At 35.3% G+C, this 288,358-nt stretch overlaps 2 protein-coding genes across 2 annotated transcripts; one reads left to right on the top strand and one right to left on the bottom strand.

The window, feature by feature from the left end:
- Nucleotides 1-72,043: 72,043 nt before the first annotated feature.
- Nucleotides 72,044-167,293, bottom strand: SPATA17 (spermatogenesis associated 17; the record flags this gene model as incomplete). The annotated part of the gene is given in 11 exon segments (XM_084512305.1): nt 72,044-72,316; nt 95,233-95,368; nt 104,380-104,531; nt 109,781-109,984; nt 128,381-128,504; nt 148,505-148,608; nt 153,200-153,250; nt 159,471-159,552; nt 161,937-162,026; nt 167,183-167,256; nt 167,258-167,293. Coding segments are annotated over 11 exon segments (1,134 nt in total). The 3' UTR covers nt 72,044-72,235.
- A 252-nt stretch (nt 167,294-167,545) lies between these two features.
- On the top strand, nt 167,546-283,567 carry GPATCH2 (G-patch domain containing 2). The gene is made up of 10 exons (XM_084516202.1): nt 167,546-167,691; nt 174,758-175,468; nt 179,733-179,794; nt 186,094-186,276; nt 187,357-187,436; nt 245,309-245,373; nt 248,027-248,066; nt 251,127-251,197; nt 267,836-267,918; nt 279,912-283,567. The coding sequence occupies exons 1-10, from the start codon at nt 167,636-167,638 to the stop codon at nt 280,079-280,081; spliced, it is 1,521 nt and encodes a 506-aa protein (XP_084372328.1). The 5' UTR covers nt 167,546-167,635; the 3' UTR covers nt 280,082-283,567.
- The last annotated feature ends 4,791 nt before the right edge of the window (nt 283,568-288,358 follow it).

Genomic DNA, 288,358 nt, shown 5'->3' with positions numbered 1-288,358 from the left:
GTGCTATAAAAATATATTTCTCAAAAGGTTTTTAAACCCTGCATTTTGATATTAGACAACATTGTACCATGGCATTTCACACTGCTATTCTTACACTCCTAGATTGTAATAACCTAAATGGTAAAGACTGTGTCTGTAATAGTTGAAAGTCAGTTGGATCAAGTCAGTTCTCTCAAGTGAATCCATGTATACTGATTTACATCACTGTTCATCTGATTAGTCTCATAAGAGAGGTGGCAGCTCTAATAAAAGCCTCACTTCAAAAAAGCACACCAATTTATTGTTATCTTTAATATTTCATAAAAACAAGAAAGACTTGAAGGCAGGTAGCTTTAATGCACCTATTGATTTCCTTTATTTAAAATATTAATGAACTGACTAAAACAAGTTATGTTAAAAAAATATATCAGATTTCAACAACATGCATGATGTTTTCTACATGATCCCAAGTGTTTATATATTAAAAACCAAATTAAAACTGATTAGTTGATAATGACTGCAGATGCTGACCTTTGGAAAGATTTATTAGTCCTGCAAACTGTGAACTGGGCTACCTGCTCATTCTGACCTTGATGCAAGAACAGAAACAGCGAATGGTAGATTTAACCCTTGCTGATTCTAAAAACAAATTCCTGTTAAAAGAAACATGAATTGTAGTCAGACAGAAGAACTTCTAGGCTGTGAATATTAATTCAAGTTCAATTTTTATTTTTATTTTTTTAAAATGAGCTTATCCATGGGAAACAGATGAATGCTCTGGTTCTTTGTTAATAAATGTGTTTTTAGGTAATATAAAAGATTAGAGGGAACATTTTATTTTACAGCTTGTACAGCTGCACTTAATTTCCATTCAGCAGCAAAGAAAGCTGAATGTGTATCATACAAAAAAGTTACCACAGCCTTGCTTCAGTCATATGATTGGTCTCTCTTTCACTGTGCATTGTAGACAGCATGAATATTACCACTGACTTCAATATGTGCATGCACAGGTCCTAGATATGGAGAAAGCTATAACTTGAAAGCAGACATTTATCAAGTTAAAAAGTCAATAAGAATTGTAAATATCTGAGCAAATGATTTAATTGGAATTTAGGTTTAAATAATGATGATAACTAGAACTGCTTTAATTTACTTTTTATTTATTTATAGTAACTTGTTTTCAGGAGCCTGTTAATGACTCTTTTTAAGCTCACAATTCATGCCTATTGACTTTAATAAAGCCCAATATAATACTGATAGACCCTTCCTTCAGCAGATACTGTATGGCTTACTAAATTAACACCTAAACATCAGAAATTATTCCTGTGTTTTTAAGGATAAAGCATTAAAATATGAACAGTCTGGTAAATTGATTCAGATCAGTGGCAACTGGTTACATGAGTTAATCTTAGCTAGAAAGGGAGAAATATGAGAAAAGGTGAGAGAGAAAGTGTTTGTTGCTTTTTTTTTTTTTTTTTTAACCACCCTGTGATCTACACTGCAATCTGTTTTGTCTGTTACTTCTGACAGTATCACAGGGAACCTCGCTTGGTTAGATTGATTGGTACCTCCAACTTAGCCATTTCCTTGCAGAATGGCTGCCTTTTTTTGCCTAATGATGTTACATTTGTCCTGCAGATGATGTAGAGCATGCTGCAGAGGATGAACGGCTTTGCTCTGATCACTCCTTACTTGGCAAGTACTCACGCTTCACACCAACACTCCTCAGCACCATTAATATTATATATAGATACCCTTGTCACAGATTTACATTCGGTGATCCGAAATCAGGACAGGAAGGGTGAAGTGTGCGGGGGGTGTGTGGGTGAGGAGGTGATCTGATTTATTGTGAGGAATGTTGGTGAATAAAAAGAAAGTGATCAAATTTATATTAATGTCTTGACCTATATTCTCAGTGCTGCTTTTTTCACTGCTCAACCCCAAAGTGTCTTTCCTCCTGTGACAGATTTCAAAAAGATTTTAAAAACATGATGGTTCTGTGTCTAGATATACATTTACTTGCAATAAAATCTTTGAGATCACAATTTTGTGCATCAGAGACATCCCAGCCCCTGAGGAGAATAATTAATTGTGAAGTAGAGACCAGGCTCTCAGTCTTTAAAGCAATACATGCATGAACTGCACATCCACAACTGGAGCCCCAAGCACTGATAATATAAAACAGAGATGGGTTGTAGTGATACCTCTTTTTATGTACACATCCATAGATTCTATGTCAAAGACTTGCTTGAAAGTTCATCAGAGAAAAACTTGGGCATACACCTTACAAAGGAAATACCAGGCCATTCACAAATGTGCCATGAAGATGGTAAATCAAAGACCTCAGTATTAGAACATCAGGAATAAATTACTTACAATCTAACATCAGCGTCTTTTATTTATGCCTCCTAATGTTTAATTATTTAGCACAATAAATTTTTCATCTGATCTCTTTCTTTGTTCATTGCATAAGGAAACCTGCTCTCATGATGTATCAGGGTGTTGTATAACAGAAGACCTCTTCCAGAAGAATGCCAGCTTTGTTTTTCAGAGGAACTAAAGAAAGGATCAGGGATGAGGCAGAGGGTTTCCTGAAGCTTCTTGTGTGGTATTTATTAAGTCATCTACATTCCTGTATTGATTTCTTAGTAACTCCCTTGAGGTTTGGGAGTCAAGCTGCTAAACAGGGAGAAAACACGATATTTTGAATATCTGTGCCTTTCCTCTGCCTATGACTGCAGTGGAGATAATAAAGCCATCTTAGAAGCAGCATGACATATAATGTTAAGTGCTGTTTTCTACATCTCTAAATCTGAGTAATAATAATAATTATTATTATTAAAATAATAATAATTTAAAATAATAGTTGAGAATTGAGAAGTTGAAAATTGGCAATATGTACAGAACAGGATGCTTCATTTATGACTTTTCCTTCCTTCCTTCCTTCCTTCCTTCCTTCCTTCCTTCCTTCCTTCCTTCCTTCCTTCCTTCCTTCCTTCCTTCCTTCCTTCCTTCCTTCCTTCCTTCCTTCCTTCCTTCCTTCCTTCCCTCCTTCCTTCCTTCCTTCCTTCCTTCCTTCCTTCCTTCCCTCCTTCCCTCCTTCCTTCCTTCCTTCCTTCCTTCCTTCCTTCCTTCCTTCCTTCCTTCCTTCCTTCCTTCCTTCCTTCCTTCCTTCCTTCCTTCTTGTAAAAAATTTTAAATTTGTTTCTGGGTTATGCATTATTTCAAAGATAGGGGAACAGTTTCACATAGAAAGTGCTGAAACGAAAACATGTGCTATGAAAGACCTGTTGTTGATCCAGAGAATATTGAAATGCACTATTTTATCTATGTGTTTTAAGAGGCATTTTTATTCATCCTTATTTTTCGGCTGTAGCAACTGTCTGAAATTGTTATAAATTGTCAAAATATTTTTTTGGTACCAGGAAGCTGTGTCTTTCAGCATGGAAAAATGTTCTGATTGTTGCTCTGCTCTACCTGAGCATGGAAATGTAGTAAGAGAAGCAGAATATAGAAGCAGCCCAAATAGTTTTTGTTATATTGAAGGCTGTGTGTGGCTCAGGAACTACAGAACTTGAACCCACAGTCAGTGTAATATTACAATGAAGTGATAAGTAAAAAAACTCTATTATGAGTACTGTGCACTGACCCAGTAAGCTAAGCTCTGTCTCCTACTCACCTCAGGTGGCTGGTCAGCAGTAAGTTAATGATCTCTTAATACTTCTCAAAAGCATATTCAAATAAGTCATTTACAGTTCATTAAATATGTGCTCTTAGTACTTGAAACACACAGCTTTGTAAGAATGGTTTGAGATACCTGATCTAAAACCCAACTTGCACAAAACATTATTCTGTTTTCCTGTTCTGAGAAAAATGAATTTTGCTATTTTGTCACTGTTCTGAAGAGATTTGGCAAGATGGTGTTTTCCAGTTTTGGTTAGCAGAGCCATGGCACTTATCTAATGACATTGATCATTTTGGCACTGACCTCTCTGATTTCTAGCTCAGAAGATCTATCCGTATTCATACATCTGAAATTTTCAGATTTGAGAAATATGAAAACTAAAAAATACTAATGCTCCAAACATGAATCTTTGTATGTTCATTCACATCTTTTATTTATTCACATCTTCTATTTATTGTCAATAAACGACCAATGCACCAAGCAAAAATTAATACCAGCTGATTACCATCAGTGAAGCTAAGCATGAACTAATACAACATAATGACTCATTGCAATTATAAAGTTTAAGTTTTCTTATAAAATGTTTTAAAATTACTTGTGTTAATTTAGCTACAAGGCTAACATGTACTGAGCAGGAAATTATGCTGTATTAATTTCAGCACTTACCACTCTTAGCCAATCATATCACTATTCTTCTTCCCATTTTGTAATTATCATTAATTACCAGTTTATAATAAGTTTATTCAGTTAATTCAGTGCTGTTCATGCCCTGAAGCGTAAAGCAATACCAGTATCATTTGAACCTGTGACTAATTGGAAAATTGTAGTACCATTATGTAACTTGTTCTATAAATGATTTCACCCTTACAGGTAACCCAATACTTATTTTATTTATTTTTATTTTTTTTTAATGGTGAACAAAAAAGACAGACATTTCTGATTAGTTCTCTTGAAGTTTGTCACATCAAGGGTTTTTTAGGGATTTGTTTTGAAACAAAATGTTTATCAACAATAAGAAATTAAAATAGAGTAAGTTCCGACAATCTAAGTTAACTGAAATACAAAAATGAGAACCAAATACATGTTACTGACAGACTTTACCTCATAGAATTGAGGGTAATTTCTTTATCTGCAACCATAATAGAAAAACCTGAAGACACTGACACCTGAAGGTAAAATTTTTGTGTAAGGCTTCCAGGTAACAAAAAACATTTTTTACTGAATAATCTTTTCTTGTACCATCTTAAAGGGGAATAGACAATGTAATTGGTCAAGTACCGTAAATAACGATCTTGTAGTGCACATAAGGGATAGGTTTTCGTCTGCCTATGTTCTCTTTAAAAAATATTTAAAGAGATTCTTTAAGCATTATTTCTTACAGTAATGTTGTAAGTTGAGGTGGAATTTTGGTTATGATTTAACAGCTCAACTTTGTAAAGGAATACTTACACAGTAATATTACTAAGTTCTAGCCCTTTCAGTAGGAGTAGTGGTTTAGCTCAAGTGCATGTATGATATGTTCACATATTTTTCATATGGATTAATTATATGATGCTTAACTAGAGAGTTAGTTGCAATAGAATTTCTTTTCCACGTTTCAGGAGTTGGGAATCCTTTCCATTTTATAAGAGGTACATGAGATCACACTCTCAGCTTAGTTGATTCCTCAACCATTCCTCAGCAAGTCCACTTAAACATTGCACTTCTAACACTCTGCAATGCAAATAATACTCCTTGCAGTACTTCATTCAGAGAAAGTAGGTTTGTCTTGCAACAACTAACCCCAGTCTCAAAGTCCCATTGTAGCAATGAAGTCTTAGCCAGGAGATGGCTTGTCATTCAATCACTTTCACTGTACATTAAAAGGATATGCACAGGGATTTAGATATTCAAAAAGATGTTCAGAGAGATATTCAAATAGATGTTCAGGCCATATTTACAGCTGACTGTCAAAATTCTCAAAAATTATCAAAATTATGACTGAAAACTAGCAGAACTGAGTGACCATCCTACATGCAGATCAGTTAATACTCAGTCACTGTAACTGCTGTCCCAGGCATCTTGAGTATCTCACCTCATAAGTCCCAACCCATTTGGTTAAGAACCTGTAACTTCTGAATTTCCATTGCTGGTGGTAAATTTCCTGGGATAAAGTGGGTCTGTCTAAATTTTCTTACTCATTTGTTAACTAAATACTACCTTTCAGAAACTAAATACTACCTTTCAGAATGGTACTCTTTCAATAAGACATTGAAATAAAGGTATATTTTCTAACAAAATGCTAAATGAGCTGAATATGTCTGATCAAAATACTTCTATGCTAATAGAATGCTTAAAGATCCTGACAGATAATCGTGCTGGGCAGGAGTCTGCAGATCCTATGCAGCCTTATGAAACAAAGGCAACTGCCTTATTCTTTTCTCCCTGCTTTTGCCCTTATAACTTTCTGTGGTCATATCTTGGAAGTAAGGGGAGAGAGATTTTCAGGAATTCTTGACAGTTGCACTTGAAACAATAAGCAGGAAAGCAAGATTCACAGTGAGCCCACGGATGGGCTCAGAAGAATAAGCATGAAGAGACCTGGGTGAGAAATCTATGTCAAAGATCTGAATGACAACTTTCACTTTTGTATTATTCCACCCCGTGCAACTTGCATGACAAGTTAGGAGACCCTTCTGTAACAAATGAATATACCCTTGTCTCTGTACATTTTTATACAACCCTGTTTTCTTCCCTACCCCAGCACATTCGTCTTTGCATTCATCTTTGACACAAACTAACTCCACTTTCTCTCTCATTTTGAGACAAGAATGAAAAGTGCTCTTTTCAGAAATACTCTGCCCACCTGGTGAATGTTCCCTTTTCATAGTTGTAAGGAATCCCCCTCTAGTCTACTTGCACTGCCTTCTTACTGTTGTCCTGGTGTTCTGGTGTTCCCCATCTGCAGCCAGGCAGAGAGCCAGAGCAATTCAGGAGGATGATGACATTAAGAAAATGTTCTAAAAAAAAAAAAAAAAAAAGTCTAGACCATGTATACCAATATAAATTAGTTTCAAACAGCAAAAACGGAGTAATTCTCCAGGAGTTTGACATGCCTGACTGTTTTGACTTACCAATTCACTGTGTCATCTGTTTCAATTACTTTCTCTCCTGTGCACCTAGAGCTGCTAGCTGTGTCAGTGACCCAAGCAACACATGCAGAGGCAGTTGTCTTCTGTCTTCAGCCTTTGGTGAAGGAGGAACCTGAAGGTACACTGAGGAATAGATAGATGAGGTACTAAACAACAGTCCTTGCCTTTGGGTGCCACATGAGACACACCATATGTGTCCAATGTACAAACTAGCTTCATATAACCCTTACCAAACTCATATGCTTCTTGCATCCTCTCAGACGCCCCCAAAATATGGATAACTGAATGATAACACTGTCCATTAGTGGAGATAGTGCCATGTCAAAGGTGGTTAACTGGCCTGTTTTTCTCTGTGTGGCTTCTGATTATAGGGTTATGGTTGAACCCATGAAGACAGTCCCTTATCTGTACTTTTAGTTTCTTTAAATGTTTCAGAAGTCAAAATGCAGGCTTGGTTTGGCTCCCATAAGCTTAGGTTAGACAACCCTGTGAACACTTGGGGGTATGTAGGTCCATAGGCTTACTGGTTCCTGACCTACCAAATATGTGATGCAATTCTTGATACTATTGTCACTAGTGTAGCAGTACCTTTAAGCCAGACATTTCACCTTTGTAAATAAATATGGCACTGTTAACGTAGGAGTTCAGTGATCAACAAAGCGAGGTGTTTCTTCCTTCTCAGCTTGATAACTTACTTCTAGCTAGTATCTGTCAAAGACTGGCCACAGAATAAACCCTGGAACCACTAAGCCAGTCTTGCAAGACCTGGAAATAGGTAGCCTTCTGTGTTTTAAAACTCATTTGCCATTTTTTATGTAGTCAGCTTGTGCCAGCTCTACTGCTGCTTAATCGCATTGCTGTTGGGAAATTTTCCTGGCAGAAAAAAAAACGCAGAGAAGAGCACAGCAAATGACAGATATCTCCTTGGGCATCATCATCTTTAGGTGGTATCCAACTATGTTCATACCATGAATAGGATGCAATAAGCATAAATACATGTTAATAGCATCTTGGTTATTTGCAGAACTATATGGCACTGGGCATAAAATGCAGTGGGAGGATAAGAATCACAGAATCACAGAATCACAGAATTTCTAGGTTGGAAGAGACCTCAAGATCATCGAGTCCAACCTCTGACCTAACGCTAACAGTCCCCACTAAAACATATCCCTAAGCTCTACATCTAAACGTCTTTTAAAGACCTCCAGGGATGGTGACTCCACCACTTCCCTGGGCAGCCTGTTCCAATGCCTCACAACCCTTTCAGTAAAGAAGTTCTTCCTAACATCTAACCTAAAACTCCCCTGACTCAACTTAAGCCCATTCCCCCTCATCCTGTCACCAGGCACGTGGGAGAACAGACCAACCCCCACCTCGCTACAGCCTCCTTTAAGGTACCTGTAGAGAGCAATAAGGTCACCCCTGAGCCTCCTCTTCTCCAGGCTGAACAAGCCCAGCTCCCTCAGCCGCTCCTCTTAGGGGTTGTTCTCCAGGCCCCTCACCAGCTTCGTCGCCCTTCTCTGCACAAGCAGGAGAGTCGCCCTTCTCTGCACAATCCTTTGCAAGCAGGAAATAAATTTTTTAAGCCAGTTACATTCATGCTAACAGTAATATTGGCCACCAAGTACATCACAAACCAGCTTAAAGTATAGCTGTATTCAGATACTTAAGCATGTTGATTCATTAAAAAGGTGCTTATACATTTGGATTTTGTATGGAAGAGCATGCTAGTATATTTCTAAATCTCAGAGGGTAAAAGAAACAGGGTGGTGTATCTTTCAATGCTTTCAAGGAAAAAATCCCTTCCTTCAACATTCTTATGATGAACCTTAAGAGATTTTTGTCTAAGAATTAGACTTTGTTGTAAACTACCTCTAATTTTATTTATGTAAGAAACTTTCTGGGACAGTGTTAGAGGGCTCAAGTAGCTGCAAATGAACTTGCAGTGTGAATCAGCATGAGTCTCGAGTCCAAAATTGAATCAGAGAATGATTAGTTCAACAGCATACAGAATACCTGTAATCTCTGAAATCTAGTCTGATTCTCTCAACCTTTCCATTGTTTCTGATTTTTCCTTTCATAGCTTCATTTGTGCAAGGGTGATTACTGTCTATCTATTCTTTGGATCATAGAAACAGCCTCATTGATAAGGACTACCAGTCATTTCAAGACAAGTTTCTGTATCACTGGTAACATTCTTCAAAGAGAGCAGCAAGAAACTTTCAAGTGTGCAATTATGGAATAAGAGATACTTCACAGTGATGCTAACTCTGAATGAGGGTTAGATTTTATTTGCTAAATATTTCTTATAAAATAATTTTTCAATCTTGTTCTTCATATTGCTACAGCTCATGCAGAGTGATTAAAAATTCTGATCTCACATGGATGGTTGCAAAGCATGGTTTTGATTAATCAGAAAATTGGTTTAATCATTTGTTGCTAGGAATAATAAATTAATGCAGACGAAGTCCATAATGCTGTCTGCTGAACTATGAGTCTGATATCACAGACATTTCTACGGATTCAGAGGAACTGCTTATGTGAATAAGAATATTCAGCAATATATTTTGTCTATAAGTCCTCACTGCTCTGTTTGAAGTGTTTGAGATAGTTTGCTGTTGTATCTGTCCAACATTTAATTTCTTTTTTTGTATTCACAGACAGTAGGCAAATATTAGGAACTAATGTACCGAGGCATATTAATATTATTAGCTGGCATTTTGAATAATGGAGTCATGATAAAATTCTACATTGGAGATGTACTCTGGACAAAGATAATTAATAATCTACCAACTTTATTCCAATATATTACGACTTTTCTACTGAGATAATAACTCTGAAGTCCATGCTTTAAGAATTGAGAATTATAAATTGGGTGTCAATGTGACTATTTTTTTTGTGTCATTTCAGATACAAATATCAACATAAATAAATTTTAAAAAATATTTAGAAAAATGAATCTAGATTAAATATCACTTATATGATTGTAAAGTGACTATAAATTATAGAACCTTTATTTACCTAATAAGGCTGAAGACAAGCTGAGAAAATAGAAAATCGTACCTAAAAAAAAATGTTCTATTATGAGGAAAGGTTTTTGTTGGCTGAATATGCAATTTGAAAATTAAATTGTAGGCACTGTTAATGCTTATGTTCGCTAAAGTCAGAGATCTTAACTTTGTCATCTGAATAGTGCCCTATTAACTATTTCTTTTTTAATACCAATAATACAAATAGCATTGTTTTATTTATTATTTAAAAACAATATATTTGCATGCACACACAAGCACGCTTTCAGACAGAAGTCAATTTCCTAGTTTCTCTCGATAATGGACTTCTTTACAAATGGACTTTGTCTCTTCAGCAAAGTATATTAAAGAAAGAGAAATGTAACATAGACAGCTTTTACCTAGATAAAATTCAGCTGTCGATATGTGAGTACTGACCTCAGAAAACTAATACTAACTGTAGTTGTATGTCATGTACCTTTATTCAGAGCGTTCTGCATCCCCTGTGATGGGTCAGTTCTGCAGAACAAAAATGGTCAGAAAATCAATAAATAGACCAAGAAATGAAATAAAAAGTGGACCTGGTTTAGGCAGGATGTTTTTCCTCCATCAATGACATAAGCAAGCATTTTATGACTTGTAACTATCTGCCTGCTGCTGAATAAATTTTCTTCATACTCTGTGATGACTTCTGATTCAAGAAGAGCAAACAGAGTATAAGATCCATGGCCAGGCCACTCTGAACTGATAATCCTTCATAGATTTTTCAAGTACTTTTACATATAAAATGTAAGACACAATGATATGAGAAAACAATGATACAAAAATTATCTGAAGTAAAACCTGTTGCATTTCCATATTACACAGACCTCAGGAGTAGTGGAACATGAATCTTCACTATTAGTTTCTGACACAAATATTGTCAGCTGCTTCAGGCTGGCGGGCGGTCACCAGTGGGGTCCCTCAAGGCTCCATTTTAGGGCCGGTACTTTTCAATATTTTTATAAACGATCTGGATGTAGGAATAGAAGGTATTTTGAGCAAGTTTGCTGATGACACCAAACTTGGAGGAGTTGTGGACTCAAATGAGGGTGGAAAGGCCTTGCAGAGGGATCTGGATAGGTTGGAGAGCTGGGCGATCACCAACCGCATGAAGTTCAATAAGAGCAAGTGCCGGGTCCTGCACCTGGGACGGGGAAACCCTGGCTGCACGTACAGACTGGGCGATGAGACGCTGGAGAGCAGCCTAGAAGAGAGGGATCTGGGGGTCGTGGTAGACAGCAAGTTGAATATGAGCCAGCAGTGTGCCCTGGCAGCCAGGAGGGCCAACCGTGTCCTGGGGTGCATCAAGCACGGCATCGCTAGTAGGTCAAGGGAGGTGATTGTCCCGCTCTACTCTGTGCTGGTGCGGCCTCACCTCGAGTACTGTGTGCAGTTCTGGGCACCACAGTATAAAAAGGACATGAAACTGTTGGAGAGTGTCCAGAGGAGGGCTACGAAGATGGTGAAAGGCCTGGAGGGGAAGACGTACGAAGAACGGTTGAGGTCACTGGGCCTGTTCAGCCTGGAGAAGAGGAGGCTGAGGGGAGACCTCATCACAGTCTACAACTTCCTCGTAAGGGGGTGTCGAGAGGCAGGAGACCTTTTCTCCATTAACACCAGTGACAGGACCCGTGGGAACGGGGTTAAGCTGAGGCAGGGGAAATTTAGGCTTGACATCAGGAGGGGGTTCTTCACAGAGAGGGTGGTTGCACACTGGAACAGGCTCCCCAGGGAAGTGGTCACTGCACCGAGCCTGTCTGAATTTAAGAAAAGATTGGACTGTGCACTTAGTCACATGGTCTGAACTTTTGGGTAGACCTGTGCGGTGTCAAGAGTTGGACTTGATGATCCTTAAGGGTCCCTTCCAACTCAGGATATTCTATGATTCTATGATTCTATGATTCTATGATTGTCTGATTTTGAACCATATGGAAAGATATTTTAAATGTTCTCTGTGCAGACACAGTGCTCAGCTAAAATCCCACTCTATAAAGAGGGGAAATACACCACTACACTAATTCCTACAATGCTTTAATGAATGTCTTAACTCTATTAATTGTCCCAGGCTATCTCCTTTTAAATTACTCTATCTCAGATGTCCTCATTCAAGTGCTGGCAGCAAGACGACTTAGAAGTAGCACTTGAGCTACTTGGAGTGACTTGTCCAGCAATGTAGCTAACTGGTCCAGCATGCTGGTGAGCTCCACTGAACCATGCTCTCACCTCTACTTCTGTGGGGAAGAGTTTCATCCACTTATAACTTCCCATCTATTGTAACTTTCTCTGCAGCAATACTCCTTCAGTCAATGCCTTAAGCACATTGTACTTAAAGAAGAGAGATTTTTGTGGAGGTATCTGTGCATACTGACAATAATGGACTTCCATCTGTGGAAAGATAACCTTTCGGAAACTAATATTTTAATCAGCTTTAGTACCTGTTTATATTCAGAAATGTGCATATCCACATCTGAATAATTTAAAACCTGATTTAATTATTTTTATTTAAGCGATAAACAATTTAATATCTATGGAATTTCTATGGTGAATTCTGTCCCAAGTTCTAGAATCCTTTGTTCTTAGAATCAAGGAGGTAGAAAAGTGTTATTAGTAAAGAAAAATAGTATTCATGAAGGAAAATGGTAAAAACAGGCTAAATGACTTAAGTAAGTAAAACAGAAATCAATACCAGAATCGAGACTGGATACTAAATTGCTGCACTTCAGTCATCCTTTACTCTTTCCAGACAACAATGTTTGTGTCTCTCAATTTCACTTGAACTTATTTCACTTATTCTACTCTGGCAACTTTCTGGCAATTTGACTTTTCTCTGTTGCTTTGCAGTGGTCCCTGAAACCTCATTTTCTTTGCACCTGAAGTTTGTCAGTGTGGCAAAAAAAATTGGGCATTTGTGGTACTTGGCAGTTGTTCATATCTCTCAGAAAACATCCTGGTTTTCTAAATTGAGGTGTAACTGGTGCTGACAGACTGTGCATTAACACTTAATGCCAACAGAATGGGTTTTCACTGTCCTAATAAAATATTCTTGTTCATCTGACCATATGATCAACCTTCATGTTGCAGATTATAGAAATGTAATAAATATCATTAACCCACAAATTTTATTTTTGGTCCAATATTTTACAGTGTATGTGGATTCTGGGATGTCAGGAAAATATCTTTCATCATCTCTGTTTGGAAACCAGTGTTTAAATTTGACAGACCTGAAGAAATTAATTTCAAATTCTGGGGAATGGCAAAATTCTACATCTCTTAGAATTAGCAACAGGATTTTTATTTCAATGGAAGATATGTGGGATCAAAAGAGAGATCTGAACTCAAGTCCTAAGTAATGTACCAAGGATTGAAACACAGGGAAGAATTTGAAAGTACAATCAACCAAAACAGATAAATATTTTGATCCTCAATATCCCCCTATTACAGGACTTTCATTTCCATGCACCGTTTAGTTCACAGGTATCAATGTACTGAATGAGTTTTAAGAAACAACAGGGGATTTATGGCTTTCTGATTTGTTATCTGGGTCATGAATATAAGAATTTCATTCTAGTGTCCTGGAGCCATATCATGCCATTGATTTTTTTTAAGCAGATTTTGCCATTGATTTAAATGGAGAGTTCTGCTTAAAAATCAATGACACAATATGGCCCCAAGAGATTAACACATTCAGAATATTGACAGAAAAGGAAAAATAAAACCTATTTTCTAAAGCTCTTTCTCTTAAAACATTTTCTTCTCCCCAGAAGGTCCAGACATTCTACTGTATGCTTTTAAGTTAAGCATAAATGTTTTTGAATGCAAGTTAAAAATTATATTTATTTTTTCTAAAACAAAACAAAACAAAAATGCGCGCACACACACACACACACACACACACACAAAACACACAAAAAAAAAAAAAAAAAAAAACACATATGACTGGCATCCAACCTTTTAATCAAATAATTGACTAATCACTCACTGTGGTACAGCTTCACAATCAACACTTTCAGCTAAATTCATCTCCCCTGACCCACTCCTTGCCACTTTCTCTATGCACTTTACTTCAGAAAATGTTCAGTACACCCCATTAAGGAACACTTTAATTCAAGAGGGTCTGGCTGATCAAGAAAAATTAAGCTCCTAATAACAGCAAAATCGAAAGAAATTTGGACAAAATGACTCTCCGCATCACAGATTTTGTTTACTAGTGGGTAATTAATTCTCCACATATGTTGGGAACATCTGTCGCAGTGACCTGCCATCGTATCTGTGAAATGACTGCTGTGCAGCTCCTCCGCAGGTCATTAGCAGCACTCGGAAAGGAATCTTCCTCTTTCTACCCCGAATGGGCAGCACTCTCTGGGGTGTCCACATCCCATGATTTGCCCAGGTCTCTGCCACCCTGTTTCTCAACTGCCTCCAGCAACTACTACCTCTCCTTCTGAGTCAAACTGTGCTTAAAGGAAGCCCCAGTGTCTTACAGAAAAGTGTGCAATAGAGGAAAATAGAAGGAAAAGGGAAAGGGAAAGGGAAAGGGAAAGGGAAAGGGAAAGGGAAAGGGAAAGGAAAAGGAAAAGGAAAAGGAAAAGGAAAAGGAAAAGGAAAAGGAAAAGGAAAAGGAAAAGGAAAAGGAAAAGGAAAAGGAAGATGGATTTCATATTCAGTTGCATCAACCAGAATTTTGTCACACCTCACCTTCATGTATTAGCCTTCTTTTGGGCTAAGAAATCCTCCTAATTTAATGCTTTTGCAGCTAAACTGCCTATTCTGTTTCTACTTGTCCAAAGGGCTTTGATGAGAGGCGAAGAGAAAGAGAGCTTTTTTCTCTTTCTGTGCACAGCTTCCTCTTCTGTCTGACAGGGATATCAAGATACCAAAATAAGAATGTGCCAAAGGAAGTAAAGAGAAGACAAATTTTCAGGCCTCATCTTCCATGTCTGTATTTAATTATTCTGTAATATCCAAGGTACAGGAAATCTTCGCTGATTAGCGAAGTGTAATAACTATGAATACTGAAATATTTTCAAATCCCTTCTTTACCATAAGTAAAGCAAAAACCATAATAAACACAAACACAAAAAGAAAAGCCCTATGTCTGTACTTGAAAACCACATTTAGGTCATATGTTGGCCAAGTACTGCTCATGTGCCAATGCATAATCACATGCTTCAGAGATTTAGACGTTATTTTCAAGGTCATGCAGAGAATATTTTTCTGGTAAGACAAGTTCCCTTCCCTCCCCGCATACCCATAGGGACTATAATAAGCTGAGGAGGGTGAACACCTGCAGCTCTTCCAAGACACCTGTGTTTACAGTGTATGCCACAGAGCCAACAAATCTTCTTTCACAGGAAACAGAACAAAACAACAACAAAAAATGCAGACATCAAAGAAAATTAATCTATCTGAGATATCATTATACAGAAAACAAAGCATTTACTATAAGACTCATGTATCTCTCTCCCAAACATTTCATTGCATACAATAATCCCAGCTCCTGCCATTATTAGATTTCCTTTACTTTTTAAATCCCTCTTCTTACCTTTCCTAAATTTGTATTATATCATGATGTTTAGGTTTAATGTCTGCCTTTAAGTATTTCAGTCTTCCCACCACTTCCCCCCCCCCCAAAACAAAACAAACAAAAAAAAAAACCACTGTCAGATTAAAATTCTGGGTGGATTTGAGCTAATGTAATCCAGTACAACTTCTAAGGTGCCTGAGAAACAATCCTGATTTACATCTACTGAGATTGCTCTCTGTTTATTAAAAACAACAGAAAGATTTTCTTACTGCAGTTTCAGATAATTGCAGGGAGTAGAAACCCTATTACTAATATTTCTTCTCAAATTAAGAAAATACTTTTATAAACATGCTCAAAAGAAAATAAAAGCACTTCTATTTTTTCCCTTCTGTGGTAAAGGCTGCTTCATGTGTAGGCTGAAAACAAGCCATTAAGAAGTTATATTCTGTAAATCATGGTATATATATAACATACATCTTACCATTGAACAAAATTGGTTGTATTTGTTTTGCAAGATACATAATTTGTTTATATGTGTACAAATCACTCCTATGAAATTGTAGCCAGAGCATAGGTCTGGGAATTGGGAGATGGGAACTACTCCTGACTCTGCTGAAAACTACCTGTGTGACCTTGGCAAACATCTTAGGACTCACAGGACTGATGACTGCTTAATGAGATAATCTGCTATGAAAAATGGGGGTGGGGGTATGAGGTAGGAACATATGTGTGTGCATGAAAAGCGCAAGGAGTTTCTGAGGCCAGTAATTACTTAATCAGGCCAGTGTTTTAATAGATCTTACATACAGACTCTGAAATTAGCAAAACTGTAGCCCCACAACAGGAAGAGTAAGATGTTATCATCCTGCTCATACAAACAGAAAACCAAGGAACCAAATCCCAGAATCACAGAATAGTTTAGATTGGAAGGGACCTCTAGAGATCATCTAGTCCAAACCCCCTGCCAAGTAGGATCACCTAATGTATATTCCAAATAATTAATTTCTGTGAGTTGCTTGAATTTCCTAAAGTGACTGCTTCTAAGATATTATGTGTGTATGTTTAGAACAAATATATTATTGCTTTCATGTTCTGTTTTGCATATATTTTCTTTTCGTATTGAAACAGTGAACAGGTAATAGCCACCTATGACTAGGCAGCTAGGTCTGCACAAGTAGAACACATCGACATTTGCTTAAGGTCTCTGAGGAAATGCTTTCAAATTATTAGAGAAAGTGCTTTTGTGTATGCTTTCAAAACTCGGAGATCATCTTTCAAATGTTATCTTCCAAAGGACCAGAGCTTACGAGACTCTTTCTAAAGGAGAGTAGGTTTGGACACATCAGTCTGAATATCATGTCTGTCGTCTGCATTCTTACATGTGAAGTCCTAATGGAGATTTAAAGCAAGCCAAGGACAGTGAGCTGGATTATGTGTTTGCACAATAAGTATGTGCTTTATAAAACACTGTAAAACACAATTCAGAAGAAATGCAACAACTCAATTTTTTCATCCTTTGCTATCAGATAGACATTGAATGTTTCATCTGAACTGACCTTCTAGATAGAATTTGGAAATATTAAAATCATGACAAAAAAAAAAAAAAAAAAAAAAAAAAGCAGAACTAATGGATGAACTGCATTACCACAGTTGACTGTTGGTGACGAAACAAAACAAAACAAAACAAAAAGCAGGAGGAAGTTCTGAATGAAACAATGTTTGAGGTGTTTGAGGGAGAACTTGGTCTAGTACACAAGAAGAGAACAGGCTGCCCAAGGAACTCGTTTGTTGCTTTGTCCATGGGGAAGAAAATGAAGTTAAATCACTAATCCCTTACAGTAACAGAAATACTGAACCAATTTTCTGTTTGAAGATGTGCAAGTTTTTTCTTTGTTTTTATCATGGAGACTTGTTACAATGTTCTATGTACTGCCTTTATTCTTCTTGTAATCACTGACAAAGGAGACCCTTCTGCATGTTTTTAACCAAGAGTCTAAAATGTAGCTGACTTTAAAAGAGCCAGGTTAGCTTTGGAAAGTAACAGTGTTCCAAAGAAAAAAGGTTATCAAAATGGCAGTGGTGACCCACAGGCAATGTCTCCACAAGCCCTTTCAAAGATAGCCTGAAACAGAGATTGATTTTGTCAGAATCTCTTGCATGTTAGAGTTATGCAAAAAGACCATGTTTACCCCTGCTTAGCCCTCCTTCCCACTGCTCCACATGCACCTCCCACCTTTTTTAAGCTGGAAGAAGTTGGAGGGAATTCTTTCAGAGAAAATTTTCAAGGTTTTACTGTCCCCAAATTCCTCCCTTGCATGGCTCCCCCCACACCCTCCAGGGCAGGCCTTGATCCAAACCAATATTATTCACTGAAGAAATTCTGCAGGCTGTAATCTCCAGCTCTCCCAGAGGATTAAAACCAGAAGCCAAATATCTGCTGATGGCTTTGCATGTGCAAATCCACAGCAACTTCATTGAAATCAGTTGAATTAGTCTGGCTCTACACCAGTAAAAAAGAGACACAGATTTGAGTTATTAACACAACAATGGAGAAATTAGATTACATTAAGGATTTCTGTGATAAAATACATTTAGTTTTCATTTAACCAGTGCAAAGGTAACAGCATAATTCCCTTAAGGAATGTGCAGAAATAGTAACCTATATACAAAGAAGAAAAAATCTTAAAGAGGAGTACGCTGTCAGGGAGAGTGATACTAATGCCCAGGAGAGCTGTATATAATTAGCTGTCATCATTTACTTGGTTAGTTTCTTCACCACATACAAAATATACATAATTACAGTTCACTTACAAAGGATTCATTTGCCGTGTTCCATATCTTAGAAATTTTTATGGCACATAAGTCGGTTACTCTTAAAGTTAAAATCTAGTACGAAATTTCTAGAAAACTTCCAAGCAGCACTATCCTGCAGATTGCAGGGGAAACAGCAATGACTGCCCAATATTAGTCCTAAAAATCCTTCTAAGACTCAGTGTTTAGTTATTTAAAACTACATCAAATATTACAGATTTTGCTCTTGAAATGGTAATATTTGAATCAATTGCAAAAAAATATATAAAATTTGTCACTTCATATATATGTCAAAATTTTAATTCATAAAGATTAATTCAAGATAAGTTAACTATTTCAGCTGAAATTATTAGGGAAAAATAAAGTGTTTTACTTCTTACAAATCTTTAAAAGGTTGCCACTGAGAAGCCATATTTGGGATTTTCAAGGCTGGTCTTTTTGTCAGGAATGGGAATGCAGCCATATTTGAGAAAGCTGTGCACTTCTGCAAAATGTCAGTTCCTGTATGATCTGCAGAGACTTTGGCACATAAATGGCCTAGATTCCAATAGATAGGTCCTCATGAATCAGATTTGAGAAAAAAAAAAAAATACACAACGCTTTCCAAACAGAATGGAACCAAATATTTCTAGACCTGACTACTCCTTCAGAACTAGCAAATGAATGTGGTATCTACTGGTTAAATTGATTTTTTCATCTCTCTTTTATTATGAATTCAGAGTTGTTAACAACATACTACTGCTATCAGGCATTTTGTAAGAAAAAGTGTTAAATACAGGTGAATCATACTCACAAGCACTATATAACTTTCACAGTAATGAGTTCTTCAAGTTTTATTTAATACTTGAGCTTTCCTTAAAAAGTAAAAATAAAAATAAAAAATCAGACATGTACAAAAGTTCAGTGATGTTTCAGATCTGGAGTGGGTGGGATTAAATATGGCTAGTGTCTGCATCTTCCGGGGTTCCCAGCCTTAAATGGTGGTACAGGAGGTTGGCCAAAATAGAATAAAACCCCATAATCCTGTCATGACAAGCTCTGGATCTTCCCTCTGCAGTATTAGAAAGAAAATTGAGCAGCATGCATAACACAAGCTGGCATTTCCTAACTTTGATTCTCCTAATACGTGCCTCCAACAGAGACAGTGAGGACAAATCAATGGATTGGCACAGCCTGCCTGCACTAGGCACAGACTAAGGAGCACGAAGTTACATTATGTGCACGGACATTTTTAAAGGCTAGAAATTAAATCAACAGAGGAAGAAAATGAATGAAATTCCTCTGTGAGGAAGGAGAAATAATTTTAGAAGAAATATTAATGAATGTCCTCAACTGTAGTGAGAAACTGTCTCTTTCTTGGCCTATGTATCACTACATTAATGAACATGAATTTCATACTGTAAGTCTGTGGAATAGTCTGACTTAAGAGTGATTGACTGAAATCAAAACCTCAGTGTTAACATGGCATAAAGTGCCGATTTAGTGCAAGTATTCTTGGTTGGCTCAAATTCATTTAACAGTACTTTAAAGGGCTAATATTGTCTTATCAGGCAGTTATACTGACTGTACTTACTTTGCTCTCTCACTACCAGCACAAGAGAAAGTATGCTTTATGGCTAATAATGTATTTTTTAAACTCTTGACATACAAGACAGTCCTTTCTTCCTCATAGCTTAGGCTGTTGGAGAAGCTGAGGTCAAACGAAGGTTGAGATGGCATGCAACAGAGCAGCAGTACTCTGAGGAGAAGGAAAGGTGAAACCTAGGAAAAAGGAATAAAAGAATAGAAGTCGGAGGGCACTTTTACCATGTCAAGACTAGATCTATCATTGATATATCATATATATATGTATGTACATGTATATGTAAATATATATTTTTCAGCAAAATACTTCTGGGGCATGATCCAAAATGCATTAAAAATGTCAGTTTAGAAACAGTTGTCAGACAAGGCCAGGGACAAAGTAGGGAGGAAAATATCTTACATGTTTTCATAGCTGTTGATCTTCCTAGAAAAAGGTTCCCCCGTTATTTCCACACAAAGGGAGAAGAAATCAGTCTAAAATATACCAGCCATCTCTGGAAATAATTTTTAGGCTCAACTTATGGGAGGGTGGGTATCTCCAGGAAATGAACAAATCTTCCAACACACGATGCAAAGGAAATAGTGTAGAATATGTAAGAATACAGAATATGTCTTAATTTATTTTAAAGAAATTAAAAAATCTAAAACCCTTTATGTACTCATGAAGGAGAAGAGGACTCCAGTCTGTTTGTTTGCCCCAGAATATAATGCTGAGCCTAGGGGAAATATTCAGATTCCACCCATTGTCTTTTCCACACTCAATGTCCTTCAGATTTCTCAGATCACTTTCAGCTTTGCACTACACAGTGAATATTGGTGCACTTTCTGTATATATGTGTATGTGAGCTACACAGTACATCTGCTTTTAGTTGCATTGTTACTGATGCATATAGTTAAAAATATATGATTATTATTATTATATTATATTATATTATATTATATTATATTATATTATATTATATTATTATAATATAATATAATATAACATAATATAATATAATATAATAATAATAATAATAATAATAATAATTGTGCTCATTTCTTTATTGAGTTGATCAACAAGTGCTAGTAGCTGTGTTCTTTGGATAGTAATTGAACAACATTGATTTAACTAAATTGTCTATCTGCACTTTGGTATGCTAACCACTCTAAACGTATCTGAAGACAGGAGCCTGACTGAGAAAAGACAGGAATATGCAGGTACCAAAACTGAGAGTCAATTGTTTAAAAGCCATCTTAAGTAAAAGCCCTGGATTCTTTCTGAGATTTGTAACTTTTCTGAAAGGTTTTAACATGGGTGTCCAGGTTTCTACTACATTTCCCTTTGTGGGCAAGCACTGAATCTTTTGCAGAGGCTCAAACTTTTTCAGCAAATGTGAGAAATTGGTTGCTGTTTAAAGAATGTGATTCACATGGCACTTTAACAACGTATTTAAATTGTTGAGTGACGTGGCTAGGGAGACTTGTACCACACCTTCCTATACACTGCATGCAAGAGTGCATTTAAAAATTTGCAAAGTCTAAGCAGATGCTGTTACCATGACAAATCACTTTTTAATCAGTCATAATTTTGCACTAAGTGCTGTATAAATGCCCTTTGTTTCACTACTTAAACTGTCAATGGCTAACAATGGAATTCACAGACTAGTGCCTGTCATTAAAAGCAAAGGTAAAAAATCAATACAATTTTTAATTAAAGGTGCCCAATGACTTGAGCTTTTAAGCAATGAATTTTCCCTGCCAGTACATCTTACCTCCAAGCATTTTCAGGCAATTCAGAAGTTAACACACAAGCATATGGAGGTTTTAGCATAAAGAAATAAGAAGAGAAGGGGGAATGAAGAGAATTCAGGGAAAGTATTTTCTATTTGATTGGTGGTGTTAGGGAAGGGATAAAGTACATAAGTACTGATGTCTGTGGAAACCCTAGAGCAAGCTTTTCATTAGACTTTTAAAAATACGGAAGAATATATAAAAGGATATGCCTGTCAGTAAAATTTGCAATATAGATTTTTCTGTACACACTTGTGAAGAAACAGCTTGAAGAAAACTTCTTATTGCTGTCATTATTATTGGACTATCCATGTTATTGACTGCCTCAAGCATCTTGTCATTGTTTAGTCTCTTTGTACCCCTGAGTGCTCAGTTTTTTTTCTTGTCATGTTTTTACTGATACCTTCTGTTTCTCTGTCATCCACAAATGTGTTTGCTGAAGAAGCAGATGTATGTTTCACTCATGGTGATAAAATCTTCACTGGTTTATCTTTAATAGCACTACTTCTAGAACAGTAGCTGAACACTAATTTCTCAACATAAGAGAAATTTGACAGAAATAGATGATCTTTCTGGGTACTTACTGGATGAGCGTACTTTCTAAGTGAGTATACTTACTTTTAAATTAGGGTAACATTTATAGATTAGGTTAAATTTTATCTAAAGACATATAATAAGAGGCAAAAGGACATTTAATACCATAGTATATGTTCATTTATGCTGCTAAGTTATCAAATAATTTTATAACATATGCAAGCCTGGAATCACCTAAAAATCTGAGATTATTTGTGTATTTCAGAAAAAATTGTAATCTTGGTAAGTATAAAAAATATAGATTATGATTTTTTTTTTCATGTAAATAATAATTCAAGGGTTTTGTATATTTAGATTTATAATTGCAACCTGAAAAACATTTGACTATGAACCTCAAACTGCAATATGAAAAAAAATGTGTTTGAGGACACAGATTTTTGTAGGACAAGTCCCACTGAATTTGACATTTGATTAAATATTGGAGCAATAATGATAAACTTCAGGGGTCCTATATCTCTTTCAGAAGATGTATAACAGTATCACAGAATCAGAGAATCACAGAATTGTAGGGATTGGAAAGGACCTCAAAAGATCATCGGGTCCAACCCCCCTGCCAAAGCAGGTTCCTCAGAGCAGGCTACCCAGGTAGGTGTCCAGACAGGCCTTGAATATCTCCAGAGAAGGAGACTCCACAACCTCCCTGGGCAGCCTGTACCAGTGCTCCATCACCCTCACCATGAAGAAGTTCTTTTGCATGTTGGTGCGGAACTTCCTGTGATCCATTTTGTGGCCATTGCCCCTTGTCCTGTCCCCACAATCCACTGAAAAGAGGTTGGCTAAATCCCTCTGCCTCCCACACTTCAGGTATTTATATACATTGATAAGATTCCCTCTCAGTCTTCTTTTCTCCAGGCTGAACAGACCCAGGTCTCTCAGCCTTTCTTCACAGGGAAAATACTCCATGCCCCATATCATCTTTGTAGCCCTCCACTGGACTCTTTCCAGAAGATGTTCCAGTGCCTCACTACCCTTACAATGAAGTATTTCCTCCTAATGTCTAGTCTAAGTCTGTCCTCTTTTAGTTTAAGACAGTTCCTCCTTATCCTATCATTATTTACATCAGTAAAGAGTCCCCGGGAAGAGTAGAGGCAGGGTTTCCATTAGGAGTAATGAAGAAGAAAATGGCTGTAGAAGAAAAACAGCACCAGCTGTGCATAAGAACAGCTAGTAACCCTAGCAAATTAAAAAGTAAAAATAAAAAAAATTGACAATGCATCCAATGGTCTTGCATACAACCAGCATGGCTTACTCATGTTGGTCAAGCTCCAAGAAACACTCTGTTTTCTCTCTAAGCTAGTCCTTCTCCTGTGTTACTTTACAAAGGTTCAGATGCCTGGAATTTGCTTCTTTTATATAGCAAGCCTCATGCATTCCTGTGTGTTTCTTGCTCAGGTTAGTGCAGCTGAATAAGCGCGTGCAGCTGAGCTGTTGCTCCCATGTCCAAAACTGAGAGATTACTGGGGTAATGGTGAGTGCAGTAGTGGAGCTCTGCAAGCAGGACCTATGTCTGGCACTTGGAGTATCATCTCCCTCTTGGCTCTTCAGGTACCTAATTGCATAACCTTGGACAAGTTGCTTTATTTCCATGCCTCTGTATCAGACTCTAGATTGGCCTTTTAAGTGCTATGAGTTCATCAAGCAAAAACACCATATAAATTTAAAGAAAAAAAAAATAGTGTCCTTCCCCGGTCTCTGATATCTTCTGTGGGCCTGTGTCCTCCATCAATACACTTTTTCCATTCCTGTCTCAGACAGTGAGCAGCAGTATTTCTGGGGAGCTTTTGCCTTTTGATCTCCTCTCTGATCTAATGCAATTGTCCACTGGCAGAAGCGCTGTGAGGTGCAGAATAAAGTAATGAAGCTAATCTGATTTCCACCCCCAACCCCAGTATCTACATGCCCTTATTATATTAGATTCCTAATGAGATTCTCTGTCTGCACTCCAGAAACGGGGCTGAAGATGTATGTATATGTGAGGAAGGGGGAAGAATGTTGTGGAAGGTTGCCTCCATTTACATCCCATCTTTAATGGATAAAATCTGCCTGTCCTTGAGTCGCAAGTTATCTACCACCAAAAGATTTCTTGAGGGAGAAGCTTCTGAAATTGGCAAGAAAAAATAAATTCATTTAACTTTGGTTTATCTTTAATATGGCAACCACATAAACACAGAAGCAGGAACAGGGAGGAAACTTCTTGTGAAGGTATTGTGTTTCATGCCTGATAAGATATCCTTCTGTGGAAGGAGCATGTGTTGGAGAGATGTGCCTGAGTTTCAATTGACAAAAGGAACTCCAGATAAATTTGTTTTGTTAGGCAAAAGGCTTATGGTACGTGCCATGTCAATACAGAGCCTACAAGTTTCTAAAGGTAGAAAGAAAGAGCAGTGATGCTCTGTGTCATCCAATTTATTCTTAATCCTCTATAAAAGCAACACTTATCATTCTCAGCTGTATAGAGACAATGCCAGCTTTTATAAAGAAGATGAGAATTCCTGGAAGCTGAAAATCTGGGCAAAAGTGGCTGCGCCTGCTAAAATTCACATACTGCAATCATGCTTGTTGGGCCATAAGTATGTCCTCTTCTGCTAGACTGGATGAGACAATGAACAGTGTTGCTCTGAGAGTGTGTGGTGATCATAGAAGTTACTTACTTTTTTCATTGGATTTCAACTAACTCACTGAAATGTACCAGTTACAATGCAGAAACTGGGTAGCATAATGGAGAAAAAACTCCAGCCACTACTCCACTCTGTGAAAAGCCATGTAAACAGGGGAGGTGAAAATCCAGTTTTAGTCTTGAAGGACCAAAAGTTGGTTACTTCAAAACTGACTTTGCCGTTTTATCCTGAGACCATATAAATAAATAAATAAATAAATAATATATGGATAAAATGCTTTTAAAAGAAGTTTAACAGCCTCAGCTGGGTCCTTCATGGACAAAGGTCCATATCACAGAAGCACTATACATAATTCACCACAAGAGAGCCCCAGAACTAAGCAAGAAAGCTAAATTGCCTGTCACTTCCAGAAAAAGCGCTCCCTTTGGGTCAAGGTTGAAATCATTGGTAAACCAATGTGAAGAAGATCACATGGGTCTCTACATGGATTTCCTCCCTGTGTCAGGACTGTAGAGCAATAAGAAAGAGAAAATGAATGTCTACTAAAATTTCCATGTTATTCACAATTACAATTCACAAGCCAGCACATCTCTCTCTGACCAATGTTTGAGGTACATGTGCGGCTGCAGAGGTGAGGGTATCAATATTTCTAGAGCAGCATTGATTCTTTCACAAGGCTTCTAGCAGAACATGTATTCTGTTCACAGGGGTGTCCTGTCAGAGGTGCAAGCCATTACAGCCTAGTCTGAATACAAAAAACACTTCATTATTACCCTGGATAGGAAATGTTGCTGGTTACAGGCAGTGAGTATGACTTCAGGAGTACAGTTCATGAGAAGTAGATGCCATCTGGCTGTCATTAAGTAGCTGATTGTGGCTATCTGGGATTGACTGGTGATTGATTGACAGGTTGTGGAGAGAAAAGAGATACAGCATGTCAACCAGCTATGCAAACCTTTTGTTTCAGTCTTGTATTTTTTGTCATGTGTATAGCTATCATGGGGGCAATTTTTCTTTCACTCTCATTGGCATTGCAGCATCTATTTCAAGTTGGCCTGAAGTCTGCAGAAAAGAGCAGGAGGGTAGGGAGAGTGTTTGGTCAAACACTTAGACTCTTGGAAAGCAATGCAGCTTAATTTCATGACAAACTAACAGTGTAATTTAAAGAAGATATTTTGTCCCATCCTCACTTTCTCACATAAGCACTTTTCCAAAGGCTGTAGAAATTAACTTTTTTTCTGCTACATTTAGTTTATAACAACTTTAAACATTATAGAAATTTAATAACACATTTTCTAAATGTATTTAATTAATAAGCAGAAACTTAATTGATAGGGCATATTAAAATAAACTTAAATTAGTCTTGGAAGGGTCCAAATTGCTGCAGTTCAACAAAATATGTGGGACTGAAGTGTTTCTGTCACCCTGAAAATTTGAGGTGCCTTAGCCTTTAATTCTGTTGAGCAAGGTTTGCTTTCTTTAAATATGAATAGAGTGAACTGAAGTTTAGAACTACAAATACTTGGCAAAGGGCTGCAGAGCTGGATCATGTACACTCTGCGAGTGGTCTCTATCAGGGCTCCACATTACATGAGTGAGTAGGACACATTTTTTCTACATTGTACTTGCATATATTCTAATGAAAATACTTAAAGTTACTTGTGATTAAGCCATCTTTACTGAACACAGGACTTGAGGTTTCACTGGTACAGTCCTGGGGCTGACAAGCAGCCAGATGGCAGAGATGGTTGCTTGTAGGGGCTATTCCAAACTGAGAGAGGATGGGGCAGGAAGGCTCCAAGATCAGGAAACATGTCAGTAAGGCAACAAATCCTCTTGAAGCAGCTCAAGATAGTAAATAGCATCTAGTGACTGTGCCTGAAAACATAGAAGTTAAAAAATATATCCTTTTCATTGCAGTGGACTAAATTTTACCCCAGTGAAGGCTTTGTGAGTGGGACAATCCATGCTCATGAAGTGGCTTGTCTGCGTCTAAATTAGGCCTTCCTGGTTCTGCTTGGGTACAGTTTGTACATTAAGCTGAAGTTTCTCCTTGGGCAAAACATTCTTTGATTTCAGCACCAGGACTGTTGTTTCTAAATAAAATATTACAATATCTTGTACAGTACCTACATTAAACCAAAATAGCTGGTAAGCAGTCCCTTTTGATATTAATGGGGATTTCTGTTTAAAACTTAGCAGTGCATTGCATCATGGTTACATAAAGAGCAGTTACTGAAATCCAGGTTTTCTACGTAGTTGGAAGAGCTTTCAGACTAAGCAGTCATCATTTTTTAAGTAAGTTTCTACAAATGTCCAGTCATTTTAAGAGAAAAAAAATAAAAATAAAAGAAATAATTTCCTTCATTTTTGACTATCTGTAGTAAAAAATTCTAAGGTTATGGGGAGGGACTTTCCTGCCAGGCAGCAGCAGGAACAGAGCTGCCCCATGATGGGGAACAAACCAGGAGCAGAGGGTGACCCCAGCAGGTCAGTGCTGTTAACTATCACAGCACACTCGCACAGGGGCAAAAATGGACAACCAGAGCTAGAGGCCACCAGCAGCCCCAGGAAACGCTGGGGAATCATGGGCAGAGGTTATGGGTAGGGGCCCCCATGTGATACTTGTCAGGGTCATTCATACCTGTAGCTTTCTACTTTCTTTGATTACAATATTTAATGCACGTAATATGCCAGCTGGGTTTGAAGAAACATTCATATAAAGGTCATTATTTGTGTAAATGCTTAGAAACCAGTGTAACCCAGAATATGAATTAAAATACAGTGTTTTCCAGGTGTAAAAACATCTAAACTAGAATGTATAATATCTTCATATACCTCGTAAACGGCTGACTACATGCACAGAACATAACTGAATCCATTCAAACAAGTTTTAATAGTTCCCATGGTAATTACCTAAGAATCATCTAAGTAGATAAAACAAAAATCAATTCATACTTGGATGACTTGATTTCTAAATGTCCATTATTTTTCTGATGTTACTAAATGGAATGAAATATTTCCCAGGAAAGAAAAAGGTAGGATCCCAATTTGATTAAGACCAAGTAAACAAGGTGGTATTTATTTATTTATTTATTACATTTACTATTTTGGTGCACTGATACAGAAAGTAGCTCTAAAACACAGTCCAATCCCTCTTCTCCAAGTCAAATCTTGTATTCCAGCATGGTAAGCCTAGAGTGTGTGCTCTCACAACGAAAGAAAAAATAAATAGCTAGTATTTTACAAATTATCACATGTAACTCAGTATTTTATTCTGGGAGTGAACAAGACTACTGCTGCTTTAAGGAAAGAAGATCTCCAAATGGTTTATGAAGTGATAGATCATATATAAATAGGTTGTTTGCTCTCAGTACAGATGCCATCATTACTAACTACTTTCAGGCTCTTTGAGAGCTAAATAATTTCGTAATGCATCATTGAACATTTAGTTGCTTCGCTAGCAGATGGTTTCAGGGGTCCATCTGCTCACAGCAATGTTTTCAACAAGCCCCCTTCACCTTCACCAAAAGGTTCAGAAGCATTGGAATATTCATCCCTCACCACAGGTGCCTTTCCTGGAGCCTCCCCATACACAGACAGAGTGGGTCGCACTCTCAGAAAGACAGAGGTAGTTTCTGAAATGTGTGACTTAATCTATTGTGTATAGACTACTTCTGCCAGCATGTGAAGATAGCAGCAATATTAGGAAATACAAAGCACCGGGTTACCTGGAAAACAGCTTTCATTTGTCAGGGGTAGATTTTTAATAGCCTCACATCCAAATACAAAGAGTGGAATACATTTTAACAGTAATAATTCTGTGTACACAGTAACAGTTATGTTTAACTTTGTGTACACTGTTACTTTTAAAATAACTATTCTATACAAGTATAAAAATAGTTATATATATACAAATATATAAGATACTATTAAAATTTATTCAATTCTTTTCATTTAGATGCATACATGGTTAAAAGATCAGTGTACAGCGTAAATATCCAGGTACCAGCTGCTAAAGAGAGAAATCTGATATAGTAGAATACAAAAATGTCAAATATACATTGCCTTGTAATTCTAAGAAACACAACAGCCAGGGAATGTTATAGTAATCTTCCTATGAATTGCCTGTCCTGTACTAACTCCCATGCAGGAAATGCTGTGAAGGAACTCAAGACCAAGCTGCTAACCCTTTGTTGTCCTTTTCAGTTCTAAAGCTTCTGAAAATTTCCAGAAACTGAAACACATCTCTGACCGCTGAAGGGTGGTTTCATGATTTTATTTTGGCACATGACACCATTTGGCTCTTACTATTGACTGTGTAGCTTGGTGGAAGTGGCTACAAGCAAAGCACTTCAGCTGAAAACTTCAATTTCTTGTCATTTAGTCTGACTAACTTTTTTTCTGTGAAGAACAGCTGTAGAGATACTCCCATCATTACTGAAACATTAGTGAAGCTGTCTTCTGAGCATTAGCAGCACACTCCTAGAAAAAGCAAACTGACAGCAAATCAACAGTCTCCTTTTTGTAGAGTACAGCTCCAAACTTCATTCTCATGAAAGATTAACCTTGAATTTTGTAAGTAGCAGGGTAATACTGCTGTCTGCAGGTCAGGCCATACTCAGATCTTTCTGTCTACTTCTGATTCAGTGAAGCAGGACAACATACCTTTCTAAAGTTTATACTCAGAGGGTCCTAAAAAAAATCTATGTATTACCTTTTCCTTCCCACAAAAACTTGGCAATTTAACATAGTAAATTTGAACATTTACTGAACAGGAAACACAACAGCTCATCCTGAAGGTCAGGGTTTTCAGTAAAGGGGACAGATTTCTAAAGCAATATGGGGAAGAGATGTGAATTGGGGTCTCCTTCCTATTAGGTGAATACATCAATCACTGGGTAATGCAAGAGACCATCACTAATTTTGCACGTTTTGTTGACGTTCCTTGTGGTTGCTTTATTTCTCTTGGCTCCTTCCATCCCTGCTGTAATACCATGTTGTATGCTGAGTGAACTGTTGTAACATCTAAAGTCTTTATTTCGCCTATCTTGGAGTAGGATGAAGTGTAGGGAAGAATGAAATTTGAGGAGGATGCATTATTTTGTTTAGCTGGAAAATAAAGTTTTCAGATTTTCCAGATATTACCAGATTGCTGACAAAAGATCTCATATTACATCAATGCAGGTACATCAGTCATTGAAACGCTGTTTGAATCTCAACTATAGTTTGGGATATAAATGTTTTTCTCTGCATAAATATACTTTTTTTTTTAATCATGTACAATAAATAACAATTGTAAACAGCACTTTTAATAAAAATCTGTCATGTAAAATCATTTTATGAAAGGAGAGGTTTTATCTGCACTGTACTTGGGAGTTAACATGTCAATAAAAAATGTGTTTTCCTTAAATATACAGATAGACTGTACCTGCCAGAGTAGGTATAATAAACCAACAGTTTGAATCTATGGATACATGATGGCTAAAATAGAGTCCCCAACATTATAAAAGCACTCAAATTGAAAAATTAACCATTCAAAAATGTAAAAGATTTTTCTGTAATGCTTACCAGCATTATATATTGTATATTCAGCATGTGTATACAGCCACAAAATAATAAAAACTATCATAATTTTGTGTTCAAAAATAGCATCAATGAGATCCAAGCAATTTTATTCTTGGAAGTAAGAGATTGCATTTTATACCAGCACTGTCATTCCCATCTATACTGTCTACTTTGTTTTGTTATAGCATCACATTATTGTTTTAGATGGCTGTGTAAGTTTGTGATACTGCAATCTTTCTCCAGTGAGTAGCATCACTTACATTTTATGAGACTGCTCATTTTAGGAGACTGTTCTTTTTTGCAGGTGCAGAAACTCAGCCTAGATAGCAGGTGATTTTTTTTTTTGTAGGTGATCACATATTCATCACAAGAGAATTTCGTGTTAGAGTGGACAAAAATCTGACACCTACCAAATAATTAGTTCTAACTACTCTTGCACATGATAAATAAGAGGGTTAGAAGATACAATCTGAACAAATCCTTGTCATTTACACCCTAAAAATACTGTGTCAAAAATCTGTTGCAAAAATGTTCACAATGCACTCTCTAAATAAGGGGTCAATAATAATAATAATAATAATAATAAAGGGTCAATGAAGTTCCCATGTCTTTGGTGCAGTGTACTGCCCAAGTTAACTGAATGCTTCATGAGAAAAGTAAAATGTGCAGATAAGTGATTGCATCTTCTCTTATCTGTGACTGCATCTTACTCATCTGCTACTCTAAATGTAAATTCAATTTTTTGTTCTGTGTCATCAAGGATGGCTCACATCAATATGGCTTGGGTCTCGTTTTTAAAAAACAGAAAGAGTATTTCTACATATACACAACTTTTCCAAAGATTTTTAATAATTGCACTTGTGAATACAAGAATGGAAGGAGGAAATACAACAGAAAACTGCAATATATATTTTTTACTACAAAGAAGAAAACTTCATAAAAACATACCAAATATTGAAGAGGCTCATATCTGATTCAGAAACTAATCCCGCCTATAGTTTTTAAGCAATCTGATAGTATTTCCTTTCTTCTGGTGTTTGGCGAACCAGTATTTCTTCTCTGTTCAAATGACATGACAACTTTCTCTTCATTAACTTCCTCACTCTGAATTTTGAGTAATTGTCCACTGGAACAAAAACTATAATACTTTCAAGCTACCAGCTAAAACTTGGGAACAGACAGCTGTGAACAATCCAAACTAAAACTGAGGCTGACTAGCACAAGGTGAGCCCCTAACAGAAATACAATCCAATTGGTCCTGATTTCTGACATTGAAAGCCCAAAGTAGGCCTTGTTTTCCTCTCCCCTGTAGACTTTGCCAGGATTAAACCTCATTCAGACCCTGAGTAGTCAAAGTCAAATATCACTACTCTCATTCCATTGATCCATTTCATAGCACAAACCATAAGCAGCAACCAAAGTGGAAGAAAGGAAAATGAATAAAAGAATGTGTGATAAAGATGGTATAAATATTACAGTGAACAATTAATAAAGAGAATATTTAGTCTAAAGAAATTAAAGTGAACTGTAGAAAAACATCAATTAGATCTTTTAATAACATTCTGTTGAAAACATAAGAAAACATTTAATAAGAAACAATCTTATACTAGCAGAAAGATATTTGGTATGTCTTTAATATCTCTGACTTCTATGTATTTAAGTTACTGATTTATAACTTGAATCACACTTGAGTCTTTGCTGGATTGCTCATCAGAAACAACATGCCTTCAAAACATACATGGAAGTATGGAAGCACCCTAAAAGAGAAAAAGAGTCAATAATTGAATCTGACATTTCACTAAAATTGAGTCATTTAAATGAAAAATCAAATCAGAACAAATTGATTAGTATCTGCTTTATGACATCTTTTATGCAATGTAAGAGGAAATGTTACCAAATGTAAACTTTATTATCTGAGATTTAACATTAATTTTCTGTTGGACTGAAATTTTATGAGAGTAATCCCTGTTTGAAAAATCCATCTGCTTCCAGATCAGGAGAGATTATTATTATATTATTATTTTTTTTCTTTCTCTCTAGAGAAGGAATTATGGCCAAAAAAAATGATGAGACTCCAGATCTTGTTCTCTATGCCTCACTGTACTAAGTACTCCTAAATCTTTAATTTATCTTGTTGTGATACACCAGAAAATTGGTGTAAGATGGACGGGGAAGTTGCAGTTAAAATACATCAGCTCAGATTTTTCTATGTTTTGACCTAGAACTAACATGACCTATAGCTCTGCTATGTTAGTATAATTCCAAATCATCCTCATGTTAATATGATATCATTTTTATATGATTATATCACTGTAGTTAGTGAACCTTAATAGTCATTCAAAAGATTGGACTGCCAGTGCTATTTTTGTTATATGTTTTGAATTGTATTTCTCATTTCAATGTTGGAACAAAACAATTGTGAATTAAAAAACATTCATTAAAGAAAAATATCTCCAGCATTTATAAAGATACTACAGCTACTGAGTAACTGACCCTTGATTTTAAAATGTGTAAATTATAGTGATTAAATCTAAGTCAATTTAAGCATTTCATTAAACATGAAGGATTATGTTGGTATCTATGTATGATTTCAATTCATTGCTAGCTGAGTTTTTTTGCTTCTTATTACTAGCCATAGTAGTCATTATTCCCCTGTTTTAGATGTTCGTAAAAACTTTTAGTGACTCTAAATATCTTCCATTCCAAAGCTATATTGATGAAGAGTATTATCTTATAGGATAACTTTTAAATGAGTTTAAGAAATAAACTAGAAGAATAATCAAGTAAGAGTTTGACGTGAAAACTAAAGTGCCTTAAATCATGAACACATAAAGAAAGAGAGTGTTGGAGAACAGAAAACATTTATTTCTTTGTCTAAGCAGTGATTAACATACACATATATTCATAGATATTAATACTTTTTTTTTTTTCTTTTTTTTTTTTAATTAGGCCCATGGAATTAATACATTTTAATTATAGAAACCTTACCATGAGGCTCTCCACTATGTTTCAAATACAGAGCAAGATCTACATAATGGGTTCTCAGACTTTACACCCACTGTACTTCATCTACTTCTAAAGGAAGTCCGATAAGCCTTGACTGATAGCTTTTCCCTTTTGATGCCACCACAACATTTCTAATCTTCCAACATTGTTTCATAAGGAATTTGAGTCATTTTCTGTCCTGACTGTGATGTCTCTAATGTTAGCCTTGCTTACATGTCTAACAGAACACAGGATGTTTCCTCTATTTCTGGCCTCTGGGTCTTTCTTTAAAAGAAAAAAGCGAACAAACATGCCAAGTGGTATAAAAAAGTGGGATGTCAGGGCTCTGGAGAAATACTGACATTCCATGTCTACAACCCATATTTTTTAAGGCAGTGTACAAGTTGGAAAACCACCAGTGGCAAGAGCAGTTGCCATTTTGAATTTTATTCCAACTCTCACAGTAACACCACAGAAGATACTATCAAGCTTTTAGTTTCTGTTTACAAATGCAGGTAGACAGTGGCCTAAGTTGGAATGATGCAAAACATGCCAAATCAATTACTGTATAAGTCTGGGGGCTGCACAGTTTTTATCCGTATAGAGAGAGCTTGATGTCCACCAGATATGTCCTTTAAAACATGTAAGTAAATAAAAATGAAACAGATAAGAGATGAATAAAGGGAAATTTTAGCCTTTTATTTATTTGCAAATTGATGAATTGTAAGTGTAGAGATAACCAAGCTTGTGTTTTATGAGATATTTTCCTGACATTACAGAGTTTAAATTCAGAATTCATTTTATCAGGAAGCAGTTGTCTTTTTGCTGAAGAATACAATTCAATAAATTATAGAAAATAAAGCTTCCCCATTACTTGAAGTACAAAAAACTTTCTTATATTGTTGTGTGGATGACCGTTATCCTCAAACTGATGTGATTTTAATTTATTTCACATATGATCGAGAATACTAATAACCTCTTATAACTAATTTACCTTTAAATTTTTGTTAGTGTGTGTGGCAATGAGTATGTTTATCTAGTTAAAATATAAGTCCAATGTGGCACATCAATCTGCTCTGACACATTAATATTGCTGATCTGAAAAGTCTGCCTGAATTTTTAAATGTAAGTTAAAGCATTAAAATTAAGGTGACTTTTAATTGTAGCTGCAAATTGTATAAAGTTCCAAAAAGTGAGTATTAAAATCAAGCCAAAAATATGCTGTGATGTAATTGAGTCTGTACATACAGAATTAAAGAATAATCACATTATTTCATTAGTGTGTTGCCTATGAAAGGTAACAAAACAGTCCATTAAAATAATTAATACACATAAGAGTAAGTTTTATTATTCTTAGATGGAATTTGTGGTGGCAATAATTTTCAATTATGTTTCTCTTGCTTTGTTTAGATACTGAAATTCTATTCTCTTTGACAATGGAGTTTTATTCATAAGCATATATCAACCAAGAAAAAAAATAATATTTTAGTTTGATTTATTTATAATCTTAAATCAAATGGAATCAGTCTCACCTGCAATAAGTGAATCTATATCATTGTTTTCATTTGAAGATTTGGCCATGTTATTTAAAGCCTAGTTTCTGGGTAAAATCATTAAGATTTTTTACATAGAACATGGTACGAGGATTTATTTTCAATAATAATGACAGGATGCTTCTCTGACTATCATAAAGAAAAGCTTCAATTTCTAAAATGCAAGATTACAATGTAGTATACTTGAATATTCACTCTTCTTGTTGTTTTGAAAGCTGGGAAATAGTTTAGTTTCGCTTTATTATAAATATGTCTGTGCCCATATGATTGTTCTGGAGAGGAAAATATTATAATGTGCATAAAACAATTTATAGGAAAATGTAGTGTGCATTTAAGTACTGCATGAAGCTTTTGCGCTGACACACTGACCAGTAATTTAGTCCATACCAAAGTAATTATTTATAAGAAGTATTATTTACAGAATCTTCAATATATCTTCCAGAGGTATACGCATTAATTCGATATTTTTTTTTCATTATAAAATTACCAAGAGACTTTTCAGTTTATAGGCAGCATTTTTAACCAAGTTCAGAACATAGATCATAAAGCTTATATTTTCTTCTGAAGAAAACAGAAGTTTATCTCTTTCAGACTTATCTGTGACTTATCTCACCTTTAAGAAGAATCACAACATCTTTGAAATTTTGCAACAACCCTTCAAACTCCATCTTTAATTCATACGGCTTTCTTTCCTTATCTGCAAATCTGATTGTTCTCATCATCTGGAGTTAAGAAAACTTCTAGTGTTGGACATCTGAAAGGCAATTAATTCTATATTTTTAGGAAGGGTGTTTAATTACATCTAAAAAAAGTAACATCAAGTTGTTCTAGGGTGGAGGAGAATGGATGAAGGCATCTATTCAACCATTTAAACAAATGCCCTGTGTTCTTTTTGGAAAAGACAGGGGCTCCCTGCACCCATTTCTGCTCCAATTTAATGAAGTTGTTAAAGTAGCAAGACTGACAGGTTAATTATCCTTTATAAAAGGGGGACAAATTGAACTGTGTCTTTCCATCATTTTTTGATATATCCAGAAGCTCCTGAGGTGCTCAGATGCCACTCTGGTGAATAGAACAACTAATCCACTCTGCTATTCTTTGCTGACCCTGGTCCCCCCATCGGGGCCTTGCAGTATATTGCAGTTGATTTTTTGTTTCGCATTCAACAGATTCCACTTTATTATAAATTCAGAAGGATTTTTTTCCTCCATATGTTGGCTGACAGCTCCCCTGAAATAACTGATGGCTAAATTTAAACTCTGATGAAAATTAACCCGAGTGTTAAATGCAAACAGGAGCTGCTTGGAAAGAAAAGAGTTATCATGGTAAATGCCAAACAGTGGAAAATGTGTGTAAATTAATGGAGTCTTACTGGTGACAAGCTGTCAGGCAGTTTGATGGCTCTCGCTAGTACTTCAATCCCACTGAAGTTGGCCAGAGGGCAACATGGACAAGTCCTGCTTTTCAAAAAGACCGCGGGATGCTTGACAGTAACGCTAACTAGATCATCTAAAGTTCATGGTCAAATAAGATATTTTTTTTTCTTTTTGCAAAGCTTTGCACTAAGCGGAGTTCATGCACAGCTGGGCTATGAATGAGATATCAAATTGCAGCTTCAGGATAGCGGTCAAAACAGAATGCAGATTTTAAAGATCAGAGAGTGATGGTGAAAGGAATTCAGTTAATTTCAGATAGACATTAATATTCTTGTATTGCTGTATTTGTTGAGCACAGAGCAGTGCTTGAGGGCTTACTCATCCCTCTGAAAAGGGAAATCATCCCTTTTCAGATTGTATTTTAAATGGGTTTAAAAACTGATATTCATTTTACTCGTTAATTGAATCCTTCAACTGACACATCCTTCAACTCTAAAGAAACCATTGATATATATGGTAAGATATACTTTATCCACTATTTTTTATTTTTCTCTTCTGTTTTATTTTTCAGCATTTGTATGCCTTATATTTAATAAATTAATTAGTGCCCTGCTGCCTTCAGGAGCAGTGCAGTCTAGCTATTGACTTCTATGGAAGTAGTACCTAATTCTGACAGCATCTACTCTCATATCCTCTGTTCAAGCACAGTTTTAACATTGATTAAATTAATTTAATATGAATTAAGTTAAAACCAGCATAATGATTCTGGGTGTGGACTACACTTTACAAACCTAAAAGAGTCTGGTCCCAGCTGAGTTTTTTCCAAAAATTAGAAAGAACCATCTTAAAGCAAGTGTTCTAATCATGAAATCTTTTGTTATTGTTCTTCTTGTTCTTGTTCTTGTTCTTGTTTTTAATTATATTCTCAGTCAAATTAGTCAAACTTTTACTTAAATCATTTGTAGATTGGGCATGGAGTGTGAGACTCTATGAACTCTCACTCCTGTGGATAATTCATGGTTGCCAAATGTTTACATGTAACAGCAATATTCCTTATGAAAATGGCTGTCTGTCATTGTCTGGATCATTTAGATTAATGCTCAGACAGACTGTTTTTAAAATCTTGGTAAATGTCATACGATGTACAGAGGAATTATATTTGAATAATACCTTGAAGAGGACAAAAGATGAAGTACAGAGCTACCCACCATGAGCCATCTAACTCATGTGACCCCCACTGCTTCATGTCACCTCCTGTGACTGATGTCAACTGTCCACTGATCTGTTCCTCCATGGCCTTTCTCCATGGATTACAAATGCTTTTGCCAGTTCAAAAAAGGCACCAACTTTTTGACATTCTACTTTTACCTCTGCAGAAAGTTGGCTCCCCCATGAAAATGATCTCTGCCAAAAGATCAGGGAAGACAAGATTATGTCCAGAATCAATTAATCCCATTTTGTCTATATAAAATCATTTCAGTCTTGACTTCTGATATACTATGAAACTGGAGATCTGGACTAAGAAATCCTATAGCTTTCAGTATACAGTTTCTGTTTTACACTTGGAATTCTTGATTCTTTTAGGTGAAACAGAAGTAAACTAACTCATAACTGAAGATGCATTACATTCACTGTAAGTTTTCTTTCCCTGAGCCTCTTCTTTGTAGAAGAAAGAGTGACAGATGATATATTATTACAACCAGGTATTTAAGCATAGCTTAATGATGAGCATTGAAGCAATTCCATCAACTTCTTTGAGATTTCTCATACGGTTAAAGTTAGTTCATGAGTTGCTAAATCATATCTGCTTCATGTGCTTAAAGGTTAGAGAGAAGAAAAATGTAGTTTAAATAGTCTGAATTCTTTGATTCATTTACTTGTTAATTGTACTGGTAGATGTGGATTATACAGGGTTGTTTTATGGGTAAGTCAACACAACACTGAGAAAGCCAGTGCTCTTTATAAAGCTGTCCTTATAAAGTAGCTCAAAAGAAATGATTAAAATGGAAAGGAATTTACAATCAGTTCCATAAATGAATCTCTCAGAAACTTAGAACCAACACTATGTTGGTTACTTTCTAGATTTCTCTCCCATGCCTGCAATATTTTTGCTTTTTCTTATATGAGGAAGACTTCTTGGTCAGTAAACTTAGAAACAGTCTCATAAACTATTATTCTAATTACCATTTCATAGTAATTTTTTTTCTCCATATTTTCATAAATTTGCTGTGACAGTAATATGCATTGCTGTTTTTCCCTTTCATCAATCAATTTTAAAATCTAAATTATATAGAAGGAAATCTTATCATTACAAAAATGTTTGCCAAGAGAGAATCATTCAGTATTGTTTCCAAGACTGTAGCAAGGTGAGGTTCATAACTGTGAGCACTTTAACTGTAAATCTTTTTTCTCTGACCTGTACAAGTTAAGCTGTGTGTTTCATAATTTTCACAACCCTTTTGATTCTACACTACTGTATGTGGGGACAGAGGTGGTTTATGAAACAGACTGGAGTAATCCTGACTTTTTTTAAAAGAATGGTTTTTTTGTTGTTACTTCAATGAACTGGGGGAATTCCTCTGCAAAAATTGAAGGAGATGAATTTTGCCAGAACTTTGAGCTAGATATTGCACCTGTCATGTAGATATGATGGCACACAATTTGCTCTCCTGCTTTGCTTCTACCACCTTTTGCAGACAGACAAAAAGGCTGAGCACACCCTTACCTCTGAGCACCCAACAGCATAACAAATACATGATTCACCTGAAATGTATTAAATCCATACCTTCCAGTTTCTGCCCTGGTATTATGACCAGTGATGTATTATGTACTTCTTTCTTTTGCATTTTAAAATGCTATAACAAATAAAGACTGTCATTCATACATTTCTACAGCACACACCATAAGGAGACTCTTCTCCATAAATAGGACCTATTGACCAAATAAATTATTTTTAGAAAGTACTGTATTAACCTGATCCTTGAAGGTTCATGTGATATTCAGGCCTGTGAATTTACTAACAAGAAATCATATTGACCACGGTGGAACCCAGTGCAGGGATGACTGCAGTTGTTTTTACATAACAGTATTTTGAAGGTACATGGTCAGCCCCTTTCCTTTTCTAGTTTAATGGCATGTGTTCACGCTCCAAGACGGCAAGGTTGCCAGTCTTCTAGACTTGGGGACATTTGCTATATATATTGTCAAAAATATCAAACCATGGATTCATCTACAGGAAGAGGAATACCTTCCAGAACCCTTAGTTTCCACTAGAATCCAAAAAAAAACAATGAGAACAGATGAGTTCTTCTTATCTTCTCCATGCACACAGAAGGTGCTTTGCAGGACAAACACAGCATGCTTAACACCACATTTGCCATATGTTTTAGGTTAAATGGACCTCTCATGGAAAAGAGGGGCTGCAAGAAACGTTTAAAATTAAATATCCAGAGCCTTGTGATTCAGGACCAGGTCTGCTTTCTACTTCACAGACAGCACCCTTTATTTCAGACACCATGGGATTGCTTCTTTCCTGATGTACACACAAGTATGTGAAATCAGAAGGTGGAATGGTATGCAGCCTTGGTGAAACCAGAGGAACCAGCTCATGCTCAAGTGCAAATTGCTGTGAGCCAAACGAACTGGCTGTGTAGTCAGAGCAGGATTCAAGAAAGGCCGATATTAGAAAGAGCTCTACAGCAGAGAGCACCTTAAAAGCAACTAAAATATGGAATCCACAGATCCAAAGCAGTAATGTGAAACTGCTGCCCCTGCAAAAAAAAAAAAAAAAAAAAAAAAAAAAAAAGGTTCTATGTATCTTAGGAATGTTGATATGGTTGTTACAGTAAATGATGCATCATTTACTTGCCTAATCAATAGAAAGCTGATTGACTATCAAGTGTGACTTTGGCAATCTTCCTGAGCCAGGAGATTTAAAGAGTAAATATTTTCTAATTCTATAGTCTTAAAAAATAACAAAATAAAAATCACAACTCCTTAGGGAGCTGTAATCTTCAGTGCCCAATGTTATCCTACATATTATAACGCATGGTTGTGCAGAAATACAGCTAGTCTCTTAAATTCTCTCCAGAACAGGATGCAGCAGGGATCTGTCAGCATGGTCTTGTGTGAGTGTTATTTGCACAGCTGGAAGTGTAGAGCAGATTAGACTAAAATACTTTTAGTCCTCAGCCAGTGTCTCTTGCACAGAGCTGTGCTGTGCCATGCGTCAGTCTCACTGAGATCTGGCAAAGGGACTGCTAATACAGCTCATTTCTGCTTGGCGCTGACATGTCTACTTGTAGAGTTCCTGCAGTATTTACCACTCTGTTGATGCTTCAGCCCAGAACTACTTCCCACTTGGCGAAATTTAAACATGTCCATAATGACCAAGTCCTGTCATTTGTATGCCTTGCAGCTCTTCTTTGAACAGTCTTTTTAGTGACTGCATAATAGAAATTTATAATTGATCCTTGAAAGTTGACTCAAGGATGACATTTTTTCTGATGAACATCCTGTTCCTTGAGATGGAAAATCCCTATCCTTTCCCCAAAGAGACTTGGCATTGTTTTATTTAAAGGAGGGGTCTGTAGGAAAGAAGGAGAATAACCAACCTAGAAATCTAGGTTTCTTCTGATATTTTCCAGGTCCTTCTTCTAACAACAAGCAGGTACATGAGCACAATCCCATATTTCTCTGCACTCACTTTTTGGTGAGGTGGTGAGGGCTGCTTTTTTTTTATAATATCATTATTTATATCTTTTTTACATTATCATAGGTAGTAGAAGCTGGTTTTGCTTAAGAGCTATTCTACTACATGGACTAAAAGAGAGTTTGCTCCCAACTTTTGCAAAAAAGTAAGCAAGGATAAAGAGAACTCCCAAGCAGTATGTTTAGGGAGGTAAGAGGAGAATGTGTCAAAGCTGATGAGCTGAAAGTCATGGCAAGATGCCAGGTTGATGGACAATGCTGAAAGGGATCAAATTAGAGAGATGGGATTTAGCAGCAAAGAGACCAGGGAGAAACAATAGTTAACATAGAGAAGGTAAAATGAGGAGCTATCTTCTAAGACAGAAAGTAGGAGTGATGATATAAGGTTACAGGACAAATGCAAATGGAGCAAGTCAAGACAGGTAAATGCACCTGATGTTCAGCTGACTCTTCATCATGGATGATGCAGTATGAGAGGAAGAAAGTGGGTGAGGAGAAGAACAAGGAAGCCATCAGTCAAAATCAGAGAGGAATACTAAGGGAAGGGACCAAATGAAACTTGTGGCAGCAGAATTAGATGGTGACTGAAAAAGAGAGAAACTGAATCCTCAACTGAAAAAAAAAAAAAAAAAAAAAAAAAAAAAAAGCAATTAAAAATTTAGAAGGGAATGGGAGTAGCCTTTTGCACACAAGTCATGCAACATCTGGGGGATGAACAGCACAGGCAGTACCACAAGGAGCCCTTGTGCCAGTCAGTGTTGGAAGCAAAAAAAAAAAAAAAAAAAAAAAAAAGAATGGAAAGATCTTGAACACTCTTGTGTTAAGAGACAGGAGAAGAAACAGATTGAGAATAGTCACAGGGGAAAGATGGAAAAGTAATATGAAGTAGGAGGATGAAAAGCTGGCCAACTTTGTACAGGTGTCACCAAGGGCTGGGGAAGAGGGAAGAACTGGGAGAGTTCCTCATTAACAGTCCTTAACAGTCCTTTGCACCCTGTACAAAGCAGGATCTAAAACATGTATTTCTGTATATTTTTAAACTGATGACCACAAGATTTACAGTAGAAGGTTAACTTCAGATTTGTATCTGTAAAGTGCTGGAAAAAAAGTCTCTGGAATGCTGTGTTACTAGTTTTCTTGCCAGACCACAGTTATTAGTTCTTTTACCAGAGCATCAGTTGTCTTCCCTAAAGTCTATGAATCTGCTTTAGTGATAATACTGACCTTTTGACCTTTTGCTTATTTTTCTGATGGATCAGAGATTAGCTTTCATACTCAGTCAATATATTATTACAACTTATAGGCAGATCATCTGACAAATTATTAAACAGGGTGGCCTATGGTAACTCTGTTGTGGATATAGAGGTGCTTTTTTTTTCCTTTCCCTTTCCCTTTTTTTTTTAATTAACATATGATACTCATGAAGCTCTGGTAATTAATTTGTTAAAATATTGCAGAGAAAAGGTCTACATATGTTTAAGATACTAGTTGTGTTTTGTTTTGTTTTGTTTTGTTTTGTTTTCACTTTTTCCAGCTCCTATTTAATGCTCATTAACAGCTATTCAACTTAACATCTTCAAATCTGTTGTTTCTCTCATTCTTTTGGTAAAAAGATCTTTTTACATCACCCATAAAGAAAGAGGAATTCACTCCCTTGAAAGTGCCTACCTTTCCAATTAGTGTATTCAAAATTCTACATTTTCTGTTTGCCTGCAGGTATGTTGAATGAAAGAAGATTTCAGACTTCTCCAGAAACAACTTCACTAAAAATATTAATAATAAAATACTAATATAAAAACTCCTACCGAATAAGATGCCCCTGGTCTTGTTACCTTTTTAGATGTCAGAAAACATTTCCATGAAATGTGTTCTTACAAGCTAGTCTGAACTGCTCTGAAATGCTCAGTGGTTTGTGTTGAGTGGCATTACTATTGCAGACCTCTTGTAAAGGTGTTTTATCAGATGATGTTTTGACAGATTTTTACAGGCATGATTTTGTTTTCCCTTCCTTCTTCTATGAATAATTGGAAAAATTGATTTAAAATCTCTCCCTCTCTTGTGCATTGAGAAAAAAAAAATATTTTTAAGTCTTTACCTACTTTTGAAAGGCAATTAAAAAAAAAAAATGCTTCCAAAACTCCTGCAGTTGGAATTGCTGGAATTACACTGCTGTTTGGAGTTAGCAGCCCATAGGCCAGCATTAATAGATAACCAAGCTTCTTGCTGGTTTAATGCAGTATTAGCAGGCTCTCAAACATCCTGAGTGTAAAGAAGCAATGCGAAGCCTAATCAGTGACCGACTTTCCGATCCCCAGCGGATTAAAAATAACAAGCCTGCAAAGCAGAGGAGCCTGAAAGATGCAGAACTGTCCTGTAGCGCTGTATCAGTCTACAGGTAACTGACACTGCAACTTCCTCTAAATAACTCAAGCCGGTCTTGCTTCTCCATCTTTTTACCTTCCTTGCCATCTGTTCCTGCTGCTCCTGCAGCCTCCCCGCTCTCCTCCCACCAGGGCCTGTCTAAGCAGAAGGGTACGAGAGCCTCTGATGAGGTAGGCCTCGGGCCCCTCCATCACTCCTAGCCACGAGGAGAGCACCAGCTGTCTGGCTTCATTTGCATTTTCTCTCCAAAATAATGAAATTAGCCATGAGTATCCTGAGGTGATGTGAGACGCAAATTTAGGCTCAATGTGTCAGTGTGCACTGGGGAGGGAGAGAGAAGGTCATGGAGGCATTCAGAAGATGCTCACAGCATGGAAATTGAGGGCAAGAAAGCTTCTGCCTGCTGCAAGAGGCACAAAAGCCCTGCAACTGAGGGAGACGCTCAATGTGCACCGAGCCTTCCCACTGCTCTCAGCCTATGTACTCACATCCTTATGCATGACAGATATGTCTGCATCGCACCAGTAAAACCTCCAAAGTGGTTGCCAACAGAGGGATAAAATACAGCTGTGTTTTAGCTTCTTGCCAGTCATACTCAGGTCAGCAGATAGCTGAAAAGTATGGCTAGACAGTATTTTAATTTGTAGGTTACAGAAGTTTGTGAGGAGGCCACTCTTGCCTCCCAACACACATTTGCCACAGTGCTACCATTTTAATTATCACAGTATTTGGTCATTTAGGACTTGCCACAGCTGGTGCACAGCATCACAGTTCCCTCACTCTCCTTCTTATTTCTTGTTGCCTGAAGTAGAGAGGAAAATGTTTGCTGAAATATTCCTAAAACTACTGCTAGCACAGCTGAATGAGAACAAGCTGAGATTCAAGCCTTGCAAGCTCTGTTTGTGCTATGGATGTTTGCTGTTTCTTCTGGTTTTGCTCTTATTCTTTGCACATTCATAAATTGTGTATTTATAGAATGTATGAGTAAGTTGGTGCTTCACATTCTGCAGTGTCTTTGTCTTAATATTCTCCAGTGATAAACATAAAGAATCTTTGGATAGTCCTTAGGTTACATGTAAAAGAATTAGAACAGTGGACTACTACTGCATCTAGATGAAGACAAAAAAAATTTAGAAATAGCCATTTAGAAATAAAATAATAAAATAAAATAAATATAAAATAAAATAAAATAAAATAAAATAAAATAAAATAAAATAAAATAAAATAAAATAAAATAAAATAAAATAAAATAAAATAGACAAAAAATTACCTTCATTTGTGTGTATATTTGCTCATAGAAGCTTACGAATTACTCTGTGTATGTAAGCAAATTATTTTGAGAGAATGTTATGAAATATTCTCAGAAAGCAGAAGTTTAGTCTATAAAAGTTAGTATTCACTCACAAGTGGACACTATAACAGACTTATCCTATCAAAGATAATCAATGCACTCTGATTGTACTATCAAATGCTCACATTAAACTTGAAAAAAATGAAAACAGTTAGCTATGCATCATGAGCTTATCTCGGGGGATTAGTTTGAGCAATTAATACATTCAAGAATATGGTAGACTATAGACAGTTTAGATTATCTATTATTTCAATGCAAATTATTTGCTCTACTGCAGCAAGCTAGCTACGTGCATATAAATATGTGTGTGTGTGTGTGTGTGTGTGATGACATATAGTCCCAGCTTCCAGGACAGATGTGGCAACTCAGGACACCTCCTTCTGAGGTTGAACTTCCATTTGTCCCTGTAGAATATTCGAGTGTTCCCCCCAATTTTTCATCTTTCATTTCATGTATATATCAACTTCATGGGTTTTTCTTCAAATAGGTTTGTTCACTGGGTCATAGAGTCTCATGTTGGGTGGCCCAATTTAATCATAAATATTTATCATAAGATTTGAGTATAATTTGTCTTGATTTGCATTAATTGCAAAGTCTTGGTGATATCTTCAGCTCTAATTCAATTCTCCACTTCCATCTTGAAGCATATAGTACTTCATTATCCGCTCTCTGTTACCACTGTTCTCCACGTGTGCTTAAAGAGTAAATAAAGGTAGAATAAGCCAAGATGGTCTTGACTAAATTTTGAAGTCTTCCCATTATTCTGAAGTGAAAGAAGACATTTTAAGATTGGCCCAGAATATTTTCAAGTTTGTTAGAATTTCCAATGGTTAAAGACAAATGGTTTTGCCATTTGTAGTACAGCAGAACTGTACTTGTAAGGTTAAGATCTGACTAAAGGTAGTATCCAGCACCTGTGATATTTCTGCATTTTCTTAAGGAGGACATACACATCTTTTTCTGCAGCCATGAAGAGGAGTAGATTCGCATGTGAATGGTTACTGCCCAAACATAGGAGGCATCTGCTTCTTAGGACTTTCAAAGTCCTGGTTTTGTAATATTTAATTTAAACGTCAGATACTTATCTAATGATGTAGATCTACCTATTTTTTCTCAGTTGCTTAATTCATTGTATCTCCCAGGTATTTCTCTGCTTACTCACAGTTCCGTATCATATATCATTTCCACTACTGAAATAACTTTCCAGACATCAAGCCATGAAAATATTTGGTTAGTAAAATGTGTAATCCAAGTACATGCTGAAAAATAGTCTCAAGAACCCAACTGTATCTATTTAATTATTTTTTTGGAAACCTTACATCTTTTAAGGACGGTGAGCATGGATGGTACAAAGTGTGCAGATTCTCTGAGATGGAGCAAGATAAGAAATACTTTGGCATCTACAGTTGTTCTCAGATCCACTCAGGATGTCTCTCTTGATTTATTCACCAGACAGAATGATTTAAAGATATGATAAAGGACAATGGAACGTCTTTACTACATCAACCTTTAATAGTTTAAATTGCAGTAAAATGAATTTTTTTTTTTTGCATTCTTACTTTCTTGCAATCTTGCAAACCTCTTCTTTCTATTGCAAGTTATTTTTCCGAACATACCAATGACTCAGACTTCTTCAGTGCTTACTCACCACTTATAATGATGCACCTTTCCTGACAGCTCTTCATGTCAGTCAAAAGTCTGGGTCAGGCACTTATCAATTGACCCTGTGTTAAAGGTAGACCTTCATTTCAGCATCTGTCAATAGCATCTTTTGATGCATTTAGAGTGAAGGTTGTAGCAGTAGAGTGATTGCTCAGTATCAGCAAGTGAGCATGCATGGAGTTTGAAGAAATGGAAACATTTCTAAAGCTCTGAATCCAATCTGGTTTCTGGCTTATTGGTATTTAATAAAATAAACCTTTTTTATTCTTTGTCTAGAGGAAAATTCTCATTACACTAGCATAACTGGGAGATGTGCTCATAGTGAGAAATGCAGTAAATCCTACCAATGTGCACAGCTAAAATCCTTGCTAATCTCACATCTACTTTATAATAGCAATGAACACAAATAAAATGCTGGTCTCTTGTACCGTACTAATGTGGAAGGAGAACCTTTTGATTATTAGCTGCAGTTACCATGAGCTCCCAACTTGGGATGGTGTCTACACTTCTCCTTCTGAGGTGTTAATCACAAATCTGCCAATTCTGTCCCACTTACAAGACAAGGAAAGAAATGTGAACATGTAAAAATTCACAGAGGGGCCCAGGAAAATTTCCCTGACACACTCCTGCTGTGACACCACAGCAATTGAAGAAGGCCTGTCATTTGGTTGTCAACCTTTGACCTCAACCAGACATATTTTGAAATGATGTGAAAAGAATTGCTGTGCTGTACGGCTGGCTCCATACAGCTTTGCATGTCTGTCCTTGATGTCAGTCAAAAGTAGTTAACTGGCACCCATGGAGTCTAAAAAAAAAGCTCCTTTAAAATATCAGTAATGACTTCTGTTAGCAAGACTAGCTCTTGTCAAGTAATGACTTTATGACATAAGGTATTGTTTATCTAGGCATCGTTCTCTTACTTGCATTTTAATGAGCCTAATTAATAATAAGTTAGAAGTCCTCAGCTATTTCTTCACAGCTGGACCATATGCACTAATTACACTGAGTGTGCAAACTTAGACTAATCCCTTCGTCAAAAGAAATATTTTAATTTAAAAACCTCAACGTACTTTTTTTTTTTTTTTCCACTTGATTACTTTACAGATGTAATCTTTTCATTCTAGCAAATTTGCACAGAATCAAAGTAAACCTGGGAGTGGGGGAATTCCATAATTTATAATTTTTCTAGTGGTAGACTTCATTCTTAAAATAATTGAGGAAGATCTTTCAAGAGCAGAGTGGTGTCAGGTTCATTTCTGTTGTGCGTTAAGTTCCATAAAGGTAAGGGATAATCATTTTTAAGTTGAAGGATAATCACCAGTCTCTAAGACTAGATCCTTCCTCAACAGAGTTATAAAGCATAACTATTCTTAGGTGCAGACAAGCTGGAGTTGTTTCTATTGTTAAAACACAACAGAATGTATGTCACCAATTGAACAATTGCATAAAAGTGATATTATTACTTTGTCTATTAATAACAAAGTAGTCAATATTAGGTGAAATATTACCATTTTTAATTACTAAGGGTGGTTTCCCATAAATACGTATATTTGTAAACTTATGAAATTGGTTTTTATAATAATTCCTAGTCTTCATCTTATAAGGTAAGTCACTTGAGTAATTTATTACAATTTGCTTCTTTTTCAACATGAAAGAGTCTATACAGCATTGTCACAGACTTTTAATGGCACATTTAACTATACAACTCTCCACAGACTGCAATAGGGCACACTAGGGGCTACAGTCAATAATTACAGTTAATGTCAAACAGGTTCTATTTTTATATTAGATGATTAAGTATGCTGATAAAAAAATAGTAGCAGTATTCAATTACTAAGAGAAGGATGTTCAAAAAAATTCAGGTGTCAAAATTCTCTCACCAGATATGAAAATGTTTAGTCATCAGACGTTCTTATATTTTCTAACTTCATATGAGTTCAAGCTCACATCTGTCTATCTTCACAGCAGAAGCAGAAATCAAACAAGCCACATGAAACATGAAGCACCACTGATAGGATCACTGTTGTCTAGTTATGTTGCTTTCAAAAAAGTTTTGACAGCATTTAATAGTCCATTTATCTTTTCATGTTAGCCAGTAAAACATGCTAGATTCATAACCTTATTTGGGGACTTTCAATTTTGAGTTCTTTCAATCAGTATTCCAATAACAGCCACCTCAACATATATTTGGGTATATTCTTAGCAGGTGTGTTGTGTACCTGAGCCCAGGTTTTCTACTCTTTACAAGTTACAGTGCCATATATGGTTAGCAATGCTATTAGGTGAAGTGTCCACAAGTATCCTGTTTATATGGATTTCAATGGCAGGCCTTGAACGAATAAACTGACTTAGCAAATGTTGTTATCTGAAGAAGTTTGATTACGAATTAATTCTTCTACATGTACACATTGAAAAGATCTTTTCTACAACAAAACATGATGTTAGGCAGATAGATCAGCCTGGAAGAACATATAGAATTTGTGAGGACTTTCAGCAAAGGAAGAATTGACCTGATGTCATCAAAATTGGGTTGCCAGACAAAGAACCAGTTTCAGCCTGGAAACTCACTGATGTGGAACCTAAAATAGTTATTTGTGGAATGTCAATGCTCCCAAGCTGATCAGGGACCATATTTGTAAAATTCACATTGCTTTAAGGAATAGAAAAGCATTTTCAATTTAATTTTGTTTTTCTTTTGAGAAAGGCACAAAGCCTATGCAAATGTGATTTTGTTTTTCCTTAACCAGCTATTTCTGCTCTTCCCACTTATGGAACTTCCAGTGGAGTCAAAGGACAGTTCAATGAAGATTTTAGATATATAGTGTAGATATTTCAGGGAATTTCATCAGTTCTGGCATATATTTTTGAGAGGCTGTTCAGCCTTCTAAAAGTTTTTGTCAATAATTTTTTCCTGATGTGCTCAGCCTAAATTTTCTATTTCTTATTTTCATTCCATTATCCTCTGCTGCACTTTACTGTACCTTTCTATAATCCTTGATTCTGACTCATCCACCCTACAGATCTTTGCAAACCATTATCTCATCCTCTCCTATTTGTTGTTTAGCCAAGCTTTCACTATGTATCTTCAGACCTTTAAACCTTTGTTTCAATGAAGTGCTATTAATCTTTCAAGTATTGACTCCAGAAATATAATAGTTCTTTCATAATGAGTTACTCCATGCATAATAGTTTGCATGAAAAATTAAAAATGATGCATTATGTTCTTTTTAGAAAAGCAAATGCAATTAAATTAAGAATATATTTTACAAAACTATAACAAGCTTTGTTGTAATTTGGAGCAGAAGGAAACTTTACAGAGATACAATTAAATGAGTTTGAGGTTTCTATTCCACATTGTTCTCTCAGAAATCTGAATGTTATTGATTACTTGTCTAGTTTGTACTATTTCCCTGGGTCTCACCAGACAAACAGAGATATTACACCGGACAATCTCCCCTCAGTTGAACACTTTTGGTCTCTGCCTGTTTTATAAAGCAGCTTCCTCTATGAACAGACTTACTAATCCGCAGGGCAACACACAGCTGGTATTTTCTGATCTGTATATCATACCTCCAATAGCAGCCACCACTGTGTCTAGGAGATTATTAGCAAGGTAAAGATGCTTGGTCAGAAGCAAAAGAATTAGTTTTTTGTTTGTTTGCTTGTTTGTTTTTCTCTGTTTTCTGTCAACAGCTGCATATTTCAGAAAAGACTTTTCCCTGTAAATATTGGCCTAAGATAAGCTTTTTTTCTTATGGAGATGCACGTTTTTGGAATAGCTACTGCACACCTACTAGTGTCTTTGGTGCTAGGGAGAACTCTGGAGCCAGATGTTGTCAGCAGCACCGCTGAATGGAATTAAATCAAATAGTGGGCAGAGGGAAGACAGAAGAAAGGATCCTGAATTTAAGTCCCTTTGGTTCTCTTTCTGAAGAACAGCCACCCACTACAGTAATTTGGGGCTTGATCTAAGGCTCCTGGAAATCATAGAATTATAGAATGGCTTGCGTTGGAAGGGACATTAAAGACCATTTAGTTCCAACACCATAGGCAGGGATGCTGCCCGCTGTTTGGCCAAGGCCCTAGCCTTGAACATCTCCAGGGATGGAGCATCCACAACTTCTCTTGGCAACCTGTTTCACCACCTCACTACCCTTACAGTGAAGAATTTCCTCCTAATAAATAGTCTAAATCTGTCTTCTTTTATTTTAAAACCATTGCTATCTACACAAGTAAAAAGTACTTTTTATTAGACCCCTTTAAGTACTGAAAACTGCAATGAGGTCTACCTGGAGCCTTCTCTTCTCCAGGCTGAATATCTCCAGCTCTTTCAGCCTTTCTCCACAGGAGAGGTGCTCCAGCCCTCTGATCATCTTTGTGGCCATCTTCTGGATTCTTAACAGATCCACGTCTTTCTTGTGTTGGGGGCCCCAAACTTGGGTGAAGTACTCTGTGTGGGGCCTCACAAGGGCAGAGTAGAGGACAATCACCACTATTGACCACACCTCTTTTGCTGCAGTCCAGAATGCAGTTGGCATTCTGGGCTGTAAATCAGCCTGTTCTCATTTTTGGTGGTGTTATTAGTTATAGCAGCACTGTCACTGCACACCCATAACCTCCAGTTGTGAACCCAGACAGGGGAAAAAAAGAGGCTAATCATACCTAAATTACATTCTCTGTACTTCATACCGATCCTAAAGTTTGTTCTCTGAGGACCTTCCAAATAGAGACACAAAATTATATTTCCTTTGGAGAGCTAAGAATATTTCCCCTCCAGAAGGTTAGAGCTCCATTTTGAGCTCAACCTTGATATATTGTCTGATACTAACTTTGTTTTTAAATTAAGTCTGGGCTCCAGAGCAGTGCATTTCTGAGGTGCTAATACCATGTTCAGTGAAGAAGAGGGCATGGCTTTGGTTTTTCCAAGGGAGAGCACCACTGTAAGAATAAGAATTTAAATAGAATGCTATTTATAAGGCACAGAAATTACTTTTAATATTATAAAGGCTTTTATTCTTTGCTTCTCGTAAAAAAGATCCAGCTAATTTAGGTAAGTACACAATATGCACAATTATTTTTAGCTATGATTAATGTATTAATCTAACCATATGAAATTAACATATTAGTCTTGATATTACATTTGATGTCAGATTACTTTTCTGTCTTAACATTTTGAGAGTTTGAGGAACTGTTCTGGATGAATGTAGGGAATAGGAATGTGATTAATTTCCTTTCTCTTTCATCTTTTTTTTTTTTTTTTAATATATTTATTTATTTATTTTCTTTTGAATATAACTGCAATATTCTTCCCAGAACATACTGGGAGAGTGACCTCATCATCTCTCAGGCCAACCATTCAGATTTTTTAAGGGTCATTGTTATTTCTATTAAGAGCTCAGGTAAGGCTTTTACTTACATTGTTCTTTTTTTTTTTGCCATTTATGACCCTTCAAAATGACACAAAATGGGTTAGCTGAAGGTTGTTAACATATCCAGTGTTTACTACTGTAAGATAAACATGCTTTATGTATAGTGGCAGGTTGTTGTTTTTTTTTTGTTTGTTTTTTTTTTAGGTAGCTATTTGATGTTGATCAGATCTTTTAAGCGATAGAAGGGATCCCAGTGGAGTTGGAATAGTAAGCAGAGGGTAGATGAGGCAGTCAAAAGCTCAAACTGCAATTTACCACATGGTCTGTGTAATTTATCACACAAAGTCTCTGACACATATGTGGTTCGTGTGCACCCTACAAGTATTTGTGTTGTTCCTATCTACTCACTTAAGATTTTACCCAACCTTCTCCTAGTACTGGAAAAAGGTTAAGTTGCACTGAGAGTTTGCTACTGTTTAGTCTATAGAGAACAATGTAGTTATGAAAATATTCATAGCACGGATTTTTCTGAGAGAATCATAACAAAATGTTTATTACAGCATATACTGAAAATAATGCTTACCTTAGTGCTCAGCCTAGGTACGAATGTACAAGAAAGAACACCTTAAGAACCTGACACAGTTTAGTTTAATCAGAAAATACTTTGTGCATCTCTATAATCTCTAAATGCAGTACTGCACAGAGGTGTCAGTGCTAGCTAACACATAGAGATGTATTTTTTGTGGTCTACAAATAACTGCATAGATATTAATGAGATTCAGTCATTAGTGCTAGAGGCAACATTTCTCCTAGATCATCTTATTTGTTCCACATTTTTATCTCCTGCTGCATCAAAAGGGTTTAGTTTGCTGGAATTTCTTTAAAAGTTACATTATGAAAACAGTGCAGACATCATGTTGTGTGCACCTGATAATGTTCTGCATGATCAGTAATTACTACAAGGCTTTGAGCTTTTATGAAAACACTGAAACAGAATCAGTGTTTTTATAGAAAGGGCCTATTGATTAAAAAGTAACACACCTGTATTATCAATTTTATTCAGCTGTACCTATATATACTATCCAGGTACTTCAACAAATGAGAATGTTACCAGTAAAGGGTGGATAGCCACTATTTCTTAATCACATTTTAAATTAAATATAAAAACCACTGTGAATACTGTACAAGTTGTTAAGAAAACTGTGTTAACGTGAAAATAAACAGAAGAATAAGATACAAGGTTAAGGGTAAATTTTACTGGCAATATAATTTAGAAAAGAAGTCGTGATATCCTACTATCAATATCATTTGATATCATTGCATAACACATTTCATGTTTTGTCTGAGGTTTGACAAAAGGGATATCCAAGGAAAATGAAATAGGTTTTAAAAAAAAATAATTAAAAAAAAAAAAAAGCATTGATTAAAATTCTTTAAGTCCATGGTAAGTAGAGTAGTTGAAGATAGGATGACTCACAAAAACCTCAGTGTGGATGGATGAAAATATCTATTACTCCTAGGTGTGCAGGTATGAACAATGTTATATCTCATCCCAGCTAAATGTTTGGTGAAAACTGAGTGAGGCACTCTTCTTTGATCTATTTTAAGAAAAGTATATTTTCCATACTTCCCCTTCCCTTTTCCCCTCCCCTCCATGATAAATATAAAAGATGGATTTTAAGTCAAGTCTCAGGTGAGTTTTATTCTGTGGAAGTCTAGGGAGATATAAGGCTGTACTGAAGTCACTTCTACCACCCTGAACTGTTACTTAAGAAAACTACTAGAGCTGCTAGATGAAGCTTGCGACATGCTGTAAGTTTAATTATGTTCAATTCATTAACACAATTAGAGTTGTGCACAATTTATTGACACAGCCAGAGTCACTTAGAAACAGCTATTGTCATAGATTATTGGGACTTTTTCTCCATCCCTATATGCTGAGCATGATTCCCCAGCAAAATACATCAGTCAGTTATTTGGGAACATGTCTTTGATGTAAGAAGTTTGCAAGTTTGCTGTTTTCTCTGAATAAGTTTAGTTGCATTGTACTGAAAAAAAAAAAAAAAAAAAAAAAAAAAAAAAAGCCTGAAAACAGAGGTCTTAATGTGCCTTAATATTACACAGTTATGAATGAATCTTCTGCTAAATTTACCTACCAATCTATTAGTTGATAAATGACAGATACATTTCAGGTCCAGAACTTGATCAAAATCAGAAATCCCTCAAAATTTGTGGGGAACTCCTCTAAGAGCTGCAATTTTGTTCTGCTCATAAGTTGCCAACATATCTCCATGGTACTTTTCACAGACCCACTGTGATAAGGTAACCAAGCAGATGGAAGAATATGACATGAATTATTTTGGGCTATCTTTCCCAGTTTGCAGCCTGATTTCTCTACTTTCCCTCCACCTTGAGACTTAGAACACCTAAGTAACATAGAAAAGGTGGACATTAATTCTTTATATTCCTGAATGTGTGAGGAGCTTATGTGAAGGGTCCCTTCTAATCACAGATGTTTGTGGAAAAAGCTCATTTTGAGTCTGTGTAGTGCCAAGAGGCTCGTAAGGACTGTTGAACAGTCCTAGTTTCGTAACTGATAGATGATGAAAGAATGAAGGCTGTGTGCATATTGGTCTTCTTTCTTTTGTTTTCTTTAATACAACTTTAAAAGCACAGCTCTGTTCCCCTTGAGCATCTGGGCACAAAAGAGCCCCAGATAAAACAGCGAGTTTCATATAAATTTACTTTTAATACAGAAATATCAGCTAGCTAGGAACATACTAAAATGCATGGCCATTAGAAATCTATTTACAGCAGAGCTCAGAAGCAGCTTGATCTATTTTCCAAGGAGGTTTTTGCAACTGTAGGGACAATACAACAAAGAAAACCAGAATGTGGGAAAAGGATATACTGTTTGTGACTAATTTATGACAGTCAGGCAACAAACTGGATCATCACTGTTCCTTTCTACCTAATAGAATGCAGCAATCCACAGCTCCACATTGTCTGCTTCACAGATTTATTTCCTTGGAAATAAATTTGATTGGAATAGTCAGTTTCCAGTAGATCCTGACATTGATGTCTACAAAACTGCATGTGACTCTCTATCTCTGTTGCATCCTACGTAGAATGCATAAATTCTACACATAACTTCTCACCACAACTGTAAAATGGTCTGTGGCACTAATATGTGATGCAGAGATATATCTAATAATACAGTTAAGCTGATGGATCTACCATAATTGCACTATTAAAAAACATATATACTGTGCATAGGTTATTTTGCACGCAAGCCATAGAGCATCTGAAGGCCTTTAATAGCTATCATAAAAATTAATAATAAAATATGCAAATGATAAGATACCATGAAAATGGCAGAGGAAAAAGATGACCTGTATTATATATAGGTTATGTATTTTTTATATATATATTCCTTTATATATATATTATTTGTGTATGTATATTATATGTATTTTATATTTTATGTATATTTTTAATATACAGGTTATATATTTTAGATGATGTAGCTTACATATGTTGTGGTGCTACTTACAATCAGTTAATGATTTATTGTTAAGGTTTAATGTTTTATATTCTATTTAATTATATATACTTTTATATTTTATTTAAAGATTAGATCTCATAATGAGTTTATGCAATAGTTTTTCATGTCAGAATACTGAAGGTAGTCAGTTGTGTTTTGGTGGGTTCCCCTTCTAAATTAATCTCTCGAGCAGAAAAACGAAAATACAGTTCGATGTAATTAATCAGCATTAATCTTTCCTGCAAAGGAAGAACCCAGGAAAAGTGCATTCATGGCCATGAAAGAGGTTGTGATGGTAAAGCTAAACTGCAAATCTTCTATCTGACCTATTGTGTCTTTAATGTCATTAAGTAAATACAAAATAATCCACTGAGTTGCTCACTGTGAGCATTACTCAGGAGCCAGTAATGGACTGGCAATAACAGACAGCCTTTTTTATCATTAACTGAAGGACCAGGAAATATGATTATTTGTAATGACGTAAACGTCTCAATGTGCAGCATCATGAAGAGATCCCAAGTCAATCCCAGGATAGTTGATTCCAGCACTCTTGTGTAGACTCGTGTCCATTCTGGGAAGAAAAGTTGTACTGTGTCCACACTATCTCCATTTAGCATTGCACTGTGCTGTGTTAGACACACCTGTCTGCTTAGCACCTGTGCAGGAATTTCTTAAACAGGGCTGAAATGCACTGACATAGACCAGCATTGACTCCAGGAAGGAAGGGAAGGGAAGGGAAGGGAAGGGAAGGGAAGGGAAGGGAAGGGAAGGGAAGGGAAGGGAAGGGAAGGGAAGGGAAGGGAAGGGAAGGGAAGGGAAGGGAAGGGAAGGGAAGGGAAGGGAAGGGAAGGGAAGGGAAGGGAAGGGAAGGGAAGGGAAGGGAAGGGAAGGGAAGGGAAGGGAAGGGAAGGGAAGGGAAGGGAAGGGAAGGGAAGGGAAGGGAAGGGAAGGGAAGGGAAGGGAAGGAAAGGGAAGGGAAGGGAAGGGAAGGGAAAAGTAACAGAAAGCTAAAAAAAGTTAACCTTCATAACTTAGCAACAGTTTTCAATCTGTAGCAATGCTTTTCACTATTCATCACTAACTTTTTTCTTCACATTATCATTTGGCATCATTATTTTAGTGTACTATAGCACTGAGTCTTTGTGGATCTACTACTGCTGTATCTGTGGCAGGAAACTTCTCTTTAATGTATCAGGGATACAAGTTCTGCCCCTGGGTTCCCAAAGTATCCACCCTCTTCTTGCCTACAGCACAAGAAATGCATTATCTTTGAGTCTGAATCAGTTGAGTGGCTGAGACTAAACTCAAAGCTGATTGATGAAGCATGATTCATTCTTTAATTAAGCAGAAGCTACTAATAAAAATGAACTTACTGGATGATTTGTGTGATTCTTCCAAGGCGGCCATATGTGCCACACACTAGTAGAGGGAAAGGGTGATATGCAGCTGATGCTGGGAAACTACAGAAGAGGAAACTTGTTAAGATAGGCTATTTGGGTGCTGTTGCTACTTTAGGGAAGTATATAATTAATGCCCACCTCAGTTATCCTTGCTTCTGTGATAAGTTGTCCTCTCCTCCCCCTCTGCACCCTTTAAGCATTAATGTTTGCTATCAATGCTGCTCCCACAACATCATCGTTTTACTTCCTTAGCTGTGACTTCGGCATTTGGAAGGGAATAAATTCCTTGAATCAGCACATAGCTGAAGCTGGAGTAGAAGCACACTTTGTGGGTGGGAGATGGAGGAGGCTCTTGGAAGTCATTCTTCGTGCTGTAGGCAGGCAACCAGCAACTAGCTGCAGTTGTTTTAGCTAGGTATGCAGTTCGCTTCTTGAAGATCCAAACGAATTTTAGTAAGATGGTATGACTTTGTAAGGAGAGCAGTGGCATTACCAACTAAGTAACAGCCTATAACTTAGGATGTTATGGCAATGTGGCAACATTTTTCTGTTTACCGTGCATGGTCCGCAAGACATCTTGCTGTAAGCCAGAAATGAGCACAGAATGCAAAGGGAGAAGAGATGTGTGATGTTTATATCCTCAATCTCTCCACTCTGTGTGTTTGAGAGTTAAATCATTATTTCCTGATCTACATTCCTTTACCAGGCTGAGGAAAATTGACTCTTTCACCTCGTTTTTTTGATGATATCTTCATGCATCTTCATGGTGTTTTTTTGTTTGTTTGTTTTGTTTTTGTTGAATTCAACAGTTTCCATCAACTTTTATTAAAATCAACCTGGAAGTGAGTGACGATGCAAGAGTTCTGTAGGAAAGGAACATGAATTTAGCATAAATGAACAAACCTAAACCTTAGAAAAGAAGCAACCCTCTTAGAAGTAGACATAGAAGGAATGCTGTCCATAATAGGTGTGATACAGTCCTTTTTTTCTACTCAGCACAGCTGAGAGTACAGCTACAATGTTGAGTTTCAGATGCCTCTTCTGACAGAGATGTAGCCTAAGAGAGGGCAACCAAATGATCAAACGTCTAAATAGAAAGAAAATCAAAGAATTTTGATTGCATTTTTTAACAAAAAGAAGATACAAAAGAAACATACGAGTGATCTTTATATTTCTAAAAGGCACATGGTAAAATAGAAAGAAATAAACTTTTCTCTGTGCCCTTGGTCAACAGAAAAAAAATAGCAAGTTTAAACTGGAACAATGGTGATTCAGATTTAAACGTTAGGAAAACTTTCAACTAACAAGGATAGTTAAACATTGGAATATATTGCCTAGGGATATTTTGGAATCTCCATGATTGGAGCTTTATAAGAACAGGTTAGACAAACATCTGTCAGGAATGATTTAGGTATAGCTGATCTTGCCTTGGGGTAGGGGGATGAACTAGATGACCTCTAAAGCTTCCTTTCAGCCCTCTTTCCTACTATTCTATTAAAAAAAAAAATACACAAAATGATTGCATATAGAATTGAGCTTGGCACCTTTTGGTAAACTGCATTGTTTCTGCTTTTCTGTTGTTCATTTTGCAGCTCAGCCATGCTGCACATTTCAGGTTTCAACAAGAATCTTAAAAAGCTGTTTGAAGCCAAATAGTGCTCTGGTTTTTTTACACTGTTACATTTAATTAGGGTTTCTAATTAATCTTCTTTGTGTATTACACTATACTCAGCTATCAATGTTAATAAAATCTTTGCTTAGTTTAAGGACTATCTGAAAGTTTTCATTTGGAAAGTGAGACCATCTGGCCTCTCTACCTCACTAGGATTAGACTCTGAGTAAAGTGCACTCCATCTGTTTCTGAAATTCATGTACATATTACACAAGAATGTGTGCTGGGGCAAAGCTAAGGAGGGATTTCACTGCCAAGATAGCAGAAATACAGTCAGATCTGTCTAGAGAATCTCTTTGATATTCTCAAGGCCAAAAAAATAAAAAATAAAAAAGTCCTTTCCAAAATGTTATCAACATCTCTTCAGGGTAGGAGTGTTTATTGTTTCCCACTGTGTGAGGTGAAGTCTTCCACTGAGGATATAACTCAGCACTGATTATATTTAGTTTAAAATATTGAAATGGTGATCTATGTTTTATACTGTGATACATGTGATGGTGATACATGGTGATATGGATACATGTGAATGGTAATACATGTTTTATACTTCAGCCTACCCTGAATATTACTGAGGTGTCCCTGACAAAGATTAAATAATGGAAACTATGGAACTATGTTACTGACAGTCAGTAAGGTTGTGTACAACAATCCCACTTATTAAAACTCAGTTCCTGATCTATCGTGACCTCAGTCCCACGTGCTTAATTGCACTCCCTGACAAAGAGTCCTTCCTCAGCTTTCCTGTAGGCTCTCTTTAAGTACTGGAAGGCTGCTATAAGGTCTCCCTGGAGCCTTCTCTTCTTCAGGCTTAATAATCCCAGATCTCTCAACCTGTCTTCAAAGGAAAGGTGCTCCAGCCGTCTGATCATCTTCATGGCCCTCCTCTGGACTTGCTCCAACAGGTCCATGACCTTCTTCTGTTGGGGACCCCAGAGCTGAACGCAATATTCCAGGTGGGGTCTCATGAAGGCTGAAGTAGAGGGGGAGAATCACCTTCCTCAGCCTACTGGCCAGGCTGCTTTTGGTACAGCCCAAGATATTGTTGGCTTTCTGGGCTTTAAGTGCACATTCCTGGCTCATCAGCCAACACCACAAGTTATTCTCCTTCGAGCTCAATCCATTCTTTACTCAGTCTGTATTTGTGCTTGGGATTGTCCTGACCCAGGTGCAGGACCTTGTGCTTGGCCTTATTGAACAGGCACACCTCTCATATCCCCCTAAAACCCCACATATAGTGTCTGACACCTCACTGACTTTATTAGACAAATTGAATGCATTGGAGTGCATTTGATTGACTTGCTAAACAGGGTACAGGATGCTAGAGGGAATTTTGCTAGAGGGAATTCTGACAGTTGCAATGTTTTCTCAGCTGTTGTTATATGGTGGCTTTTTTAAATGATCATATATCCTGATAACTAGACTTCCCTGTCTTCTCCCTTTAACCCATACAAAATGGCTTATTTGGAGCAACCTAGTGGTTGAAGCCCCTGTTATGTGGATTCTGTTCCAGACATAGCACACTCTTTGTTTTAACCACTGCCCTCACCCTATTACTCAGAGAAGACAAAAATAAGTTATAGAAAGTAACACCCAGTCACCTAACATGTATTTATTTCATCATTTCAAGCCCATTCCCATCATTCTGTTCTGATCTGGGTTGGAAGATATTAAAAAGATCCTGGGAATTACAGTCCATATGAAATTTTGTGTCAGTCACAGGCTTCTGTCTATCACTGGGTGAAGATCCCGAGTTAACAAACTATTTTTCATAGTATTTTGATATGAAACAATTTTTAAAGTTTCATTGTTATTGGATTGAAAACTTACTTCTCGCTCCACAAAGTATACAATGAATATCACATTTCCATACCTTTTTTATTCAAATTTATTTGCTATAGTAAATAGACTGTATGCATGGAAAAATGGTACATCCTGTTTGTTTCTCATTCTTTTTGTCTGAGAGCCATTGAGACAAGAGATACACAAAAAATCTTTGAACATTAAAATTATTCCATTAAAAATTGTGATGGGTATGTGGAATTTCTTCCTCTCTTATAATGTATATTATTTTTTGTTCATTTGTTAAACAAAAACAAACAAAACCACTGACAACAATAAAGGATAGTTTCAAGATACAAGTATTAAAATATGGTCCCTGGATGTAAAGAAACATTATCTATGACTTAGCTTCCTTAGCTTAGCTGTTTAAAACTTCAGGTAGATAACGGTGACTTTCATTGATACTGGCAGATTTATGTGGCCATCACTAAAAAGACCAAAGTGGCCTTGATCAATGTTTTGAATGGATGAGGTATGTACTTGCTTTCCATCAATATGAGACATGCATCACTACTTTTCCTGTCTGTTTTGTTTTGTTTGTTTAGTTCTGTTTTGTTTTGTTTTGTTTTGTTTTCTGTTATTGTTGGTTTAGAAAAGATCAATTTTGACCAAGTGCAAACTAAACTCTACTTGAAGCTCCCTGTTATAGTTTTCAATGGAGCAGAGATTCACATAAAGATTTGCATTTCTCCACACCTTCCTCTTTCCTGATAAGTTCCACTTCAGGTCTCCAAATGAAAGTTTGTATTATTTGGTCACTAATAGTGCTATTGTATTTGGGACAAAAATCAACACAATCCTTTTTTTTGACTCATTAAAATCCAGATTATATCTGTCCTAGAATCCATCACCAAGTAACAAATACAAGTAGGTTTCATTATCAGAAGGGGCATCATTAGGATCACAAAGATGAATAAATTATTTTCAGCTTTTAATTCGATATGATGTTGTAGAAATATTTTCTTAAGTGTATTTTTCAAAGTCAGCTCTGTCAAAAAAAAAAGTGTTAAAATACTCCATTTTGCAAATTCTTCAAGCAACCTATCAAAGGACAGAGAGCTATAAAACACACAATGCTTACTTCTGACATTCTAGGAATGTTTCAAAACAAGTGAAAGCAAAATGCTTCTGAATAGTCCCAGTAAACCAAGACAGGTAGGGTTAGGCCCACAGCTGAGACCCTAAGTTAACCTCCATAGTTCTTCTGATTCTGCTCCACAGCTGGTAATTTATTTACCTCTTTAGCTTTGTGCTACATCGCAGTCCCACTAGTAAGCAGGAAAACATACCTTCTGCTTTAAGTTGCTTGGGAACCACATGTAATTCCAGGTTCTTATGTTGATCACTTCTGAATTAAACTATTGTACTGCATACTGTGTGTCGTGGTTTAACCCGGCTGGCAGCTAAACACCACGCAGCCGTTCGCTCACCCTCCCCCCTCCCTCTCTGGGACGGGGGAGAGAAATGGAAAGTGAAGCTCGTGAGTTGAGATGAAGACAGTTTAATAAGACAGGAAAATAATAATAATAATAATAATAATAATAATACAATGATGATAATAGTACTACTACTAATAATATGTACAAACAAGTGATGCACAATGCAATTGCTCACCACCTGCTGACCGATGCCCAGCCTAACCCCGAGCAGTCCGGCCCCCTCCCCCCGGCTAGCCACCCCTATATATTGTTTAGCATGACGTCAGATGGTATGGAATACCCCTTTGGCTAGTTTGGGTCACCTGTCCTGGGTCTGTCCCCTCCCAGCTCTTACTGCACCCCCCAGCCTGCCCGTTGGCAGGACAGAGCAAAGGCTGAGATGTCCTTGGCTTAGTATAAGCACTGCTCTGCAACAATTAAAGCATCGGGGTGTTATCAGCACTCTTCTCATTCTAAGCCAAAACACAGCATTCCACCAGCTACTAGGAAGAAAATTAATTCTGTGCTAACTGAAACCAGGACACTGTGCAAAACTGTGTTCTGATAGATTAGTTTCTAATGCTTGTTGAAGTACCGGGCTGTACTATCTATAGTCCAAAATTGACTCCAGAGAAACTGAGAAGCACTGAAGAGATATGTATTTGAAACAAGTAGTGAGTGGTCCTCTTAGTCCTATCTTCTCTAACATTTTCTTTCTTAATGGAAGAATTTTTGTTTCTATATGAAAATCTATTGGATGCTGCCCTAATAACAGGGTTTTTCTGAAATATTTTTATGCTTTAGCAGCAATTCATACAAGGCTTTTGTAGGAGAAAATGACTCAGTTGTTTCTAAGCTTATTCACTTACATTTTTTTCATAGAAAAGTGCCAAAGCCTATCCTCCTAGTCCTTGCTTCTAACAAGATAGCAATAAAATACTCAATATTTGAATTGATTTGCTAATTCTATTTGACAATCTGAGTAACAGATGTATCAGCTAAATGTGTTCATGCTGTGAAGAGTCAGTTTATCAACATATTTTGAGAAACATCATGGCCAGATTCCTTTTATCAATGTAACAACTGGGGCAACCTACTAGTTGTCAAGCACAACCGAGGGTTAGTAGTGACTTGTTCAAGGTGAATCTTCTCTTAACTGTCACTTTAGGCTTGTGACCAGAGAATTATGTTACTGAGAAAATGTTTGCCTCTCTTCTAAACTATGAGTAATCTAGAATTTATGACTAATTTAGATTTGAATTAAAATTATCCAGTGCAGCGTAATCCATGTATGTATAACATAATGAGGAAAAAAAATGAGTCTTTCAAATTTCAGCTGTTTATATGAGCCTTTAATATTACAATAGAATCTTTTGGGAAAAAAATACCAGAATAACATAATAACAATTCCCTGAAGTTTCTATTTTTCTAAGTTCTTAAATTGACAGAGCAATTTTTTTTACCCTTGTTAAGACAATCAGCTTTGTAAAAAAACAGACAAACAAACAAGCAAACAAACTGTATTTTCTTTGACAAATCTTCATCTGTTCTTATAAGAAGCTATGATGAAAGGCTGCATTTTTGCATGCTTGAACAACTTCAGCTAGTGTGGCTTTGAAAATCATATGCATGTGAACTCCGTCACAAGGTTACCTATATCAGTAGCATATGTGAAGTATATTATCATAAGAGATGTAAGTGGATTAAATACTGATGTAGTAAAAGTACCTTGTCATTTTAGATACTATTGTACTTGAGGAGGAATCATGCAGTCTTCACTAAAAACATTATATTAAAAAAGAACTGCACTTTGGAATGTTTCAAGTATATTAAAGATTTTTAGGGGAGGGTGATTCAACATTTTTTACAACAGTTGATTTCTTCTTAAAGCATAGTAGCGATGAAGGATTAAATAAACATATGGATATATTTTATGAGAAATTAAATATACCATCACTGTTTTCACATTACTAGAATATGCTGGGGGTTAAATGGAAATAAAAACTTGAGAACTGGAGCAAATATTCTTATCTTTTAACAAGAAACGTACCTTGTTGTCTTAAATGCTCAGATCACACCATTTGATTATGCATGCATAAAGTATAAAGTCGTCAAAAATCTTTCCTTATTCTCAGTGTTTGGCAACAGCTGTGAGATATATGACCATGAATAGAAATGAATGAGAGCTAAATCATGTGTTAATCATTCCCAGAACTAGGTCAAACATAAGCTCTCTCTTGATGTTTACAGACACAGCTGCCTGTCACGGTCATCCTCTTCAACTGTCATTAGACTGCAAGTGACGAACTAACAAGTTGCAGGAGCTGTGGCCCCAAGTATCTATGTGAAAAGTGGTCTCAGTCAGAATTTCTGCATTCTCAGAGACAACAGTGATTTTTCAGTTCATTTCTTACTGCAGAGACGCTGATTTGAGTCACCCCACTGTAGATTTATAACTATTGACATGACAGGTTTGAATACAACAGGGAATGATTAACACCCTCACCCAGAAAAATTCTTCCTCTTCCATTTTCCTGTTTGGCATTTGGATTAAATGTTCCCACAACTTGTAATATGTGTCACTGGCTAGATTTCACAGGGAAGATTGTTTCCATGGTTCTTCCAGTCACTACTTTCTTTGCTTGTTTGCCGTGGTTCTTAAGCTTTCTCTATGGTCTTTTCCCTTTTCAACTAATTTCTTTGTTCTTTACATTTGTACAACAAAAGCATGGAAGGGTGTCTGTTCTGAATAGGGCATCTGAACCTTCTTTGTGGAACAAAAACAGTCTCTATCCTCACAGTACAATTCCCACAAAAATGTGATGGACAGAGACCCTGACAAGTCCTTACATATATGGAATTTAGCTCCAACATCTTCCATATCTAGTTTCTATTACTGAAACAACTATGTATTTCAGTGTGCTTGCATCTGATTGCATCACTGTAAATTACTTTGGAAACAAAGCCCAGAAATTTGGCTAGTTTAAGTAATCATCTGGACTAAAGAGGAGTTGGTGATGAAATTTAAGTTTTAGAAAATGCAGTTGTCACTCAATATATTATGTGATTTAGAAATAAGCTGTCCATTCAGACCAATGGTTGCAAAATGTTCATGTTTATGTCACTGTCATAAGTGTGTTCAGGGGACTGTGAAGAAATCAGCAAGACCTGTCTGTTTTGAAGAAATGTTTAGATGTGGTACAAAATCCACACTGACTGCTTCAGAATTCTCCATTTTCTCTGTTGTCGAAAGTAAAAGATTGATGGCAAACCAATTTTTGCCTCATCTGCAGATGGCAACATTTTGTGGTGGAGGAAATCAATACATTAATACAGGAGCTTGTATTACAGGAGAGAAAGAAATCTTACAAGAAACAAATTTCTTGAATATTTAAGCTTTTTTACTCCCAAATGATCTTTAACTAGTTTCTGTCAAATGTGTTTGTTTTTTTTAAATGTCAGCATAAACTAGAGGTATGCTATGTTGCAGTGAACATGGAGCAAGTGAGAGGACAGAAAGCAAAGATCAAACACAGAAAAATGCAAGAGGGTGAATGATTCCTAGCAGGAACATAGTAATCTCATCTATCTGGCACACAGCTTTGGCAAATAGGCAAAATGGAGCCAGCAAATGTCTTCTGAAGTAACAAGAGGCCATGTCAGTCTGTTTGGCCAACATCAAAAAGAGTTAACTAAATAGTTTTATTCAAAACTAGTAGACACATGTGAGATAATTATTGCTGCAAAAAGCACAAATTATGGGCAGTCTGTCTTATATTGGTTTTACATACTATGCACATCTTAGCAGTGACTCACTGGCCCAGATTTTGGTTAAAGTATCAGTAAGAAAAACTGATAATGGTCCTGTTCAAGACAGAGCACATATACCAAGGGTACATTATTATTATTATTGTTATTGTTATTGTTATTGTTATTGTTATTGTTATTGTTATTGTTATTGTTATTGTTATTATTAATGTTTTGCACCTGTTTTGCTTATATATAAATTATTAATATCTACAGTTCTACTCCTTCCTTCCTTCCTTCCTTCCTTCCTTCCTTCCTTCCTTCCTTCCTTCCTTCCTTCCTTCTTTCCTTCCTTCCTTCCTTCCTTCCTTCCTTCCTTCCTTCCTTCCTTCCTTCCTTCCTTCCTTCCTTCCTTCCTTCCTTCCTTCCTTCCTTTCTGCACCTTTCTACCAGAGTACCTCAGACTATAAATCTAAAAAAATGACAATGAACTGAAAGAACCATTGTTACTAGAAAACAATATGATGGAATCAAGTGAAACATTTAGAGAAGGAATCACCATCACACCACACACAGACCTACACAGAAAAAAGAGAAAAGACAGCTAAACCTGGCCTTACCTTCTTTTCAAAATAGTACAAAAATAGCATGTTTTTCTAATTTGTAAGCACAGTCCTGCTTTAAAGATATAATCATTGTGGCATGAGCACAAACAGCTTGTAATTACAAGTGGTCCTTACTTGTACTACGAGCAGATATACAGAATGTAGAGTTGTTTTGTTTTGTTTGTTTTGTTTTGTTTTATGTTGTTGAATAGTGTGACCCAAAATGAAAGGAATCTTAAGATTCATTAGACAGCATAAAATAATGAAGTGTAAGAAAGAGGGTTCAGTTTGGGATAATTCAAACCTAGTTTATGTGTGTTATTGGCTGTTATAATAGTAAAATTACATGTGAGGATGCTATCATGCCACACATATAACAGCACCAGTAAATGTTTTTGTTTTTTTTTAACTGAATGGTATACACATGAAGCCTTGGTGTTTTTTTTTCTTGAAGTGCCTGAGTGATTTATCTCAACAGACTACTGCACTTAGGAATTTCTTAACCAAAAAATTCTCAAAGGAAGCAGTTTAACGCAAACTCTCAATATGTCACATTTTGGCAGTGATTGCTTAATGCAGCAGTGCACTAATGAATTGCTCCACTGCATCCTCTGATCATGAATATGAATCGGAGTACTATAAACTCAACTCAATGTACTGATAAGTGACTGCATCTGATTGTGCCAGCAGCCAGATGATTTTCTCATTAATGAGCTGAACTATTAAAAGATAGAAGAATATGAAGCCAAGCCAGTTTTGCATTGTCTGAGCTTCTTTGCTGACCAATAACCTTTGTCAACTGGTGAAAGAAAATACTTCAAAATGTGTTTAAAAAATGCAGTTAAGACAAATAAAAGCTCCAAGGCCCAAATTTTGTTTCTGATTAGATGGATATGGTTCTTTTGTGGTTGTAGTGTTTCTGTTTTAATATCCAAATTTTAAAATTATGGAGTTACAGACATCTTCTGCTTTTCAGTCTCTATCATTCTACCAGTCTCTACAGCTGGAGACCCAGCACCTCATTCTCCTAACAGACTCCTCTATACAGAACTTCTTGGCTGGAGGGATAGGCCAAGAGGAACCTCATGAAGTTCAACAAGAGTAAATGGCAGGGTCCTGCACCTAGGGAGGAATAATACCAAGCACTGGTACAGGCTGGGGGCTGTCCTGCTGAAAAGCAGCTCTGCAGAGCGGGACCTGAAAGTCCTGGTGGACAGCAGGTTGACCATGTGCCTTTGTGGCCAAGAAGGACAGTGGTATCCTGGGGTGTATTAGGAAGAGTGTTGCCAGCAGGTCAAGGGAGGTGATCCTCTCCCTCTTCTCAGCCCTAGTGAGGCCACATCTGGAGTATTGTGTCTAGTTCTGGGCTCCCCAGTACAAGACACACAGAACTACTAGATTGAGTCCAGAGGAGGGCTACAAAGATGATTAGAGGACTGGAGCACCTGCCGTACGAGGACAGGCTGAGAGAACTGGTCCTGGAAAAGAGAGGACTGAGGGGATACCTCATCAATGTGTATAAATACCTGAGGGGAGGGTGTCAAGAGGATGAAGCCAGTCTCTTTTCAATTGCACCCAGCAAGAGGACAAGAGGCAACAGGCACAAACTGAAGCAGAGGAAGTTCCATCTCAATATGAGAGGTCACTTCTTTGCTGTGAGGGTGACAGAGCACTGGAACAGGTTGCCCAGGGAGGTTGTGGAGTCTACTTCTCTGGAGATATTCAAAACCCACCTGGATGCCATGCTGTGCAATGTGCTCTAGGTGATCCTGCTCGGCAGGGGGGTTGGACTAGATGATCTTCAGAGGTCCCTTCCAACGTCGGCCATCCAGTGATTCTGTGATTCCATGACAAGTGGCAGATACTTCTTTTGGAATACAATTAATCTGACAGAAATATTTCTGAAATTTGACCTTCTCGGGATCTTATTGAATGTCAAGCATTGGTAGGTCAAACTCCATTATTATTTACAAGCATTACCATTTTGCTTTGCTGTTTAAATGTGGTTACATCTCAGCTGGAGACAACCTTCATTATAAATCCAGAATGAAGAATCTAGATCAGTTGCATAACCCCTACTGTCAGAACTTCTGCTCCTGTATAAATGTGAAGCGTGACTTACTTTAAAAAGCAACTACAAATAAACAAACAAAACTGTTGCTTGAAAGCTGCTGCATCATATTTGAGCAAGAAAAGTGTACAGAGCAAATCAAAATGTGGTAAACACTCTTATAGTAATTTTACCTGTAGAGGGCATTACAAGCTAAATGTTTTCTATGACAAGTGTTGAGAGCATCTTGGATCAGATCAGAAGATAGTCCATAAATTGCTTAAATTAAGAGATTTTCTGTGTTTACAACATCAGTTATGTAGGAGTCAAACAAAATTATTGGGCAGCAACACTGAAAGATCTTTAATCCACAGAGTAACCGCAGACAGATTTTGTAAGAAGAAAGGTTGCCAGATATTTTCAAATATCCCTGAAACTTCTCATGATATGAGATCCTGTGAGCAACTTGTAGCAGATAACTGTTCCATTTTAATGACTTCACCTGAATTCTTTTTATAAGTGCTGTGATCCTCATTGGTGGTTAAACCCAAAGATCATCAGGACATCGACCATTAGCATAAATGTCTTGAATCCTTAGCACCTGTCATGTAGGGCAGTGTATCCAGTATTGGAATAAATAACATTATTATTTGACTCTGTCAAGATCTATGATGATCTAATGTTACTCCAATAGCAGTGTGTGTCAAAGTATTAAGTTCCAGGCTTCTTATGCATTAGACAAAAGTATCTACATGGCATAGCAATATTCTGCTAATGAGGTTCTTCCCCGTATCTGCTGCTTCTTAAAGGTGTTTGATAAGCCTCTTTAGCCATGCAATACGGAAATGATCAACAGTACTTTTTTTCCTCTTTGCACGTGGATTAAATCAGTCCAAATCAAAAAAAAAAAAAAAAATGTGTTTCTGTGGCTGAGCAGCAAGGATTACACACCTACAGCTGTCCACTGAAGATATATTTTGTTATTGTAGGAATTGGCAACGAGGATGTTTTGGTATATGTATTAATATATATGTATAGTATTAGCATATAGTATATATGTATTAGTATTCACATTTTTTCGAACACAATTAACTAGATTACATTTAATGAGACAATTAGAGTAACTGGTCTTTTTATTTTTTCTGAGGACTTATAAGCAACTTCTTATATTTATCTCTTTCTTTGGCATTGCAGTGATTCTTTTGATTTTTAGATACTGTTGTGAGTAGTATGCTAAATGTCATATCCCACCACGTTTTGAAAGAGATACATATCTTTCAGACTCATCAAAATCCATGAGTTTATTTCAAATTTTTAGTGTTTCTTTTCCCATGTCTCTATCTATATATATCCCATGTTATTAAAACATTGAAATGTAAGAATAGACTGCAATGTCCCTTATAAAACAAAAAGATCTTCTCTGAAGTACACACCATTCAGTCACAATTTTCTTAATAAAGAAAGCCTACAGTAAATAAAATATTTACAACATATTATTAAAAACATTTCAAGAATTAATTTTATAATTCAAAGTGATATGGTAAACTACATCAGTAAGAAAGATAATCAAGAGTAAATTAAAATCACTTACACAATCATTTATTGATAGACAGACTGGTTACATAATGATTTCATCAAAATCCTTATTGTGATGGTCTCTATATTATTGTAGTGATTAAAAATATCAAAATTTTAGCTTTAACTGGCTTAGACAAAAACTGTAAGTTTGCAACGTGCAAACATTTTAATTTAAACAAGAGAGCAAAACAACATTTTCTTCACAAGTCACTTTCACTTGCTTGCCAGAGCAGATTACCAAATAGAAGTGCTAATCTGTCCCAGGGCTAAATTTTGCCTTCGATTTCTACATGCTGTAGAGATTCTTGTATTCACTTGCATATTATTTTCTCAATTGTCATAATGTCTGATTCCTCTACATAACAAAACACTACTGGTGTTCCTGTACTATATAATTCTGAGCATCTTTTCTAAATGTAGTCCAACATGTCGAAGAGGAGGAGCAGAGAGGGGAGGAGTGGAGAGGGGAGGTGAGGTGAGGTGAGGTGAGGTGAGGCAAGGTGAGGGTGGATGCTTATTTATCTAATAAAATGAACAGACTTATTTGTGTGTCAGAAGGTTTCCAGGAAGTAGGTAGTAGCTTAGAAACTAAAAAGGGTTTTTTGTTTGTTTTGTTGATTTTTTTTGCTTGTTTGTTTTTTAACTTGTTAAGTGGAGGAAAAAGTATATTATATATATATACACGTCTTTTGATTGCTATAGATATATAGATATAGATGATTAGATATAGATATAGATATAGATATAGATATAGATATAGATATAGATTATATAGATATAGATATAGATTAGATATAGATATAGATTAGGTATAGATCAGTCAAACAATTAAAATAAATTATAGAAGTGTTACTTTTAACCTTCACTTGTGCTGCAGGGTCTTAGCTATAGAGCAGTATTGCAGCGCTGGCCTATATGGTAGGCTTTGTTTTGTCCTCAGGTCAGACATACTGAAAGGAAGGAAGAGAAAGAAAGATTAATCTGATAAAGCCATTGCCATTTCTAATCGGACTGATGGGAAATTGTGGTATGGAGCTCAAGAGGCAGCACAGAGTGAATTACTGTGAAGTGATGAACTACCTTAAAGCGGAAGCAATCAAATAGATAGCTCTCGCATCTAAAAATTACTGTGGCATCTTTATTCATCAACAGTTTTGCACAAGTGTATCATGTTCAATCCCTTCCACAAACAACTAAAGCAATCTTGCTACATTTGATCAGATTAAATCTTAATGGGGAGACTTAGCCAGCGAGGCGGTTGCTTCTCACTTCCCAGAATTAATTTCTCATTTCCATGCAGAAGAATAAACTTTTCAAAGCTTGACAACACACTCCAGAAAGTAGCAATACTACAGCTCAGGTTCTGCACTCATTATTTACTATAGTGGAACTACAGTATTTTTGTGTATGATAGCCCTAAAACATTTCCATAGAACCAAACAGCTGAAACTCCATGGAAGCAAAATTTTTGACTCCTAGTTCAGAATGCGTATATATGCATTTATACAAACCATCATCACATGGATCTTCCTGCACATTTGGAGAGAACAAAAGAATTGAAAAAAATAAAAATAAAAATTCAGTAATGAAAAGCCTAACACTGATTATCTGATTCAAATATTATAATCAAATACTATTTGATCTAATAACATTTGATTCAAATACATCCAAATGATATGAGGAGCAAGCATGGTATCCTAGAAAACTCAGCAGAAAACTCCTGTAAAAATTCACTTGCATAATTTGAAGAATTAGGTTATGATTTGGTCCCAGAAAATCCTGAAGTTTTTTGAGTCTTTTAAATTAATGCGCTCTGAAGACATTCAACATTTTGCAGTTCAATTGCATGCTAGCAAACACAGCAGTCAAATATCAGTTTTGTGTGCTCAGATGTGTTCTTCTTTGTTAAGCATCACATGATCATGATAAGACTGACACGGGACCAAGAGTAAACACATAGATATTAGCAAAATAAATAAATAAATAAATAAATAAAAATTAAGAGGATATAGGAAAATTGATTAAATAGTAAGGTATATATGAAGCTGTTAGAATTTTAATTTTTCAGCTGTGAAGTTACGTCACACACAGAAGAGCTAAAAGGCTTTAAAATAGTATTATCCTTGTATAAACTATAAAACTATATATACTATAAAAATAGTATAAACTTAGCCTACCTAAGTTTATTGATCATATGAAGAGATGGAGCAGTATACAAAAAAACATGTATACTAACATAAAGGATGACAAACAACAATGATGAAACATATCTACAATTGCGAGGGAAAAGATAGATGTTTTTCTCAGTGTTAATTTCACTTACAAATCTGTAATAAATACCACATGTTTCTGAGTCTTTTTTTACCTTGTATCCTATAGGATACATTTAAATAAAAGATAGCATTTTCAGAAGTCATTTCTAAGAGCCATTCCATTTTCTTATGATAATACTGACTTTTTTTTCAAAACAACAACAACAACAATCTTTGATTAATGTGGAAAGCTGTATTGCTTAAAGATCAAGCAAAATCAATTAACAGTACTTCAGACGAAGCATGCATCACTTTACAGAAATAATAGTTTATGGGACATTCAGTTGACATACTGCTATGCATTTCTTGAAAAGCATTTACTGATTACTTATCAAGTGTCTTACATTGTATAGTTTACAGAATGATTATGTTATTTGTCCACATCTGGAATAAGTTTTTCCAAACTTCTCAAAGAGTACAATCGATGGTGACACTGTTTGAAAGTCCTAAAGAAATAAAAGAGAAACAAACAAACAAACGAAAAAAGTGTTTAGTTTTCATGGCTTTACATTTCATTTTTTATAGTACTTTAAAGCACTAAATATTGTCTTCTGGTTAAATTTCATTGTATAAATTAGAATGTAAAATATGAAAAATAATGAACATATGAAATGCACATTTATGGATAGGAATTTGGAGAAGAAAACAATAATTAAATGACTTAATTGCAAGCAACTATGTGCATCAAATGTATTTCTAAGTACCTATAAACACTGCAAAGACTTCCTGTCCCACAAACCAGATTCTATAGTCTTTTTTGACTCATGGTATATGAAATTCTGTTCTCTGTGAAAAACAGGTAAGTTAAAGACAGAAAGTTACTCTCACAATATTTTAACTTTTCTATCTTGGTTGAACTTAAAATGCAAATATTAAAATAACATGAGAAAGGGTTAAAAAAATAAAAAATAAATTAAAAAAAAAAAAAAAATTGACCATGGAGCTGTGGTAGAAAGAATACAGGCAGGATGATTTCCAAACACTTTTTTTTTCAAAGGAAAAGTTCTTGGTTCTTACATTGATTTTTTTTATTATTTTTTTTTTAATGCAAATGCTTACAAATCTGAATTGAGTCAGGGAAAAATAATTGAACCTGTGCCTTAGAGTACAATGAAAGTACATATCACAAACAGGAAAGACAAATAAGATAATTATCCTAAACGTTATTTTCATTTAGCTATTTACTAATAAATCATTGTTTCAATTGTAGTGAACAATTAGCAAGACCTCTATGAAAGTGTTTCATGGAAACACAATGAGTCATTTTGTAATGGCTGGTGCCATGACTGGATGAAAGCTAAAATTAGTACTTTCTCGACACATTTCACAATTTGAAATGTTTGGTTCTCTCTCAAAAACAGAATTATTATTATTTTTTTTTCTTTTCCGAAAGAAGACATAAAGCAGAATTATCATTTCCTGGATACTTTAGACTTAACCTAGATCACAGCCCCCTGTCCAGCTGAACCTCCATAAGCAAGCAGCTATTATTTCTTGTAAGCTCCCTGCAAACTCAGGCTCACCTAAGTTTCATCTACACTGCATATTGCCAAACTGTGACCATATTATTTCTTAAATCTCAACCTTAAAGTTGTTTGGAGTAATTCCTTCAACACTCTATTGCATAATTATTAAAATAGCAAGGTAGGCATTCACATTCAAACTGAAATATTCCCTATGTGGTATGAAAATGCCCCATTCTTAACTTTTTAGAAGATTTAATTTCTAATGTATCTTTAATGACTTGTACCTCACATTATCTTATCCAACACAAATAACCTATTTGCATATCTTTACATTATACCTTAAGAATGGCACAGAATTTTAATTTTCATTGTGTGTTTGGCATCACAAGCACCTTCTTAATGCAGGGGAAAAAAATCCATATAATTATTATAAGTGTTGTTATAAATTTAGCATAACTGTAAATAGTTGCCTTCTAAAGTGAAGCTAGTTACATTTAATTTAGTAAATTCACTGGGCTAATATTTGTTATTTGAATGGGGAAAAATAACAAAACTCATAAAGGAAGCTCTAGTTGGAGAGAAAGCAAACAGATAATACAGCTATAATTTAGGATCAAACAACAATTCAGAGAAGAAAATCCTATTATTTATTTTGAAAGTAGGAAATATGCTTCTTATCTACATGCAGGACAGTGAGGTACAGTTTAACAATTTGGATAAAAGTAGACAGGGTGAGATGAAGAAACCAGTATACACCCCCAACATCAGGATAAAATCAGGAATGGTGAGTCTGAGCATTGAAGAAGTCCACATTTGCTGGAGCAGACGGCTTTTGCTATTAGGATGCCTGGCCAAACAAAAACAATTGGCTGCCAAAATTAGCTCCTTGGGACGATTTAGAAGCCTTTGAAGTGAACAGTTTTTTGAGCTGGAACTAAGCCCAGGTCCAGCTTCAAACTCAAATCAAGATGACAAAGAGGAAATTTTCTGTGCCACACGCCCCCTCAGTGTAAGATTACTTTGGGTTGGCAGCTGTACTGTTTATCTTGTTATTTAAAGCTATTTCACTAGATACTCACAACTGAGCATTTAAACAACTGGCTCTGATTATGACGACAACAGTTATGCTTGACCACATTTAGGAAACATCACACAGTCTGATGGATAATTAAATTATTGCTGGCTTTACAGTTTGACTAATTAAAGAAGTTTATAATGAATACGAGATGAATGTTGCACGAAATGCACAAAAAATACAAATATATTTTAGGAAAACATACCCAGTCATTTTTGTATTTAAAGATACAGGTTTTATTCAGTTTTGAGTGGTGTAAGAAATTAAAGCCTGAAAATACCACTTAGCCTTGCAAGATCTTTCTTATAGCACTGAAGAGAGTCTATCCCATTGTATCATTGTAGCAGCAAAGAAGGGAAAAAAATTGGAAGTCAGAATCTCATGTCTGTAAAATTTGATAATGAAATGTAGGTTCAGATCTTCCAGCGATACACTGAATTGCACTGCTTTTTGATTCTGGTACACTGGTATATCGAGCCCCAGCAGGATCACCTGAAGTTTAAGCTGATTGCTACAGGGTATAGAATTTACAAAGTAATACAGATAATTCTTTTGAAGCTGCAAGAACAACAGTTGTGAATGTAGAAAACCAGGCTCCTTCAACATTGTTTTCATCCTGTCAGTCCCTCATTGTTGGTAGCTGGAATGAATTAGATTACAAATACCAATTCCCATGTATTGGTGAAATAGAGTTTCTCAATCTCAAGATCATAGGAGTACAGAGCTGACTCTTATTGATTTTTTTCCACAATGCATTCTCATATTGTACCTTATAATTCTCAGCATTGGAGACCTGTAATTCTCAGAACCTGAGAACCACTTTTAAATTCCCAAAACAAGTTAATGCAACACTTCCTTTTTAAACTTGTCAAGCTTTGAGTCTTTTTACTCTATCAAATTGTAAGTGACTCAATCTGACAAAGCTTAACAAGACCTATGGACCTTTTATGTATATTTGACTACTTGACTGTCATGTATGCTCATCAGTTCCAAACAACGGAGTAAAAAAGGTGACATAAAACCACCAAAGATTTGTCTCAATTTGCACACTCTGATGTCATAGATTTGACGTGTCAAATGCTTATACAGTATCTTTGAAATGTTATTACTAAAGCAAATTCTAAAGAAATTTTGCATCTGATTATGTGGACATACATAAATACAAACACAACATACAGACAAAAACAACAGGGGCAAACCAACCAAAGCTTGCAGAACTATACATGCACGTATGAGTATCAGCTTAAAGGACTTTAAAAATTGCCTCATATTTCTGTTGATGAATTTGCACTAAAAATGTTTCTTTCCAAACAGTCTTGAGTGTATAGTGCAATTTCTTGTAATATAAAAATTCACTTTGGAATGAGTTAGGAAGTATCATCTTAGAAATGTAATGAAGTGGAAAGTCAACTACTTCAGTCCAAAGTAGGGAGAGGCAAACGGCAGCAGCATATCCACTCATATATGTTAAGTCCAGAAAGCATTGTTACAATCATTTATACACACTCCTCTATACACACTTCAGATATCTTTCTACAGCAAATCTATCGGGTACATAATAATTACAAAGCTGATAAGCACATGACAAACTTGGAACAGTAAGCTTACAATAAACTAGTTTCTGCCTTATAATCTTGCATAATTTTTCTCTCTCTTTTTTTTTTTTTTTCATTTTGTTGAGTATTTTGTCCAGTTTGGGGCCCCTCACTATAAGGATATTGAGTTGCTTGAGCATATTCAGAGAGGAGCAACAAAGCTCCTGAATGGACTAGAAAACAAGAGTTATAAGGAGCAGCTGAGGGAATTTGCATTGTTTAGTCTGGAGAAGAGGAGGCTATGAGGACAGGAAAGCTCTGCAGAGGGATCTGGACAGGCTAGATCGATGGGCCATGTCCAGTTACATGGCATTCAACAAGGCTAAATGCCAGATGCTGCACTTGGGTGATAACAACCCCATGCAGTGGTATAAGCTTGGGGAAGAGTAGCTGGAAAGTTGCCTGGCAGAAAATGACCTGGGGGTGCTGGCCAACAGCCAGCTGAGCCAGCAGTGTGTCCAGGTGGCCAAGAAGGCCAATGGCATCCTGATCTGCACCAGAAATAATGTGGCCAGCAGGACTCTGGAAGTGATTGTCCCCTTGTACTTTGCACTGGTAAGATTACACCTTTAGTATTGTATTCAGTTTTGCACCCCTTGCTGCAAGAAAAATAATGAGCTGCTGGAATATCTTCGGAGAAAAGCAGTGAAGCTAGTGAAGGGACTAAAAAACAAGAAATATGAGAGGCAGTTGAGGCAACTAGGATTTTTTAACCTGGAGAAAAGAAGGCTGAGGGGAGACGTTATTGCTCTCTACAGCTACCTGAAAGGAGGTTGCAGTGAGGAGGTTGTCAGTTTCTTTTCTCAAGTGACAAGTGATAGGATGTGAAACAACAGCCTCAAGTTGCACCACAGGAGTTTTAGATTGAGTATCAGGAAGAATTTTTTCACAGAAAAGCTGCTTAGGTTGGAGCAGGCTGCCTAGGGAGATGGTGGAGTTGCTATCAGTAGAGGTATTTAAGAGAAATACTGATGTAATGTTTAGGGACATGGTTTAGTGGTGCAGTTGGTAGTGTTAGGTGATGGCTGAACATAATGATCATAAGGGTCTTTTCCAGCCTAAATGAGTCTATAATTCTATGATGAAAGACATATGAACACAGCACTAAGGGGAATGGTTTATTGATGGGGCTTGGTAGGTCAGGTTCATAGTTGGAGCAGATGATCTTGAAGGTCTTTTCCAACCTAGATGATTCTATGATTGTATAAATAGAGATCTGGTTACACAAATTAAAGTTGTTGCATACGGTTGTATGAATGTAGAATTCCTTCATAGGTTAGGAAAAGTAGCATGAAAAACTACTTCAAAGATAAGTTGTATAACCTGTCGAAAGGAAAGTATCACACAGAATCACACAGAATTTTCTAGGTTGGAAGAGACCTCAAGATCATCGAGTCCAACCTCTGACCTAACACTAACAAGTCCTCCACTAAACCATATCACTAAGTTCAACATCTAAACGTCTTTTAAAAGACCTTTTAAAATGTCTTTTTAAAGACCTTGTCCTGTCACCAGGCACATGGGAGAACAGACCAACCCCCACCTCACTACAGCAGTATTATCCCCGTAGTGTTGGTTCAGAGCACAAAGTTCGTTTCTGAGCCAGTCTAAAAATATAGAAGATGTGGTATGATTGCATGATGTCAAACATGATGTCATGTGCTATGCAATGTTAAAACAATCCATGCAAAGTTTGGATCTCAGAACTTTTTTTGAGTGCTGGGATATCTGTTGCTCCTGTAGAGACCCACAACTGTACATAATTTCTGTTAGGAATCAATGGCAGAAGGAATAACTGAAAAGTGGGCACAGCTGTTAGAATCATAGATTTATCTTCATGCTACTGAATAGTAAAAACAGGGAACAAAACTCACTTTTCCCTAACTTGAAATCAATATCTACAGATAAATTATAAGATTTTAGAAAATGCAATGAGAAATTCTGAAAAACAAAACAAAACAAAACAAACAAACAAACAAACAAAAAAACACATACTGTAGCAATGTCCGTAGTTTATGGCAGGCACTCTGTGCCATCTCACTTTTTCCATAATACTAGCACAAAGCTCATGTGCATACCTGATTGGAAAATCAGGCAGCACTGCCATTGTACAGCCATAGTCTACAGTCCTCTCTGTTTAAAACTAAGCAGCCATATTTAAGTATTCCCTATGATCCTAATTCTTGTAATAGTAAAATTAGAGTTTTAAATTGAACTGTCATTGTAAGCCTCTTGACCTATTAATAGGCACAGAGGTCTATAACAAGGAAGCAAACTAGAAATGGCAAGTTGTTACTCAAGTGAAACGTTGATCCAGATAACTTTTATTCTTAGCAAATTTATCAATACTGGTTAACAATACTTCCAACTATTACAGGGCCTTCTGACATGACAAAATGAGTGTAACAACCCATTCTGTCAATACAACACAAATGTCATTTCAAGTGCTCAAAACCCACTAAGCTACCCTAAAAAAGATTGATTTATCTGCTCCAGTGTTTCTTTGGGGCAAACTTTTCTTACAACTGAAACCAATTAGTGGGCCTGGCACTTGTAGTGCAGAATGTAGGTCAGCATCAAGTAATAAAAAAGTATTGACTTTTCTCTGTCTGTAAGCAGCATGAAAGGGGTGCCATGGCCTTGTCGTATATGAAAAGAGCTCCATTAATTTCACTTATTTCAACCAGGGCTGTCAAATACTAATGCTTCTATTGCACTTTTCACACAAAGTACATTGACACCAATCCTGGCCCCAGTGAAACAAGTTTACAATATTTCAGTTAGTGAAAGGGGTAGTATAATTTTTAATTCCCTGTTGTACATTAAGACTCTTTAAGCAGCATTGCTCATAACACCTATTGAGAGATATGAGCTGGGACATTAATAATGGCTTCTTCCCCATGGGCAACAAAACCTATTTCTTGTGCATAGCTTCAATAGCTAATTAGACATAAACTTCAAGATATAGTTTTTTGGCATAGCTCTGTTTTTTTGTTTTGTTTTGTTATTGTTTTGTTTCTTATGTTGTTGTTGTTGTGGCTAGTGGGCACAGATTGCCAGTTCTGCTTTCCAAAAATGAGGAATAGGTCTTCTGTGGCTTAAGGCTATAAAATTGAAAAGCTAATGTGTTAACCAATTAGGTCAACTAGCCCCATCAAAAAAGAGATAATAACAAAAGCCTGGATCATGCCTTAGGGACTGGATCTCATTGTGTCAGTGCAGAGGTATTGACTTGCAGAGAAAAGCATGCTTAATCGGAGATCCCTGAACTATAGTAGACAAGTGACCACTGCTGTGATGAAGGGGGTAAAGTTATGCCCTTCCCTGCTTCAGCCTGTCAACACAGTACAGACAAGAAAGGCAAAGGAGTCAGCATCTTCCCACTTGGACTGTCTACTACCATAACCTATTCTAAACCCACTACACCATGTTCTTTTGGGTAAGTGCAATGATAAAAAAACCAACACAGTGTTTCCATGAAAACTTGGAAAACGTTATCTCCATATCATGTTGATCAACACAATAACAGTCAAACTGACCTAAGATGTTATGAAACTGTTTCCCTCCATTCTCAACAATTTCCCTCCTAAAATGTTTTTTTTTGTTGCTGTTGTTGTTTTTACTCAATTGAAGTTTATGATTGTTGAGGGCTCTGAGTGTGATGTCTAACTCCTTCCCTAATTATCTCCTGTGAATGCAAACAACATCAACAACAATAAAACTCTTTGATTTAAAAAGACTGGGTGACTACGGTAGAAGACAATTTTATACTTGCTTTAATGGCTTTGTAAGAGCAAATCTTACCCTTTGAATCAACTTGCCATTAGATCTCAAGATAAAATGATATTGCATAGACATCATAAAAGGGAACTTTATAACGTTCTGTGTTACACTTACATCAGACAAGTTTTTTCCTACTTGTTAGTTTTAATCTTTTATTGACATTATTATAATGTGTTGTAAAAACAAATCAGAAAATTATGTTCACAGTAGGAAATCTAACAACACCATTTTAATATCCTATCTTCCAAACAGAGGCAGAAAAAAATAATTGCTATATAATTTATATTAAAAACATTTAATTATTATTAAATTTTCATGGAGCTTTACAATTACTACTGGCTTTTACACTTTAAATCTTTTGGAATTATAAATAATGAAACCAAAATCAAATATGGTTTGCCAAAAATTATGAAATGTTCTGGCTCATGAATTCAAAAAAACACGTCTGATAAGCATACAGGTTTTTCATACTTCCTGTATGATGTGTCCATTATGAACAGCACAACAGTCTATGCTCTTCTGTGACAGCCAAACATGGAAATTATAACTCTATTCCTCACTTCCTCTAATATTCTGAGGAGGAAGCATTCTGCTACTAATGTGGGCTCACTGAAGTTTTCTTTCTTAGCTTAGCAGCTAAGCTGCATTAATTGGTGCTTTAGAGATAACTGGCTAATGCAAGACAAGCTCTAAAACTTTTTGTTCTTCTCATCAGTGTAAGGTAGGAAAGGGGAGGAGTTCTATCCTTGAAAAGAGTCTATCTCTGCTCATATACGGTTAGAAGCACCTCAAACAAAGGAAGAAAAGCATATCCCACTATACCTTTCCACAGTGGCTCAAATTAAGCTATGGCATGATAGAAAGTAACAATCCTTTTGAGAACACAATGGTTTGAGCCATTCTACAGAAAAACACAAATATTACTGAATGAACAACATATTTTTCAATATCTGTGTTTATTAAGGATTACTTCATAACCTACTGTGCTTTCTCACAAGCAAAGGCAAGTTATTTCTTGTATTTGATAAAAGTTTTGAGTAATGAAGGGCAAAGAAAAAAATGAGAAGTATTTGGTCCAATTAATTATTTTTCTTAAATTTTGTTTCTCTAAAATTAATCTGGGATCTGAAGCAAGCTTGTCCTTTTTGTCATGTACAATATAACCAGCAATGGAGATTTGTGATCTGAATTTGTATTCATTAAATTTACTTAGCACCCTACGGTGACTGCAGTTGCCCAATAGGAAGGAAGGGTAGAATTCCCAACTGTACCTTCTAAGCTCATTTAGTCCATTTATGGATGACCTGATAGCCAGACACTTCCTGGTTCTTCCTCCCAGACATGTTCTAGCTCTGTGATGCTTAAATATATACACATATGAATTCTTCTTTATAAGTTACTATGTAGATAATGAGTTTATGTATGTATATATAGCTAATTAATGAGAAAGAATAAATAACCTTTATGTAGACACTTTTCAGGTACTCTTAGACATATTCAGAGTCAGTATCAATATTATAAGTATAGTTTGCTACACAAAGTTATAGTGCATGTGGTACTTTGTTCAATGTTATGAAACAACATCACCCAAATTCTGTTCTGCCTAATGTCTGCATTTGAACCAAAATTGTTAAAGATATTCTATTTTTTTTTTACCTATTCTATTTTTTACAAGTAAATTGAATTAAGAAAGCAGTGTGAATTTCTCCTCAAGCTATTTCATACTTGGATACCCTTGAACTTTACTGAAACTGGGCTAAAAAGCAAATGTGCACTTGGAAATAGTTGTTAGTACTCATAATACCAAGAGGTGTTTATTTGCTATTGTTATGCAAATCTCTACTTCTTGCAGGGTGTTAAAAAACTATATATATATTTGAAGAGTAGATGTTCATCTTAATTTAAGATACATAAATAACATTTTATTGGGTATGAAAATACACTGATGAGTAATGTATAAACTTATGAAGTTACTAAATCTGAGATAGAACGACACCTAAAACTACATTCCAATGTACAGAAAATGTACAGAGCTTTAAAACCATCTGATGAAAATTAAAGGACACATTTTTATTATAGTGGGCATATTTTTAAAACCATTCCTTATCTTGTCCATCACACACATTCTGCTAGCAAGAGGACATGCACTAGAAAATAATGCACTTAGGGATAAGTATCTTGACTTATGCCATTTATAAGCTGCCCCTTTCATTGTCTAATCTGTTCAACCATAACATTCTGATTCCAGTAGAAAATTAAGTCAGTGCCAAGCGCTGACTGCCAAGACAAACTCAGAACCACTTTTAACCTGCTGGACTATATCCAAAAGATGTTTAACCTGCCAAGATCAAGTTGCAACTACCTCTAATTTGACAAAATTATGCCACTAGGAATTAAGGAGAAAAATTTTGAATCTAAATCCTCATCAGAAATATATGTATTTATATATATTATATATATTTATTATATATATATATAATATATATAATATATTATATATATATTATATATTATATAAATATTATATGTATATTATATTTTACTTTAGTTATAAAAAATATATATATATGCTTTTAAAAGTTTACGATAAACTGGCAAAAAAAAAAAAAAAAAAAAAACAACGAGAGAAACTTTAGACTTTAAAATTTTTAAAATTTCCTTAGATTTTTAGGAAATCTTGTGTTGTACAGAGAGTAACTTCTAGCATATTAGTAGTTATAGTTTGTTTTTCCAATATCAACATGCGCTAGATATTTCTGAACATCTCTATTATCAGATATTTTCAAGGTTTTCAGACTCAAATTCACATCTTGATGCAAATTTTTTGAGAGAAATGAGTCTTCCACTTTAGTAGGAGTACTTTTAATACCTTAGCACCTTTATAAGTAGCAACTGAACAATAAGATTAAGCTTAACTTTTTATTATATCATGTGTAGGATCCGTGTTTTCATATGGTACATCCAGCCAGGTATGCAGTACATTTTCTTATATCTCACTCTTCATAGCAAGCATCTGAAATGCCTGAAAACCTTTATAAATTGAGAGGATATACTGTACTAGTAAAGCAAGGATTTAAAGCAACATTTCTCTATAGTAACACAGAAGGACAGACTGTCACAAATTGTTATTTAAATGACATTTCCTTCTTGAGAAAGTCTCCTCATTTGTTCACCTAACTACAATTAATTATATTCAGTTCTTAGTTTGCCAGTTTCTCTAAATACAAAACAGGGTTGGTATTCACTTAGCTCAAAGATATTTACTTGAATATGTAAATGAATAATGTAATGAATAATTACTTCAATTTCTGGGAAGTATATTTGGAAAAACTTCCAGTTCTTAGTGATTTAGGACAATTGACATAAGTATAGGTAAAATCTTTATTAAGTGAGAAGGGGCAGGTACAGCAATTATATTTTTTTTCCCACACAATTCATACAAGCATTTTGTCCTAACTTCAAATGAAAAAAAAAACAGAACTTTTACACAGAGAAAAAGGTTACTGAAGTGAACCTGAAGTTACTGAAGTTACTGAAGAGCTCAGCCAGCTCTTTATAGAAAAAGAAGACTGTTTCATCAACACAATGTAACATATCGGTGTATATGATCATCACACCACAATACTTGTTAGCAACTGAGTTTACACTATTATCATCTGAGAGTCTGCTATACTAGTTGCCTTAATCTTCAATTGATAAGAATTGGCAATCGCAAGAAGGATCCCACTAGATGGTAAGTTAGAAACATGAAAAGCATTTTTGAAAGTTATGTAAAGTTTAGTATAATTGTGTTTCCCAGCTGCAATACTACCTTTTGTTGAATCATTTTTATATTTGTCTTTTATGCTCCACAAGAAAATAAATAAATAAATAAATAAATAAATAAACAGTTTAACAGGGATTTCAACCAACTCCGTTTTTAAGGAGAAAAAAAAAAGTATATTTAAAATGTAGTGTAAAATAAAGTTACTTATTAGATATTCTGTACAACATGGAAAATTAATGATTGGTGAGCTCTATAGCCACCTAGTGTGAATAAGAGTGCAATTTTATATATCATATTGCTTTGTTATAGAATTTGTGTATGATTGTTTAAGAAAACAACTTTTAGCTTTAACAAAAGAAGTAACTTGAAAACAACCAACTCTATTCAAGAAGAGAATAGATTCTTATTTTGGTGCCATCAAATGAGTTTAGCTCATAATAATCATATCATTATTATGAGCTAAATCATATGATTATTATGAGCTAAATTCACTCTACAACAAAAACTCTGCCTTCTCAGCTTACTTTCTCAATTACTCTTTTCACAGAGCATCATTTAACTTGATCAAAAGCTTTCTCTGTATTTGGGAAAGGATGTGCTAAATACTGTGCTACTTTTCTCACTTTTTTTTTTTTCTTTGAAAGCTAATAGAAATATATTATGGCATAATAGAGGTAAGTTATGAAGTATGTACCAGTACTTCAGAGATAAGAGTTCACAAGACTTTATGGGTCTAATTCCAAGCATACACTTCCTTGCACAGACTGCTGCCAGAGCCCTTTGCCAGAATGCTCAGGGAGGTGATGTCTTCATGCCTGTTGGAGCTATAAGAAAGATGTGTCCACTGTCATGTTCCATGCAGGGTGTACTTTTTCTGGATGATATTTAAAGGAACTTGAACAAAATTCATGGCATGTCAGAAAGAAGAGTAAAGATGTCAAAGAGGGCTCCTCATGGTGATGAAGGTCTCCTGCTCCTATTCCTTGCATTCTCATTCCAAAAGTGGATATGATTAGTCAAAGGGGCTTACAGCAAAATAAACATTCTTTATTCTCTCAATAAATTACTTTCCCGTGGCACACTCCAAGTTTCCTGTTTTGTGAATATAAGCTACCTTCAGAAACTGAAGAAACTGAAATGACAGAACAGGAGAAAGAGGACTTTCTCACTTTTTATGCAACTACTCTGAAGATCTGCTAACACTAGGAAAACTAGTCATCTCCTACCCTATGTTCACAAATGCTATAACTAATCAATAGGTCCTAGGCTAATATCTATTGTCTTTTCTTCCCCATCTTTTATTTATATATAATAGCATATTTTTGCATGTCTTTTTAAAAATTTTCAGTACTGCTTACTCTCCTTTGTAAATCTACTGGTTCCTTGGTACAGTTCAAGGAAAAGCATCAGCATCAAAGATAATTCACTCGTGCCACAGATTTGTTTTGGCACTGACATGAAACTAGTTCTGTCAAATATCACATGATTAAGACATTTCAGGGAGATAAACGTTTGAGATATATAGAGAGACAAACATTATTTTAGTTTCAACAGTGTTCAGAAAAATGAAATTAATTACAGTTATTAGCACAAATTCAATAAATAGATTACTTAGCACACTTGAACTAAAATCATGCTGTCTTGGTTCTGATATAAATACGTGTCATATATAGTAAGCATGACAACTTGTGCAAACATACTCTATGGTAGTATGCATGCAAAAGTTTATTTCATTTTTAATCTGTATAACTTCAAAACCAAATTCTACATTCTGCTGTATATGCTGAGGAAAGAATTTAGCATTATAATTTAACATCTATGCCTTTAATGTCTATGCAGAACTTTCAATGTATAGCTGAATACTATTTTATCTTATAAATGAAAATGAAATAGGAATTTTTGAAATGTTTCATATGCTAATTTATTCATTGATGGTGTAGTAGCAACATCAGTTATACTGTAAAGTTTCCCATACTTCTTTGAGGATTTTGGATTTGACCTGACGTGCTGAAATACTTTGAATAGCAACACATTTTGGTTTTTCTGCTGCCAAAGGCTTGGGCATCTGCAAAAACTACAAATCATGACAAACTCTTTGAGTGATATATGGAGGACCACAATCCACTAGGAAATAAGCTAAGACCAACTCATTCATTTCATTTAGGTCCTTCAGTAGGATTTGAACCATCCAGCCCACAAACCATGTCTCATGAGATTGCAGTATACATTCAGCCCACTGTAATAATGATTCATATACATATATGTGTATGTGCTTTATTGCTACCTTTAGCTGGATTAAAAGCAATATATCAAGTTTTATATTTCTGCCTCTTTTATTAGCTTTCTAGCACTTGATCAGCTGATAGAGGCAATAATGAATTTTTTTGTTTGTTTTTTGTTTTTTTTTTTATAAACTGTAGTTTGTAAGTCCTGTCCTGAGACTGTAATATTTCAAAAAATAGCCTAAGCTTTGGGGAAAAAAACAATTACAGAAACAGCATTAAAAATGCCAAGCACTGGGCAGAAGCAATTCTGGATCAGTTTAAAAAAGTGATTGATGAAACTCTAATCTGAGCTGAAGGAACAGTTTCACGACAAGCTGTGACCATTCCACACACTTCATTAGCTGCCATAATTAGCCTGGTGTTTCAATTTGTTAGAACTGGTGGGGACAATTTTACTCAGAATGCAAACATCAAAAAACAGGGTGCCTCTGACTTCAGAAGGGACTGATGAGAAGCTTTTCTAGTCTCTGTTAACTGAAAGATTAATTACAGCTGATGGGAGGCTGTACTCTGATTGTCACTCTGTCTATGTGCATTACTTTTAGCATTAGAAGAAAGACATGGTTGACACTGCACTGCTCAATCAAGCAGCTTCACATTAGTGTACAAAGTCTGTTAATATGCAGTGGTTTTATTGTTTCTCTTTATTTTGTTTTCTAAGTTTGAGCCTCTCATACCTAACAAGTTACACTCTGAAAAAGCAGGGTATTCAGTTGCTAACGATCAATGTTTATCACTTATACTGCCATATACAGTATACTTCATATACCTCATACAAAATACTTCATACAGGTAAGAGAGATCCTAACAAAACTCAAGGCCATGGGCTGGAAATATTGTTAGTTCCTATTATCATAGTCAAAATGTAAATTCTTACTCAGACTCATCGTGGAAAACAAAAACAGTACAGTTAGGAAACAGACACTGTGTACATCACAGTTTTTAGCTTAACCTATGTACCTTATCTGCTGTTACCCCTGTATGTTAACTCAGAGTTTGTAAGATTGTTTAAATGAAAATGAAGACTGAATTTGAAGTGCAAAAGTTATTCTTGAATAATTCCATAAATCTCATTCTTGAATATTAACACATGCTAATACACTTGTTCATAAATAACTCCTTATGTGGTTCTGCTTTTCAGTTTCCATACATATTTTATGTTAAGATGAACAAAACCCATAAAGTATGTAGGAGAAGAAAGAACACAGTTTCTATTCTTGATCATGGTGGAACATCCTTTTAACTTGTGTTTGTAAAGGGCATTTTGAAAATAGATCTTCATTGGCATTAAATGAATAAATACTGAAGTGTATTCCAAAGTGAATATCATATTACTATTAAAATGGAGCAAACAAGTCCAGAGTTGATTCATGATCTAAATTTTAAAGTAGCAGTAGCTGCTTATGTCAAACCATTAAGACAAGCAGTGGTCTTACTTGCAGTCTCTCATTCACTCCAATGCCAGTGCACAAAACTATGCAATTTTACTATGATTTTTCCCTACTCAGGTAATGTAGACTACTCCAAGATTCTAGAGCACCATAAGAATTTAGTATATTTTACTGCACTGAATTTTACTGTTCTGAGAAAAACGTACACTTGCTCTCAAAACAACAAAAACGTCCAGCCTTTCACTCAGCTTGGGCATATACCTGACATAACCCATTATTTGGAGTAGCTATAGGCATTAAAAACACCATAAATAGTACAACTATTCAATCATAATAGATCAGTGCTATGAAATATTTCATTCAACTGTCATTTCAAGATGTGACATTCTGCACTCCTAAGTGTGCCTGTTGCAAGAAGCCAGCAGAATGTGATTCTTAGACTTCAATTAGTAAACCCAACAGCAATGTGCACTTAACGATGAGATTTTAAAAGTGTTTTTTTTCTTCCCTGCAAAGATGGGTAACAATATTATTTCTAAGGAATAGGAAGCAGGTTGCATTTATCTATATATTGATTATATTAATCACTGGCCAGATTGTTACCTGATGAAACAATTAGCCTAACTCCACGAACATACCTTTTCTAAACAAGCATTGAGGATCAGTCCTAATATCTCAGAGGCATTTTTGAATACTTATATAGGTAATCTCAATCTTAGAGAGTTGTGAAAAGCTTTGTCCCTGGTCAACTGTTTCCAATGCCTGACTACTCATTCTGAGAAGAAATTTCTCCCAAGTTCCAACCTGACCCTTCCCTCACACAACTTGAGACCATTCCCTCTAGTCCTATCACTAGTTACCTGAGAGAAGAGGCTGACCTTCAGCTCCCCACAGTTTCCTTTCATGTACCTTTAGAGAGCCTGTAAAGGTTTCCCCCAAGCCTCCTCTTCTCCAGACTAAACAAGCTGGAGAAACCAGCTCCCTCAGCCATTCCTCACAGGACTTGTACTCCAGGCCCTTCACCAGCTTCATAGCCCTTCTCTGGACATGCTCCACTCCAGGGCCTCAATGTCCTTCTTGTAGTGAGGGGCCCAAAACTGAACACAGCACTCGAGGTGCGGCTGCACCAGAGCAGAGTACAGGGGTACGATCACCTCCCTGCTCCTGCTGGCTGTACCATTCCTGACACAGCCAGGATGCCGTTGGCCTTCTTGTCCACCTGGGCACACTGCCAGCTCACGTTGAGGCGAGCATCAATCAGCACCCCCAGATTCTTTTCGTCTGCACAGCTTTCCAGCCACTCTGCCCCAAGCCATTGCATGGGGTTATTGTGGCCAAAGCGCAGGACCAGGCACTTGGCCATGTTGGTCCTCATCCCATTGGCCTCTGCCCATCAACCCAACCTGTCCAGGTCCCTCTGAAAGGCCTTTCTACCCTCTGGCAGATCGACACTTCCCCCCAGCTTTTGCAGATATGTTACATCAGTAATTGCTAGTGACTTCAATATCTAGATTTTTGTTTTTAAATTCAAAATAAAGATTATTTGGCTGTGTTGAAATGCATTATATTTGCCAGATGTATAAGCAAATTTCCTGAATCCCAAGAATACTGAACAGTCCTTCCAAAACTGTCATCAAAAGTCAAAGCCAAGCACTTCCCAGTTTAGTGCAAGGATTTGCAAGTCCAACAAACCAAATAACTTCAGAATAGTGAACACCTAAAACTAACATCAATTTAAAAATTTCACACTAACATTTCCAGCTCAACTGATGTTTGCACTAAAAGTTCTACCACACCTTAGTGTAATGTACTCGAAGTGTATAATGAAGGAATTAGGCAAGATACTGTGTTTCTAAAGCTTTTTCTCATTAAACAAGAGGCTTTAAAATGTTTAAGCAATGTATACAATGGGAATTATTTATGAAGGTAAAAAACATACATATATCTCCCTCAAAAAACAGTGGTTAAAGTTAGCTCTTACTAAAATGGAAGATTTTCTTTCTATGCCACTAACATACATGTTGCATTATTAAATGAGGAAGGTAGGCAAAGCAAGACATTTATCATCCTACAGACAAATGACACCGGATTGCTAGTTAGACAGTATAATAAGGACCATCTAATTTTCTCTTTTGAATCAATTTATTCTTCAAAGCCCTGGATCATCATCAAGGGACTGAATTTTCCCACTGAGAAATCACAGAACTGAAAATCAGGTTTTATAAAATATTCAACTAGTTGCTGACAAACCCTTACAAATAACCACTAGAATGGATTTGATTAGAAAAGTGGTGACAGTATCTTTTTTATGCAAATATCCATCTGAATGGTTTGACTCTTCCTAGTCACTGCATTGTTTTATTCCTTCTTCATTGTACCCTGTAAGTCACCAGTAACCTTCATCAGAAAGCTATTCCAGCCTTTCTTTTCATCCTTCTAAGTATCAACACATCATTTTCTACATTTAGTTAAACAGTAGCCATTTTGTATATTTTAATTTGCTTCATAATTTTAACCTTCTTTCTACACCTAAGAAAATCATTTAAGAGATGGCTTATATCTGGAAAAATCATTATGTCAACTGCCACAAGTTGAAATTTTAATTTACTTTCCTAGAAGGCTGAATGGATTCATCTTATGAAAGAGATTCTAGTCCAGTGGGTCAGAGGTAATGTCTGCTGTTCCTGCTGTTGAATTGACATACTCTTGGCTTTCTGAATGTTTGCTTCTCAAGAGGGGCAAAATTTAGAAGTAGTAGACTTTGCAAAAGCAATTTTTTTTGTTACCCAGTTTCAGAGACATCTTGCTCATTAATCTGGTCCATGATATTAGCTTGGGCACCACTGCTTTTTTTTTTTTTTTTTTTTTTTATAAAAACACTACCTGTCCAAGAATGTAGCTAAATGCCTGAGCTTCAAGGAGCTCACAATTCTGCAAAGTAATGCTGTTGTAAGAATCATCCTATGTGAAGGCAGGCAGTTCCACAAGCCAATTATCACAAGAAGACACAAAGTGTTCTGACTCTCGGGGGTTGTTCTGAAGACAGCAGAGAGATACACGCTACAGAATATTGACTTTTTATGAATAATACAGAATGCACTGCTGTAGGACCAGATCCTTGGATTTAAATTGTTTGGTTTGGTGTAGGACGTATGGTAAGAAGCAAAGTGAAGGAAAGCAACTTTACCTTGGAATCAGATAGCTGATAATTCAAACTAAAGGTGCATTTGGAGCATCCAAATAGATCCATCAAGTTATGCCAGCAGCAATAATTATACAGGAGCCATGTCATTGGCTGGAGATTGCTGAAGTGCAACACAATTTGGTAACAACCCTTATTATTCCTGACACGGCTCATGAGGAAATTGGTAGTGTAAAACGCAAACTCTTAAAAGATCACCTAATAATTCTCCTACAATAGAGTCACTTCTAGCTGCCACATTATGTCAATTCTGCTTTGCTTAGGAAAACATGTTGCATTTGCATTGGGGAAACTAAGAACTGTTATTGAAAGTGTCCTGGCTCTTCTCATTGTATATTTGTAATTTTGTCACAAAGCATACTAGTAAATATGGCCTTAAAAGTTTCAAAACATGTAATACGGCTGACAACATAGATCCACATTCCTCAGGAATACCACACTGTATTAGAAAATATTCTTGTATATTTCTTCTCTGATTAAAAGGAATAGAAACCAAGCAAACTCCCTTAAAAATTGTCCAGGAGTCACAGTCACAGTCTTGAGAGAAAAAGTTTAAAACTTCACATATACATTATACTTATCTCAATTATAATTTCTGCAATATTAAGAAAAGTCAAGTTAAAATGAAATTTAGTTAAGTTTCTGTATAAGATAGGGATGGAAGAACATTAGTAGTGTACCAATTCTGCCATATGACATTGACCAATAGACATAATTATAATATGCTGTTAGTCCAATGTGGGATAAAACTAGTTTTCAAACAGAACAAGTCACTTCGCCCTCTCCAGTTTTTTCTTTTCAGTAATACTATGTAAATGTAAATTATCCGTAAAACCATAGGACACAGTGGCCTCAGAAGAATGTGAAAGAGAATGGGTTGGCCATGTAGAACAGTCAAGCCTGCTGTGGAAGGCACTGAGATTTTCAGGCCTTGTAATACACTTATGTAATTCTTCCCACATAGCTGGAACTTCAGGTCCTACCTGATAAAGTTATGCCACTTGTGCCATAACTTGAGTAAGAATGAAAACTGCTGAGGCTATTGAAGTTTTAGAGGTAAAAGACTTTATACAAAATAGCATGATTTTTCTGGACCTACAGAGAGTACTCTTTTGCACCACAGAAAGTCCAAACTTAGTAAAATAATGTGAGAGGAATTATGCAGATGAGACATTCAGAGTGACTTGATCCTTGCAAACTTCTTTATGGCAGAAAGCAAGTTAGTTAAAGATCAAGAAATTTCCTATTGTCTGTTATCCTAAATGGGACACTTCTGCCAATTCTTAGACAAAGACAAATTTACACCTACTGTATATCAATGAAACTCTATACATTGTATTATCCTAATGTCCTTTATAAACTCAGGCTAAAGTACTTACACACACCTGGTTTTCTGTTATATTATTGTACAATTTAATTAAATACTTCTGCAAATTCATATAATCTCAGCTGAAGGCAACCACTACCCAACTACATTGATTGAAGATGTTGATTTTGCTTTTATCTACTCTGGCTGAATGTGGACCTGTCACCTCTGCCTCTGGTGGCAAAAGTGGAAGCAGTATAATTTTTATAACAACTATTGCCTGCTCTAGCAATTACACAACACAACATGAAAATGACAATGTTGTTGCCCAGTTTCTACTTCTCCAACAAAAACAGAATTGTGTTGGTGGTGCATTACAAATGGTATTTTTTCTTGCCTATGTGAGGCCATCATAATCAGAAATATTTGAACTTGATATTTGATTAATGCTGGCAGTACTCTATAAGTGATTTCCACTCAACGTCTAATTATTTATTTCCTGTTATTAATGGAATGAAACAATTCAAAACAAACAGCTAGAATGACTGTTTTGCAAGAAGCTCATAATCATCAATTCATACATGTAGAAATCTTCCTAAAATTATATTACACTGGCCTGTTGAACTTGAAAAGCATATTTTATCCCAATCAATGCATAAAAGTAAAATTATCCATAACTAAGGCATGTTTCTCTGCTGTACAGTTCAGCTGTAATGATCCCCACACACTGCACTTGCACATCAATTATGATAATCATAATCACGGTCGTTAAGCTGAATGTTCATTATTATCAGGATGCTGGTGACAGCAGATTCAATCATCGGGTGCAATGGGCAGGCAGTCGCAGTCCCACCCAAGTTTCTGCAGACAGCGTTGTGCCACATTAAATCTATGATGTGTTCCACATCCCACTCCATTCCAAAAGCTGTAGACGGTAAAGGTCAACTTTATGTTCTGTGCAATATGCTTAGGTTCTCTAAATTAATTCCTTGCAGTACTGGATATTTTTATGCTTTGTAGATAATAAAATTCTGTTTAGGGCCAAAATGCCTGTGCAAATAACGAAACAGTGATGCAGTTGTACTGTAATTCACCTATAATAAGGTATCAAAGGAAAGAATCTATCAACAAGGAATGCCTTCAAATGTCATGTCCCTAATTTTCCAAATAAGAAAACAGTAAATGCTGTCATTTAAGTCAGTTTTCTAAAATGCATATGCAAACTAACTCCAATACCAATTAAAGGCCATAAACTATCATTTCTGCTTCAGTAAATATGAACATATGTGAGTGTTTTGACAACTGAAAGATTATAGTTAGTGTATTTGATCCCCTGACTGTCCAGCTACTCTGGGACCTATCACTCTAGATTAAACTCACAGTGACTAGTAATTTTTTTTTCTTTATATCAATACTTCTTACAGAAATCAAAGGCATTCCAAGGTATTTAGACATATATTAATACAACTTTAAAAATAGGCAAGCATTTTATATTTTCATAGTAGTTAACTAGGATAACTAGATTGTTTCACTAGAAGTATAATATTTCCATTTCTTAACTCATTTATTTTTAATGAAGATTTAGAGTACAACTGTTTTTTCCATTAGTTTAGTAACTTCTTAGAAATCTATGTGGAATGATTTTCAGATTATAACTAGATGAAAGGAACTATTAACTTTTCTCACATACCAGTGGTAATTACTACGTTTAGAGGAAGTCTATGCTAACACTGTTTCATTTTCCAGAGGAAATATAACAATACAATATTTGTCATTGTTGCTCATTTTGCTTCTAAAGTAGTTATATAATTTACATAGTAATCTTTTTGAGACCTGAATTAAAATGCACACATATAAACACATAAAAATCTGAAGGAAATAGAACTCAGACACGCTCATGTACATAAACAGAGAAACTTTTTAATACTGAGTTTATATTAAAAAAGCAGCTAATATCGAATAATACTTCAGCAGCTCAGTGGTCATTGACCCACTGATCACTGCACTGCCTCCTTGGAAGAAATTACAGTTTTTCTTACCAGCAATGATTAGATGGACTTCTTTACTAGAATACTTTAAGAAGCCAACTATACAACCTGGCTGGGTTATCAGCTATTCAGGTTGTAATAAACACTGCATTCACATAAATATCACCTAATGGAAAACCCCAAAAAAGGGTTGTGTTAAGCAACATGTTAAGCAAAACTCAGATTGTTTTTGGAAATATCTTCACACATGCCAATTAGCCTGGTGATTAATTAATAGAAGATAATTTTGTTCAGAGCCCTGACGTATGGAAAATTTTACTAGATTTGGGAAATAAAGTAACAGAATTCACTGAAATTTTAGTTCTGAAAGTATGACCTTGTACCTGCCTATAGGACCTCTTCCATTAAAATGAAGAAAGGAGGTGGAGGGTTTTTTTTCTTTTCTTTTTCTTTTAACAGTAATAATGACTCATTAAATAAGTGGGTAGGTCAGAAAGAGATATTTTCCCCTCTTATCACTCTGTCTGAGTAAGCAGCTCCTAACTGAAGCTTCATTTTAATTTAGAACAGGGGTTGGAAGACTGTAGGTTGTGTTGGATTAATGCATACAGCTATATACCCACAGAGATTTAGGCTGAAATCTATCCAAGATAGAGAGACAAGCAATTTTAGTGGTATAAACTATGTCCTGTAACTTATATTATATGCATCATATACATATGATAAACAGTAGAAATACCTTTACTTTGGTTGATATTGGTATCTGAGCCTGATCAAAAACTGCTAAAGACTGGAAACGTCTTTACAGTATAAAACAAGTAGGACCAACAAATTTTATATCATTTTTTTTTATATATCATGCTGGTTCCATCTTCATTTCCTCCCATCGGTGTTTATATACATTAATATAAACGTATATATCAATGAGCCTGTATGAGCCCTGAGCCTTCTCTTCTCCACATTGAAGGGTTCCAGCTCTCTCAGCCTGTTCTCATAGAAAAGGTATTCTACTCCCTTTGAGGCCATGTGCTGGAACTGTTCTGTCAAGTCTATATATTTCTTGTACTGAGAAATTTTAATGTGATTATGATTCCTAACACAAAAATAAGTAATGCAAATATATGCACAAATTCATGTTAGAACACTGTTTAGGTTCATTTTCACCCTTTTTCACCCAATGAACTTAAGCAATACAATATTTTATATTTTCTCCATTTTTCTTCCATAATTTTCTAAAGGTTTAGCATGTAAGAATAAATATACATATGTTATATTGTATGCCATATGTTGTCTTAAATCAGGAAAGGCATAACAGAAACAAAAAAATTTGCAAAACTGATATAACCAGATCTGTACTTATACATGCTCTTAATCCTTACCTTCTAGGTCAGAGAATTGTTGATGGCCCAAAGATACCCAGTGGATTCAATGATCTCAGAATCAGGCTCAAACTCACATATAATAGCAAAAAAGTAAGCCATTCTTTAATTTTTGTAGTGACTTACCTTGCCTGTTACCCACTTATTCAGCTGTACTTCTCGGAAATGTTTAATTCCATAAGTTTCTTCGCCATATTTGCCTGACCTATGAATTGATGGATCATACTTCTCATTTTTATGATATGAAGAAAATGGCAAAAATCTGAAATTCAAAACATATTTTAAAATTATGGCCTACTCTGGATGCCACAGAAATCATGTAAATAAGATATCAATGAAGCAGAAAATGAGGTGAACACAAGTTTATGCTATTTTCCTCTACCACCTTGATGGTACTGTGGCAGAGCTACTGCAATTTCTTTGATAATTGCTTTTTAATAAAATTTGGAGCAAAGTGATAGAGATCTTCAATAGATAAAATGAAGCCTTGTAAGAAGATAGAACGTGGCGCACTTGCATTACCAGATTAGTACTTTGGCTATATTTGCACTGCTAACTGGTGTGGTTTAAAGAGGGAATGAACAGGGACTGGTTTGCTGTGTTTTCCTTATTGACATGTGCAATGCAGTATGTGCCATCAGTCAATGGAGGCCTCCACCATGCAAAAGTAGAGTTCACTTCTGTAGAACCTTTCATCCACCTTACAAGTAGTGTACTCTAAAAGGCAACCAACACAACCTCAACCTGATCATTCCATTCCATCAGGATGGATGCATTTCAAGCCTACCGGCAGTGTAAGTATAAACCAAGACTAATTCACAGCAGAAAGAACTTCTTTTGTACCTTAAAGTAGAAAATGTATCCTTTGATAACCGTTAACCAATGCTATAGAAGCTGTAGTCTAGTTTAGACAAATAGAAATTTATACAGATAGTACTGTTGGCTTTCATGTATTAGCAGACCACAAAGCAAATCAATGATTAGTCCTAAATACACCAATCATGTACTTTGAAGTTATCAGTATGCCCTAACCATCAATCTTTTGGGATTTGATTCTTTCACCTTTAGTCATACTGAGGGTGAACTCCCTTCTTGCATACTACCACTGAACAGTGAAATTCCAGATGCCTTCTTTGGTTATAGAGGTTGTTTTAAGATAGATATTCATAAAGCTTGTGGACACCTACAGATTTTCTGGGTAGGCCCCACAGTAAACTGTATGGAGGAGGGTGAAAGACATCTCATATATAACAGATCTGCAAGCGATCCTACAAAGATATCAGTTCCATCTGCCCATTTTAGTTTGCAAGAGAGTTACAAGAGCAAAAAGATACATTTTAATATGAAGGAAAATCCCATAAATGAAGCTTATCATCTCTGGTATTTCAAAAAGAAAGAAATGGGTGTTCTTGATTCTACAAGTGCAGAAAAAATATTACATGGTAAAATTAGAAATAAGTTTGAAGAGTTTAAAATATCACTTTAACAGCCACAATAATAGGTGTAGTTATCTAAAACCTTTTACTAGGTGAAAGTTTTTCAGAACCCAGAGTCCCAATACAAGTTATAGTCGAACACATTTTTGATAAAGATGGGGATAAAAATGTTTCTTCCTGTTTCTCAGTTGATACTCACAAAATGATTTGTTTACACTAACCAATAAATCAAGAACTGTTTGGGTGAGCTTGTTTATTTGTCTTAAATTATATGCCTCTCTTTCCACTTCATAAAAAGAAACTATTTAACAATATTCCTAGCTATATCAATTTATTCTATCTAGTACCACAGTCAAATGTCATGTAAAGTTAGCAAAAAGAAAAACACTGAGTTAGCAGACTTAAATTATACAAAGCTATAGTAGTATGTGTATACTCATGGGAAAGGACACTCACATAAGACAGATTATGGTACTTGTAATGCTAATTTGCACATGGGATGGACATCACATGCACACAAAAATTAATGTGGCCCCAGTGTCCCAGAGAATACATCGAAGGTGCTGTGAGCCGGCTGCTCCACTTGCAGTTTTTATCACTTCTGAATTGCATTTTAATAGTACATTTTTCTTTTGTTCAGACATGAAAGAAAATTGGCTTTCTCGGGGGATTGGATATCTGAGAAGGCTAGCAGTTTAGGGATTTGCCCATATATGCATATAATTTAGTTGAGCCATAACATTCATAATTCAATATGAATACCACATCTGTAAAATTTATACACAAAACAGCAAAAAAAAAAAAAAAATAAATGAGAGAAGTAGAAGATAAAGTAAAGAAAACAATAAGGATTCTAGTTGTTTCCCCTATAACATGTTCTATGTGAAGGGCTTGATTTTACTGTGGACCAGTTCAGCTTCATCTTTTTTGGCAAATCTATTGATCAAATCAGAGTTTGGCAAATCTGAGTAATTTATGTTTTACCACATTTCCGAACTTAAATATCTATGCATATATTCTAACATTTTAGGTCACAACTAACATCTTGTACTACATGTAGCTTAGCACAAATGTAATCTTCCACATTCTACTGCTTATCTCCTGTAAGACCATTGGCTGGTCTATGTGCTGTACAGCCTGGAATGTATGTCTATGGTTGAGGAAAAAGTTAAAGCAACAATGAGTTTTTGAGAAAGAACATTGAATAGTAAAAAAAAATACTGAAAATGAAATGTAAGAACATTAACAATATGTTAATGGGTATAATGGCATAACGTAGTAATTATTTTTTCTTCTGTCTGTAGATCCACAGTTAGAGCCACCTGAGCAGTTGTTGATAGGGACAATGATCTAATGACAAGAAAGGATCATAATCACAAATGCAATGTCTGTTTAAAGCAACCAAATATTGTCATAATTTTATGTAAATAACTAATAAAAATACTAAATGTTGTTTATTTGTTTTAGGTAGATAAGCAAATTAATAGGAATCATACGAGCATCATAATACCTCTACCAACCAATGATAATAGTAAAAAGCAAGAGCACTGCAATATACTTCAGTAATGGCATTGTGTTCTGTAGTTCTCTCTCTATACCTGACACAGCTTTTCCCCAAATTAATGACAGTATGTGTTCTGAATGTGACAGAAGAGAGTGATGGAAGGAGAAGAAAATTAAATCCAGACAATGGTATGATAACATTATAAACTGCCCAACCTTAGACCTCAGTAGTTTTTTCCCCATAATAAGCTCACTTCAGTGGGATTCTTATATCTGGGTTTCAGCTTTTCTTTGTGATTTCAGTGTAAATTCAAAAGTTCTTGAAAGCTTTCAGTAAAACTGACAGAAACGGAAATAGCGGGATGAAAGACGAATCAAATTCCACATTACTGTCATATTGTGCCATAAAGCGTAATCAGTATAATCTGCACCTTTCCAAAACTGTATGATTTAATGGAAGGTGAATTCTCCCCAAAGAAATACACTTAAAAAATGAAAAATTATTTCATTCCACCCACTGCAAAAGCTTCAATGAGAGTTATGACAAATAATACAATCAAGATAGGGTGAAAGAGTTGGGACCAAAAAGCCTCGGAGCCTTTGACTTAGTAGGTAATCCTAGACCTGACAGTTTATAGCAGTATATATTTATATTTCAAAAGATATCCTTGATATCCTTTGTTGTTAACTAAAATTGTGTTCTCTCTCCTTTCTATCCTGTACCTCTTTGCTACCACTAATTTAATCTTTCTAATCCTTCTTTTCCACACATTTCAGCCCCCTTGTTCTCTTTCTTCTTTCATTTCATCACCTATTATTTCTTCCTCCCATTCTGTCTCTTATTCCATTATTTCTTGCTATTTTGACAGGAGATGGAAGAGGCCTCTTAGATGCTAAAGGCTTTCTAGTTGTTCTTGATAGATGCTGTAGAAGGTACTACTGGACTCTGGTGTCTATGGCAATGCAAGAGGAGAGAAAAATCTTCCTATGCAGGAGCACAAAACAGGAATGAGGATTTGTCAGGGAGTGTAGTGATAGAACAAAGGGTAACAGTTTTAAACTAAAAGAAGATAGGTTTAGATTAGATATAAGGAAGAAACTTCGCATAATGAGGGTGATGAGGCACTACCAGGGCCTCCCAGAGAAGTTGAGGATGCCCCATCCCTGGAAGTGTTCAATGCCAAGTTGGATGGGGCCCTGGACAAACTGATTAGGTGGAAGGTGACTCTGCCTCTTCAGGATAAAATTCAGCAGTATTCACTTTTTCTTCTGTCTAAATGGCAGCAAGCAACAGGGCAGGCCTTCAGCAGGTTCTCTGGATCTCTGAAAAGCAGTCTAGCAGTGCAAACATATAATATTGATAGCAGAAATGCTTCACTTCACCCAGGCTACTGAGAAAGATCAGGTAGGAGATCTACTGCTAGACTATCCCACACCCCTTGGCACTGTAAGAAATATTAACACCAAAGAAAGGTAGGGTAAATATTCCTAGATTTTTCAAACTTGCACAATATTTGTATGTATTGTATGTTTTGGTAACTTAGATATAAAAACACTACCAAAATTTTAGCTCTAGATGTGTGATAGTGCTGTTAAATTTGTACCTAAACTGGTTCCGTGTAACAGTAATTACAGTAATTCATTTTTTATTGTCTTGACCTAACTGAAAAAAAAAAAAAAAAAAAAAAAATCCTCTCACTTTAAAGAAGACCACGAGCAATTAGCTCCAAACAAACTATGCTTCACCTTCTGGAAGCTGTGAATCTGATGTGTTGTTGTTTGTTTTTTTGTTTGTTTGTTTGTTTGTTTTTCTTTAATTTATTAAAGAAAATGCATAATTCATTTTAAACTTTCAGATTTGGGTTTCACCTAAAGTCATTGCTCAATCTAATCCAACAGACTATCTTTTCACTTAGTGAACAAAGCAAGAATCAAAATGGTTTTCCACAGCAAAACAATTGCAACAGGACAGTCATTACATAGTTCATAATGAGTGCACATTACAAATCAAAGTGTAATTCACAGTATAAAGACAGCACATTTTACTTACTGTATCTAGTCAGATTATGTTTAGCACAGTATTTTTTCCATGAGAAATTTTGGGTGCATTATTATGTTGTGTGCAATATACTAAATATCGATGCTTTTTCAGTAAGCTCTCAGTCATTTTTATCCTAACAGCAGCAAATCCAAGAAGCCTCTGTCTGTTTTTATTTAACCCATGTTTGCAATAATGTAAAGTGGCAAAAGAAAAAAAATCGTCCAGTTCTTGTAGAAAGTAAAAGATCTCTTCTGCAGCAAATTCTGGAACTTCTTAATTATACACTGACTTATCTGCATCCCCAGTGTTATAAAGTACTAGAACTTCATTAGAAAAATTAAGATGGAAAAATGAAGGCACTACTTTGTAAATTTCCAGTGGAAATTAGCTGGAAGAAGCAGAGGAATACTGGATCAAAAGAGGGTAATCATGCTTAACTGTGCCCTAGAGCACCCGCATGTATAATACGATTTGCACAGTAACTACCTCTCCTATTACTGCTTGTTTGGAGTATTCTGTGTTAATGGGGTTAGCTAATTTAGTATTTTAACTTAAAAAGACTCTACTGATTAATAAATGTTGCACACTGTGCTAGTAATTAAAATAAATGGAAGAGTTACAAATAGAAGTTGAATTGTTAAGAAAACATTATCTGAAAATATATGATAATCCCTGTTTATCATAATACAATAACAGTCCGGAAAATATGCAAATCGCTGAAGTTGCAAAGCATATGAAAAACTAAGCATAATTTGAACAAAGTTTTCAGATGTGTTATATTTGCATGACATAAAACGTAGTGGCCATTTTCACTAGGCTAATTCAGAAATACAGTAAAAAAAATCTTAAAAACATGCAAATGAAAAGATTTCTTAAAATCACACAATCTCATCAAAACGAAGTGACTTGCTTTTTAAATTTTAATTTAAAATGCCATTTATACTGGGCATGTCATGATACTGATGACTCCAAGTCATTAACCTTTCTGTAAGTCCATCCTTTGCGCACAGCACTGTGTAGTGCAGAAGTACCTACAGTGGTTCTAAAGGAAAACATTGTCTTGCCAAAAACAAACTTGTGAGGAGCTTGGTACTACAACACTCACACAATGTGTGAGGCATGGGGTATGCAAACAATGCACTGTGCTGCACACAGGTGAACCAGTGTGTTCAGGACTAGCTTGGCTACAGCAACTGGTACAGCACTGAGCACAGAGAGAGCCAGAAACTGAGATGACTTGCCTGTTGTCACACCAGCAGCCTACAATGGATCAGAAATGCTCAGCTTTACACTATTGCTGGCTTATCCCTATTCTATCACCACATTGCAACTCATTCTGACATATGTTGACTTTATATAGATGTTTAATACTACACTCTCAGTCATGAGGCATATTATGTGAGGCAGATTTCAGCACTTAATGAAAATAATTTACATTTTCGTTCTCTGGAAAATTAGGCAAGCACACTGCTGCACGCAACTGAGTAAAGAACTTTTCATGCTTAGTGATCTAAATCTGCTGGATCCAGCAGTTGGTGTCTCAAACTAGACACTAGTTTATTAAGCGGTCATCCCAAAGGAGTCCAATTGTCATTCCTATCCAAGTGTAGGGGGAAATCACTCCATTTGTATGAAAAATAGCACAATAAGGCAGTAACAGCTTCAATTACATGAGAAAGAGGTATCACTCTTATTAGGCTAGATTACCCAGTTGCTGTTTCATTACAAAATAGGAAATTCCAGCAGTTGCTTCAAGCACACACATCATTTTCTTGTTTTGGATTTGTACTGCTTCTGCCTGCCTCAACCTCTTCCTTGGCTTTCTCTCTTATTTCTGCATTCATCAGAAGCAAGAAGTTTCTCAGAGCTTGAAATGTTTAGAGAAAACATATTACCTCTTAAAAAAAAAAAAAAAAAAAAAAAGAAACAGAAATCAGAGGTGGGTGGGAATTCTTAACGTCTGATATAGAAAAAATATTGATGTTTTATACCTGCTATCTTAAAAGATAATGCACAATACTCATTCTGCAAAAATAAGATCAAGGATTGAGTTTGTCATTTTTATGCAAATACTAGCTTTCTCCACAAACTCCACACACTTCCTCATTTCTTTCTCTCCTTACTTCCTAAAATAGAAGAATGATCAGCATACAACCAGGAAGAAATACAGTCCCAAAGTATACAATTACATGTAAAGAGACGGAAATCTGTCAGTTCATAATAGGCACAGCTGAGAAAAAAATACTGTAGAATCTGAGTAACCCTTTGTTGACTCCTCCCTGGAGACCAGCATACCACAAAGCAGCTGCAGCACTGCTAGTGAGTCTTAGTCCTGATGATGACCTGCAGCTCTGTCATCACCTTTTCAAGGTTACAGATGTGACCCTTGCATGGTTGGTTGAATCTGAAGCACAAACGGAATGATCACAGCCTGAAAATGTATAATACACTATGCATTTAGTGCACGTGAAGCTGAGAATCACTGCTTCTGTGTATTAAGGATGGAATGAAATGCTTCCTTGCCCTTAAGGTAAATAAAGACCTCCAATTAATATCTGTCCCCCAATCAATTAATATCCCCAGTCAATTAATATCCCCAATCAATTAATATCTGTCAAAGTTGGAGACTCCAAATTTGAAGTGTACAAGACCAAAGCCTTTACAATTCACTAAGTGGGAAGAAACAGCAAAATAAATATTTCAACATATGACCTTCTGAAACTGTTGACATAATGACTTCTGGTGTAAATCATATCAAATAAAGACCAGGCCATATAGTCATTCCCATAAATGAAAAATATAATCCCCCCTCATTTGGAATATATAATCAAAGCCTATCCAGTGTAAAGAACACGTTAGCTGAAAGAAAGAATCTTAATTATTACCCAGTGTTTTCTAGATTTCAGTCGTGAAAGCTAAAAATAAAAATATTTTTAAAAAATAATAGCAAAGATCACAGATGAGATTTGAAAGTTAAGCTGCTTTTCCCCTTCTCCAACGATAAAAAAAAAAAAAAAAAAAAAAAAAAAAAAAAAAGGAAAGAAGAGAAACCTGAAGTACACTTGTAACTATTCCCTATTACACTTTTGGTATAAAAGGGGTAAAAAATACTACATACAGTTTTTGTAACCAAATATCACAAATGACATTGTACAAATGTGGAAAAGTTGCTGAATTAAAAGATTTTCTTTCAAAATTGTTTTTAAGTAGAAGCTCCTTTGAAAACCACTATTAAATCAGGGAAAACATGGGAAAAAAAAGATCCAGCAATTAAAACAAATGCTAAAACATGCAAATGCAGTTGATTTTCGCATTCTTAAGTGCCAGTCCTTAAATTGACGCAGGCAATATGGGGCTGATAGCAAAGTATTATTCATTTCCAGTAAATCAGTAGATCACAGGCTGCCCACAAGGAAAAGGGATTCCTTTCTGTGCTGAATTCTGTTACTGAAGTGTCAAAGAATTGCCAAGAGCAGTGAATTCAAGGGTAAAGTTGACAAAACATCATTTGTTTTTAGTTAACTACAAACCCAGAAAAAGTTAATTAATAGGTTTTATTATGATTGGGCAAAGGAGTTCCATCCCAATAAAAAAAGAATTGGGAATATTTTGGTGATTGCCTTAAATGCTGGGGGACGGATTATGTCTGTAATTTTGGTTTGTATGGAAAAGACGAGGCCCCTCTGATGCTATTACAGATGCCATGGCTCAGGAAACCAAACTGCCACAAAGATTTTACAGTTTTTTTTTTACTTGTAAAACAGTTTTTTACTTGTAAAACAGTTTTTTACTTGTAAAACAGTTTTTACATCATGTTCTAACATGCAACCTATGCTCCCTTCCCTTCCAAGTGAGCTTTTGTAGTTTACTGGAAAGAAAGCATGTCTCAGTGGCATGCAAGAACATATTTCCTCCCATAGTCTTTAAAATCTTTTAATAGGAAGACAGAAATAGTATTTGTTCCTTGACAAGGTGCATATGGCAAAAAGGAATTTGCATTTGTTTACTAATTTCCCAGTAAGTTCATCTGTTGTATCACATATTATTATTATGGCATGTTCTATTGATTCATAGATACGGATGGCACATGTCATACAAATACAAGATAGGGTCTCTGCCCTGGGAAGTTTATAATCTAAGAACATAGAATTTGGAAGTATATACAGAGAACGTTTGCTACTGAGCTGTCAGGTTTGACATTTCATTTTGTCAGGCATGAAAGGTTTTTGAAACCAATGAAATAGATAACATCCTCATAACAATACAAGAAAAAAAAAAAAGAAAAAAACTTACTCATTGTCATGTATATGGTTTCTCCATTCCTCCCTTTTCATTTCTGCTCTGGCCTTCCCTAGTGGTGAATCGATTGATGCTGCCACTCGCAAGGTTGGTTCCAAAGGCTTATAGCGCTGCCGCAATACTTCAGCGGTATCACGGAAAGGCCCCTGATGAAAAGTATAGGATAACGTAAGTGTTTTATTGTGGGGCTATAGTTCTTTCTTTTAGTCATGAGACATCACCAATGAATGAGGACACAGAGTGTCTGGGAAGTGTAGCAAGACTTTTCTTCCAAAATAATTAAAGCAGTTCGTTTTGATAGAGAGTTACAGATAACACAAAGGTTGATAACATGCTCTAAAGCCCCAAAGAGAGAATGAGAAATGCGTACTCCGGATTTATTTAGCTACTCATAAATATTTATTATTTGAAACAATACATTGTTAGAACTTATTAGGAGACCTTATTTTTTTCCTTGGAAAAAATACTGGTGAAATAAAATTTGATATATAAGTGTTAACTTCATCTAGATTCTGTTTAAGCAGGAAGTCTCTTCCTTTTCACGGGATAAATCATGTTTTACCTTAAAGAACACGCTCTTTTCAATTTAACTATAAAACTATGTGGAAGAGAACTTAATACGTGACTTAAAATACAATTCCTCTAATATAATTAAACTAATGTCTACAAAAATGGGACTATATAGTCTATTTTTGAAATGTCTAATTCCACATTAATCTCAGTAGTCTTAAAAAAAACTAAAAGCTCATAATTATTTCAGAGATGTGTGTATATATAACATATATACACCTACACACACAAAAGAACATATGTGTATATGTATATATATGTTGGTTTTTTTAAAGCAGACTATTTAATAACTGATCAAACCACTATTTGCCATTTAACAACAGAGATAGAGAGCAACAGAAAGTCTTTTTCTACACTGTCAAAGTGATGTATGTTATGTCTTCCTTTTAGCACTAACCACTGAACTTACCTCAAGTATAATTAGTGCCATACTATGCTCAAGACAATTTAGTGGCAAGTCTAGATTTAGAAGTGTTACTAATTAATTTTTATTTTATTTTCACCATTACTGAACCTGCAACAAACTAGTAAAACCTTCTGAAACTATAAGCAGACAAAGACTCCTAATCACAGGCTTTATTCTTAAAGATATCCTTCTTTAAATAGGTTATCACTAACAAGTCACAGCTGGAGTTACTGCAAGCACTGAGTGAAGACTGTGGGGCTAATAAAAAGAAATGATTCACGCCTCATTTATGTTCACTTATGTTTTACATTAATAGAAACCAATAATAGGAACCAGTTACCATAAAAGTCATGGACCGTAAATAACACAAATGGCAAATAAGTATCATCTAGTACTTTTCACAGCTGGACAGGAGGATTGCTATATTTGAAAGTAGTTAATGGATTTTTATTGTAACTTTACTTTTTAAAGGTACAGCATCATGATTTGGAGATATTTTTAAAGATCATAGTAAGGAAGTAATGATAGCATTTATACTACTTGCAAATATTTTCTTGCTTTCACTTTCTAAAAGTGTCCACAAAAAATATGCATTCATTTAGTATGACCACAATAAAGGTTTTTTTTTTAAAACAGAATAAAAATCGTTATTGCCCTTAAGAAAATAATCAATACTAGAGAAGATCATTAAAACTGGTAAACAATGTTCTAGTAACACATAATCTAATGATCAAGATATAAAATAAGGTTTAACTTGCTAATGAAAAGATGAATACTTTGTATTGCAAGATGTTTGCAGAGAAAAGAAGAAGTGTAGTGTTATCAAATATTATAATGATAGATTTTTTTTCTTTTAGAAAATAGTCTTCTTCATTATAAAATATTTATTCATATTCCACCAGAGTAAGGGCCAAATCAGATGTCTAAGCAAGCTTTTTTTTTTTTCTATTTTTAATTTCTAAAAACTTGTAACTTTCTCAATTCATAGTTCAAGTGAAATTAATAAAGCACAGCAAATACTAATGGAAGGGGGGAAAAAGGAGTATATAAACTATGCAAAGGTCTCTCCAATAAGGTTGTCATCATTAATGGTGGTGCATATTGTAGAATATGAAGTTAATTCTAAGCCTTCCCTGCATTTCTCTAAAACACATATTTGATGAAACTTGCCCAGCAATAAACAATTACTGAATCTATGTAAGATGACAAGGCCTCTAAAAAATCCATTTGCCTATTTGCATTTTACAAGTTGAACTTTAAAATGTATGTAATCTGCAGTAAAATGGTGCTCATAAATATTTTCATATCTGCAGTGCCCACAAGCATTTTGGGCATCTGGCTTCAAAAGGGAACCAACAGTTTTCACCCTGAAAGCAACTCAAACAACTCCATGTTCTATTTTGGAATGAATAGTATAAAAATTCTTGCTACTGACTGGTCTGCCAAGTAAAATGGTTAGCAGGGAGGCAGTCTTACTACTTTACCATAAGAAACTCATGAAAAAAAAAAAAAAAATGAAATCTTGTGTTCTTCGCTGTTCCTATTCCATGACAGCCACCAGCATACAAGAAAATATATATATATATATATAATTCCCTAAAAATGGGGATGTACTTTCTGTTATTAATGCCTTTGAAAGAACACTTGACTAATTTTAGAATTATCCATTCTTCTATCAAACTGTAATTCTAGTTAATTCAGTAATAAAACTGATAGGTCTGTTATAACTAATGTATAATCATCGTTAAAAATTTTCTTTTAAATACACTATATCTCACATACATGGAGTTATATATAAAATGCTAAATACCAACTTTCCCAAGAAAAAGCTAGTAGTTAGCTATTTTTTGTTCTCTTAAGCTTATGTAATTTACATTCTCGTATAAAATATCCAGGCATATGGGCAACACAATTTTTAGATACCTGAAAAATCAATAGAGTAACAAGTGGCTCACACTGGACCTGAGATATATAAAATGTTATCACAGAGAACTAGGACACAAGTATAGGTAGTAATTAAATTCCTTATTGTCACACTGGACAACTTTCAGGGTGATATGTTCTGATGGGTTTTCATTTCCAGCTGTTTCATCATCTCAAACCAGTGTCCTTTCCTTAGACAATACAACCCTAAATTGTCAAAGTGTTGTGTAGGGATTTAGCCGTGTGACTCCCATTAACATCAATAAGAGTCGCGCAGCTAAATCCACGTGCTGTGCTTTGAAAATTTACCCCACAGTGTACATCCCAGGGTGCTGAAAGGATTAAAGTATTATATAGTAAATTCCCTCTTTGAGGTGCAGAAAATAAACAGGGCTCTTCTGGTTTGTTCTAAAAGGCTATCTGTGCGCTACTGCTGTGAATGCATCTGAACTTAGAAAGGTCTATAAAATATTCCAAACCCAAACAGAATCTTGTAAGATACTTTATATAAAGTAAAGTGATTTTGAAAGAGCAGCTTAACAACTCTGAGTTCCCTCTTTATTTAAAAAGCATGACTTCTGTACTGACAACGCACCCAGTCACATCCCACTGAAGGACTATAATAGCCCCGTTGGTCCCAGAAGGTAAGGCTATAATGTCATATGTATCTGTTTTTGAATTTACTTTCAACTCCAAAATCCCTGATCACTAAACCGTTGACTCATGCTTTGACTTGGTTCTAATATGAGTCAATGAGATCGTTATATGAGGAAGCTCAAATAGTCAAGGTGTGGGGATGGAAGGAGGGAAGGACAAAGGTGAACTACCTTGAAGTTGATCCTTACATATGGACACACATATATATATACATATATAAGTTATAAGCAGTATGGATCTCTGTGAGGCTCACCTCTATTTATTCAGATATATTTTGGCAGATCTGTATCTGTTCCTCATGCTTGAACCCAATTACCTTTGCATTCACATCCCACCACTGATATCAACTCATGTTGATACAGAGAAGTCAGATATGATATAAAGGTGAGAAAAGCCTCTTCGGTGTCGTTTAGCCCATGAGCCTATGGCTGTTTCCACTGAAGAACAATGTCGTTTCAATCAGTAAAACACAGGCAAATTGCATGGCTACAGATAGTTTGAATTCAGCTGTAGAATTATACAATCATAGAATGGCTTGGTTTGGAAGGAACCTTCAAGATCATCTGGTTTCAAGCCCCCTGCCATGACCAGGGACACCTTCCACTAGATCTGGTCACCCAGGGCTCTATCCAACCTGGCCTTGAACACATACAGAGATGGGGCATCCACGATTTCTCTGTGCAGTCTGTAACAGTGCTTCCCCACCATATGAGTAAAGAATTTCCTCCTAACTTCTAGCCTAAATCTCTCCTCTTTCAGATTGAAAGCACTGCCCCTTGTCCTATCACAATATACCCATGTAAAAAGGTCATTCACCATCTTTCCTATAAGCAACCTGTAAGTACTGAAAGGCTGCAGTGAGGTTGCCCCAGAGCCTTCACTTCTCTAGGCTAAACATGGAAGAGAAAATTTAAAGATAGCATGGAGTTCAAAATAATGTACAAGAAGTTCTGAAGTTATTGCAAGTATTCAAAGTCAAGCTGGCACTAAACATATATGTATGAGGTACATAAAGCAGAAGTTCAGTAGACCATGCAAACTGAAAAAAAATCTTCAGAAGAGATAGAAAGACAGTGTATGTCTACCTCAAAAACATCAGATATTCACTGGCAAAAGCTACATGTCTGGATAAATATCCACTCATCATCAACTGAGGAACATAAGGGTCTCAAAAGTTTATAAATATTGGTCATATTCCCAGCAGGTTTAGATAATAAGGTGGCAAATGCTCTTTTGCCGTTTAATGGGACATCTCTGACATATTACCTCAGAGATCTCCATTAATTTATGGGAGAGGAAAAAGGTTATCTGCAACATATGCTGAAATCAACTGAAATCAAAATCCAGACCATGACAGTTAAGGAAGGGAGCTAGGCATCTAGACAGTTGATGCAGAACATGTAGAAAATTGTAATTACTGACACACAGCTAGTTGATGTAAAAGTACAGGAACTACTTTATACTGCGAGGATGTCTCTTGGTCTCCACGTGGAAAACACAAAAAGAGTAATAAGTTATTTCAACTGGTTAATTTTATCTTTAATTTCTCCTATTTTTCATTGATTTAATATTGGAACTTAGGAATTCTCCTTCTGATGAATCAGGATGATACTCAGTTATGTCAGATCTTCTCTTTGAAATCTCAGAGGTGACTTTGTTGTTTTTTTTCCAAAAAGACAAAAGCAAAGACACATTTCCTTGTTTTACATACCACATACATCTCTTTTTCCTTAAAACAAATTTGTGTCAAAGAATTACATTGTGAAAGCAAGCACTAGTTCTATAAATAAAGAACATACACAAAATATTTTACCAAAAAGAGACACTGAAAACTGCTACCTGAGGTTTCTGTCTGCCAATAGGTGGCAGGGGTTCTCCTGCATGGAAAGTTGGAGGCCTTTTACAAGTTGGCCAGTCATAAAGTTCATCTGTGAAGGGACTCTTCACTTGCTGCTGCCTGTGGCTCAGTGGCTTTGACTGCCGGAGCAGCAGTTCCATTGGATCTGGGGATTTTCTGAACGGCGAATTATATATGCCTGCAATCTGAATAGAAGATGGGTTTACCTTTGACTTCAATTAACTCACAGTTGCAGTTACAAAAGTGTTTAAATAGGATAGTGTAACACATAATCTGTTTTAGCCCTCCCAGTGGGTATAATTTTCATTTTATTCAAGCAAGAAATACACAGCTGATTTTCGTGGACCTCAAACCCTCTTTTCTTTTGGTCACATCTTTCCTCTTCTACAGTAATAGTCAAAGAAATATACCGGTTTTTCCTTAAAAATAAGGTAAATTGTACAAAATTACAACTAGCTTTAAAGACAAGTATTATGCTTGTTTTGAAATTTAAACTTGTTTATGTTTCTTTAAAAGCCATTTTAAATTACTATGCATAACAGAAATAAAAATGTATATTACTTATTATTTCTAAGCACATATGTAAAGGCTAAAATAAATATCCATACAAGGAAAAAGATAATTTTTGTCCCTTTAGACACTGTGTTAGCTAACTCGCAGTTTGGCATAAGATAGTTGAAATTACAACATATTTAAAAGTAAAACTGAGAGACTGGCTACAGGGAAACACAAGAACATTTATTGAATACCAAAAAATAGTAACTGTTGTTTGTTGTGTGTTTTTTTTCAGCAAAATGTTTTATTACATTTCTTTAACCACTCACATCTATTTAGTTTTACTAGTATAAAAACTGTGAAAAACAAAAATTAAGATTAAAAAATATGAATTTTGAATTGAACTAAAAATTTACATTCTTCATTTAATTTAGTTTCTTTTTTTTTTCAGAACAAAGAAACAATATGCTATTACATCAGTAGTTGCATTAGTAGTGTGATATAATATAATAATTTCTAATATAAAGCATACATTTCAAATTCTTAGCTAGTAATCTCTATCATTAACAGTCTGTGAATATCTGGCAAGACAAAATTATATGGTAGACTGGTCCCAAATCATTCTGAATGATGATCATTCTACATTCTTAGAAATGTAGGAATTTTATCAGTTGTATATAAACAACACTCAAGCATATGTGAGTTTACTGAACAAGTTATATCCATTCTAGTTAATAATTACTATGTGCTAAACATGAGAATTGGTGTACCAGATTCCACAAAGCCACTAAATTTCCAAATTTCCAATAAAACAGACGAGATGCTTAAAAAACATTGGCAAAATAAATAAATAAACTGCTTTGCTTTAAGGAAGATTGTATTTTCTGTAACCATATACAGTATAACAGACTTTGACGGTAGATCAGTTTTGCTCAGTTATAATATATCATGTTTTGCATTTATCATATTTATTTGCTTTGAAGCATTGAATAAACATAGAATAAAAAATACATCAGTCACTGGTTGTTCCTTTAGTTTTCAGGATGTCAACTATAGTGGCAGAGATCCATGTTTCAAATAGCAGATAAGCAGGATTGAAGGGGTGACTGCAAAATTGCAGGTCCATCTCTGTGATCTGTAAAATCCAGCTGCATTTCAAGGTTTGGTTCTACACCTCTTGCTCTTATTCACCTAAACATCTCATAAACTTGCGGATTCTCCTTATGATTTATTTTTTGTTGTATTTCATCCATTACCTTGTTACAATTTTCTTATCAGTGCAGCATAGTTTTGCTTGTGAACATTCAGTGACATGCAAGTCTTCCATAAGCACAAATTCCATATGTTGTCTCAGGCTTTTTTGAACTATTGAATGCATTCCTGCTATGTATTTGTTACACAAGTTCTCTCATATATAAAATGACACAGTCAAGGTCTTCCAAACAAATTGGATTCCAAACCAACCATGGTCATATAGCTCTTCACCCATTAGTCCTACCATGCCATCGGATCTGTCTATACTATGAATTTTTGCCTTTATTTTGCTGATGACAGTAAAATAGAAAAGTAATTGTGATTACCATCTTTGTACATTTCACTGAATTTCACTGTACTGATACTTTATCTTTCCATCCATTCCTATGTCCTCTGTGTTCAGTTGTTATATCCTGACTAATGTGGAGAGTACATTCTAGCCAAGCCACATGGCCTCTGCAGAGGGCCCCAGGTAGTGAGAAAAATACTGCTCTTTTACTGTATATCTGCAACACACATTTTATGGAAAACTACAATATAAATGAAAATACAAATGTTTTCCATGAGAAAAACATCTTCTTGTTCACCATTGAGAATCAGGGTGCTGAAATAAACTATTCTGCCATAAAAACGGCATGCTGAAGTTTCATCCATGGATTTATTAATCAGTAGGAAACCCTGATCAGGGTTTTTAAAAAATCCTAAAATTTACACAGCTTTTTAAGATATGTTTAAAAATAATATAAAAATAACATAACATAAAATAATAAAATAATAAAATAATAAAATAATAAAATAATAAAATAATAAAATAATAAAATAATAAAATAATAAAATGCCAAAAAGCAAATTGGTTAGGAAAATTTAACAGAAGAAAATTTAGATTTCTTCAATCACACAGCACAAGATTGTTTCTTGTTTGTTTCCACAAAGAATAAAAATACAACGTCTTAAATATTTCAAACATTTTTCCTTTAAAGAAATACAGGCAACAATAACTTTAAAGTAGTGTTTATCTGGGCTCTGAGAAATGGCATGACTTCTATCATTCACATTTAGAGAAGTATTAATGGACCTATGAGTATAATGGCTTTCTGGAATGGCATTTCATAATCTATATTGCGATACTATGTATGTTCTTGACATTTCTTTGTTTAAACATTTGGCAATAGAGAAATCTGTATTCAGAGTTCAAACACTGAAATGCAGTGCACAAATAGGATTGGCTTTCAGCACTTCTAATGACACCAAAATTAGCCATAATAGCTTTGGGAACTCACTGATTCATTGTCGTTTGGATTGTTATTTCTGAAGAGGTGCCTGAACATAGAGTCATCTTGTGCTGTTCTTTCTTTCATATATTATCAGGTTAAACATACATAAATAGTGTATCAGCTATGAAAACAGATTTGCAGTTTTAGTGAGGAACATTAGTGAGGCCAGCTAGACACTTTGCAAGATGTTGCTTCTTCTACAGTTGAAGCTCTTTGTGAGATCTGGGTCAAAATTAATTACGAACTGCATTTTAACTAATGATTTTTCAAGCAATCCTGTTAATTACTTTACATTTTAATTATATATGTTCAAGTATTCGAACAGACAGATAGCAGAGCAATCAGCAGAGTTCATATCTAGATGGATAAAATTAATACTAATTTACTCTAAAATCCCCAAGGTTTGTGGCTAGGATTTAAGCCTAGATTAAAAATTGGCAAAGTTTGGTAGCAGAGACAAGGGGATGAGTTTGGTTTTACTTTCTAGTTCAGACCAATCTCTGGCAAAATTCCTTCACTTTAAAATATCTCTGCAAATCAGAGTCATTTTTGTGACTCCTTGCTTGTGTGTTGTGTGCTGACGGATGTGCTATTCATTCTACCCTTTGCAGGAAGATAGCAGTGTGCAGAAATCTTAAGAATCTGGAGGATCAAAGGTTTTGATACTTAATAATTTTTCATATCTTCCTGAGACCAGTACAATATATTAAAAGCATTATTTCACCTTTTCACTGCTTTAATGCAATATCCTCTCAACTACAAAACCATTGTAGTTAATACTGCTTTTTCAGTGGTAGAAAAATATATGTCCTGAGATACTACTCCATCCTTTGGAATCAAAGTATGAGGTAGTTTTTGATTTTCTTCACTTTTAGTCCATACAAAAATATGCTACCATCCCAAATGTTATGATATGTTACAAAAAGTACCTCTTCTGTAGTGAGTATGACACATTTTTCTGTACCTATGTTCTTCACAACTAAGAAGGTCCTCTGTCAAAGCCAGCTTTCTGAGACTCCATTTCCAGGAACAATTTTCTAAAGTGACAAACACTATGGGGAAATCTGTGCTACTGTTAAAAAACCTGCAACTGAGTTATTTGCAGTACTGTCATGCTGACTTCCAACTCAATAAGACCAAAGAAATCTCAGGAGGGGACTCTGCTAATAGCTTCTTACTGACCTCCTTACATCAGGCTCTTCTGCTGAATGGTGGCCCAATGGTGAATATGGCAAATGAGGTGTGAAAGCACAGATTTTTGTATTTTTTTTTTTTTATAAGACTATGGTTCTGACTCGTCAGGGGAAAAAAGAGAGAGAGAGAGAGAGAAAGAGAAATGAGTTATACTATAGATATATTTTTCCCCTAGAATTCTCTGCCTCAGACCTTCCATCATGGAAACCCAAGCATGACCTGGAATATTAATTGTGTCAGGTCAACCATACTGGCAAATGTATCATTTGTTACCCAGTCATCCTTAGCATTACATTAGTATTTTGAATCATTTTGCATTTCTAACACTCTATCATTTAGTTTTCTCTCAATCATTTTCTTATTTTTATAATTAATGGTGGCATATAAAGAAAAAATAATCAGAAAAATATATATTAATTTAATGAAGGAAGGAAAAGGAATCAAGGAAAAATGTCTGTGTGCATGTTTTAAATATTCTGTATCTCTTCCACTTCTTATCCTAATCTTAGTCTACACTGTAGCATTTTTGTCTTTTCCTGTTTATCATTTCCATAAGCAGAGAAAAAGTTAACTGTTACTTAACAGCTACTGTTCTGAAAATAATCACACCTGCAAAATTAAAAATCAATGAAGTTGAGCTGAAGAGTAAATGTAAGCATGAAGTTAACAGAAAATGTATCCTCCCTCATGTATTTTAAATATATTTTACTGTAATTCAACTAAACTATAATAAAGGTATGCTCTGTTTTAATTATTTTTCCATATCAACTCTGAAAGTTGGAAATAATCAACACTATATATCATGAATATAAATGTTTCATTTAGCATTCATTTATTTCTGAAAAATAAAAAATACCTTTGATGGAGGAAGCCTTTTCAAGCAACTGCCACGGTAAGAATCTAAATAAGGTTCTACTTTCTCAGTCTGCTCTTTTAATAAGGAGTTAAATGACTCCTTCTTCAAAATGCATATAAGGAGACAGAAAATACTTCAACAAAATGAGGAATTAACTTTAAAATTCTTTTTTTTCCAATACATTTTGTACTAAAAAAAAAAATAAATAAATAAATCTAAGCAAGCTGAGAGAAGAGGTAAGAGATCTTTAAAAGCCATAAAAGTAAAAGCATGAAGGAGAGCTGTGAATGAAATATTTGCTAGAGAAGGGATTGCTGAATCAACACTGACCAGTGCACTTCATCATAATTATCAGGACATACTACTGCCAGGGGATTTATAAAAATCCCACTCAGCAAATAATTGCCCTGCTGTTAGGAGATAGTCGGAGTGTTAACACACTGTCACAGTCCAGCGTTTAGTAAGATATTCAACATTCAATTACTCTTGCTGAGAACTAAAAGGAAATATGATCATTTCTCAGCTACTGCAGTTATGCTTCCACATGAATTCCAAAGAACAATCTTGTTAATCCCCAGATATAGTTTGTCTAGGAGGTAAAAGAAATACCTCAAAACATTAATGATTCACAAGGAAAAAACAAAACAAAACAAAACAAACAAGCAAACAAACAAAAAATCTTGTTTAAATGATGTTGCAGCAACATCTGTAAGAAAATGAATTTAAAACTTCTAAATAACTATTTTTTTAAAACTTCTAAATAACTATTTATGTTTATTACAGGTTGTAAAATTTTTCTTTAAATTAAGAAAATAAAGGGATAACATCTTTAACATAAAATGTATTGGGGAAATAGTCATCTATTAAAAATTTGTATATAATATCCTAGTAGCAAGTATAATAAAATGATGTCCACTAAATCAAATTTGAAACTTCAAAATATTTAAACCACATGACAGTGTCTTCTCCTAGGAATAATCTGTGACTTTGTGATTAATATGGACATATTTTTATATGAGAATTAACAGATATAGCATAAGCATTATTCAGATATTGGAAAAAAAAAATTCCACATTCCAATTCAAAAGAAAATATCCTTACCATGGCTGATAATAGAAAAAAATGTCACCCATCCAGCAAAATATATAAATGTCAGTTTAGTGCTCACTGAGTTAATGCTAGTCCTTGGGCCTGATCCTGTAACCCTTATAAAATCATACTTAGGAATTGTATCTAAATAAGAATTGGAGGACCTTACCTATTATTATAGATAAGGTATTTTAGCTTTGTTTGAGATAGAGTTTTATGTAAAGACTGAAGAATTCATAAATGAGTGATGAGTAGTGTATATTCTTTCAAGTGGGATTAATTACCTGTCTTCTGCCTAATATATATTCTGTTTAAACAGAGTAATAGAAGCATTAATTATTGTTATTCTGCTTTTCAGATTTTAGTTAGCTTAGTTCAGTCCTTTTCATCTCTGAAATATTTTATTGATACCAAAATAATAGTACAATCACATTTTAAATACACATTTGTAAGTAAAACAGGCTGCAATTCTATGGACTATACAAAGAGGTGTCAAGGAAACATTCAAGTCCCTTGTCCTGGCCACAGATCATAAAATCAACCTCTAAACCTGCAGAGACACTAAGCTCTGTTGCAGGAAGCAGAACTGTAACTGAGTCTCCAAATAGGCAAGAATTGCTTGGGTTTAGACAACAAGATTAAAGATAAATAATAGCTTAATGCATGGATCACTATGTCACGATATCCAAAACACAGCAGACAAACAAACGCTGAGGCATCCCAAAAATATATTCTTCTTTCACTGATTGACTCTATGACCAAGGCATGTTCTGTCAAACCTAATTCTTATGCAGGCTCTTGATGACATGACTAGATCAGGAATAATAACTTGAATGAGTGAGTGATGGCATAGGAAACAATACTCATGATGAAGATACAAAAGAGACATTCAAAGTTTTTTATTGACTTCACATGTGACTTCTAACTGATTTCAAACAAGCAATTTTAACTTACTTAATGACTTTATTTTAGAAATAGGAATGGTAAATTACATTAGTGTTATCATTTGTTCTTTAAGTGCTAGAGTGAATATAGGATTATGTACAAATTCTACAAACCTCTAGAATCATCCTGCTTCTACAACTACCCTGTATAAATGGAAATTGAAGAAAAATCTCTGAAAGCAGTTTCATTATTCCATGTCTCAATAACTGCATGTGAAAACACAGTTTTTATTTCCTTACTGCACAGGAATATTTTGAGGCTAAAATTATTTACACTCATTAGAAGTTTCAAAGAACCTTGACACACTTATGTAAATGTGACATTATTTATGTCTTTAAAATTAAACTTTCTTCAGCTTTCATTGTGATAATGCAAAAGATTAGCTTTATGAGAAAAAAATCAACTTGAAAAGCACTCTTTTTCTTACTGGAGAGAGAAAAATTTTTGTAATTATACCATTTTGAATTTGAATCTTTGAATTTGTAACACTAGAGGTTACCTAGGGCAATTATACCAAAAGACTGGAGAACCTCTACTTGCTAGAAATAGAAATCATGTGGAAATTTACTTTGTTTAAAAAAAAAAAAAAAGAAAAAGGGCAAGAGAATTCATTCACTTCTCAACTAACAAAAAAAAAACTCACAACCAAATGATGTAACATTTAATTGATTTTCATTGTTCCTTATGTCTGTTGCATTGTGTTTACACATGAATCTTCCCTTACTGATACAGGTTTATTCTGACAGATTTATTAAACAAATTGCTGCAGTAAACCTATAGGATCAGACAATGATTAAAACCTCAAAAAGTGGCAGTATGTTTAACAAACCACTCTTCAAAGAGACTAATAAACGATGAAGTGAAGGGAGGTTTAAGGTCCTAGTATTGTAAACAGGAAAGAACAAAGAAGAGGGAATGAAGCCATGTTAGTTAGATTAGTACAGACAGTCAGAAATGAGTAGAAATATGTGATATGTGAAATGAATATGATAACAAAACAAACAAACAAAAAAAAACAACAGCATTTTCTTAAAAGACTGTTGAAACAGAAAAACTGGAAGCAAAGAAAATGTAAAATAAAGATAAGAAAACAAACAATATATGAGGGAAGATATACAGTTCTCATGATGCCCATTGCAGGACAAATGCATTTCCCAAATCAACAGTATGTATTAGATACTAAGAAAGCATTGAATATTGAATTGAATATTGAAACAGTACAAGTTAATGAAAGAACTTTACTATTATTTACTATTATTATTCACTTGCCTAAGAGATGAAAAACAACAGAATTGGTGTGTACATCACTCATCTTGAAGCCTCGTTAAAGCAAGGATACCATCAGTGCCACTTCTTAATCAATGAGGTTCGCTGTTGAGAAATGTATGGCATTTTATCTTCATGACTTCTCCCATGCCATCCTTAACTTCCCTTTACTTATGCACTCATCTCTTATTTAGCATCTACTTCTTCTGCTATTATAGGTTCAAAAGTTACCTCAGGAAGACCACACATCACATCAAACTTGTATACAAACCAGTTGGACAACTACACATCATGCGACTGTATTCCAATAACTGTTTCAGGAACATCAGTGGAGCTCCAGACTGTGCAAGTGTGAGCGAATGTGGCTCTGTGTGTGAGCTATTTAGTTCATATTTGTACTGTTGTAATTTCCCTGCAATACAGATTCTTTCTTAAATGTTTGTACCACAACATACACAAAGCCCCCATTCAATATATAACTCCCTCATCATTTTTCTGACCCTGCAGCAATCCAACCCTTTTGCCACCTCAATTGACAGTAAAACACAAAATGTGGTCATGTTTTTTTTCTAAGTTCTCAGCATGTACACTTCTGATAGAACACACAGCTTGTCCTTTAACCTCTGCCATTAATCCTACCCACAGGAGTAGAGCAAGAATTTTGTTGCCCAGAAAAAAACACAGAAATACAGATTATGCAATTCAGATGCTGAAAAAGTTTATGTAGAGGGACCTTCTAGCTAGTGGATTTTTAAATCACTAATTCTGAATACAGAGATCTCTATTATGCTATGCTTGCACATGCTTAGTATGAGTGACATGCCTTGTAACAAGCTATTTAACAGCAGCTCTGGGAAATATCACCATGCCTACATGGACAAACCTTTATACAACTCAGTTGTAGGTCTTTGCATGGGATCAATAACAAAAAAAGAACTCCAGCTTTACATACTATTGTGTATTAAGTTCTTTTTAACAACAGATAATTTTCCAGTGTAAAATCATTCTCATTTCTTTGGACAGTAAATTACAGCCAAATTTTCTTGCTGATGTTAAAAGTAGAAGGTATCTAAAATGATTTTATAATAAGGAGACTCTAGGAAAAATAGACAATGTAGTGCTGTTGCAGAACATGGCTAAAATGATTAAATTTGTTCTATTTTTAAGTTCTTTCACTCACTACCTCTACAAAATAGAATGAGAATGAGAAATGAGAATGAGAATGTCTTTTTTTTCTTTTTTTTTTTTTTTACCAGGGAATGTATGAAAGGGAGAAATTGGAAACACTTTCACTTAGCACTTGTACTTAAATAAGACTTTTGAGAAGAGTGAATGGGAAGGACCCAGTCTTAGGGAGTGGTGGAAACTACTATTTGACTTTTCACTGACGGGAGAAATACATCTGGAATGGTGCATAGCCATTTAATTCTTATAGAAGGTAGGTCACTGGACTTGTTGAACCTCAGTTTGTTCACATGGGCCCACTTCTCAGGCTTGTCCAGGTCTGTTTGGATGGCATCCCTTCCTTCAGTTGCATAAATTGCACCACTCAGCTTGGTGTCATCTGTAAATTTGCTGATGGTGCACTCAATCTCATCATCTATGTCACTGATAAAGATAATGAACAGCACCGATTCCATAACAGACCCCTGAGGGGCACGTACCACTTGTCACAAGCCTCCAGCTGGACATAGAGCCATTGACCACCACTGTCTGGGTGCAACCTTCAAGCCAATTCCTTATCCACTGAATGGTCCACTCTTCAAGTCCATCTCTCCAATTTTGTTTCAAGTATTCCTAGAATGAAGAATCCTAAAGGGCAAAAGCTGGCCTCAAAGTCTAGGTGAACCAAACATTTCTGAGTGTGCATACAAATAATTTTTTGAGTTCAGAAGCAGTGAGAGTAACCCTCTAGATATAAATATTTCTTTGTTCAGGTACAATGCCTTTCAGAAACACAAACAGCTTAGTTACTGGCCACTTCTAGTTTACCCTATTTTGTCCTTCTTTTTGACAGGAACATTAAACAGCATTAACTAATATTCCTTCACCAGCAAACTGAGACTGTAGGTGTGTATAGTGTCCCTTGAGGCACAAGAGTTGAATTATTTTCCTATAGTGAATACCTGTGAATAGAGTGATACATCTGGCTTCCAAGATGGAAGTGAATATACAAAGAAGGCTTGCTGATCAAACATACCTGTCAGAAATACTGCAAGAAGGATTTAATGTACATTGAGAACCCTCTTGAAAGAATATTTTATAAAAACAGAACACTGTAGCATAAATTGCTTTATATACTAATGCCATTAAAATGTAGCTGCAAGTCTGTCTGAAAGCTAGGAAAGCTCACTCTGTCCTCTTTAATTTAAATGGGATTTTTTATGGTACAAGCTTTGGAAAGTAGTGAGAAACATCTGACTTCTTGGCAGAGAAGTGATGAGTGATTAAACATCCATGGATAGGTGGGGACATTCAGTGATTGGGGCACCTACATTAAAAAAAAATTAACCATTTTAGTTCATCTTCAGGAAGTATTAGTACTTATAATGAATGATAATTTAATCCCCTGAATGTTTTAGAGACAGGATAATAAAATTACAACAGTAAAGAGGGAGGAAATAAAATGTAAAAGGTAAGAGCTAATTCATTCTTCATGCTAGCTCAGTCCTTGGCCTTTCCTGAACAGGCACTGCCAATAGTAACAAATTATGTATAATCATTTTGTGATGTGGACTGTTCACTCGGGACTAAGCTCAAATGACCAAACTTGCAGCCTTGTCTCTTAAACTGTGCATCTGAAGATCAAAGGACAGTGCTTTATCCACTGAATCCTCACCTTTATAAGAATAAAACTGCCAGGTGTCCAGAGACAGAGTTGGTGTCAAACAATGTCATTTTAGACCAATTGTTTTTCAAGTTCTTACAGGACAGCACATTATGTTAGAAGCATTTTAATCAGTTGTGCCCTCTGAATATTCATTACTCTGCTCCAGGAAGAATTTTGTGGATTTAATTTTTCCTCACTTAGAGCATTTATACCTAATATAAGCGCAGTAATTTCAATAGAACTAACTCCTGATTTCCAGTAGTGTAAACAGGGGACACATATACTCCATGTAATGCTAATGAATTGCAACCTCTGTTGGCAGGAAAAATGTAATTAATAAAAACAATACAATTATCAAATTTATGATAATTTAGCATTGAATTGAATTTAAATACAGAGTTAAAATATTTTTATCATATGAATTGACAAACAGGAAATAAAGACTGATGTAATTGATAAAAGTTATATAATTTTGAGTTCTACATTAACTACAGAAAATCAAAACAAAAGCTCTGAAAAAAAAAAAAAAAAAAAAAAAAGCTGAAACGTAACTTCATAGCATGTTTTTGCTTTGTACAAAAAAATCCCTAATCCAAACTCCATGGAAGTCTGATAAATGACTTACATTATCCTAAAGTGGAATTGCTTATGGAGCATGAGTGTTACTCAGAGTAAAAGCAGCAAACTCCTGGGAAATGTTATCTCAGTTCTAGTTCTACCTATTTCCAGACTACTTCTACCAAAAATACTTACTTATTTTACAGCATCAGCTGCTGTATCACTACAAGTCATCTTTTTCAATGTATGAAGGCAATGGGGATAAATATGCAGCAAATACTGACCACATTTCTAAGCACATTAGTCTTGACTCAACAGAAAGATGACAAGACACTCCAGCAGGCACTGAGAATTGGAGGAACTACTACAGTCCAAAAAGATAACACATCTTTTTATTGGCAGCTATTGAAGAAATGCAATAGATTTTTTTATTTTCATTTTTAAAACAGTAAAGACCTACTATTATACATGGACTTTATTTTTCTCTTGCAGCTCTAAATGACCAAGTTGCTTATGAGCGCTATCTGTTCATAAACTGCCAAATGATATCAGGGAAAATTGCCAACATTACTAAAGAGGAAGGAGAATGATGGGCTTTATTGTTGCTTGGAGTGGAAGAGGAAATCAGCAGACACTCATGAAAAGGAGGAGAAAGAATAAGGCACTTTGCAATTGCATATTCCCCTATGACAGAATACCAGAGACAGTATATGCTGTGAAAACAGCATGCTGCAAAACAATACTGCAATGAGAATGAGTCAACTTGGTCTTCAAATGAACAACAATCTAAGGGCTAGTGTTGTGGGCTTATGTTCTTTTCTGTTGAAGTTACTCCTTCTCTGAGAATCATCAGGAGATAAAGGAACTGGAGGAATACAGAGGCAAAAGCTCTGTAAAATGTTCTTTAATAATCCGTAAATGGAAAGCTCTACAACAAATGTCCTTCAACTACAGAAAATGGGAGAGTGTTCTTGGCTTCTCATTATATTGCTGCAGTGCCTCATTTTATCACTTTTCCCTAAGCATGTGCTGATGGCCACTGTCAAAGATAGGATGCTGGGCCAGGAGATTCTTCAGTTTGACTCAGATGAGTCTTCAAATTGGTCAGGGCCGAAGAGAAAGAAGATTCAAGAGTCTGGGTAGGCATACAAACACAAGTGCACAATTCATGTTTTTCAAGGTCTCAATACTTAATGCATTCAGAGAAAAGATCCCACAGAATGGAGGACAATCTAATCTCAGCAGGTTTTATCACAGAACATGAAATCCAGTTTTGGAAACAAGTCCACCAGCCAGAGCAATGATAAGCTGCAATGATATATGTATAACACCACATTCTTAATAATGTCAAAGTTTTGCAATTGTGTGACAAAGGCTTCAAGTTTTTGTAGACATTATACGACAAAGAACTTTTGCTTTCTGGACTAGTTTTACATTCATTTTTCTCTTAAAAAAAAAAAAGGTAATTATTTAAGAATTTTTGGAAAATTATACCAGAATACATTTAACTGCTTAGAAGCGGAGAGGAAAGTTGGAGAGAAGAGAATTAAATTCCCTTTTATTTCACCCAGTACATTTGCCTGTATGGAAAAAACTAAAGAGTAAAGGGAAAAGATCTTTTGCACCTCTGGTTCCCTAATACTTTTCTCAGTGACAGAAGGAACGATAATAGCTTTTTTTTAAGCTATTAAAAGTTTTTTTAAGCTGTGAGGCTCAGAAGACTGTTTCTATAGTCTTTTCCCAGTCTCAGTGACTTAAAAAGACATGCAACACTCTGCTCCTACCACCACTTCCCATGCTCTGGCTCCTTCCACTTACCACTGCCTTCTCCTCACCACAAGACTATCGACATGCAGGTCCTCTACCTGGGTAGTTAGAGTAGCGCTAACAGCAGTTACACGCTTGTTTTCAACCAGAATCAGACTCACCTCAGCATCATTGTCCATCTACAGATACTTAAACAATACATGTCAGTATTCTAGCTTGAATAGTTCTTTGGAGTTATTCTATCATATATTAATCATCATTTTAATGCTATGACCCAAATTTCCAAAATTTGTATCAAATGCTAATGATAGGAATCACTCCACCACACTGCAACAAATGAGGGCTCTTTGTACCAACTTCTCAGCCATTCTGTGCTTCTGCAAAGTGCCATTAATGTATTCAGTGATTCCAACTTTTGTTGACCTTACAGACAGCACTTTGCAAAGGATAGTGCTTCCTAAAATTGTTAGCCTTTTTTGTACGACAAAGAGCAGAAGGTATTCAATTACAGTGAGTTTTTTGAATACACAGACAGGATATACATGGGATATACATGTATACATGTATACAACAGGGATATATGCATGTATATGGATGATCTGTATAGATTGACTTATAGTAGAAAACCACATTAGATATCTAGTTCATTTATTAGTGATAGCTGAAAAAAAGGATCATTAACACTGCAGTGGAAACTGCACATTGTGATTATGGAATAATAATTTTTAAAAAATCTAATTTTTAAGTTTTGTGTCTCAAAAAGAACTTGTAACTCATTCATTGTATGACAGATTAAATCAATGAAAAAGATAAACAGAAATAGATCTGTGCTGTTATTTCTATTGCATTACCAATAATAAGTGACAAGAAATATTCTGAACAAAGGCAAAGGCTTGTTAAACTTGTACTATAATTTGTATTATGTTCATCATAAAGTCAGAATTTATCACACTGTTAAGCTAAAAATGGAAAAGGAAAATGTTGCTACATATATAAATAATTTTAAAAATTGAAATAGAGGATGTTATTTTTAAAACAGAATTTTATTTGGAAGACTCATGTTGCCACCTCAGATTTATTTCTTACTGTATTTTACACTAGAATCTTGCAAAAAGCAACCAGTAGGTGGAGCAGACAACATAATTTATCACCTGATAATTTGACTTTATTTCGTAATTATGTTCCCACAATTATGTAGGAGAAATTTTCTTCAAACAAAAGAAACCCATGTGAGTCAGATATTTCTTGGCTAGTTACTGGAGCTACTCACATATATAGCAAACTGATTAAAATCTCAACGTTTTATAACCATGAAGTTTTAGATCTCATACTTTATTTCTCCAGACATTATTTGGCAACCAACTTAGTTTAAATCAAATAAAAATTTCATTTCTTTTTTTTTCAAGCCAACTCTTACACCTGTAAAGAGCATTACATTTTTATTGTATGGGTATTGCTGGAAATACAGGAGAAAAACAAAAACAAAAACAAAAACAAAACAAACAAACAAACAAAAAAACCTGTTACTTAGTAAAGCCAAAAAGACAATTTTTTGTGTTTGGAAGCTGGCAGGGTACATAGAAAATTCTACTTTCACAGAAAGACAAACAGTAATTCTATGGCAGCAAATTAATATTATTACTGTTAGTAATTATTGATTATGCAAGTAGCCAAACTTGTTTAGCTTTGTTTTCTTTAAAATTTTTTGCTAAAATAATTATTTAATTCAAATGAACAGAGTATGTGTAGTAAAATGCTTGTGTAAATACAGTGTACTTGTAATAGGAAATAGCCATATTTTGTTAAGTTTCCATGGCAAAATAAATTCAGTTGTTTGCAAAAAATATAGGAATATTGTAAAGTGTAGTATAATAGTTTACTCTTTTTATAAATAAATCATTTCCCTTAATGTCACTGTTTCATAGCAATGGAATTCAGTACACACACACACAGAAGAAAGAAAGAAAAATTTAAAAAGTAAAAAAGAAGGTAAAAAAAAAGTGAAGAACTGTAAATAAAACAACTTAAATGTAGGTATGCCTATATAATATTTTGTAGCAAGATCAAACTCCTTTTGCTTGAGATTAAAGTGTGCACACACTTATTCTGCTCATATTTGGAGCTGACTTGAAGCTGTGTAATTGCTTTAATTCTACAGCTAATATACCATGCCTCTCAACAGGGCTAATTAGTTTGGGTTCAGCCCCATGTTATAATTCCAGTTTTGTTTGGAAAGTAATCAAAGCAAGCTCGTATCTTTCTAATAAGACTATGTGTATTAACCTATACAATAACTATGTGTACCTGGTAACAATAACAGCAAATAATGCATACTATTTTTTTATTTTTATTTTTTTTACTTTATAAAGGTAACAGTTTCTGGAAGAAATACATGTAAATGTCTCAATAGGAAGCTAACATAAGAAAACAAAAAAAATAACATGCTGGCTTCATCATAGGCCATGCTTTTATGTAAGTACTCTAAACCCCTGTATATTTATGACACCAGCATTTGTAAGATTTACTTTTGGAAATGTAAAGTAATGCTATAAATTAGAAATTGGCACAGCCTTATATATGTATTTATAATCTGTGGAATAAGAAGAGAAAATTTTGCATTCAATAAAGGATTCATAAATTTTAAAGACAGAAGGGATCTCTGTATTGTCTGCTACATCATGCAGTGCTACATGCTTGATCATCTCCCTGCTTAACCTGTAACATATTTCCGAGTTGAGTTTGTAGGCTTCAGCTTGTAAGGAATAGAAATTGACACAACTTTCTTTACTAAAATTGAGGAGCAATAACTTCTTAATTCCTTTCTTTCCATAAGTAAACACACTTTTCTCCATGCTTGTAGTAAAATAAAAAGATTCACAACTATAGGATATATTTGAAACTATTATTGCAAATATAGATTTTTTTATTGCTCTCCGTATAACTTGCCTGAATATCTGTAGCCTTGATCCCTGAAATGGCTCAGCTCCATCACTATGGAAACTTTAGCAGATCATCTGCACAACTAATTGGGCTTTAGTTAATATGACTCTACAATAAATCCAGTTCATCACTCTCCTCTTTTCATTTACTATGTCCTCTGCTTAAAAATGATATTGTTTCCTTTACTCACTCAGAAGTGTTGGCTTTTGCTGCCTGGTTGTACTGATACAATGAATGGACCTTGCTCGGTAATCCAGTTAACTGTCCTCTGAAGACAGCAAGATGCAGTTGTAGTTAGGGCAGAACAGCAGGGATATTGAGAGCAAAATGCCAGGAGCAGACCATCAAAACAGTAAATTCTGCACCAAAATAATTTGCCCTCTATCTTAGGAAGATATCAAATTCTATGACTATATAGAATTGTGGAATACATAGTTTGATTACAATTATTACTTACTTCATATATATGTATGCTGTTTTTCAGGTTTTTTGTAAGTGTTCCTTTAATTTACATTCATTCATGTTTTAAAGTACTAGCTTAGAAAAAAGATGGTTCTTGGAGCATAGTTCTGTGATAAAGGAAAAATTTCTGTGGGCTCCGAGTCATACACACAAAACATCTTAGCAGGCAAAACCAAGTATACTTTTGTTGTGAAAAATACTGTTAATTAAATTCTAATTCTGCAAAATTGAGACCCAAATTCATCAGATCATAATAGTTACTGATGCCTGCTACTGCAGTCCTCCAGGTGGACGGCTGAAATATGGGCCTGCTTGCTATTCCTTAACAATGCATTACAGTTTGCTAAGCCAGTATTATCAGAAGTGAACTAAGTTTACTACAATTTTGTTAGATCACAAGTCTTCCAATGTCTCTAACAACCTACTTTTTCTGCTCCAGGTAAACATATTGATGTTTACTTATTTGGTTTACATAAATTGCTCATACATAATTTCAGCTACTAACAAACTCCCTTGACAAAAACCTATTCAGAAAACTTTTTATTTACTAGTATTTTAATGGGCTTTTTTTTTTATTCAAATAAAATTACTTTTGTTTCAAATAAAATTACTTAAATTTTATTTACAAGTTGTTTTTTAGTGACTGATATTCAGTCAGTGCAACAATATTTCTATTAATGTATAGAGTACAAATGATTCCCAAACAGAGGAAAAGATTAATTTTTTTGGCAGTAACTAACATCGTATTTTCCTGCTTTAATATTTCTTACACACAGATTATAATTAATTAGATATGAAAAGCAAGAAGAGTAGGAATCAACAAAAGACCACAAGTATTTAGTTCATACCAGCATACCATGATTTCACATTGTTCCTTATTCATATGAAGAACAACCAATTACCAAACATTTATGGATACAAAATCTTTTTTTACAAAAGTTTGCAAAAAGGGGACTAATAATAAAAGGAAAAACCACAAGCATTACCAATCATATTAATTTTGTATAAGATACATATACTGCCATGGTCACCTGTCTGCAAAGCAGCTTACATAAGAAATCTTGAAAAATATATCACTTTTATCAATACAAAACAAATTAATCAGTAAATATTTAAAATTTATGAGGCATTTCTATGTAAAAACAATCATTCTAAATAAGCTGATTCAGGCAGTTCTAGGAAAAGCTTTCACTGAAAAACTGCATTTACAATCTATCTTAAAAACAAGCAGAAGACAGCACTAGTCCCAGCATTAGCTCAATTAAAAAAGGAGGGGGGGGGGGGGAATGAAATCCCTTCTCAGCTTAATAACTTGTTAGTTCTTGACAAGTGCAACAACACAACAATAAGCCAGTCAAAATGAGTTTTTAAAGCGAGGTTATGCCCTTCGTGTTGTGTTATCACAGTGGCAGATCAAACTGCTGACTTGGACTCTTTCTGCCAGCAGTGCTGATGCTGCCTCTATGAAGCTGCTGTCATGGAATAGTCATGGTACCTGCTCTTGCCTACAGAAAAGCACTAAATTGAACTCGAAGTAGTGTCTTTGTGATATCTTTTCAACAAGTCATGTCCCATTCAGCCTGCTAGTTTATCTTTGTCAGGCTGGGGGCCCAAGTGGTTTGCATGAGCTGTCAGGGACAGGTATACCAACCTGCTCAGTACTAAGGAGGTAATGCATCTTTCGAGCTTGGTATTTCTTTTCCTTTTCTTTCTTTTCCTGGTCCTTCTTTTTCCTTTCATTTTCATTCATTTCTGCGTACTCTTGGAGTTCATTCCTGTAATAAAATAACTCTGCTAATTATATGCCAATAATAAAAGACCTGATCATGTTTTATTTTACTTTAACCCTTTTATAGCTTCATAGCTTTCGGCTATTATCTATTAGCAGTATACTGACACTACTGGAATGGAAAATTACAGTTCATTCAGTTCCACAGCAGCGTGGATGTAACTGTGAAGAAATAGAATTAAAATGCTAAAACTCTAAACTGTATATTAGTTCATGTAATTTAGTTATTATTTTGAAGATTATGTCAATTTGTATTTTAATAGTTTGATAAACTTGCATTTATATATGTCTTTTTGTTGTTATTTTTAAGAGTCATTTTAGTTTGAATTTTTCTAACAGAAGTTATTTTAATTTAGCAATGTTCCTTGAAAAAGTATCAAAATAAAAGTTGTTCACTTGTGTTTTGGTTAGTGCTTTGTGACATTTCCTTCTTATCTGCAAACAGGAGAGACGTTATGGCCTGAAAAAGGATAGTAGACATGGTGATAGTTGATATTCACTCCTGGGCCTTTTGGCCTTTTGTGAGTACATACAGTTGGAGAAGAACTGGATGTAAACTTTTTGTGCATGCTATGTCCTTAAGAGGAGTTTCCATAGCATTAGGTTTCTTGCACAGGTCAATTTCTACTCTGCTCTGATAGCAATGGTACAGGACACCACAAGAGACAACATAACTGCCTCAGAATACAGTGCATGGGAGAGGTTTACAAACACACAGTGCCATCAAAAAGATGGGTCTCTCTTCAATAAGGGATTCACAGGATCTGTGAATCACAGATCATTGGAAATGATTTCATTGTACAAAAAATAAGGAATTGTAGCTAATCCCAGTTCCAAAGAATGGAGATTCTAACTGAACATTTTGAAGACAAGTGGTCATGGATTCCCCCTCGATGCCTTTTTTCATAGAAACAAAATTTTGTGCTATTTGCATAGTGCACAGGTATGAAATTCTATTACCCAGTTCCAAAAGGCCAGTTTGATTACCATTTGTTATTTTTGTTATTACGAAATAGATAGTTCAAATTAACCTTTGTGCCAAAGACACCAAGAATATTCAGTCAAGCATTTAGATTGTTTAAAAGTTAATTAGGTGAGTAAACTCTAGGCTTTTTTTGTTTGTTTGTATGTTTAGCATGTGAGCATATGATAAAATAAAAAGCAAAGATAAATACACTGATCGCATATCTGGATCATTTAAATATTTCATCAAAACTGAGTATTTAGAGAGGTCCACATTAATGGTCTCACTTGTTCCAATGGATACTAAATAAGATGCTCTAGGATGAAGGTCAAATCCTGTCAAAATATGCATGTGGGTAAGTTTGCTAATGTGAAAAATCCCATTGGAAATTCATATTACTCCTGGAATTGTATTTAAGACTGTGAATCAGACTTATTCTAAATATTTTAATTATTGTAATGTTAAATTAGTTCATCAAAATATGTGAAAGAGCAATACTTGCTTTATAAACATGAAGACTGAAACTGCATTCTTAAAAGCAAGGTGTAATGTAGAATTTATATATATTTTATGCTATATTTCAAGTTTTTATCAACTATAATAAGTAAAATATTAAGTATTTACACATTTTATTTCAATCATACAAGAAAAAAATAGAATAAAAAGGAAATAGCGATTGGAAAACGTACAAGTCTTTCAATCTCTGGAAGTATTTTTTGTTGCAGTTTACTGTTAAAGTCTGCTAATACAATATTTCATACAAGGTTACTTATGAAGCACACTGACGTTTAAAAATCACCATGCTATGCTTTTGCAGCAGTGTAATTTTTTTCCAACATAAGATTAAATTGCAAAATAAATGAATTACTTAGAGTGGCATGGCCCCCATTTTGCCACCCTTCTCTTGAAAATTGCTTATTAATATGAAAAAAGAAGTTGGAAAATAGCCTGTTTTACTTTATGCATAGTGTTTTGGGGCCTCAAAGCCTGCAGAGCCAGACTAGCTGCACATTTTAGATTGTGTTGGCAAGCGGGTACGATGACCTTTCTGACCTGCATCTCAAGGCTATTATTAATCGCTAAGTAACCTGGTAAAGCCAAACAAATTTGTTTCCATTGAAGGGATCTCTATCTGTGTCTGAGAATTTGTGCTGTACCAAACAAACCTCATTAACTGTGTCCATTTTTGACAAAGAACTAGGAGTTGGAGAGATTGGTGACCTTTCTTTGTCCTTAAGGTACAGATTTCAGAGTCACTGCATGTAGGTACATAAGCATTTTTACTTGAAAACTCTTTGCTCTATATCAATCATTCATAAATAAATAGATAAACAGAAAAAGCACATAGTATCAACACTGCTCTTTTATTTTTTGCCACTTTACTTTCAATATCAGAGCATATGATCTGTTTAACATATTTAATACTATTTCTTGTTCTTTTTTGAATACAGGCATCTGTTCAGCTTTACCACTATCTATAGCTGATGAACCGTCTAGCAACATATTAATAGAGTTTATTCATGTTCTTGTGTACTCATGCACTTCTTCCAACAGTGAATATGGAAGCTTTGTTATCTAGAATACAATCTATGATGAAATCTTCCAAACAAAAATATTGATAAGAATACATTTGTGTTACAAATGTAATAATAACGGGATGTAAAATGTTTCTCATCATCATTAATACAAATTTACAAAATTATTTTGTATATTTAATATTCAGCATATGCTGAAATTAAATAGAAATCAACCACTGAATAATTTTTTTTTAAAAAAGGAAATTAAATAGAAAGAATGTCTAAAATTCTTGTAGAAGTTCAATACAATTCATGATCCTTTTAGATTGTACTGTCATTCAAATCATCATGATCCTTTCTGGATTGTTACACCTTTTCATTAATGCTGTACCCTAACACATTTAAAAGTTTGTGGTTTTTAAGCAGTTACAAGTAATCTTCAACATACTTTTGCAGTCCATACATTTTGTCAGTTGTGCTACAATATATCTATCACACATTATACTGTTCTGTAGAGATGTACAGAATATATGGATGATTCTGTCTTGGGGAAGAGAGCTCTTAAAATGATTCTTGTCTGAGAAGCAACACAAAATAAGAGGTATGTAGTGGTGCAAACATTGCTAGACTGGAAAGAATAAATGTTTTATCATAGATTTATTCTAAAGTTATTTGATATGTCTTATTTATCATACTTTCAAGGATTTCAAAGATTTGAATAGCAGCAACAAAGCCAGAGATTCTAAAAATAGACATGAATCTACTATTTCACTTGTTAGTGGATTAATACCCACACATTATGCATTGTGTAGTAGGTTTCACTGTTACTATACAGAAAAAAAAAAAGTGTACAAGAGATATAGACATAAATCTAGACTTCTAAATGGAGTTAATGTTACACCTTCAACATATTTCCCTGCTCAAAGAAAACAAATCCAATTTTCCATTAAAGTCAATTGAAAATTCCATGAAATTAAATGACCTTTGGATTGAAACCTTAAGTTTAGGCCCAGCTTTCTCTTTGTTCACTCAAGTTCAATCAGCGATAGTAAATAATGTTTTCATGGGACCATCTGATATTAGGAATACTGCCTATCATGCATGATCCATAACTTTCTTGTTTGTGGACTCTCAATGCAGTTTGCTTCAGGAAGAACTTTTTATGCTTTGGTGTGAAGGGGGAGAACTGAATACAGAAAAACATTTTGGCCTGCATGATTAAAGCTTCACCAAATTTGTTGAGAGAAAAAGAGTTCTATAAATGCAAAACATGTTTTAGGTTAATTAATAATTTTGTTATTTTCATAAATAATCTGCCTTCTGCATGACTTACAGTTAGAATAGTACTGCTTATTAAACTAACTTACAACTGAAGAAAAAAAAAAAAAGAAAGAGCAATTTATTTTAACACATAATTTTTTCATTATCTTAAAGCTTATCTAAGTATTTTAACAGCACCTACTGCATCTTCCTACAAACTTGGCTTCCTCTACATAACAAGTCTAACCAGTGTTTCTTTCACAGAGATTTCACTGAATACCTTTGTAGAGGAAATATGTGTAAATTTTGACAAATACGATGCTTTATCACAATCTAAAAACTGTTCAGAAGAATATCAACGTTTGTTAGCACAAGTTTACCATGAATTTTCTTGCAAAAAGGGAACATACTGAGTAATATAAAGTGCATTTTCTTTGAAACAGGTAATATTTCTTTCAATTGAAACCAGGCATAGGATCATCAATTCATGTGCTTAAAGACCACAATTAAAAATGATCACATGTAAGAAATCTGTGAAGTAGTTATTGATTTGTCAATGATAAAATTATTTGCTTTATATAGTTTGACAATAAAACATTTTCATATGACAAGGTAACTTATTTTTAGTCTGGTACTTCATTATGCAGTAGGCAGCAGTGCAGGTTCCAGCTATGAGATGCAAATTTGGTTGACAGTACTCCTGCTGTCTGTATAAAGGTTAAAAATATACACGTAATATTGTTCCTGGCACTTTTGGAAAGGGCTTGAAGTGATGATTTCAGCAAAATACAGATTTTCATAATTCTACATAGAGTTTCATCATTTTACAAATCCATACTGACCTACATTTATTGAACTTTATTAAACTATTGTGTTCCGTTTGCATTTTCATTGGAATTCTGTGATCCTTTGATTAGATAACCATAAAATAATAATAATAACTAAACAGAAGGGCATCTGAGAAAATCAATAGTTGGTATTGTTTTCTAGAGTACCCAGAAAGAGTACAAAGTTATTGTGATTTTAAATGGTTCCTGCAATACAGCAGTAGGCAACCTTAACATAGAAGATGAACTAAATGGATTTTACCTTCCTGATCATGTATCATCCTCCCTGCTCAAAGAGGAACTGAAAATGAAATTAGGGGGACAATACTTTTCATATACCACTGCATGCCACTTGATTTCACATTACATTGGTGTATGCGAGAATAGAATATGACCTGCCATGTTATTATCATTTGACTTTACCTATTTTATTTGGGTAAAAGATGAAGTATATATAGACTTTCCCAGGATGTAAAAGTAGTTTAGAGAGCTTATGCTTTAAAGGCAGAGTTTTAACAGAAAACACGTACTACTTTCTTATGTTAGCCACAGCTTGATCATCCTCCACCTAGATCATTTAAATTAACCTGTTCAGATTTACTGAGCAGAGCAGAGAGGCTCTGCAACCCCCTACTCCTCTCCACCATGGCATATACTACCATGTTACATGACATATTTGCAACTGTGAAGCCTTGCCAAGTGAAATATGTGATAAATCCATTCTTAAAGTATATTATTTGTTCTGAAATATTTGCCATAGTATGTTATTCAAATACCTGAAAATTATACCACTCATTGGCAATGTAATGATAAAAATTGTTCTTTTCTCTGTGAAACACCAAGAGGATTTCACAATGTATTTGCTCCAAGTGTAACAAAACATAAGTGAAAAAGTTCCAGAAAGTGCTTCTATAATTCATTGTTACTTTGTTAGATAGACATTAGCTAGTATAAAATTAAAAGAGCTACCCCATCAGACTGATTGCAGATATATGCATTAGTTTACATTCAGATTGGGATGCATGTTTAATACAAGGACAGGTATTTGCTTCTTGATAATGATAAAATCCCATCATTTTCAGTAAAAGAAAACTTTTAAAGTCTTCAAAGTAATTATACAATCATTTTGTTGGGAAAAAAAAAAATCAATGGTTAGCTCTGTTTTACACAACTTCTTATGCTGAGCCACTCGAATCTTGCAAAAATAATTAAAAAAAAAAAAAAAAAGCGCTATTCTGATTAGTATTTTAAAGTTGTGATTTGTTACAACATAAAGATGCATGCTATTTCATACTTTTTCCAACACTTTGAATGTTTAAATAAAAGTAAACTAAAAGGTTAGAGAATAGGTTTAACAGCTCGCAAACATCAGGAAACTGATGAACTGCGCAAGAGATTCAGACAAGAATCAATACTTATACTTCTTTTAAGGTATTGTGTTCATATACCACAGAGAGTTCCCTGTTAAAAAATGGGTACTTACATTACTGTAAGGTATGTGCTGTCTTCATGTATCTGTTCAAGTGGCCTTTTATGTTCAAAATCATAATACTCAGCAACGCAGTATGTGTTCACACGCATATCCTAAATGTCCTCAATCTCCTCATACACGTTTTATAAACATAAAAGATGGGACAGGAGCAACTGTCATTCGGTTCCTTTCTGCTTGTAGAGGATCAAGGAAAAGCAGAAATATACACTAACAGTATTCCTTGGGATCTAATGAAAGGAGATAAATGGCTGGAGTTCTCCTGAAGACTGCAGATCAGAGATGCAAAGAAAAAGTCAGATCTCAATCTGCCTTGCATCAGGGAGTATTTTCTCACAGAGAAATTAACTGAACCCCAAGTGATTATCCTTGTAAGGTAACTTTAAGTGACTCCAAAGAGTAGGGTCACTTAATGTCAATTTCTGAGCAGGTGTCCAGTCTGTCAGGTAAAGAATGTTTCCACTGTCCTGAGACGTTAAAGTCCCATACAAGCAGCTGGACTTCTGCAGGCTGAGTTGACATAATCACCTGATGTGGTAATAAAAATTATGTCAGTCAGGTAAATGCTATTTTTACCACTATTGTATGCACAAGCACACATATACCTAGATTTTTAAAGCTTACAATGTCAAGAACCAGCGAAAATGCTCGGCAGTAGAAGGAACTGAGGGGCAGCTTGCTGCCCTTGAATACTCAATACACATGTGCATCCTGACAGAAACTCTTGATCAAAATGTTTGATCTCAAGTTACAATGGAACAGACGTTCAATGGTGCAGTCAGTTATTAGGGTTATGAGGTCTAGAACACCTACCACAAAACTAATTATATCAATCTGTTCGACAACTTAATCATGACACATCTCTCTTCAAAATCTGGAGGACTATTACCATTCTGTCATTGCAGTGCAGTGAACATGAAACTAATATGACTCCTTAGGATGAAAAAATAAACAAAAATAAAGCAACTGTGAAAAAACACCCCATAGATTCTATCATTAATTTTAAAGAAAGAAAATCATAACACCTTAAAATTCCATTATCCTTTGTGCATAGTGGAACATATTCTGCCCTACTTCCTGTAATTACATAGCGTACACTGACAATGGAATTAGGTGACATACCAGTTCAACAGTCAAGGTCCACAGTGTGATCAATACACTATGTAGGAAATGTGATGAACATAGCAGCGAAGGGCATACAGTGAATGAATACCTTGTGTAGATCAGGAGATCAGGACACAGCATGTATCAGCTGATAGGAAAGAACAGACTGATGTATCCTTCCAATTTCCACTGCTTCACAGTTACTCAACAGAATACAACAGCTTTTGAAGATACTGGTAACTGAGCCAGTTTATAACTAAAAAGGGATTATTTTCCCTAATCTATTATACAGAATTTTCTAATGAAGGTTTAAATATCAAGTTATACAGAACATTTCCTCACACATATTTAAAATCTACCAAATTATTTATTTTTTCAGAAACATGTAAAATTAACAGTCCAAATATTTTTCCTCGAGTATATAAATCCTTAAGCTGAATTTACTTCCTACAGATTAGCAACACAAAATGCTGTGCACTTGAAAGCCATTTTTGTAAATGGTCTGATTTAAACAATGAAGTTTTGTTAGCTTAACTATTTTGATTTAAGTAAATTTTAAAATCTACCCATTGTGGATGTAGCATCAGAACATCAACACTACTGAAGCTTCTCTTGGTTGAGGAACTGTATCCAAGTATACTGGTTTGACTTCACTTATGCTCAGGTTTATAGTAATATAGCTAACAGTAACAGGAAAGAAAAAAAAAAAAACAACTATGGACAAGCATTCGTTTTGCAAATGGGTGCAACTATTTAACATTTTTTCATTCCTTGTGTGCTTGTTATTGACCTCTTCAAGGAAAAATCACCCTTAAACAAGCTTAAACAGCGAAATTAGTAACTGGGGGTAACAAAGCTGAAATCTGGTCCTGAATGGATTACAGATTCCTAACACAAATTAGTCTGATGGCAGTTCAGCAGAAGTGATCATTTCTAGCACAGTGTCGGTGCTAAGCTGCTAAGAGAGCAGTCAAGTTCTTAAATTTTCCAGCAACATATGAAAGAAGATGTCTAAACATAGACAACTACCAATGAAAATTTACAATGAATGTCACGTGAAAGTATTTTTTATCTTTTGGCACTGTAATTCCCAGAAGATTATATGTGCTACCATCTGCACAGTAGTAACTAGAGGAAAGCACATTGCTATGTTTTGCTACAGTAAAGCTGTTCACATTACTAGAACAAACTCCTTTAACCTGTTATTTCTCTGCTGCAGTGCAGGACAATGTAGACATGCCTATATTCCTTTTACCTTCATATATGGTACTTGGCAACAGTTACAATATTCAACATTATGTGATTTAAAAAGCAAACACAACATTATAACTTCTAAAGGTCATCAGCCAAGTTGATTTTCTTTCTCAGCGTATTAAGCAACAATTTGACTCAGAGGCCTACTGTCTGACTCATATTTTTCACTTTCATGTAGGAGCTTGCATATGTTTGCAAACATTTTGTTCACATTAAATAGGTTTTACAATGGCAAGGCAGAGAGAGCTTTTCTGTATTGACCCATAACACAGAGCACAGAAGTAATGCCAAATCTCACAACTTCACAGTGATGGTTTTCTCAAGTGATAGTTTTCTCAAGTTCCGTAAGTATGGAATTTGACTACAGAGTTTGTGTTACCAATTGAGCATCTATGATGTCTTTTTTTAATAGAATCATAGAATGGTTTGGGTTGGAAGGGACATTAAAGATCATCCAATTTCAACCTTCCTGCCATGGGCAGGCGCACCTCCCACTAAACCAGGTTGCCCAAAGTCCCATCCTTGAACATTTCCAGGGATGGAACGTCCACAGCTTCTCTGGGCAACCTGTTCCAGTGCCTCACCACCCTCTGAGTAAAGAATTTCTTCCAAATATCCAATCAAAATCTATCTTCTTTTAGTTTAAAGCCATCACTCCTTGTCCTATCTCTCCACTCCCTGACAAAGAGTCTCTCCTCAGCTCTGCCTTTAATTATTGGAAGGTTGTTATAAAGTCTGCCCAGAGCCTACTCTACTCCAGGCTGAACAACCCCAGCTCTCCCAGCCTTTCTTCATAGTGGAGGTGATATCTCTGATCATCTTCATGGCCCTCCTCTGGACTCATTCTAATATTTCCTTCTTGTGCTGAGGACCCCAGAGCTGAAGCATAGAAAGCATAACAAAGCACAAAAGCATTATGAAGCATAAAAAATTATGAAAGGTACCACAAAGAACTGGATTTTTAACATAGCTAATGCAATCATTCTGGAAGTGATCTGACCTTTTAAAGTATTTCAGTGCTACTTGTGTGTAGCACAACTTGTGTGTGTGTACTTGTTTCACAGCAGTGGCTAATGAGGGATCTGAATCTATCAACTAGATCCCAATTCTTAAAAATGCTAGAATACTGTATCTCTTGTTGCCTTAAAAACATTGAAGTAATCAACATGCCAAAAAATATGCATTTTTTAGGCAATAGGACACTCAGTTTATTCTCTGAAATTTGGTTTCTTCTTTATAAGACAAAGTACATTCAGTAAAAGATTTAGGCATCCTAAAGGAGTTATCCTAAAGGATTCATGCTAAGGAGTACTTCTAATGTTTAGATTCTTTTGTCTATATCTAAGCATATAATTTTTAATCTGACTTCTTGAGTAAAATACATTGCAAAGCTATATGATGGTGATGCCTCCCACCACCAAGTACAAGTAGACTAATAAGTGCTGCATCATTTTCGGTGCCATGCACCTGAAAAATCAGACGTGTCTACTAGATGAAGCTGTAAATTTCTTTTTGTTTGTTTGTTTTTGTTTTTGCTTTTGTTTCAAACAGTTAGTAAATCAGACAAGAAAATAATAGCCCACCTGAAGAAAAAAAAAAAAAAAAGTTGAAAAAGTTTGCTTTAAACACTGTCAAGCTGTTTTGGTTTGAAGGCAGAAGGAACCATGAAGTTCAAGGTAAAAGAACTGGGATTTAGCTTCACTGTCAAGGATAAACAGCTTAATAGGTTCATGTAATTATCCCTACAAGGTGAAGAGTCTGAAGAATTTGAAAGGGGGATAACAATAGGAAAATGTTTTGCACAGCTTAAAACAAACAAATAAACAAATTGCATGCAAGACTTGCAAAGTGCAATTCACAGAATTGAAGAAAAATTTTTTATGACTATGATAAAAAGGTATATAAAACAATACATAAGCTGACAAAAAAAACATCAGAATAATAAAAAAAAAGTTATTTTTATTTCTTTATCAAAAAGAAAACTAAAAGGTTGCTATATTAATGTCTGAATTCTGGATACTAAAGGTGTTTTCAGACTAGTAGAGGAGGATATAACAAGAAGCTACGGTTCAAAGATGAAATGAAAGCAATTAAATGGAGAAATTTGGGACATACTTTGAATGGCAAAGGTAATTAACTCCTGAAGTAGAATACAAAGGGTATTTTCTATCTTTTGATGTTATTAAATCAAACTAGATCTTGTTTAGCCAAACCTTATTGTGCTTTTTAAAATATTGTTATAAATTGATGGATATGATATTAGTGGTAGATCTGAAGTCAGACTAGACCATCTGATTCAGAATATTAATTTACTATGAACATCACTAGAGGAAAAAAAAAAAAAAAAAAAAGCCATGCATATGTCATGCCTCTTTACTGTTCTAGACTGTAAAAATATAAGAAAATTATTTTTTTCCTTTGCTTATCTGAGTGAGCTCAGAATTAAGAGAACTCTTAGATAGCACAAGTGGCTGATCTAGATAATCTAAAAGTAATAAACCAAAAGTATTCATTCTTCTTCTTCTTTTTTTTTTTTTTTAATCCATTTTTGTCATTTAGGCCTTTCTTCAGAGAAAAAAAAAATAAAGGAAAACACAACAAAGTGATGATAAGAGGCTATATACTACTTTGTATCTCACACGTTTTTGTGAGAGTTTGTAGAATATTACCAACACAAAAGGAAAGATGATGACTTGCCACCATAAAAAAAAAAAACAAAAAAAACTCCAAGAAATATCAATAAGCTATCCTCAGTGAAAAATCAGGTCCTGAATTTGCAAAAATACAAACGGTTACATACCACACTTCTAAGAACAAACACAACTGCGGTGTGGTTCTTTTCAAAGGATTTCACCATTGTAGCTTCTACTTCTCTCTACTTCTCTCATGTAAATGTGAAATGAGAAATGCTGTCTAACCTCAGAAGCCACTCACTGGGTAAGGCAATTGAAAGAACACCTTATTTAGTTTGGTAGTCCTTAGCATACCTGCCATCTCAAAATGCTCACATTTTGTAAAATTCTGAGGTATGCTCCTTATTTAATACTGAGCTATGAAGTAAGTGAGCAGGTTAATGGTAAATTTTTAGTTTCACTCAATCACAGTATCTTACAACATAATAAAAAAAAAAAAAAAAAAAGGTGTCTCAATTTTCTTTTGTTTCTTTGGAGAACACAAAAATAAGCTAAATCCAACAGGTTCTGGAAAATATGTATGTGAAAACTAAGTACTCACTGATGCATCTGTAGATGCACACCCTCACATATGACCTGGACTATTTGAATAGCATAGAGCAAGCTTCGTTACTTAACTCTGTACACAAATTGCTTTAGCAAACAACAACAACAACAAAAATCTATTTTTTAATGTAGCACAAATTCATGCATTTAAATGTTATGCTTTGTTTTTGAACTGAAAATGTTATGCTTTGTTTTTGAACTGTACACCATCACCTCTTTATAATGACAGAAGAAACTATTCAAATGAGTTGAGTAAATGGCACATAAAATTTGTCATATTTCTAATGACCTAGACACCTGAAATGACTAGTTCTCCGAAATGCACATAAAAAAAATATTGATATACTTTCTCACAAGTCTTTAGTCTTCAGGTGGTAGAGCTCTTCCCTGATAACCTGGTATAGCCTGTATATAGATGGCCTGTCATGTCTCTACAATTAGATAAAACCAGAACTGCTATAATTTAATCAGTTACAACCTGAGAATTATATTTTGAAAATCAAGTTTATTAATATGTAATCTTTAGGTAATCATATTTATCCTCCTAATTTACACAATATTTATGATACTCTACATGTCCTTGAAATAAGGAACAGGGACACTACACTATGAAAAAGTGTCCTAGCTGCTGGAGTTCATAAATTTTGTTCAGCTTTGGATGAGTTCAAAGAATTGCCATGTAAGAAAAGCCTTACAGAGGGAATTTATCTGATTATGGCAGTAATAATTACCCAGCTGTTTATTGCAGATAGAGAAATAATTCATGTAGGCAATAGGCCGTGGTGGCAATGACACTCCGCATTTAGTAAATATGCAAACTGTTCACTTCTAATTAACCAAGCTAGAGGATGCCCTTATTAAATGTATAAACTAAAAGTGCCTTCCTGACAAGTGATGAATTGTTACATTGCACAAACTCTTGCCACAGAATTACTGGAGTGAACTTGGGGCTTAACTTCATTAAGAGATCTTGTGGGATAGTTAAATGAGGATGGACAGCATAACAAGACCTACCTGACAGTCAATGATATGTTAGAGCTTAATGAAACTGTACCTCTTCCCCTTTTCTACTTATTTTACAGCAAGATCCTGCTTCAGACAAAACATAAGAGTGTAAAGCCTGCGTATGTAGGAGAATACAAAATGCTAAGGTTAGTCAGTCTGTAGAAAATGTTTTATGAACTATCAGTAATTTTACAGACCAATTTCAAAATAAATACGGTTTAATGAGTTATTGCCAGGACCTAAATTGTCTTTCTACAGACTCCAATTAATTTTTTTTTCTTTTGATACAGGTGAAATAAAGCTTAATGCTTAAGCTACTAGTCCAAATGTGGTGCTTAGTGCTGTACAAAAAAATAAAATTAAAAAAAAAAACAACAAACAACCTTCATATTTTTAAAGACCACAGTCTAACTGATTACTTACGTTATTTATACTATTTATGCTTATCTGAAAAACTTGATCTATATTACACAGAACTAGCTAAAAAATATGGTAAGACTGCCTTCATCACTTGCTCAAGACATACATAAATAGAATAAGGCACAACTGAGGTGTTTCTAGCTGAATCTGCACTGGGAATTTAGCTTACTTTGTAATTATAATGGCTCCTACCGTAACCTCAGTACAATCAGAAAGTGCTTTCCTGTGGAGTTAAAGCAAGGTATTGCCTGCTCTACAGCTTTAGCCAGTTCATTTCAATTGCATGACCAAACTAAAAAGACAAAAACTTAATCTAATATGTCTTGGTTTGCAAAATGCACTATTAAAAACCTATAGGAATAAAAGCATACAAGTTGTCTAAAAGGATATATGTATATGTAGATATGTGTTAATATCTACAAAGGTAGGTGAACAGAAGACATGAAAATGGGTTGATTTCTCACAGTTTTTTTATGCTCTGAATCTGTGAAGAAAGCTGGATTTATGGACAACAAAATTTAAGAAGAAATAACCATCACAAATTGCATGACTGCAGATAATATAACTAAATATGTTATCACAAAGAGGATTCTGATAACTCATTTTTTATATCCTAACATCCTAACAACATCAGGTTTGTAGCCATGGAAGTACTCTGGGATCTTCAGTGATCTGGGATTTTAGTTCCAAGTTTCCTACCAGATCTAGCAGTTACACCTAAAGTCCTCTGGAAAAGGCATAGATGGCTCAAGTTCTGTGTACTACCACTCAAAAATAATATTTAAATTAAAGAAAGCATAATTGGCACTTGTTTTTGTTTCTCTATCTCCCAAAGAAAGCTAACAGGATACATTTACATTCAGAAAATTCTAATACAGGTAGATAAGTTAAAAAGCATAATGTGTTTCTTCTAGATATCTTTGAAGACAAGCAAAAGAAGATGTGTTGAAGATAAATTAGTTAATTAAACATGAAGCGAAAGACAACATTACAAAAATGAGCTTTTTATTGTTGCAAGAACTCCAAGGAGCTGTCTGAAAGGCTTTGGCACTAATTGAAAATAGACTACAGAATCAATTGCTTCTGCAGTCAATGAGGAGGAACATTTTAATTGAATTATAAGACAATATATACATTCTTCAAAACACTTTGACACTTGAGAAAATAGCCAGCACCTGGACTTATCTTTATCAGAAAGAAGCAGACAGATGGAGGCTGAGCAAGTTCTCCTCATATTAGTATGACAACCCATGATTTATTTCAAGCCCTCTTTATGAAAAACAGCAATACCTCAAAAGTTTTAAGAAGCAAAGTGCTTGTCATGTTAAAAGTAAATAGGCCTCAGTAATGCTCCAGTAATCAAGAATAAGCTCCATGCTCTTACTTTTTTCAGTTCTACAAGATCAGATATATTTACAGGAAAGCTAAACATTGGATTAGATCACCAGCAACACATAACAGTATTGTATTTCACATAATATTTCACAATATTATAAAAAACTAGACTGCATAAAAGACATGGATATATGTATTGACAAGGAAGTGATTTTTATCACTTTGTATTCTCTATTTTGCTTGCAATACCAGAAGACTAAGAAGCTTTTATAATGACTGAGATACTAAATCCACTAATACAACAGCTAGTCAAACTTGGATGAAAATCACACTATTGAGGGCCACACTCAAGGTCTTTTCACTACTAAAGCTAACAGTAGCGGAGAGAAAAATTTGGTGTTAATCCTCTAAGTGTGTGAAATTCATGATTTATACTCATAACAGTGTTTAAATACATTATAATGCTCGTTAGAGCTAGACTCAGGTCTTAGTTTGCTACCTTTAAGTCAGCGTTTATTCAATAGCAAAGAAAGCTGAACTACCTGCCTTGATTACACAAGCACCCCCTACACCAGTACCTTGCCACTGCTTTGTTAGTTTTCTGATAGTGCTATCTTACTGAGTTCTGTACCTAGGAAAAAAATTAAATGGTGCCATTCATCAGCAAATGGAGCACTACATCCCAAAATCTTATCTCTACTTGCACACCTGACATATAGCAAAGTTGCTTTACTATAGTTTAAAGGCCACCGTGTAGATAACCTTAGTCAAAGAACTGTAAGTTAATCACACTGTTGGGCAACTGACGTTATCCATAAATTCTTCTGATATAATGGCACCAGCATGCTAATTTATGTGAATTGATGTCCATTTGCTTATCATGGATTGGAAATTGTTTCACATAAAACAAAATTCTAATGCATCATATGAAGTCATAGTCTATGCTAATTGCTTTTGGCATATTTACCATTGTTTACTACTTTACCAAGTCTTAGAGATGCTGGATGTAGCTTTAAGAATGTTTCAAAACAAGGTATTTCTCCTCAAAATGAAATACACTAACTTCAGTGAGAAGTAAAGGAATTTATTTTAATGCATGTAATAATGTATATAACCATCCAACTAATCCATATTTGGAAAGAATACAGTATGCATTGGTATTTTATTGAGTACAAATGGGTGCTATAGATGAAGAATTATTACTAAAATCTAAACAGCAAAATTTCGGAGGAAAAAAAAATATTTAAGACTGTGTTTCCTACTTGATTGTTTTGGAAGTTCCTAATTTCATGCTATTTTCAGTTGTGTCCAGTGCCAGGACAAGAGGCAATGGGCACAAACTGGAACACAAGAGGCTCTGCCTGAACACCAGGAAGCATTTCTGTGCTGTACAGATGAACGGAGCACTGGCGCAGGTTGCCCAGAGAGATTTTGGAGTCTCTCTCATGGAGATCTTCAAAAGCTACCTGGACATGGTCCTAGGCAACCTAGTCCAGGTGTCTCTACTTCAGCAAGGACTTGGGATCAGATGACCTCTAGAGGTCCCATCCAATTTTAACCATTCTGTGATTTTGTGAAATCTTTCAGGAATATCAGAATTCATGACTAAGAAATTCATTTCAAAGTTACACTAAAGCTAAACTGTGCAAAAGTCAAGAAAAAAAAAAAAAAAAAAGAGTGCATCCTTATGTAGACAGAGTTTAGAGTTCAAATTCATTCTTTTGTCATTAGTCAAGGGACTCTTTAAATCTCTTCTTAACTTAACTACTAGGGACTCCACTTGGGACACCCACAGCCATCAAACCTATCTGGTTCTACAGAGGTGGCAAGTAATGGGAGTGCTGGAGGAAGATCTCTCCATTCTTCAGCCAGTCTGGGAGCTAAAACAGACAGCTATCTTTAGTTCATGTGAAAACAGCACCTTAAGTTAGGATAAACAGTCTGTTAAGGTGTGCAAACTCACACATAATATGACTATTATTATTTAATTATATTTTAGGTCAATTTCTGTTAAATCAATTTCTGTTAAACTTAATTACATCCCTCTATGGCTTTAAACTGGGGCAGCTTCTATTAAGTTTACTTTCTCCTGGGGTTTTCACGATAAAGACAAATGATAAAGGTCTGGCTACTAAATGAGGGCAGCTATTAAATAAGGACGGCTTGTATTAAAGCTGAATGGTAAAGATGTGGCTATTGGTTGAGAAAACCCCTTAGTAAGAGAAGTGCCTTGCATTGAAAAAAAAAAAATGGAGGTAGAAGGAGGAGAGAGAAGGCAACAAACTCTGTTCAGTAATTCATGTAGCATACTGGGTTTTAAACTAACAGAACACCCAAAATTCCACAGTAACTTTTGTGAAGTTTTTCTTATACAGAAGCAAGTGATTGGTAATTTTATATGGCCTCCTCCTTAATGAAAAATGAGAAAAATAAGCACAAGTTCTGGTTCTGGACACAAATTAAAACTGTACCTTGAAAGCACTTGCAATGTGCTTTCAAGCAGCTATTGATAAATAAAAATTCTATCATTATTTTTATAGAAGATTGAGAAACAGATTAGGACTGCATCATAATTTCAAAGAGAATACAGTTTAAACAAACTTTTGAAGTGATAATTTTTACATGTGTATTTTTTGTTTGTTTCTTTCTTTTTATAGCACCCAGGTTTTTAAAATCAGTTTCTGTTTTACTGTGGTTCTAGCACTATTTGTGGAGAAACTAGGTTCTATACTGGTACTGGCGCAGAACTAAAGCATATATTCTGATGAATGAAACTGTAAAACAAATGAGAAAGCAATTGCATTGGTTTGCATATCATGCTTCTGTTGTTTTGTGGTGTTCTGGAGGTGTGAAACACTCAAAGGCTGCTTAATGTAAGTGCACAAGTGTATTAATGGCTCTGTCTGCCAACATGTAAATTTCCATAATGCTGAAGATGGAATAAAACACAGCCAGTTCATAAACACAGTCCTTCAGTTTCAGACAATTCCTACTGTTTTTTACAATGAACTGTTACAATAATTTTATATACACATAAATGGTTATTAACAATGAAGTTATACTCTTCCACTTAATGTGAAGGGGGATGGAAACATACAGAGAACCCCTCCTCCACCTTCAGTATTCCTAGTAGGTGTTTCCTACTCTGGGCCACCTTGGGGCCAAAGCAGTTGGCAGCAACTTTGCCCAATGACAGGAAAATCTGTTTGGCTGAGGGCCTACACCTGATCTTCACTAAGCATCTGTTAGATTTAATCAAAAGAATGTTGAAGATAATTTACATATTAGTTTTCAAATATACTCCAGCAAAGAATTACTGCAGGAATACTTGATTGGACTTGAGAAAAGACACATTTTTAAAAGTGAAATGACACTTATTCTCCATTTGATCAAATTCCCCATACAATTCATTTTTATTTTCATTTTTTTAATCTGAAAGATTTTTTATTTTTTTTTTTCTGAAAGAAAAATATTCCTGTGAACTCCAAAATACAGAATTCAGACTGGCAGAATATCAATATACCTGTAGCCAAGTAAGTGCTCAGAGCAACTTTGACACATTTTCATGTACTTAAAATTATATTGTTCACCTTATCTGTTAAAGAAAAACTGCACAAAAGTATTTATTGACTAAAATACCTACCCAATACATATGCCTTATGTTTTTTAATGAACTGAAATAAATACTATGGAATTTGATGAACATGTGAAAATACCGAAACACAAAAATATTTTTATAGTCCTCCAAAATCACATGTACCCAACAGAGATCTATTGTGGGTGTAGAGAAATAAAATACAAAGCTCCCATCAATGTATTCAGTACAGCAAGAATACTACTTGCTATCTTGTTCTGTTTGCACACATCAAAGATCAATGTAACTGATGACTTGTGAGCTTTGTTTCAGGCTTAGGCAAAGTGAGAACTATTATGAGCACAGAGGCAGTTTGTGTCTCTGCCATTCATACATTAATCTTCGTTTTAAACCAGAAAAGTTATGGCTTCTTTTACTTTCCCTGATTTAAACTAGTTTTCCTCAGATTTTATCTTTTCTAAATGAAAAAAAAAATAATCCAAGGAATTCTAAACAAGAAGATATGACAGATTTCTTTGAAGGTACTGTTGAAGAGATGACAGATATTTTAAGTTTGGCTTTGCCGAGTTGTGATCTAACATTCTACATAAAAATACATTTAAATGAACAGTAATCAGAGATTATGTGTTATCAACATGTTTCAATGTGATGCAGGAGTTATGACACTATGACAAAGAGGATGTAGCAGCAACAATAATAGTGGAAAATAATAGAAATTAATAATTAGTCTTCAAAAAAAGGTGGTTAATTTGTGTTTTACATAAAAAACTTGCATATGCTATTTTCTATAACAGACTTCTAGATGAAATGCCCCTGCCATGTAATCTAGATGAAACTTCCAGAAATATGACTGCCTCATATTTCTCCATTTCAAAAAGCAAAGATTTGACCTACGTTTCTGTACAACAAAAGCTGCATGGATTTTGTGCAATACTATTTCACTTACACTGAGAAAGTAATACTTAAGTTTGGCTAGTGAGTATTTTGTTTGTGAGTACTTCTGTTACCTGAAGAAATAGTTACGTACCAGGACATCAAGTGAGCTAGAGGGGTTTTATTAGACTCTATTTTAGAAAGCTTTCAACTTAAGTACTGGGAAAGACAGGGGATAGGAGAAATAGAGTAGCAGCAGGAGCATACAGTAATAACAGTTTTAGCTAGAATTCTAACAGGGGAACCTGTACTATAACCATAAGACAATTCTCCTTAACTGTGTCCACACAAGGTCTTTCACAAGGCCTGAGGTCTGCCCACACATTCTCCACAGAGAGTCTTTAAGCCTGAAGAGGTTCTGATGTGCTGTGACTGTTCCAGCACTTAGGCCGATGTGTACAGGAATTCATCTAAGCTTTTGCTTTACAGGCATGCTCCCCACAGAGCAAGCCTCTTTGCTTTCTAAAATAGCCTCAAGTCTGCTTCTACAATGTACAGTCACCAATAAGACAACATGAGAAGCAGGGATCCCAGCACAGCAGCTTTTTAATTTTTTTCCCAAGTGATTGTGAGAATTTGAGCAAAGGCAAATAACAATTAAAATCAATTAATATTTATACTATGGCTCAAATCTACACTTTTATGATTTGGCAATAATCAAATTAAAAAAAAAAAAAAAAAGGCAAAAAAATATCTTTACTTCCAGTATACTGGAGGAAAAAAAGCAGTTCAACAAACCATATTTAGAACACAATGATCAATTAATTTTGAATATAGGTGAAGAGATAAATTAAACTGTTATAAAACCAGAGTACTTCCGGTTCATTCAAAGAAGTTAGAATTCATAACTGTGTAAATGAGAACAGATTTTGGCACAACATACACTGGCCAAAAATTAAAGAGAATAATGACTGAAATATATGCATATTTTTGACAATAGAAGGGATCCTACAGTCAAATAAATAATTCAATTACTGCCATAAACTTCTTACAAATAAAAGAAAAGGAAATGAATGTTTTACCACATACAGTTTTTATCTTTACCTGACAATCTCATTATTCACAGAAACGGCTTCCAGGTATTTCTTCAGTGCATAATAATTATGGATATATTTTCGGACATAATATCCACGCCATCTTTTCTGAATCTACAGGAAATAAAAACTTGTTTAGTATATTTCAAATAGAAAGTTCCATGCATATTAAATGTCTGTAGTATTTCCCAAAGAATAGCATGTCTTTAAAAGTGATATCAAGTAGATGTGCCACTACATTTCAGTGAAGAAAATGTGGGTGGGATGTAACATATTGTAGCTAAATGGTATTATGAATTTAATATTAAATGTCAAAATTAAAAAATAATATCAAATTTTAAACCACAGTTTTTGCTTGAGTATAGCAATGAAAAAAAGAGTCTGCTGCTGCCAGAATGGTAAAAAATAAAAATAAAAAAATAAAGAAGTGATACCTATTTTCTAAGGTACAGAATACATTCCTTATTCAATCATCCACTTCAATAATATCTTCTGTGACACCCCCTGCTATGTGCTCTGGATATGATCTAAACTGAATGGAAGCCTCCCAGTAACTCAGTGAATAAGGCTTTCTGAAAACATCATTTACAAATTGCAATTGTTTCATCTCACATGTAAGATGATGTGTGTCTCTTTGTTACACATTAGTTATAATCTTCTACACACAATACTATTCCTCCTGCCAAACAGGAGGAACTGGAAAAGGAATCCTTTTTATCTGTAGCAAGTCCAGAGATTATAGCAAGAACAGAAACTATATGGTGTCCTCCACAAAAAAAGGATTCAGTCTGATGCATTATAAAATGCTTTATCTTTCCTTACCTCTTATTCCAAAGTAGCATGGTATAAAAGAGGCAGAAAGAGCACAATGTATATGTTTGAAGAGCATCATATTGTGTTTGAATTGGGAAGAAGGCAAGGAAAAAAAGCTGCCCCTTGCCCAAACTTCTAATCAGCCTTTGCACTCAGCAACTGCATAGCCTGTATCTTTGAGTCCTGGGAGTGCTCTTAAGTAACAGGCAAAATTGTCTCCTTCCAGTTCCATTGCAGTCCAATTCTGTACCAGTAACTATGATAACTGACAAAAGTTGTATCAATTTTGCAACTGCTGCAATTTCCTGAGCTGAAAACAGTAACATAGTGGAGCTGCCTATATGAAGTCTAAGGGTTGCATTCTTTCAAACTCTGGTATTCTCTGGTACCATTTTTCAATCACAGAAGCCAAAACTATTGTTTAAAGTAAAAACTGGCACTTAATCTAAACTGATGATACCTGGTGGTACAATTGTGATTATCTCTTTATCTAAGATTTAATAAGCATCACAGAAAAGCTTTCAGTAAGTCTTTGAGTGATATGTTGCCAAGAAAGTAAAATGATCCACTAAAGCTATGAGGAATAATAGGATATTTACTTTTAGTGTTAGCACACCTTTCTATTTCCCTTTTTTGCATCACCATTTATTTCTTGTCTTCTCAAACACGACTCAAAACTAACACAAAAAGTTGCTATTTCCTTTTACCTATGTGTCACTTATTTGCTTTTAATGAAAAAGGTTTGTACTCTGGACATTGTTACAATATGAATAAATAATAGTTATGTGAGCAGTTGAACATGGGAGAAAGAAAGGTTAATGCTAGACATGCTCCTTTTCACAAGGTGGTAGTAAATTTCAGTCTTTGCAACTCCCTTTCTCATACACAAGTGCATCAGGTTAAAAAGGGATATAGAAAGAGGAAAGAATGAGTATGCCTTCAGAGATCTGGGATTAAGCAAAATCCTTTGCATGTGAATAAGGATCTTAGCTTTGTTTCTCTGTTTGGCTTCAATATTTCTCAACAAGAGCAACTTGGCTCCTATATAGCTGTGTGCTCATTAATGCAGGATTATGGTCCCTTTGAAACTCTTTCTGACGGTCTTCACCTTACAGATATAAGTATAGAACTAGATATTTGTGGGTTAAAGGATCAAAACTCAAACTGAAAGACAAAGGGTAAAATTGTATAAAGCTATAATTACCTCCAATGGGCTCAGTGTACCAATTAAATGCCACATTCTACCTTTATTTACACCACTTTCTGTCCAGAATGACCTCACTGACTTCAACTGAATGAAACATAAGTAAGAAAAACTGCATTATGTCTCAAATTATTTTATGCTAGATTTCAGCTTCACTAATTACTTGTGTCAGAGATTAGAAGACTGAAGACTAATCTCTTTGGAAAAGAGCATTTTACACAAAGATCCTGATGATGTTCTTATTTGCAATGTGAAAGTTCTAAATGTTTGCTTTTATAACAAAGTATAATGTGTTATTACAATATTTCTTTTTAATTCCAAGGTGAATGTTTTAAAAATTCTTAGGAAAAAAAGAGACAATGTGTATGCCCTTCAAAGTAATTAGCAAGTTTCAACAGTGATTGGTACAAAACAATTATTGTCATTGATCAGCACTGAACAGATAATTTTAAACAAAGTCATTGTGTGCTCAGCAGATTACAGCTTGTTAACGGGCAAGTTCTAAATGACCTCTTAAGCTAGTCAAATCAATGATGCATATTCCTCATTAAGTAACATCAAAATGTAAGTGGTCTTATAAATAATGTTTATTTTAAGCACTAAAACAAATGGCAAAACCTTGATATATCAAAAGCCATCTGCTCGTGGAAATATTTTTTTCCCTGGGATTACTTTTGCAGCTGAAAATTTATAATACCTTAAATCTTTTAGGAGAGAGAATAATTTTGCAAACTAGTACTCAAAAGTAAAATTGATCGAAACAAGTTCTCTCTTTTAATTTACAAAGGTGAAATTGATAGTTATGGTTACAACTAAATGCAATACAGGGAGACAGAGTTGTAGACTAACTGCAAAACTATGAGCATGTGCACACCCTCAATAATATTTCTAATATCAAAATCAAAAGGGCCTATCTAATCAGTGACTAGCAACTGGAATAAACAGTTCAATAATAAGGCAAAACTAAGTGGTCAAATAAAAAAAAAAAAAAAAAAAAAAAACCACTGTTATTTTTCTATTTTCAGAATACTGAAGTGAATCAAGTTCACAATGTGTGAATGAAAAGCACTGTTGGCTTAGGAAACGTAAATTCTGGCCATACATCTTCCATGCACAAAGCCAATGGGCCTCAATCACTACTGACCTGCACCTTGGTTAGTTCTTCAGTAACCAGATAATGACAAAAAAACAATTTAGTGTTTCAGAATGGTAGCATTTAAAATCTGTTCTGCAGATATGGCTGCATAAGATTTAGATAGAGGAGAATTGGATTCTGACATTTGCGACTAAATAAAGGTCTGTTCTCTTGTTTTCTACTGATTTAAATTTCCATTAAAGAAAAGGACGACTGAAAAAATGGTACTTTGAAGATTTATATCACCTAATGATTCAACATTACATTTCCATTACAAATGAATGGGAACACATTCAATTTCTTTCAAAAATGAAAGACCAAATGCAAAACTCCATTTGATTAGAATACATAATTACCTTTGAAATTTGGTCTTCAAGTGCCTTCTAAAAGTACACAGCCAACTTTTGAGAGATGGCTTGCATCTCATGTTTTCCCACTGATTTCAACTGTATGAGTATACAATATTTATCCCCTGTGGAATACTTTCAAACCAGCTAACAAAGTAATAAACTAAAGCAATTGTGCATTTCTGAGCAATTTGATCACCTTCCCCTTTCATTTTTCTAACATACTCTAAATGTAAGATTCTCTTTTGTGTCTTTGAAAAAAACAGAAACTAGTCATAAACCTGATGAGAACCTAATGACACATCTCTTGACTCTGAGTTATCTGGGAGAGAGAGACCACAAAATTAAATTTCATTCTGGGCATCTTCCTACTTCACAGGAATCTCCCTGGCTTACTCTCCATCCTCACCACATCTCTACATTTGGTACAATTCAAAATGTAAGATGCCTAACCTAAAGAAATACAAGCCACTAAAGTAAAGCAGTTCTTTTTCACAAAACAAAAGAATTAAGGAAGGTAAAAAGATTTTATCTCAAGGATTATCTAATGTCCTTACCTTGTTTGTTTTCTTTATTTGCTTAAGTACAGTAACAAAGTTCAGGAAAAAAATAAATATTCTAATTTTAGTTTAAGATATTTTGCAGTTTTCTCCACAACAAACTTAATTTGCTGTATATTTATTAAAGTTCCAGAACTGCTTACAGTCTTCTTCATCTAGCAAAAATCACTTGTAATGTTGTCAATGAGATCAGTGCAGTTCCAAATCTATTTAAGCAATGAACTTGTCCTGTGTGGTGTAACTCTTTTGAGATTCAATACTTCATTTTTAATGTACTAACAAAAAGATATGTACCACTACTTCAGTGAACACTGAAGTCCTATAGTTTGTCAGAATATTAGATATATGTCTATATTTGTATGAATACTCCCAGATAGAATGTTTGTTTTATCATTATAGTATATGGTAAGGTACAATGAACATTTAAATGGGGCAAGCCACACACAAATGCCTTAAATTCAGCTACAGTTTTCAAATACATCCCAGACTACTGAGTGTAACTTTAATTTTTAACTATGTACTATTTCCCGCTGTTGCCATCAGCATATCAATCAAGTGTATATTATTCTGGTTTGCTCATTTTATTAAAAGCAAATTCGGATCACAATTGACTTTTCATTTGTTTAACAAGTGAAGAAATATTTACCCTGACAGCCATTTCATTGTAGAAATTCATCTTCATAATAAAATATGCTGTCTGTGAATCAAGGAAAAAAAAAAAAAAAGATGGCATATATTTCAGTTACACAAAGACAGTGCTCCTATTTTTACATATAAAAGATAAGAATCTTTATACATAATACATAATAAGAGTTCTAGGCTTAGAGAGAATAAAATCAAACTTTGTATTGAAGAGATAGGCTTCCTAATACATAATGCAGGCTTAACCAGAAAAATCTATGGTAGTCAAACTAGGAGCTAATGGAGATATATGATCATAAAATGCTCTCCGCTGAGTTTGATAATCAATGGTGCTCTACTGAGAGTAGAATAACAAAGCAGAAATATTCACAAGTGCTGGTGACACATAGTATTGTATGATTTATTCACTGGGGTTCTTTTAGCCAAAACTCACAGAAACATAAAAGGAATTCATATTTCAAGACGTCTGGTTTAATGAAAAATTCAAAGAAATGCTGTCTTCAGTCGAAATCGTTCAAGGATACGGATGCAGTGATGGAGCAAAATTGTGCCTTCCAACCATCTGTACTAAATGTTATGTACTTAGCTGCCTCCTGAGTAATCCTTGGGAATTTTGTTTCATTTAATATTCATTTCAACATCATAAAATCATAAATACAATGATACCATGTTATAGTGAATCCCCTGATATAGAAAACATTTTCTGAAGTCCTGGTTTCTTTCCAATAAAGTAGAATTCCTCTCATAGTGAACGAATCCCCTATTATACTAAGCAATCACTTGGCAGCATAGGTTATTTTAATGGATACATCACTTTAAACTAAGCTTTCACATCTGTTCCGCCCTCTAATTACAAATGCAAAATGAACATAATTCACAATTGTATCATAAAAAGTAAAATATAAGTACTTTGAATGCAAGAGTATGTCCTTTATTTAGAACAACATGCAGCTTTTATGTGTTTCTCATGTTTTAGACACAAATCAAAGGCAAAAGTGCTTTCCCCTGATATAGTGATTTTCTCCCCCATGGCAAACAGGAATTCACTATAAAAGGGTTTCACTGTAATTAGTGTTATTTGAATTGCCTAGTCTGATCCAAAGCAAATTGTCTGTGGAGAGCAGCAGGACTGGATTATTTATCAACAGTCTGGGCAATTAAGAAACAGTTGGCTGCAATATGTTATTTACAAATGAACACAATGATGCTACTTCATTTTAAATTCTCTTTCTTCATTACATTAAGCAAGGCATAATTCCTGCAGTTTAATTAAGGTACATTTTAAATGCTCACTTTAATATTGTACCAATCTACTAATAACAGATACAGGAGAAAAGATATTCACTATTTGAAAGAAAAATGCAGGACTGCTAAATTAAAAAAAAGAAAAAAAAAGTTTTACTTATATATATATACACACATACACAAGTGCACTTTATATATACCCATATATATATATACATACATATATATGTAAGAGGGAATCTCAGTAACAAAGGTATGAATTAGAATAAATAGTGGACTCTATCTTCACTTTTCTCAGCTTAAATGTTTTCTAAGTGATGCTAACTGTAGATATTTGAATGAAATAATGGTTTCCAGGTCTAGGTATGTGCTTAAACAGTTCAATTAAATTGATGTAATTTTGCTTTGAAGCTCATCTTTTCTTTCTTTGGAAGAGAATGCAAGAGTTTCAGCACCACCAAATAGATCCATTACATTTTTAATGGAGATTTCTAAGCTTTAAAACGATCGCTATATTTGTGCCCATCAGTGATTAAATTAAACAATTTCATGCTTTTTTGTTTATTCTTCTCATATTTGAAGGCCGTGACCACTTTGATCTGAATTCACCCTAATTCACTGAAGACCCTAACTGGGAGGACTATTGTCATTATGTTCTTCATGTCATCATTACCGAAACAGGGAGATCACTTTTCCACAGCACTTGGTGAAGTACTGAAGGGCTCTGCAAATGCATCTCTCTATGCTATTTACAGAGATAGTCAATGGCAACTAGGCTCCTAACTGACATACCCCATTTAGGTGTGACAAATCTGGGCCTTATGCTACCACTACTTAACAAGGTCACACATAACAGAATGGGAATTATACATTCCTGCTTTTATTCAACACTGCTCTAAATCACAATTCAGTCAAATGGAGAATTTCTCTTACCACTTTGTCTTACAACTTTACCCTCGGACACAGCCAAAGTCTGTGTTGCCGTCTAGGTTTGTTTGCAAATGGATTTGCCCTCTGTTTTCTAATCTTGATTATCATGCCCTAAACTCTGTTACCACAAGTGATGGACAATGTGTTCATTCCTGTTCACAAAAGCATAGGCATAATTTAATGCTTAATTCAAGTCTGCGTTTATGAGCTTTCCTAGTAAACAAAAAATTATTTTCTAAACTGGGTCCCTATTGTCCAGAAGACATGTCTCATATCCACTTTTCTCATGTTTAAGTGGAATTTATTGGATTTCAACTTGTGTCCGTTGCCTGTCATCATTTCACTGGGTGCCAGTTCCAAGGTCACATTGCAGGCTGAATCTCTGGGAAGAATTATCTCACCATCCCATTCACACTCACAACCACCCCACCACTTCCAAACTATGTAGTGCTTGTATCTGTCTCTGATGTTTATATATGTCTCCCCACTAGTTTACTTTAATGGCTATGATTCCAGAATATATTTGAATCTTTTTTGTATAAACTGCTGGGAACTTAATCTACTTTGTCATTTTCTTACTATTTAAAAACACATTTGGGGACAACTTACAAATGTGTCCTGATCGTGATTAGTGTTTTCTTTGTATTTAAACAGATAATACAAGGTAACATTTCAAAGGAGAAATAGAAATTTGATTGAAAGTAGATTTAAAGAAGGAATGAACATGTGGTCTAAGTCAACAGGCACTTTTTTTTTTTTATAGAGCAAATATGCATTTGCCTAATTTCTATTGAACTGGGAATTTAAAATTGGTTACTGAGTTGAAGCTAAACTATTTAAGATGATTTCAAACTATGCGCCATAAAAAACTCACTTTTTACAAATGCATATCCCTCCAAAGTGAGCTGAAAATATGCCCATCATGAATACCAACTTCATATACCAATGAAATGTTAGAATTCTATTTGCCTTAGCAGGTGATTTCTTGTCTTTGAGAAGCATTAAAACAAGGAACACTGACATACAGTTTGATTCATGTTCTGGTGTTTGCCTGGTTTTAAAATTCATCCTTTCCTGCAGATATTACAAGACTTTCAGAACCCACTACTACCAATGTAACTAAGGCATTAAAAAACCTACAGGGACTCAGTTTTTAATTTTAGTTTGGTATCATTATTAGGAATCGAACTTTTTTACCAAAGCATCTATAATTAGAATACAGAAAGGCACGTAACTCTGGTCATATAAGCACTATAAATAGTGGGATTATATGACTTAATATATTTTAAAAATCAACAGAAGCGGCACTAGAGGAGTTACAAATTAAATACTAGTAGTGATGCACATATGGACAGCCAATCTGATGAGCCTCAGCCTTTGTTATTTTCCGCATCAGTACCACTCACATTTCACAATTTTGAATATAATCATTAAAATGATTTATTATCAAGTAATCATGGGTATTTTGTGCATATGCTTTGCCTTGTTTGCTGGCAGCAGATACCAATCCAGTTATTATCATGAGAAAAATTTAAAGTGACCAAATAGTTTTCTATTTAACAAAAAGAAAACATAAAAAAAAATCTGTCATGTCAAGTGTATTACTGCATTTCATCATCAGGAGTCATTACAAGTGTTATTAGCAAGAGTTCAACACATATTAATGAATCTTTTAACTTAAAAGCTCCATTAGTCTTCTGAGAAGATTTTAGTTTCATTTTAAAATTTTCCAAATTTCACCCAGTTCATTAAAAAATTAAATTCACCCAGTCATTGAGTGTATAAAGATAGGGATGAATATAGGGAATGAACTTGAACTTTGTATCTAAATCTAATCTGAGAACATACAATATCGAGTACAGTAGTCAAAAGGGACAAAAAGATGCCTTTTTATCTGCTACTTGTATGGCTTTCAGGTTGGATTCCAATCAGGCTATGCTACTTAGTCCTCTCTAAAGAGACAACAAGCACAAAATGAAGATTTTGATGGAAAATATGTTTTTCTATGTTGATTGTACAGTTCATAAGCTTGCTGACAGATTCTGTTTAAAGGTCTGGCTAATACTAGATAAGTGCCAGTATCCAGAATCCGGATGGATTTGTGGTAGGATTTAGAATGTGTTTTAAGTGGGTTTACCCAATATTTTGTTATATGTTATTCCACAGAACTTCAGAGTTGTCAAGGGCTTGTCAGTAATGTCTATTTGAATAACAGCACAAATACCAGACTTTATTACATAAAGTCTTTCTTCTTTTTCTTTTCAGAAATATATTTTAAGAATGGAAAGCTAAGGAGTTTTCATGATGCTAGTTACCTTGGCTGGGTTATTATAGGGAATGTTAATTGGAAAGACTGTCTTCAAATGTAATGGGCAGATTTAAGAAAAGAGTAAAAAAGAATAAAGAAATAATAAAGACAAGACATAAAACACCTTCCATATCATAGATACATTGAGAGGTGGGACTTCTGTGAGTGACCTTTGAAGTTCCAAACCCTTGCTCAAAGCAGAGTTGATTAGAGTAAATTGTGCAGGTCTTCGTTCAGTTAGGCTTTGAGTATTTCCAAAGACAGAGACTCCATAGACATGGCTTGCACTCTCTGGACAATTCATTCCAGTATTAGACCACCCTCACAGTTAATCAAGCCTTATTTTTAAGTGGAATTTTATTTTTTCCAATTTGTGCCCACTGCTTTTCATGGTGATACCACAGGTTGGCCCTCTGGGAAGAATTAGCTTGCCATCTCACTTACAGGCTCACTCAGAACTCTGCAATGGACAGTAGGCATGGTAGTGATGTATTCATTTTGTATCTTATCTAGGCATGACTGTTTTTACAATCTTATTACATAAAAATAAGTCTCTGAAGTGACATCTTTTTGTTTAAAATATGAAAATGATTATTATTAACAATGAAATTAGCATTTCAACATGGCTGCACGGATGCTTTATTTTCATTAACAAATTTTAACATTATCATATCTCTCTTTTTCTAAAGAAGGTTTTCTAGATTAAACTAAATTTCCTTAAACTCAGAGACAATATTCAGTTAAGTCCCCCCTATTTGTTGTTGTTGTTGTTGTTGTTTTAAAACAGTCTTTTAAAACAACAACAAGCAAACAAACCTATCTAATCCAACTATTCAGCTATCTAACTTGTACTCAAAAATAAGAGCATTTTAGAAGATGGACTGAAAACCACAGCTTGGAAGGATGATTCATAATTAAGCCAGGTAAACTGGAAGAGCTAAAACTTTTAATTAGGTTACTGATAGATTGGGGTAGGGGGGTGGTGGTAATAGATAAACTTTCAGGCACACAAGTCCTTAGGCTCAAAAACATAGGAGGTATGGACTTTAGCCCATTATGGCTCAGGTTTTTTCCTTTTGCTTGACCTGTTTGTTTTGACTAAGAACAGCTGTTTAACAAAATTCATCATGAATAAATGACTATCAGGTAAAAAATATTGTAAAATATTAACATAAATTGATAAATTAGTGAAGCTAACTACATGTTAAGAACTTGATTGGTTTATGTTAAAGACAAATTAGCTCTTTCTTAATCTCCTAAACCTGTTAACAAAGCTTTTAGCCAGTATGCTATCATATACTTTTGCTATCTTCAACTCTGTCAAGGGAATTAGATTGACTGTGATCTGCTGTGTGCCTTAAGGCAAACCTCAAATACTTCAAGGTTCATTAAGTAAGAAATTTAAACCACTAAAACATAGAACAGCAGTATGTACAGTCATGGGCTTATTTTATTTTCAGAATTAAAAGTTCTGCTAGTGGGAAAAAAAAAATCTTGAAAAGCTCCAATCCTGCAATTAGCATCATGCAGGCAGGCTTCTGCATGAGCAGATCTTATTGCTGGTTTGGGAACAAATACTCCAGAGCTGCCAATGCTTCAGCACTAACTTAACTTGACCACCATGAGTGGGTTTACTGAAGTTAATGGCACTTTTCACGATAATAACAGTTAAGCACATGTTTGTGTATATCAAGGATCAAAGTTTCAGTTTTTTAATTTCAAAGCAAATGAATGAATTACTTCATACTTATTCTATAAATATGTAAACAAGATTTTAAAACTAGTTTTCTACCTTCACTATTTTTCGGAAGTATCTTCTGCTTTGAAAACCTCTCCACCGCTTCTGTATACAAATCACCATTTTGTTCAGATGTCTAAAATGAAATATATTAAAAAGAGATAGTTTTGAAACATTAAAATGCAACTGTAAATACATAATTTTCTATTATTAAAAATAATGTATACTGTATTATCCATACTTGGACACAGGATATAATATCCTGCATTACCCATATCCAAGTTGGATGGGGCCTTGAGCAGCCTGGTATACGCGGAGGTGTCCCTGCCCATGGCAGGGGGGTTGGAATTAGATGATCTTTAAGGCCCCTTCCAACCCAAACCATTCCGTGATGCTATAATTTTATGATACTTGAAACAGAAGGTCACAGCAAACATACTTCACACCTACAGATGTGTATATATGCTTGTATATATATATGCACACATACACACTTCTGACCTAATATTTATACACATACATTGTTGTTGGAAAAACTTTCTTCTATATTATTAAAAAAAGATTTATGGAATAGCTGTAAGAATGTGATTTACAAGATAGATGATTTTAGGAACTCTTTTAAGCAATTTATCTGACCAATTCAAAATCCATATGGGGAAGAATTCATACCACCTAACTATGAACATCTAATTTAGAAGCCTTGTAGTACAGCAAGAGTCACTCAGTGGAGGCAGGCCTTTCCAGCAGGTGATTAAAAGCAGCCAAATGTGAGGGTAATTCAGAACACTCGCAAATGACTGTATTGAAATTGTGCTCCTAAATCCATCCATCTTTGGAAAGAGAACATTCATCTTTGGAAAGAGGACTGTGAGCAGGAGCACTGTACACGGTGGCAGAGAAAATCATCTTCTACACTCAGTGATTTACTTTTTCTTATATGCTCCTTATGACTATGTTGTTCTTCGTATGTTACAAAAGTCAGGTATGTCGTTAATAAATATAGATATGTGTTTGGAAGAGCAAAGTTCATATCAAATAGATTGGCAAAGACACTTGGGATTTCACTTTCTTCTACAGCATGCTGTTGTTACTCATGTGCTGGAAACAGAAGGGCATTCCTTAGTCTTCTCTGTCTTTGTAGGGGCTTTTGACATGGATAGCATAGCTGATATTCCTTGGAGGGCTAAAATACCATATTTGTTTGCCTTCTGAACACATGCATGTGATGGCTGCATCCTGTGACAACACACTTGAAGCAGCAATGGACAATGGATTACCAGTGTTTCTTTTTCAAACAAGTGCACATGTAGTCTGTACCCATTGGTCTTTCAGTGATTAATGTTTTTTAGCCTAATAATTCATTAGGCTCAATACAATATATCTGGGTGATACAGAATGGCTTGTGACAAGCATGAGGTCAAACTAGAAGATACAACAATCCTTATCCTTCACAGTCTTAAGTTTAATGAAGATAAGGAAATTCAAGGAAATGAGTTTGACCAATTGGGCTTATGACCAAAAATGAAGAAGGGTCTTCTGGGTGGAGGGACCAACTACACTGCTTCCAAAAATATGTTGTATATGGCAATTTAAAGAAAGAGTGATTGTTTTTTTTTTTCTTTGTTTTGTAAGTGGAGAAAAATATGTAAAGAAAGATCTTTAAATACGACTTGTTCAAGCTGAGCTGTGGAAGTTAATTTTCTACAGCAAGAATCCTGTTACCATACACTTACTAGGCAATTTTTGTCTAAGGTCCACAGTAAGAGAGATAAGAAAAGTCTATGTAAACAGCTTAACTGAAGAACGTTATTTTCTCCATGTCAGCATCTCTCAGACAATACTGTCTATTAGTATCTATTAGCATAGCGTTGGTGGGACTGCCAATTATATTCTAAGAGTTTGACTTATGAAGTGGTATCAAAATAAGTACTTGTTTTCTCATTGAAGTTATTCATGGATAATAAGAGAGTGTCAAAGGTGCCCTGCCGTGTATTCCTCATAAATAGACAGGGGAGGGTCAGGCTGGGGGGGTAGGAAAAGGTTCTTCGCCTAGAGGGTGGTCAGGCACTGAAACAGGCTCCCTGGGGAAGATGTCACGGCACTGAGCCTGGCAGAGTTCAGGAAGCATTTGGACAATGCTCACAGACATAGGGTTTGATTTCTGGGGGTCCTGTTTGGAGCCAGGAGTGAGGCACAGTAATTCTTATGGGTCCCTTCCAACTTGGGATATTTTATGATTCTATATTGAAGACGGACTGTTTCTTTGCTACTTATTAGCTGCTTACTAGCATCTTGCCATTTTAATTGCATATAGCTATGAAAATCAAAAATAATTGTTTTTTACAGTGGCCCAGCATATGCTTCATTCAATTTAAAAGCAGAATAAATGATAGACTGTTTTTTTTTGTTGGTTTTTTTTTTCAAAATTTTCTCATTTTATTAAAATCAAATAATACCATGAGAAATTTTGGAACTAAATTCAAGTACAAAATACAGATTAAAATAAGCCTAATATACTACCTCAGATAGGCTCGGACTCTGCATCCTCGAAACCAGCTCTGAATTTTGACAGCAGCTTTGTACTTTATTTTTCTGTCTTCATCTACACATCTGAAAACATGAAAAGTAGTAGTTACAGTAATCATAGAAAATATAAAAAGTAGTAATACCTATCAGCATGATAATTTAGTACCAAAACAGAAAAAAAAAGTCCTTTTAAAATATTTCTTACTGTTGAAGCTTGTGATGTTTTTCCCTGGATTTTTCACCTACAGTTAAAATTTTAATTCTATGAAGTTTAATAATATTGCATAACAATATAATTTAGGTTAGTTGTATAGTGTGAATATAAAAAAGTTAAGTCCCCTACAGAGGACTGGAGACTTGATAGCCTGTAATCAATTTTAAAAATTTAAAAATGAGTACAGAAAGAAGGACTAAAAAAGATTGCTAAATAAATATTAAATTTATAAACTTTATTGGGATTAGACAGTAATGGAAAAATGCAACAGATTGCTTCAGAACAATACATGAATGAACCCAAACCATGCTACCTACTACTACAGAACTAAAATATTTTTTAAAAGATATGAAAACTAAATATGACTGTAAGCTACTGCAACACTAAGGTATCGCAACCTACAGGTGATATAATGTTTGGAAGAGTGTAATTCTTATTCCCATACAATACTGAATACGCATGTCAGCAAATTATGTTCTTCTGTTGTAGGTGAAAAATCTGGATAATTCTTTAATTAGGTCTGATTTATAACAAAAACTCGACAGCTATGTATAAAATTGGATATCCCTGGGAATATTAAGTAACTTAACTACAGTCAATATTATCATAATAAATATCAATTCAATCAATAAGAAGTGTTTATTAAGGGTAAGAACTAGTTTTAAAACATTGTTTTACAAACAACACTTTTATTTTTATATTACTTGAAGAGTAATATTCTTCATCAGTATATCAAAATATCTGGTATATCAGAAGGGAATTTAAAGAAGATAAATATGGAAAAGAGGAAGAGATGAATGAAGAAAAGTGAGAGACGAATGTAAGGGGAAAATACAAGTTAGAACAATGAAAGCATATGAAAGAAATTAGATGTAGAAATTTGCAAATTTCAGAAGGCCTGGAATGGCAGAATATGGAATCTAAATGTGGCTTAAAAGGAAGAAGAAGCCAGGAATTAGAAACAAATGTTATTAGTAATTTGGAGAGATTCCAAAGCGATAATCATGGGGATCTTTTACACAGAATTATAGTAGTCAGTGCAACAGTTAATTGAGTCTTGACAGGACTTTGTGCACCGGGAATTCAAAGACATGGATTTTGGAGATAATGTAAAAATGAAACTGGCAGATTATTGGTGTGTGCTGCAGGCAGGCAAGGAGGGAACAAAATGAACCAAAAGAATTAGAAAACATGCTGAGATTGCATGATCGATTAATACAGATGCCAGAAGAACTGATGAAGTAGAAATGATGCAGAGAAAGATAAAGAATTTGTTTTTAAGTTACATGAAAAGAAAGGTTATCTATAAAGAGATACTAGTAAGGCAGCTGAAGATGCAAGATAGATGGAGATGGAGAATTAATGACTTCAAGGAAATCTTCAAGAACTATTAGTTGCCAAAGACTGGTGTTGAATGAGGAAGTACAAAGTAAAGGCACACGCAGAAGCAGAGAAAGAAGCACAAGTGAAAGGACCTCATCCTCATCAAGTTAGAAAGTAATTCTGTGAGATAGTCTTGCTTGTCTTCTTTCCATGGCTATTAGGAGAACGGTAATTGTGACAAAGCAAAAAGGCACATAAGGAAAACTGTGAATCTAAACGAGACTAATGAAGAGATTTTTCAGAGAATTAAAGAAGAAATCATGACTATGATGAGTTTCAGTGCCAAGGGGTAGAAACCAGCTATGAGATCATCTCTAGCTTTATTTATTTGTTGTTTGTTTGTTAGTTTTTCCAAATGTCAGAGTCAAGTTTATGAACTTAAAATTTTATCTTAATATTTTATATTTTTTATATTTTTATCCTATTTTTTGTTAGCAACATGTTTACCAAATAGTTAAATTTCTTGCGCCTGCCACAGAATAACAATTAGGCTACTATTAATTAGTTTTCTTATCTAGCTAATATTAGTGAGTTCTTGCTGTTGTTTCAACATTAACTGCCTTGGAAAACACTAACAAAAGCAATTTTTATCTGATAAATTATTATTATCTTCATTATATCTCATGAAAAACTAAACACCAATTTAATACCAGAGATCAAGAAGCGTTAGCTCGGCTGCTATTATAGCAGCTGGTGCAGCATGTGCCTCCACATCACGTTACAGAAGCACCCATTTTTCTCATCATCTGACATGCATCAGACATGTTCCAGAACCTAGAAACTGTGGAAAAGAGATCTTCTTTTTTACACAGGACCACAAAACAAGTCAATATTAAAGCTGACATGTATACTAGAGGGCTTTCTTGCTATTTTCTTGTCTAGCTTCCTAGACTTCATAGGAAGCAGCCACTTCCAGAAATGAGTTTGATGAAAAACATATGAGCATATTTGAAAAACAATATGAACATATTTGGCCCTGGCCAAGCAGCCACAATCACAGCCTGGAAATAAATGTGGGACTGGCCTACTCAGAGGTGGTAGCTCCCAAACCAGTCCTATCCATTGGGCACTGGCCAATAGCCATGGTCTGCTTCTGGAAGAGCAGAAGCCCAGCTGAGACGTTAGAAGTCCTTAAACTTTTACTTAAGTGGATCAAGAACAGACTTATGTTTCTTGCAATATAATTCCACAAGCACTTACAGCTGGCCTTGCCAGAAAAAGAAGTGGTTTGGGGCTTAAGTCGTTGAAGGCAATATCTGCCATTCTGATCAGAATGCATAGTTGTCATACAGTTTGAATTAAGCTTTCAGAGTTCCAAATACTTCTCAAAGACTTAAAAAAAATAAAAAAATAGTTATGATCAACATCTAGCATATAGATGTTACAGCATATAAAAGTAGGCTCCTGGAAAAATAAGTGAATATACTAACAGGTCTTGTATATTCTAATGCTTCTGCTGAGAAATTGCAGCCTCAAGGTGCAGACTTAAGGCCTCTTTGTGTTGTACTGTAAATGGGTAAGTCCTCCCCTAGAAAGGTACTTTCCCTAAAAGGACAGACAGTTTAGAAGACCCCATGCTCTGAGACTAATGCAATTCTGTGTAAAGAATGACAGGAACATTATTAAGATCAGAAGAAGAACCATGTTAAATCGATCACTGGTCTAACCACAATCAAGAGGCAGGACATTACAGTCATCAGCCTGTCCTGATCTTTAATGGAACAGATGTAAAGTCGTGAAACAGCAAATGCATTCTGAAAGATAAAGATGGTTTTCCAATTTGGGATTTACTTTATGGCACTTCAATTACTGTGCTCCCCCTGCAGCAGTAATTGCTAGCAAGAGTACTTAGTTCTCACCAGAGTCACTTTAAGTCAAGCTGCTCTGGACGTTCTGTATGCTCTTGATGTTATACTAAGTTCTGCTTTTAGGTCTTGATAGATAGGCAAAGAAAGAAAGAGTTTTGTTTTGTCTTAAAATTTGCTTGGTACACATGGAAATCCTTCAGGCTTTACCACTGAAGGTAGCTGCAAACAGTGCAACTCATACAAACAAACAAACAAGTACTTTGCCATCTATATTCTTCTACACTGTCTGATACTTTATAACAAGTTAGGTCTTTTGGGGGATCCAGTATTTCACTGCAGAATATTGGCTTTAAAGAGTAAAGTGGTTTTTAAATATATCACATATTTTTGTATGAATACTATCCAACTACTTGTGAATGATGAGTGAGTTCACAGATTACCCTTACTCATGCTCATAGCATCCCAAATTTGACAACTGTAACTGATGTATTACTTTATATAGAATAGTTCTGCAACTGAAACTAAAGTTGTTCTTTCATTTTGCACAAAATACTTCAAAGACCACTGCAAAATTGACACACTTCAATACCCAAAGTCTATTTTTTAAATTTAAAAGGGGCCCATCAAAATCTCTAAACAAGATATTGTGATATGTTTCATGGTTTTACTCACAGCTTTGCTGAAAAAGTTCAAGATTTTCACCCTAATGAACAAATATCAGATTACTGATCAGGCCTTTAGTTGCTCAGATGGAATGCTCTCATGTAAATTCTCAGCTGAAAAGCTCTGAATTTCAAGAAGCTGATGGATTATAGCCTATTCTTAAAAGGAAACAATTCATTTTTGGCAAGCTGTGCCAAAAAACAAATCCCCAAACATCCAGCATGCTGCCCTCCAATGGATTTCGACGTCTGGCTCAGCCTGCTCTTTATAACCTGAAGTATGTGAAATACAAGTATAGTCTGCTGTAACTGATGCTCATTTAGTGAACTACTGTGTGTACAGCCATGAGAGTATGAGCTAAAGTTCAGCAAAAGAATGGGAATGCTCTATATGCAGGCAGGACTTGACCTCTCAACTTTTAGCAATGTTAGAGCCGTGTTAGTCATGCTAACATTGTTGTAATTGGTTTCTAAAATGACACATTAAACAGTGAAGAAAAACCAGAAGTATCCTGGATATGATTTTTTTTTTCTGTTTGAGTATTAATGTTATATGCACACTAGCAGCAACAATACATTTGAATAATAGGGTTTACAGTACAGGTGCATGAAATATTAAGAGCTCTCAAAATATCTTATTTCCTAAAATCTGACATGTGAAAAGTTGCCACCTTCATGGTCAGAAAACCCCGCAATGCAAAATGGCCCCTCCACAAAGGGGACACTAGCGGGGGGATCCTGTCAGCGTGCTGCTCTGTAGGTGGAGATGTGGGTAGGACAAGCATCTCTTTCTTCTCCTGGCATAAAAAAAAAAAATAATCTTTCACTTGGCAGAAAAAGACTAAACGTATCTCAGGTACTAGAAACACAAGCTGTACAGTCTGCTTTACAGAGCTCAACTTGAAGCAGTGCGGATCAGAGCCACCAGCTCTCTCAGCGACGGGGGGATTCTCTGTCAATCTAAATAAATAAGTAAGTAAATAAATAAATAAATAAGCAGACAGCGGACAAGCCCAGGCCGGGGAGGTGTATGGGACCACCGCAGGCTCCAGCCCCTGGCTTTGCGGGCGCCCCTTTGCCCTCAAAAAGAGCCGGGGGGCCGGAGGGGGGAGGCTGCGAAGCCACCTATTTTTGGCGGAGCGCCGCCATCTCGCAGCCGGGCCCTCCGGGTACCTGTTCCTGCGGAAACACTCCTCCCGCAGCGCCGGCAGCCGGGCCCGCAGCCGGGCCAGGGCGGCCATGCTGCCCCCGCTGCCTCCGCCTGCCCGACGCCGCCGCCGCCATGGCAACGGGCCGTACCACCCCGCGCCGCCCGCGGGTAGACCAGGCCGCCCTCGGCCCGGCCCGGCGCCGTGCGGGGAGCGGAGCCGGCAGCGGCAGCCCCGCGGGGAGGGACCGAGGGGACGGCGGGGGGCGGTAAGCGAGGAGGGGGCGCGGTGCTGCCGGCGAGGAGCCGGGGAATGGGAGAGATGGTGGCGGCCGCCTTCCTGCCGGGGCCCGAGCCGCTTCCGGGCCCTCCCGGCGGGGGCCTGCGGAGCAGCGCGGCCGCCTCCTGCCCCCGGCCCGGTGTGTGCGGAGCGGCGCAGCCTCCCCGGGGAGCGGCCGGGGGAGGGAGGCGCCGGGTTCATGTTGCGGGGCGCCGAGCACAGCCCGACCCCAGCTCAGGCGGCGAGGACGAGCTGGTGAGGGCGGGCCGGGGGGCGCCGGCCCCGCGGAGGGCCCCGGGGCAACGCCTGGGAGCCGGGGAGGGGGCGAGGTGCGGGGAGGCGGGAGGGTCCCCGCTCCTTGCTGCTGGCCTGAAGAAGGGGGGCTGCAGGGCTGAGGGGGGCTGCAGGAGAAAGGGGCTTGGGAGGGGGGCTTTATTTTCGGGGAGGGGGTGTGCAGGGCCTGGACATGCCCCTTGCACGCCTGCTAGGCTCCCCAGCAGCAGGGGGAGGAAGGATTATCCCCGCGCTGCTGGAAGAGGATGGCGGGCACGCAAACGAAAGCTGGTGGCACGGGGGAGTTTTATTTCTTGCGTTGTGGCAGACCTGTCAAAGGCCCGGGCGCTTTGGTGGAGGTTGTGGAAACGGCCGGTGAGGTGTGGCTGCCGTCCTGAGGCTGCTCGGTCGCGAACCGAGCATCAACAAGTGTGGCTGCAGCCGATGAGCAAGGAAAGCTTAGCCAGTGCTGCTGCGGTGTAATTCACACGTCAGCTGTTGTGTGTAAGCCCAGATGTTAGCATAGTGACTCTAAAGGGTGTATCGCTTTCTTCATGGGACTGTGGAAACTGGGTAACAGAAGAGAGCAATGTGGGTTTTATTAATACGCCATGGAGGCGTAAAGGCTGTAGGTGAAGAGACTCGATGGAACAGAGCTGAAAAACCAATTGTTGTTTCCTTCAAAACTTGCTGTTTTTAATTTCCTACGTGAAGTTTTCAGTATCTTGTGGTATGTTAGGTACCAGTTGGTGTGTGTAACTTTGTTTCACTTTAACTAATGGGAGTGGAGAGGAGTTAGGTACTTCTTTTATTTTGTTTTTCTTGAATATTGATGATAGTTTGAGGCCTGGGTTGAGGCTTTGCCACTTTTTCTAGAGGGAGCGTTATGTATACAGTCACCTGCAGGTAGGGTTGCCAGTTCTTCAACAGGTTTTATTTTATAGGTCACTTTGCTTCTTACATGGCAACAGGAAAAAAGAGGAAGAAAGAGGCTTAGTTCTTAATTTTCTTACAGAACGAACTTCTTCCTCCTACATTTCAGCTGATACCACCACTTTGTGTGTGTGTGTGTGTGTGTTGGGGGGGGGTAGTATTTCTATGGCTTTTTAGGTTTTGATAAATGAGAAACAGTCCTAATTAGAAAGCATTTTGCATAGGTAGTATACAGTTCTAGAAATAATACACCAGCATTGGTAGGCATATGGATGTGCCCGTAAATGTAACTTCTGTTGGTTGTAGTCTGTAAATCTTCAGAGAATGAGGTATGCTCTTCTGGCAGAATTATTTTTATTTCAGTACCGAGACTGTCTATAGTAGTAACTCTAAGACGTTCATAGCTTGTATCTTCATTCTGGGAAAGTTTTCATTATAGACTTAACATGTCTTTTTTCTTTAATTATTTTGTGTCTATATATATTCATTTGGTTCCAGAGACTTTAAAAACAGTGTTCAGCAACACAAGGTACAGGAGCTTGGCATATTCTTCTGTAACTGTTATTAGACAGTTATATATAAATACACTGCCTAGAGTTATTCAGCACAATTATTGAAGCCCTATTTATTATCTATAGGATTGTTAATTTAGTAATTCTGAAATACTGCTAGAAGTCAGATGTACTTCTTCCAGGTTTATCTGGCCCTAATTTTCAGGAGGACCAGCAACATAATCAGCTGATTAAATTCCATTTTTCCTCAAATACTATTAACTTTTCCTCGTGTAGATCAAGTGCAGGGGAATTCCTAAACATGTCTAAAGGAGTTTCTTAAATGCACAGTCAGTACCAAGAATTGATGTGCAGTGTGTAACAGGAGGTATAAAATGTTGCTTGTAGTTGTGTATACATAAATGTGTAGGAGCTGTGCACCAAAAAGAGTTCATAGAAAATCCCAGCAAGTGTAGTAAGTGCACATATTTCACTGTAGGAGTATGACTTCCATAAATTTTCATTTTTTCAATCCCCCTTCTGTACTTTTAGTAGTTTGTGAAACTGATTTGTATATATACACATAACTTCCTACCAAAAAAAAAAAGTTGCTATACCTCAAAGATGAGATATAGCCTGGGATTTGGGGTTTGTTTTTCCTTTTTCAGACATAGGCATGCTTCATAGACAGTCTCCTAACTTGTCTCAAGAGTCCTTGGTTCTTGTATTTGTTCAGAATATCTTACATGAAAGTCAAAGTAATTTTCTGATGCTTAGTTCTTGTAAGTTTTTGTTTTGACTCAGGTTTTTAAAATGTTAAAGTGAAGGTTACTTTTGTATCAAGTTTCTTTGATCTGTTTCTGAAACTTACTCTGAATGTGGTGGCTCTTAGCCTTCACAGGAAGCACTGGGCCAGATCCTGAGAAGCAGAGGAGAACAGGGATTATCTGGTGCTCTCAGCTAGCTCTTCTGCCCCCCGTGACGGTTGGTGCAGGGCTGGAATGTGGTTTGCTAATTGTGTAACTCTGAAAACCTGATTGTGTTGGGGAGGACACCTAAAGACACAGATGGATGCAGACATGGAACTGCTTTGTGGCCTCCTGTCAGCGATGGCCGTTTGATGGCTGTCGAGTTTAAATAATGAAGGCTCAGCTTGTGTTTCTTATACATACCATAATCTTCTATGTAACGTGGGTTTATAAGTTATTTCCTCACCTACTGTAGTTTCTTGCTAGCTATTTAATAATTTTTACTTAGTTGTCTTGCTTTAATTTGTTTCCCCCTTTATGCATATCCCAAGAGCAGGGATAGCTCTTGGGTTTGGAATCTGTAAATTCTACTGGCCAGACAGTGAGATTTATCATCTGCTGCACCCTCCCAAAATCTCGCATCTGTTGACTCCAAAGTTTGGTCACGTTCAGCGATAAAACAGCAGAGGTCTCAAAACTATTGTTTTGAGAAAATCACTTCTGATGCGAAGAAATGGGATTCAAATTAACACCTGCCTGGGAGTAAAGGTACAGTGCGAGTACAACCAGTTTACAAGATGTTGGAGAAACAAGATTATATAAAGTCAGGATTTATAATCCTGATACTTGAGGAACTACTTGATTTTCTTTTAGCTTGTGATCAAGGTTGGTTGTGATGGCAACAAAAATCGTGGTTCTGAGGAAATTGCTTTTCTTTGGATTTGTTATTGAGGGTTACTTTTCCAAATTGGTGAAATGGATGTAATATAACTTTTGCTTTAAAAGAACTCTTTATCTGTTTAACAGAAAAATCTACAGAACCAGAAGGTAAATGTAAATGCAGCTGTCAGATGGTTTAGTAGAAGATACTACCTCTTCTTAAGAGTCCTGCAACTCTATTAGCTGTCCCATCAGTGTATTAAATATTTGTTACATGTTCAGTGAGTGGTCAGAGCTCTACATTGTTGTGTTTTAGGTGGGAAGTGAATAACAAAAAAAATATGATAGTCAACTTGCATTGAAAAATTAAGTGCCTGTTACTTCCCTCAGTAGTTTCTACACTGAATGTTAATGCTTAACACAAACTGTATTAGCCCTTTTTGGAAGAGGTGAAAGCAGTTACGTTGTTTCCTGCAACCAGTACTATTATGGTCTGCTTTGGTAAAGATAGAGAGGAAATGGGTCAGCCTTTAGTGAACTACATTAAAATTGCTTCAGATAAATGTAAAGGTCAGTGTGGGCAAACTATATTTTCTTATAGTAAAATAGAATCTTCTCCTAGTGAAGACATTACAGTTTATTGCTAGCTGTGGGCTGTTGCTGTAACAGCATTTTTATAGCCTTGTGTGAGTCATGCTAAACTACGGCTCAACTTATATTTTATGTACCACAATAGCCTGTTCCGCACTCCTTATTACAATCTGTGAAATTTCTCATCTTAGTGAATGCAGTTGATACTGGTTATGTCTTTAATACTTTTTGTCTGACTTCCATTATCACAATTATTTTTCAACCAATTTCAAACACAAGTATTTTCATTACAGTAGGCAATGATGATTGAAATATGTGCCACAGGTTTGGAATACAACCTTGACAGCTGGTTGTGATCAGGGCAGAAAGCTGCAAAACTGGACTTGTCTGACAAATAGTGCAGTAGTAGACACATGCTCCTGAATTTTGGAAACAGGTTTCAGTTTAACTCTTCTATCTGGTTGATGATGCTTCAACTACAGCATGAGAAATGAGAGATCCAATAAAACGAAACAAAAGAGATTTCTTGGGCTTTCAGGAGAAGTAAAGTTTTAATGTGAACCACTGACATGTTGAAGGTACAGTGTGGTTAAAAAGCTGAAGAATGGTGTGTTTTTTTCCCAAGCTACTACAAAGGATCTTCTAGTGTCCCAAATTGATCAATTCTCATAATCATCCATTCTAAAGTAATCGTGATATTGTCTGATCTATCCAAAATGTAATGCAGTTAAGGTACAACTGTATTATGCACAAGACCATGGCTGCAATTTGTAGGGTAAACAAGATCACTGCTCTATACAGATCTTGGTTTATATGTTGCAGCTTTGAGATCAGCGAAGAGCTGTGATATTCAATAGAAATGATAAATTGCAGAAACGCTTAAGATTCAAAGTTGTAATTTAATGGAAACTAAATACTTTACTGCTTGGGGCCTTTTAAGAATCATGCTGTCCCTTTACTTCCAAAACACTTAATAGTGTTCACTCCTCTTGAGTTTCGTCTTTTGATCTGACACCATCTGTATTGATAGTATTTACTGAAGAATTCAAGGCAAGGTTAGATCAGATATATAAATCCAAAGTGGATATATTCTGTTTGATCTTGAAGTATTCCATAGAAGTAAAGCAACTTTACCAGCATACTTGCACCATTATCTGAAGTAAATTGATATGCCCACTGTAGGAGCTACATTGATTTTAGTGATAGCTATCCATATGGATTAGGGATGCTGAATTGAATGAATTAATCATAAACTGTGGTGTAAGACATTAGTATCCCCATTTTACTTTGTGCTGCAGGGGAAGCAGCAGAATGGGCTGCAAGAATGTATACGTTCCAGTTAATGTTTTGGTATGGTAGCAGGAGAAATCTGTTCTTTCTGGGAGATGAAGGTACCTTTAAGCCTACTAGTTAGTTCTGCTCTGGATGTGAAAGCCTGCAGCAGAAGGGCTGGGCTAGTAGCTGTGGGAACAATGGCTCACACTAAATCTACTGGAGCTCATCTGAATCTTATGCTCCTTTATATTAACTCAGAAGGATTAGAAAGCCCCCTAAACCAGAAGAGCATCTTTTCTGATACCTGCACATGAAAGGATATCTGTCTTCACGGGGTGTTTATCAGTAAGGCTAAAGTGGCTAGTGCCCCCCCAGCCGTGGTTGTAGCTGCTGAGAAATGTGGGCCAGTTCATCTATGTAAGTAAATAGTAAATAGTCCAAATATACATGGACTTGCCTTTACCAGTGATTTAAGTTCCTACTTCAAAAGCCAAGACAAAACAAACAACAACAAAAAAAGCCCACTACCCTGTGATAATAAAAATTTAGGAAGTAAAACCAAGATTAGCTCTAAATCATTGTAATGGCACGTCTATAAAATTGAATCCAAGATTAATTGGCTTTCTCTTCTCTCTCTGGATTTTCAGATAATTATTGCTTCATTTGAAACACTTTTCCTGTTCTGTTCTTTCTCTTGTTTCTGAGAAGTATTTTTATGTGATTATGGAGGTTATGATGCTTGGGAACCAAATAGCTTACGGAAACTTGTAGTATTCTTCCAGAGCTGTTTTCACTCATTACAAGATAATATAAAGATTCTGCTGTACCAGAGCAGAAGAAAGCAGATGAGCCAGAGAAAATGTTACGTTAAGAGGGAGTAATGGGACTAGAGATTTGAGCAGGTTAGAAAAAGATATGAGAAACAAATGCAAGTGACACTCTAGTTTCAGGAATTCAAAATGAGCTTGAGTTTGTAGCACTCTGTGCTTCTGGTAATCTTGCAATTGGAATGTGTGAGTATCTGTGAAAAATATTTAAAAGGATAATATGTCTTTATGTAAGAGTTTTCATGACCAGCTTGGGTTTATTCTTAAAGTGCTCATCAGTTCCTTCATTAATATTTAACACTTCTTTGCATTCTTTGCGTTTGTAATCGTCACCAGGTAGGCATCTTTAACGCTGGAGCTCGTGGTGAATGAGAGGGTTCACCACGAATGAGGATTAGAGTTCATCGGTCTATTGATGTTCTCTTTTAGTAGTTATGTTCATATAAAGTATGAGTGAACTTACTGAAGCACACTGAGTTAAGCATGCTAAATGCTAGTGAAATTTGAGAAGAGAGGAGTGAAACATGTAAAAGATTAAGGCATCCATCAGACAGTGTGTGTGGTTAGGGATCTTTTTACTTATACAGGCGTGTGATTCTGTTGATGGTGGTGCCTAGATGTGGTAGGAAACTTTGCATTTGATACTTCAGAATTACTCATAGCAAAGTATTCTCTCAACTTAATATCACTTCACTGAATCAGTATTTTAAAAAATGAAATAGATATTAGCCATTTGGAAAGATGGATTTACTATTTTAAAAGTCATCTATTATCCAAGAATTGCTATCTTCGTTTTGGCGTCTAGGTAGCATCAAGAGATAATTATCCTTTAAAGATTTTATCCCAATGACAACTCTTAAACAGAACTCGCTAATACACTACCAAGGAGTAATATTACATATTCAATTTCCCATTCATAATTTTAAAACATGCTCCCTGCCTACAGTTAGTGAGTGTTCTTGCAATGTGGAATCCCTGAAAATCATAAAAATGTGATGAGAAAAATTAAATACAAACAATAATAGCAAGGTCAACAATAAATAGGGGAAAAAAGATGCTCTTGTTTCCAAGACAGAAAATTGGGATGGTAACATTTTAAAAGGTGTACTAGTGTGTTGCAAGTAGAGTAGGACAAGCTGGCAAGGTTTTGGATCTCATCAGAAATAAGGTGATGTTCTAAGATGGCCATTAAGACTCCATTGCCTAAAGTGACTAAAATTATTTTGGCAGATGAAGTTGTATTTGACACTTTTCAGATTCATTTGTTGGTTTCTTTGTTTTCTTTTTCTCTTGGAAAATACAGGCATTTCAGTAGGACTATGGAGGAGCTGGTTCATGATCTAGTCTCAGCACTGGAAGAAAGTTCAGAACAAGCCAGAGGAGGTTTTGCTGATACTGGAGATCATTCTCGAAGTGTGTCTTGTCTTCTAAAAAGACAGGCAAGAAAAAGGAGGGGACGAAAAAGACGCTCATTTACCACCCATCATCCTTGGGAGACTGGTCACTGTTTAAGTGAAGGTTCGGATTCCAGTTTAGAAGAATCAAGCAAAGATTACAGGGAGAATCATGCTAATAAGAAAGACCACAGTGACTCGGATGACCAGTTACTGGTTGCTAAACGTAGGCCTTCCTCAAACCTAAATAACATTAGAGGCAAAAGACCTCTATGGCATGAATCAGATTTGGCTGTGGACAGTTTAGGAAATAGAACTTTGCGTAGGAGAAGAAAGGTGAAAAGGATGGCAATAGATCTGCCATCAGAAGTTTCTAATGCACTGACAATAACTCAACAGCAGGATAATAGAGATCAAGAAATGGACAATGACAACAAATCATACCAACATCAAGAGTTTTCCAAGAGCAAAGTGAAAAAAAGGAAAGTAGCTGCAGTTCGACAAGGACCAGAAGTCTTGGATGAAGGGGTAGTAATAGAAAACGAAGAAGTGAACCAAGCAAATAAGGACAAAATGGACTATGAGGAGCAAAAAGGCTCAGATGAGAACATGAGCGACAGGTTATTCTTTCTCTTCCTTTTTTACAGAAACTTTACCTGTTTGTTTGCTTATGTTACTATTGCTAATGTTGAAAATATTTTTTTCTTTAATTTCAAAGTTAAATCAGTAGTATCTGTTTTAAAAAGTTGCTCATAGAGTTGTTGAGGTTTTTTTCTCATAAATCTAACATTTTTAATGTACCAAGCTGAGTTGATCAGGCTAAAGGAATTCAGCATAAAATAGTCATGTAGTAGAGGAATAACGAAGTAATAATACATTCTAATTGTTCAAGGTGAAGAATGACAGAATGCACTGATGATTAATATGTTCTTTTTCTGGGTATTTCAACTGGTGACAGTTCTCAGACATTCTTACAGACAATAATTTAGATTTTCTAATTTCTAGACATTAGTGCTTTGATTGTTATCTCTTTTCATCAGAAAGGTTGTCAGTGTTTAGATTTGCCATTTAGACAGTATGTTCCTTTGTGTCATGGGCACGAAAAGTCTGCAGGTTGCTAAGGATATACATCATTTATGAAATGCAAAAACCAATTTACAGTTCAGAAACACCTGAGCTTGCCATTAGAAAAATGGGGGAATGATGACCCTTTGGCAGTACACCTCATCCATCCATTCCAGACAGCAGGCATACTACAATGGTAATTGTTTCGAAAGTACTATTTTGACAACACAGTAAGGTGTAAGTCATTTTTCCACCATACACCAGGGACTTTACCTGCAGGGCCTGGTAAGCCTGATTATGTTTATCCCATGTGTCTGGTTCTGAATGCAGAACTGTCAACAAGAAAGACTCCTATTAAAACTCGCAACTTCAGTCACTTGCTTGACAGTAGTACTGTCTCTGGTTTTATTTGTTGTAGGTATTTTATCTATGAACTGTTGAGCAGACAGATTGGTTGCTTTAATGACAGCAGTATTGATAAGCGACTATCTCAAATTATTGTCAGAAAAGTTCTTCCAAATCTTTTTTAATTACATGCTGGTTTTGTCCCTCACCTGCAGACAACAGTTGAAAGAGCAATGTGAATCTTGACTCTTAAATTCCTAATGTCTTAACTAGTAGAACAGAAGCAGTATTTCAGGGCAGCAAGTTTGATTTCAGACTTCTCACTTCAGTGTTAAAGTTATGGGTTTGACTTGTCAGGGAGCCTTTAGAAAATGTCCTTTCCTTCTTTGATACTGAGAATTGGCCTCCCCCCATATTTGGTATTTCAAGACAGATAATTAGAGTCATAGAAAGGCTCGGGGTGGAAGGAACCTTAAAGATCATCTAGTTCTAACTCCCCTGCCATGGGCAGGTCTGAAAAGAAAGTTTCCTTGGAGCTAGGAACTGTTGCATAATTTACTTTATGTCCATATTCTGGTCACATTTTTATTTTTAAAAGACTTTTTGTTTATGTTTTTAGTTCAGTGCTCAGGCTTCAAGCTCGTAAAATGTTGGCATCTATATGATTCCAAAGATTATTTCCTTTGCGCTTGGTTTTGAGCACTGGAATTAAGATTTGTGATCAGAGCCTGCCCCTTTCTCATTCTCCGTTATCCTTAATGCTGAACTCCTTGGCCAAGTTCAGACAAATTTGGCAATGTGCGGAGTTCTGGATGATGATTTAAAGCCTACAAACTTTGGCATTTGTTTGCTTTTTAAGTGGCTAAATAGTGAAGAAATCTCAATTGCTGCTTTTGAAAATGAAAGCAGTTGAACTCAGTCCTTTCATGCACGAGATGCCTCCCCTCCAGCATCCTGCCAGTTCCTGTGCGTATGAAGGCTGCCCAGTTTCTGGGGACAGGAATGAATGGGAAGCAAGGTCACAAGTTAAGGGACACTTTGCTGGTAATTATGACTATTAATCAAAATATTTATTTGCTTCCACAATTGTGCAAATAAAGTTGTAAAAACTTTTTGAGTAGCAAAGGTGTTCCTTCCAAGTTTTTGCTTGCTGTTTTATAATTAAAGGGATCTGTAGCATTTTTCTTTTTCCCTAGAAGTCTTTCTGGGGGAATTCTCCTTACAAAGCAGAGGAATTAGCAAAGTACAGTGTTAAAATTTATTAAAATTATAAATAACTTCCATCATAACAACTTTAATTTACTTAGATATTAATATGTTAATTCCAGAGGTTTATAATTTATTCAGTGAAATGATTGCAATGTGGCAGTTACCTCAGGTGTGGCTCCTGCCTTATTTGACTGTAGCTGAAGGGGAATGAATACTGGCTGCTGTGGGATATGTCAGTGTTACAGTTTGTTTATTTATTTATTTATTTGACAAAGGAAAATAAGAATAATTTTGAAAGCTTCAAGTGGTTGTTTTCATGAACTGGTTAGTCCTTCCATGACAATTATGGCACAACTCAAATGTTTTATTTAATTTAAAAAAAAAAAAAAGTCTGTTCTCAGATAGGAAGTCTTGGCAAGAAAAGTGGCTGAAATACTAGGGTTGAAGGTCTTCCAGGCTTTTAAGTACAAAGAACAATTTTTAATAAATGGGTGGGAAGTACCTATGAAAAAGGGAGGGAGGGTGTTATTTTTTGGAGAAATGTGTAATGTAAACTTGTGCACAATATAATGTAAGGAAAGTAAAGCCATGTGTGTTGTAATTAAAGTGAGGATGGGATGCTTGCTAGAGAGCAGTTTCTAGGCCTTGCAGCATCAGGAGGTTCAAGTTGTGGTCTCCCTCATGAAAGATGGTTCCATCCCCAGTGCTTGCAATTCTTTGTTATGCTTAGGGCAATTGCACAAGTTAAGTACTTAATTCTCTGTTCTTACTATATTATGTGTAAAAGACGTACTTTATTATAAGTACAAAAAGTACTTATAAGTACTGCTTATACAGTAAGAATACATATCAGCAAAAGATACAGCAAAAAATTAAGAAAACTTCATTTTCAAGCTTTAAAAAAAAAAAAGAGAAAGGAAAAAAACAAAACAAAAACACCACACAGCTTATTGGCTCTTGATATCATATCATTTCAGATCATGTTGGAATGCCTCCCAAAGGAAGATACGAAACCAAATAATGTAGTTCTAATTAAACACAAATTAGACTAATTTTATCTAATTAATCTTAGCAGCTCAAAAATATAGAGGCTTATTTTTGAGATTAACATTTAAAAGGAAATAGTTTTAAGTGTACTAGTTATTTAGAAACAAAAATTAAAACTAGTCTAAATGTGTAAAAAGCTTAACTAAATTGAAATCAGTTGAATATAAGACTGTATGTATATAGGTGAGTGGAGAAACATAAACACACCTCAACTTCTTTTTACATATGTAGCTTGTATGAAATGTTGGAAGTAACTATAGTATTTATAACTTGTATTTGAATGTGTATGGTGAAGTGATTTTTTTCAAAATGTTCTGCGTTTCATTGTATGTAAAATGTGATGAGATTCCTGTGAAGAGAGCAGTCCTGTTATGAAGTAAAGTAATCAAATGGTTTACAAAAAATTCTTTTGTGTGAAACTCACCAAATAGCGATCTATGTTATTAAAAGACAAGGGAATATTTTAATTGGAATATTGCTTGTAATGTGTATACAGCAAAGAACAAAAAACTGCCAACTATTGATATTTTTTAGAGAGAAGTATGTGCATGTTGTGTACAGGCATTCTGATTGGAAGCCCCTGACAGAAATCACAGAAAAGTAAACTACCTTGCACTTTTCGTTGGTGCTGTGACCAATGATCATAATTTCTCCAGGGTGACGTCTATTTTCACTTAATTGGCTACCATTGTTGAAAACTTTATTCTTTCTTCCCAAGTAGCATGTTATGAATCCTAAAGCGGTGTCTTTTCCAGAATATTTGCAAATGATGTTTGGAAAGGTAATATGATTTTTTTTCACACTCCTATACTTCATGGGCTGAAGGGAGCCTTAGACTGCTTTTGATTGAGACTTCTATTTTATTGAGCAGTGGTGTTCCAGGATCAAGCTGAACTGCACACCATAAGAAAGAAGCAGTGAGCATTTGATGGAAGCAGATAATAAAATGCATCAATTGTGTCAGCACCTCGTTGCAGTCACATCTGGCTTAGTGTCAGGGTACCATTAGATTCCTGTGGTTTTATGTGCCAAAAATAATATGCTTTGTAGTTAATGGAACTAGGATATTTGCAGTTTGATTAAAAAAAAAAAATCCTATTTTGTTTCCGATCTTTGTTGTGCTTAAGTTCCATCTGAGCACAGCCTTGTCTCCTTAAAATTTTACGACTGAAAGATCAATTGTTCTTTTGATCTGTTTCTTTCTTTCTCTTATTACAGTGAATCCAGCAGTCTGAGCAGCAGTGATGCTGGTTTGTTTACCAATGATGAGGGAAGACAAGGTATTGAAACAATCTTACCCTTCTCTACCCCTCCTCAAACCACATCAGTTGAAATTCTGTAAGCGTTACAAGTTATTTCATAGGTTAATTACTATTTCAGTTGTTATTACTATTTTAATGAGCTGAAATATAGCTTTCTTTCAGGGTTTTTGAAATGTTATGTGTGGGTGTCCTGAATCCATGACTTAATCAAAAACCTGTCTTGAGAAACAGTCTCTGTAATACAATAAACTTAAAAAAAAATCTTTTGGAGATGTTCAAGGTATCTATACTAATAATTAATTCTTCAGTGGCTCTGGTTTTCTGACAAGACTGATCATAATACTGGCTTTCAAGCTATTTTCTTGACTCTTCCCTGTGTTTATTTTCCCAAATCGTTGCAGCAGGATTTTATGATTTGTTTTCACCCAGAGATGGCATTTGCTAAGCAGCCATTCATTTTTTAGCAGTCTAAAACTGAAATCAAAAGATGCACCCTGTTTAAGTCTCTTCCCTCTGAAAAACTTATATTTATTTCACTTTAAATTAAAGATTCCAAAATTTCCTTTAGTATGCATGATCTTCTCATATCTTTTTGTGATAAAATAAAGCTATTGAGGATGGAGGTATAAGACTTTTTTTTTTTTAAGTTCAGTATTTATTGCAGTCTTAAATTAAGTGCAACTCATTTACCTACATTATGCTGGCATTATAGTACCCATCTCACAGAATAGGAACCTGCTGTCTTTGACAGTACACAACAATGAGGCAAAAATAGTCTGTCAGGTAATTAAGACTTGCTTTTCCATTGTCAATTCTAAGTTGATGCTAATGTAAACTATTTTCTTACGTAGTTTATCAAAGACTATTTCTCAAGCCTGTGCAAGAAAATGAAACTTGCTATTCCACAGCAGTGATCTAGGTTAAAGGAATGTTCTTTCTTAAACTCTTCTGTTTTTTCTCTTTTAACATTTAGGTAGTGAGATAATTATTTAGACTGTAGAACAGAGATGTCTTCCTTGCTCATGTGTCCAAGGCAAACAAAAACTTGTGCTATGCAGACTATACCTCTCATTCTGTTTTTACTTGTTTTAACACATAGCTTTTCTAAATAATTTAAGCTGTCTTTGAATGTTTAGATCAATCTTCTAACTTCAGAGAAAATTTTCAAAATAAGATACTTCCAGAAGATCTCCTTTTACTTCCCTATATGATCTTATCTTTTGACTTGCAGTTCGTAATGCATTTCTCCTCTACATTTATATGTAAGGTGACTTACCAAACTTCATAATTACATATTTTTGAAGTACCCTTTGAATATTTGTATCAATATTTTGTCCTTAGATAGTGAATTCCGTTATTTGAATCTTTGAATAATAATACCAAAAATGTCAGTTGCTTTCTGTTTTTCTTATGTTTTGTGGGAGGAGGAAAGGGGAGGGATCAGTGAACAATAGTTTTTTTTCTCAGTATGGGAAACTTTTTTCAGTGTTGGCTCGGTTGGAATTCTTCTTTATGTCTGTTTGATTTTTGAGTCTTGATTCAATTTCAATGTCAGGAAGAAAGTGTTAGACCTGAAATAGTATTCTTAATTATAAATAAAAAGAACAAGAATAATTAATCTCGAGGGTATTGTCAGAACAAAATTTTATTTTTTTTCCCTCTAGTTTGCACTGGTCATTCTATGGTTGTGATCAGAAGTCCATTAAATTCACAATGAATCTCATTCAGATATTTTTTAATCTGCATTTAGCTTTCTTTTTTGTGAAGACTTTTCCATGAAAGTTTTATTACAGACCCTACTGTAAAAACAAAATTACTTATTTTCTAACAATATTTATTGCCATCCCAAAAGCAAAATGATAGTAATTTTTATCTTTTTATTCCCCTTATGAAATAAGATGATATTTTTATTTCTTTGAATTAATTTATAGCTGTGTTGAGATGCAAGCAAGACTGAAAACAGTGAAGAAAGGGGAAAATAAGTCTGATTAAAAACAAAAGAGAAATCTAGGTGAAAGAAACAAATCTGGAAGAGGACTAGATGAAAACATTAAGGGAAGAACTATCTGATTTTGTTGGCCATCGTTAAAAGCTGTACTCCAGTTCCAGTCTTCACAGTGTCCCTCTTCCAGGATGTATGTTCAGAACATCAGCGTCTTGACATCATTTGTAGTTCAAATTTTCTGCACTTCTGACTTCAGGTTTCTGCTAAGTCAAGTGGAGAAGCGGAGATTGATTAACGTTGCCTCGAGAAATGCTTAGTTTAAATGATGTGCCTGCCATCATTCAGAAATTTGGGTAGCAGAGGATAAGAGGATCCTGTTCTCCAGGGCAACGTTTGTTCATTTTGCCTCTCTGAGGTTAAGAACCTGCATATCTCATTTATTGCAGACAAATACTCTTTATAAAATCCTAATTAATTCCTAAATTAATCCTACGGGACAGACTTTCTAGAAAAGAAAGTGATCTAGGGCAGCAATTTCTGAGCAGTTGGCCAGAGTTAAATAATTCAGTATTCAGTTCTGAACTCAGGAGTGACTGACCTTGCAACTTCTAATACTTTCCAAAATTTTTTGTTTGTTTGCTTTCTACCATATGAAATGTACTCTGTTCACAGACTCTCAGAAGAATTTCAACTTTTAAAACTTTGATTTAAGAGCACCAAGTATAGACTTAGTTGGGCATAATTGATGTTCACCATTGTTATTTAAAAAAAAAAAAAAAGAATTATTCAGCAGAAAGTCACTGAAGAAAATAGTGGCTGAACTATTAACAAACCTGCAGTGAGATCTTATAAATTGTATGTTTTCACAGGTCTGTAAACTGGCCAACGCTGGAGTGACATTTAGTGTAGTTAGCAAAAAACCAAAATCCTGTGCAAATATAAAGCCCATGAGCCAAAGTATGGAGGTGGGAGAGCTTGCCAACAAAGTGATAAAGTTTCAGCCACAGTTCTTTTTTTTTTTTTTTATCAGAAATTCTTGCCATTTCCCTTTTTTTTTCTTACTCTTTATTTCTAATATCATCTTTATAAATGGCTTTTTTTTTTTAAACAATATTAAAAACTAACAATAATGCTATGTCCAGTGTAGGAAATTTTTGTAAGCAGTTTTGGTAAAGAAAAGAAAGGCCTAACCTTTTATTGCAACATATCATACAACATTAATTATAGGCCTAGATAATAGGATTACCTGAAGTTTCAAGGCACTTTACAAGTTGAGCTTTCAACACAATGCAAACAAATCTAATGTTATTCCAATACTAATTGTTGATGCTGTTTTTGTTTTGTTTTTGTTTGTTTTTTTTGGGGGGGAAAGGGGAAGGACTTCCAACCAGTGATTGGTTAATTTACAGTTGGAATCACTTGGGTCAGTGTCCCCATAGAAGCCTACAGGAATAATTTCCTAAGTTTCCTATCAGAGATGCCTTACAATGTAACAGAAATGGATGGCAATTAGATAATTATGTAGATCCAACACCACAATGAAGAGTATAGAAAGAGTAATTGTGCAGAGGGGAAGCTTTAAAAATAAAAATTAAGCCAGGAACTGAAGTGCCTTGAAATTTTTACAATTAAGTTGACACTTCTAAGTCTTAAATTGATTCTAATTGATTCATTTTTTTTGTTTTTGTTGTAATTGAGCATAAATTGCTTCAGAGTAAATCCTTGAAGCATTAGTACTATCCACAAGCAAGTTTGTTTTATTTTAAATAATTGGATTGGAGGCATGGGCTCAGAGATCAGTTTCTGGAGATGTAGAAATGTTTTTTGTCTTTACTATATGTGGAAAGAATATGATGATTTGATGCAGTCTTGGACTGAACAGAAGTAGTGTTCAACAGCCCTAAGAGGAAAGGACAGTGCTGTGAATCTTTGGAAACATTTTGAAGTCAGAAATGATTCTTTGGACTTAAGTATTACAAATAAAGTAAAATAGAATTCAAGTATTTGGTTACCCCCCTCTTAAACAAGGAGGCCCCTGCATTATATTGTCTGAGATGTGGAACTGATTTAAATACACTGTCTTCCCTGACTCCTTTTGAAAATGGGATCTCTTTAGGATTGAGCAGCTGTTAAACAAAATGGCCATGGGTGTTCTCACCTGGATAAGAATAGCAGTAATAGGCTTATGCTCATCTTGAGGTGATAATCTGATTGAAAATAGACAAAGGATTCAGAGCAGTTTTAAATGGACAGATAAGCTTAAAAAACAGGTATACCCAGGTCGTGGGAAAATCCTACATGGTGCAGATCCAAAGTTTTGTATTCTGTCTTTGGCAGTAATTGGAGTGCTTAGGAAATAGCATAACAAGTAAGATGTCATAACTGATTGTTGCTTGACATACTAATATTCTTGATGCACAAGGATGAAAAGTCCCATTTCTTGTCATGTCCCCTACTCTGAACTGTAGCCAAGGTACTATTTCCACTAGCCACTATTTGCCTTATCTTACAGTCCACCAAACCTGTCTTAAATTCTAGCTATTTCTTCCAAGATTTTTTTTTGTCTAACTCTTACAGACTTCTGTCCTTGAGCCAGTTGTGAAATCCCATTTCAAAATTCTCTCCTTAGTTTCCTAGATATGGATAACAAGACTTAACTTGTTAGTTAAGTTTTACTTAACTAAATAGTTCCTGTAGTATTTCTTATTAGTTAAGGTATCTAGAGCTCACTTTGTACAAAAAATATATTCAAACAAAGTGTGTTTACACAAACATTTGAAAAATCTAAACAAAGAAGTTCAAACTTAAATTGATCTGTGGTTTGGAATTAACTAAATTGTGTGATTTTTTTTCTCCCTGCCACTCAGCACACTTTGACATCGTCCAAAGAAACCATGCCTGACTAATGAAACAAGGATAGAATTAATGGTGAATGCCTTTGTGAAATGTCATAGCTATAATTGGGGAGTAGAATAAATACAGTCAATAATCTGAATTGTGCCTGAAATGCCAACATGCTTAACATGCTGTTTGGACCTATGAATCTCTTTCCACCCCTGTTTTTCCCTTCCTTCATCTAAAAGTTCCTGTTCTCTAGCTTCTGATAATTTTGCTGTTAGTATTATAATTAAAGATGAAAAGAACCTTTTTTTGGTAATTGAAATGTGGCAGGTAAAATGTGACTTAATTAATCTACGTTTCTTGAAGTGCTTGTCCTGACAAATACTTGCATGTATTGTTTCTTGTGCTTGGAAAAGTATTCTTTTCCATGCCACAACTTATTTGGAGGAAGTGTTCTGATTTATTTATTTTTTTTTTTCTCTCAGGTTTTGGCTTGGGTTCTTGTTATTTGTGTTTTCTCATTTGGGGATGGAGTGGCAATTAAATTTTGCACAAATGCTTTTTGTTCTTGTTGTCTAAAACCTTGCATTTCTCTCTTGCTTAGTCTTGCATAATTAAAAATTGAAAAACAAATGGTTTATGTGCAGAAATAGTGAGTCATGATTTGGTACTTTGAAGAAGAGTTAAAATACAGAGCACACCCTTTGAAATCTAATTTTTGAGTGTAAGAAAGGACAATTGCCAAGTCTCATGAGGCTACTTTCTGATATTCTATTGATTACCTGTTTTGTTTAAAAGAACGTGTTTTAAAAACAAACATAGCAATTTATTTTAATTGCTGGTGTTTTTTTATATGAAACATATGAAATATGTTCAAGATCAGATTTTCAGTCTTGTCTTTCGCCTTTGCCATGTATTTAAATACTACATCTATAAATGTTAGTAAAGTGACCAACTTTGTAGTATAATGCAGTGTAATTCTCAATCACGTGATACTGTCAGTTTTCATTTAAAATGAACTTTTTCAAAACTTATTTCTAAATGAACTTAATCAGATTAACTTCATTTAGTCACATCTGTTCATGATTGTTTTCCCCTCTTACTAGCCATACAAATCATGAAATTAAGCTAATTATATACCATTATCAACTGCAAAGAACTAGTTTCACAGTTTTATACCTTTTAATTCCCTACTGGAAAATAAGACTTGTTTTTTGTTAATATGTAAAGTGCAGTAACTTAAATGGATTTCCCTGCAGTTATTGCCAAAGAATTAACTAGTTCATTATTGTTTTTTCACTATTGTAGATTGGTTTTAAAACATTACATTTTATGTTTTCATTGATGGCAACACTTGTCATACTATTGAGAAACGTTTTCCAAATAGAACTGCTATATACAAGTAATTGTTGTACAGATATAAAGCAAAAGAAATAATTGTCTTGTCAGTTTTTATTGATGGTAACATCTGATTTTTATCTTCTCTACTCCTCCCTCCTTGGGGGAACTGGGGGGTACTGTCCTCACACAGGTGATGATGAGCAGAGTGATTGGTTTCATGAAAATGAATCTGGTGGAGCATGTGGAATTACGGGGGTCATTCCGTGGTGGGAACAAGAAGACTCTACAGAACTGGAGAGAGAATTGCCTGATCCAGTCTTTGAAAGTATCTTAACGGGTACTTTCCCCCTTATGTCCCATTCAGGAAGGAGAGGTAAGTAACAATCAATCATATGCAAACAGTGGAATCACTTGCGTACAGTAGAAAGGTGTCTGTGGGTTACACAGAATGTGCTGAATGTTGACAATATCTTGGAATTACCAGTTTTTCTTGAATTTTCATTTTTGAGATATCATTAGGCAGAAATAGTCAGAAACTGTCAATGATTAGAAAAGTCAGAAGGTGTAATACTTGGCTTATTCTTATAGCCTACTATTTTATTGTCTTGATGTTTGCATTGAAAAGAATTAAACATTATTTAAAGCGAATCTCTAGAGTTCTAAACATCACGGAAGCCGGGAAGAGACTTTATAAATTCATACATTCAGAGGCTTGAAAAACTAGTGTGGTCATCTGCTTTGCTTTAATGGTCAGGCTTTATTGGTTGTAGAGAAGAGGTAAGGGTTCATTTAGAGCACGGATTGGGGTTGTTACTTAGAAAATTATTCAGTATTTACTTAAAAGCATTTTAAACAACTGTGGATCCAGTGTGTCCAATGGTAAGTTGTTTCAGCATTTGATTGCAGCTAGGTATCCACTCTTGTTTCAAGACTGAAGTTGTCAGTCCTCAGCTTGTTGCCACAGAATTTTTTTGTGCCTCTTGCACAAGGATCACCTTTCACATTCTTTTATGTAAGCAATGGTCAAATCAACTTTAAATTATTTCTCTGCACACTGAATGCATTAAATTCTTGTGAGACTTATTTTCTGGATGTTTGCGATTTTTTCTTTGATCTTGGTCTAAGGATTAAATGTGGTGAACATGCATTCTGGTACTAATACATTTGTAAGTGATGCAAAATCATTTTCCTACTGTAGTTTGGTATGTTCTGCTTAGGTAGCCAGTTGTGCATAGAACCAAGTTGGCATCTATAGAGAGACTTCATTTTCATGACAGCTTAGCTTTTCTCACGTATTTCCCATTCTGTGTTCTTTGTCTCTGCGGGATTTTTTTATGAAGATACTTTTGTTTAACTGAAGTTAGATTAATAGATAGATATGTAATGATAAAATTTCTTGGTTGAATGGTGTATAGGAAATATTCTTTAATCAATCCTTCCTTCTAATTTGTAGGTTTCCAGAGTAGATTTAGTCATCTTCATGGAATGCCAGCAAGAAACATTAAAAAGGCTTCAGGAAACCAAAATGCATTGGTAGGTCCTTTCATTATTATAAGCTTGTATGAGCTATTGTTGCTTTTTTGTTTATAAAGGAATATTCCTCATGCCTGTTTAATATTGTTATTCATAGGTAATAGAAAGGTAAGACTACAGTGTCACTGCTGCTATGGAATATTTCTGAGTACTTGAATGGTAGAAACAGTCTGTGATTGTTCCTCAGTACTTATTGTGCACTTCATGAAGGGAAAGGATCTTTTGTTTTCTTTTAATTAACAAAATTTTCAGTGTATATCATGGGGGTATCAAAATGTTTCTCCCATCTTGAAAAGAAAATCAAACCAAAGTTACTTCAAGTTTATCTAATACTGAAAGTATTCTAGGATGGGTATGTGTTATAATACTGACTTTTATTTTTCATTCTTTCCCTTTCCAAGGTCTGCTTTCAAAATGTGCCCTTATTTTCTTTTGTTTGACAAATGTTGTTGGTTGACTAAGGGAGAGGGCATACACAAAAAACATAAAGCCAGTTAGTGATACACCTGTAACAGACATCACAAATTCCTTTGGACTGAGACTGTTCTAAGGCTATGAATACACAAGAGTTATTTTCTTTTTTAAGTGTCTTCAGCTCTAGGAGTAATACTTATAAGTGAAGGAAAAAATCCAGCTGTCTTTGCTTTTATATATAATCCAAGTCATTCCATTTTCCCATAGCTTTTCTCTAAAGTAAGATTCTAATGAGTTCTTAAGATTATTTTTTTTCTTTGGAGGAGGGCATGAGTAGAGAGTTGATAGCTTAATTTACTATGTTAACAGATATTCATTGTAGTACAGTCTGTTCCTTTCTTATCAGAATAGTATTGGGAAAACAAGGAAGACTCGTGGAAAACTCTTTTATGCTGGGATATATTTATTACACAGTGATAAATACTGTGGCATCGATGTTCTCTATTTAATAATATTAAATGTTTCCATGTTTTCATTTGAACAAAATAAGGTGCTTCTGAGAAATGTAAGAACTATTGCATGTGCAGGGAGTAAAAATGAACTGTTAGAAATTTCCCTCATTTTGAAGAGGGACAGTTTTTATAATTGAACCCTCTGTCCAGTAATTGCCATTTGGAGCTGAATAAGGTGCCTTAAAACCTTGGCCTGTGATCTTTGCTGTTAGTGGTCGTGAATTAGATGAATGCTATCTAGTTCTTGGTTTCCTATCTACCTATTTTTATTTTTGGTTCAGTGCTTGCTTGAGCATATCTGGGATTTGTAGCCCATTTTCTAGGCTTATTGCAATTTCACTCTGGTATTTTATAGGAGCTATTATAACTGATAGGTTAGCTTCATGGTATTGATGATACATGGCTTAACTACCCTAAAAAGGCCTTTTCCTCTAAATTGTAAAAAGGTGATTAAGTTTAAGTTGATGAAGATATACTGTGAATGTGTATATATAATAAAAAACCCCTAATATTTATTTTCTGCTGAACTTTCTGGATTGTCTTTAGGAGCCCATTTTGTCTTCCAGTCATGATCTCTCATATATAAAGACGGTATCATATTTCCCTTTGTAACAAATATGCAAGCTGATCTACTGAAGACTGATCATTCAGTTGCCTCCAGTTATTAAATATATCTTTTACATAGCGTTGTGAAACAAAGTTGACATGTGAACACACCTAAACCACTATGTTTAGGCAGGAGTGCGTATATAGAATGGATGTGCAGTTGGCTTTTCAGATACAGAGTTTTCTGACCTTCGTAATGACTGTGTTTGTGGGCACATCTGCTGCGTCTGTCTTTGCAACCATAGCTGTATAGGCCGGAGCTCATCTACTTATGTCAGTGATTGCTTCTTAAAGAAATTCTTTTTTAGATACTTCAGCAACAGAAAGTCATTTAATACCTGTGACATCTGATAACACAGAACAAGAAGTAATTACTGCTCTTAGATGGTAACAGTGAAGGAGAGCAAGAATGCTTTTAGAAAGATTAATATCCTGAGAAAAGAACACTGTAGACTCAACTCATTGAACAGAGTTGTGGTGTGACTTATTTCTTTCATTTTTAACAGTAAGGAGTCTGATGTCTGTATCACTGCTTATACACAGACTTTTAAGGGAGACACAATAGAAAATGGAATTTCCTGCCAAGATGATTTCCTAAAGCACATATATCACATATATAATATACTCTATTCAGTCTAAGAAAGTGTTATTTGTATCCAGGAAATGTGAGAATATACATAGCCCTTTGCAAACAGTCCGTGTGTGTCTAAAACTTTTTTGGAAAGATTTAGTTGAAGGTTCATGACTATAGCAGCTAGTGAAGCCTTGACGAGATTACTGGTTGAGGGAATGCAAAATGCATAGCTATGATAACACCTTGATCATTAGCCCCTAGGAAAAATTGCTCAGGTGTCTTAGTGTAAGAGAAACATCAGCCTAAGGGTATGATTTTTTACTTGCTACATACTAAGGAAACTACCAGCTTTAAGTCATTTTCTCACCCCAAATTGTAGAAGCAATGGGAACTGAAAGCAAGGGGAAAAATGCTGCTCGTTGCTCACCAGTCAGTGAACTTTAACTTGGAGTAGCCATATCTGATATGCAGTTTGCCCAGATGCTCTTTCTGCAATTCATTGACTAGTTATATAACTTAAACTCTTGGACCTTTCTATCATCAGTTTATTGCCTTTGAGTCAAAACACTTTTTTTTTTTTTTTTTTTTTTTTTTAAATAATTGTACAACACTGGTCAAATGAGAGAAGTAAAAACCAAGCATGCAAATGCAATGCAAATACTGTGGAAATCCTTGCATAATCTAAAGTGTAGGTGGAATGAGTTGTCATAAAGAAGGTAGGAAAAAGCAGAGCAAGAAAATGAAAATAAAAACACTTGTGATGATTATCCTTTGCATTGTTCAATCTACTTACTGAAGAAAGGTGTCTTTTTTATGGAATCCATAAATTAAATACTTTGTAGAGCATGTATTTTAGCATACAATTATAATGGCTGGCATTTCATGTCTGTTGCTTTGCTTTGTGATAGCATCATTTGTAACAGTACATTCTTGGAAAAGAAATAGAAAAACTTGTGGCTGTGGTTTTGATCATGCTTGTGCCTGCCTGTGTCATTTTTCTAGTAGCAATTTGGTAATTCTACTCAGAAACATGATACCAGTACTTTCAAATCATACCAGTATTTAGCAAACTTTTATTTTAACGTTGATTGCGTGAAATTCAGTTGTTTGGTTGAATTCTGTGGTTGCATATGACCTAGTTCTAAATACAGTTCCTTGCACAGGATAGGGAGAGATGTACACTTCTGTCTAAGGTCTCTTACATGTTTTCTTTTCCGGCCTTGATTCTCTGTCTGGGCTAATATCTGGGAAGTGATTTCACTGGGTTAAAGTGCAAAAAGCATGACCAGTAACAATGATGCTTTCCTCTTAGCTCTGCCTATTTTTCCATCCATTACTTTTGTCTGTGTCATGGGTTTTGATTTTCATGGTATTAAAGAAAACCTATTTTAAATCTTGTATTTGTAGGATTTTATTTTATTTTATTCTTAGCACAGTTGTACTATAGTACTAAGCTTGACTATATGTAGTAAATGTATATGTAATTATTCAAAAAGTGTGCAAGGAATGAAATCTACGTTCTAGATACCTGTTATCTAAAGATCAAAGATCTAGTGTCCAGGGTATGTCTGTCAAATGCTGTGACTTTTTTCAAAAGTTCCAACATAAGAGCTTTCCTTTTTATTAAAAAAAAAAAAAAAAAAAAAAAGTGAAGAGAACTAGAGAGAGCTCACTTTTTTTTCTTAACTGCTCTCAAAATAAGAAAATCAATTTCTAAGTTTTTTTTCTAACTGAAGAAAAAGCCAAATGTGTTTGGGCATTTTTTTCTTGTCAAAGGATTTTGGAAATTCAGTGAAGTGATACCAGAAGGGTAACCCTGTTACAGATCTAAAGGAATGTTTCCTTAAAGAGCAAGTTGAGCATTGTTTTCACAGGGTCAGTCAGAAACCTCTTCATGAATGCTCTGCTGCAACTCTTGGGAAAAACACCAAGTTTAAATTTTTTCAAGTTTAAATTTGATTTGGTTTTATGGGCAATTCTTTCACACTGAATGTGTGACATGTAGTCAGATAAAAAAAATAAATAAATCAGTTTCAGTTAAGTGAATAATATAATTTAGCTGTGAGACTTCATTTATTTTCTTCACATAACACCTTCTGTCATTTGGAGCAATAGTCTCTACTTCACTCACTCTTCTACAGAGTTTGATACTAGGTGATGATATGGATGATACTAGATACTATCTTATCTAGCAGGATATCAAAACAGTCTGGTGACAAAGATAAACTTATGTTGGATTCCAGTCTCTCTCAGTCAAGATCAGGACATTAGAAACTTTATGCTGCTAAAGCTGTGAAGGAATTAGCTTTTAAGTGAGTAGGAGCCTTTGCTTATTTTTTTTTTTTATAATGGCTTTTTGTTACGTTGCTTGTCACCAAAAATATTTCTAACTCTTCATTGAAACATTTCTTGTTCCACTTTTCCTTTTAATTTTTTTTTTAAATATTATGATTTGTGCTCGTTTTGTAATTGTTTTCAATTCATACCTACTTATGAAAAATGTAGTGAATAAGGCATACTCTTTTAATTTTCACTTTAGTTAACTCAGTATCTTGTCCTTCCTTCCTATGTCATGAAACTAACTTTCTTGTGGAGCTGGTGGCTTCTTCCATTCATGTGGTCCCTGCAGATAGGAGTTTTCAGATGGAGGAGAAATTGAGGCTGTTAGCAGAGGAGGTGCTGCTGTAATGGCAGGTTAGACCCCACGTTTCATTCTTGCAGTGTTCAGTCACTGTTGGCTAAAATGCTACAGTGTTCCTGAGGAATGAGTCAAATAGCAGTCTTCTAAACTTCAGAACTTGATCATGTTGAAATAGCTTTGTTTTTTAAGAAAGCAAAAAGAAAAAAGCTGCTGTCAGATTTCAAAGCTCCATTATAAACAATGTAGGTTTCAAAAATGGAGTGTAAACATTAGGGATGATGTCAATTTATCTACAATGTTCTTAACTTCATGTATCTAATGTGTATTGTAGAAGTGCTTACTGTTCTTACACCTGCCGTGTATTTCACATAACAAGAGATTATTTTTTCCACAAATTAATTTAAGTGCATTTTTGCTAAAGCTTTCACATATACTGACACAAGCTTGATATAATTTGTTCTACCTGCCATGGTGAGCGCCTGGTGGAAGAGTAAGTGCTTCCTTAGTGACTTCAGTAATTGCTTTGTATAATTACCCATCAAAAGAATCGTAATTGTGTCTGTACCACATTTCATAGGAGGTTAGTATTCCTCGAAGTGGTACTGCGTTCAAGGCAGAGTTAAATATTGTGTGATCATTCAAGGTAGTGTACCAGAATTAGAAGATCAGTTTTGTCACTATAGTTGTCAGTGATGCAAAGTACTTTGAATTCCATCTACCCTTTATTAAATCTGAGTGGTTTAATAGTCTGTCTTTCAACCTATGTGTTTTTTTTTTAACCTGCAGAGTTTTTTGTGTCACTTATAATTGTCTAATTAAAAACTATAAGCACCTTGGTATCATCAAACCAAGCACAACTACTACTTGAAATAAAAAAAAGAAAAAAATCAAACATAAGTATGTGAGCATGGTTTTGAGGAGGGAAGAAGGTTCCCTGAATATTTCAGGACTGACTGCTGATAGTTGGTATGTTGTGGTATTTTCGGTAAATGTCATGTAGTATTTACAGCAAGGAAACTTGTAACTGAAGACAGGACAGATAGATCCTTTTCTTTACAGAGCAGTGTGATTTGCTTAGGGTGTTTTTATGAAATCCTCAAATAGAATGAGTTGCAGAAATGAATACTTACTTAAATATGTTTATTCAATATCAGACTGTGATGCCAATTTTATATGAATGGTTATAAGCAATTCTGGAGTGGAAGGGCCATTCCGTGAAGGTAATCAGTCAATTAATAATGCTTCAGGTTTTGAGGTGAGTTACAGGAAAATATGAAATACCTGCATTTAGTGGTCTCCTGGTATTTTTCAATGGAAAAGCCTATATACAGTACTGATACGATCTTTTCAAAAGCATAATGGTCTTTCTGTTTTGTATGTACTTAAAACCATTTGCTCTATTACTGAATTACATGTGATATATTAGGACAACATTTAATATATGTACATATATAAAACAAAAACAAGATGACAGGTATATAAACAGGACAATAAAAAAGGTTTGCTGACACCAACACAAATGAATTGGAGCCTTTCAAGTAATTACTGGTCCTTGCCTTTTAGTAACTGTCCCTTCACTTAGGACACAGTATTTGTTGTTTTTTTTGTTTGTTTCCAAGTGAAGTGAGAGTCCTTTGTAGACCCTCATAACCAATCACATGAGCCCTTTCAGTGCAACAGTTCTGATAACTGCTCAAAAAAAGTTTTACTCAGCCCTTTGCATTTTGATTCAGAAAATTGCAAACTTTAACTTGCTTCTGATCATACGATTTTAGTTGTTCATATGTCCTTTTCTGTGTATTAACTGTCCCTCATTTGTCAGGTGCTTTTAAAACCTGTATGCCTAATTATGAAAATAACTTCAATTTTCTGTTGTTTCTCAGCGTTGACTTAACACGCAGGCAGATAGTAGTTTTAAAGGTTAAGGGAGAAACTTATCCTCAGTTCAGAGAACTGAAAATTGTCTATTTAGGCATTTTTTACTTCCAACTGATGACCAAACTGTTGCAACTGTCTTGTTTTAGATGAGTATTTTTAAAACACTCATAAAATCAACTTCAAGAGCATTAAGAAAAAACATGACCCATTTTTCTTCATCCCTTGACCTCCTCCTGTTGCATTGCTTAACTCTAAAAGATCTAGTACACAAAGACCTAAACAAATAGCTACAATAATTTGATTTATTTTTTATTCTCTATAGAACGGAGTCAAATTGGAGAGAAACCTTTTTGCTTGTTTGTTCTATGCTAGTACACTTTTTGAAAAAGAAAGGATGTGTGTGGTGATTGAGATTTTCTTGTCATACTCCTGTCTCTTTTTCTTTTTAAATCTGGGATCTAATCATTGATGTAGGTCTAAGGCAATTTAAGACAATTTACAGTACCTAGAATAACTTTAAGAGCATTGCCTGTGAAAGTTACAATAAGGCAGCTTTCCTGTGCACTAAAACGTAGCCCTTAAGTAAAAGATAAAAAATGACTGCATAAAAACTAATTTTTCTGAAAAGCTAGCATTTCAGTGTTAAGTTGGGCATAAATGTTTTAAAATATATTGTTATCCCATGTTCAGGAGAACAGAATACTTTTGCTATATTTTGCCAGAATGTGAATTAAACTATGTAATAGGCACTTCTCAACATACTTTAAAATTGTAAAGGGTTTATTAACACTTTCTTTGTATACAAACTGATATCTTTATTACATTAATTCCCTTATATCAGTGATGTATATGCATATTTTCTTTAAGCTTTAATGTGATTTCTGTTGTAGGAAAACAAATTTAGCTTCATTTGCATAGGGTGTTTTACTGAATTTTGTATTAACATTACTAGAATGTGGAAAATGTTTTTAAAATATTTGGAGGTTGATGGATTAGTACTCTTCAAAGGGAAACAAAACACTAAATATTTCTAATCCTGCATTATTTACCGCTTGGGTGGTTAAATGCTACTTTAAGCCCCATAAAATTAAAAGGGAGAAATCTGCCAACTGTAGCAGGAATTGGATTTAGGAAGAGTGGTACAGAGCCAAAATATTGCTACAGAATTAGATGTCAAAAATCTTCTTTAATAGTAGATATATAGTTCACAGTGCCTGGTTATGATTAATACATTTAATCTAAATCACTGAAAGTTGCTCTCTCCTTTTCCATAAAATACAATAGGACACAAATCAGTTTTACTGTAGGTGGATAACAATTGGAAAATAATGCATCTTCCCGCCCAATAAATTGTCAGTTATACCTTTTAACTAAAATCGATTCATCTTTCCAAAATTTATTACAATTTCTTATAATAAATCTTTTCAAATGTTTATTCATTTGCTTTTTGATACATTTGTGCCACTTTTGCTATGGTCTAATGTTTTTTCTTTTGATTCATTGTAAATTAGAAAATCTATTTTGAGTCAATTTTCTAGTTAAGAAGTTAAAATCTATAACCTAGCCATTTTTTCATGGTCTCCTTTGCACATTTTAATACCCTTGAACTTGCATACAATCCAGTAAATTCTGATCAGAAGGTGATTAAAAGACTTTCCACTGCAACTTCTTGACTGAGGGCCAGATTCATAAAACAAGTACTTACGAGATTGTTCACTGGCTTTCTCCTGCATATCTCCCTGATTCAAAGAGGAAGATTGAAAGAATTACAGCAAATGAACAGATATGTAGGTTTTAGCTGAAGACTTTTAGTGCAGAAAATCAGAATTGCCTCTTTGAATTAAAATCCAGCTATGACCAGAGTATGACAGAAGCCTCTTTCTGTTGTCTCTTTATAGCAGCAAGACTGTAAATAACTAAAGCACTATATATAGTTTATCCAGTACTGACCTCTTAAAGCATGATAATCTGCCTTTTCATGTTCTTAAAATAACGTTTTTGTTGTTAGTTTTTAAAGAAGAAAATACTTTAACAGAAAACTTTCACCACTTTCACTAATGATTGATCTACTAATCTGCATTGTGAAATTGTGTTCACTGTTCAGCAGTTTCCTGCTCTGTATATAATAAAATGTGTCAGAGAATGATAGCCTTAATTTTTTTAAAATCTACCAATAAGAATATTTCCTGTTCTGATCCAGTTAAGTAATGTGATTTTTTAGTCACTTTTCTGTCAAGAATTATGTATGAGAAGCTTGATGTAGTATGTAGACGCATCAGATTTCTTAATGCACAAATCTGTTTTGTTTGTAATATAAATGTCAGTGTTGGCAGAACAGAGGGAGAGGGTTAGGAAATGTTTCAAATATAACTATGAAAAAATGACATCCATAATTTGAACTTGATCTACAGTATCACTTACTGGTAAATTTGTATAGCTGAAAGCATCTTGGGTTTTGAAGTGATTGATTCCAGAGGCTTAAAAAAAATCATTTGTGTGGATGGATTGGAATTCATTAATTTTACTAATTACACAGTGAAGAAAACAGATGTTTTCTTAGGCAAAGATCAGGCTTTAATTACAGGTCTTACCTTTTCATCTAAAAATAGTGTCAATATGTTCATGTCTCTCAAAGTTTTGTTATATTTCTGTGGATGTTCCATTCTGTTTGTTAGGCCTTAATTACACTGTGTACAAATACAAATCATACACATACACAGAGTATTTACAAAAGTTTATATATGCCATAATGCACCTATGTAGAAAACTCTTCATGAGTAAGTTGCATAGATAATACCTCTTTAAAATGTCAAAATCAGTACTCACCAGTTATTCTATTTCCCATTATAATAGTGTGTTACATAAATACTCAAAATCAATTCATGATTCTGGAAAGGGTGAGGTTCCAGCAGTTATCTGAATCTGTCTAGAGTCTCCCTAGGACTCTTACTCTGAGGTAGATACTCTGTTGTAGAGAGTACAGCCTGTGTGCTGAAGGCAGAGTGAGCTACCATAGAATCAGAGGTAGAGCCTAACAGAGATATTATGTGTATTATGTGTGTTTGGTTTTGCCCTTTGGCAAACTGTTATAAATGTGATGTCTGTTTTAATTGCTTTAAATACATATTTGTCACTGTCCTGGGACAGTGGAAATCACCTAACTAGTACTAACTAGTACTAATAACTGGAAAGGTCCAGAAAGAAATTACCTTTGAATGCAGAAGCTTGACAGTATGAATATAGAAGGAGCAACTGTTTTTGCCATGTGCTTGGAAGAAGCAATAAGAGAAACGAAACTAACAAAGCTTCAGTAATCATGGCTGGTATAATGAATATTTAATGAAGTAAATTGATACAGAACTGCAAATGAACTGAGATCTAACAATTGTAGTACTAGAAAAACACTATCATAACTTCAACTTCATATAAATTCTTTCAGTTTCTCAGAATTTTGTTATTTTATCTTCCTCAGACCTTACTGTTTCCCAATATTTATTTTGAATTTTTTAAAGAAAATGCATATTTTGGATTGAAGATGGTTCTCATAACTTCTCAGTGCAAATGTGTTTTCTTCAAAACGAGGAGCTTGTGAACAAGATTATTACCCCCCAAAAAACATGTTGAAATTTACGTACATTAAAGCAACACAAAATGATAAAACATTAAGTGGCCAATATAACCCATTAATAGCAAATTCCAGTAGTTATCCAGATATTGCATGGTCTTTTTCCTTTAGATGTTATGGACTGGGGAGTTGCTTTCCAATAAACAGTCCGTTTGGATGTTTTTTTTCCACGTTTTGGTCAGGGAACTTATTTTGCTTTTTTTCTGGTGACTAAGATTTGTGCACAGGGCTTTGGGTTGAAAGAGAGATTAAACATTATCTAATTCCAACTCCCCTGTCGTGGGCAGAGAAACCTCTCTCTAGATCAGGCTGCCCAAAGCCCCATCCAACCTGGCCATGAACACTTCCAAGGATAAGGTGCACACAACTTGGGGGCAACCTGTTCCAGGGCCTAATCACCTTCACAATAAATAATTTCTTTCTATTGTCTAATATAAATCAACCCTCTTTTAGTTTAAAACCATCACCCTTTGTCCTATCGCTATACTTCCTGATAAAGAGTTCCTCCTTATCTTTCCTGTAGGGCCCCTTTAGTTACTGGAAGGTTGCTATAAGGTCTTGGAGCTTTCTCTTGTTTTGGCTGAACAATCCCAACTCAGCCTGTCTTCATAGGAGAGGTGCTCCAGCCCTCCAATAATCCTTAAGGCCCTCCTCTGGGCTCATTCTACATGAGTTATTTCAGGGGAGCTACTGCTACAGGTGATGTGGTCAGCTGTCAAGCAGGCCTATAGTACAGTAAGTAGGCCCAGAATGTCTCATGAATATGGGAAGTTCCAATTTGACTACCTGCTTTAATTGTAGTAATGTATCAAGACGCTGTGGGACCTTGCAGAGTAGGTCCATAATCATTTATTGTTCTTTCAATGCTAGGTTAATAGACATGAAGCTACTGTGTTGTATTAGATTGCATCCATTATATCTGTAATCGGCTAGTTTACCATATAGCAATGCTAAGAGTAAAAAATGTTTTTATTTTGTAGACATCTTTCACTAAAACGGCAGCAAAATTATCCAAGATTACTGCAAACTATCAATGTACTATTTTTTTACTGGCTCTTTAAGAGAGGATGGCAACCTTCCTATTCATGTTGTTGTATGCTTTTTAATATGTTCAAAAATTCTAGGTTTCTTTTGGGCATGTTTCTTCTATAGTCATTCTGTTAAGCTCGTAATGCAAAGAAATTTTAGTCTCAAATAATTGAAATGAGCATGCTGCATTATGAAGAACATGTTTGAATCAATAGCTCTCAGGGCTCATAGTGTTTTGATAGGATAGTCAATGTTATGATTCCATTGAATTTTCAATTATGCCTTTGTTGCCATAATGATCAACTGTAGAAGTATTATTCTTGAAAGGAGATTAATTTTGCCTCCTGTGCATAGAAATGTTTAGGGAACAGGTGGATGTTTAGACAGATTCCTCTGGAAGGTAAATAATATCCTTGACGTATTGTACACTGTGCTGTCTGTGGCTTTCAAAGAGTGTTACTAAGTGCAATTATTTCTTACGCCTTCAAAGAAGATAAACAGGCTCTCTTGTCTACCTTAACCTAAAGGGAGACAGAAAACTGCCTGGAGATTCAGGTACATCTGGTGTCCCCTTAATTTTATTCTGTCTCGCTGGAGGAGCTGAAAGTGGCCAGCCGTGCTGTCAGCATATGCGGAGCCCAGAGGTCTCAAACGGCCTTGACTTGCACAAAATAGATTATTCCAGTAGGGTGACTGAGCTGGTCGGCTGTTAAGAGAGCTAATCAAAGCAGACACAAACCCAAGTATAATACCAGTTACTAGAAACTCGACTGGTGTCAGACTAATTAAACACCGAAAGCAGTCATTTATTTCTTTATCAAAATTATCAAACTGGTGAAGTGCACACAGCTGGGGAGAGGTGGGACTTTTTGACCTCACTTAACCTTTCTAGTATAACTAAGAGGATTTGTCTTGGCAGCCCCCTCTCCAAGGGGAGTTTGTTGAAACCATTAATGATCTATTCTTTGGCAAAATGCCTGGCACAAATTCTTTCTGAGCAGACTTTTTGAAAGCTTTGTGTGTTTTCCTTTATACGTCTTTTAAGTCTGAGCATCTGAGGAAGTCGGTTTTCACCTAGGTTTGTTTCTTTAAGTTTAGGAGCCTTTATGCTTTCTATACATCGCTCTATTTGATCCATATGTACAGTGTTGGTAGTATCATCCAGATGCATAGCCTGACAAAACTGGATTGCTTACTGTTATTTCTTTGAGCTACAGCATCTTTTTGCTTAAGAATGTGTCTCTGAATAACAGTTTGGGGAAAGCTTCCAAATCCCAGGTACCTAAAGCCTTCTCCAACAAAAGCAGTAATAATCCAGAACTGGATTCTGCATTAATTCTCATATGCTAATTACACCTGGTCAAGAAACTCTTAGGCATTTGGCAGGGTCTTACCTACCCAGGGGCAAAGGCTGATTTGAGAGCTGTCAAACAAATGAGTTTAGACAGTTTTCTTTTGAAATGTGTTACTCTGAGGTTTTGTCACATGCAGCAGGATGGTAGATTGTTGAAGGCTGAGACTGGGACAATCTCAACAGGATTCTTCACAACAATTTGCTGTATGCTTTGTTTCAATTTGTTTAACCTGCTTCTAAGTGAGCAAATTGAACCAAGAACTTTGAATTATACCTGTTCGTGGTCTGTGTGGATCTTTCTCTTGCCAAGTGATTTACTGTTCCAATATTAATCAGTTGGTGTGCTTTCCTTGGTTTAGATGTCTCTAAATTCCACATACATTTTTGTTGAATTTGGGGAACACTAATTTGGTTTTCTGGGATCGAAGAATGGGTGCTGCTTCTAAGACTTTCAGAAGACTTGACAGCCTGACTGCATATTTTTAGGTTTCACTTAACCTATAGAAAATGAGTCTGCTGAAGATCTAACAAAATGGCTGTTTGCAGGTCGACTGTGTATAACATGCAGTTAGTAAATATTATCCATTTTGACCATTACAAAGAACTTTACTTTCTAAAGGACTTCTTCCTAGTGCCTCTTTGCAAAATCCCTTAGCTGCAGTAACTTTCACTCCCCCTTGACTTTTCTGACTTCACTCTCTTCTCTGTTCCCAGTGTTACCCACATTTCCTTTTTCATATGTCCTTTAAACCTGCATATGTACATACAATTCTCACAACTGCTAAGAGTTAATTTTGAAAGAAGCGGTGTATGATGTGAATTGTTCCAAACTCCAGGAACTGGCTGAGTTGAAGCTGATGTCTCCCTGGAGAGAAGGTACTAGTTTGGGCATCTCTGCCCACTCGCTGTCACAAATGGAAACTTATTTTCAAGACATCTCTCCTTGTTGAGCCAGTTGAAATTTGCTAATAAGCATGAAAGCTAGTGAGGGAGTGGCAGGGAGATGAAAAGTTGCAGAGAGTTATGCAGGTTTCTCAGAAAACCATGCTAAAAAATCATATCGTGAAAGCACAAGTAGAATACTGACTTTGTGTGGAACAAATAGCGCAGTAGTAAACTGTCTTTACAGGAAGAAAGTTCTCAGCATAAAGCATAAATACAGTATTAAGTATCCATTTATATTTACTAAGTACTACGGTCCCAGTGTAAACTTGCACATTTGTTTTTTAAGGCTGATGGCTTTCCTGCTAATGGGTATGTTGCAAGCCAAAAACCAGTTTCAGGTCAGAGAATGTTTATTGCCGATTAACAAATTTTCATTTCTTGTTCCTGATAAATGGACCAGTGAATCAGTTCCTGATGAATGACCTGGTGAACGGAGTGAAATCCAGCTGGCAACCGGTCATGAGTGGTGTTCTCCAGGGGTTGGTGTTGGGGCCCATCCTCTTTAATATCTTTATTGATGATTTGGATGAGGTAATTAAGTGCACCCCCAGTATGTTTGCAGATGACACCAAGCTGGGGGGAAGTGTCAATCTGCCAGAGGGTAGAAAGGCCCTGCAGAGGGACCTGGACAGAATGGGTCGATGGGCAGAGGCCAATGAGATGAGGTTCAACATGGCTAAGTGCAGGGTCGTGCACTTTGGCCACAATGACCCCATGCAGTGCTACAGGCTTGAGGCAGAGTAGCTGGAAAGCTGTGCAGACGAAAAGAATCTGGAGGTGCTAATTGATGCTTGCCTCAACATGAGCTGGCAGTGTGCCCAGGTGGCCAAGAAGGCCCACAACATCCTGGCTTGTATCAAGAATGGCGTAGCCAGCAGGAGCAGGGAGGTGATTGTCCCCCTGTACTTGGCTCTGGTGAGGCCGCACCTCGAGTGCTGTGTTCAGTTTTGGGCCCCTCACGACAAGAAGGACATCGAGGCCCTGGAGCATGTCCAGAGAAGGGCTATGAAGCTGGTGAAGGGCCTGGAGCACAAGTCCTGTGAGGAGCAGCTGAGGGAGCTGGGGTTGTTTGGTCTGCAGAAGAGGAGGCTAAGGAGAGACCCTACTGCTCTCTGCAACTGCCTGAAAGGAAGCTGTGGGGAGCTGGGGGTCAGCCTCTTCTCACAGTTAGCTAGTGATAGGACTAGAGGGAATGGCCTCAAATTGCACCAGGGTAGGTTCAGGTTGGAAATGAGGAGACATTTCTTCTCAGAAAGAGCAGCCAGGCATAGGAAGGGGTTGCCTAGGGAGGTGGTGGCATCACCGTCCCTGGGGCTGTTCAAGGAAAGGTTGGACGTGGTGCTTAGGGACATGGTTTAGTGGGTGATAGTGGTGGTAGGGTGATGGTTGGACCAGATGATCTTGGAGGTCTTTTTCAACCTCTATGATTCTATGATGCTGAAAAAGAGTTACCAAAATCTGAATAACAGGGGCTTATGTAGAGTTTAGACTCTGTAAGTCTGTGTTCCCATGTGTGTGTGTTTTCCTATCTCTCTGACGACTAGCAATGCCTTCCCTTCCATTTGATATGTATGCAAGAATACCCATCAAGTCCTAAAACAGGGGGAAGGGTATGGATTATGAACATATAGCTATTTATGTTGATTTCTTTAGTACTGTAGGACTGAATCCTCAGTACTAGTTGAATGGATAGCAATAAACGCTAATGATTACTTTTTTAAGCAATACATCTGCTTTTAAGCTATTGATTTCTGGTAGTTTGTGAATTTACTAAAAAGAGATTCATCTTGGGAGAAAAAAAGCAATACTGGAATACTGTCAGAAGAACCTTGAAATTGAATTATAGCTTTAATATTCAAACTGAGGCATGTATTGTTATTTGTAGTATATGTAAAATGACTTTTATAGATGAAATTTAAAATCGGTGACGCAGAATAGGGTTTATAGTGCATGGGCTTAAAAGAAGAAGCAAGGAAAGATCTTTGATGTAGAGCATGTGGCAGAAAGATGCATATTTATTAAATAAAGTAATTTTAAAATGGAGGTATGGTGAAAATAAAAGGTTGTTCTTGCCAATGTATTATTCAGATTATATTGTGTTACCAAAAACAAATGCAAAGTATTTATGCTTAAGTATTTTATTAAATATTATTTATATTTAATAGGAACTAGTAATGTCATGAAGTATTTATCTTGCAAAGCAGTATAAAATAGCTGTGTCAAATCTTAATGTTTGAGGGTTTTTTTTCTGAGCCTGATGCTTTGTACTGCGGTGCCATTTCTAACAGGATGCTGTGGCTTCTCGTCCCTAGCATTCAGTCTAAAGTGCCAGGCTCAGCCAATGGAGCAGCTCTTTGATTTAGACCAGAAACTGCAGAAAAATCTGTGTAGGGTTCCTTAGCAGTCATCTTAACATCTGCATGTTAGCAGGGTTAAGTGTTCAGAGAGTCCTTGCATAAGGTACCAGCTCGCTGGAAGGAGCCTCCGTCCACAGCCGATTTTGCATCGTGTACCCCACTGCATGGAGCCACATGTTACGTGACCCCAGGGCATTAAGCTTAAAATAATTGGTAAGAATATTAAGGGTTTTCTGTCGCCCAAGGATGAGCTAAAATGTGTTGCTTAATTTTGCTGCTTTCAGACAGAAAATAAGCCAGCAATTCCGTTCTCTCTTGCTTCAGTCCTGTGTTGAACTTAGTGTCACTGCACAGGCAGGTCTGGATGAGGAAACAGGAAAGCCACGTGGTATATTTCCATGAAATATACCACGTTTCCTGAACCCCTGAAAAAAAAAAAATAATAATACAGCATTTTCTCTTAACATGAGAGAAGCTCCTGGCGTATGGATATGCTGGCTGAACTTTAAAAATAAATAAATAAATAAATAAAATAAACAAACATACAGTCCTCCCTACCCCAAAGCCAAATCCCCCAATGTACCCACCCTGTCCAGTCATACTTCGACACTCTAAGACAGAACCCTTGATTTGTGGCTTTTCAATGAGCTGGCCGTAAATATCATGTGAAACACACGGTTGCATTGTTTTCATTTTTAGTGACAAGATCATGGTAAATGTTCTCTCTTAAAGATAATAAATAAGAATGATGTATTAAATAGCCTTTGTTAGCTGGTCAGCTCTCTGAGCAGGTACAGTAAGCTGGGAAACTTAGTGTGAAAATACTACAGGTTGGTAACGATACTAGTACACTTTGGGGTTTCCATGTTCCAGCTGAGTTTGGAGGTGATTTTTAAAACACCTTTGTGATTTATTATCCGCAGTACTTTCTCAGAAGCAGTTTCTGACTTCGTGTTTTGATTGTAGCTTCAGATACAGGTTAGCTATTAGAAATGAATATTTTACTGCTCACTGCTTACAGGAAATGGAGAGGAAGAGAGGCGAGTAATGTTTTTTCTTTATAAGAATCTAACTACTGAATCCCAGTTTGAGTTATTTAGTACTGTCTCTCAGTTCAAATGTTCTCTTTAAAATAATAATGTATTTTACCATTCATTGCAAATTTAGCATAGCATCATGGTGAATGAACAGTTGGCCTTTTTAGCACTAATTTGTTATGATCAAAGTTGTAGTAGAATTTCAAATCACTATGAACTTGATGAATTCATCTGCGGAAACAGCAGAACCTTTGATTATATGCTAGGTTATAGTAAACAGGGCAAACACAAAGAAGAGCAGTAGTGCTGCCAAGAAGAATTTTAGTCTATAAAATTGGTATGTAATGAAGGTGACATGATTATTTCTAAGATAAGCAATTATAACTTTATAAATTCAATACTGAAAATGTCATTGAAATATATTATTTTTTCTTAAGAGTGGATTATATCCCTCTATCACAATTGCTCTTCAGTGCTAAAGAATGAAAAATGAGAATCACAAAAAATAGCTATTATGGAATATATTAATTAATATTTCTTAAATTTGAGATTCTTTTGAGACTTTTCCAGCTCACCTGCTAATTCTTAAATAATTGCTCTTTATATACATAGTTAATAGGATCTCCCCACCATCATCCCTTTTCTTAATGATTTCATAACAAATTCAAAAATTAAAGGTTTCTAAGAGTTTATTTTACTGACAAAAAGAGACTGGTCTTACCCCATAGTAAGTTTAAAAAAATATATATATATGTCATACATTAGCTATATTTTTGTGCCCATGTTAAAATGTGGAATTGAGATTGTGGATTTTAAATTTATGCACTTTTACTGAAAGTTTATTAAAGTTATTACATCTAAGACTGTGAGACTAGGAAAGCTAGCAAGGTAGTTTTGAAGTAGCCAAGGGAGAATGTATGGGGGCAGTATTATACCATAAAAAACAATTGGGGAGTCTTTACATTTGAGACTTTTAGAGCTGTTTTATCTGCTTTTCTTCTTCTGACATTCATTGTACAGAAAATTGCCTGAGTCTACGTGACAATCGGAAGAAAGTGGAGCAGAATGCAAAAACAGACAAACTTAGAGAATTCTGATCATTTTCCTATACTGTACTTTTTTGACTTTATTTACTATTAGTTTGCCGTTACCTAATGGAGTTCATTGCAATGTTTTTCTATTTTTAGCTAGTACATGTTTTCCAAAAGGTTTATTTTTCTTACATGTTACTTGCACCTGAGTGTTGCAAACTGTTTTATCTTGTCAAAAATACCCAAGACGAAAACCCCTCTGATTTGTATGTGCTAAGTGCATAGATTTACTGCTGCAGTTTGAACATTTTTAAATTAAAATATATCTCTTGTTCCAAATGTATTGATTGATACATCTATTTGTCAATATTACGTAGAGCAACTTTTCCAATAAGTTAAAGATCTGGCAAGGCAGGTTACATTTAGTGGATTAGTTTAAGTTTATATTTCTGCATGTTACCCGTATGTGTATTCTTGCTCTTTTGCCCTTTGTGCGCAGTCACTGTTTGAGATACTTGGAATGGCCCTTAAATGACAAAAGATGCAGCTAGTTACACTGTGAATTCATACAAAGCTGCAGTAATTCAAATGTGACCCAGCTTAAATTTTCTGAGTTCTGAACTCTAAACAAGTACCTAAAAAGCCTTAGAATGTGCTTCAGAACTCTTAAGCTTAATGATAATAAAATGGTAATGAGTTCTCAAAATGACCGATTATACTGTAAATGCTCGAGTAAAATTTTTAGTTTTCTCTCTGTTTTTTGGAAATGATAATGAAGCTATATTTTCTGTCCACGTCTTGTCATCAGCTAGCTGGTTGTACAATAGTCACTTGCTGTTAGAATGTATGTACAAGAGTTACCATTGCAAATACTTTCCCCTTACCTCCCTTTTCTGTTCTTCTGTACCTGAAGGTTAAATTGTTTGATTTATTCTAAGAAAGCCTGTGAACAAATACATAGTAGTTGATGGACTGGGGGGTCATCTTCTAACTTATTCTGTTAAAATTTCTTTGTCCCTATCTGTTCATATCTGCTCAGCCTATTCTGTTGATTGCTGACCCTCCAGTTGCTTACAGTCTAGCAAGTCATCAAGAGATTGTCTTTGGTAATGAAGGATACAGGGTGGAGGGCTCCCAGCTGAAAAAGAAAGTGACGATCACTCTGGAAACTGCATATGCAGTTATGAGGCAGAGCCTCGTAACACTGGAGCATCCAAGAATGCTGTTGAGTTCTGTGGTATCTGCTCTGTGCACGCACAAGAAAAATTATTTATTCCCAAAGCTTCTTCATATCTGTAGATGTTTTAAGTTAGAAAAAAAATAAATCAGCACCTTCCTTTGTCTCCCCAACTTATATTAATTTGAACTTCCAGGTATCATATCTTAGACTTTCTAATAATGATGAATGTAAATACATAACTAGAAGTGTTTAACCTTCTTTGTGAAAGCATCTCTCTGTGTTTTTGGTACCTCTGTTTCTTCTGGCGCACCCTGTCTGTTTTGTTGGTTGAAGGAGGAGGTTGTTTTATCCGATACCATTCTCTGGATGGAAAGCCAATTTTTTTTCTAGTTGTTCTTAACAGCGTTTTCTGTGGAAATGAGGTAAGCTGTCATCAGTTTTCTTCTTCCTTCTTGCTTCATTCTAATAACTTCAGAAACTCCTAGTTAAATTTGACAGAAATAAATGATTATTAAATATCTAAAGTTTCTTGAAGAAGTTGTGAGGTTGAGGTGACAAATGTAGATTTAGTAACTTCCCAGAGGAAAGGCTATGACATAAACTCTGTTATTAACATGAGAGAAACCCATGTGGGAATGACCTTATAAATGCTTCAACATTTGATCAGTGTTTGTTCCTTCATTAGATCTCAAAGTCAGTTAAATGTCAGGTGTAAAGCCATAAGGAGCTAAGTGTAGCTGCTTGTTTTTATTGTTTGTTTTTCCAGTTTACTGTATCCAGAACACTTATGAACAGGTAGAGATAGCTAGAATAAAAGCTTCAGAAACAGTGATTTTATTGATTTGCTGACAAGTTCGGTTATGTTTAGCAATTAGTGTCTGCTGTTACCCTTAATTATTTTGACAATGTTATTTATATTTCAGTTCACTATACACAAAGCTTTGCTTACCTTCAGAAGGTGTACTGATTCTTTTGTGATATAGTTGGATCTATGGCTGTAGTGACCTCTAAGTCTTACTTTAATTTTTCTCTGAGTATTCTAAAAGTGTTGTGTTTTCCTGTTTAAATAGTGTCTAAGGTTAAATTTCCCTAAGGTACTGATAAAAGAAGTTTCTTGGCAAATTTTCAAGAAGGGCAGGTCCCTTGAGTTTCAAGAATGATGGGTCAAGGAGGAAGCAAACGTGCTTCCTGGTAGCCCAGAATAAGAATTGGGTCTTTGCTAGTTTTGTTCAGTTGAAGTGTGTAACAGAAATGATAGTATACTAATTCTTTGAATTTGGACTGTATATGAAGCACATTTATTTCAATCAGCACTAATAAGTATTAAATAAAGTGAAATAATTATTATGCATACATCTTCATACTCTTTTTTTTTTTTTTTTTTTTTTTTTTTGTACCTCACTTGGAATTTGTAGAATTTTAACAATTACATTCCTTTTAATTTCCTTTCACATTATATTATGTCACCTGCCATGCTGGATGCTTATTTGGACCAAATAAGAAATAGTATATTGAACTATTTATTGAATATTATGATGCTAGAAAACTCCTTGAGTATGATAAGTATTTCTTGGATTTACGTAGGAATCAAATTTGTGGTTCAGTACTACTGATCATAGAGTTTAAAAAAAATAAATAAAAATTCAGAGCAGGGTAATTCTGTAGCAATTTAATACTTCTGCTGGAAAAAAAAATTGTTTTTGTTATTCAAAAATAAGGGCATGGAGGAGATTAAAGATTGCTGTAATTCAGAAGAGAATTTTACACAATGTCTGGTAGTTTTGCCATATTTGTCAGTAGTGTTGACAGCCTTGTTAAGAAGTACAAACAATTAAAACATTTAGTACATCATCATAACTTCACTACAAGCTTCATTCACATTGATTGACTTATATCCATTACTCTGAAAGTGTTGGATAACGGTGAATGTTCACCATAGAAGGAAATCTTTTACTTAGTTTTAGCATGTTGTTGTTCTATGCAGAAACACAATTTTTGCAAATTTGTCTGTGTATAAAAAGAAAATAAAGAGTGATGATTGTAGCCTGTGATAAAATCTGGTTGCAGCCTGACAGTTATTTCAGTGACAATAATTAACCAATAAGAATTCCAGCTCTGCCCTTTTTCAACATTACTTGGAATATTAAAAAAAATTCCCAAACATTTAGAACGTAACTTGACAATATCTAGAGTCCACTGACTTCATGAGGACTGCTACATTTAACTGAGAAATTTTTATGGCTTTGTTTATTTCATTAAAATTGTTCTCAAAAACTAAGAAAAATACCTCTAACATAACTTACTTGTATTTCTTCACAGCTTTCAGATAATTGAGGCTGAAGTGAGTTGTCAAGTTAATGTCATGTCATGTGCTCTTGCTGTGGTACTTTTCTTCTATACTGTATTTAGGTTGTGGCATGATTTTACGATTTAATGGAAGGAAATGTATATAACTGGTACTTCCAGAACATGCTCAGAGATATAGTACCATATTCTATATAGTACATATTTTCTTCCTATCTGAGTTTTTTCAGGCTTTCTGTAGCAGGAAAACAAACAAACAAACAAACAACAACAACAACAACAAAAAAAACAGAACAGCAATGCTAGCTGTATACTCAGACATCTGCTTAATCCTTATCCCCTTCGCATTGTCAATACCCATCTAATTCCACTTTAACAACAGTAATTGGCTGATGGAGTAGCAGATATAGATTTGTTTTCCTGATGACTCCTTGACTTTTTTCCTCTGGTAATACTAATAGAATTCCAAATCCTTACTGGTGTGATCATGTCATGAGTAGGTCAACAGTCATGTCAAGGTCCTATTGGAAACTTCATAGCTAACATCTTAATTTAGACTTAGCTATCTTTTTTTCTTGTATGTGCAATTGTAAGCAATTCTTCCGCGTATCGCACTCGTTCCATTATAACACAATTCATTTGATGCAAAGGGAGGCAGTTCTGCATGTGAATTGTTTACTGAGTTGTAGTTGGCTATGTATGAATTCAGTAAGCCTCTTTCCAGGTGTGATGCATTATTTGAATTATGTCAGGAGCTTGAAGGAAGAAGAATATTGCTTGCTTGTTAAGATTTTCTGTTATTTCAGTCGTTCAGTTAATGAGAATTGAAATGGGTATTTTGTGTTTTTACTACTTAAGAAAAGCATGTCTGAAAACTGGATATGTAAGGTTTCTTGAGTGGTTGAGTTGATCCAGTGGTTTCCTGACACCAGAAGGTGTTTCCTTTTCTCTTGCTTTCTTTAATTATATCCTAGCTCTTAACCCCTTTTCATACCTGCTCCAGGCCGTGTTCATTCTTCTTCTATGTCTTGCAACAGCTTTGGGTTGTAAGACCCATTTCTGAGCTGTATCAATTCACCAGAATGGGCTAAAAATCAGACATTTCTGTCTGGGTCAGCTTTCTGAGCTTTTAGTGAGCCGGAAATCTTCTGGAGCCACTCAGGAGCATCAACTCTGACAAGAACATGAAGTTGATGTGGATGGAAAGGGGGGGAAGTGGAGCAGCTCCCTTTCAGTAGTAGGAAGTCATTTAGGACAGACTATGCTTCTTGGTGGGATTTTGCCTTCAGTTTTCGGTTATATGACTTAGATTTGAGAAGTAAAGCTCCATGGTTTCAAAACCTGTCCAGGTTTGGGGAGCTAATGACAGTCTTTCTCATCCCCATTCACCTTATTTTGTTTTTTCTATTACCTGAAGCTTTATATTTATTTTTTGCACCAGTATATATCCAGTGTGGGCATGGGAAGTTTGTCTTGTTGCCTTTCCTGGACTAGAAGCAGCATTGCAGAAGTTCTTGTTACTGACTTGAGAAAGATCAGAGTAGGCTGCATGTGCTTGCATTGTTAGAAGTAACAACTGATTAAACACCTTTTGCCTCTTAAAGCATGTGAGATTTAATTGAGTGGTTAAGAACCAATTTTGGCAGAGACGTAATCTCACTTAGTCGTTTGGCTAACTGAATAGTACTCAGTATTGAAAGGGTGTATGCAGTCCCCTTGATAGAGATTCATGCACTTGACCAAGTGCTTAAATTTTACAGGGAAACATTTAAATTCAAGTGCTTTGGTAGTCCTGCATCAGAGGCAATGCCTATCTGGGGGATTACCACTTTTAAATCAGCAGAGTATGTTAACCAGAGTCTACAACCTGGTTTACTGCCTTATCAAACTTCTCTGTTTTTATACTCTGTCTAAAACCTTCATTTTGTGAAGTTGCTGACCAATTATAGTAAAGTCAGCCGTTGTTAGCACTTCTGTCTAATGTGTTAAGTCGTCTTAACTTTCCTGCCAAGCATCAAATTCTCTGTTTTGAGGGGTTTATTCTCCCCCTCTCCTTTTTGCTTTCTTCCTGTTGCTCACACATAAACATTATCTTCTATATTTTGTTTATTCGTGCCAAGCCATGTAGGTCTTTGATTTCCACTTTAAAGTATGGGTAGATCCCATATTAATTATACTGTTTGAGAATTTGACCAAATATCTGAAATATGTTCACAGAAATGTTCTTTTAGTCTAAAAAAAAAAAAAAAAAAAAAAAAAAAAAAAAAAACAAAAAAAACAGAAACTGCTTTACTATAATGAATACTGTTTGTTTATTGAAGTCCTGGTTATATTGATTTGCTATTGCCAGAAACAGAAGTGCAGAAAGCAAAAAGCATAGCAATCTGTTCTTATCTATAAGAGTATCAAATTTTCCCTCTTGTCTCTAACTGAAACAAGCAACAGCAGTTTAGGATGTTAATCTGTAGTTTTAGAAATATGAACCACCTTAATATGTAAGCCTTCAAGAATGGTAATACTGTGTTAAATTCTTATATTGAAATACTTCCATTTGATAACATAGACAAACGATTTTGAAATGCCACATGTTGATACATTAGATGTTGTCATATAAAATATACAAGATAAAATCATATTCATTGGCCTACTACTGCTTCAGGGAAACACGCTGCATTTTCAGTGTAGATGTAAGCATGCACATTGTATAATGACCAAGCGTTATAATATTCATAACTTTCTGTGTAGAGTGAGTATATTATCTGCTGCCTAGGAAGAAGTGGCTGAATTTGATTCCCTGTTTCATGAATATTTGAAATATTATTTTTGTTGAAATATTTCATTTTTCTTAAACTTGCAGAATCCAGTGTCACTGAAGTGTATTTGCATTTGTAATGTATGATAATTTAGGTATTAATCAGACTGAGATACGAATATGATAGTTAATAATAAGGAAAAGTGCCTTGAAATTATGTATGTTATTAATCTGAAACTCCAAATAATCTTTTCCAAACACCAAAAATCTGGATGTAAGACTGTAGTACAGTTTAATTTGGAGGAAGAAAAAATAAGCTTTTTTTTTGCTGTCGTAATACCTGTATTATATTTTGCCTGTCATTAACAGTTTTGCTTGGAATACTGGAATAAATTGTGGTGATCTACTTAAATGAGAAGTTCAGATTTGAGATAATGTCTTGCTTCATTTCACCACGTGGACAACTGGGCAATGGAACTGGTTGCCCAGAGGGGTGTGCAGTCTCTGTCTTTGGCGGTTCTCAAGACCCGGCTGAATAAAGCGTTTTGTAACCTGGTTTGACCTCAGTTCTGAGTCTGCTTGGAGCAGAAGGCCAGACTAGGGGTCTCTTGAGGTTCTTTCCAACCTTAATTATCCGGTGATCCAATCTTATGATCCTATTATATTGGGAAGTACCAAATCGTAGCTCTGTTTTGTTTTTTAATACCCACTTCTGCTCCCTTGTTGGATTACTTTTATCCAACAGGTTGTCAGAAAAACAGAATGTAACTGGCGTCCAAGAAAATGACCTAAAATTTTGTAATGCATATATGTTTATTTCCTCAATGGAGGAAAAAAAATAATTTATATATATATATGTATATATATAAAAGAAAATACTGTTTCAAATTAGAAAATTGGCTTAGAGACATTTGAATTGTTAATATCAACAATATAAAAATTGAGAACGCTATGATCGTTCATCTGAACTTTTATGCTAGCACCACTTCACAGGGAAATGTTTTCCTGCTTTTTCTTTCCTAATGTAAATTATGTTTTCTTGGCTTTTGGATTCTATTTCCATCTCTCTTATTCAAGGTGGAATAGGTTAAGTCAGCAGTACGGCTTTTGTTTCAGTACAAAGCTTGAAATAGTCTTAATCTTCCCCTACCAGCACCTTGAAGGTTAACAGCTTATCCAGTGTCTTAAGGAGAAGTTAAATGAAGCAGCTCAGCTAGCTTAGCAGCTTGCAGCCCCTAAAACGGGTGAGGGTAAGAGAAGATGTGCATTCTCTGTTGATCCTGCTCATTTCCGCTATTGGAATAGTTCTGTATTTCACCAAAATTACTCAGCTTGAATCTGTCTGCTCGCTTTCACCCTCCTACCACCCCACCATCAGCATTTTACTGCATAGAATCAGCTCGGCTGGTAGAAGGTGCCAAGTACTATAAGAGCAACATAGGAAAGGAGAGGGTAATGAGACCTGTTCCTCTCACCCATTGCAGTATGCAGTTAACTCAGGAAGTTTTGTTTAAATAGTAATAATTTCTGCTAGTCCAGAAAAGATAAATATTGAAAGAAAGCATAAATATGGACAGAGTTAACTTGTTCGATTGTAACTGGAAGGAGTTAGTCAGTTCTAATGCGGTTACAAATTGAAGATTTTTGTTCCTAGCAGACTTGTGTTACATGCTTGTGCTTGTTTTCTGGTGTTCTCACAAAGTAGTAGGTACTTTCCAAATGTAAAAAGCACTGTCCCTGCTACAAGGAGGTAAAAACAGATGTGCAGAGGAGATTGAGGGAAGTAGTGTAGCAGGGTATTTAACCGTTGGCTGGTAAATAAGAATAAGCTTTTGTTGTGTGTGGTGTTTTTGTGTTTTTTTTTAATTAACTTGTCAGTATAAATCAGTTGGATTTCCCATGGGCAGCATTGCAGATGAGGGTCTTCCAAAGGGAATTAACTGGAGGAAGGGTGAAAGCTATACAGATGAGTTAATGAAAAATGTTCAGCGCACAAGAGACTGAAAGAAATCAAATAACTACAAATGCTAGAAGAATTAAAAAATTGCAGAATCTGGTCTGTGTCAAGGGGAAGGGAGATGGCATGAAACAAAACAAGGCAAAATATGTGTGGGACGTGAAAAATGACAGAAAGCTTGAATTAGGTTTTGTGATATTGCTGGTACAATTCAATTAATCCTGTAGTCTGCAAGTCTGAAACACAAACCTTTGCCTAAAATGAGAATAGCAGGCAAGGAGGAAGATTTGAGACATCAGTATCACTGCTAGTCACAGTCCTGAAGGATTGTTAGAAGGTTTTGGAGATAAGAACAAGGACCAGGTTTTTTCTGTTCTTGGTTAGATTTTTATGGTTGTGTTTGGTTTGGTTTGGTTTTGGTTGCGTGCTGATGTTTTTATTAGGACTTCACTGGTGTTAAACTGAACATGACTGAACTTTGGGAGAAGTTTTAGGAAAGGAGTTGAGAACTGGGTTAGATGAAAGCTAACAAATGGAAAATTTGAGATCAGTCACATTTGAGAACCATCAACATGGATGTCCAAATTAGCTGAAACTGAAAGAGTTCTGAATGGGTTGCTGAAATTACTTCCCATTTTAGCTGGGCAGACCAGTTGAAATGGCCTAACATATTGAGCACACTGGAAGATCTAGCATTTGTCTAAGGGAATCTGCAAAGGAGAAAGTTCAGGGAGAACGGGTGTTTAGAGCTCTCCGTTTTAGTGAAGTCCAGACTCACATACAACATGCATTGCCATACTTCTTAATTGTATAAGAGATGTTCACTAATAGCAGTTAAGAAGCTGGTCCCAGAGAAGTTATTTCATAGGGTCTAAATAAAATAATTTATTTTTGGAATCTCAGCACTTACGTAAACAGTGAGACTTTCAAAGAGTGATTCAGAACACCAATGTTAGCTGTATGTTTCAGCAACTTCTTTTCATTTCTCCTCTTACCATTCTACCCCTAGCAGATGTTTGTTGGTAGAGGTTACACACAGTGTATAGAAATACTTTGGGTAACAAGATAAAATATGATCTTTGCTTACTTAAAACAGTACCGTTTGTTTTAGATGCTAAGATAACAGCTTGGCTTGGTAAGAGCTCAATTTACTTATTTGCTTGCTTGAGTCTGAATTCTGTTTCCTTCAGAAGTTTCTTTCTGTACTTTCATACTACCACAGTGCTATTCTGTTTTCAAGCCTGATTCTTATGGTGCTGTAATTAGCAGACAGAGGAGGTTGATCAAAAAAAAAAAAAAAAAGACATCTACTGGTTTTGACACTGAGAATTAATTATGAAATAAAAGACAGATTTGTGCTCAGGCTAGAATTAGCCTAGCAGTTCAAAATATAAGCAGTCACCTTGGAATCGTGTAACAAAAAGTGACACCCTTTCTTTTACTATAGGCTAAATATATCTTGTGAACTTAAGTTAGATAAATCATCTGTGTGTCAGTTCTATCTAGTATTCCATTTAATTAATTTGGAAAATAGTTGTTGCTTTCCTTTGACAAGCACAGAGTTCATGTTTGTTAAATACTTTGAAAAACATAACTATTTCTTTTAAGTGGTTTAGATTATTATCAGAGAGGTTGTTCATTCTTACTACAAAAAGGTGACATTCAGCACAGCATTGGTAGCTGGTTTTAAATGAAGTAAAGTTTCAAAAGAGTATCTATAATACCGTTTTTCAAACCCTTTAATTAGCTTTTGCATGGAATACCTTACACAAAGTGCTGGCATCGTATTTTGCTCTTGTTCCTTGCAAGTGAACACAATTTGAATGCCATTAATGCAACTTTCCTTATTTTATGGCAACAAAGACTTCTCCAAATATCTTGCACTGGTTAATGCAGAAACAACATTGTGATAGTGTGTTAATCTTGAGTACACAAAGAACCACTGGAGGGTAAGAGGAGGACATCTGTTGGATAAGCTTTCAATATGATGAGAATGATAAGAGACCTACAACTGGTGCAAAAAACAGCTAATCTTTTACAGTATGTGATTAAAAACCAATGAATATCTTCTTTTCAAAATTTGTGTATTGATGTAGAGAGCAATAGCCCCATATTTCATAAGTAGACAAAGAGGGACCTTGCATTTGAGAAAACTGGCCATTCTAAGCTGCCACAATTTGTACTAGCAACAGTGACCATTTTAAGTTTAGGCCTACACGTTCTGGGTGGGTTGTTTTTATGATGGCTTGTCACTGTGATGGACGATCCCCTACTACCTCCTTTATGTATTTGTCAGCACAATAGTAGTTGTAGTACTTTTATAGTAGGAATTTGTAGGAAAAACTGTAGGAATTCTTGAGAAGATAGTTAATTTATAAATCATCTTGGAGCTTTGCATAACTAATAAAAAAGGTGTTATTACAAAGAAGTAGTTGTTATGAGGATGCTGAGAAATCAACTTTGGGAATTGCTAATTAATTTCTTCAATTCCTGCAGAATGACATTCGACGGAGTTCTCATGTATTGTCTAGGTCCAGTGCCATTGAAATTCCTATGGAGAGTCAATCTTCCTTTCAAATACAGAATTTCTCAAAAGATTTAGAAAGGGCTTGAAACTATTGATATTCCCTTCAGGAAGGGGATCAGCAATTGATCAGTGATGACTATCAATCATAATGTATACAATAGTATGCAAACATTTTTTTAGGCCACAAAACAAGGTAATTTTCAAGCTTTTATGGTAGTTGTTTCTGCTTAGTTGATTGCAGTCTAGCAACCAGAAGGTTATTCTTAAAACTTGTAAAACCACATGTAGAGCTAGCTTATTGCTGTCAAGAAGGATATTCTTAAGTTTTGTACATGAATGGTTAGTATTTGCAGTAAGGAGCTCTTCACAGCTCCATTCAGACGTTACCTATAGCTCTGTTTTCAAGAAAGTAAAATTTTGTGCATCTTTTCTGAACATAAATACACGATGTCATATCTGCCTTTTCTTTGGGTCTCAGTACTATGTACAAACTTGTTCTGTTTCATTACATTTCCATTATACAACGTGTATCACTTTAGTTACCAACACTGGTGAAGTTTTGTTCGGACTTGTATGAATACGCTCATATCAGTTACATATTTTCATAAAGCACAGGGGGTGGGGGCTTTTGATGTCAAGTAATGAAATGAATGTGGAATGGAATCAGTTCCTTACTCATTAAATCCAAAAGCACCTGCTGTATTATTATTTGGCTGTAAACCAAAAATAGAATGGTTTAGTTAAAAACTAGGAGGGTAGGAAGGGGAATCATTTAATCAAATTTATACAGCTTTCTGAAAGTTTTCTGGAACTAAAGTAGTTGGTGATGTAATGTATGAAGTCAAAGAGTATTTTGCGGTGATGAGGAAAACTAATGGAAACATTCACTTGGGGTAAGACAAATGGTATTAAATGAGAAAACACACCATGAATTGCAAATGGAGCTGAGTTAATTTGTTGCTACAGTAGTGTTGCCCTACTGTTAAATGAAGGCTGTGTAATTATCTTGCTGGCAGAGATAATGTCAAAACCTCATTTCTCCTTACATGCCTCATTTTTACATGAGGGCTAATTGAGCTGCAAGGTGACAACTGATTATATATGGCTATCATCAGGTCCTCTTGCTCAATTTGCAAATAATGTTATCTTTTTTAAGTGATGATTTTTATCACATGTCAAATTAAAGCATTAAAAAAAACTTTTTAAAGCTACTTTAGTAATTTGTAACATAGCATTTCTGTCACTATTTTATTTATGTTTTTCAGCATTAATTAATACTTCCTCTAAGATTCTTGACATCCATTTTCTTGCAATCTCTTTACTGAAAGAACATAGAGACATGTACTAATCAGTTTTCTTCATGCCTCTTGATCGTTATGAATGAAAGGGCCCTTTATTATAATCCAAAATATATTAAGTTTTCTTTAAGTTTTCTGTTGGGATTGAAGTTTATTGGAAATGCCACTGAATACTTTGTTAATAAATATTTGATTTAACAAATACCTAGGTTTAAATCTTCTACTTTTTGATCGTGCATGCATGCTTTTAAGTAACTTCTGTTTAACTGTGGGATTTTTAATCACTTGTTAAAAAGTTATGGATTCATTTTAATTAAGGCTTCATTCCTGGAGATGGTTAACGTTGGTATTTTCCTTTGCTGTGTTCCCTTCAACCAGAAAAAAATGACTGATAAGGGAGCAAGAAACTTTTTTCCAGTGTAAAAAGTTCAAAAATAAACCAAGTCAATTCTCTTGAACTGTAGTGTACAACCAGTGGGAGGTGTATCTGGTATGGTGACACTAGTAAAAGAATGTGTAAGTATAATTTTTTCATAGGATCTAGCATGCCCAAAGACAGTGAAGGCAATGTATGCAGGGATGCTGTGTCAAATAAAAGCAATATTCCCTCTCTTTACAGATTGGCTTCTTGAGTGCCAGCTTTGCTTGTTAGTGCAGAACTGAAGGCCTAGGCATGGCTAATGCCATTTGGCCTGACACTTTTTCGTGGCCTCCTCAGTCGTTGCTTTTCCCTTACATACACTGCAGTCTCCTTTCAAGATCCCTATTTTTTTTAATTCTGCTGCAATTGCAAAAACTGAAATAAAACCAGTTATTTTTTCATTCTAATATTGTAAAGCAACAATCTGGATTTGTGTGTTCCTGCCCAAAAGCGGTGAGCTACAGAAGTAACACATGAGACAAGACAAACCTTAAGAATATGCTGGGCGAAAAAGAAATTTCAATTTCAAAATCTGTCACTAATCCCAAGGCTGGGGGGACAATTTTCATAGCTCTTCTAAAAAAAAAAAAAAAAAAAAAAAAAAAAGCATTATTTGGTAACACTGCTCACAAAATACATGCCATATATTTGCCAAAAAATAGATTCTGAAATCTTAGTTTCTTGACTACACTGTCTCCTTGCAGATACAACTTATGTTTAAGTGGAACCTGGGAAGTTTGATATCCTTGTAATGACCATCTTGTATTTCGGAGGACTCTGACTCTTACCAGCCTCTCAGATTTCTAACCAAACCAGGCATTAATTGTAGTCTAAATAATATTTTAGTACATTTAAAATAGGAAAATATTTTTAATTGTGAAATTCCAAAATAGACTAAGCCAGTTTGTTTTGCATTAAATACATTTCAAAAGTAAAAAAAAAAAAAAATAAATAAATAAATAAATCATAACGTTTAACTGATTGGAGTTAAACAACATTAAACTTTTATGTTTGCTAACTCCCCATACTTGTTCAGGTTTCAAAGCAAATATACACTTTCATTCTCACATCTTTTAGTAAACTTCAATATGTGTTTTTAAAATTAGTAATGTAGAATTAATTCATAATTGGACCTGATAAAATTAAGCCCTGATTTACACTTTCAAACAAATGAAATAATGATGCAAGACTGTCTAAATAACTATTTAAGATACTGCCTATTTGTATCTTATAGTGTAGGAAAAATACTCACCTTTACTGGAAATCTTATGATTGGGATCTTAAAGAATTTTTACTTTATTAGATGGTTCTCTACTTAGAAATTAAATAATTCTACTTTTAAAAAGAAACAAACAACTTGAAGACAATTCTGTACTTCTCTTGCTTGTTTGACATCAGGGAAGGAAAAAAAAAAAACACACACACAAAAAAAAAACCTACAAAGCTTCTCCAGGATGAAAGGAGTTACTTGAAAGTGAAATGTGTAAATCCATCAGTAATATTTTAATAATGCTGGGTCATGTTGAGTTCTGAATAATTTAATCGGTGTATGTTTGCAGTTCTGTATGAGATTGTTGGAAAATACCTTTTTAATGACTGACTTGAACCCTGAACTATTTTTTTTAATAACAGTGATGTTCATATGATAGTTCTGTAAGTCTGAGAGTGTGTAGTAAGTTTATACTTATTAAATTCTTCAGAAATGTAACAGTTCTCCCTAACGTAATATAGCTGATACAGGAACTGGGAGGATACTGCCAATCTAACAATACCAGAAAACTTAACATCTTTTTTCTTGGGCTTAAGCAGCACACATACCCATTAACCAGCTCAGACTTGCATTTTGTTTTCTAAAGCTGCATCTTTTGAGTGACTTTTAGGTAAAAGCATTTCTGCTGTGTTTACTTATTACATACTGTGAGGTCCTAGTTAACCCTCTTACTTGGCGACCTTCAGTCCATCTTAAGACTGAAGAGAATTTTAATTCTTCTCCTTCATGAAGTCCCTTGGCTAAAACCTTGGCTTGTTCCCTCCCTCCCTAAATGACTGCCTGTAATGAATAACAGAAGCATCACTCTTTGTTTCCATATATTGAGTTTAATATTTTTAGAATATTGTGGACATTAGAGAAATTAGTAGGTTTTCTTAATAAACTGTCCAGGACAGCCAGTAGTAGAGAAATCCATGCTTTACAAAATTTTCACGTAGGATAATAGTAATTGTTCTAATAATGAAAAAAAAAAAAAAAAAGTGGCTATTGAGTATTACAGTAAAACCAGAAAATATTTCAGTGGGTAGTAGGAATGGAAGAGATGATGAGGAAACAGTGTTCTGGCAAGACAACATTTGCATTTTTGGAAAGAATTTAACGTTCATCTACTTGAATGTGTACTGGTGAAAACTTAAGCAATAAGTAATCCATTTCAAATTCTAAAATGTTTGTGCAGTGAGAAACCCATGATAAAAGTACATGATTCTTTCAAAGATTTTTTCCATAAGCTGTGTATTTTTGATTTATTTTACCTCAGCACATTCTGCATCGTGTTATTTTGTAGTCTTAAGAAAACCTATCTTAAAAGTACACTCCCATTGTACTTAGGATAACATTAGTTCATCTTAGCTACATAAAATAGCTATTAGCTTACAAATACATGAGAACTAGTACACAGACTGGCTGGATCATGAAGCAGGTGTAAAGTTTTACTACCTTGCAAAAGGACTTCAGGGATGCTCTGAAGCATGTGTGCACCATAACTATAGGTAAAACCCAGCACTCCAAAATGTGCAGAATAATGGTTCCAAATGTACAAGAGTAACAGCAGTGGTGTTTGCTGCAGATGCTTGTCAGGACTTGCAGAGCTCTGTGGATGTTAGGCTGCCCTAGCAAGTGACCTCATAATTTCCAGAAGCAGGTGGAGGTGGCAATTATAGCTATGGCCACTATCTTGAACCTTCTGTAGTAGGTGATGAATTGTAAATGGCTAGACCCAGTGCACAACAATAAACTCAAATAAATCTTCAATGTGTAATAATGACAAGACTGAAAGACTGGCAGTTATAACAAGGCTGCTGTTGTCACCCACTTTACTGTAGCCTTGATATCCATCATTATCAGCTGGAGCTAGCTCAAGAGTCGGACAAGAAGGTCTGAAGAAGGATGAGTTGTTTGCGCTGAAGCGTCCAGTAGGTCCCATCTGGCACAGAGTAAATGGGATTTTTTTGCCTGTTCACTGGGCCAGAGCTGTCCATCATCTTGGGCAGATATCTGATCACTTCATGCTGTGGGACAATATGGCTTTGTGCTGTTTGGTACAGCAATGGCAATTAAAATAACTAAATTTTTCATTTACTTCAAGCTTCTGTTTTACCTTAGCCAAAGGTGATCCTAAGAAGTGATCGTCATCTCTGCATTAATAGAACTTTTTATTTTTTTGAGCCAGGAAGTCAAGTTAGACAGGTCAGTGCCAAGTTACTGAAAACATTAAGGTAGAAATGGAAAAAGATTCAGAAAAACATGCAAGGTAGAATTTTTGCTTCTGTTTTCTCTGTAGCATGCTTAAGATTACCTGAAAATATCAAAATACAATGCGAATTGGCAAAAATACAGAAGCATAGTTGCTGTTAAAGAAATAGTTGGGTTGCTTAGCCCCCAGCAAGTTTCCTGTAATTACTAAAAATCCTAATTGTCTTAATGCATCTTAATTTAATATTTCTCTCTGCTAAATACAACTCTTTTGAGTTTACATCATATGTGTAGCTTTCAAATGTATCTGTTAGACAAGCATGAAGGATTATTCAAAAAATTGTTGTACACTGTAAATAAAAATGTGAAAACTTAGTTTAACATGGCATCTTATCTAATATTTGTTTGATCTTCAGACTTTTCATTGAGATCATAGGATTAATCAACATAACATGTTAGTCAGTGAATCCCAGATTGATTTATTTTTTCCCTCCTTAGGTGTAGCAATTCTTCAACAGAAAACAATTGAGTTTATTGAATAGTAATTTATGAAGTCAATATAATTGCACTTTGTGGATTTGTTTTGTTCTTGTGCTTTAAGATATTAAGAGGAATGAAAAAAAAAATTCCCCTCAGATGCCATCATTTTAAAATGAAGGTTATTTTATTAGAGGTTAGAATTTTATAGTATCTGGATTGCAAGCAGCTTAACAGCAGTTTCTTCTCTAAAGCTGTCTTATTTTACATTCATGGTAGGTTCTTACACAGCTTAATCCCAGCTTTAAAAGATTCAAACTTGTGAAGTGATGCATTATAGATATGTAGAGTCAGGTGTTCTTTTAATTTTAAGAGTATTAAGTGCAATGGGAGAATATTATTCTGGTTTGTATGTTCTTTTGTATATATTTCAGAAGCGTTAACGTTTTATATACGCTTTAGCTGTGAGAGTAGTTGTCAAACAAACATTTTAATGTCTGTGATGATTAAAAGAAAAGTCTTTTGAGATTTCTGTCCTTCCGTAGTAGCAGGTTCAATAGCTGATGTCCAGGCAAACTGACATATGATCACTCATGTTTTCTTTATTTCATAATAAATCGTTGAGCCTGGAGGCATCAGACACATGCAGATTTCTCTGCATTTTAGAGTCTTGATGGAATAGCAACTTCCGAATTTAAAGTACTGGCATATTGGTTTCCATCTCTGTAGACTTAGCTCAAAACAGCAGTAGCCACATGAAAATATATGTCAAGAACACTGTTTTCTCATACTGGAGTTTAGGCAATTTGTTTTCAGTCAGAGAGCTGTTTCTAACCTATTTTTGGAGCCCCTCTGTGGCCTGACCATACGTTCTAACATAATTTATGGTGGCACTGTAACATATGGACTTTTCATCATTGTCCAGCTGAAATCCTCTGTTGAACATGGATGCTACCCCCATAAGCTCCCAGAGCAGGTATTTTACAGTACAATTTAGTTTTGTGTAATCGGAATAAATCCATGCTAGACACACTAATGAAGGGTTGTTCTATTTTTTTTCCTTTTAACAATAAGATGATTTTGTTTGTGCATTTTATGTGCAAATTAAATTTGGAATTTTTAAGGAAATAAGCTTAATAAATTCATCATGAAACCCTATAAACACAAAGCTTCAACTTGTAATTAGGATGGACAATACAAAAATAAAAGAGTAATTCTAGACCCCGGGAACTTTACATACTGAAGACAGTAGAAACACGGAAGCAAAAAGATAATCTCACACATACTAATAATTTGTGACTGAAAAAGTCAGTAGTGTGTTTGTAACACATATGTTTTATTTCTATTCCTTTCTGTGCTTATTTCTATCCCTAGTACTGTTGGGATTGAGTTGGATTTTTGGATACAAGAGCATGCATGAACTGAAGAAGCAGGGACACAGGGTGGGACTAGGGACGGGGAACAGAGTGGAAAGAATTCGGAGATTTTTTTTTTTAAAGTGCTTCTGTTTTTTCTTCTTTGTAACAATGGATGCAGTAAATGGTATCTGGGCGATATTAAACATATTAAGATATATTTTGACGTTAACTGGCAATGTAAGTAGTGAGTAAGTATTAGCACTTAATTGTGTCTACACCTTTTATAGAAAAATTATTATAAAAATATTTCTCCATATACTTGCAAATTCTTAGTCTGTCTAAATGAATTGATGCACGTTTGTGGTTGAAGGAAGATAATTCTTTTCCTTTCTATTTTCGCCTGGATGTCTTCATTTTCTATGCCTATCAGATCTTAATTGCACTGTTTAGAAGATAAAGTAATTTTTAGCAGCATTTTTTCCAAAAGGCAGCTGTATTGCTACTTATCTTTGCTACTTAGAAGATTGCAAGGCTTAAAAGATGTAAACACCTACAAACTTTAATTCAATAAATACCTTGTTGGCTTCTCATTGCTAGAGTACAATAAAAATTTGAATTTTTTTTGTTCTGTTCCTTCACGTGTAGGTCATATGTAGGTTATTAGGCATTTCAGCATGTCAGACCAAAAAGTCACACAGAATGAAGAGACACGCAGAATTAGCAAATATAAAATTATGTCTGAAACCCAATCTTTCCAGCAGAGCTTGGGCATTTGAGGCAGGGTTCTAGGCAAGTTTCTTTCTTGACAAAAAATTCAGATTCCTGAACCTTCTCATGTGAAGGGTACTGAAAAACATAGGTGTTCTTGGAAGCAATGGCTGTAGTGGTAGTGGCAGAAGCATCATCTGGTCTTCGCATAATTTCTTACTGTTTCTTGTATTGAACAGGAAAAGTGCAAGCTCTAGATTCACTGCTTATCCCTGCTAGAAGTTCTCTCTAGCCCACATCTTGCATCTCAGCCAACAGTCTCCGTAACTGCCAGCTTATGTTTTGTGTGGACACCTTTTTCTCTTCCTTGCTGATGCTGTGGCACTGAGCAGAATGGAAAGTAGGACAGGAAGCAAAGCAAGGAAGGAGAATGTAGATTCCTAGATTTCCCTTCGGGAATTATTTCTGTGTTTTCTCCAATGACAGTCTGTTATAATGCATGGATCTACGCATGGGATTTGTTTGTACATATTTTAATTATCCTTCAGTAACAAAATGGTTTTTTTTTAATAAATATTAGTTGATAACATGCAGGTAGGCTAGTGCTCAGATAACACTGAACCTTCTTCACTTTGGTTTATGGCTACATTTTTAAAATGTATTTTAAAGAAAATGTTAAAAAAAAAAATAAAAATAAATTATATATATATATATATTCCCTTTTGCTTCTGTTGAGTGTCTCTGCCAGTCAGTTTAGGTCCCTGACAGTAAAATTCATTCTGAAGACTGTTCAAAATTCTGATCGATTAGTCAGTTGTAGGTTTTTGAACTGGTCCTATTTTAAATAGCATCTTAAGAGAATCAGAATATTTTGCATCTCCCCAGTGTGCTGATATTCAAGAGCAGCATCTAGAACTCCAGTGGGTTCTCTGATTAATTTGGAAGCAGTAATCTAAATTATAGTATTATTTATTAATTGAATTAGAGGACCAGTGAATACGTGCAGTTTGTGATGAAATATTCTCGATAATATGTTGGGCAGTGATGATTGCCAGCGATGTATTTGTAAAGACCTGTGTGTAAAGTGTTGATATTGTCACAGTCAGCCCACTACCTCACAATCAGTTGTAACTACTGTGTTCGTCACCTAGCACCTGTTGTGCGGTAATGTTGCTCTTCTACAACACCCTATCAATCCTTCTATTATGTTTAAAAATAAAAAAATAAAATCATAATTTGGTTCATAAAAACCTCTAACTAAAATGATGATAGAAGTACTTTCTGTCAGAAGTCTTTTAGTCTCTTCTCAGCAGTACAATTGTAATTCATACCTTAAGCACTCTCAAACTTTTACTTGCAACAATCATTTCCATTTTTTATAACTGTTCCTCGGTTGATCTTTATACCATAAAAAATTGCTCAGGGTTTCAAAATGTTATGCCAATCCAAGCATGTTAAAACAGATTTACTCCTGCTTTGTTGGTATTGTTGTATTCCACTAGTAGTGTTTATTTTTTAAAAATATTAATAAAAATCTAAAAATGGAAATGGTTATGGTTGTACCTCATTAGGGGGATTTTGTACATAATTATTGCAATTTAATTTTTTTTCTCTATTGTGATGAGCAAAAGCACTTTTTACATTATGAGCATCTCTACACCAGGAACTGCCTTGAAAGTCTAGACTTTTTTCATGAAAATCCTCAGACTCCTTCAACTAGACATATGTTGTCACTGATATTTTAAATTATCTGTGCTGTTAGCATTTGAAAGCAGTTGCATTGTAGAGGATAAACATTCCATCATTTAAATCTGCGATATGTACTAGTTATTTGGATGATAAATTGTGAAAGACTGGAATTTCTTAAAACAATCTTCCATCACGTCAACCTAAATTTTTAGCAATTACATATGATAATCGTGTAATTGCACATCTTAATTATTGTATTTCTTAGCAAGTTATGTGTTTGTACCAATTATACTACCAAAATGTTCAATTACTAAATTACAGTTGCGTATTGAGGGAGGGTAGGGGGAACGGGTCTTTAATATGCCAGCTAAATGCAAGTTTATATCTAGAATTCTATACTCAATTTTGTTTAAAATAAATATTTAATATAAAAATGATGGTATACTATTACTGTTTCAAGTTGAATAGAAATAGAATTTCTCTGCTAAGAGAACAGGAAGGAAATATTCATGATGATATAGCTGAAACTGGGATAACAATATGCCAACAGATGGAATAATAGAAAGAATTCAATATAGAATCATAGAGTCATTAAGGTTGGAAAAGCCCTCCAAGATAATCTGGTCCAACCCTCCCCCTACCACCAGTATCACCCCCTAAACCATGTCTGGAAGTACCATGTCCAACCTTTCCTTGAACACCCCCAGGGACGGTGACTCCACCATCTCCCTGGGCAACCCGTCCCAGCACCTGACTGCTCTTTCTGAGAAGAAATGTCTCCTCATTTCTAACCTGAACCTCCCCTGGTGCAACTTGAGTCCATTCCCTCTAGTCCTATCACTAGTTACCTGTGAGAAGAGGCTGACCCCCAGCTCCCCACAGCTTCCTTTCAGGCAGTTGCAGAGAGCAGTAGGGTCTCTCCTGAGCCTCCTCTTCTCCAGACTAAACACCCCCAGTTCCCTCAGCTGCTCCTCACAGGACTTGTGCTCCAAGCCCTTCGCCACCTTCATAGCCCTTCTCTGGACTCTCAAGCACCTCAATGTCCTTCTTGTAGTGAGGGGCCCAAAACTGAACACAGTACTCAAGGTGCGGCTGCACCAGAGCAGAGTACAGGGGGACAATCACCTCCCGTACACACTGTTTTAGCAAAGCACAAATAATTTTTTTCACAGCAAAAAGTTACCGATAACTAGTCTTTATTCCCACCTCACACAGACCTTCACCATCACATCTAATATTCTTGTGTACCATCTGGGCCGTTGTTGGGGATAGGAGGCTGGTTGGTTGGTTAAATACATACGGCACTCCCTTTTTTTTTTAGTAACCGTGGGGAATGTTCCCAACCTTGTCATATCAGTCAATAGTGTGTGTCAGCTTTGACTTAGCTTTCTTTCTAAATCGTGTTATTTGGGCTGTCTTGCTAAGAAACAGCCTGTCTTTTTCAGTCTTTCTACACAGTTTTAATCTTTTGCTCAGGCTCCCATCTTTCTCTATTTTCGATTGTGGTTTCTTGTCTAGTCTTGACAAAATCATTTTGCCTGTTTATATCCATTTAGAATGTGGTTACAAAGATTGTTTTCTTGGCTGAATGTCTTTGCAATCCCCTGCCTTCTTTTACCCATTTCTTTCATACTTCAGGTGCTTTTCTTTCTCTCAGGATCCTTCCAAATCTGTTTTTGTAGCTATTAACAAATAAATGCAATGACTTATCTGAGTTTAAAATCTGCTTTAAGATTCATAACTTGTTTCTGGGTAGTAGTGACTTTTTTTACCTTGCTTTTGTGTGGGTTGTTTTTCTGTGTAGCTCTGTGTACAGGATACTGAGATTAGTTTCACATTGCTTCCTTTTGTTTGTTCAAGTACACTTGTTGTGAATACAGTCAAGCTGCCACCACAACAGTGAAAGCAAAAGCAGCTCTTCTAGTACGATGATGGGATCTTTAGTCATTCTTTTACTCACTTGCATTATCACTCACCTTCTTTCTGGTTCAAAATACTAAGTCCCTCAATGTTATGTAGCCGAAGAATCTCTGTCCTTGGCACTTCCCTATGCATTTTGCTCAGTGATCTTTATCATAGGAAAGTTTTTTCTATTTTGCTTTTTTCATCAAAATGTACCTTTTTGCAATCCTGATTTGTTACTCCAGCAATCATAGGTGACATTGTAGGTGCTTTTCTCTATAATAAATTTCTGTATTTGAAGCCTTGTATGTCATACTTTGCCTTTTCATACTAAGCCAGCACTGTGGCGTGTTAGTGAGTTAAGATGTGAGGAATCAGTGTCCCATCACAACTGTTTGGCTGTGTGTTCCAAGAAGGTGTCCTGTTTTATGAGATTAAGGATTGTTTTGTGTCATGTGTCTTTGTCAGCTTTTTGTACAAGAAACGAGAGTGAAAGGGCATGGAATAGAGTGAAATTGGATGGACCTTGGGTGGGGTGGGACATTGGGACCATCCCCTTCAACGAAGTTTTGGTAAGCCAGTGTTTCCTGAGAAAGGAAGATGTCAGTTTAACAAAATAATTCATAACCACCAAAAAACAGGAGTCTTTTTCAGCTCACAGGACAGATTGAGAGCTGTGAAAACCAATTTGTCTATTCTTGCCCCAATACCAGCCTTTACATTACCTGCATAGTATTTGCTATGCTTTCCTTTTTTTCCAGTTTTTCATTCTTGACTTTTTCCTTTTGAGAATCTTTATAAAACTCCTGTGGAGTGCCACAAGGAATGTCTATTAGAAGAAGATTCCCCATACGTAATTATTTTAGAAGATGATCAGCTGTGATTTTAATCCATTTTATATATACACTAGGTGGTGTATTGATTTTTGACTAATGATAACTTTTAATGGACCTGTCATGCAGTATCAAGTCAGATTCTTTAGAGAATTCTTAAGGCTTAGATGTATTTCATAACCCTTACATGATGCAGCAAGTGCATTCATATTAAAGCAGTAGTGTTATCTTGGCTGATGAGACTTAAGACATTCTTTCAAGCATGCCAAGAGGATCACTGTCAAGTACTCTGTTTATTATGGAAGAAATGGTGTCTTGCATCAAAACTAATAAGCCTTGCTGTTTGTGAAAAATAAGTATTTAGAATCAGTAATACTTCTGTGTGTGTTTTCCTATAATTAACTCACAGTGAATTCAGAATGAAATAAAGAAGAGTTTTACTTTTGCCAAAAAGATGCTTGTGTCTTCCATGAAGAGACTTCTGAGTACAGAAATTAAACAAATTGTAAATTTTCTTTCTCTCTCAATCTCTCTGAATAGATGCAGGCTAACTGATAGCAGGATCTTCAGTTGTGATTTCCATAGATGAACTCTTGGTCCTTCCTGTGCTGACAGTTGCTTAGTTTTAGTTTTCCTGGAAAAGTATTCTTTCTGCGCTTCCTAAACTATAATCTTTATTCTCTCCACTTCATAATAATGCGTTTGTGGAAGGTGTGCTGTGATATCGGTCCTTATCTGCCTCATTTCTTTTTTGAATATTGGAAAAGGAAGATGTTTTTTACAGATTAGTAACCAATTGGCTAGTTATCTGATGATTAGCAAGATAGCTGTAAAATTAAAGGAGCATTTTAAAAATATTTTCTGACTTTTACCCTCTTTATCTTAACAATTTCCTCATATAATTTCTGATGTTTTAATACACTTCTAGTTTTGTACATTCAGATCTTCATTTGGAATACCTTTTGTCTAATGATCAGTTTTGTGTTCCTAAGAGATGTAACATACTGTATTTCCAAATACATGCTTTCATAAAAGGAATCTTCCCTTTTTAGAGGAGTACTAAGACACGTATATGCTTTGCATACAAACATTTTCATTTCTTATTTTCTTTAAAATTTGCTGAAGCAATATACTACTAAGTGAAATAATAAAATTCTCAGTATGTGAAATCTTTGTTAAATTCATAAGTTTTTTTTATCAAGATCATATTTTGTGGAGGGTACTAATCCAAAATAGAATATTATAAAAACATTGAGAGGCTCTTCAGAAACATTGTGCTTTAATTTATAATGTATAATCTATACATACTGTATAAACTATATAAACAATCAAGCAATCATGTCTTTCAGTGTTATGTATTGCCATCATTCCCCATACATTGAGGCTCTCACTATAGCTATTACTATAAAACGTTCCCTAAGTACATAAAGGCTCTAATCGTTAAGATTTTTATTACCAGCCACACATACAGAGCTGCAAATTGCCTTGTTTCAGATTTATTATGTATTACTCCAGAAATTCTATAAAGATCAAAAGAACTGATTACAATGTTGACCTTTGCATTAACTCATCTGAATTTAAATTCAAGTGTTTGATTTGGGAAAATAAGTCCATTTATCATAGGTCTGCTACTGAGGGGATTGTGCAGCCCTGATTGGGAGTGCTGAGACCAAATTTATTTATTGAGCGTGGGCTTGAAAATTGTTTGTAGGACAAGAGGAACAAAAGTTTGACCTGCCATTGTGTTGCACCCAGGGAACAATGTGGCAGCTGCCTTTTTCAAAACATCAGCAGTCTGTTCTTGCCAAAGAAACAAAAGATATTTATAGTTTAAATGTATATAACTACTTTGAAAATACAAGCCAACTAGTCTTCTCTCACTGCTAAATATAAATGTTACAGTATAACAATATGGAGGAAGATGTGGTATTCTGGATCTTTTTTCTTCTTTCAAATCTATTCAAAGTTTACTGTCCCAGAAACATAAATATTGGAGAACTGGCTACTCAGCTAGTAGGATTGTAGTTTTATCAATTAAATGTGGCTCATCTGATGCGCATATTTATACCAACTGAAAGCCTAGTTCCTTCAAAAAACTAAATAAGGGTAAGAGGAATCAGAAGTTATAGAGCTGAAAGTAATATGCAGTGTGTAGCATCTTTCTAGTATTGTTCATCGTCTTGTGTAATGCTAAAGGTGGGGGCTTTGTCAAAGAACTGCAACTTAAAGTGTCAGAATTTGCAGTTTCGTGGGCTTAGGCAGGGATGTAATTTACTATTTAAAGATGCTCTTTCCACGCTGTTATGAAATAAGCATGTTCTTTTCAGTGTAAACTTCAGACAAAATTTTTTTTAGTCTACCATACATTTTGTTATCTACAGCACTGCCTGTAGGTTTAGCTTTCTGGTGGGTGAAAAAATGTATTCCAAAACTTGAAGGAAATAGAATCACACAGAATCACAGAATTTCTAGGTTGGAAGAGACCTCAAGATCATCGAGTCCAACCTCTACCTAACACTAACAATCCCCACTAAACCATATCCCTAAACTCTACGTCTAAACATCTTTTAAAGACTTCCAGGGATGGTGACTCCACCATTTCCCTGGGCAGCCTGTTCCAGTGTCCAACAACCCTTTCGGTAAAGAAGTTCTTCCTATCATCTAACCTAAAACTCCCCTGGCGCAACTTTAGCCCATTCCCCCTCGTCCTGAAATAACTCCATTGTATTAGGAATGAGATTTTTAGCTCAAAAAAAAATGTTACTCGTTTACTTAATCTGACTCCTGAGGAACTGTGAAAATTTATACTGCTGGAGCTTTCGGGAATTGCTTTTCCAGAATTGTATTAGATTGGTAGGTGGTGGAGATTAACACCAACTCTAAATCCATTGTTTCCTTACTGAGGCTCGGAACGTTAATGAGGTTCTGCTTTAGGATCAGAATCGTAAAGCACATTGGAAAGAAAATATTTTTCATGCAGAGACAATGAAATGCTGGAATTTGTCTATTATTGTTGTTGTTGACATGAAGACATTCATTGACTCTGAGTAGGAGAACAGACACTGAAATTTCTGAAGGTAGTATTCTCCTTAGCTGCTGTTGTTTTGTTTTGGTTTTCTTTTTGAATGGTAGAGCTTTTTTGTTCTGTTTTGGTTTTGACCAGGTGAGGTTGGAAGGGACTTCTGGAGGCCAGGTGATCCAGCCTCTGCTCAAGCAGGGAGCACAGGGCTGTGTCCAGTTGGATGTTGAAGAGAAGAGCCTGGAATGTTCAATTTTGTAGAAATAAATATTTAAGTTTAGCAAAATAGGATGTTACTTTATTCTTGAATCAATCCAGAGCACCAAATTGTGTTGTATGCTTATTTTACATTTGCACGTGGTAAACTAAGATCTTATCTAAAGAAAATTGGAGTCAATTCAAAGAATTCAAGGAATATGCAGAATTCTCACAACAGGAAAGAGGAATCATATATCAGGATAAAAGGATGTTATATAGATGGTGGATCGTGCAATGTTATAGAAAGTAACTTCAGAAACTTTAAGCTAAAGTACAAATGGAAAATATATCGTTACCAATTGTAGCCACAAAATCTAACTTGAAGTAGCTCAATATGGAAACTTCTGGAGCAAAAATAGGCTTTAACTTTGAGAACTGCAGTTCATTCCCCAAAATCTTTCCACTCTATAGTTCCTTCCACTGGTGATAGGAGTAAGCAGGACTTTGATTAGGGGTGAAGCTCCACAGCTGATCTCACAGGTCTGCAAGTGAAATCAAAAATTGAAAATGAATTCCTGTAATGGACTGATGCCAAAGATATTTCTGAAAAGATTTCATGGGAATAGGAATTCACCCACTTCATTTACCTGGTATCAGAGATTCAGGTATAGTATTTAGCTATGGAAGGAGTTGAGGTAAATATTTTTATTGATGCCTTTTGAAAATAATAATGCATTTTTTTTTAATAATACATATTTGCCCAGAGAGGTTGTGGATTGCCCCATCACTGGAGGTGTTCAACATCAGGTTGGGTGAGGCCCTGGGCAACCTGATCTAGTGGGTGGCATCCTTGCCTATAGCAGGGACCTTGAATATGAAATATTCAAGGTTCAGGACACTGGATATTGTTTGAACCTAGTTTAGTTAAAAATAAGGACGATCTAGTTAAAACTGGAATAGGTCTGCATCACTTAACTTTAGAGCTGGGACGACTTTTCTGAAGATTAAGCGTTAAATCATGCTCTTTGCTTTCTGAGGAGTTGTTTTGATCTGTGCAACTAGTGCTGTTTTTTGACTCTTCCCAAGGGACGGGCATTTCCAAAGTAGGTAACACTTAACCCAATATTGGAGAGATGACCTCAGGTTCAATAGTAAGCTGAATATTCTTTTTGAATGTGAACTGCTTTGATAGCTTCCCAAAATTGTATGTGAGTTTTCTCTGTTCAGTTGATTACTTTCCTTGACACAGTTACATGCAGGAAGAACTTGAAATTGTTCCCAAATCTTTGATGGCATTTACTTTTCCCGATAAAGGTCACTACATAGGTATGATTTAAAAAATACAAAAACAAGCTCAAAATATATTTTGTTTTGTTACTTAAATACCTTGGATCATAATTAGAATTTATGTTCAACTAGTTTCTTGGAGAAAAGTTTCAAAACTGATAGCCAAGTTTTTTTTATTATTTGATATGAAAACATATTTAAGAAAAAATTAGAGATAATAGTGCCCAAAGTTTGAGTCTGAATAAATTATTGAACTACTAAAACCACAAACTATAAAAAAAAAAACTTCAGAAAAATGCAAGAGTTGCCAATACCCCTCTGTTCATTTTGACACTATTTTATCCTCATTGCTCTGTTTTTGTTTTTGTTATTCTTTCTGCATAAATATTCAGTGTACCCCTAGTCTGCAGTTTCATCTCTTGCACTGATATTTACTACTACACATCATACCCTTGCCTTGCTTGACCCCAAATAGCTCTAGGATGGTACAGTATAGCCTATAAGTCTTTTTTTGTAACATCTGCTTTTAAGATATTTCTCACTTCTGACCTGATCTAGGAAGAAGTTCATTGCTTTTTCTTTCCTGTATGTGTGAGGAACATGACCGGAGCGAAGTCCTGTATCTAGAGTATGAACCAATGACTCCAGTTTTTGCCTTTTTCAGAGAAAAATGTGAAACTGTGTTGCCTTAATGTAGGAATAGTCTCACTGGGTAACGAGAGAGTAAATCAGTTAATGAAGATTCAAAAGAGTTTGGTATTTTTCTCGTCTAGAGGTAACTAGTTACTGATACTATCAGGAAGCCTGTCTTATGGCCCCTTGCACAACTCAGCCCTGCCTGAAGTTATGATATGTACAACAGTGCTAGTCCTGAAACTTGCATTTAATAAGCAAATGTCACAGATATGAATTGTAAGCAAATGAAATGCAAACTTAACTCACTTTGCAGTCTGTGCCCAGGATACTACCACAACCAACTTAAATGATAAACATTGCACTGAGCATGTTAGTTATGTTATTTACTCAGTCATCTTGGGAATGGGACAGAAGATTAATCAGTGTGTCTTTGAGCTTCAAACAAAGCAAAGGGGTTCAAACATCCACTGTTCTAACAAAACACAGTAAAACTACCAAGGAAATATGTGCCATGAAAGCCATAGGATTTTATATTCATCTCAATAATCAGAAAACACCAAAAAAAAACATAGTAGTGATATGTAATCTTTCTAGAGGAGTGGAAAGCAGATGCAACCATCATTCTTTTCCTAGAAGACAGGCTTTGCCTTCCTTTATGAATTAGCTTTTTGGCATAGCTATTGTTTTGAAACATAACAAGTTTAAATTACTGTAAAGATCTATAGGATTTCTTAAGAGTCTAATGTGGTTTCCCATTATATAGGGCTTGATATCATACAAAGAGAACCTTGAAGCACTCTTACTGACAAGGATAGTAAGGTAAATACATTTAGTCTCCAAATCGAAGTTAGTGGTGACTTCGCACAATCCATTCATAGCGTTTTGGTAGAATACATCTCTGGTATCTGCATTATGTTAGAAATTTTGAAGTGCAACACTACCTTATCTTAGCGTTGATGTCCTGATGTGGGAACACTATTAAGCCTAACAAGCTTGACAGTATCTTTTAAAATGTATGAGTGGAATTCCCACTTTTGATTTATTCTTCCCCCTCCCCCTGCCCACTAGAACCTACTTGTTTCCATTTCTTCTATAATAGAAGTCATGAATTATTTACATTTGATATTTGAAGACAAGATGATGGAAAAGCTTGAGAGCATCTTGCAAAGAAAAAATATATACATTGTGATATATTTTAAAACATATTTTATTTCTACATCACTTTGCTTAGGGAGAAAAATAGTAGAGAGATCTTAAGCTAGAATTTATCTTGACCTTAAAAGTGTCCAATGAAAAGTTGATTTCTGAGCCTTCTACTTGCTTCTCCTGATCATCTCTGCTGGCATTTACAATTGAGATGGTGGTTACAGTTATACATTAAAAGTTCAGATGGCAGAGATGGTTCTCGCAGGAGGGAATTTCACCTGAAATGAACACAAACCGTTTTGTGGGCATTAATTCTTTAACTGTTCAAAAGGGTGAATGTTCACATGTGTAAATATCATAAGGTTTGTTATTTATCAAACCATATAAATTTTGAAAGCTATTTTATTCCACTCTTACCAAAAAATAAATCATTTTTTTCTGGTACATGAATTATCTTCTTCATGTGGGAAATTCTTATATATACTGCAAACAACTTTCTTTTACACCCAATCTTTCTGTTGGCTCACTCTCCTGAAAATTGTTTAGTTTGTTTTTTGTTATCCAGTCGGTAATATAGCTCATTGATTGCCACATGTGAAAAATAAAAGATAACAAGGTTTTCCTGCAAATTAAACTTGACTGGTTCTGTACTTTTAGACTGTACAGAATTGTAGGTGCTAAAATAGGAAACCCTTTTGCAGATGAGAGGGAAAGTGAATTATCCTTACAGACGTGTTCAATCCACCTCTGTGGTTGCTTGTCTTAACCACTTTCTCAGACACTAGAAGTGTGGTAGTACTTGTGTCTGCTGCGGATCTTTTTCCTGTAAGGTACACTGTGGGCTTCGTTGCAATATAGGCAATGATACATTCTGTTCAATTCCCGAGGTAGGCTGTTTGTTTTTCATTGAGTTATAATTTATTTCACTAAAATCTGTTTTCCCTTTTGAAAATGAAAAAGGCAATACTTGCAGTTTGCATTCTAGTCATAGAATGCATTTCATGTACTTTCCGATAATAGCAGAAATCTAACATCAACATGTGTAAATATGTTCATTGCTATATACATTAATGGAATTGATGTCAGCATGTTAAAAATGAGTTTTAATGTACAAGTAAAATGAAAAGACTAAAACAAATTATTTGACTAGAAGCTCCATTTATATGGTGTATGTTTCAGGCTAATCATCAGGGCTTACTGTGGGTCAGTATGTCATATCCCAGTGGTGTCTGGTGAGATGGAGGGTTATCTCATATGTCAGCTAGATATCCCTGTGAACCATTTTGAGCAGTCAAGATAATAGGACTGAATTCTGAAATGGGTTAGAATTCTGAAATGGGGTTGAATTCAGAACAGGAGGTTGGAAACGTCATACAGTGTCATGTGTGAGCACAGTACTGCTACTTAGGAAGGCAATCACCTTTTGGTGTGAATAGTCACTTATGTTTGACAATAATCCCTCTTGATAAGTTACAATGAAAATGAGAGAAAATAGCAAATCAGGTACGTACTCCTGTAGAAAAGAAAGGTGAAGGAAAAAACTTACTTCCTTACTGGTGGTGCTTTCCTTTTTTTTTCTTTTAAATCTAATTACGTATTAGTTTTGCATTTGAATACTGATATTGCATGATAATCTATGCAGTATTTTTTAACATTGCTTTGTACTGCTTTTACTCTCCCCTATTGAAGTTGTGCTGACCACAATTAATTTTTTTTTTTTTTGATTAAAACACCAACAACAAACTAACTTGAAAATCTAATGTTTCTTTTTTCATGAAAAAATCTGTATATTTATGTACCTTCAGGAAATGTTAGATCGCCTTTGTGACAATAGATGTACTTTCGAATTTGTGGGGTTTTTTTGTTGCTGTTATTGTGTATTTTATTTTTATAAATAAGGAAAAGGTCAAATATATTGCTCATTTCTGAAAAGAGTAGTTATGTCGTCTCTGGTTTCTTATCTTCTCAGATGACAACATGGTTTCTAATTTTGCATCTAAATCAAACCATTGATATCATAATTGAAGTAGTTCAGTCTTAAGTTATATAAGCAAAATAAATTACAAACTACTTGAGTTTCGTTTGCTTCCACCTTTAGAGCTAGCACAGTATATCCAGCTGAATTCCCTTGGCAATATTTGGAAAATCGCGTATTGCATCCCTGTATTTACAGTATCTATTTTGACAAATCTTAGGAGCACCAAGGCTGAATGTAATCCCCCCCCCACGCACACGCACTGCCTATCTACGAATGACTTATATTGTGTTTGCCTTTTATTTTTAGTCATGATGTAGGTGAATTAGCTGGTACTGATGAGCAAATTCTTTGTTAGCATTTCTTCACAGATTTGCTACCCTGGTTTTAACTCATAGCAAAAGCTTATTGCCTTATGTAGCTTTTGGTCAGCCAGTAGAGGCCACTCATAGCTTGCTACTGAAGCTGGACGGTGATTTGAAAATGGGGGTTTTGTTGTGTGCATCAGTTGTCTAATCCACTGTGAGTAAGCTTGCACTGCAATGAGCTGTCATAATATGACTTGTACCTGAAATCAGTTCTGCTTATAAGTAATTCTGCTCATATATGTAAATGCATTTAATATTGACATTTTCTGTTTCCTGTAATAAGTCTTATCATGTTAAGAATAAAAAACACTTCCAATAGTATACTTCAAGTCTTACAGCCAATGCTTTGATGCATTTTTTTATATCCTTTGTTGTTGGTACAATCTTTACTGTTGCTATATTACATTACTCTCATGAAGTAAAGATAAAAACACTGTAATTTGTTGGTGTGTGTGTGTGTGTCTTGTTTGTATGTTTTTGTTGTTTCTCCTAAATGAGGAACTGAGCTAAAGATAAAACTTAGCAAGGGTCAAAACAGCCAGCATGCAGTAGACAAAGGAATTGAACCTGTACCTCCCGGGTCAAGGCTAGTATCCTAATCACTGTGCTCTGCTCTTTCCTCCTGTCTATATCACTGAATAGGTAACTTCAGGTACCAATAATACTTTTATATATAAAAACATCATTTCAGCATTTTATGTCATTCTTAGATAACAGGGATGAAGTCCTCATGCTACTGAATTCAAAACCCTGTTGCCTTAGTGAGTCTAAGATTTCACCCTAGAATAAGTTTTATATCTACAAAGACAGCTAAAATATAATAAGGGTTTTCATATGCAGCATGTGTACCTCAGCATTTTATTGGTAGCTTTTTGTACTAACAGAAATTTGGTTTAATTTAAATATAATTTGTTGAATATTAGCTGTTTAGAGTAATGAAGTCACAAATTTTTAGCGATTGTTTTGTTGTCATATCTAATACTACTCAGACAGCCACCCTGAAGATTTTCCCTTTCCTAATATATAAAGTGGAAATAGTGATGTGCTGTGTTTATGCAGTCCTGAGGCTCATAGGTGTGTCTTTACCAGGAGTTGGTTTAATAAAGAGTTGTTTTTTTTCCATTGTATATTTTTTTCTTCATACTAACCCCCAGTAATGTCAGCCTTTTTTTTTTTTCTTTTTTTTTTTTTCAGTGCTCTGAGCTGCTATTGGAGCAAAGGTACCACATTTCATATTGAGCATTAGGGATCTCAGAAGAAACTCTTTTAAAGACTCCTTTTTCAGATAGACATTTGCAGTTTTCACTTCACCTGATGATTTCTCCACTGACCAAATAAGTTGTTTTACATTATATACCAGCACCATGCCTATTGCAGTTTAAGAAGCATTTGGACTGTGCTTTTAGTCATATGGTCTGAATTTTTGGGTAGGCCTGTGTGGTGCCAGGAGTTGGACTCAGTGATCCTTGTGGGTCCCTTCCAACTGGGGGTGTTCTATAATTCTGTAATAGCTCCTCCAGTGTTACTATATCTAAAGCAGTAATGTATATCATTGAGTCATCATCAAGCTTATTCTGTTTCCTATTCTAAAGCATAGAATAGCACATCTCTTTGGCAAAGATTTAGGACAAAACATGGTCTGTGATGTTTTCCACTACTGTTAGCATTTTAACTAAAACAAAAACTTCACACCCAAGCCACTGACTTTCCAAAAGACTCTTGTTTTAATTTTATAATAAGTTAATTTCAAGTGTAGGTTTTGTATAAAAGCTATGTAATAGTGTAGATTTACAAAGAAATTCCCTGTTTTGCTTTTATACCTGATTTAAATTTTCCATCTTACTTTGAAGGAACTGTGTTCAGTAGCAGACTTTTATTTTAATCTCAGATACAGTCTCTTTTCCATCTGTCAGTGACTCAATTGCAAATAAAATTTTAAAAGACAGGTATTTTGAATAGTTATGTAAAAAGAAATGTAGAGAAAATTCTAACTGTGAAATTGCTGGAGAGATAGGAGAACTTGGACATATTCCTTGACTCTTAGAAACTTATTGATTCTCATTTTACCTAGTGTGTGTAGGATTTTCTGTTTGTTTTGTGAAAACAGTAACACATACAGGGAGATATGTGTTAGCTCTAGGGTTAAAGTCCAAGTCTTTTGACCTATTTTTCTTGAGGTTTTTCGTCTCCTATCACTTGCTTATTTTTTGCAAGCATAATAGCAATGATCCATTTATTTTTTTACAATACTTTGTGCTGGAGGCCAATTTTAAAGAATTATAACTGGAGTATCAAGGAACTGGCATAGAAATAACTATTCGGCTAGTGGACTGTGTCTTCATGAAGACCTCATAGAATAGGGTTTGACGGAACGTCACCTACAGGTAATCTGTACATTAAAGTGATTCTTCTCTGGAATGGTCAGGTGGACCCTTCAGCAAGAGTGTGCTTTTAGAGGGAATAAAAACATAATGGTAACATCAAACTAAGATTATGACAGTGTTTCGACAACGTATGCTGTGAAAGCTGTTTTTATTCTTTTAGTTCAGGCTGTTGCTCCAAGTCAAAGGATTTGCATCTGTGTTTTTTAAAAGCTGTATTTTAAATCCGAAGCTTTGTTTATTATAGCCAATTTCCTGTGCTTCTAGTGAAGAAGGGCATAAAATGAGTGATAATAAATTGATGCTGAAAATAATAAGAAATTGTTCCTAACCAGGGCAATAAAACACAGAAAATAGATTTTCTCTATTTCTTCCCTTCATATCGTTTGATTTAATTTCCTGTAAATTGGCAATTACAGATCTGTGAATTATAGAAGTGCCATTGTGATGCTGTAGTTTCTACTGCAAAATCCTAGTGTTAGGATTTTATTTTAATTGTGTTTTGTTTCTGGACAACAACTTATTTTGCAGAAATTCCTGCCTTAGAAAATTGGATTTATTATTGAACTTTTCAAATTGTGTTCATCAAAATAGTGTTTTTAGAGAAAGATACTGTAAATATGTGAACTATCTTCTAGAATTAAAAGATTTGCTTAATTTAAAAAAAAAAAAAAGAGTTGTTTTTGTTTTACATATGTTAGTCTGGAGTTGATCATAGCTGTTAATTTATAGGGGAGGAGGGAAAGGACCAGTTGTTTTATACAGAAGAGTGATTGTCTTACCTGTGTAACTAATGGTCAGAGATATTTTGCTGAAATTTTACTGCTCTTGCTGAAGAGTATGTGGGCATAGCAAGAGCTTCACTAGACTTCAACTATTATGGCATAAACTGAAGCTTAGGTGAGACACATAACACAGTGTTCTGCTACCTGATGACCTTTGTTTTCAAAGGAAGTCATACCCCACTATGTATGTACTTTTTTTTTTTAATAAGCTCATACACAGATACATAAAAATCCACCCTTTAATATCATAGTATATTTCAGGTTGGAAGGGACTTCTGAAGGTCGTTTTACTCCATCCTCCTGCTCAAAGCAGTGTCAACTATGAGGCAGACCAGGTTGCCCAGGGCTTTTTCCAAGCTGGTCTTGAAAACTCCCAGGAGCGTAGGCTCCACACCCTCTCCAGGCAACCAGTTCCATTGTTTGAAAAGAGTTTTATACATAAATGTATATTTTATTATTGGCAAAATAAACTTTCCTTCTAGCCTCACTTGCTGATTTAATGAAATGTTCTTTAAAACTGTAAACAACATTCTTGTTTGACAAAAATGCCTACTTTGAAAATGGAAAACTTCAGTAGTTTCAGCTTTTAACTGCAGCTTGCTGCCAATTCTATCTCAAATTAGATGATTTTTTCATAGTTCTCAAAATACTTAGCAGCACATGGCAAATAACCAATTCCACGTTTAGAGAGAATAAAACTGGACTAAGAAAGGACAGTTTGGCTGACTGACCTCTGTGCTTTGCTGTAATCTTGTTCTTTACTGAAAAAGGTGAAAGCAGTTGCATTGTCTATTCTGTATCTTTTCTTCCATATTCTTAGTGCTTAAAAACAGCAGCTCTTGTACATAATATTGTTTCTGCTGAGTGAAGTCTTCTTTTCCTTCCTTATCCATTTAGTCTCCCCATCCTTCCATATATCCCTTCTGAAGCTTGCTATATATTGAAAACTTTCTGAAGTAGGCTATAGACTCCTTAAAACTTTTCCATGTTATTGTGTCCATCCATATGGGCCATAATTTCCTAGGCTGAGCATTCTTGGGAAAGCACTCTGAAGGAGTACGTTGGCTCAGAGTTGGACTGACAGTGTTTCAGGGATGCTGTAAACCCTGTAGCCAATGCCTGGCCTTGTTACTTAAGCAATAATAAAAAGGACTTGGAGCCAAAAGAGAGTGAGTTCCAAGGATGACCTTAAGATTTCTTCGTGTCATACCAACTGCAGGTTACAGTATGTCATGTGCAATGTGTAGCTTGAAAGACTTTGCAACTTTGCCTAAGAGGAACATGGGAAGTGAGGAGGCTCAAAGGTCCACCCTACCTCCCGTTTGCACACTTTATTTTGCTGCTTTATGTGGCTGAGCATATTGCAGTATTATGTACATATGTACATATCTACAGATTACAGTACAGTTGAGCTGTGTGAAGTCGTATGATATTTCTTTTGTACTTTTGAAGATCAGTATTGTTCCTTGTCCTCTGTGACATCATTCCTAGTCATTTGATACATCTAATAAGTTTTCGAAAAGCTGCTATTCTTAATTGGGATAAAGAACCAGAAATACTTCCACTTTTTGTATTGGTTATAGCTACCTAAGATCCATTATGAGTAGGATTACATCCAGCTATGTAATAATGTGACTTGTTGAAGTTCAGGTCAGTGCCAATGGCTGTTATGTTTGTCCAAGCAGAGAAGCAGATACCTTCAAGTCAATGAAACTCTGGCTATGATAGGGGCGTAGATCCTATATAAATCCTACAAAAGAGGATTTAATTATTATTAGCTTGCCTTGAACCTTCATGTAGGTGTACTAAAACAGTATAAGTCACAACAGTATGCAGCTCTTTTGTACCACTATAATGGCATGGGCAGACACAACTTATAAGCATATTTTTTAATTATGTGATCATTATTCACATAAAGGGATAAAGAAACATCTGAATATTTGCACACAGGAGGAATCTAATAACAAAAAGATGCCAACAACCGAAGAAGATGAGCACAAAGAACACCCACCAAAATAAAGTAGGATGACCAGTAAGACAAAAGAAAGCAAGGTACCTAGTATTAACAAGAGAAGACTACCTCCCACACTTTTTTTTTTTTTTTTTTTTTTTTTGAGGGAGCAGTAGCATAAAATCACCAAATATAAGCAAGGAGAATTTGATGAGAATTTGAGGAAGACATGCTCATTTAAACTCCAGCTCCTCTTGTCAGATGGCTCAATACTTACCAACTTGACCCCTGTGGCTAAGAGCCACCAAGTACCATAGCTATTGGTGCTAACTACGTAGCATCAGTGCTATAATACTATGTGCTCACTGCTACTTTAGCATGGGAGTGTTAAAAGCTAACAGTTCCATGTGTGAAATGAGGACATTTAATACTGTGTAAGAATTGACCATTGCCAAGAAGTTTAAAACAGGGCAGATTGGTCAGTCTTCCATCACAGTAACTGATTCCCTGTTGCATATGCACACATATGCACTCAGACCCGTGCACACATTAATTTAATTGCAAAACAAACAAACAAAAAACACTTTTATAAACCTTGAACTGTATTTATTCTTAGTTACTCAGTGGAAAACTATTACTTTAACTCCTGGTTTCTTCTTGTGCACTGGGACTTCTAAATCAGCTTCAGATAACTCTGCAATTTTTCTACATGAATGAAGAATACGTACAGTTGAGCAGGTATTTGTTTAGACATTAGTGTCCTGAATCTGCCGCCTCTTTCCAGAGCAAATGGTTCTCGGTTCTTTGGAGCTTCAGCAGAAGTTTAGAGTAGATTTTTCTAATAGTGAGTTATCAGATCAAGATGAGTGATAGTTCTTTGTTTAATTTTGTTTTCCCACCCTAGAGGACAGTTTTGCAAATATGAATTGATTTGCATTACATATTGTGAACGTTAGAATAATCAGCATTCTGTTTTATCTAAAGATCTGTATTTATGCACTGTGATCTTAATTTTATAAATATTCTTTGGCTGCTTGGTAATTTAAGCTTTCTAGGGTATATAAGAAAAACCTGAACAGTGTGCTCTGTGATCAGTTGTCACTGTATTCCAAACAGGTTCATATTCTCATATAAATTAGTGGAAAAATGTATTTGTGTTTTATATATTATTTTTAAACTGGCAATTTATCAAGTGCTTTTTCTGGGAATTTCAATGCTTATTAAATTTCAGATTATGTATTTTGAGTAAGCTGGAAACTTAAACTTGTTTCCATAAGTATGGCTGCAGGTAAACAACCAATTTTAGTCCAGAAAATAGCTTTTGCTTCTGTCAACATGTTGTTTATTTTCTCCCTGAGATAAAAAGTTCAGTTTTCTGATATTTGTACCGAGATAAAGTCTGTAAACAAGATTAATATAGTGTGGAAAAGGTTGTCAGCAGCCCTGGCAAAGGAAATAAGTTGCCTGTACACAGAACATACTGTAAACTGAATAAAAGTGTCAGGTCCACCATGAGATAATGTGATCATGAACCTCTAACAAAGCATGACATAGGCACAGTCGGCTTTTCTTATAGCCATAGTGTAGAAAATGGATTACTATATTCCAGGGATACCCACTGGAATAGCATGAAAACCTCATTTTGAGATTAATGCAGGATGTAACTCTTGAGAGCTGAGCTACATGTTTACCTATGGTGTTAAAGTAACAGTTTTGTTATTAATCTTAAAATTTAGGAATTGCATATTAAACAACTTAATCATATTTTTAGGCCTGCCTTAGTGAAATCATGTTTCTTGCTCTAATTATTAGATGAATGATAACGTAAACATTGCGTAAACTTTGGTCACTGATTCATTGTTACCACATGTATATGTTCAGCCTCAGTCCACCTAGTAAAACAATAAACTGCAAACGCTGGTAAAGCACTAGGTGCTGCCCCCCCCCATGTGTGTTCTGTGCTCAAGAGAATCCTTGAGACAGCAAAATTATGTAGTGTCCCTGATTTCCTCTACTGGGGATTTATATGCCTGCAAGATTTATATGCTTCTTTTGAATCACCACCAGCTAGAAAAGTGACAGTACTTGAGAGTTCCTTGATTTGGCCCCTTGTGACAGCATTTTTAGGTCAAAGAAACATAATTTAATCAACTATTTTGAAGCCATGGAGCTTTTAAATTTTTTAGCAAGTGTTCTTTGAAAGTTTTCCAGATTTGGAGCTCCAACTGCCCTGGCTTTTCAGAAGATTAGATGAGTAGAGATAGTTTTTTTTTTTCTTTAAAAGTTGAACGCATTGTTCTTTTAATAAAGTGTAGGCTGTTTTTATCTGTGAATCTTTTGCTTATGTACTTTTGGCAAGCCTGAGCCATATAAACGTATTATTGTTGAATTTTTGTGGCCTTCTTTCAAAACTGGCGGAACGTCTGACTTCTTTCCCACCTCTGGTCATCTCCTGCATACAAAACTATGTCCAAGCAACAGAAAATCGGTTTCTGCATTCTTTCCAGCAGAAATTCTGCTCTATTTCTTCAAGCATGAGTTTCATTAGGAGGTCCCTAATCCTACTTTTACCTATCCGCATGTGCAGACAAATTAGTTCTATTAAGCAGATTATAAAAATAAAGCTGTTTGTCTACTTGAATAATACCAGAACATTATCATCTACACATTACAGCAAAAGTCTGCAAGTGTTGTCACGCATTCTTAAGATCATGTTTAGATTGAACAAATTATGTTATTTTGGTTTCAGTGTATATAGGGGACTAGACAAGGACTGCAGTATAGTGTGGTAAAAATAATTTTATCTTTGCTTTTTATTCTATATTAACTTGAGTTTCAAATCTTAGTGTTGGGGATGCAAAGGCTGTGTGGGAGTGGTTTTATTAGTATGTTGAATATAATTTTTCAAAACATGAAACTTTCATTTTTCAGAGAGTAAGTGCATCGGGAGTTTTGAAAAGTACCTTAGGCCCCAGACATCTGTGAATGGATGACATCTGATCAGAATTAGACTTAAAAGACCTAAAGACTCAGATTTTACTTAAAAAAAAAAAAAAAAAAAGAAAAGAAAAGAAAAAAAAAAAAAAAAGAAAAGAAAAAGCAGGTATTGCTAATTGCATTTGCAAAATATAGACAGTACATTAGATATACAGTGTTTAGTACTTGCAATGTGATTCCTTAATAAACAATCTCTATGTTCATGTGCTGCCCTGTAATTCAAAGACAACTTTTTTTTGCCTATTTTTCTCTTTTAGATAACTCCAGGACCAGGTGGTAGCAGGAAAACAGTTCACTTGTCCCAGGATTCTCTTCACCATGAGTGAGTACTGGTGATGAGACTTAACACTCTTTTTATTACTGTTTGCATTTACAGTGGTACCACTTTCCCAAAGCAACATTCTACAACTGTACAAATGTGATAAGGGATCCTCAGCTCAGTTCATAATGGTCTTTATTTAATAATATTTATAATCCTTTGTAATTCATTTTATATTTCTTAATGAAACATGAAGTGCAGTGCTTTGTAAATGTGTTTTTATTAACCTGCTCACTGTATGCTTTTCTAAAAAGCAGCACCCTTCAGTGCTCTGAAATAAGTTAGATATCAAATGTAATGGGTTGTTTAAAAAGACTTTTATTTTTCTCCAAATTAAAGGATTTCAGAAATGCCGAACTTGAACAAATGAAAATAAAAAAGCCTCGCATTCTTGAATCTTAAAGGTGGTATATCGTTTGAGGAAGAAGGTTATCATGAATTCCGCAAGAAGATACTAGTTATTCAGAAATATGTAAATAGGAAATGTCATTCAGTTTATTTAGGCACTCCCGTGTGCAATCAATGTGAACTGTTACACTGACTAGCTGACAACATTAGAAGAATTATTTCTTGGTAATCTCTTTTGTATAATTGTGGTAAGAAGATGCAAGTTCTCCATATTTCCAATATTTTCCAGATCATACACCTAAAGCACGGGCACAGATGATTAGGAAATAATGTATTTTGGGATACACAGACCACATAACTTGCTAACGTGCATGTTGACTGAAGAGGTTTTGATTCCTTAAGTTATTTCTACCGTAAAGGAATTCAACTAATATTTTATAGTTTTCACTTTTTGTTCATTTTATTAAAACAAATAAATAACAGTAATTTAAGTGAATAGCCAAAATTATAAAGATGTGTGACATAAAGATTCATCCCTCATTACGAGGGTTATTACTCTTTATCAAGGTTTATTTAATGTCTAAATGCGAAACAAAAAAATACAGCACAGCAGTTTCAATAGAAATAAGTAGCACTAATTTTTTAGTCTGTAATCCATTGATTAGCTACAAACTGGCAGAGTGTTTGTGAAGGATGATTCTACACATACTCTAGTCTGCTGCTCCTCCTTGAACATTTGCTTTTGACAATCAGCTACAAGGATTTTAGATGTAACCCATTATAATTCTTTGCTTCATTAGCTTTCTTAAGATATTTTCTGGATGTGCATAACCTTTTTTTTGGGGGGTCACTAAGGTATGCTACTTTTTTTTATTTCATTTCATCCACTCAAAGTTGTGTGTGCATGAAATCTCTGTTTTTTTTTCAGTTTTTATTTTACAATAACAGTTGAACTATTCAGTGCAGTTGATGAACGTGTTTCATATCTAGCATATTAATGCTTACTAATTTTTATCTCAAAGTATACTTTCAACTTTAATATTGTCATTCTGATTTCATTTCACACTTATTTGCTTTAATCATCTTAAAAGTATGAAAAGGTTTTAGCAATATGTAGGTTTCAGTCACAACTGGTCTCATATGGTTATGTACTCACAATACAAGATTGAGAGGGTGGACTGATGATCAGCTAAGAACTTTCAGATTTGTGATTAAAAAAAAAAAAGTTCAGTAATTTAGATCAGGCAATTCCATGAACTTTGCTTCTTCTCAAAGTTTACTTGTTAAACTAAACATTTTAGTGTCATTAGGTAGCTTCTCTACCATGTTGTGGGGAGAAAAAAAAAGGAGTATTCAATTTAACAACTCATGAAAAAGTGTGACCCAGGTTAAGCTTATGAACTTTGTTTACACTTTTAGAGGAGCCATACAATCATAATTGCTGATAATGTGATGGTCTTTTTGTGTATTATTATAATTGATGGAATTATTTTATCCTTTACCCAAAACCCATTGCTTACTTACAGGAGTAATGTATAGGTACTATATATAATTTCAGATCCCCTTTCTTTGATTTTTTTCCTTCTCCTCTTTATTTTGCAAGTGTCAAGATTTGCCCATGAGTTTGTATAATGCTTGCTACAGCTATATACAGATGTTAATTCAGCTCTTGAGATCAAAGTCTGTATGCGAACCAATATTAATATTCTTTTACTTCTGTTGAAGAAAAAGTCAAAAAGTCATGTTGTGAATTCTTGTCCCTCCATATCAACCCCTTGGTCCAAATTTTCATCTCTGTGAGATAAGGTTGCTAATAGCTAAAATTGTGCAATTATATGTAAATCCACTGAATCTACTGACTTTGAATGTCACTTTAGATTCAGACTCAGACCTGAGTCAGTAAAGTAATGCAACGATTACCAGATAGTCCACAGTATATAAAAATCTTTCCAGCTATAATCATTAAAAAGCAACACCAGGATTAAAGACAGGATTAGTTTTATGTATAGCATGTGCATTATACTATATAAAAATATTATAGTTTATATATTATTTTAGCTTCTTTGAAAAAATATAATTACCTATAAAGCTAGTGGCTACTCAAAAGTGACATTTGTAGTGCATTCTTTCAAAGCTGAAACAGACTTTGAGCGTTCAATAAAAATATCCCATTAAAATAAAGCATAGCCAAAGGCTGTATTTTCCTGGCAGACAATAAAATACCCAAAAGCACGCACAGACTGGTCATATGACAGCATGTGCTTTGTTAGTTATATTGTTAAACCTGTCTTTTCTTTTTCTTCCACAGCCATTGGTTTAGCCCTGGGGCTAGGAAGGAACATAGCCAGGTAAGAACCGCTTTGATCAAAAACAGTTTACTTGAGATGTATTAAGGAATTTAACTAACTGTAATCCAGAGGCAGCAGGCTAATATTTTAAGAGATGATGAGCAAAACAAGTATAATTCCATATTTCCTTGTAAGAAAATTTATTAACAGTGATGCATTTCAAAAAGACCTTTAGGTAATTAAAAATCTTGAATCAGTAACTTAATTGCAGTTGTTGCCTTGAGTTTTGACAGGTTAAATGAAAAATCTCTTATTGCATTTGGTTGGTTGGTTGTTTTTTTTTGTTTGTGTGTTTGTTTTTAATTTATTTTGTTAATAGAAATATCTCTAAATATTCTGTTTCTCAAAACACTGCAAAGCAAAATGTTTGACTTGCAAAATCAGGAAATACAGAAGGGGGACAAGAGTGGGCAGGCTTCTACAGGATGATCTTCAATTCCATTTTTTTTAAGATTTCATTGATTAAAAAGACTACAGCACTCAAAAAGGAGCTGTTAAATTTCCATAATTTCTAGCTAAGCAGGGTGTCATGATGCAGATACTGTGTGAGGAAAAGCTACAGGTTTCCTTCCTGAGCCTCTGCAGTGTAGTCCCTAAGAGGCACAAGACTAGGGATGTGCTCAAAGGAATATGAAGGCATTTTTATATTTGATCAGTAATGTAACACCTTAATTCTTTAGCTTGTTTTCAGACGTGGAGGAATACCTTTCTTTATGGATGGTTGTAAGGTCCAACCAGAATATATTGTCTAAGAACTTAAAACTGTGAAAATAAATCTGTTTTTATAGTTAATATCAAATGTCCAGTAAAAGTAACTGAATCTACCAATGCACCAAATCTACTGAATGCACCAAAGACTGTGGTTCCATGGTACATTTTTCAGTTGGCAAAATTTGTTATAACACAGTTTATTCAATCAGATCTGTGCCAATTCAGTAGTACATTTACAAATTTAAATAATTTGAAATTTCAAAAGGAAATAAGATGCATAAACTCTTTTAAAACGTTCATCATGGAATGATCCATCATGAACACTTGTAACTCCGCTAAGTCAGAGTTTAATCAGCATGTTCTCTTTTCCATGCCCCACACTTCTTTTAAACTCCAGTGAAACTAAATCTCTGAAAGTTATTTTAGTTGCTCAGAACTGTCAGGGTGGAAAAAAAAAAAAAAAAACACAATACAGTTTAGCTGTAACTTGAGAACTTCTGACATGTTGCAGGAGGCTGACTGACACTTATTTAACGTCTAAACAGACAGCTTTGTGTGATTCACATTTAACTGGCATCATTTTTGAACATACTTCCTGGTAGAAGAAGTGCAGTAAAAATAGCATTTTAAATATGAGCATGCTTCATCTTGGGGTGTCTTTATCCTATTCCTGAAATGCTATAAGTAATCAGATTTCCTAGATTAAAATGAGTCTGAGTGTGTTTTTTGTTTGTTTGTTTGTTTTTAAGTGGGTTTTCTAATATACTGGTTGTCTGGTTGTCTTTCTTAATAGAGTATCATCTTTTCTCAGTTAATAGTAGCTTTAGTTTTAAATGTTACAAGTTTATTTGGTACTACCTAAGAGATGTGGTTTCAGAGATTGTCTTAAGTTCACTCTATTCATAACTTAGACTGAATTCATGAATTCTGAAGTAAATCTTAAGTCATCAAATCATGCATGTGCTACTGGTGCATAATTTTTTTAGATCAGTAAAAGAAATGAGAATGATGTTGCAATGTAATTATGACAATTTTGAGAGCCTACAGAATTCTCACTGAAGTTGTGAAGATCCATACCGTATATAAGTGTTTAATACATCCTCTTTAAATTTATTTCTGAAATTAAAATTATTACATTTGCACACAAGTTCTTAACATCTGGCAGGTGATCTGTATTTTTACATGCCATAATTGCACTTTACTTACCAGAGGGTGCTGATAATAATAAAACTGTTCTCCTTAGCCTCATCATGAGACAGACATACACTGTATGATAGTCATACTGGTAAAACACGTGGCTACATTTAAATAAGAATTGCAATTGCCCTGATTTGTTGACTCTAAGAAAATGAAAAAAGTATTTTGCAATAATGTATAAAATAAATAAAAATAAAGTGTCTTTATATGTCCTTTGCCTTTAAAAATAAGAGTGTACTAGTTTACTGCATCTGAAAATTGAATAGCTGAAATGACAAGGAGCACTCCCTGTACAACAAGCAAGTATGGTTGGCCAACTCATAAAGTTCGTGACTTCCTAATTTCTAATGAACTTTTAACTGTGTTTCCTTGGATATTAGATCCATTTATCCATAGTCTGTTTTGAAACAATATTTTATTTTATGCTTTATTCAATATATGATTAATATGATTTCTCTGCTGCAACTTTTTGCCTTTTTTGCTGTTACTGCCACTTTACCCATCTTGACAAATGTCACGATGCTGGAAATAGACTTCTGAATATTGGAGATACTCTGAATGAAAAATCTTCATTTATTTATCTAAAAAGGAGTAAATCAAAGATTGTTCCAGAAGCTCAGTCAGTACTATAATTGAGTGACTTCTTCATTACCCCTGTTTCATTACTATCGTGGGAAGTTATAATAATGTGTTTCTGTTGCTTCTGCAGCTTTCAAATTGTAAAAGCTCCTGAGGCTTAGAAGAGTTTACAACTGTTTCATAATTGCTTAGATACAAACACCAACCTCAATATTTTGTAGGTGTTCCCCAACACTTTTTATTTTGAAAATTTGAGTGTGAAAATTATAAAATTTTTCACATAAGTTAAATGTGACATTGTGAATGGGCTTCTAATCTGCTTTTAGAGTGCTTAATGGTTTTCATTTTCAAGTATTTAGTAATTTGTAATTGGTAGATATTTGTGTATGTATCTTGCAATCTTAGTTACTACTGTAAAATTTTATTAGGTTTCTATCACTTTTAGAGTCTAGGGTAAAACTATTATTGAAAGATTACTCAAAAGACAGGAAAGAGTGGCATTGTCAGGGTAACGTTTCTGAAAAGCAAATAGAGGCATTGTTTGTGAAACTGTTCTGAACATTTTTTGAATAGCTTCAGCTCTTGCGAGACAACCGATCGGACAGAGGACACAAGAAGAACAGCTCTGTAAAAACAGCTAGCAGGTAAGTTAATGTTGCAGCTCTCATTAAAACTGTTTTTGCAGTTGTTGATTTAACTCTCAAATTTTTGTATTAGAAATGACGACATTCTTTTGGGGTATTCTTCATTTTTCTTCTGCTTTTGTGATTTACTTTAAACAATCTCAGTTATATAGCATAATCTTTGTATTACTTACATACATATATATATAAATATATATTAGATTTTACTTGAATCTGTATCCAGTTTTACTTGTTAAACTCAATCTCTTTAGTAAACATCAGAATTAAATGGATACCAAAACGAATTTTGTGCTTCTGGCATGTAAGTTAAGTGTTGAAAATGTATGAAATTACCATTATGCATGCATGCTTTTGATATCAAGAAGATAAGTCAAATACTGTAACACTTGAATTGTTCTTATATCATGTTTTGACAACAAAAATCTCATTGTGAAGACTTATTGAAACAAATCTAGTCTATCTTCCAGCTTGCTTCTTCCCGTTAAAAAAAACAAAGGAGTTAAACACTGAACTGGTAGGCAGTAGTCTAGGAGTCTGTTCTTAGATGTTTTTGTTTTTTGTTGTTTTTTTGTATGTTATCTGCTGAATTTATTCTGCCAAATGCTATTTTAACTCTAGTATTTTCAAAAAATGAGAAATTATGAAAATGTTCCCCTTGCCACACATAGTACCTTACACAATTTTTATGTTGTTGTGTAAACCTGATGTCGTGATACCAAATGGCTTGTTTTGAAAAACTATAACAGATTTTTTTTTATAATAAAATACTATGGTTTTGAGTGAGACTATGAACTTGTCTTTCAAGCATTTGCCTTTTAGTGTATATGTGGTTATAGTGAAATTAGTTTTTCATATGATTAAATAATTGTTTTGATGAATAGCTGGAAAGTTGATTCCATGGTTCCCTCAAAAATATGCTCAATAAGTATGAATCTATTTCATTGTATAAAAGTTCTGGTTACACACTTTAAAGTATTGTTTTTGCAAGTGCTGGTCATTCATTTTCAGAAACAGATGCTATGTCTCTTAAGGAAAAAAAAAAAAAAGTTTTGCATCAGGTTATTTCACAACAATTATTTGTGTTTTTACAGAAAACCATCATTTTCTCTGTGTACCATGGAAACTTTGTCAGTTCTTGGGAATGACTTTAAAGACTAGTTCTCAGGTTTTTATGGCAATGATATTTTTTATAGTCTGACTGCTGTCTTTGAATATCAAGTAATTATTTATAAGATGTATATTGAACAAATTTTAACACACTTTCAACAGTTCAACTACTGAAAATAAGAATTTAATTTAATTTGCATCATGTGCAACTGTACTTTCTGTCAGGCCAATAACATTTCTAGTGACTACCTTCTTCCTACAGTTTAGATGTTCGTTAACCTAATATTTCACTTTTTATCAAAAGCCGTTCTGACCAAAATAGAGATTGAGTTTCAGATGTATCGGATCATTACGTGACAAATACATACCTTATATCCTCATGTGTTCATAGTACTTATCACCACTCAATTCAAGACAGTTTCTCTGGTATTTCTTTACTTATAAATTAAATTCATAACATTGTGACATATGTAAGATTTATCTGTGGTTAATGTTCAAGGTCGCTTGTGTTAAAAATTAATTTTAAGGTGTCACTTGTACCATAAGGGTTAATCTTAGTTTCACCAGTGTAGACAGAGAAAGAAAATATTTTTGCATAATGAAGTACCTAACAGAAGTTACTATTTTAATAGCAAATATTGTTCACAGTTAATAAAATGGTGAGCTCCAACTCAGTTGCAAGTAAGCATTTCCATTGTTGTGTACAGAATCTTAAAATGGAAATCTGTCATTTAGAATTTGCCTGTGTCCAAATACTTTGAAAACCACTGAACTACGATGATACCAATCAAGTGTCACAAGGTCACACTACAGCAAATTTTCGCTTCCTTCCGAATTAAATAACCTTGCCGCAAATCTTTCACAATTGCATTGTTCTGTATTCATATGCAGTTAAATCTTTTGCTGAATGCAAGTGTTTACTCGCACCTGAAAGTCTGAAGCATTCTAAAATTGACTCTAGATTAGTTGATGTTTTAAACTATTACAGTAGTTGCACTGAGATGAGTAACCTCTTTAAAAAGAGGCAGAGAAGTAGTAGTGGCTGTGACCTTATATGTCTTGCTTTTCTGTTGGTAAATGTGGTGATAGGATAACAGCAGTGGGATAAGAATTGGAAATTCTATGGAATGATTATACTTACCCAGAATACAGTTTAATCTGATTCTCCTACTGCAGGACTGAATTTCTCTGGCTATTTATTTAAATATTTGTCACATAACTGTATTTCTACTGATGGGACTGTATCTTTTCTTTTCCTGTTCTGAAAGACATCATCTCTTTTTTTTTCATATGTATATAAGATGTGTGTTTTTATGCTTGCCTCAATTTTTTTTTTTTTTTTTTTTTACCCCTTTTGGATGAGTGAACACAGTTCTTGTCTCAGCATGTAGACAATATGTAAATACCTGCGTTACGTTAGATCCGTGACTTGTGGAATAATTTATTCTGTAAATACATCAGAAAGGTGTGGAGCTCTAAACACTGCAGAAGTCTGCAGCTGCCTCTCTATAATGGAATATCGCTGAATACTTTCTGAGTAAGGTTTACCATACAGGGTTGCTTGTTAGGTTTCTTCTGTGAAGATTAATAATTATGAGCCAATCCTATGCAAATTAATACCAAGATTTATTACTGGAAGGATAATTTGATTGTTGAGAACTGCTGCTAAGGCTACGGATGAACAAAATGTTAAGGAGGGACAGTCCTGCACCCAAAACTTAGAACCTGGTTAGATTATATGATGCTGATACAATTCAACATGTGATCTTCTGTATTTGACACATTATAAAATACATATCTATTTATGATACCTTTACAGATGAGTTTTAATCTACAAGTGCTTTTGCCATTGATGAATTAAATTGTATACACAGTGCTACATATTACTGGTTTAAAGCTTTTTTTTCCTTCTACAAAACCTTGAAAAAGTTCTCTGTTTAAATTATCTCTTTGCATTAGGACAGAAGCAGTCCCCTCCTATAGCCTGCTGCACTGCTTGAAGGTGCTAATTCTCTTAATTCTGCTTGTTTTCGTCCTTTGCTCTTTTGCCAGTAAAGAAGTTTTTTTGTCTGCATTTTTTAATGTGCTTTGGGCAAAACCAGCCTGGTAAGCTCAACTCACCTATTTAAATTAAATTGGCTGGTTTTGTACAAACCATATTAGGGAATGCTCACATGATTTCTTCCTCCGGCAGAGCTGTGGAGATGATAATCTCCAGCAGATGTGTGATAACAAATAGCTTGGGATAGTAATGTCTTCATCTGGCGCAGTTGTTAGCAGACCAAATGTCTGTCTGTAGCCCGAGGCTGTGGGCAAACAATTGAACATGATTGAGTTATGGTGAGTTAACAAGTTGTTGCTTGGCAGCTGAACTGCCATAGCTGATCATGTGCTCATTGTTTGCATGCTTCCATCATGAGGAGAAACACATTTTCTTAAGTCACCTTTGTAACATTTTATAAAAATGAGTTCTACCTAAAGGAAGATTCCCCAGGGCTAAGAACATGCATTTGGTCAGCTGTGGAGACAGAGTTGAACCATATTTTGCTAAGCTGCTATAGCATCGTTATATTGAACATGTGATTATCCTGCTAAGTACTTAGAAGACCTCTGTCACACAGAGGTCTGTGTGCCTCTTAATTTTTTAAGTATTGTCTTCACAATATCCCTATAAAGGTAGGAAGTAGTTTTATTCTTGCTTGACAGACTAACCAGAGTACTTAAGCAACTTACTACTTTGCCTTTGGTTATACAGTCAATGCCATAACTAGTTATTTTTTGCTATAATCTAGAAACATTTCAGGTTGGGAAAACAGCAGACTACTGAGTAAGTTAAACCAATACATTTGTACAATTATTTCCTTTACAGTACATAATGGTCTTGTTCCGTATTTCTTTTTGCAGTGTGTTCCTGTTAAGTATCGCTAATTATTTTATCTACCTTTTTTTTTCTTATTGTACTGTAAGTAAAGTTTATGACACACACGAGTGGAGAAAGAATGAAAAGAAAATACTACCCAAACTTCTGCTGTTTGCCAGTTTTTTGGTCATACATTGATAATTCCATGTTGGCTTTCCACACTCAAAAATTCCCTCAGTGATCTTTAAAAGGCAAAAAGCTATTTGTAATTCTTACGTAGCTCAGTCCTGGCTTGAAAGTAGGCTAAGTCATACTCACAAAAGTGATTTCGTGGTGGTGTAGAATTATACTAGTTAAGTTTAAACTAGGTAGTTGATGCTGTGCTAACTGTTCTATCAATGTAGCGGCAACTTAGGATGAACTACTTCTTGTGGCTGAAAAGTAGACCATAACGTGAGGTGGAACCTTAATTCTTATTTAAAACTCAATAGAAGCACCTACTGAGCAATTTCTATAATACACATGGAGGATGGTGAGCCATTCTTCCAAAGGTAACCTGTTGTGGTTCTGTTTTGAGATGGCAAGAATTCCTTGAAGCCTGCTCTTGCCTTAGTAGATAGCCCAGGCTGAAATATAGGTCTTTGTAGCGTGAGAGACCTTCTGGAAAGAAGACTGAAGTAGTTCAAGAAGTGTTATGTAAAGGAGATGCTACTAAATAGTGGTAAGTGTCAGTTAAACAGAATGTTAATTATGACTTCCCCAGGTTTTCTGCAACTGCTTCACTCCTTTTCTTAGGTGTTCTCAATCCAGTTTAATTATGTGTCTTGTAAAAGATGATGTCTCTCAAGAACATATGTTTGTGCTTTTTACTTTTTATGACTAACAGTATTCTCTTAAAGAAAGTACCTAAGAAGAAAAATGACAAGAGAGCTGATGAGAGTTTTTCAAAAGCGTATTATTGCTCTGGTTAAAAATATGAATTTCAGCCTTCCCCAGTTTGGAAGGGAAACCGTTATTTGTACATTTGTATAGCACTTGTTCATTTTCATCTGATGATGTAGATATGGTATGTTTTTAAACAGATGTGACAAGTAGTATTACAGCTGCTCTTTATTTGATCTTCTAAAGAGACAAAGATGTGCAAGGATTCTGTCTGCTCCCTCTTTCCCACCGTGTCATCTGTTGTTTGGGAAAGAGTCCTAATTTGCAGCAGATACAAAACTATTTGTCGTGTTGCAGGTTTGCCAAAAATAAATGAAACCATTAATTACTACATTTTTTGAGCAGCTGTTAATAGATTGGAATAAGAAAACTGTACATTAGACTACTGGTTAATTACAAGAACTGTAATTGTTTAATGTGGCTTTTGTGGAATGAAATTACAATACCAGAGGAGGTAAATTCAGCCTTTTTTTTTTTATTATGATTTTAAATTAAACATGAAGAAGTGCACGTAGTTACACTATAATAAAACTAAGGAATGCATAGCTGTTTTATTAGGTGATTCACTTTTGCTATCACGTGAACATATTCCCAACAAAAATACTTTAAAAGGTAATATTTAAACATGCCTTTTAATTTGAATGTACAACTATTAAAGGTAGTGAGTTAATATCTTGTAACCCTAAAGCTAATAATGCAGGAGATCCAGATACAACAATAAAATCCAAATGTGTTTACATCATTAGAAATTAACTACTAAGCAGTTTTATCTCCTCTTTGGAGTGCCGTGAAGCAGTAACTCTACAGTTATGATTCATGTTTAATAGTATTTGCAGTTCCAGATTAAATTATGTGAATGTTTGAGGACACGTTGCTTTCTTCCCCTGCTGTCACCCTCAGGGACAATGTTATTCTATCAGTCTCCTCTTTGAGAAAAGACAGTGCCATTTTGGAAGAGGGCAATTTCTCTTTGAGTTTTCTGCACTATGGCTTTATTTTTAAGATTGTGAAAAGACTTTCCTTTGTGGACAGGGGAGAGAGCAGTTTGCTATTTCAAAATGTAGTCAGTATGTGGTGCTTTGGAGAGATTTAGTTGTATGGAAATATTTTTTTATTGGTTCATGGATAGATTTAAAATATCAATTAATAAAATCGACATTAATCACTAATTGTCTTAAAAGTATCATACCATTTTAACTCAGCCCCTATGAGTACATTTCCAGAAGTAGCAGAAGATTTGAAGAGACCATACTCTGTTTTGGAAAATACATTCTTTGATATGCTCTGAGTGGTTTCATTGCATCTGTAATGCAAAACTAAGTTTTAACTACAAAACCACAAGCAGAATTTCATTGTTACTACACTAAAAGCTAATATAATTTATAATATTGTACATAAATAGGCTCCTAAGTTATATACATATATATATATTATTTAAAATTGAATGGGAGGTATACATGAATGTATGAACTAACAGTAAGTCAATTAGTCATGATTAAAAAATAAAAATAGAGACAGTGAACCTCCAGAAATGCTGTACCTCCACATCTTCCTTATGTACAATCTGGATTGAATTTTGCCCTGGATGAATTGACAGCAAATTTCTATCTGTCAAATACCTGAATTTCAGCAAGATATGCTTGTTTCTCACACCTGTGTTTTGTTCGTTTTTTTTTGTGCAGCTTGCTTCAGTTTGTACTCCACAACTCAAGCTTTGTTTCAGTTCACCTGTTAAAATGCTAATGGCATAAGGATAAAGTTCATTTGGGCTTCAGAGGAGCTAAGGCCCTTCCTGCTATTAAAGCTTAGTGCAGGAGCAATGCACAGTAACTTGTGCTGTAGTTCTGCAAACTGTTTAGTCTGTTGTTAAGCAACAGTGCAATCAAAAGAGGCCATTTCATGTTCTGTTTTTCCAGCACTCATTTGTCCCAACATGAACATACATGCAGTCATAGAAAGACTCATGCTGGGGAAATGATTTCTACTAGGATGATCCAAAAATTTGGATCCTCTCTGATTCCCCATACAGGTACATGAAAGCTATATACCACTGATGTAAAGATAGATAGCCATGTGCTAAGGAAGGGTGGGATTGCATCTTTCTGTTCTTACTGTAATTTAAACTGTGTAAGTTTCACATCGAGTTTCTGTTGATCTTGTAGGGATCCCTGGAACTCTATATATAAAGCAGCAGCCACTGGTGCACACTGACTCAAATTCTGAGCAACAGGTGCAGGCACACTGACTTCTGTTCAAACTGGGGTTTTAACTAAGGAGAGGAAGAGTGATGAAGAAAATACAATTAGCTTGTTTCATATTATATAGAATTTCCATGTTTTTTTCGTTTGTTTGGTTGGTTTTGATATTTTGAAACTGATCATTTATTGTAATAATACATTTCAGCCTATTTGGAAATTGTTGTTCAGTAACTGTTGTAGCTTCCAAAAGGCAGAAATAGACGGTATTCAGCATGCTGATTTTTGGATTTTGTGTTGCTAAGACTTCTGTTACTTTTTTTTTTTTTTTTTTTTTTTCAGAAATGTTAATACTACCAATTAATACAGAGCAGGAAGAGATAAGTCAGTGTTTCTAACTTTCTCCTACCTCCTCTTCTTTGTCATTAGAAAGTCTGATTTTGCATTTGCTCCTACATATGCAGGCCCCTTATACTCAATGGGGTTTCATGACAGCTACTAAGATGAGTGGGTGCAGAGAGTTAGGAAGCATAATTTGCTTAATGTTCAGTGTCAGGTTTAGGGTTTTTTTTGTGTTTTGTTTTTTCCCTTCTTCTCTCCATGCACACAATTATATATTTGTTTACAATATTATTGTCAGATTTATAGGTGCTATCTTGGCCAGACAATCAGATTGTTTAAAGAGTTGTTTGTCAAGCTTAGTATTAAAAATATGGAAGTAGAAGAACTGAGGAGAGTGAAGCTGTGGTCCAGCTTCAGGATTGTTTTCTTGGAACCAGTTGAAAGGCAGTAGGTTAACTACTGACTGCATTGTTTGTAATATGACAAAAAGCTTCTGGATCACTGGTCTAGATCTAGGTCTGAATGGCCAGCTGAACATCATTACGTTGTGCTGGCTGTTTACTTGCATGAATTGAATTACTGGTCTCTCACAGTGGACCAAATACAATCCAGTTGTCCATACTTTCTCACCTTCTCCACACAGAGGCAAAGGAGGAAATTGGCATAAAAGTTGAGTGCTTTCAAACTTATATTTCCCTTGTTCCATTTTTAAGTTACTATGTTAGATATTTGTGATGGATTTTTATGCTGTTAATTCATGTTCTGTACCTGCTCTAAAAGAGAATTTTGAATGTGGTACTAATGCTGGAATGTTTTAACATTATATGAATATAATCCAGAACTGTAGGTAAGACAAGTTTTGCAAGTCTTTTCAACAACATAACATTTGTCCTGTACCGACTATATTTAGTCATACTTAGTAAACAAATACGTATTCAGAAATACCTGGAATAAACAGTGTAGCTGAGTAAGCTATCCAGTCCTTCTGTGAAAGTATCTGTTCAAACCCATGGTTATTGCTTAAGTCAAAAAAGATGTTTTCCGAGTCATTTCAGAGATAGATCAGGACCCATATCTTTTGGATATTAACGATGTTGTCACAAGATGAAGAGAGAAAAAAAAAAAAAGTTTGCTTTAGAATTTGTAGAACGATATTGCCCTGTAACAGAATGGCATAATATTACCACAACCTGTTTCCTAGCTACATTTTCTAATTACACAAATATCAGCATTACTATTTTTTATCAGGGGTTCTTCAATTCAAAATAATACTGGAACATCCTGTCATAAATATTTTGAAATATTCTGATATAAATATTCATTTCCTCTCTTGAAAATGTGAAATCATGTGATTTGTTGAAGAAAGCTGTAGTTTTAGCTGTTTAATTTTTAACAGAAGTGGATTTTTTGATTTTATTCCCTCCGTGTTCCTTGGCGACTTGTTCATACACCAAGATATTGGTTTGGATTTGCCTTTGTGTAATTCATATACTTTTGATCAATTCCAACTCATGCCCAATTATATTACACTAAATTAACATAATTCAACAGATGTTGATATTTAAATGTTTTCTGGCATTCACATCTTGGACAGCTGTCTTAGAGCTTGGGGAAAAGGCAAACATTTAGAGTTAAATGCTGAACATATGCTTAAATTACTAATTAGAAACAAGAAAAAACAATGCATTATCCTTTCTGAGGGCAGTAGGCCTCTAATAGAGAACAAAATTTTACAGACTCTTGATTCACAAAGTACAAGTGACTTGAGATTAGGTGTCACAACATCTATAGTAGTATAAATCTGTATTTTCCATTGTGTTTGCTGTGTCTGTATAGAATTGCAGAGTTAGATAAATTTTGGACTACTTATATGACTACTTAAATGACACTTAAAAATGCTGAAAAAGATAGCACAAAGGATTAGGATACAGATAATCTTATGAGGACAGAAGGAAATTTTTATTTTGTTCATTCATAATAAGGTTGCAATATAAAGGTATGTCACCCTTACGTTTAAAGTTACGTTGTGAACAGATTGGCTTAGTATGAAAGGAGTTTGACAGAGTTGCATTGTTTTATCACATCTGTTTAAAATTTAATGAAAGGAAAATACAGTGCATAGCTCTTGTAGTTAATGTAATATTTTTCACACTTGTGGAGGCAGATGCTGCAATCTGTTGTATAGATGATATCATTCTTTAGACAAGTTTGAAGAAATGTTCAGTGTTTGTAAAGGAAGTAGAGGAATCAAGTGTGGCACTGATTTCACGTGAATGGTGTCTGAGAAAGTGATACCAAGAAGAAATCCATATTCATCTTCATAACCATTAAAAATTAATGTTTATGCTGCAAATGACATTTATTTCGTTGTTATTTTGCCAATTCTTTAGCACTGAATAAAGTTTCTGTGAAAACTTTTAACATATTTTGCAGACAAGACTAATTTGCAGCAGTATTGGTCTACTACTCCTAGCCAAGAGAGAAGTAGAGGGTGAGGGGTGTTCTTTCTATAACCTCCATAAAGTTAGTGTAAGGGAATGTGTATACATTGTGAACGATGTTACATTTTAAAAACAAAATCAAGCAAATGGGAGATATTTAAGTTTCTGATTTGCAGGAACCTGTTTCCTGGTGCAGATTATAATCAATGCAGATTTTGCAAGTTCTATAAAAGCCACAAAATCCTTCTAATGCACCAGAAGAGTATAATGGAGGTAGAGGATAGACCTCAGGTATACTTGGAACATATGATCTCAGCCATACCATTACCAAATGTATTTTTTTCTAGAAGATAGGTTAATTGAAGAAGGTTCTGAAGGTTTACCAAGAATGCAGCTACCATGGTAGCTTTAGTGTAGACTACACTATAGTGTAGTGCGGACCATTCTGGCGCTTAATGCGTTGTGCCCAGAATAACACCAGGCACACATGCATGTGATGTTTCTATGACAAACAACAAAATAGGTAAGTCAGGTAAATTTATACTGAGTGACATCTCAAATACTTTTATCAAAATGTTACTGGACTGTTTCCCAAGATTGCTCTGTATCATTACACTAAGATCTGGAGTCCTAAGCTTCACTGTTGAATGAACATTATATTGTTATATTGCTCATTCTCATTTGTTGTCATTTAATCCACGGAAATGACCTCACAGCAGTGTCCTGCATATCTACTTGAACTGCACATGCACTGTAGGATGTAGGTACCATTTTCAGTACGGACAAGGAACGTTCCATCCATGTAATTGCTCATGGGGCACATGTTACCACAGGGTTACTGTTCTCTGAGGATTCACATGGAGACCAGGGGCTGTGCTCACATTTTCACTAAGCTGTGTGTTACAAGGAAAAGAGGAGATTCGAGATTTATGAGTAAATCTTCCCTTATAAAATTCCCTAACCATTGTTTTTCATATTCTTTTCCCCAAAAGCAAATGTGCCTTGCTTATTTCAGTGTTATATTATGAAATTGTCATGTGTTATTTCTGTGGTTATACTGAGGTACATGCCAGTGGTAAAGCTTACAATTATTGGTTAATTGTAGGGTAATACAGCATCATCTTCACAGATTTACAGCACCAGTTGCCTAGTATGTATATTTGACAGTGCAGGGAGTAGTAGCTTTTGGTCCATACTCCTGGAGATTTAGTCAAAAGGATGTGTAGAAGTTTTTGCTCAATGTATCTAATTAGCTAGTAGTGTGATTGGACATTTAGTAAAACATACATAGTTTTTAAATTGTATTTACCTCTAAACTGATGATAAACTGTTCTATGGACTTGGATGGTCTTGAGTTAAAGAGTTAAAAATTAGTAATAGTTAAAAATGCATCCAAGTTCTGTTTAAGCAGTGCCAATACATGTGCTTCCACTGGCTACTACATACAGCAGTGTCTTCATTTTAAGCTATGTAATAAATGAGAGTCTGTGCTACAGGTCCATTCTGTGTAAGAATTTGAGATCCTTTTCAGTGTTACTTTCATGCTGAAGATACTTGAGTATTTGGAGATTCACTCAGATTATGCTTTAATTTTGTAAAGTTGAGTTGTGCAGCACACTTCATTTTTTAATCATTTTATTGGTTTTCTTATCTTTTGCAATTGTGAATTCTGTTTTTTTGTTGTTGCTGTTTTGTTTTGTTGTTGTTGTTTTTAATTTTTAGCTGCTGACCTGAACATTACGTCACATATTCCCTACTCAATTTTTGTTTATAAGAGCCATTTCAAACTTAAAGTGATTCATGGTCCTCACTGTATTCTCTGTTCAGTGATACCCATATTCATATCTATTACTTATCTGTATTTTAAGACTATGAAAAGACAGTGACAGTTACATCTCCACTTCAAAATAATTCTCTCAAGTCCCTTCTAAAATGCAAATAGGTCAACTCTTGTCTTATTGTAATCTCTTGTTAAAGAAGTTCACTTAAACTTTTGTCAAGCCTTTACATTACCTAAAGCATTGTGATGATAAAATTGAAGAGTTCTACAGCCATCTGCAGGAATGCATTGATACTGTGGCAGAATGGTGTGGCACTGTTTATAGTGAATTTGTTCCTCAGGTGAGAGAGATGCTCATTGGAATATAATGGATAGAGAAGTATTGATCATTGCAGATTCATCTAATTTCAATATAGAAATCAAGCTTGAAAACATTACTACATCGTAATAGTATACAGCATAGGATTTTCCAAATCAGAGGACAGAAATTTAATAAACGTTGTTAAACAAAAAATACACAATATTCCACATCTGGCTTTGTTAGCAATCAGTACTTTTATGCATTTTTGACACAGAGCATAAAACCATTGTCTCCATTACTTAGAAGTTATCTTAGCAATGTCATAGTGTAGTCTGGTAAATGGTTTGACAGTAAATATACTGGGGGACAAAATGAAGCTTGCGTTCAATGACGTTGTAACTGCTCAACACAATTACAGTGCATTAACGAAAGCAACTGCTCCGATATCAAAGCATTGCAGCTTGCAAGGAAAGTGACAGCTGCTAAAAGCAGAAAGAGTAAAGTGAGCAACAGACATCTTACAATGAAGCATATAAAATAAACATGCAAATATTTTGTTTTTAATGCACTAGTACCCAGAGTTCCCAAAATGGGATGACAGCCATGACAAGGGAAGCTACCTGCTATTTAACACTATCTTCACTTCTTTCTGAAGAGACTGTGGATAAATTATTGGATTTTATTAGGATTTCTTTTAATTTGGGAGAGAGGTTAGGGTTGGTTTTGTTGTTTTTGTTTTGTTGTTGCTTGTTTTATGTTGGGTGTTGTTCTTTGTTTTGTTTTGTTTTTGTTTCTTTCTTTCTTTACACTTGGAATGTCAGTGATAACAGATCCAGGTCTTTGTATTAGCCTTCCCAGAGACTAGGCTAGAGAATTTCTACCTCCAACAGCAGCAAAGATTATAATTACTAATGAGATAGTCAGGAACCACTGTCTGAGTTCAGTTGCTCACAAGGCGGATCACCATGTGAACAGTGCAGCTGTAGGTTTCATCCCACAGCAGTTCATTTAGGGGATGCAACCAAACGGTCCATTGACTGCAAAGGTCAGGTTAGATAAAAATCTGAAATAACCTACTAGAAATGTCTTGGAGAGGTGAATGTATGTAACAGCAGAAAAAAAAGGCACTCATCAAAAATACTTGCTTGTTGAGCTTTGACAGTTATGGAAAAAGTGAAGTTTGTGTTGCATGGGCATGGATAGAATTATTTGGGGAGTTCAAAGAGACAATTCTTGGCTTGTTACCATAGCAAGGGCAAGTACCTTGAAAAAAGAAATTGCAGGGAGGCTGCAACTCTTTAAGAAGAAGAAAACAAAATTTGACAGAGTGAATGTTTGTCACAGGGATGTATAGATGTGTGTGAATTGCTTTGCATGACATTGCTTCTGTACAGAGGAGAAACATATTTGCAGTATCAAAACTACTTTTCATTATGTTTATTATTATCAAAAAGGGTTTTTTTGTTTGTTTTACAGTTAGTGCCTTCCCCAGTCTGTCCTCAGTTTTTTATTTACCACGTAGAATGGAGAATCTAAATTCAGCACACTAGATTTAAATATATAAATAAAAATTGACAGTAGTTTTTCCGGTGTTTTTGTTTAATATGTTGAGGCATGACACAACAACAACAATTCCTGGCATGCTAGCGTAAGTTCACACCAGCCTGGCTTTTGCAGCCCTCTGATTCCCCCCTGCCACAAGTTTGCCGCGGCTGTGACACTTGCAGGCCTGCTCCACCATGGTGCAGCTGATGCCCTGTCCATGCTCATATTTTTCTTATTGACAGTGAGTGTTCTTGCCAAACGCCAGGGACCATAGTCACATCTGTTTGTCTCCCAAGCTTGTCTGAGGCTGCTTAGGAACACTTTTTATCCAGAGGGCAGCTTTAACTAGGCCTAATACTCTGGAAAGCCTCTATTTGTAAATGCATACAATGAGGCGACAAGTTCTTGTTGTCGTTCCTTAAAAATTATTCCATTTGACACTGCTTGCTCCAGTCCCTGTCACCAGCACGTCAAAAGCCAAGTTTTCAGGCAAGGTGGTCTTAACAAGTTTTATTTTTTCCCTAATAAAATGCCTGGCTCCCCTCCAGAGTACTATTTATAAATGATAGCTAGAAGCAAGCTAGGGATAAGTAGAGAGAAGTCAGGCAAATAGCTATATTCCTTTCTGTAATCCTCGCTCTTCTGATTTAATGCTAAGGAACATAATGCTGAACTTAGCCTGATTGAGGGTCAGAGTTCTCCCTACTTTCTAATACCTCCATTACTAACAGTTCAAAATGTACTGTGTGGCTGAAGTATAATGTTTCATTTCATCCAACCTGCCAGTTCAATAGCTGTGATAGTTCTTGTCTCTTCCTCTTAAAAGCCCTGGCTTTTTGTTTTGCTGCAATCTGAACCAACAGCGCAGATCAGACGGTGAGACCTAGTGAAAGTAAACAACACGGCTTTAGCACTGAGAGTTAGTCTGAGGTTTGATGTTAGCGGCCATAAAAATGGATTTGACAAAGCTTAATTGGGGCTGTAGCGTATTGTTCTTTATTTGTGGCACATGGTATTTTCGACGACAACAAAGAAATACCCACTCTCACCTTGTCTGGTGATCGCGCTGCTGCACTTTGCAAAGACGAATGATTCATTTACGCTGAAGGAACAAGGCTGCCTTTCAGACATTCATTGATTTAAATTAAAAAGTAACTGCTGTGTTCTACATGAAGGGTGACAACAATAACAAAGTAGTCCTTACTTAGTGTTATTTGTTGCAACTCTATTTGGTGTGCCTGGAGGAAAAGTGGGGAGACCCAAGTACCATAATCTTACAGATCAATAATCTAGATATCTCAATGTAGTGTAACAGATAATCAATTCAGGGTAAAATAACTCAAATGCTGCTAGCTGTTACTCCTGTAGCTTGGGTCCTCAGGTTCAATTGCCTGACTTTATTAATTTTTATCTTTCATCCTGCTTGTATTGCTGGACACTTTCCCACTTTTTCATTCCAAAGAGAAAACACAGAGTTGCACAGTGTTTGATGTATCATTTACCACACCACTTATTCTGTATATAAGTGCATTATTCATTGGTGTATATAACATGTTTAACATCGGTGTTATATAAATATTCATTCCTCCATATTTTGTTTAAATATTAATTTTCTTTATTGTACAGTCAGTTACAGAAAAGTTACAATTATTGATTTCATTCTGAATTGAGAACTGAAATTTAGCACCACGCTAGTATCCTGGTTGTACTGCATTCGGTTTCTGGGTGTTAAAATAAGATGCAGTTTCAGCTTGGAAGAACTCTAAGGAAGAAAAATTTTGATTTAAAGTAAGAGACATTTGTGCTGAAATAGTTGACTTAATAACTGAAGCTAGAGTGCACTTCTGTGTGTATCTTTTTTTACTGGCATATTTTAGTATTTAAATAAAAGCACTGAAGTACATTCTTGCTAGTTTACTGTATTTTTCTCTTACATATGTAGAAGATTGTACATTGCTTTTTTTATCAAGACATTGTTTTCCCTCTTTACATTATTGATCAGATCTGAGGTCTCTCAACATACATGGACATTTGCTATTCATTTAGATGCAGAACAGCTTAAAAATGTTTTTAAATGCAGTAAAGGATAGGTCATATACCCACACTGAAACAAGATCCCTTGAGTGACAGAGTATTACTGTGCTACAGTAGACTATCAGATGCAGTTCTCAGCTTGTACTTTTATCAACTTTCAATGCTGCTGTGGTAAAAAGTTCATGGTTTTGAATAGCATTTATGGAAACATTAAAAGTATGACATAAATTATTCCATTTTTCCCTTTTCTGTTTTAGTTCTTCACAAAAAAAAAAAAAATAATAATAATGCAGGCTACATATATTCCATTCTACAGGGATTGTACACTCCTGTAAGAAAAATCATTACTAAAATTCTCCTTTAAGATTATCTCCTAAAATTCAATATTTGAAAATTCCGAATTTACCCTCTTTTGTGGTACCTGACTGTGACTAGCTGGCTGGAGTGCAATAAGTGCTTGTCTGTCATCTTCTACAGCCCCACCAATTTTCCAGTCTTAAAGTGTAAATTCATAATTGTTTAATGTGCAGACTGGATAATGTGCTCTATTATATCATTCTCACAACTAGCCAATGAATTAGGAAAGGGCAAATTGGTGTGCTACAAGTTGACTTCATATACCTTTGAAGAGTTTACTGTTTCACGTTTTCTCATTCATTCTTCATCTTACCTTAAAAGAAATTGATAATACTTTTCCTGTAATAAATGTTGTTCTGACAGTTAGGCATTACTAGCCAATTGATAGCCTACCAACAATATTGTGATCTCTTTAGATAATTAATCTTCGCTATTTTCCTGTCAGGAGCAACAGTGTTTTTGTTTTATGTTGAGCTAGAAAGATCGCCAGTTTTGAAAATTAAAAAGCATTCCTTTTATATTATTCATTCCAGGAACAATTTATGATGCTGCATTTAGATACTGAGCGCTTGTCAACAAACATAATTATGCTTCGATATAAACAAGATTGGTGGCTTCATTGTGCAGCTTCATCTTGGCTGAATGTTTTGATATAGGTTCAGATTATACAAGCTGTGTATTTATGTGACATTTTTTGTCCTTTGTTAATAGTTTTCTCCTATAATTACTTGCAGGCAAACCAGTGTGCATTTAGGATCATTGTGCATGGGAGACATCAAACGGAGAAGGAAAGCTGCTCCCCTGCCAGGACCCACAGGTAACCAATTTCAGTGGGACAGAACACAAAACACAGTGTTAAATCTGTAAATACAAAGCAGTAGGTCAGTGACCCAGGGAAACGCTGGGTAAATTCAGTAACTTATTATGTAACTTCAGATTTGTCCTATCCCTACTTGACAATGGAGTTAAAGAAATAAATATACTTAGTTCTCCCTCAGACATTCCCAATTTGTAAATCTATGTAACATGGCACTTCTTTAAAGAGAGTGAATCTTTTTTCATATACTGAGAATCACAGGCAGTAAAAATCACTGCTTGTGTCTGTTTAAGCATTACAGGTTAGAAGACATAAGGTATCTTTTTTCTGTGAGGAATTTATATGAATATAACAAGTATCCTGTACCATTAAATCACGATATGAATTATTGGGCAAACAATTGAAAATGTAGAGATAAGCTTTAAAACTAGTGCTGTATATTAAATAGGAGGCAAGTTGCAAGCACATTTCTGAAAGATTTTTACAGATGCGAAGTCACAACCATTGCATGTATTTTGCTGATGTCACAGCTGTGAAATAACTTTTTCAATACCTAGCAGTGATGTATAGGACTCTTGTCAGTTTGTATTAATTATTTCTGTGCATACTGGAAGGATTAGACTGCATGTGTGTCTGTGTGGGGCTTTTTCTATATTGGTAATATGTAAATCTGGATTGCACATGGTAGTCGTATATCAATTATTATAGCAACATATGCAATGCATCTTCAAGTATATTCTAGATATCTGTCTTTAGAGAAGCCTAATGTTTATATTCGAGCTGAATTCCCCCTCCTGAAATTTCATTGTTTTAAACCTCAGTGGCAGAAACAGACCAAGAATAATATTAAAAATGTTATTAAAGCACCTTAGTGGCAGCAGTATGGAAAAAGAGAATGTCTGGGTCAGGTTCTAAGACTCTGAACATATGTGAAGTGAGAAAGAAAAATACTTAATGGCTGAAGAGAGAATAATATAATTATTTCTACAAGGTGATTTTCACTTCACAACTTTCAAGTACTAAAGGATGTCATTTTGTACTAAGAGGGTATGAAGTATCATGAAATTCATTTTATTACTCATTTTACCTTGTACTTTCAGTGTTCAGTATTTTATTTTACAAGCTGGTTCCTCTGTGTAACTTTGCAAAGCCAATATTTTGATACTAAAACAAATATATTCAATGTTATGTATCTATATATTCACAATTTCAGAGGCTGTGAATTTCTAAGACTTTCTTTTATGTGGAGGGTGACAGAGAATAATGGTGGGTAAAGGTATCATATGACGTACCTTTTAACTAGTATGTAGGGTTATTTTCTTTTCAAGTTCAAGGTAATCTTTTTCAATTTTGCTCCCTATAGAAGGAAGGAGGATTTTTACTGTGTACTCACACAAGCTTTTTTCTGCATTTCATCACTGTAAATTTTTAAGCAAATAGAAACTTTGGTAAACTTTGACTAAACATTTACATATGCATAGGTAATGTATAACATTTTGTAAATTACAGTTTTCTTCACTACTAATCTTGATACAACTTTGTTGTTCAACTGTTATGGGCCTTGTTTGTTTGTGCGTGTCAATATTTTATTCCACTTTATGAAAGGAACAGGGTAGAATTGGAAATATATCTGGAAATAAGGATAAAAAGAATGATTATGTTTATTATTGAATTATTCTCCTTTAAGTGGCTTTAGCAAAGGTACAGGAACAGAAGAAGTAGATTTTATACAAAAGAATTTGTAGATAAACTGTTTTCTTGAAAGAAAGAGGAAAAAAAATATATGCTTACTTGAACACCAGTTGGAAAATGAAAGTTAATTATCTTCCATATTTAACATCATAGTGAAACTTGAAAGGCTGTCTGTAAATGAGTGATTAACTGCAATTTTTTTCTTGACCTGCATGAGTTTCGTATTATTAAAGTTTCACCTAATATAAGCCAGTCCACTAAAGGAAAAAAAAAAAAAAAAAGTATTTTCAAAACCCCGTGGTTTTTGAAAAAAATGACACTGGGTACAGTAATTCCTGTAGTGCTCTACACAGTTTTGAAAATAGTCATTTAAATGTTTAGATTCGGTAGTACCAGAAAGAATGACTGGTGATACCGATGCAGTATTGAAATGTGTTCTCTGTTTTTGAGTCTCAAAAGGGTAGCACCTGCTACTTTCAGACATCTTACAGAGCTATAGCCTTCTGGAGCAAGCAATGTTATTGGTTAAACATTTATTAATTGTGACAAGAACACCCAATTTATTTCAGTACTCCAGCTTATTTACTGCTCTTTCACCTTTGTATTTTGTATTGAAAAAGTAAAATGAATATTGATAGAGTTAGATATTGATTTCTAAATTTATAGCCTGTTCTCAGACTGCAGTCAAAGTCACATACCAATAGGTTTGTGTATATTAGTAACAAAGGATGTAGATTTACTTGTACAGCAATGAGAAACTATTGAAGCAAGAAAGTCTTGAGCAGCACGGTGCATTTTACAGTTTGAAAAATGTCATTTGTAAAGGTGAAGAAAAGCTGTGTTGAAAAGCAATGAAGAAAATGGGAGATAATATTAGGTATGGATTGTTAGGAGCTGACAGTACTGAGATGGTAGGGTCCTATTCTGGCTTTTTTATTTTATTGAAATAAATATTCTGATTTGTGAATACTTGATATAGCCCCATCTGTGTGTTACCAAAGCTTAGATAGATAATTGGTTTAGCAACTAAATAAGGTACTAGGAAAAATTGTTTACTTCCTACAATTTTTTTTAAGAATCAAGTGTTATGCATTATGAATATATACTTTTTTGCACAGCTTCTTCCGTGAAATCAATATTATTTCAGTGATTCAGCAGTCAGATTTGGGGCCAGGTCATTCTCAATGACTTTATACCTTCTCCGGCTACCTGAGCAGTAGAGCAATTTCAGATGACACCCTGACATATTTCATTGCAGCAATACAGTGCCCTCAAGTTTGTACAAAAAAAAAAAAAAAAAAAAACAACTCTTAGGCAAGCTAATAAATTATCATGGAAATAACGCTATCAAAACTGGCTTCCAATACCAATGAAAATAATAACAAAACAAAAAAAAAATCATAATTTGTATGCAAGAGAAAGGACGTTCTCAGTAAAGTATTGTTTATACTTGAAATGCATGCATTAGGAATGCTTACAGTAATTTCAGTGAACATCTTAGATTACCTAGTTAAAGTCTCATATCAAGCCAGTAGATGCTACAGAATTTCAGATGCCATGTTCATATACTGTGTATGCATTCACCCCAGTTCCTTTCCTAGTGACTGTCATCTTCTGTGCAAGCTTTATTTCTCACCCCACTTCTGTTCAATCCCCAAGACCTTTTAGAATGTTTTTTTTTTGTTTGGTTGGTTGGTTTGTTTTTGTTTTTAAATCAGAAACCTCTAAATCTTGCTTGCTGGAAATTTTCTTCGGTGTGCAAATTCTGCTTGACATCTGTGGGATGTTAATAACTTCATTTACACAGTGTAGAATGTTGGATCCAGAATTAAAAAGGTTAAGTTTTGCTCGTATGCATTACAAATAAACATTTATTTCTATTTGAAAACGATTTTTTTTGTCTGATATTTACATTAGTGTGCTTCATGGTTTGGAGCAGGAAGAAAGTCTGCAAAATCTATTTTAAAAATATAAAGCTATTTTGTAGTTAAAATGCAAAGATTTTTCATTAAAAATGTATGTTATTATGCATTTTATGGGCAACTTAACTAAGACTGATAATTTTTATGAAAAACACATTTCAGATGTTAACATCTTTGTCTGGATAGCATGTTGCGTTGCTACTCTTCAGGCTGGTACAGACTGAAATGACCAAGCTAAGTGTCTCATTTTAAAGAATGTGTTTTAATGAAAAATATGACAGATTCTTAATTACAGTAGAAATACTGAGCACTCCTATAATGCCATCATGACTCACTTTAACAAGGTAATCAAAAGGGTACATGTTTTCATTCCTTTTTAAAAATTGCCAACGGAACAGCTAAGCAAACTATTTTGCTGATGCTTAATATGTCAGTGATTAAAAATCAGGCCTGAATATCTGCAGTACCAAAATGATGATTTGAAAAAGATTGTGATTACAGTGTGATAACAGAGGTGTCTGAGGGTAAGTTTGTAGTGAAGGTCAACTTCCTGAGATAGTTGCAAAAAAAGGGAAAACTTCTGCTGACTTGGTTGAACTGGCAGTAAATTTCCAAAATGCTAGCCAAACTATTTTATGCCTACTTTCTTTCTAGTTTGATTCATTGCTTTTCCATCTAAATGTACAACTCCATAGACAGAAATCACTTTTCACAGAGCAATACAGCACTGACATGTTGTGAACACTTCACCTTACTGTGTTTCTTCTCCTTGGTCTACCAAGGTCCTTTCTGGGGTACAAAGCCTATCTGCTTGATCTTCCAACATATGGATGCTCCTTGATACTCTTTTTTTTTTTTATTAACTGATTTCTTCAGGAGATGGAATTTTAGGGACTTCCTGTTTCGTTTCTCTTCTGCTATCGTATTGTTTCACTAAATCAGTTCAAAAATTAAAAGATCGGGGAATGCCATACAGTATTTGAAACTACTGCCCTTGCAGAGCAAAAGACTTTTAATGTTGAGCAGAGGTCATCGGTTCAAGCAGGGTCCCTTTCATATGGTCACCAGAGTAACAAGGAGAGTTCAGTAGCAAACTTCAGAAGAAAAGATCCACAATGCAACAAGAACCGAGTTTATACTGGGAATTTGCCAAGGAATTTCTTGTGATACAGAGAAAAGGAGAGAAGACAGAATTCTTCAGGCTCTATGCACAACCAATACTGAAGAACCTTTCAGATCAGCAGAAAACTATTTTCTACATGCTCTCTTCTCCCAAAATGCAAAAGATTCAAAAATAATTCTCCAAATGACTCTGGGAGTCTTTCCTAAGATAGTTGTTACTTTCTGGCTGTGGAAAGCATTCCAATTGCCTTCTGTCCACAGAAGGCGATCTTTTGGACTTCACCTTCAAGAATCATAAACCGTCTTAGCAGAGAATATTCCCAGTGTCCTTAAAGACAGTATTTAAGAAATTTCTGCTAGAAAAAGGCTAAACCAGACTTTTTGTTTTCAAGTTCCAAAGATACATCTTGGTAGGGGATTGTATGCATAAGACATAACTTCCAATGAAGCTGAAGGTATCAGTAGGAATATTCATCCTCTAGGTGCTCTGTAAGTTCTGCTCTTTCTCCACTAGGTACCATAAAAAAATGGTGCCCCACAGAGAAGCCACCTCCATTTTACATGCTTTTTTGTTGGTGGTGCTTTGTTTGTTTGTTTGTTTGTTTTTTTAATCATTACCTTTTCCATATGGGCTGATGCCATAATACAGTTTTCCCCAGAACGCTGTTGGTAATACGGTATAGATGACCTGTTTTAGCATGTAGATAAAGGGCAGGTTATGAGAGGAAATTATTTTTCTCAGGCCCATTTAATATAAGAATCCTGTTTTAACAAATTCTTCAAATTACTGGGAAGAGTTAATGAAATGAGCAACACTTCATATTCCTAGAACTCAACCAATAAAAGTGGCACATGACACTTCTGTCACCCTGCTTTAAGTTGATACCAAAGGACTTCTCTAGACCAGGAAAGGTTCGAGAGTTAAAATGTGCACTCAAGAGTACTCCAACCACATAGGCACAGAAAAGGCAATAGAAGTGCCTATTACCTCCAGTATCTTGGCACTCCATCCCAATTTGGTTTAAGATCGGTTAGAGCTACTGTAATGGGTGTAGTCATAATATCCATTCAATCCTCAATCTTTCCGCTGAAATTAATGACAACCGAGCTGTCCATTTGGAGAATATTACTGTCATTTAAGTTCTTTCCCTGTGGGATTCAGTACAGGGTTACAGTTCTTTCAGAAAAGTCAGGGAATGCTAATTAGAAGCGAGCAATTTTGCTGTAAATTCTAGGTGTATTGAGCAGAACTTAGGAATGCTTCCTGGTGGAAATGCTTCTTCTGAAATTAAGTCTACTGAGTCTTTCTGTCAGTATATCTGGGAAGTGAAGCTGACCCCAATTTGGACCTAAGTGAAAAGATGGGCTTGAATTTCAAGAGATTACCCTTACCAAGGAATAAATGGGATTCTACTAATTCTGTCTTTCTCAAGACTGAAAAGGCAAAAGGTACTTTACCCACAATGTGGTCTGATGGAGCATGGGAGGGGAAGAACATCTGGAATCCCAGCTCCAAGTGACCTGTGGTGCTAGAGATGACCAGTTTAAACCAGTTCAGTGCCTGACTTTTCATCAGTGTGTGGATTTACATTGGGAAGGTTGGAAATGAATATAAAATTTAGGGTCTATAGTGCAGGGAAGGATGCATCTACCCATGCTGCAATTGTGCAACCATTCCTTTAATACACCCAGCAGTGGGGCAATAGGAATGAAACTCTAGCAGTGCCGACATTAACAGCATTGTGGTGTGACTGCTGGGTAGGTATGGAGGTTTCCAGCACCACCTGAGGTTCTGACTCTGTCCTCTGTGATGTTCTTAACACTGTGCCAGCTAGAGCAGAATACAGCGCAAGCTATAAGTGGGACTATAATTATTCTAAGATTGTTCTTTAGACACAATGTTTGATACCTCAATGTGAAGCATATGTAAAAGTCTGTTCTAAAAATCAAATCTCAAATACTTAGCTAAATAATATGGTATTTTCATAAGTGATTTTTTTTTATTATTTATGCAGCTATAGAATACTGAATTGTGAAAAACACTGGAGGTACTGATGTTAAAAATACCAGTACGTCTGTCAACTATGTCACATTGCTGACTTTATACAATTATCCAAAATGGTTTTAAGCATCTAGGCAGTCTGATTCTCATTTTGTTAGAGAGAACTGGCATTAAAAAAAAGATGCACTACAGCGACATGTTATTTTGATTATGTTCCTTCTAAAATGTATTGTGTATCAAGATCAGTCCCTACTGTTCTGAGCTCATCTGTCTAGTGAGAAATCAGAAAAGAAAAAGAAGAGATGGAATATTAAATGCTTTCAGAAAATGAGGGGGAAAGTGCACTAGCTTTTAAAGTGAAGCAGCATGTATCGTTTCGCCTTCCATTGGCTGTTTATCCAACATCAATACAACACTTTAGGAGCCAAATTACTAAACAAGCTGCCAATTAGGCTTGCAGTCAGCTGGATAGATTAGTGGCTAAGAGAGGCAGATACAAGATTTTCATCTCTTGAGCCAATTACGCAAGTGAATTACCATCCACAATGCTCCTTGGAAGATTTGAGGTAGAAAGACTGACTCTGCTGTGATAGACATAAGTGAGATCCAGGGTAGGGGGTAAGGGTTAGCAGGCCATGTATTGCAAAAATTACCCAAGCAAAAAGAGATCCTTCTAGGAAAGGATTTAAAGGATTTAAGGCTGCTGGGAGCGATAGAGGAGGAAATAATAGTTGTGGTATGCTCTGCAAAGGCATTGCTGTTCTACTCACAGGTCTTAATCATATAAAAGAAAGATGAAAGGCCAAGACTATATTTCTGTACAGTGTCATTTTCTCAGAACTGTTTAAAAAAACATTTTCTTAACATCAAAAATAGTTTAGCAGCCAGAGATTACTTCAGTATGCCTTCATTTTTTTCTTCCAACTGGAATAAAAATATATTTTTTTTTTTTAAAAAAAGCATTTTCTTAAATAAGGGTTATTTAAGAGATTGAACCTAGCTATATTCTGATTTTATTCACTACAATTTAAACCAAACATACTTGATGTTAGTCTTATCCAGAAATTGGACCATACAAATAAATATTGTCACAGTAATAGTTGATAGGGTCACAGTTGCTTTATTATTCTATAATAAATGATAACTTAATTGGTGAGCTTTTAAGTATTTTAGAAGAAGCATTTTTCAAATACAATGGATCTGTCAGATAAAAACTGTACGTGGGCTCATTTGTTTCCTGCTGAGATGGTGCAACATTGTTTCTTAAATGTGAAGCAAATTTAAAACCTGAACTTTTGCAAGCTGTTGTATCCAAAAATGATTAAACAGATGTGGAGCCTGCAGCAGCATTAGACCTCTGATCTGATTTTAGCTTACAGATGGAATTAAATTAATTCATGGCAATCACTGTAAAATCAAGGGTATGGCACTGAATGCTAGTGTACTGTTTAACCAGGACATACCTGTCTCAACAGCTGTTAAGAAGAAATTGCATACCTTTATTTTTCACTGAAGCCTGCGTTTAATACCATCATAAATATCATATCAAAATTAAACAAATGCGATGACTTCTTGGTTTTCATGTGCTAATTTTGCTTCTTCCTTCTCATAGGTACCATGCTCCATGTATGTAAGGTCATATGCATAATAAATGTAGGCCTTGAAGAATGCCCATTCATGTACACCAAAGTGTATTGCTGGTATTGTGAAGTGAAGGGATGCAAGTGGAGGAATTTTATAGTGCTGTCCTTTCAAGCAAGCTGCTGTTCCTCAGTGTTAGCTCCTCAGTTGTGTAATGGCAACCACTCCTGCATCCAGACAGCATCTGGTAGATCAGGAACCAGATTATTATGGTTGCTAAGACTTCTCAGTCTGTAAAAGGCTTTGCACAGGGAATTCCAACAAATTCTTACTACAGAGATTTCCGTATAACTCCTGCAACACCACTAAACCTCATACAGCAATAAAGTCAGAAAAAGGCATCCCTGCTTTTTTGCTTAATACGATGTTGCATAGTTATTTTTCGTGGGATGGCACAATGGGTTGATTTTGTTCTTGCTCCTGGGTGGGTCGAGACTGAACACGTCCCAGAGGTAGCACAGCCCTTTTCAAGGCCAGTGTGCTTGGACTATTCTCTTTAAAAGGGCCTACTGGCTAGTCCAAGAAGTGCCATGGGCATGAATTAAAAACTGAACTTGAAGATGAATATTACAAGGACAATTACTGATTTTAATTAGAAAATGAAAGCCCAAAGCATAGGAATGAGGGTCAGGGGAATAACAAACAGCGTAACATGATTTTTAAGAGCTCTTTTCCATCATGCAGTCAATCAAAGATGCAAGGTTGTTTTTTTCTGTTTGCTTATTGGCCATGGAATGGAGGAAAAGGGCAGTTATGAATACAGCTATCCATATTCTTCTCACTCAAGTAAAATATTGCATTACAAGTTAACATTCCTGCAATTTTCATCCATCATTTGAAAAATTTAAGACAGATGTAGATATATATTTAGATAAAAACTGACTCTACTGCAAAAGAATGTCCTGCATACACTAAACCTTTTTTCAGACTTGAAATAAAAGCTATCTATATCTACGTTATTTGCATGAAAGAGTAATTAGTCAATGTACATGCCCACAAAATAGGCAAGTTGGGTGGCTTTTTGGTTTTGCCTTATTCTTATTGTTGTACAAAGTCTCCAATCACAGTATCCTTCGGACAGTGGACGCTGTTTGATTGTTTGCCCAAAAGTGAGTTGTGAAGCCAAGTTTGTGGTGGTTTCTGCTCTCTTTCTTTTTGTTACAAATTGGCAAAATGTAAGAATAAAACAGAAGGCTTCAGGGCAGGTCTTAGTGTTCTCACAGGAAATAGAAAAGTATGCATGGTGGAGTAAAAAAGATTTTTTATATACATTTTAGAAGCACTTTGTATCTGTAAAAACAAAAAGTATTCCAATTTTCCTGTTAGTTACAGGAAAGAAAAAAAAAAAAAAAACTATATCAAAGAATATCAAAAATAGAAAGATGAGTTTGTTAAATAACATGTTACGGTACAGATTATTCTTTCATATATCTTTTGTGTGAGGTTGATCTAGATGTCTTGAGAATTGAAATTCATGTAGGAAGGTATATATTTTGCAGGAAGAAGTCCATGGGTTTTCCTCCAAATAGGATAACAAAAAAAAATTGCTTTTTTTTTTTAGCTCAAGCTGTGCTTTGCATGCCATCCTAGCAGCATTTCTCTTTGTTGCCAAGCAGCATTATGAATCATTTAATATTCCCAATACTTATAAAATACACTTGTATACTTGTTCTGTACTGCTTGATGGATCTCTTGGATCTTTCCTTGGAAGTTTCCCCATTAATTGTACCACAGACACTAGAACCACATTTCTTACCATGAGTTGTAAAGAGTAGACCAAAACGCGCTTCCTGGATTTTGCTTGTGAGGTTTTACCTTTATTTTTGTTGAATGGTAGCCTTTCTTCTTTTCACCATTTTTTGAGCTAGAAAGTACAACTAAGAAGGTTGCAAAGCCTGTGTTGTGTATGCCAGGCAGTGTCAGGGAGTTATCTGTATGAAAATTGACTCTGCCTGTGGGGGCCTGAAAAGAAAGGAAGTCTTGGTCATTGAATTCTGTGCTGGTCAGTTCAAGAGGAACCCTCTCGGGGACAGGAGTCGTCTGACTTAAAAGCCTTTATTTTAAGCCTAGCATTAAGCATAGCTTCAAACTAGTATTAAAGGACGCCTTCTCTCAGTACGTTTCCCTTTTTCTTTGACTCAGGGACCGAGATGCTTGGAAGCTTCCTACCTTTCATGTGGCCACTGTTTTGCTGAATCTAAACAGATCTGTAGTGAATAGTGCTTGAGTACTGTACATTCATCATCTCAATCACTATCAGGTTTTTAATGTGCACCTCTCCTTTTGACCCTCTGTCTGTGGGGGGGGCTTCCACTGTGGGGCTTTGTTTTCATTTTATGTTTGCGTGATAAATGAGGATTTTCAGAAGAGCTTGTTCAACTTTTGTTGTGTTCCTGTTTAATAAGTTAATATAACAATGAGCCAGCTGCTTGTCAGTAGTAAATACTTGATTGAAGACATCATGTTCTCCAAAAGCACAACACCATGGTCTCCTCCTACAGTACTTTTTAAGAAGCAGTACGTCAGAATAAGTAGGTAGAAAGTTAAGCAGATAATGTTTGAAGCTGGGCATGTGGTGAGTTCTGTTGTTCTATTATCAGGGGAAGGAATGTGTTGAAAAGAGCTGAAAAGAAAAAACAGCTGCCTGTATAAAAAAGCTCATGTTACTTCAAAAGCTTCATCACTTTTTAAAATTTTGTATGGTGTAACTCGTTAAGTTCTACTGAAAATTCTTGAAACAAATATCATTTGTATTCCTCATGCAAGACAGCTACATATGGGAAAGCTTATCCGTGCATCATCTCCAAAAGTCTAGCTTGAGGATCTTGGTTGATGAGGGAAAAAAAACAGTTTTGTTACTTGACATTCACATTTCTTTATGCTGTAGTCATAAGAAAATGAATCTGTTACATTATACTTGCAGTCCTGACAATCTCTTCAGTAGTGTGTGCACAGCTTTTCTGAGTTCTCAGTTGTACAGGAAGAGACCCAATGTTACTGAAAAATACCAAAAAATAAAGATGGATATATTAAACATCTCTTGCATCTTTAATAAAAGAGAAACTGTGTAAGGCTATGGCTGAATTTCAAAATTTTAGACCGCCTATTTTTATCTTCTGTGTAGCATCTGTAGTTGTTTAATCAAAAATATTTAATGTGTTTTACTGAAAGAGATCTTCTTGAGCATTGATAAATATTGCTGAGAATGAAAAGATGGTTGTGACATTATGGTGTGCCTTGGTTTAGTAATTTTATAGGACCACATATCTGGGCAATCTTGTCTGTGTATTGGTAGACTTGTGCAAGGGGGCACATGTCCTCTGAGACTGACATACAACCCACTGTATTGAAATACAAAAGGATCTGCAGCAATATTTGTCACATCTAAAAACTAAGCAAGACTTCAGAAACATTGAAAATAAAGCAAAACCTTAGGCTGTATTATTTAGACTCATAAGCAGTGAGGAGGTCAACATGTGCAAAGACAGCCTGTTCTAGCAACCTATTAGATGAATTAGGAGAATAAGAAGGTTTAAAGCTTTAAGGGAGATTATCCTGCTATTCTCCACATGGCAGGCAGTGCTGATTAATGCTGTGTGTTTCTTTAATCTCAGGGTTTGTAGGTGAAAACACCCAACCAATCCCAGAAAACAACATTGGAAACCGAATGCTTCAGAGCATGGGCTGGACTCCTGGCACAGGCCTCGGACCAGACGGCAAAGGGATAGCAGAGCCAATACGAGCCATCCAGAGACCAAAAGGACTCGGACTTGGATTTAGCTGACAGAAATATACTCTGGCTGCCAAGTAAAAGTAAAGATTGAAAGTAATTTAAAAAGACAAGGGAAAAAGTTGCTATCTTGTGTTATTCATTATGATCAGCAGATCCAGTTATTCTCTTCTCAAAGATCACTGAAGTCTTTGTGCTTCACATCAGCTACACCAGCTGCAAACTACAGCCACAGCGGCAGAACCGGCGTTTGAATCTAACTTTACAATGGTGCTAAAGTGTATGAACACTTGTACTTTTTTATTTTCTCTGGTCTTAGAGTTTGTATTAAGCATAAAATTCAGTATATTCACTTCTTTTCATAAAAGCTTCTGACGCAGCAGATTTTAGTATCTAAGCAAAATTTTTTTTGTACATATAATTTCATCTCAAGAGTCTTGATAAGATTTGTCAAGGAAAATGGAACTTTATACAGCTATTGTGTTTTCCCCCTTTTCAGGCAAAATTTCCAAACCTAATATTTCTAGCGTTTAACAGTATTTGAGGATAAGCTGTCATTTTGCCCGTAAGATATACATGTTTCCAACTGGAAGGTGATATGTTATATAGTTTTGTATAAAAGCATGAAAAATGGTTTTGTCATCATAGCAATGCCATTCCAACATCGTAATCTGGCAGTGTATCACAGTCTTCCACGTTCAAGCTCAAAAGTAAAGCTTTTATAATTGTTTTTACATTTACAGGATTATCTTTTTTTTCAGCAGATATTTAAATTTAAAGTTTATTCTGAGTTTGGATTTCTATTTATATCAATAATCTTCAGTGTGTCCACATTTAAGAATAATATCAAATTTGAACCTGGAAATTGTATTTTAAAGATAACTTTATCTTTCAGTGTTTATATACCGGGGTTTAGCATATTTTAAACAATGCAGTCAGTGTTCAGCGTTCGTTTTGTGATCGTGCTGTTGTGAGTGAGCCACAATCTTTAATGATCATGAAGAAACAGAAAAAGGACAAGGAGAAGCAAGATTAGAGTGGAGGAAAGGAAGGGAAAAGATACTTTGGCATCTCACAAATCTAAGCTAGCAATTTAAAATCAAGAGGGATCATTAAGTGTTTTAATCAGTATCCTAATGTATCTAATGTCAGCAGAAGTAATTTCATTAAGCAGTAACCAATCAAGCTCCTAGGGTACTCTTGGTCTGCAGTATAAAACAAATTCTACTTTAAAATTAAATGATAGGACTGAAGAAAACTGTTGGACAAAGGAGAAAATCCTGACGCTGTTGTAGTCGTTGGCAATATTTACCCTGTTTACACAGGGAGCAGGATTTGATTTTTCAGTCTTTTTTTTTCCCCTTCTCTGCTACCAGACTGCTTAGAAAAATATTTACCTCTAGATGCTTGCAAAGATGACTCCTTAAAATAAAGGGAGCACAGCTTCCTTCATGTGACTGTGAAATATAGTGAAGAATTTTAAGTATTTTTATTACTTGTCTTTTTCTCAGCTTCACCAATTATTTCCACAAAGATAATGCTAGGAAAAGAAAAAGTGGCAGCATTATAGCACTGAATTTGCTTAAAAATAATGTTCATCCTTTCCACTGTGAGTACTGTCAGTTTGGGAACATTCCTTCACAATTACCTAGAGTAAAAGATTAGTACCTAACGTTGTTTTTAATGATAGCTGAATGCACATGTTCTCTGAGTTTCAGAAGAACTATCAATTGTTGTTTCGAGCCTTGGTATCATTGTGTGGTTTTACTTTTTGACACGATAAGAAATTTTAAACAGGCTTGATATTTATAATCAACAGCAACTTTTATGGAGGGTTTTGGGGCATAGCTTAATGTAAATTAGCCACCTCAAATATCTCTTGCACAACTAAGCTGAGTTAAACACATTCCATATCTAAAGAATTTCAGGGCCACGTAATTGCAAATGGCCAAGAACCTGGAGTTCTGCAGACAGCAGAGGTGCTCACTTCTGTAATTGTGTTGGTTTTGTTTTTTTTACAATAATGAATTTGTGTGGCACATTCCCATTCTTTCAATGCAAATGTACTGCTAGGGCAACTGAAGACCTCTTTGTCTTGTACACTATCAGAAATTCCTTCAAATATTTTGAAACATGTGAGTTAAGGACAGGAAGTTCATATTTTTCTAATTGTTCTAGCTCTAAAACTGTAGAGGAATATTGATTTTCTCTTAAAAACTCATTCTTGTTCTTTGGTTACAACTCCAACATATCTTGGGTAGGAAACTTTAAGTATGGCATATATAACGCTGACGTATTTCTGTGCATTTTATCATCATAGTAGTTCCTCAAGAAATCAGTCTGCAGCTCCAAAAGTGCTTGAAAATATTTCCTGTTTTATGAAGATAAGGGGAAAATAATGGATACTTGTTGAGAGAAAACCTCTTTTCAGCTTTCAGCTCTATTCATCCATTCAAACAGATACACTTGAGCATAAAAATAAATAGCCTTAATGGAAGAATTATTTAGTAAGATCAGAAATCTTATAACTTTTTGTTTTATATCAGTGTTAGAAATGATTAGACGTTAAAACCAGTCACATTGATTTTGGTATGGAGATAAGTAAACCTTTGTTTTCCAACAGGTATTCCTATAGATGCCACAGCTAACAGTCAACTTCATCTTCTAGAAGCTGTAGAAGAAACTGATTTATTAAAATATATTAAGCTAGCGTTTCAAGACATTTTAATGTCACAGTAAAATTCCCATTCAGGCTCACACTATCATTTTTCTGGTTTTCCACATCTCACAGGAGTGATTTTAAAGATATTCCAGTAGTGTAATTGTGCACAGTTAAAGCTAGTGTTAAACAAAACAAAAACGCATCGCTTTTTGTTTTTTTTCTTCATTTTTTAAGCCACTGCAGTGTTAGATGGCTTTGAAACAAGTCAAAGTACTCGAATTTTTTTTCTTCAGGTTTTTCCCATACCTAACTTGCATTCATAATATGACACATGCCATAAAACTGGCTCACACTACTTTAAAATACATATACAAGTGTTTTCAGATAATAATTCCTAATGGCTGTGATACTGAAGGTTTTTATGCCTATATAAATAAATATGGAATCATCTTGTATCTAAAAGTTACCATCACTCACCAGATTCTTTCCATTTAGGTGTTTGATTAATTGGTAGTTCAGCTGATAACATAATATTCTGCCTGTGCAGAATGTTTAGTAAAAAGAAAAGTGCATACAATATTATTGGCATTGCATTTTGCTACATGTTCATTGTGTCTCAGTTCTGTGAATTAAGCCATTAACTGTTAATAAAAGAAACACATGAGTGGTTTCTGGCAGAATCCTGTTTTTAAATAAATATTTGTTGAAGTCAGAGAATCATTATCAGTATGCTTATTTTAACAAGTTTGTCCCTGCATCCATCTTTCTGCAATTAGGTCAATAATGGGTGTAGAATGGCAGTAAATAGCTAATAATATGTATAGAATGCTTTGCTTTAACAACACAAATGCAAGATGAAATAAAACAATTAGACTTCATTCTTCATGGGTTTTGTATGTTCTTTTCTTTAAACTGCACTTTTTGATAGCATTGTTATTGCTCAAGTGAATGCAAAAACTTTGTTTCTGAAAATATAATTAAGGTTGCTAATATCTTATAGCAAGTACATGTATATTCTGCTAAACCTTAGAGAGTTGTACCTTCTTACTCTCATTTATTTTCTAGCTGGTTATTATCCAGCATAAAATATTACACCACAATGTCACAAAATGCCTTGTTTAAAGTGTTTGCAGTACTCTTGTTGTTATCATATTCTTCTAAGACGTTTAAATACAAGTCTTTAAGTATGTGTAAGTATGTGTATACTTTGATAACTGTACCAGGACTGTATGCTCTCTCTTCAAGCACGTCTCCAAAACTGTTGCTTCTCAGAGAATTCACGCTACATTTGTTTTACCTTCCTGCTCCCCATGCTCACTGAGTAGTTTCAGTAAAGCCGTATGAGAAATGGGGATTCCTTCCCTATCTTACACTAAATTCAGGAGACCTTTTAATTAGGTTTTCATTCACAACGGTGGTTTTGGGAACAGTGGCATAGTTAGCACACAGTGACTACAATAGAAAAGGTGCCCACAGTAGAGTCCCATATCTAAAGGCAGTGTATGTATTCAGTCTGTACTATTCAACTTAGTGAAAAGCACAGAATTATTTCTTTGTCTAGCTGTAAAGATAATCTAACGTGTTAAAAGAGAAAATGTCATTCTTAAAGGTCGTCATGTTTTTGCTTTGAATTCTCTGTGGAAGAGCTTTGCTGTGATTGTTTTTGTTTGTTTGTTTGTTTGTTTGTTTTTACAGGTATGGTATTTAAGATTGTTTTTTGTTGTTGTTTGGATTGGTTTGGTTTGTTTTTTCATGACATATACTTTAAAAAGCCTTGGAGGAGGTGCAACAATTTCAGCATGGATGTTCTGCTTAAGTGGTTGGTTTTGCCTTTTTTTTTTTTTTAACTAGAAAAACTGTAAGCTTAACAGCTTAACAGCATGGATTTTTATAGGCTTTATCTACACTATAAGAGTTTGGTAAAACTGTCAACAAACTTTTTAGTGTAGGTCTGCAACGAGGAAAACTTTACCACAACAGTGAAAGTTTCATGATTAACTGGCAGTAGGATAACTCTAGTGGAAATGTTTGGGCTTCCTATGAGTCCCTTCTGTAACTGCAATAAAATAGATACTGCAGGTACTTTGACCACGGTGGTAAGTTGCTTGTCAATCTTTAAGTAAAAGACTGAAAATCACTCAGATTCTTTAAACTTGATCTCCTGCCTCTATGAGAACTGTGATTATTAAAAGCTGTGAAAAGTGATTTGAATTAATATGAGATATGCCATCTATTAGAAAATCATGATTTTGGCTTGACTGTTTATAGTATTGTTATGATGAATTTAAGTAATGTGGAGTCTGACTTCTGAAACTGTGAATATAAGTCGTTAGTCTTCAAGGATTTTGTTTTATTGTCATATATTTACACTGATTAAGTATATGATCTTATTAAAATGAGATTATCTTTCAGAATATTTGATCATATGTTTATATGTTTAGTTTAGTGTGCTTTAAGTCATCAGCGTAGTCCTTCATCCTTGTCCTTTTTTACTGAAGAAGCATAGCCCTATATATGTGTTAAGTGATAATGCCCTGTGGTTTCTCTCTTAGTGTTATCTCATGTATGTGCTAAGTGATAATGCTCAAGATCATTTGTACCAGTCTAGTGAAGTTGTTTTTCAGTACCTCACCTGGCCAATTTTCTGAAAGGCCTACTGCTGCCTTTGTCAGTTACTGTTCAACACTGACACTTCAAATTGAAATTTCTTCCACCTTGACAGGGTGTTGTGTTTGCTCAACCCCAAACTGATGAAGACTGGAAGACATGTAACACTTTCGGCACCTAAATATCTCCATTGCCTTCAAGATGGAGTACTTCATAGGTCTAAAAATAAACATGCATGCAAATGTTTGAAGACTGGGGCCCTAACTTCCTTCTCTGTAATAGAAATGAGTCCTCAATTTTCCATGGCATTAGAGTTCCTGCAAGTCACTGGAGTGACTTGAGTCAACTGGATTGTGCTGGCCCATCTTCACAACAACTGATTGGCTTCTCTACCTAGTTCACCATACTCCTGTTGGTTTCTCTCTTGCACAAACTTTGCTGTTTTCTTAGGGAATATGCTGGAAGCCACAGGAATTTCTCTTGTTGCATTTGCAAGTAGCAATTCACAAAATTTCTATTCTTTACTACTAGTTTCAAGTGTTAAAAAGTAAGTTTGAATTCCACAAGTGTTGCCTTATTTTTTTCTAAATGCTCCAGATTACTGCAAGCATCTAAATGTTCTACAATTTTTAAAGTAAGTAGAATGGTTATCAAAAATTTTATAAATGTGCTCTCTGTATATATGATGGTGTCTCACATTTCTAATAGTAGATATGATCTACAACATACATATGTAAGTATAACTAACACTAAATGTACAAATTGCTTGAACAAGAATAGCAATAATAGTGTGTTGATTTGAACTGAACTCTAGTAGTCCCACCATCTGTGAGAACACTGCTAATCTGTTGTTTCCTTTCTGTATGCCATGATATGCCTTTTTACTGACAAAAGATATTTTGAGAGTGAACAAATAATAATTATAAGGGTTTTCTTAATGTGATGCAAATAATAAGTAACAAAAGTATCAGGTTGCTTTTATACTCTCTCTAGTGTAAATTGATTTATTTTTCATATACTCTTTGTCAGTGAGTATATGAATACTAGTAGATTACAGTTCTGATTAACTCAGTTTAGGCAATTTCTACCCCTTACACACAAAGGTTACAATGCCATGGTAAAGGAAGCCTCCTTGGATTTTTATTTTTTTCACAATCCAGAATAGTGGCTAACAGAAGAACTTTGGCCAGAACCATATTTCGGTGATGTATTTGGACCTAGTGAGTCAAAAAAGAAGAAGCTTGCAAGGTATTACTTTGTAGTAAAGCAAATTAAGTTATCTGCTTGTATGAAAATTAACGTGTCTACACAAATGAACACCCATACATGATATAGATGTAGATCCTTCCTGAGAATAACAGAATAATACATAAATTTATTACATGCTGGGCCATTTGTTAAGCTGTCAACCACGTACTTCACCAAACTGTAACAAAATCTTTAGTTCTGCTAACCCACGTTACTTAAAAGGGGTGAGGTGCTTTATGAAAGTCAATAAATCTGCAATGTATTGTTTCATATTCTGTCTTTATGTAAACCTAGCTAGGTTTTTCAGTTGTCTTCTTCCTAATCAGTGGTAAAGTGCATTTAATAGCTCACTTAAGGTGTCATCCATTACTATGAGTTACTGTTAGAACTAATTAATAGAGCTGAAATTATTTTGTAATGAGAAATTGAAGTATTGCAGTGTTAAAAAAAAAATACCATTCACAGCTAATTAACGTTTAACAATGCAAATAAGCTGATAATTATTTTTCAAGCCATAGAAAAATTCTGTGACACTTCATATACTACCTTTGTGATCCTAATTGTTTCTGAAAAATACCTTTACAGAGAAATACTCTAAAGAGATTTCCCTGGACAAAAGGCAATTTCTATGCACACAATGAATGAGAGCTCTTGTTTTGTTCATATGGGTCCAGATTCAGCAGCTATGTCTTACAGTAAATACTGATAAAGGAAAAAGCAAGGATCATGAATATAATTGGAAGGAGGAAATCATGTGAGATGTTGGACAAAATTTCCTATCTGCTTAAAGTCAGCTGCTCTTAAGGTAGTGTAGGTATTACAAATGCATCCCAGGTGGCCTGGTGTCATAGAATCAGCTTGGGATGGAAGGGGCCTTGAAGGCCATCTAGTGCTAACCCCTGCCATGGGCAGGGATGTCACCCCCTGGAAGTTCGCTCTTCCAAAGTTTCAGGGTCCTGACCTTGCTCTTTGCCAAGCCCATATCCCTTGAGATCTCAAACTCAACCAGGGCATGGCCACAGCAGCCCAGGCTGCCTCCAATCTTAACCTTTTTAACAAGTTTGTCTGCACTGGTGAGCACCAGGTCCAGTAACACCTCTCCTCTGGTTGGTTTGTCTGATACCTGGACCAGGAAGTTATCCTCAACGCACTCCAGGAGTCTCCTGGATTGCGCACAGCCTGCTAGGTGGCCTTTCTAGCAGACATCTGGGTGGTTGAAGTTCCCCATCAGGATGAGAGCATATGAGTGTGGTGCTTCTTGTAGCTGAAGCCAGAAGGCGTCATCAACAGGCTCCCCTTGATCAGGCGGCCTGCAGTAGGCCCCAGCCACAGTGTGTCCTTGATTGATCTGGTCCTTGATTTTTACCCATTACCTCTCAACATGTTCCAGGCTGCTAACAGCAAATGAACACTGTCAGTGTATTGAAGCAAAATATATTTTTAAGTCATGGTAATATATTTATACATGGTAACTTGATGCATTTTAAACTATCCATAAACAAAGGAAATCTGGCAGTCTGAGTGTAGTAAAAGTAGTGTAACAATCCCTCAAAAATCAAGCTCTTTTTTTTTTTTTTTTTTTTTTTTTTTTTTTTTTTTTTTTCCCCAGGTATAATCACCTTGCTTGTTACTGTGAGTCTGTTCTCAGCCATGAGGTCACAAGGCCCTGCTGTGACACCATGGCATGGGGTTACAACATGCAGTGACACTGCTCCAGGCAGTGCGTTCACAAGGTCCTACTATGACTTTGTGCTGGGCAGTGGATTCACAAGGCCCTGCTATGACTTTGTGCTGGGCTGTGGGTCCATAAGGCC

The sequence above is a fragment of the Aythya ferina genome (genome assembly GCF_964211825.1).
Source record: "Aythya ferina genome assembly, chromosome: 3".
Taxonomy (NCBI): Eukaryota; Metazoa; Chordata; class Aves; order Anseriformes; family Anatidae; genus Aythya; species Aythya ferina.
Note: the sequence above shows the minus strand (reverse complement) of the source record. Positions and strands in the feature narration are given on the sequence as shown.

Coding starts and splice junctions, on each gene's coding strand:
- GPATCH2 (XM_084516202.1), top strand. CDS start 167,636: ATGTTGCGGGGCGCCGAGCACAGCCCGACCCCAGCTCAGGCGGCGAGG. Junction 167,692..174,757: donor CAGGCGGCGAGGACGAGCTG/GTGAGGGCGGGC, acceptor TGGAAAATACAG/GCATTTCAGTAGGACTATGG. Junction 251,198..267,835: donor TCTGTAAAAACAGCTAGCAG/GTAAGTTAATGT, acceptor AATTACTTGCAG/GCAAACCAGTGTGCATTTAG.